This window comes from Podarcis bocagei, assembly GCF_964188305.1.
Source record: "Podarcis bocagei genome assembly, chromosome: 16".
NCBI classification, from domain to species: domain Eukaryota; kingdom Metazoa; phylum Chordata; class Lepidosauria; order Squamata; family Lacertidae; genus Podarcis; species Podarcis bocagei.
Window position 1 is genome coordinate 14,669,329 of NC_138142.1, and position 233,693 is coordinate 14,903,021.

General features: G+C 46.4%; 1 protein-coding gene, 2 long non-coding RNA genes and 1 pseudogene across 13 annotated transcripts; 1 reads left to right on the top strand and 3 right to left on the bottom strand.

Annotated features, from left to right (window-relative positions):
* The first annotated feature begins 9,274 nt into the window (after positions 1–9,274).
* On the top strand, positions 9,275–147,768 carry HIC2 (HIC ZBTB transcriptional repressor 2). 10 transcript variants are annotated; one of them, XM_081174938.1, is made up of 4 exons: positions 9,277–9,466; positions 107,380–107,428; positions 133,085–133,232; positions 144,813–147,768. In XM_081174938.1, exon 4 carries the CDS (start codon positions 144,850–144,852, stop codon positions 146,569–146,571), a length of 1,722 nt encoding a protein of 573 aa, XP_081031064.1. In that variant the 5' UTR covers positions 9,277–9,466; positions 107,380–107,428; positions 133,085–133,232; positions 144,813–144,849; the 3' UTR covers positions 146,572–147,768. The 10 variants fall into 10 exon arrangements, with proteins under 10 accessions (XP_081031065.1, XP_081031068.1, XP_081031064.1 ...); XM_081174943.1 differs by having other exon boundaries at positions 133,111–133,232; XM_081174940.1 differs by lacking the exon at positions 9,277–9,466 and adding an exon at positions 10,135–10,223.
* On the bottom strand, positions 122,252–139,400 carry LOC308576127. Its single transcript, XR_014003113.1, has 2 exons — positions 139,343–139,400; positions 122,252–122,535 (listed from the first exon to the last, which is right to left on the bottom strand). It is a non-coding gene; the product is annotated as an uncharacterized lncRNA (long non-coding RNA).
* On the bottom strand, positions 147,378–152,372 carry LOC308576092. The gene is made up of 2 exons (XR_014003078.1): positions 151,949–152,372; positions 147,378–151,592 (listed from the first exon to the last, which is right to left on the bottom strand). It is a non-coding gene; the product is annotated as an uncharacterized lncRNA (long non-coding RNA).
* Positions 152,373–193,395: 41,023 nt separating this feature from the next.
* On the bottom strand, positions 193,396–193,868 carry LOC308575646 (cytochrome c oxidase subunit 6C pseudogene; annotated as a pseudogene). Its single transcript has one exon. The product of its transcript is annotated as a cytochrome c oxidase subunit 6C pseudogene (transcript).
* Between the last annotated feature and the right edge of the window lie 39,825 nt (positions 193,869–233,693).

Consider the following 233,693-nt stretch of genomic DNA (forward strand, 5'->3'; position numbering starts at 1 on the left):
TAGTGGCACCCGCCCTCTGGAAGGCCCTCCCACCAGATGTCAAAGAGAAAAACAACTACCAGACTTTTAGAAGACATCTGAAGGCAGCCCTGTTTAGGGAAGCTTTTAATGTTTAATAGACTGTTTTAATATTTTCTTGGAAGCTGCCCAGAGTGGCTGGGGAAACCCAGCCAGATGGGCTGGGTAATAATAGTAATAATAATGCAGATTGCATTTTACTCAGGTCAATTTTTGTTTCCTTTGTACAGTAATCTGTGTTGTGTGCACGCCAGCAGTTGACTGGTGGCTTTCCCCCCAATTAACTATGTCTCGTGAGGGTCAGGCTGGGTGCCCTTTTGTGTTTTAACAATGGGGAAGGCAGAAATGGAGGCTAAAAAAATGTAGCCAGTGGCAGATCTCGGAAAGCAAAGGCTCCCCAAATACCATCAAGTAAAATGGTTGAACTCCTTCCAAGCCCCATAATCAGGCCTCTATCTGCAGCTGAAGAATCATCAACCCTTGAACCCTTTTGTCTTTTGCTCTGTTGTCACCCTGCATTACACGGTGTGAAATGGTGTGCTTTTGGCTACGATGACTGTTCAATGCAGAAGATGGCTAAAACCGCAGCCTCGTGGTGCCTGTGAACCGTATTGTTCACTCGCCGGCCTGATTCGTCCTTGAGTTTTCAATCGCTCCAAGTTTCAGGAACGGCTCTCGATGGATGCCACAATACGGGCTGGTCCCCAGAGGCCCAGCCTGTTGGGAAGTTATTTTATTTATTATTTATTAAATTTGGCAATTGCTTTATCTTGGGCGACCCAGAGCGACTTACAAGCAATACATTACAAACATCCCACCCGCTTCTAAAAGGCCACAGATAAAAGGTGAAAGGTCTGGTTGTAGAGGAACATTTTTGCCTGACTTTTGACGATTCTTCATAGGAACTTGGTTTTCCGAACCCTTACTAGCCTAAATGCCTTCCTCTGGATAGGCTCCAGTTTGCCCCTGTCCTTCTTAAGATGCCCAGCCCAGAACTGGACCCAAAGACCCTCTTTTTCCATCTGTAAAATGGGTACATGTGTGGAGTAAGGTAAAGGGACCCCTGACCGTTAGGTCCAGTTGCGGATGACTCTGGGGTTGCGGCGCTCATCTCGCTTTACTGGCCGGGGGAGCCGGTGTACAGCCTCTGGGTCATGTGGCCAGCATGGCTAAGCCGCTTCTGGTGAAACCAGAGCGCATGGAAACGCTATTTACCTTCCCACTGCAGCGGTACCTAGTTATCTACTTGCGCTGGCGTGCTTTCGAACTGCTAGGTGGGGAGGAGCAGGGACCGAACAACGGGAGCCACCCTCATTCCTTTGTCCAAAGAGTACCTATGCATTAAGAGAACTGGTGCAGAGATGGGTGGAAGACTCTCTCCCCAGAAGCCTGGAGAGCAGCTGCCAGCTCGGGTGGGACAAGCTCTGCTTAAGGCATCCCTATGAAAAATGTAGCAGAAACCATGACTGTGTGGCTCAGACTTGGAAGAGAGATGCCACAGCTAGGACAAATACTGGAGAATTTGCTTTAATCGTACTGCAAAGGGCTTGCTGCAAGTTTGTTAGTTGCAGCTGGGTTCCACCAGAGTGGGTCATCTGTTTGTAATTACATTGCTCGGCCACCCTAATCTGGCTAACTTTTTGAGCTGATCAAGCTTGCCCACGCTTCCTGGGTCTATTACTGCATCGCTGGATAACTGCAGCAGCCCTTTGGGACCTTATTAGAGCTGCAATTGAAGGAAGTGCTTGCATATGCACACACACACACACACACACACACACGGCTTGTGCCAGCGCTCTCTCTCTCTCTCTCTCTCTTTTTATAGCTCTTCTGGGATAAATTCCATTCCTTCCTTAGCTTTAGGCTGTCTTGGCTGGGGAGCAACTTCGGAATCCTTGCAAGGCAGGCAATTCTCAAAGTGCCGAGAGAGGCGTTCCTGAAATTAAATTCTACCCGGGCACCAAACTGGCAAACTGTTGGCAGCCTTGACTCCTATAAATCACACTTCTCTTTGTCAAGACGCTATCGCTGGGATCGGTGATTTTTCGAGATCTGTGATGCCTTGGCAGGGCAGGCAGGGAATTGGACTTTCAACTCGCAATCTCGAGCTGCTCGGACTGGCCCAAATAATAAAAATAAAAAATAAAATCTGCAAGAAGCTCATGTGTACTGAGAACCCAAATCTTGCAGCAAAGTCCAGTGAAGTGTCTGGCATGAGGCCAGCTGAGACTTAGCTGCCAACTCTTACGCATGCAAAAGGTCTCCTGCTGCACCAGTGAGCTTGTTAAGATCTTTTTTCTAACTGGCATTTTAAATGTCGCATCCACACCATGCATTAGGGCTGCCATAGGTCCGGAATTTCCCAGACTTAGCTGGGATTCGCCCGTCCAAAATTGAGTCCGGGGAGAATTTTGTAAAATCGGTTTTAAATGTCTGGGAAAACCCGGGCGCATGGCAACCCACGTCAGAAGTGTTCATTTATTGTCAAATTGTCTAGAGATATTGAGGTCATCTTCCAAGGCCCTTCTTCCTGTGCCTCCTCGAGAGGTCTGGAGGGTGGCAACACAAGAGCAGGGCCTTCTTTGCAGTGGCTCCCTGTCTGTGGAATGCTCTCCCCAGGGAAGTTCGCCTGGCGCCATCATTATACACCTTTAGGCGCCAGGCAAAAATGTTCTTTTTTAACCAGGCCTTAGGTTGATTTGAATTGATGCTTTTGAATTATGGTGCTGGATGAGACTCTTGAGAGTCCCATGGACTGCAAGAAGATCAAACCTCTCCATTCTTAGGGAAATCAGCCCTGAGTGCTCATGGAAGGACAGATCCTGAAGCTGAGACTCCAATACTTTGGCTACCTCATGAGAAGAGAAGACTCCCTGGGAAAGACCCGGATGTTGGGAAAGATGGAGGGCACAAGGAGAAGGGGACGACAGAGGACGAGATGGTTGGACAGTGTTCTTGAAGCTACCAGCATGAGTTTGACCAAACTGCGGGAGGCAGTGGAAGACAGGAGTGCCTGGCATGCTCTGGTCCATGGGGTCACGAAGAGTCGGACACGACTAAACGACTAAACAACAACAACAACATGCCCTTTTAAAATGCGGAGTTTTCTTTGGGGGGTGTTATTGGGTTGTTGTTTTTATTTTGGTTATATATTTTGTGGTTATATATTTTGATTTTGTTCTGTGAACCGCCCTCAGACCTCCAGGTTTAGGGCAGTATATAAATTCAATAAATAACAACAACAACAATTGTAACAATAATAATAATGATAACAACAACAACAATCCCTAGCTAGCAGAAACAGTAGTCAGGGATGATGGGAGTTGTAGTCCAAAAACAGCTGGAGACCCAAGTTTGCAAAACCCTGCTGTAAACCTTAAAGCTCTTTTGTTACACAAACACACCACCATTTGATATTCCACGCCTCCTGGCCCTGCACTGTATTCCCTGCCTAAGACCAATTGAGGAATGAGCTCAAGTAACACAATTTGCTTGCAACTCACAAAATGTGTGTTCTTTCCATGGTTTGGATTTGCCACGAGGAGGGGGGAGGAACAAAAGGGCTCTTTTAACAGTGGTGTGGCAGGCAGAAATTCAAAGGGCCAAGCCTTTCCTAGGACAGAAAACGCAACCATGGCCCAAACTTCCCCAAGTGGTTTACAACGATCAATCCCTCTTCCCGAGCTCTTTGAAATAGGTTCCCCTAACGACTCTCAGCAACTGTAATGAATTACAGTTCCTATGATGCTTTGGGGGCAGCCACGGCTGTTTAAAGTAGCACAGCAGTCCTTTTACATGTATCGCGCAGCCAGGGCCGGATTCTCCCATCTATACACAGCAAAGAGCAGGCATAGGCAAACTCGGCCCTCCAGATGTTTTGGAACTACAAATCCCATCATCCCCGACCACTACTGGTCCTGTTAGCTAGGGATGATGGGAGTTGTAGTCCCAGAACATCTGGAGGGCTGAGTTTGCCACACTTGGCACAGAGTATTGAAAGGTAAAAAAACTTCTGGGAAATGATATATAATGAGATGAAAAAAATGTTGAAATATATGTTTATTAAAAAATCAGAAGCATTTTTACTAGGCATTGTTGGAGATGATATAATTAGAAGTGACTATAAATTGTTTCTGTATGCAATGATGGCAGCAAGAATATTATTGGCACAAAATTTGAAGCAAGAAGAATTACCGATGAAAGAAGACTGGAAGATGAAACTGATGGACTATGCAGAACTAGATAAACTAACGGGAAGAATTCGAAACCGGCGGGACCAGAGATTCACAGAAGACTGGCATAAATTTACAGACTATTTGAAAAGTAGTTGTGATGACCAGATTACATTTGTAGGTTTACAAGAAGTTTTGTAAGGTAAATAATTGGAATTATTGCTTTATTGAATGAAAAGGATAACATTAGTTAGGATAATTAAGGCAATATGAATTTAAGAAATGCAGAATAAATTATAAAAATGGAAGATCATCAGAGGTGCTGATGGAAGTCCAAAAAGATTGTATAAGAGAAGAAATTTTGTGGAATGTATGACAATTATTATGTCTGAAAATTATTTTTTTTAAAAAATATTTTTAAAAAAATAATTTTCATTCAGCAATCCCTGGGAATGTGGGCAAATGTCTTGGATCAATCCCTATCTATTATTTCCCTGCCTTTTGTGCTCTCAGGATGTCTCCAGATATGGGGAATATTGCAATCATTTTCTTTATTATATTGTTACTGCTTCTGTCTCGTTTCCTAACATTCCTTTCACACTGCAGAGCCTGTTGCATTATGGAGCTGCGGCTTTTTGACCGATATACCAGCATGATGCGCTAAATTTCATTCACATCAGTGGCCGTGTTGTGACACAACAACAGAAATCATTGGACAATGTTGCTACTTCCTTTTGGCCCCCGCTGCCTTTCCACACATGCAGGTTCCTATTCCCCCATGATAACAGCAGGAAAGAACTGTATGCCCAAATTTTGTCACTTTACTTCCACATTTTTTTGGCTTGAGGGGGGCTGCAAATTGCTCCCTGCCCCCTGGAATCAAATACAGTGGTACCTCGGGTTAAGTACTCACCGTATTTTTCGCTCTATAAGGCGTACTAGATGACAAGACACACCTAGTTTTTGGAGGAGGAAAACAAGAAAAAAAAATATTCTGAATCTCAGAAGCCAGAACAGCAAGAGGGATCGCTGCGCAGTGAAAGCAGCAATCCCTCTTGCTGTTCTGGCTTCTGTGAAAGCTGTGCAACCTGCATTCGCTCCATAAGACACACACACATTTCCCCTTACTTTTTAGGAGGGAAAAAGTGAGTCTTACAGAGCAAAAAATACAGTAATTTGTTCCAGAGGTCCATTCTTAACCTGAAACTGTTCTTAACCTGAAGCACCACTTTAGCTAATGGGGCCTCCTGCTGCTGCTGCTCCGCCGGAGCACGATTTCTGTTCTCATCCTGAAGCAAAGTTCTTAACCTGAAGCACTATTTCTGGGTTAGCGGAGTCTGTAACCTGAAGTGTATGTAACCTGAAGCGTATGTAACCTGAGGTACCACTGTAACTCAGAAGCAAGCACAAAACATGCACTATATTCCCTTGGTTTTCGGGAAGTGGCTTTTGTCCCAAGTGTGAAAGCTCAGATATAACATGGAGATGAACAGTTAGAGAAACATTGAGGAAATGGAATAAATGTTTGTGTGAATACAGGCTGGGCTTGACCATTGCTGCCACATCTGCAGTCTCCGTCTCTTTTTGTGAGCAGGGAGAAGACGAAAGGTCGGGTCTCTTCTGACACTTTGCTGGGTCTCTCTTATCTTTATTTGTCTGGCCAAGCCCTTTGGGTTGGAATGAGAGACCTCTGAGTCTAAAACTTTGAACTCTTAACTCTTAAGTTAACAATCAAAGCAAAGTTACTGGCAGACAAGGTTAACTGAGCTGGCCAGACATTACTATTTTCTAAAAATTTATAACCCTTCTAAGAGGCCATAGTAAGGAGGAGGAGGCAGGCTGCAAATTATAAATACTTTAAATAAGAAAGCACCAGCGAAATAGAACAATTAAAACTACAGCTGAGATAAAGTGGGGTGAGGTGTTGAAAAAATACCACCCTGTAGAGGGCCTTCTGCAATTGCTTCTGAATGCTTTCACCTGTCTGGGAGAAACGGGCTTCATCCTGAATAACTTAACCATTGCTACCTGGGATGTTGGCCCATTGCCAAATCTGATTGGCTGCATCGCATCATGATGTCATCCCAGCTGCTATGTGTTTCCAAGGTATTTGGGACAGTCCACCTTGGGATAGCCACTGCCCTTGCTTGTTTGCCCTCAGTGATGTCACCACGTAGACAAATGTGATTGGCTACAAAACAGTGAGATGTCGTCCTTGCAAACCAGCGATGAACAAACCGGTCCATCTAGCTCAGTTGTCTACGCTGAGCAGCATCTCACCAGGGTTTCAGGCAAGCAAGTGGGAGATGCCATTGAGTTAACCTGGGAACTTTGGCATTCAAAGCAGACACCCTACCTGCTAGGCTATGTTGCTTCCTCTAAGTGCACTTGCAGGAAGGGAGAGAAGTCCCATTAAACTCAACACCTACCGTACTTTTTGCTCTATAGGATGCACTTTTTCCTCTCCAAAAATTAAGGGGAAATGTGTGTGCGTCCTATGGAGCGAATGCAAGCTCCTTGGCTTCAGCGATAGCAACGTAAAGCCTCCAAAGTGCTCCCTCCGCGCTCCGGGGGCTTCGCGTTGCTTTCGCTGAAGCCTGGAGCCTCTGGAGCGCAGCGGGAGGTCCTGCTGCGCTCCAGAGACTTCGGGTTCCTTTTGCTGAAGCTAGGAGAGCAAGACTCTCCTGGCTTCAGCAGAGAGGGAGAGCTGTGCAGCGCCCCTTCAGCGAAGCAGGAGGAGAAATGGAAGGGGCTCCGTTTCTCCTGTCGCTTCGCTGAAGGGGCGCTGAGCTGAGAGGGGGAGTTTTTTTCCCTTGTTCTCCCCCTCTAAAACAAGGTGCGTCCTATGGGCGGGTGCGTCCTATAGAGCGGAAAATACGGTATTTCTGAGCAAATTCAGCTAGTAAAGCCTCTGTCAGGTTGGGAGTCAGGTGTAGGTCAGCAGCATGACAGTAGCATATTGGTCTATGTTTTGGCTTTGTACCACCATGCAGTGCCTGATGCTTCTACCTGAAGGACCATCTTGCCCCGAGGGGAGGGGAGAAGGAAGAAGTTTGAGGAACAGAGAAGAACAACTGGCCAGATCCTTCCACCCCCATATGAAAGAAGGCATGCCCTTTTCAGGAACACTCCATTTCATCCCTTCCCCTGCTTTTCTGCCACTCCCTCCCCGTATTCAGTGGCCATGCAACTCCTCATTCAGCTGTGCTTTGTTACCCCTCTCTTACGATTAAGGTGTGTCTGTTTGCTGTAAGTCTGCAAATCTTGGGGTTCCCCCAGATCTGCTAATAACATCCCTCTCGTGCACAGATGAGGTTTTGGTTACATACCCACTCGGGATGAGTTAGCTCCCTATTAGCAAATTTGATAAAGGCCCTGTGCAGGTATCTGTCCACCGAGGGCAGTACTTCATGTATCTGGTGAAGGGGTCCCCCGAAAGGTTCTGCCACAACTGCGGCACAAATCCTATGCATGTGTTCACTAAAACATGGCACATTCTATGGCAGCAACCTAGTTTTTTCTCTCCAGAAGCTGGAAACTCCACCAGACCCAGCCAGCACAGCCATTCCACAAAAGAGGTTACTTCTCTGCGCTCCCCTATCCTACCAAACAGTATATGGAATTTAGTAAAATGTGAATTTTATTGAATTATGCAGGGCTTTGGTGCTATATTTCTTCCTGATTCAGCACAAAAGAGTTCTGGAGAACTTGCCAGCTTGACATTTTGGATGATCAAGGCTTGTCTGCAAAGCCTTCACCAGGTCTACTCTGAGCCATGCCCCACTGAATTCAACGGGGCTCACTCCCAAGTAAGTAGAGTTAGGCTGGTAGCTTTAGAAATTTCCTGTTTCCTTATGGACCAACACATCTTCGCTTTTCATAGGCGATTGAACGTGCTTAGGCGGCCAGCCTCTCCACTTTTACCCGAGAGCAAGTCTCACTGAAAGCAACCGCCACTGGATTTACTTCCCAGTAGACAGGCACAGAATTCCCCTGCGCTGGTTCACTCTCAGGAAACGGGGAGAAAAGAGCACCTTATGTCGGAACAATTTTAAACGAAGCTCATCCCTCCCCCCCCCCGCCTCCATAATCCACAGGAGCGTCGCTGCCCTTAAGTGCTTTCAGGACCGTGCCCTCCTTGCAGTGGCGTAGCGTGGGTTGTCAGCACCCGGGGCAAGGCAAGTAATTTGCGCCCCCTAACCCGTGGATTTGCGCCCCCTAACCCCCAGATGTTGCGCCCGGTGCGGCCGCCCCGCCCTGCACCCCCCACGCTAAGCCACTGCCTCCTTGTCCTCCAGAACTTGCGCGCTTCAAAAACCAATCGTTGCGCGTGCATTTACACGGGTGTGCAAATATATCCCAGACCCGCAACATCTGCCAAGATGCATAAACACAATCGGGCTTCCCCACCCCTTATACACGGGTGTGGGTGCTTCCAAGACGCCCACCCTCCCCAAAAGAAAACTTGCATCCAAAAAACCGCACGATCCAAAAGGTTCGCTCGCGCAACGATGGCGCGCCTTCCTTTTGCATTCCATCTACCACAGGCAGAATATATGGGAAGTTGGGGGCGAGGGGAGAGTTCGAATTAAAAAGGAATGAATGAATGAATGAATGACTGACCGAGGAGCCCCACTTTCCCTCCGCGCGCGGGGAGGACACGCGCGCCCGCTTGGCCAGCCGCGCACTCCACTCCGCTCTCCAGATGCCGGCGCGCAATTGGCAAGGGGGTGTGGTGGGAAGCGGGCGGCGAGGGCGTGCGCGCGTGTTTCTGGGCGCGTTCAAAAGGTGAGAGGGGACCTCCCCCTGCCCGCGCAGCCCCTTCCAGCTTTTGCAAGACGCATCGCCCCCCAATAGCAAAAATGATAGCAATAAACAAATGCAAACGCTGACCCCCCGAAGTTGCAGAAGGGGAAGAGCCGTGGAAAGGCTCGTTCCTTTCTCCTCCTTCAGCGGCTCTTGCGCCTTCCTTCCCCCCATTCCACGTTTCCCCTCCGCGCACACCCCTTCCCCTTCTCTCTCTCCCTTTCCCCCCCCCTCCTCCCTTGCCCATTTTGGCTTATATTCAAATGTGGGTCAGGGGTGAGCGGCTCCCAACGTCACCAGCTTACAAGATGGCGCTGAGAGGAAGGCTGTGAGATAAGGAACGGGCTGCTATAAGCCGGGAGGACAGGCGAGGAGCGAGGAGGCGGCGGCGGAGAAGGTGGTGGAAGAGGTGGCTGCGACGGGGGACCCTCCCGGGAAAACCCCCTGGCCCCAAGCATGCCGGCGAAAAGGTAAGCGGCCGCCCGAGCTGGGGACTCCGGGGCTCCGCCGCGCTCCCGGCAGGGGGTGTGTATGCATGCCCGTGCGGATGCGCGCACACGTGTGCGGCGCTGGCCGGACCGCCGCCGCCGTTGCCCGGGTTTGCCTGGCGCTGCGCTGCATGCAAAGCCCGCCCCCCAAGTCCGCGCGGGGAGCCCACACAAAGGAAGGGCGAGCGGACTCCGCGCAGCGCGCTGTGCGCGTCGGAGAGGAGCCGCGATGGCATTTTGCAGCGGCTCCTCAATTGCACCCCCGGCGTGCAAGCCCAACAACAGAACCCCCGGCGTGTGCAATACAGTACATACATACACATATATATAGAATATTAACGTGCCTCTTTTTTATGCATTATTCCCCCCCCCTCCGTTTTAATTTTTGCAAAGTGCGCTATTGGAAACGAGAGCCCTCGCAACTCGCCGTGGCCGCTCGCTTTGCAAACTTTGCCTGGCTCCCTCTCCTCTTCCTTCCCTCTTTGTGTGCGTGTGTGGGGTGTTTTGCATTGCTCTGCCCTATGGCTGAGCCCATGCCTCCCGGGGGGAGGGGGAGGAGGAGGAGGAGGAGGGGGCGGGGTAGAAGAGAGAGGGAGGGAGGGAGGGAGGGAAGGGGGCATTAGCCAAGCTGCTGCAGCTGCCGCCGCTGCCTCCGCGTTGGACAAGCCCTGGGCGAAGGGGTGGGGGCCCCTGATGGACGGCTCTCCCCTCCCCCCCTCATTGATTCCCACTCTTGGAGGTGGGTGCAGCTAAGCAATTATTTTGAGAGAGGGGGTGTGTGCGCGAGGGTGGGGGGGCGCACATGGAAAAAGCGAGCGCCAGGGGGGCGTTGCATTTTGCATAGGCTTGCGTTTGTGGCAGGAGCGAGCCTTTCCTCCTGCAACCGGGGTGGGGGGAGGTTGGTTGGTTGGTTTGGAGGGGGGGGACCCGGCAGGCTCGGGGAAAGGCTTGCGGAGGGGGGCGCTGGAGAGACCCGGCGTGGCATGGCCGTGGCTCAGGCTGGACCCTTCCTCCACCCCTCCGGTCTCCTCGCCGAAGCGATCCTCGGAGCCCCCCTCGATGGCGACGGAAAGGTGACCCCATCCCCACGACCTCCCTTTCTTCCCCCTCGGGCCGAGCCCCTCTTTCAAGCTGCGTTTGAACTTTTGCCACATCGCTTGCGCCTCCCCCCCTCCTTCCTTTCCCCTCCATCTCCATTGAGAGCGAAAGAGACACAGGCGCTGTGGGGCGTTGTTAAGATCTGGGGGCTTTTGTTGCTGCTGCTGCGAAATTCAAAGGGACTAGAAACCGGAGGCTTGCCTTCCCCGGGCGGACTCTCGGGGTTCCCGCAGCAGCAGCGCCGCCGCCGCTGCCAGCCTTGCAGCCTCGAATCCCTTTCTGGAATCTATAGATTTTCCTTCTTCCTTTTTCTGAAATGTGCTGCTTTAAGAATACTCTCTCGGAAAGGCGCACACGTTTCAGCAATGCGTTACTTTCATGCTGCCCGGGAGTCAGGCTTGCCCTTTTCCCTCCCCGAACTGAATAGCCTCTCTTCTTCCCCCCCCCCCACCCCGGGAAAAAGAAACAATTGAGGAATAGTCTTAAGTAAGGACTTCAGTATTTATGTATGATGTGTATTTCAAACGGCAAAAGGGAAACCCGAAGTTTGTGAATTTTCAACCAGAAAGCTCCCTGAGTTTGCTGTTGGCATTTCTCTCTCTGTGTGAGCGCAGTTTTAGTCACTTTTGATGCTATTGATGAATGAAATGTGTGTTTCTCTCTGCATGGAAAAAGGCTCTCTCCCTCTCTAACTGGATGGCTGATATTTGCAAATGAAAGTCGCCCATTTGGATCTTGCTGAGAATCTTGGTTTAGGGACCCTTTAAATGTGAACCTACGGAAGGGAAGAAGCTCAAAGACCTCCTGTTTTTAATTTCTCCCAGGTTGACATGGGTGCACCAGGGAGGGCAGAAGAGGGTGCCTGCGCCTTAGTTCCCACCCCCCTCCAACAGTTTTTTTCCTTTATCAGAGATGCCAGCTGGGTCCTTCTCTTTTAGTCCTTTTACTCACGATGACTGTTGTGCCATTGGTTGGGGAGGTGTTTTGAACTTTGCCCTTAAGATTTTTGGAAAAGAAAACCCCAACTATTAAAAAAATCTTATAATACCCCCCCTCCCCGCTTGAAAGGAAATAAAATATGTTTATTTCCTGGGACGGTCGTGTCACTTAGGCCACTCTGTGAATAGTGTTTGGACATTGGAAGGAAGGGTGCATTTTTTGCATAGCGAATTCAGCCTTAAAAATTTGTACACCGAGAGATGCGTGGCAAAAGGTATGTTGGTTTGAAGGCAGCTGGGTGGGTTGGGGAGTGGGGGGGGGAGTTAAGGTGGTGGGGGAAACCCTTTGGAAACACAGAACTCTTGTTTTGATCGCGAAGCATTTCTTGTTTTTCGTTGTTGTTTTTTTTACAGAAGATAAAACGCAATTTCATTAAGAGTGGGGAGATAGTTGCTTGAATAATGAGTGGTGGAAAGGAAAAGAAACGGCTTATTTCGAACAAAAGATTTGGGTTGTTTTTTCCCCCAGAGCCAAACTTCATCATTTCATCAGGCGTCATAATTGGCTCTTTAGGATTGTGCTGTTGCAATTCCACATGCGGTCAGGGACATGAGGGGAAATTGACTTATTCCCATAACTGTTGGTGGCTACTTTGATGCTTTCTAACCAGTCTTGAATTGCGACAGTGCTTAGGTTGAATTCCTTTTTTTTTTTTTAAAGAAACTTATGAGTTTGGAAACAGAATACATAGTGGTTATCCTTTTAAAAAAATAAATTATTTATTTTTAAGATACCTGAACCTAAATCAAGTTGATTTCACTGGGATCTACAGATGGTATTAAGTGGGTGCAGAAGTTAGTGTTTCTTTTTTCTTTTAAAAAAATCCCAGCAGTGCCACCACCTGCTTCCGTCATGTCATCTCACCAACTGGGGATCCAAAATAAATTTGAGAATAAACCCCTTTACATTTGTTCATATGTTCTCTCCAGGGCATAAATCTCTCGTTCCATTGGGATCCAAATTCATTCCGCACACATGCACCGGAAATGCATTCTCTTAAATGGACTGGTGCAATGAAATACATGTCATGCTGTTTTGGAAAAGTGACGTGCGTCAAAAAAGAGGGCGAGTTTTTAATCTTGACAGTCCTTAAGGGGGATGCAAGCTATGCTTCCTATGTGATAGCTCACCTTTTCAGATGTTCATGCACCTACTTCTTAAAAAAAAACCAAAAAACCCAGAAACAGCAACTTCTCTGTGTTAAAAAAGATCTGGATCTTGCATGCCTTTTTCAAACTTCCCAAGACGTAAACATCCAAATAAATTTTTAGTTCTCTCTCTTTTTTAAAAGGAACTCCACGTAGAGAATAGCACCTAGGTCAAAGAAACAGCATCAAGTTCTTAATTTGTGTAGGCTGCTGCTGCTTTGCTGAATGACTCGGGCTGGGAAACTTGTTATCGATACCTGAAAAGTGTGTTATATAGATGCCTGAAGCTTTAAGCTATTACGTGGTAAAGCTCCTGTCCTGTGTGTCAGCCCTGGATAGTTTAGCAGAAGCAACTGTGTGATAAGGAAGCCTCAGACCTGGGAGGTGGATGGGTGCTCTGTAATTGTTTGGCCAGGGTTTTAGATGGGTGGGGGTGGAAAGCTGAAATGGATTTACGCCTAACCCTGGGTGCTGCAGTTCCAAAAATTTTCCTACAATGCTGCTGAAGTTTTTTTGTTTTTTGTTTGGAAAACAAACAAAAAGGCCAGCAAGGTGAGGCAATTTGAGGAAGCTGGTGGTAAACTCTCTAAAAAAACAGAAATGGTCTATTACCGGTTTTCTTAAGGGGGGGGGGCAGCGCACAAACAGCATTGTTCTGATCACTGGCATGGGAAAAAAGAAGACATTTGATCCTATGGATGGCCTTTATTTTCCTTTTCGCTGTTGCAAAATGAAATCCCAATTTTGCATCGGCAGATGGTTCCTTTGAAAGCCCTGGCATGTTAATGGGAGATCTCTTTAGTAGGGGTTTGCCATTTCAGAAGAGAGTTTTATTTTTTATTGTAAGGCAAACCCACGTGCATTTCTTTTTCTACAGTCGGGTCTGACTTCGCCCCTTTAATTTGCAAGTTGTGTTAATCAGGAATCTCCTACTTTCTTAAGGCTAGTGCTTCTGGTTTCCTTGCAGCTTAAGACCCCTCGCCTCCTTAGGGCGAGTTGGTTTCAACAACTCTGCAGCAGATGTTGTCTTGGAAAGTTTTTTTTTTTAAAGGGGGGGGGAGAGGCGGAAACGCATTGCATTTGTGATTTAGCCATTATGCAGGCTGTGACAGTCTTAAGCTCAATGGGGTCTGAAGAAGTGGGGGGAGGGGGGGTCTTGCATTTCAGCATCGCTGGACATGCTGCCTCCGTTGGGCTCTGCGGCGAAAAAATTAACAGGGCTCAGCTGTTGAATTGCTTACGGAGAAATCCAAGCCTGGCTATAAAACCGGGGAATTTTTAAATCGTACGCAATCGTATGGAAAACCCTTTCCAGGGCTTGACTCGGCTAAAGGAGAAAAGTGGCAGTCGGTACCACTAAGGTTGTTCAAAGAGGTTTAAGGATTGCCTGTTGGCGCTTTGATAAAGCCCAGTGTGTTGTAATAGGAAAGCATGGATTGAGTCAACCCAGCCAGATTTTTTGCAGATAGTGGCATTTGGCCCAGTGCCCGCCTTCTTGGGGGCAGCTTAGCATGTGAGCGCTTCTAACGCACAGCACATGCGATTTTGCAATCTGGTGGAGCTTTCTGCACAACATCCCCCCTGTTTTGCAAACGTGCCCACAGGCCCCAAAAGCTTCGGAAGAATACTGGATACTGTGTCTTCACAACTTGGATGTAGGAGACTCTGCAGGCTGATCGGAAGCGGCTGCTGTTTATACCTGTGTAGCAGTTTCTGCGGCCAAATCCTGCCCTAACTGGACCTAGAGCCCTCGGACGGGCTTCTTCCGATACCGGCATTCTAAAATGGTAGCAAATTGCCTGCGCGGTTTATTAGTTAGCTTTCCTGAGCGTCATGAGCAGGGACACCTATGTCTCTCCAGATGTTGCCAGACTACAACTCCCATCAAGCCCCACCATTGGGCCTTGCATGCTGCGGCTGATGGGAGCTTTCTGGGCAAACAAAAGAGACCCAGTCCTTCACTTAGGCCGTAGTTTAAACCGGTGGAATTCGCTGTGGCGAGAGGCAGCGATGGCCACTAATTGAGGCGGCTTTAAAAAGGGATTAGACAGGACCAAGGTTCTGTTCTGCTTTGTGCATCAGAATACCGTTGGCTGGGAATCTCAGGTGAGTGAGAGGGATGCTGCAGCCGGGTCCTGATTGCTGGCTTCCCATTGGTCACTTTGAGAAGAGGATGCTGTGCTAGGTGGGCTTCAGGCCTGGTCCACTTTTGTCCATGTGGGTTTGAAGGCCCACTTTCGTTCTGTGAGCTGATACGTCTGCTATTCCACAATTTGTCCTATAACACAGATATTTCATGCCATTGTACCACAGTTACTGTGGTAAAGAAAGTCTTGAAATGGGCACCATTATTATACGGTGGTACCTCAGGTTACAGACGCTTCAGGTTACAGACTCGGCTAACCTGGAAGTATTACCTCGGGTTAAGAACTTTGCTTCAGGATGAGAACAGAAATTGCGCGGAAGCAGCGGGAGGCCCAATTAGCTAAAGCGGGACCTCAGGTTAAGAACAGTTTCAGGTTAAGAACAGACCTCTGGAACGAATTAAGTTCTTAATCCGAGGTACCACTGTACCTCCATGCTCCCCTCTTCCCCCCCTTTTTCTTCTCCCTTCTCTGTGCTTACAAACTTCCAAGAGGTTTCCAGAACCTATTTGGTCTTCCCTGCGAAAGCCGCCCTTCATCGAACCTTATAACCGACGTGGCATCTCTGGGATGCTTTTTGATGTGGCTTACAATGGGCATCTTGGCACATTAAACTTGTGAGAATTAACCACGTATTAGATCACCCCCCTGGAAGGAGACACGACGGCCTCTTTCCTCGCTGCTGGGCTCTGTTAGAAAGAGGAAGGAAAAGGAACGTGAGCAGAGGCCAGCAAGACTCGGCTCTTTAAAAGTCCTGTCAATTTATTATTACTTTAAAAAGCGAGAGAGAAATCCGCCCCCCCCTCCACCACATGCCTTGGTAGCTGTACCTGCGGTGACAGGTGGAATAAGCGCCCGTGCTTCTTCGCCTGCGTTTGGACAGAGGCCCATAGTTGGCTACAAACTGCAATCCAGGATTAATCCTCACCCAGTGTTTTCTTTCCATATATCAGATTTCTCATTTTGTTAATAAACAGCACCCAGCCGTGCACTTGCAGTCAGCTGTTTGGAGAAGCAGAAGTCGCCCTGGGTGGAGGGGGGGTCGTCCCCCCCCGCTTTGCATTATTGAGATGACTGCTCTCAGGCCTGTCCTAGGCCTCATATTTTCTTGACCTGAGGAGGACTTGGATGATATTTGCATCGGGGAGGTCTTGAACTAGGAACTCAACTTGTTGGGAGGGTTTGATTCATGTGTTCTGGTTTGGTTTATTTTATTTTATTTTTCCCTGGTTTTTTGGGGGGGGGGAGGAAGAAAGAGGTTCTCACTTGCTGCACGAAGGGGAGACATTTAAAAAGATGCACCTCAAAGGTGGTCCTGGGAAGAATTATTGATGTCCTATCATTTGAGTTTTTAAAAAACGTTTGATTCTGATGACCATGATTTTTTTTCTTGGGGTGGTGGAAATGTTCAGCTCTCCTCCCTTGTCCTGCTGACGCTGTACAGTGGTACCTTGGGTTACATACACTTCAGGTTACAGACTCCACTAACCCAGAAAAAGTGCTTCAGGTTAAGAACTTTGCTTCAGGATAAGAACAGAAATCGTGCTCCAGTGGCGTGGCGGAAGCAGGAGGCCCCATTAGCTAAAGTGGTGCTTCAGGTTAAGAACAGTTTCAGGTTAAGAACGGACCTCCGGAACGAATTAAGTACTTAACCTGATAAGTACTTAACCTGAGGTACCACTGTACTTGAGAACAGCCTCACCCTCTTGGTCTTGGGAAGAACGGGAAATTGAGAGAAAAGACCAGAGAGGAAGTACCAAATGTTACGAATTTGCACCCAGTCTCCCTTCTTAACTGAATAGATCTCTGCTTCCCCAAAACACGCATTCAGAAAAAGCATAGCATTTTGTTTTATTTTTAGCACTTGTGAAGTATTCGGAGCACATTTTGTCCATGGTAATCTTTGTGAAGTGAGGCCAGTATAACCGCTGTCCCTGTTTTTAGGCGGAGTGAAGTAGACCACAAACTTAACACACCTGGAGTTACTGTTGTGGCCATTTCCGGACACCACAGTTTCAGACGGGTATTGACATGCTGCAACGTGTGCAGAGGAGGGCAACCAAGATGGCCGATGGTCTGGAAATCAAGCCTTATGAGGAACGGTTGAGGGAATTGGGTGTGTTCAGCCTGGGGGGAGGGAAGAGGAAGACCGGGCAAGGGGATACGATAGCCATCTTCAAATACCTGAAGGACTGTCACATGGAAGACAAGAGCAAGCTTGTTTTCTCCTGCTCTGGATGGTAGGACCCGAACCAATGGATTCAAATTGCAAGAGAGGGAATTCTGACTAAGCGTTAGGAAGAACTTTCTGGCGGTAAGAGCTGTTCGGCAGTGGAGCTCCTTCATTGGAGTTTGTGAAACAGAGGTTGGGTAGCCATCCTGGGCCGTCTTACACATAGGCGCTAGGGGTGTGGGGCACCCGGGCGCCGGGCTCTCAGGGGTGCCAAGCCGAGAGTCCGGGGCCCGAGAGTTGAGTCCGGGGAAGAGCCTGCCCATCGGTCGGAGCGCCGCGGCAGGCTCTTCTGCGGGCAGCTCTGCGCCGCGAGTTCGGGGGCGATGGAGCCAGCGAGACGCTGAGGCAGCCGGCTGGCTCCGCCCTGCTGTGCGCCTGGGACGGGCAGCAGGCGATCTTTGCACCCCCGGCACCGCATATGCTTAAGAGAGCCCTGTAGCCATCGGTCAGGGATTCTTTCGCTGTCATTCCTAGGGGATAAAGAGCTCTCCCGATGTGTTTGGAACAATTCCCAACCTGTTGGCCATTCCGGGTGAATTTGATGGGAGCACTGACGTTGGATAGTGGCCAGGGTGTCACAGGGTCCCCTCACTCTTTGCAGGTAGAGATGCTGGGGGGGTGAAGCTTTGACCTTCCAAGCAGCCTGTGGGTCCCCTCTCGCCTTCCCTGGCCTTAGCAAGTGCCCACTCAAAACTTCTTTTCGGCAAGGGCTGCCCGAGACTTCCATTCCTCCTCCTTGCCCATGTGCCGCCCTCAGCCCGGCTCTCCTACATAAAGACAGAGTTCTGCGTCTCCTACATTCCTCTCTCTGTTTCACCTTGTGGCGGATGGGCGCTCTTCGCACTCCTCCGTTCTGCATTTCTGTTGGTGTTGCAATTCTCCCTTGGGGGAAAAAAACTCCCAGGCCTTGACCATCTGCCTGCATGCGTGTTTTCCTGCAAGAGCCCTACCCCAGCTGCTTGAGCCCTGCGCCCCCTTTTTGAGACCATTGTGGGAAGGGGGTAGGGAGAGAAAGAGAGAGAGCCTGTTATAGGATTAACTTTTATTAGCAAAAGAATGTCTCTCTCTGTGTTTGTGCTCCTGAGTTGTGCCAGATAAGGCTGTAATTACTGCTTGCCCATGGGGGGGGCAAGGGCCAGCGGTGGGTGTGGCCATAGTCAAAAGTGGGTGGAGCAAACAGGTCTGCCCTACCTTGGTGCAGTATACATCTAGCCCAGCAAGATATATAGGGAATCCTGCAAACAGGCCCTGCGTACAACAGCGTTCTCATCCCTTACGGTTTACAGCCGCTGGGATTCAGCCGTGGCTTTTGGATAGGCATCCCCAAACTCGGCCCTCCAGCTGTTTTGGGACTACGATTCCCATCATCCCTGATCACTGGACCTGTTAGCTAGGGATGATGGGAGTTGTAGTCCCAAAACAGCTGAAGGGCCGAATTTGGGGATGCCTGCTTTAGGTCATAGCTGTTGCGGCTAGCAACATTCCGTGAATTCGGCTAATCCTCTTTTGCAGTATTAGAAACTCCCAGATCATAGAATTGTAGAGTTAGAAGGGACCCTAAGGATCATCCAGTCTAACCCCTCAACAGAACGTCTAGGCGCCATTTTTTTTAACAAGGAAATTTATTTTTGTTGTTGTTCAGTTCATTTCTTTACCACTTTACATTTTAAAGAGGAAATCTCAAAGAAGGCTACAGCACATGAAATGATCCAGAATAAAACCCAAGCTTCAAGGAGAATATTTCAGATCCTTCTCTCAGTGACAGTTTGCTTTCCTCATTTACCTACTAAATTAATATAGCTGCCCCATAGCAGAAGAACTCTATCAAGGCAGTTTGGTGTAGTGGTTAGTGTTGGACTCGGACCTGCGGATCAGGGTTCAAATCCCCACTCGGTCATGAAGATCTCACTGTGTGATTCTGGAGTCAGTCACAGCATCTTAGCCCACCTCACAGGGTCGTTGTATTTGCTAACTGAGGGAGGGCTGTGTGAACCATGTACTTCTTGGAGAAAAAGGTGGGATTTAAATGCAGTAAATAAGCTCTTCTTCTTACCTGCTTAAGAAACCTGGAGGGGCCAGTCGGATGGAGACGTCAGTTGCCAACCTGGCTTCCAGAGATCATAATTGGACACACACCAGTTACAAAACACACCTGGGTTATTTCTAACACTGCTTTGAAGCTGTCCAAGTTGGCAGCCGTCGTCACTTCTCATAGAAGTGGCCCATTGATCTCTGCACTGGTGCTACTGTTGGGCAGAATGAGACCCATGCCTCAGGTGGCAGGCTCTGCGTGTGTCGTGCCGTCCTTCCTGCATTCCCCAAGCTTCCCTTTGGTGCAGAGGACGACGTTAACGCCTCCCTTTATTTATTTTAAATCGCTTGTGTATACTGCTTTTTCACCACCGTAATTAACCAGGCTAGTTACAAAAAATAATAATTTATTATTTATACTCTGCCTATTTGTCTGGGTTTCCCCAGCCACTCTGGGCGGCTTCCAACAGAATATTAAAATACAATAATCTATTAATCACTAAAAGCTTCCCTAAACAGGGCTTCAGATGTCTTCTAAGAGTCTGGTGGTAGTTCTTCTCTTTGACATCTGGTGGGAGGGCGTTCCACAGGGTGGGTGCCACTACCGAGAAGGCCCTCTGCCTGGTTCCCTGTAACTTGGCTTCTCGCAGTGAGGGACCCGCCAGAAGGCCCTTGGCGCTGGACCTCAGTGTCCGGGCAGAACGATGGGGGTGGAGGCGCTCCTTCAGGTATACTGGACCGAGGCTGTTTAGGGCTTTAAAGGTCAGCACCAACACTTTGAATTGTGCTCAGGAAAAGGAAAAGAGCAAGCCAATACAGCCATGTACCTATAGCTAAGTAAAACATGCAAAAAGATGCCCAGTGGTCCATTTAAAAGCTGGTAGTAAGAATCCACAACCTGAGAATGCCTTAATAAAGCAATAACAACAATGACATTACAGTTAATTATCTGCCCTTCGCTTCAAAGTCCCAGGGTGGGTTACAACAATTAAAGCACGATATTAAAATCAGTTTAAGAGCAACTTAGTTGCAGAAGTAAGGGAGGGTCCTTAAAAAATGCACAACTCAAGTGTAATGAGTTGCGTCTTCAGCATTCAATGATAGCTGTATGATGAAGGTTTCAGGTGCACCTCTGATGGGGGCGGTTCCATAATTTAGGGGCCACCACAGAGGAGGCCCTCTCCCAAGCCACTCCCCCCCCTGCTTCTGAGGGTGATGGAACAACCGAGATGGCACCCACCACTGATGTCAGTCCCCAAGAGGGTCTGTAAGGAAGGAGGCGGTCTTACTGGTCTTCGGCACCTGAGTCGTTTGGGGGGGGTGTTAAATGTGAGCACCGTGTATTGGGCCTGGGAATGAACAATAGCAACCAGTGCATCTGCTTCCAAACAAGGGAATATGACACCTGAAGGGAACCCAAGTCAGTAATCTGCATTTTGGACCAGCTGAATTGCCTTCAAGGGCAGCCCCACATAGAGGGCATTGCAGTAATCAAGCCTGGAGCAGTGGAGTGTGGTGCTATTTAAAGAGCAGAAAAACAGTGGTACTGAAGGTGCAGCTCTAAAAGGGAGAAATCATTCTGCATTATTTAAAAAAAGGTTGCTGTTGCTGAAAATAAGATTCAATTGCTAGGTTTCAGTGGGGTGGGGTTACAATCTTGCCGCCGGCTTCAGGCAGCAAAACACCTGGGGCTGGTTCTTGTAGGTCTGGATCTGCTAGTTGATCCGTGGCTGGTTTGCAGGAGATCCCGCAAGCATTTCTGACTCCCTTTTGTTTAACAACAGCAGCAAGAAAACGACCCTTCTGAAATCGAAGCCCCCGCCTGCACGATGTTTAAATCGGAATCCTGTCGCTTTGTACAGCCGTGGCTTTCTCCCAACGAATCCTGGGAATTGTAGCTTGTTAAGGGGGCCGAGAGTTGTTAGGAAGCCTGTATTCCCTGCACAGAACTACAATTTCCAGAGTTGGCTCGGTCCCTGCTCCTGCCAACCTAGCAGTTCGAACGCACGTCAAAGTGCAAGTAGATAAAAAGGTACCACTCCGGCGGGAAGATAAACGGCATTTCCGTTTGCTGCTCTGGTTCGCCAGAAGCGGCTTAGTCATGCTGGCCACATGACCTGGAAGCTGTACACCAGTTCCCTCGGCCAGTAAACAAGATGAGCGCCGCAACCCCAGTCGTCCATGACTGGACCTAATGGTCAGGGGTCCCTTTACCTTTATTAACCACTTGTGACCAAGTGAAGATTTGCGGGTGCCAGGATGGCAGCTGACATCTCCACCATCTGGAGGTGCATGCCTGGGGATCATTGGATCTGGGCTATTTTCACACACTTATACCACATCCTGTAGAATTCTATCCATTATATTTTATCTGAACAATCGGAATTGCCATATTTTTCTGTGTATAAGATGTCCCCTATTTTGGGGGGACTCCAAATTAAGAAATTACCCCTCAGCACTACCCATGTATAAGATGACCCCCAATTTTAAACCTTTTTTGTTGTTGTTGTAAAAGACCCCTAATCTTACATGGAGGTGTCTTATGCACAGAAAAATATGGTAATTTCTGGAACCAAAAAGTCCCCCCCCCCGTTTTGCTTGAGCAGGAGCAGTGAACAACATTACAGTTAAATTGTAGCTTGTATTCCTCACTTACCGCGCCTCACTGCCCTGCTCACAGTTGTGAAGAATATTCTTACGTTATGAATGGTCTGCATCATCATTAAGAAAAAGAGTTAGGAATAGACCAAAATATATGTGGAGTTTCCTCAGATAAAGTCACTTTTCCTTTTTAAGCTCGCAAAGTTCTCAACTCAGCTCAGGGTTGTCATATGAACTAGCCAGATGTTTAACTGAGAATCAATCTCAGGCAGTCCCTCAATCGAAAAATAAGACTTTGGAGTTGTCTTGCCCCCAAATGGCAACTAGACACTCGGTTTTGGCAACCGCAGCCTTGGTTTGAGGAGCCATTTGGCGCCTAAGCTTACATATCTGAGTTTCTAACGCTGGAAATAGCTCAGTGGCAAACATCTTTGCGTTCTCTGTTGCTCTTTGTTGTACTATCGAGCCTGTTGTTGTTGCCACTTCTGTGACTAAAGCATTAATAAGTGGTATATTAATGCCTGAGCAGGGACGCGGGTGGCGCTGTGGGTTAAACCACAGAGCCTAGGACTTGCCGATCAGAAGGTCGGCGGTTCGAATCCCCGCAACGGGGTGAGCTCCCGTGGTTGGTCCCAGCTCCTGCCAACCTAGCAGTTCAAAAGCACGTCAGAGTGCAAGTAGATAAATAGGTACCGCTCCGGCGGGAAGGTAAACAGTGTTTCCGTGCGCTGCTCTGGTTCGCCAGCAGCAGCTTAGTCATGCTGGCCACATGACCCGGAAGCTGTATGCTGGCTCCCTCGGCCAATAAAGCGAGATGAGCACCGCAACCCCAGAGTCGGCCACGACTGGACCTAATGGTCAGGGTTCCCTTTACCTTAATGCCTGAGCAGGTTGCATGTATAAAGGATGGGGCAGAGGGTTTTTTGTTTTGTTGTCTTTAACTCTGCCCTCTCCATGTCTCCATCTCCTGAGATTTGGGGCAAAGCCGATGGCTATGCAAAACTTGTGGCTGTGTCGTTTATTGCTTCCATTTCCTCCGGTTCTAGCCTTGGGTTTCTTGTGATATGACGGACTGAAAGACATGTTGGACGTGCACCATACTTATAAGCGCTTCAGAGCATCTCTTTCTCCTCCCACCCCCCCACCCCAGTCAGTGAACATGCATTAAAGACGGGAATAGAATTTGCAGGTGTGTTTTTGTGTTAGGCTTCCAATTCCTGTGGTTTTTGTGCTCTTAGCGCTCTTGTCTGAAGCTAGTCATTTTTTATTTATTTTTATTTCCATGTAGACCTTTACAAATGGAAGAGGCTCTTTTTAAAAAATGCATTGACACATTTGTCTTGTACACACCATACATGTAAAGCATGTGACTTCTCCCAAAGAATTCTGGGAGCTGTTGGCCGTTGCAGTTCTGGGAGGTGTAAACTTAACTTCCCAGAGGCCTTTGAAGGAAGCAATTTTTAAGTGCATAACACGTACTCAACCTCGCTGATCACTGTTAATAGGCATGGCTCGGTCTTGCCCAATTCTTCCTCCACTTCCCTGACTTTAGGGTAACCGCCGCTTCCTTCACCGGCTCTTATCACTGAGCCATCACCTTCCACCACGTCCCATGAAAACAGCATGGAAATAATAATAGTTTTTTATTATTTATACCCCGCCCATCTGGCTGGGTTTTCCCAGCCACTTTGGGCGGCCCCCAACAGAATATTAAAAACACGATAAAGCATCACACATTAAAAACTTCCCTAAACAGGGCTGCTTTCAGATGTCTTCTAAAAGTCAGATAGTTGTTTATTTCCATGACATTTGAAGGTAGGGCATTCCACAGGGCGGGTGCCACTACCAAGAAGGCCCTCTGCTTGGTTCCCTGTAACCTCACTTCTTGCAGTGAGGGACAGGGCTGTCTTACCCATAGGTGTTAGGGGTGTGGGGCACCCGGGTACCGGGCTCTCAGGGGCGCCAGGCTGATAGTCCGGGGCCTGAGAGTTGAGTCCGGGAAAGAGCCTGCCCATCAGTTGGAGCCCCGCGACGGGCTCTTCTGCTGCGGGCGGCTCTGCGCCATGAGTTCGGGGGCGACTGAGCCAGCGAGACGCTGAGGCGGTCTGCCATTTCCACCCTGCTGTGTGCCTGGGACTGGGCAACCTGGGATGGGACACCGGGTGGATCTTTGCACCCCAGGGTCTCATATGCTTAAGACAGCCCTGGTGAGGGAACCGCCAGAAGGCCCTCAGAGCTGGACCTGGGCTGAACGATGGGGGTGGAGACACTCCTCAATTTCGAGGGATGGTCTTTGTCCTTTTCAGCAAAAGTCACCTCAAATTTCATCTAGTATATTTCTTTCCCCCGTCTCTTTCATAGTGCATGCACTCACGCCAGCAAGGGTGCACAAGGTTGTATCGCAATTTAAAATAAAACAAAGCTGGCTAGCCATTGATGGACTTTCCAGTTTTGCTGAGGACCAAAGGGGGGGGGGTAGTGATTATGAAAGGAATATGCCAGGCGGGGCTGGTGGGAAGCAATAATTACAAGATTTGTCTTTGAATCTGCCGGAATAGAATTTTCTGTACGCGAAACTGGCAGGACTCTCTCGTAGCGTCTGCCTTCCATGCAGAAGGCCCCTGGGTTTAGTCTCCAGGAAATGTTCCCGCTCTGAAAATCTCAGAGAACGGCTGCCAGTCAGAGCAGACAGTACTAAGCTGGTTGGACCCGTGGCCTGAATGTATGAGGCAGATGGGGGAGGAAGGGCGAGTTGTTTGATGGGAGCAGGACCTGTGCGATCTCAGCCTAGGCTTGTGCCCCTCGTTTTATGCAATTGTAAGATCAGTGTAGGGGACGCAGGTGGCGCTGTGGGTTAAACCACAGAGCCTAGGACTTGCCAATCAGAAAGTCGGCGGTTTGAATCCCTGCAACGGGGTGAGCTCCCGTTGCTCGATCCCTGCTCCTGCCAACCTAGCAGTTCGAAAGCACGTCAAAGTGCAAGTAGATAAATAGGTACCGCTCCGGCGGGAAGGTAAACGGCGTTTCCATGCGCTGCTCTGGTTGATGAGTGCCGCAACCCCAGAATCGTCCGCGACTGGACCTAATGGTCAGGGGTCCCTTTACCTTTAAGATTAGTGTGTGTCTGTCTGTCTGTCCCTGCATAAAATTGGGACACCAGCACAGAATGGCCTTTACTGAGAGGTGAGGATCACTCCGTAGAAACGTGCTTATCATGTCAGTTGTGTGCAAGTCGGAAAGAGTGGCGTAGATATTTTGGAGCCTTGAAGTGCACTGGCATCAAATCTTCGTGTTCCTGGGAGTCCCCCGGCGTGTAAATGCAAACAGCCACCACTTAGTTCTAGCAAAAAAGCAGATACAAATGTGCTTCTGGGCTGCGCCACTTCGATACCGAGGTGGCTGAAAGCTCTATTTAAAATACAAAATGAAACACGCCCCCCTCTGTGTATATAGGAAACTAGTATGTTAAATGACTGACCTTGTGGCCCAGTGAATCTCTCTGAAAATATTTGACATTTGTTTTTGTATGGATCACATTTTGTCAGGTGGCATCCCCCCCCCCATCTCCCTGGAGCCGGAAGTGGTGCGGTCCAGAAACAGGCTTGTCCCCCTCATATGTGGTTTTGTAAATGAATTTTACTTTGGGAGCATGGGAAGGGCTGTGACTTGATTGTAGAGCATCCGCTTTGCATGTAGAAATATTTATTGTTATTATTTTATTGAATCTATACCTCTCCCTTCCTTCCCAAAGAGCCCAGAGTAGCAGAAGGTCCCAGTTTTAATCCCTAACTTTTCCAGGTGTAGCCAGGAGATGACCCTGTCTGAAATTTTGGCGGAATGCTGCCAGTCAGTGTGGGCAGTCCTGAGTCAAATGGGCCAACTCTGAATGAGGCAGTTTCCTATGTTCTTATGAGTGCAATGAGAGGGTGTTGACTGGACTGTTCTTCAGGGTATCTGTTGCTGGGTTTATGGAACTGGAAAACAGCAACAAGGAGGTTGGCTGCCATTTTGATAAACTGAGCAGTGCATTCTGGGATACCACCTGGGCAGGGCAGGGGGGAGCATCTCCAAAATGGTTCTGGGGAGAGACGAAATATGGGTTACTATAGACTTAAGGCAGATTTGCAAATTATTTATTGTAGAACAGATAATACAGTGGTGCCCCGCAAGACGAAATTAATTCGTTCCGCAAGTTTTGTCGTCTAGCGAATTTTTCGTCTTGCGAATCATGAAATCCCATAGGAATGCATTGAAAATCAATTAATGCGTTCCTATGGTCAAAAAAAGTCCAAACAAAGCCAAATTTGGTACAACAACAGTTTATTAACTGCTGTTTAAAGTCACACATACTGTAAAGAGCAGTTCAAAAATTGAAGGGAAAATAAATTAACTTTGTAAACATGACAGAAAAACATTTAAAAATCAACAAAGTGTACAGTACGTTTTCTAAGACTCTGGGGGACCACTCGAAGAAGGCTCCTCTTCCACTCTTTGCTTCTTGCTGAAGAACCCCCTCCTCAACTGTTCCCCCAGCCACCCACCACACAGAAATTCAAATCCAGAATTTTTTTTAAAAAAGAGCAGAGTGGCCCAATGGTCACAGAAAATCATAAAAATGCAGAAAAAAACACACAAGCTTCCAGATTCTTGCAAACCCCTCCCCAACTGTTCCCCCAGCCACCCAGCGCACAGAAATTCAAATCCAGAAATTTTTTTTGAAAAAACAGCAGAGTGCCCCAATGGTCACAAAAAATCATAAAAATGCAGAAAAAAACACACAAGCTTCCAGATTATTGCAAACCCCTCCCCAACACCAAGTCCTTGAATTCCAAACACCCCAACCCAAAATCCAAAACCCCCCAAAAAAGTTTTAAAAACTTAACTTACCAAATGGCTGCAAAAGAAGTTCTGGAAAAGCTTCAAAAATCACCAAAGCCTTTAAAAACCTCAAAAAAGGCTACTATGTACACTGCGTTCTATGAGTTGCTCCTCGAAGTCAAGTCGCAACTGTATTAACAGTGTTAAGAAAAAGGAAACAAACTTGCAAGACGTTTTCGTCTTGCGAAGCAAGCCCATAGGGAAATTCGTCTTGCGAGGCAACTCGAAAACGGAAAAACCTTTCGTCTAGCGAGTTTTTTGTCTTGCGAGGCATTCGTCTTGCGAGGTACCACTGTACCTCATTTGTGTCATCGGGGGGGGGGGCGGTGTGTAACTGAAGCCGCAAGACAATGGAGTGCTCCTCTGGGGGTGAAGTAAACCTGCTGTGTTCTTCAAATTTGAGTCCTCAAATGTGGGTGGACTACAATCGCCATCATCCACAGCCAACTTAGCCCCTGTGGTCAAGGATGATGGGAGTTGTAGTCTGTCCAAATCCGGGTATCCAAGGTTGAAGAGAACAGCTCTAGACTGGGGGTTCCCCAACTGTGGTTGGTGGGTCGCCAGTGGTCCACAAATTTCATTCAGACGGCCTGCAGCACATCGGTAAAAATGCAATTCAAAATCCCACAGGATCTAGCACAGCAGCTTACAATTGCACCTTACAACAAGCAGAAAAGTGGTTTGCATAGTCCTTCATAAACGTTCAAGTGGTCCATGGTGGTGGTGTTGGGGGGGATGTTTGGGGACCACTGCTCTTGACATCATGCTTGTCCAAATTTTGTGGTGATGTTCTCAGCTTAACCCCTCTCACACATATTTTAGAATAACAAATCTGTTTTGGAAGCCCGTCCTTTGAAAGACACCCAGGCATTTAAAGCCATGGTTTGCTGAAAGGGTCTAAATCCTTTAAATAAAAACCAAATACAGTAGTACCTCGGGTTACATATGCTTCAGGAGCTAAAGTGGTGCTTCAGGTTAAGAACAGTTTCAGGTTAAGAACGGACCTCCGGAACGAATTAAGTACTTAACCCGAGGTACCACTGTAAATTGGAGTTTTTGTTCAGATTTTTAAAAAGGAGGATTGATGCGGCTACGAGATGAAACAGACTTGTGAATGAACATTCCCTGGAAATAAGATTGAACTGCCTTCCTCTGACTTTTTTGCATTGTAATAATGACTTCCCATCGTTAAAACTCCATTGCCCTCCGGCTCGATCTTTTGGGAAGGATACTAATATAGGCTTCCCACTTTTCCTGGAAATAGCTGCCTCTGGCATCTGCCCCTTTTTTGAACCTTTGTGGGGTGTGTCCTATTTGTTCCTTGTTTATGTTCTCCCCCCAAACCTCCTCCCGGTTGGGTTACGTGGTCTGTTGCCAACATCCAATGTGACTCAACAGCTTCAGAAATTCTTGGAAAAGGAACTTCCGTTTGCTCTAGGTCAAAATCGCATTGGCAGCAAATCGCGGCCTGATGTTCCTGCCAACTGGATCCAGGGAACTCTCAGGGGGGAAAAGCCCTCATGCCTGCCGCAAGCCCTTCTGAGCTGTGGAGGTGCTTGGAAGTGCATGGATATGTTTGTCAAAGGGGATGAGGTTGTTCCCCTGAGGACTTAACCCTCCAGCTTCATTCTTGCGTTTAAACCGGTTCTGTATGCGTCATCCTAAAGGAGCAAGATTGCAGCATGCAGTTCTAGAGGCCAAGATGGTTCACTCGCAGTGGATCTTCTCCTGTACAAGCACTGTCTTGTCACTTACGCTCCGTCTGGATTACAGTGGTACCTCAGGTTAAGTACTTAATTCGTTCCGGAGGTCCGTACTTAACCTGAAACTGTTCTTAACCTGAAGCACCACTTTAGCTAATGGGGCCTCCCGCTGCTGCCACGCTGCCGGAGCACGATTTCTGTTCTCCTCCTGGAGAAAAGTTCTTAACCTGAAGCACTACTTCTGGGTTAGCGGAGTCTGTAACCTGAAGCGTATGTAACCTGAGGTACCACTGTACTGCCATGTGTTCCATGAGGGTCTGCCCTTGAAGACTGTTCAGAAGCTTTAGCTAATGCAGAGTACACCTACCCAGAGTTGGTTTTCCCCATTATTCTTCATTTTGCTTAGGTCCCACCAGTGTTAGAAACTCTGATATATAAACTAGGGGCCAAATGGCTCCTAAAACCAAAGTTACAGTCGCCAAAATGGGGTGTCTAGCTGCCATTTTGGGGCAAGAGAGCTCTAAAGTCTTATTTTTCAAATGATGGGCTGAGTGTGATTGTTTCTCAGATATGGCTAGTTTAGATGACAACCTTGAGCTGGGCTAAGAGCTTTGAGAACTTGGAAGAAGAAAAGTCTCTTGATCCAGGGACAGTCCATTGGCCTGTCCCAACGTCTATTTCTTAACGGTGGCATGGACCATTCATAACGTAAGAATATTCTTCACAGCTGTGAGCAGAGCAGTGGGGTGAAGTAAGTGAAGAATACAAGCTACAACAATTAATGTGTGAAAACAGCCCAGATCCAGTGATCCCCCAAGCATGCACCTCCAGATGGTGGAGACGTCAGGTGCTATCCTGGCACCCGGGCATCTTCACTTGGTCGCAGGTGGTTGATAGCCAGGTACAAAATGCTCCTGGCAAATTTCGAATGCTGTACAGTGGTAGGTCCGTTCTTAACCTGAAACTGTTCTTAACCTGAGGCACCACTTTAGCTAATGGGGCCTTGCGCTGCCGCCGTGCAATTTCTGTTCTCATTCTGAAGCAAAGTTCTTAACCTGAGGTACTATTTCTGGGTCAGCAGAGTCTGTAACCTGAAGCGTCTGTAAGGTAAAGGTTAAAGGGACCCCTGACCACTAGGTCCAGTCGTGACCGACTCTGAGGTTGCGGCGCTCATTTCGCTTTATTGGCCGAGGGAGCCGGCGTATAGCTTCCGGGTCATGTGGCCAGCATGACTAAGCTGCTTCTGGCGAACCAGAGCAGCGCACGGAAACGCCGTTTACCTTCCCGCTGGAGCGGTACCTATTTATCTACTTGCACTTTGATGTGCTTTCGAACTGCTAGGTGGGCAGGAGCAGGGGAGCAACGGGAGCTCACCCTGTCGCGGGGATTCAAACTGCCGACCTTCTGATCGGCAAGTCCTAGGCTCTGTGGTTTAACCCACAGCGCCACCCGCGTCCCTGAAGCGTCTGTAACCCGGGGTACAACTATACTGAGCTAGATGGACCAATGCACTGACTCTGTATGAGGCAGCTTCCTGCGTTCCTGTTTCCAAACTCAGGTGTTCTTGGTTCCCCAGCCACAGTGTGGACTAAAAAATCCAATTCTTCCAGGATGGAGACTACATCCACCTTACCTCTCTTGCGTTCCAAGGCACAGATTCTAGCCAGGCAAAAAGACTCAAGGAAGATGCAATGCAGGGCCGATGAGGGTGGGGAAATTTCCATGGGCCAGATAAAGAGGTTGGGTGGCTGCATTTGTGGTACATCACTTCTTCCTCCCCACCCTGTTCCAAATACTTGGGTTTTGTTGCAGACCGCCCTTAGACTCCCTTCTGCACAGGCACTGTTGTGGAGATGACAGCTGTTTGTACAAGCCACCCACTGAGGTTCGTGACTGAGGGAGTTTAAAACTAAGCTTCTTGTACGACGGCTCTCACGGGCCAGTGGTGGACCCTTGAAACTCTCCATGTAATTATCTGATCTTCTAAAAATGGCCAGCAGCCATCGTAATAACATCCTTCTCCGTGAGTTTGCACAGGTTAAATTATGCCTTGTGTAAAGAATTGATTCTTTTAGCAAAACCCACTGCAAGGTCCATGCCTTGCCGTCCCTTTGCTTGATCTCAAGAACTGGCTTCATGTGGAAAATCTCCTTTGGGGGTCTGGTTTTTGTTTGTCTTTTTCCGTATTATGAGTTCTTGGTCTTTAAATTCCAAGATGTTTTTCATGGTTGTGCGTTAAGCTCGAAGTCTCCCTGTCACGTGACGCTTGTTGTTTTAAAGGCAGTGTTTCTTCACTCTCGGCTCCCCAGATGTGGATGGACTACAATTCCCACTATCCACAGCCATCTTAGCCCCAGTGGTTGAGGATGATGGGAGCTGTAGTCATAGAATCATAGAATCATAGAGTTGGAAGAGACCACAAGGGCCATCGAGTCCAACCCCCTGCCAAGCAGGAAACACCATCAGAGCACTCCTGACATATGGTTGTCAAGCCTCTGCTTAAAGACCTCCAAAGTAGGAGACTCCACCACACTCCTTGGCAGCAAATTCCACTGTCGAACAGCTCTTACTGTCAGGAAGTTCTTCCTAATGTTTAGGTGGAATCTTCTTTCTTGTAGTTTGGATCCATTGCTCCGTGTCCGCTTCTCTGGAGCAGCAGAAAACAACCTTTCTCCCTCCTCTATGTGACATCCTTTTATATATTTGAACATGGCTATCATATCACCCCTTAACCTCCTCTTCTCCAGGCTAAACATGCCCAGCTCCCTTAGCCGTTCCTCATAAGGCATCGTTTCCAGGCCTTTGACCATTTTGGTTGCCCTCCTCTGGACACGTTCCAGTTTGTCAGTGTCCTTCTTGAACTGTGGTGCCCAGAACTGGACACAGTACTCCAGGTGAGGTCTGACCAGAGCAGAATACAGTGGCACCATTACTTCCCTTGATCTAGATGCTATACTCCTATTGATGAGGCCCAGAATTGCATTGGCTTTTTTAGCTGCCGCGCCACACTGTTGGCTCATGTCAAGTTTGTGGTCAACCAAGACTTCTAGATCCTTTTCACATGTACTGCTCTCAAGCCAGGTGTCACCCATCTTGTATTTGTGCCTCTCATTTTTTTTGCCCAAGTGCAATACTTTACATTTCTCCCTGTTAAAATTCATCTTGTTTGTTTTTGCCCAGTTCTCTAATCTGTCAAGGTCGTTTTGAAGTGTGATCCATCCACATCTGGGGACTCAAGGTTGAAGAACACTGCTTCAAGGTTGGAGAGCTAAAACAGAGAGAGAATGAGAATGGCATTTTGCTGTGAAAGGGTTTGCAATAGGTCGAGTGAAAGCAGGTGGTTTGGTGTGGAAGATTTGAAACGTGTAGATTGCGGTGCTTGTTCATGACCCGTAAGCAGATTCGACAAGAGCTTGGTAGGTTTTTCGTGCAGTTGGTTACCACATACTATTTGGGCAGGTCCTGAAGACCCAAAGTTAATTGCTGATAGCCCTTCTGTGCAGTCAAGTTATACTGTCAACTCTTCAGACAAAAAGTATATTAAATACCGTATTTTTCGCTCCATAAGGCGCACCTGACCATAAGGCGCACCTAGTTTTTAGAGGGGGAATGCAAGAAAAAAATTGTTTTAAAGGGAGCGCTGAGCAGAATGCGTGGCTCTGTCCTTTCCCCCACCTCCCGCAATAGCAGCGCGCTCTTTAAAGGGAGCGTGGCTATCCCTGCCTTTTGCGGGAGGTGGGGGAAAGGACAGAGCAAAAGCCACAGATAGCCGCACAAAGCCTCCGCAGGGCACGGGCATGAAGTCTCCCCGTGCCTTGCAGAGGCTTCATGCGAAGCTGGAACAGCTAGAGGGAGCACTGCGCAGCGCTTCTGGGATTTTGGCTTCTGGGATAGCCGGGCAGCCGGCGTTCGCTCCATAAGACACACACACATTTCCCTTTACTTTTTAGGAGGGAAAAAGTGAGTCTTATAGAGTGAAAAATACGGTAATACGTAGAGTACTTTTAAGCACTTGGGAGAAGTGTGATAATAAAAGCTGGGTTTATTTTTTTACTAAATAAATTGACTAAGCCAGGGCATGGCCAGGGCTGAGTCTCGAGGGGCAGATACAGCGGTACCTTGGGTTAAGAACTTAATTCGTTCTGGAGGTCCGTTCTTAATCTGACACTGTTCTTAACCTGAAGCACCACTTTAGCTAATGGGGCCTCCTGCTGCTGCTGCGCCGCTGGAGCACGGATTTCTGTTCTCATCCTGAAGCAAAGTTCTTAACCCGAGGTACTATTTCTGGGTTAGCGGAGTCTGTAACCTGAAGCGTCAGTAACCTGAGGTACTACTGTAGATGTTTGGACGGCCACCTTTAACCTGGTCCAGAGGAAGCTCCTCTGTGGAGACGCATATTCAGACACAGGTGCCATGTTTGCAACCTCAGTTATATTGGATAGGTAGGTTCCCTTGAGAACGTAAGCACCACTGGAAGTTTTATGAAGCTGTCGAAATAAAACATCAATGTGCTTTGTAAACACCTGCAGGCAGTTGTCCATCCTGTCATCCCTGTTTTACGTGTGCAGAGATGTAAACATCGGCCCGTGGAAGTTAATGACGTTGCTTCCGGAGGCCGTGTGACCGATCAGTTAATGCAACCGGGGAGAGGAATGGCTCCTTTTGCTCTACCTGCATGCACAATTGTGGCTGAATACTGGACCCCACCAGAGGTTATGCATGAGGAAAGAGGCTGAGAGAAGGCAGGCAAAAACTCCTTCTGAGATCTGCTCCCTTGCAAGGCCTCATTCATTCGGTTTGCATCCAAAGCAACGCTCCCAAAAGTGTTTCATACTTCCTATCTGGGAGCTTGTTGAGCCAGTCTTGGTACTATTTCAGAGTAATCAACATGGTGCCCGCCAGATAGCGTTTGGGCAGCAAATTCCAGAATCTCTGACCCCTGGCCATGCTTGCTAGAGCCATAGCTGTCAACTTACAGATTTGAAAATAAGGGGCCAGCAGTCTCGAAAATAAGGGATCAGCAGCCAAAATAAGGGATTTCCTTTCGCCCGCCGTGTGCCCCCGCTCCAGACAGACCTTTTCCCCTGCAAGGGTGAGTGGGCTGTTAATGACGTATCTATCCGATTCCGAGCACAAAGCCTTTCTGAGCCAAAGGCAGAAAGCCCAGCCAAACGAAGCCTCAAACGGTGGTTCCCACAGCGCAGCAACCCGGCAAAGGGGATGCAGCAAGGAAAACCACCGTCACCTCTCCGCTGGGAAGCGCTGAGCAAAGGCGAGTCCCCAGGCAACGCGGCCGATTTGATCAGCACAAGGCATGCAAGCTCCACCCCGCAGTCATTCTTAGACTCCTTATTGGGTGAGCAACGCAGCCAAGCAACACAGTTGGAGCCTCCCTCCTCCCTGGCCGGCAGGGAGGGAGGGGGAGGAGCTGCTTCCTTTGAAACCCGGGAAATTTAAGGGACATCAACAGTAAGGGACAGCAGCGGGACACAGCGCTGGGATAAGGGAGTTTCCCACCAAATAAGGGACGGTTGACAGCTATGGCTAGAGCCAATGCAAGTTGGTCTTTAGCAACTTTTAGAGGGCACCGTTTTGGCTAATATATTCAGGCTGCCGCTTGCTGATTTGGGGTTGTATCCAACTAAGTATTATTTGAAGTACACCCATTGAAATTGACAGACCTCAGTTGGTCTTGTCCATTGATTTCAGTGGGGTGTGTGGGTGGAGCAGTTCCCTTGGTGGGGGTCCCGTGGTGCTCCTTCTGGGGCAGTTTGCCCACCTTTGGTCCCCACCCTGCACTCAGATCTCACCTGTGACTCCTACGAGCTGTAAACAGGTGACAGTGGCCACACCCTGGGAATGGCTTTGACTGGCAGGCTCAACCAGGTGAGGGTAGCCGATGGTGGATTGAGTGGACGAGACCAATAGTGAGTTCAACGGTCAAGAAGGTGGTTTCTGCATGTGCTGAAGAGGGAAGTGAGGGGCTGATGGGCCTCATAATCTTGAGAAGGCAGCCCATCAAGGAGAAGGAAAACTCTGATCCTAAACCTCAGCAGTGTTAGAAACTCAGATATATCATCTAATCGCCAAATGGCACCTTAAACCTGGGCTGCCACAATGGAAGTTTAGGCTCCATTCCTCGCCCCCCTGGAAGTTCTTCTTCATTCCATTTCTGTACCAATTTGTATTTTAAAAAACAAATCTCAAAGCAGTTGGTTGTTGTTGTTTAGTCGTGTCCGACTCTTCGTGACCCCCTGGACCAGAGCACGCCAGGCACTCCTGTCTTCCACTGCCTCCCACAGTTTGGTCAAACGCATGCTGGTAGCTTTGAGAACACTATCCAACCATCTCGTCCTCTGTCGTCCCCTTCTCCTTGTGCCCTCCATCTTTCCCGACATCAGGGTCTTTTCCAGGGAGTCTTCTCTTCTCATGAGGTGGCCAAAGTATTGGAGCCTCAGCTTCAGGATCTGTCCTTCCAGGGAGCACTCAGGGCTGATTTCCTTCCGAATGGAGAGGTTTGATCTTCTTGCAGCCCATGGGACTCTCAAGAGTCTCCTCCAGCACCATAATTCAAAAGCACCAATTCTTCGGCGATCAGCCGTCTTTATGGTCCAGCTCTCACTTCCGTACGTCACTACTGGGAAAACCAGCAGTGTTTACAACACAAAGCAGTTTACAACACATTTAAACATCAAATACAGTGGTACCTTGGTTCATGAACGGCTTAGTTCTTGAACAAAACGGCTCCTGAATGCCGCAAACCTGGAAGTAAGTGTTCCACTTTGCAAACATTTTCCGGAAGCCGAACGTCTGACGCGGCTTCCGATAGAGTGCAGGAAGCTCCTGCAGCCAATCGGAAGCCGCGCCTTGGTTTTCGAACTGTTTCGGGAGTCGAACGGACTCCCGGTGTGAATTGTTTGGGAACCAAGGTACCACTGTAACCCAATCCAGAATAAAACTACAGTGGTAGCTCAGGTTAAGAACTTAATTCGTTCTGGAGGTCTGTTCTTAACCTGAAGCACCACTTTAGCTAATGGGGCCTCCTGCTGCTGCTGCGCCACCGCCACTGCACGATTTCTGTTCTCATCCTGAAGCAAAGTTCTTAACCCGAGGTAATATTTCTGGGTTAGCAGAGTCTGTAACCTGAAGCGTATGTAACCTGAAGCGTATGTAACCTGAGGTACCACTGTAATCCCTTTTGCATTGCTTTCTATTGGTTTTGGAACCGACTTCCAGAACAGATTAAGTTTGAGAACCAAGGTACCACTGTAATAGGTATTTCAGCATCATAAAACACCCAACTGATTGTCAGCTAAGGAGAGCATCTATAGTTGACCTGTGTCCCACCAGGTGTTCCTGGACTACAGATACCATCATTCCCAGTCATTGGCCATGCTGGTTGGGGATGATGGGATTTGAAGTCCACAACCATCTGGAGGGCAAAAGGTTAGCCTCCCTGATATAGACACAGGAGGAAGACAATGGTTTATGTATTTTTGAAGCACCATCATACAAAAGCAGCTTGCTTTCCTCCTGCGTCCTACAAACTATTAAGAAGTGGCATGGGCTTCTTCTTCTTTGGCAATCACTCATAGTTGAGTAAGATTGTCTTCCATGAACACGGTTTTAGCAGCGAGTCCCTAAGTGACTGTGGAGGCCAATTCTTGATCCACACGTCCTTCTACAGTGGGGACATTGGTTTCCAGGCTGGAGTTGATCACGGTCCGGGTTTGTCAAGTGTGCCTTCCTCTTAGCAAATTCCTCCCTTTCGTTCTGAGTTCAAACGTCTCCAAAGTCCACAACACTTTTGGTAAAGGTTGTTCTCCAACTGGAGCGCTCGCAGGCCAGTGTTTCCCAGATGTCGGTGTTTATACTACATTTTCAAAGATTTGCCTTGAGAGAGTCTTTAGACCTCTTTTGTTGACCACCAGCACTACGCTTTCCATTGTTAAGTTTGGAATAGAGTAGTTGCTTTGGAAGATGATCATCAGGCATCTGCACAACATGACCAGTCCAACGAGGTTGATGTTGAATAATCATTGCTTCAACACTGGTGATCTTTGCTTCTTCCAGTACACTGGCATTAGTTTGCCTGCCTTCCCAAGTGATTTGTAAAAATTTTTGGAGACACCGTTGATGGAATCTTTCGAGGAGTTGGTGATAGCGTTTATTAGTGGTCCAAGTTTATAAGTGGCATGGGCACCACACGAGTTGGTGCTATGCAGCAGTTAAGACTGTGGAAATCAGATTCCTTGTCCAACCACCGTCTCCCGTCTACACTTAATAAGAAGCAAGCTCCACCAGATTCAAAGTAAATGTACTTTTGATTGTATTGTTCCATTTCCTCCTCCCCTAAGCAAATACATTATTCAAATAATTTTGACTTCTTTTAAAAAACAAAAGCAAAGTACCAATATGAGTTTCAGCTATCTCTTATAAACGTTAAAAGAGATCCCAGTCAGTTTAGGGCTGGTGGAATCCAATCCCAAAAGGTCCAGAAAACACACATCACTGGTATTCAGGTCTGACGAAAACAGAAAAGCTCAAAACAAGCAGGTGTATTTGTCTCTTCCTTTGACATGCAAAGCTCTCTAGGTGCCAAGTACTTAAAAAAAAACCGCAGAGTCTGCAAATATTTTATCATCGTTATTGCAGCTACAACTTGGCAGTGGCAAAGAGTCGTGGTAACAGCTTTATAGTCGTGGAACACACCTCCACACTAACCACAGTCCAGGGGCGGAACCCAAGGAGACGCTTCTTCATAGCTAGTCGGACTCCTTGATCACCAGACCTAGTTTTGTTCTCCAGGCTTACTCAACCCCCCAGATGCTATTATCAATTTTCACTGCTTAATTGCAATGGTCTCTAAGTGGTGTACAAAAACCACAGCACAATAAAAACAAAAATCAGTTAAAAATATAAAATCGGAATTCAGTAAAAAAGAACAGTTAAGAACAGTTTCAGGTTGAGAACGGACTTCCGGAACTAATTAAGTACGTAACCAGAGGTACCACTGTAATCCGTTCCAGACTTTTAAAAACAACCCCTAAAAACAGCAATTTAACATGAATTTTACTATCTAACATGAATTTTATTATCTAACGAGGCCACTGATTCATAAAATGAAAGTAATAATCAATGTACTGTACTATAAAATAAATAAGACAGTATTGTAGATGATAAAAAAAAAATTCTTACCTGCACTGATAGTCATTGTGTGGATGGAGGGCTTTTATCCATTTCTGCAGTCAGTCAATCAATTAGTAGCTGAACTGGGTTCCAGACAGTCACAAAAACGAATTAACCAAAAATGCCTCAAAAACAAAAATGCAAAATAAATAGCAAAAACAAAAGGGCCAAATGTAATCCGTTCTAGAAGTCTGTTTGACTTCTGAAATGTTTGAAAACCAAGGCACAGCTTTTGATTGGTGCAGGCGCCCCGGAAACAATAGCCGACAGCCGCATTGGACGTTCAGCTTCTGAAAAACGTTTGAAAATCGGAACATTTACTTCCGGGTTTTTGGCGTTTGGGAACCAAGGCAATTTGAGCAGCAAGGTACCATTGTATAGATTTGGGGGAGAGATTGTAGTCATCGAGTCCTACCCCTTGGTTGATGCTTTAATACTTTATGTCAGGGAAAGCATGCAATTGATGTAGCTCCCCGTTTGGGTTTTAAAAGCATAGGGGACCTTTCGGAGGAGAAAGGGTGGGAGAGCAGGAGTTGGAGAAGAACGAGGGACAAGGGGCATCACAGTCCACATGAAGCTGGGGTTTGAATGGGCCCAGGAATATCCATTTTCCACCTGCCTCTCTGCTGACTCAGCAGTACATGAAACAAGCTCACCTTTTCTCAGTTCCAGCTTCTTTTAAAATTAATTTTCACATAGACAGACACGAGTTACCGTATTTTTCGCCCTATAGGACGCACTTTCCCCCCTCCAAAAACGAAGGGGAAATCTGTGTGCATCCTATGGGGCGAATGCAGGCTTTCGCTGAAGCTTGGAGAGCGAGAGGGGTCGGTGCGCACCAACCCCTCTCGCTCTCCGGGCTTCAGGAAGCTATCAGCAAGCCTGGGGAGCCCGCGGGAGTTCCTGCAGGGCTCCCTAGGCTGCGGACAGCAGCCTGCTTCCCGGAGCGCAGGGCGCGCTGAAGCAGAGCGCCCCGCGCTTCGGGCAGGTATCCTTTTCTCCTCTAAAAACTATGGTAGGTGCGTTTTTAAAAGCTCGGGCTTCCCCCGCGGCTGGGGGGGATATATATTTTTTCTTTATCCCCCCCCCAAAAAAATGAGGTGCGTCCTATGGGCCGGTGCGCCCTATAGGGCGAAAAATACGGTATATAACACATAAAACAGAAAATGATACAAATGAATAGAAACAATGAAATAAGAAAAGATAAAGAAACAAACATAAACAAATACAATATATTACACTAACATGGCAGATTAAAAGATATAACTTCCAATAATTCTCATTATACTACTTGCACAGATTCATATTATTTTGTTTTGTGTGTGTGTGTGTATTCCACTATTATATTTTATGTAATTCTTGGTTACCAGTATCACTCTATTTCTGCAAGTATCTTATTGTTCGTATAGTACGTTTTTAAGTATTCTCTAACTATTTTTCATTCCCTATATACCTTCTGGATTGACACTCCTTTAATTTTTCCAGTCAATTTTGCTAGTTGCAGGTATTCTCTCATAAGAGTTTGCCACTTTGTAATCGTTGGTAAGATTTCATTCTTCCAATTTCTTGCCACTATTATTCTGGCTGCCGTAATTGCGTACATAAACAATGGTCTTACTTTTTTTTAATTTCCATTGGTAATATACCTAATAGAAAAATTTCTGGTCTTTTTAGAAATGTAAGTTTGAATAGTTTTTTAAAATTCACTTATAAATGTTGTTCCAAAATTCACGGATAACTTCGCAGTTCCAGCACATAGGGAAATATGATCCTGTATCTTTTTTACATCTCCAACATATTGGCAATCTGCATTTGTACATTTTTGCAAGTTTTAGAGGAGTGTGATTCTTCAGTTCCAGATTTAGCAATGCTTGTTTGCTTTCTAAGAACAAGGGCAACTGAGAGATTTCTTGGCTTGCTGTGCCAAAAGAAGGGATTTGTGTTGATGAAAGAGTGGGGAAACACAAGCGCAGAGTGGCAGGAACGAACGGCTGGGGTGGAAGTTCTCAGCGCAGCCAAAACTCTTCTGTCCGCTGTTTAGGAAAAGCAAAACCTCGCAGGGAGTATGCCTGATCAAACAAAACTGGTGTAAACTGAGCACCACATAGCTTTTAAATTAATCGTGTGTATGCATGCTAGTGTTGTTTGTTATTTATGTTTAATATTCATAAAAATATTTATATGCTGCTGTTTCATTAAAAAAATCAAAGCTATTTACAACAAAAGTACATAAAGCCATATAATGAAAAACCATATTAGAAGTTAAAACCAGACATCTATTTACAGTTGAGGGAAGATTCCTTGTTAAATAAGTTAATGCGAGTTATAATCTGTTTTTTTAGTCTACTGTTTGAACTGTTTGAACATTTTATTGTTAATTTTTTTATTGACAATGTTATCATAGAAGGGATCCAAGGGTCATCAAGTCCCAACCCCCTTTGTCTTTGTTTACAAAACGCTTGGGGTTTGCTTGTTTTACAGTCAAGCAGTTGAACCAAGTGCAGTGAAATAATTGCCTGCGTAGGCCTGGCGGAATAGCCCGCTGAATCTCTAGTGGCAGGGTGTTCCACAGGACTGGGCTGACGACACTATAAAAGCTCGTTTTCTTGTCAAATGAGCCTCACCAACTTCTTCCACCATCTATGTCAATGACACTCTATAAAGAAGGTTAAGAGCACATTTAATGCACGTGGCACCAAAGGATTCTGGGAGCATACTTTACCCCCCAAAGCGCTACAGTTCCCAGCACCCTTAACAAAAAAATCCCCCCCATATATATATATATATATTTGTACAGGGGGAGGGAGACATGCTTTAATTCCATGGTGTCTACACAACCTGGAACGGTGCTTCTGTCTCAAGGAGGCCATCAAAACTGTGGCAGAAGGGAAACTGAGGAAGGCATAAAGAGAGGAGGAATATGTGATTACTAGCTGTAATCCCTGTGTTGGCTGATTAGGAATTACTGTGACTGAAAGGGATGGAGCACCTTTGAACCTGTTCCATCTCTTTTCCTCATTAAGCTGTGGGTTTTTATTATTTAAAAACAGTTGAAAATTCATATTTAAATCCATCTTTTAAAACAGATTTTCTCCCTCAGAACTATTTCATTTGTCAAAGTGTGTTCTTTGCTTTTCCGAGTGCCGAGGTGCCGTTGCATCAATAATTGCAAATACAATAAAACACAATAAAATTAAAATTCAAGATTAAGAACAAGGCAGGTAAAGCATGATAACGAAACCAGTTGAAACTTAACTTCAACATATTTGCAAGTTGGCTTATGGGCCAAAAGGCCTGTGTCTAAATAAAAAAATAAGAAGTTTATTTGGCCTGTAGGTTCTTGAGCCTGTGGATAACTGAAGTTTAGCTGCACATAAGTGTGGAAGGTACAGATTAGGCCCGTTCCTCTTGGAATTTTGCAAAGAACTGCATCTGTACTGGAATTGATTTTAGATTTTTTTTAAATACCATATTTTTCGCTCTATAAGACGCACCAGACCACAAGACACACCTAGTTTTTGGAGGAGGAAAACAAGAAAAAAAAATATTTCTGAATCTCAGAAGCCAGAACAGCAAGAGGGATCGCTGCGCAGTGAAAGCAGCAATCCCTCTTGCTGTTCTGGCTTCTGGGATAGCTGTGCAGCCTGCATTCGCTCCACAAGACGCACACACATTTCCCCTTACTTTTTAGGAGGGAAAAAGTGAGTCTTATAGAGCAAAAAATACGGTATATGTCTTGCTTGTTTTTATTGCTTGTGGTGTGTGTCATCCTGGGCTCCTTTTGGGAGGGAAGGTGATATATAAATAAGGAAAATAAAGATGAAATTCCTCTCTGTTAGTAATGTTGAGATCACATAAGGGATCAAGTCACTGGGTTTGTCGGAACTGGGGGAGGTTGGGGGGGGGAATTAAACGGGGAAATTGGTTTTCAGAGCTAGAAGGAGTTTCCTGCCCCCCAATCCTTTTTTCTTAAGAGCGGGGAAAGGAGCAATGGTTTTTAGAAACACAGCGATGCGAATTTAAGTCAAATATGGTTCAAAGTCTCCAGGCTGCTTATGGCGGGTTGTGGAATCTCATTCTTTGGATGCCTTCAAGACAAGGTTAGACGTGTGTCTGTCTGGGATGTGTTGCGTAGAAGATGAATCGGCTTCAGGACAAAAAGGTTGGACATAATGGCCGATTGGAAGTCGTCCAACCGCTCATTTGTATAATTCTAGGTAGGAAGCCTCAAGGGTCCTGAGGAAAGGGCATTCCTAAAACAGGGTGTAGGTAGGTAGCCGTGTTGGTCTGATACAGTCGGAATAAATTTTAAAAAATTAAAAAATTGTCCAGTAGCACCTTAGAGACCAACTAAGTTTGTTTTGGGTAAAAGCTTTCGTGTGCATGCACACTTCTTTGTATCTGAAGAAGGTGCTACTGGATATTTATTTTATTTTATTTATTTGTTTCGAAGGTGTAGAGAATGGAATTTGTGCATGTTATAGCCCAGGGGTCATCAAACATTTTCAACAGGGGGCCGGTCTACTGTCCCTCAGACCTCGTGGGGGGCTGGACTATATTGGGGGGGAATGAACGAATGCTTGTACCCCACAAATAACCCAGAGATGCATTTTAAATAAAAGCACACATTCTACTCATGTAAATACATGCTGATTCCTGGACCGTCCGTGGGCCGGATTTAGAAGGCGATTGGGCCGGATCCGGCCCCGGGCCGGATTTAGAAGGCGATTGGGCCGGATCCGGCCCCCGGGCCTTAGTTTGCCCACCGATGGTATAGCCATTCCTGGACTGAACCAATTTCAGATGGGCAAATGAGAGAAGGGAGTGCATTTCTGAATGCCAGCACATCTTGAGTTCTAGGCTATTCTTATTTTGTTTATTTAGCTCAACAAAATTGATGAATATCATACAGTGAGACCATCTTTTTCAAAGTCTGGTAGTCATTTACATCTTCTGCTGCCCCCCTTGCGTCATAGTAATCTCACTGCCCCCTTTGAGAACCAGTGGTGTATATGAAGCTGCACGGATCTTTCAATTTAAAATTTGGTGCAGAAGAGCTGGAGAGAACGTGGAGGGAAGGGAGTGTATTTATTCCATAGCTGCTGATTCAGTATGCCTGTTTACTGTTTGCAAGGAGGAGTCCCTCTTTGAAAAAAATACAAAAATATATTATTGTGGTTTTATAAAATGTATAGACTGCTCGATTGCAAATGCCTCAAAGCGGTTTACAAAAAGAGTAAAACAATGAAATTATCAGTAAAAACTAAAATAGTTTAAAAACTATTTTAAACATTCAAAAATCATTAAAATCAACAATAAGTTGAAATATATATCATCATTCTGCGTTTCTGGGTAGGCTGGCTTAAACAAGCACCCAAAAGAGTACAGTCAGTTCCAAAAGCATGGGTACTAAAAGATTGATGTTTTTGAGGCATACCGTCCAATAAATAAAATTAAAATATGTTGTAAAAATCCTGCAATTGGGCAATATGTCCGTACTCAGTTGTTGTGCTGTACACTTCTTTACTCATTTTTGGGGTGGGGTGGGGGTGGGAATCCCAAGTTCCTTGTCCCCTAGTTACTTGGGAGATATGGAGATATGTCTGTGTGTATGTGTGTACAAACATACACATTGCAATATGGTCTATCAGATTCCTACGGATGAGTGTATGTATAATCAGGGTTGCTTTCGTGTTCATTTAGTACTCTTTCAGTTCAGTCCTCCAAATACGGCCTCAGAAGTGTCCCACTGATCAATCGATTTTTGTTTGTGTGTATAATTGATTTCTTTATTTTTTTTAACCAATCCCTTGCCTCCCCCCATCAAGATCAGCAGTTCTGCTTAAACACCAGCCAAGTCACCCCAAATCCCTCCCATTCCCACCAGCGCAAATGCACAGCTTTTAAGGCTCTAACTTTTGGGGTCTCTTACATCTTAACCGTTTCCATGGTTTGCAGGAAATAAATGACCCCGCCTGGCCCAAACTGCTGCGCTTACTCAGTAAACAGCTCCCCTAACAGATTCTCCAAATCAGACATGGAGACTCCTCCGGCGTGTGTGTCTGCCAAATCTCTCGTCATAACTGCTGGAGCGGGAGATAGGCTTTACTTAATCTATAAAGACTTTTCTTGGTGGTTGGGTTAGTTTGGACTTCCTCTTTCACTGCGTAGCTTCAGATTCATTTAACTTGGGTGTTTCTCAAACTTGCACCTCTGGCTGTTGCTTCACTACAACTCCCATCATCCCTGACTACTGGTCCTGCTAGCCTAGGGGTGATGGGAGTTGTAGTCCAACAACATCTGGAGACTCAAGCTTGAGAAATACTGATAGAACAACCCCTCTTCTGCCCCTTGCCTGTGTGTTTGTATGATGCAGTGGTCCGTATAGTTTCAATCCTGTGGGTTCCTTTTGTGAAACTAAAGACGACAAAGGGGGTGAGTTACTTTGAGTGTGTTTAAAGTTTTCCTAGCTCTCTTTAGGGCAGTGCAGTCATTGAGCCAAGGTTGAAGAACATTTTCCTCCTAGGAGGGAAAACTTTTCCCTCCCCATCCCTGCCTTAGACCAACCTAAATGTTTCAGACTTGCACCTCCTGCCAGTCACAACCATATGCAACTATTTAAAATGAGGTCGCCCCACGGAAAACAGCATCACATAGGTAGGCTTGTTAAAGGTGTGGCACTGACTGTCACAACTTCGTGGTGAGTACCTTTTTTTCCTAGAAGAAAAGCACTGCTGTTAGGAGTTTGGAGTATGAAATGTGATGGGGGGGGGGCTGTGGAAGAGAGCATGGGTGTAGCCAGGGAGGAAGGGGTGGCAGCTGCCCTCCCCAAATCCAGTAAATAAATAGAAGTACTTAAGTAAAATTCAAAATTAGAAGAATATTTGACAGAAAAACCCACTGGAAAAAAGGAGGAATTGGAGAAGGAAGCGTTGAAAAGGTTTTCAGCACAAATCCAAGAACACTTGTTTTGGTTCAGATTTTTTTTAAAAAAAAGAAGGTGAAAAAAGGCACGTCCTTTGTAATTTTTAGTTGGCTTCCTAGTTTTCAAATGGCTGAAGGTTTGACAGATTTTTCTGAGCGCTGAGGGTTCAAAAGAAAGTAATTTCAAACCACTGTTATTGAGACATTTCGTTCCGAATCCTCTAGACAGAGGATGATGGCAGGTCCGAGTCCTGCTCTCCCTAACATAAATCCTGGCTGCGCCCATGGAGGTGAGTATCCTAGTTCCGTCCCCGTCATCCTCCGCAAGTTGGAGAGTGATGGAAGTACCGTATTTTTCGCTCTATAAGACACACCAGACCATAAGACTCACCTAGTTTTTGGAGGAGGAAAACAAGAAAAAAAAATTTTGAATCCCAGAAGCCACAACAGCAAGAGGGATCTGGCTTCTGGGATAGTCTCTTGCTGTCCTGGCTTATGGGATAGCTGCGTGCAGCCTTTCCCGGGCAGCGGGATGAAGGCTCCCCCTGCCCAGAAGCCAGGACAGCAAGCGGGATCCCTGTGCAGCGATCCCTCTTGCTGTCCTGGCTTATGGGATAGCCCTTCTCCCTCCTCACCGAAAAACCCCCAAGGGCCGCATACACATTCCACGCGGCTCTTTAAAGGGAGCGCTGAGCAGAGCCTCCTGCCTGCATTCGCTCCATAAGACGCACACACATTTCCCCTTACTTTTTAGGAGGGGAAAAGTGCGTCTTAGAGAGCGAAAAATACGGTAATTCAGAGTCTGCTTCTGCTGGATCAGGGCTCTTGCAAGATTCACAGGACCTGTCCAGATGCTAAGGCGTAACTTATTGGCATGGGCCGTTCGTTTTCCTCTCCTGTTGTGTCGCTCTCATGCAATGTTGCTATCGAAACCCTTTTTATTACGCCTGTTTGTTTCCGCAGTTTTGTGTATGTACTTGTGTGCTAACGTTTTTGGCAGCGAGGGCTTTACTAATCGTGGAGATCTGGTTTTCGTTGACGCTGTAAGGTTTTATATCCGAAGGAAGAAGAGAGTTGCAAGTGGCCTTTTAACAGTAAACCATTTGCACCAATCCTGAATTGGGCCTAGTCCCCACGCCTCTTAAAATCTAATTGTTTCTCGTAAAACTGAGGACTGATAAGAGACACTGAGGTAGGGGAGGGAAATCAGTTTGCTGTTCACTGTTAAAACAGGGTTGCCACAAGTCCATAATTTCCCGGACATATCTGGAACACTGTTGTTGGCAGCAGTGCCCGGGAAGAAATTGACAGAAATGCCCAGGGATGTATGGCAGCCCATGACGGCAGTGCCGTTATTTTGCCGATTTCCCATTAAACATCAAAACGTCTTTTTTGCGATTTTGCCAAAAAAGCTCAACAACTTTTCTGTCCAGATTTTCACTGCTCGAAATATGGCAACCCTAGAATAGAGGGTCTCTCTAAACACCTCACAGCAGCCTTTCTCAACTTGTGGGTCCCCAGATGTTGTTGAACTACAACTCCCATCACCCCTAGCTAGCAAGGCCAGAGCTCAGGGCTGATGGGAGTTGTAGTCCAACCACATCTGGGGACCCACAGGTTGAGAACCGCTGCCTCACAGCATCCTTAACAGACTACAGCTCCCAGAATTCTTTGTGGGGAAGCCATGACTCTGTTGGATTAGACCAAAGATCTCTCTGATCCTGTGTTCTGTTCTCACAGTAGCTAACCAGATGCTTATGAGAAACCCAGAAGACCAGTGGCTTAGGTATCCCCCACTTTATCCTTGCACAACCAACTCTGTGAGGTAGTTGAGGCTGAGAGAACAAGGCCAGCCAGTGAACTTCCTGGATAAGTGTGGATTTGAACTTGTGCCTCCAGCTCCCAGACTTTTAAGTCCAGCTCTCTAACCACTGTACCACACGGCAGCCTTTTCTGCTTTCGGAGCCTTTTCAGGGTGGTTGTTGCTGGGGTTGTTCAAACCAGAAACTTTTTGACATAAAAGTAGTAGATTTGCATAGGAATGTTTTTCTGAAGGAAGGTAATATAGGGGTGGATGAGTTGAGGGCAGCTGTAACAAGTATTTTGCTAGCTTTTTGGGGTGGCAGGGGGAAGGAATTAGCGCTACAACTACCAAGCTGTAAATATACCCGGAGCCAATCCCTTCAGGACAGGCTCTCTGCCCGGGGACTATGATCTGGCATCTTAAGTGACAAGATAGGGCAGGCTTCTATCTCCCTCTTTTCTTTATGTGTTTTCTGACAGCAAATATTTCTTTCTTGGGTACTTCATAAGTGTGGGTGGGCCTACTATAGGTAAGGCTGTGTCACCTTCAGATGAGAAGAAATGGCCTTAAACAATCCTGGAGGAAGGAAGCATTCTGTCCTCACAGTGGCTAACTGGATGTCCCAATGGGCAGGCAGGATCCCAGTGCAGCTGGTATTTAGAGGCAAATATGAATTTGTCCAATTCTCTTTCAACGCCATCTGGGGGGGGTGGTGGCCATCACTGGCTCCTGCAACAGTGAGTTCCATAGTTTTAGCTGTGCAGAAGTATATCCTTTTATCTGTCCCGAATCTTCCAGCATCCAGCTTAATTTAGTGGGGTAGGAGGTGGGGTGGGAATTGCATCTGGCAACCATCACACTTCTTGTGGTTTCAGATAGCACATGGGTAAAGGTAAAGGGACCCCTGACCATTAGGTCCAGTCGTCGCCGACTCTGGGGTTGCGGCACTCATCTCGCTTTATTGGCTGAGGGAGCCGGCGTTTGTCCGCAGACAGCTTCTGGGTCATGTGACCAGCATGACTAAGCCGCTTCTGGCGAACCAGAGCAGCGCACGGAAACGCCGTTTACCTTCCCACCGGAGCGGTACCTATTTATCTACCTGCTTTTGAACTGCTAGGTTGGCAGGAGCAGGGACCGAGCAACGGGAGCTCACCCCGTCGCGGGGATTCGAACCGCCGACCTTCCGATAGGCAAGTCCTAGGCTCTGTGGTTTAATCCACAGCGCCACCCGCGTCCCTTAGCACATGGATAGACAAGTCTAAAAAACCCCGGACTCAGTTTTCACGGCTGTGGTGGCTCACCTACGAGAAGTGATGTATTTAGCACCAATTCTGAAATTAATTTGTAACTTGGTTGCTTGGTTGAGGAACGCCTTTCGAGTCGATCGTTTTGGCTCCTGAACGCCGCAAACCCGGAAGTGAGTGTTCCGGTTTGTGAACGTTCTTTGGAACCCGAACGTCAGGTTCGTCTTCCGATTGGCTGCAGGACCTTCCTGCAGCCGATCGGAAGCCGCACCTTGGTTTCTGAACGTTTCGGAAGTCAAACCGACTTCCGGAAAGGATTCTGTTCAACTCCCAAGGTACAATTGTACTTGATTCTGACCAAACTAAGCCCCCTGATATATATTGTGCTCTAGGAGGCTTAGTTTGGTCAGAATCAACTATGCACTTCCAGAATCAACATTAAATACATTACTTCTGGTAAATGAGACGCCGTAGTTTCTAGAGGGCTGTGAAAATTTGTGTCCCGTGTACTATCTGAAGCAAAAAGGGTGCATTGGTTTCCATATGCAAAATATATTGCCCTTATTTTCGGCTCTTCTGCCCCACTCATTGGATGTCCATGAGTTCTACTGTTACGAGAGGGAGAAAAACATTATTATTATTATTATTATTATTATTATTATTATTATTATTATTATTATTATTATTATTATTTTATTTATCCTCTGCATTTCCCCCTCCCTCCCAAAAGCTGCAACCTTTCTTCATTTAGGGGACTTGTTCCACCCCTTCATCATTTTGGTTGCCCCTTTCTGACGTGTGAACCTACCACTTTTCTTTTTTTAAAAAAAAAAGCTAAAGAAAAGAAAAATAGTATTGCTGCTTCACCTTCTCCCAGTATACGTCCAGTTTGTGGACCCTACCCAGCCCACCTGTGGAAGACCCAGTATAACCCCTGGTCAGCTGTGGTAGCTGATTCCCATTGGAACAGGTAGGGTGGATGGCAAGCAGCCCATTGGTAGGTGGAGTCAGAGCCAATCACAGGCTGCACCACCCTCTGATTGGCCATAGGTAAGACTGCACACAGGTGGAGGCGGGTTCAGGGAGACAGAGGTTAATGGGGCATTGGCTCTGATGGACCAGTCTTCACTCCATTTCCTCGTAGAAGTTCTGGTTTATCCAATGTTTGCAGCTCTTCATTCTCCCTTAAGTAGCTCAGACCAGGAGTTGGTCAGCAGACTACGGGTTCTATCGGCACTCATGACTTGCATTCATTTGTCTTCGGGAAAAGACACCCCCCTCCCCCCAATTTAAAATGCTCTTTCTTTTTCTGTCAATGAAGAGGGCATCAGTGATTTGGCTGATGCCGATATCTGGCTCTCTCTGAAAGAATCTCTGTTCGGAATTTCATGCAAAATTGTTTGGGACGAGTGAGCAATGTTCTCTGTGTGCGTGTTCTTCTGTCTCCTACACCCATCCAGTTTTGAGAACTTTTTCATTGTGTTATGGCTGGTATGCGCCTTTCATAAGGAAACATGACCTTGGTCACATGTGCTGCAGTTTTGTTTCATGCAGAATATTCAGCTTCTGATTTGGGTTGGCCAGACGCAGAGAGAGACCGACTAAGGGTCTGTGATAAACTGACTCTCCTTTAGAGAGATCCGCTAAAGAGAGTGCCTGCTTATCCCTCTTTGATTTCTCCTGCGAGTGGAGCAATTAGTCTGCAACTTTAAGTTCTGCGTCTTTATTTAAAAAATAATAATCCAAAAAGTCCCCATTGGTTTTCTTGCTGTAAAGGTAAAGGGATCCCTTTACCTGAAGAAGTGAAAGAACATGTAAATGATTTGCTGCATTACTTTCAGATTAATGAAATGTTTAGAAAAGAGGTTGCAGAAAGAGGCTATTTTGAAAAAGAATCTAGGTTTCAACGAGAAGTATTGAATAATGAAGTTAAAAATTTATCTATGATGTATAAATTATTATGAAAATGGCATTTGAAGGATGAAGAGGTTAAATCAGTTATGATTCAATGGGCCAAAGATTTTGGACATAACATTCAATTTGATGATTGGATAAAATTATGGAAGGAAGGGATGAGATTTACAGCATGCACCACAATTAAAGAAAATGTTATGAAAATGATGTATCGATGGTATATAACACCAGTCAGATTAAGTAAGATGTATAAGGTGAGTAATAAATGTTGGAAATGTAAGGAGAAAGAAGGGACATTTTATCATATGTGGTGGGAATATAAAAAAATGAAGTGCTTCTGGGAAATGATATATAATGAGATAAAGAAAATATTGAAATATACTTTTCTTAAAAAACCAGAAGCATTCCTATTAGGAATTTTAGGTGGTGAGATAAAAAGGAAGGATCAGAAAGTATTTTTGTATGCAGTAACAGCAGCTAGAACTCTGGTGGCCCAGAAATGGAAACAAGAAGAAATGCCCACGATTGAAGAAGGGAGAACGAAATTACTGGATTATGCAGAACTGGACAGATTAACAGGGAGGATTCACAACCGACGGGACCAAAGATTCACTGAGGACTGGAATAAATTTACAGAATATATTAAAAATATTTGTGATAATGATATAATGTTTGTAAGTTTCCAAGAAGCTCTGTAAGAAGGTTTGGTAGAAATATTGTTTAAATAATATGGTAAGATAAGATATACATAGTGCAATATAAATGAAGAAATGTGAAGATATGTAATAACTACAGAAAATTATCAGACATGTTGATGGAAGTCTAAAAGAAAAAGGATGTGTGATGAATTCTTAATGTTTAATTGTGTTATAAATTTATTTTTATTGTAAAATTAATAAAAATTATATACACACACAAAAAAGGTAACGGGATCCCTCACCATTAGGTCCAGTCGTGGCCGACTCTGGGGTTGCGGTGCTCATCTCGCTTTATTGGCCGAGGGAGCTGGCGTACAGCTTCCGGGTCATGTGGCCAGCATGACTAAGCCGCTTCTGGCGAACCAGAGCAGCGCAGGGAAACACCGTTTACCTTCCCGCCGGAGCGGTACCTATTTATCTACTTGCACTTTGATGTGCTTTAGAACTGCTAGGTTGGCAGGAGCAGGGACTGAGCAACGGGAGCTCACCCCGTCGCAGGGATTCGAACCGCCGACCTTCTGATTGGCAAGTCCTAGGCTCAGTGGTTTAACCCACAGCGCCACCCATACCTCAGGTTAAATATGCTTCAGGTTGAGCGTTTTCAGGTTGTGTTCCACGGTGACCCGGAAGTAATGGAACGGGTTACTTCCGGGTTTCGCCGCATGCACTGACGGCCAAAATGACGTCACGCGCATGTGCAGAAGCGGCAAATCGCAATACATGCAGACACGGGTTGCTTTCGGCTCAGGATGCGAATGGGGCTCCAGAACGGATCCCGTTCGCATCCAGAAGTACCACTGTAGAAGGAATACTGGCTTGCCACGAGACTTCTCCCAGGGTGATGTGATTTTGGCAATACACACGTTCCCCTTGGAACTGAACTCTTGCCTAAGATGCGGGTCCGCTGCATGCGCTTTAAGCGGGTGTCATGAGAAAATGCATATTTAAATACAAATCAGCACGTGCATTTTGAAAGAGGGTTAAAAAGAATTGCCAATAGAATACAGGAATGGAATGGAATTATGGGTAAAAAATGTGCAGAGGTGTTTAGGACTGGGAAGTAGATGGATTCAGCACGTCTCTCTATATTTCATAGCCTTTAGTGGTCCCCACAACAGAAGAGGGTTTCGTGTAGATCTCCTCGTGAAGAGTGATTGCAAAGCAGTTACAAGGAAAACAGCAGTGTGAGCTTTTTTTCTTTTTGCAACCATCTGTTTGTGCAAGGCAGGAAAATTTCCAGTGGCTCGGCTGCCCAGGATCCTGTATTTCTTGCTGGTACCTTGACACATGAAATAATGTCTCTAAGTTTATAAAAGACGAATAGATGAGCTGCATCAGGCCAGTGATGTGGGTGGGAGAAGCTTTCATTTTTCTCATTCAAAAAGAGGGGGATCCTTGCTGGTTCTTGGAGCGCTGAGGAAAATTGCATCACACACACAGAGGAGCAAGATTTCTAGCCTCAAAGTTATGGGTGGAGAAGGTGCCCTGGTCTTTGTTTGGATGGGAAAAAGAAGGCAAGACCTTTTACACTACAGTTTGGGGTTTTGTTTTGTTTTTGTTCTGAATATGAGTTTGATTCTCTCTCTTGTCTGTTTGTACCAGGTGTGGGGGGAACATTTGTCCCTCCAGATCTTGCTGACCTACAACTCCCTTTATCCCCAGCAAGCATGGCCAGTGGTCAGGGTTGATGGGAGTTGTAGTTCAGCAATTTCTGGAGGGCCAGAGGTTCCCCACACCTCAGTTATGCAATTATTAAACTGATGAAAACTGATGCCGTGGTCTGATAACGTTTTCTTTAGTTGCCCATTTGCCTTTTAAGCAGTTGGCTGACTTTGGTCCTCATGACGGGGTGAGCTCCCGTTGCTCGGTCCCTGCTCCTGCCCACCTAGCAGTTCGAAAGCACATCAAAGTGCAAGTAGATTAATAGTTACTGCTCTGGCGGGAAGGTAAACGGTGTTTCCGTGCGCTGCTCTGGTTTGCCAGAAGTGGCTTGGTCATGCTTGCCACATGACTGTACACCAGCTCCCTTTTTATAGGTAAAGGTAAAGGGACCCCTGACCATTATGTCCAGTCGTGGATGACTCTGGGGTTGCGGCACTCATCTCGCTCTATAGGCCGAGGGAGCTGGCGTACAGCTTCCGGGTCATGTGGCCAGCATGACTAAGCCGCTTCTGGCGAACCAGAGCAGCGAACGGAAATGCTGTTCACCTTTGTGCCGCAGCGGTACCTATTTATCTACTTGCGCTGGTGTGCTAGGTTGGCAGAAGCAGGGACCAAGCAACGGGAGCTCACCCCGTTCCGGGGATTCGAACCGCCGACCTGATCGGCAAGTCCTAGGCTCAGTGGTTTAGACCACAGCGCCACCTGCGTCCTTATAGTGGGTAGTAAATTGGCATCCTCACGGCCCTTAAGATTATCCTGGACCCATGTTGTTAAGGGCCTTGTGGATACAAGAAACTTGATCCTAGCGAAGTGACATAGGCTTAATTAAATGTGTTTATGTGGATATATATTTTGCCACTTAATTAGCAGTACCTTTTTAATGGATTGGAGAGCCCTCAAACGGACAGCCGCCATGCCAAACCAGCAATCGTAGTAATTTTGCAGCCTAGTTCCCCACCTCAGCTGTTCAGCTGAATCCAAGCATGCAAATTCAGCAAATCTGACATATCTGCTGGTCACCAGGAGAGGCAAAGTGAAGGGCTCTGCGGTGCTGCGTTGAAGCCTCGGCTGCCCCCTCCGGCTCTGGGGATTTCGCCATGCATTGCCCAGGTGCTTTCAAGTGCATTATTGTAGCCTTAAGTGATAGCAAATTAAGTGCTGAGGTTGTCAGGACGTCGGATCCTGCACCCAAATAGCCTCCTTGTGCAAAATCATCAACATTTGTCAAAGGTGCTGACAGGAAAGCCTGAGATTCGAGTTCGTGGGTGGCCAATCTTGCAAGAAGCTTAATTTGAGAAGTTAGACAAGGCCTTTAATTAGGATAAAGGATACTTTCAGAAATCCCCCCCCCCGTCCAAATTTCACCCTGGAATTCAGTGCTCAGAATTGCCTGGTTTCATTTCTATTGTGGAACAGCTGCATTAGGAATTCTCAGCCCTCCCATTTCTTAATTTGTACATGCCCAGATTGCCACATATTTTAGTGCAGTGAGGGCCTATTGCCCTTCATACCTTGTTGGACTACATCTCCCACAAGGCAGTGGCTAATTTAGCAGTGCAGGGGCCTTACATGAGAGCCAAAGCCAAGATTATACAATTATACAATAATAACGATTAGCAACGCATTGCAGCGATCAGTGCAGAGCTCCCTATCAGCTAGCTCTACTGTCTTCTTCGCATGCAGACGGGCAGATGATTTGGGGTGCTCCGGTATCCTTTTACAGAGACACTTGCGTTTTCCTTGAAGTTCCAGTGTGTGTAGCAGAACTTGCACACCATTCTCTTGGAACAGAAGCCCCTTGTGTTGTCAAGTGTTCCTAAAATGCTTTGGAGCGTACAGAATATCTCCTCCTCCTCAGTGTTCTTCCTGTGTGGCTTCTCCAGGGTGACCCTAGGAGCCCATCCTCAGTGTTTCACTCGCCTCGCCTCAACCTGTGCCCACAAGGGAATGTATCTCTTCGTCTGGTTACAGGGTTCCTTTTCTGTTGTGCGGGCTAGATGGATTAATTGTCTGACTTTGCTATAAGGCAGTTTCCTGTGAACTAATAATAATAATAAAAATTATTTATATCCCACCCTCCCCAGCTGAAGCCAGGCTCAGAGCGGCTAACAACAGTAAAATAATACAGCATTCTGAAATCAATTCATTATAACATCAGTTCAAATCAAATTGATGGCAACCATTGGGCTAGAGTTCTGTGAAGAATTACCAAAGGAGGGGGTCAGACTGTGCCTTGGCCAAAGGCCTGGTGGAACAGCTCCATCTTGCAGGCCCTGTGGAAAGATGTCAAGTCCCGCAGGGCCCTCGTCTCTTGTGACAGAGCGTTCCACCAGATTGGAGCCACAGCCGAAAAAGCCCTGGCTCTGGTTGAGGCCAGCCTAACCTCTCTGTGGCCCGGGACCTCCAAGATGTTTTTGTTTGAAGACTGTAAGGTCCTCCATGGGGCATACCAGGAAAGGCGGTCCCATAGGTACGAGGGTCCTAGGCCGTATAGTGCTTTAAAGGTTGAAACCAGCACCTTGAACCTGATCCTGTACTCCACCGGGAGCCAGTGCAGCTGGTATAGCACTGGGTGAATGTGATCCCGCAGTGAGGACCCCGTAAGGAGTTTCGCCGCGGCATTCTGCACCCGCTGGAGTTCCTGGGTCAGTCTCAAGGGCAGCCCCACGTAGAGCGAGTTACAACAATCCAGTCTGGAGGTGACCGTTGCATCACAAAACAGTGAAGGAACAGAATGGCTGATTGAGGAGCTGCTGTTTCCTAGATGAGAGGACGGATGGTCTCCACTCCCATTGTTCTGCCCAGACGCTGAGGTCCAGCGCTGAGGGCCTTCTGGCGGTTCCCTCATTGCGAGAAGCAAAGCTACAGGGAACCAGGCAGAGGGCCTTCTCGGTAGTGGCGCCCGCCCTGTGGAACACCCTCCCATCAGATGTCAAAGCGATAAATAACTACCTGACATTCAGAAGACATCTTAAGGCAGCCCTGTTCAGGGAAGTTTTTAATCTGTGATATTTTACTCTATTTTTGGTTTCTATGGAAGCCGCCCAGAGTGGCTGGGGAAACCCAACCAGATGGGCGGGGTACAAATAAATTATTATTATTATTATTATTATTATTATTATTATTATTATTATTATTATTATTAAACAATGCAGTGTTCATTGGATGCTAGACACATGGCAGCCCAGGTGAGGGACAGGGGGAAGAGACCCGGGCTTCATACCTACCGCAGTGCAAAGCCTCAGGTAGTATTCTGAAGCGAAGTAAACCAATACCCCCTTCCTTCGCCTGATCCAAACCTCAGCTTCTGTTTCAGACAGAATCTTTTGGCAGCTTGTCCTGTAAAGTGTCCCTATCTTGAAACAGATCTTGCATTTTCTCCTGGTCTCAGAAACAGGATCCCAGATAAGTGGACAGGGCACAGATTTTTGGAAACCCATCCCTTGTTTATCTTGACTGATAAGCCTGTAATCTTGGCTGCTGCTTCTCCTTCAACAGAATGCTTTAGTCATTTCTGGTTTCAGGGGAGAGTTTCTTTCTTTCTTTCTTTCTTTCTTTCTTTCTTTCTTTCTTTCTTTCTTTCTTTCTTTCCATCTAGCCCATCCAGTTTCTATTTTTTCATCATCTGGAGCTACATGGAACCCCTTCTCTCCCCCCACCCTGCAAGTTAGTAATTCCTACTCCATAAAAAGTCCCTTAGTTTACACATCCAAGAGTCCAAAATCGAGGAAATACTTCTATGGAATTTCCCCTCCCAAGTATCCGTTCCCATTAAGCAAATAAATGGTTCTAATGAGGATTTGAATACAGTGTTACCTCGGGTTAAGTACTTAATTCGTTCCGGAGGTCCGTTCTTAACCTGAAACTGTTCTTAACCTGAAGCACCACTTTAGCTAATGGGGCCTCCTGCTGCTGCCGTGCTGCCGGAGCCCGATTTCTGTTCTCCTCCTGAAGCAAAGTTCTTAACCTGAGGTAATATTTCTGGGTTAGCGTAGTCTAACCTGAGGCATATGTAACCTGAAGCATATGTAACCCGAGGTACCACTGTATATGCACTGTGGGGCAGAGGCAAAGTGCGAGAACAATAACCACTTAAAAGTGGCCAACCAAATACCCCAATGGAGGAGTCCACAAACAGGACCTGGGTGCATCGGTGCTCTTCTCACTTGTGACTCCCAAAAATTGGCATTCAGAGGCACGTTGCCGACAGATAAGGTAGAACATAGCCATTGTGGGTAGTTACTGTTGGAAGTCTTATCTTCTGTGAATTTCCCTAATCTCCTTTTCCAGTTGGCAGCCGCCACCACATCTTATGACGGCCAGTTCAGCCAGGCCAGTCATTTTATTTCTCAGGCTGAGGCTGAGTAACTGGCCCAAGGGCCACCCAGTGAGCTTCAGGACTGAGCTGGGATTGGTACATATCCAATACACTAACCGTTGCACCCCCCCCCGGCTTACTGTGGGCTTATTATGCAGTGCAGGTTGGTGGTTGTAGGGCAAAAAGATTGAGGAGCAAAAAGGAAGAAAAAAGACGAGAATACAGTGGTACCTCGGGTTAAGAACTTAATTTGTTCCGGAGGTCCGTTCGTAACCTGAAACTGTTCTTAACCTGAAGCACCACTTTAGCTAATGGGGCCTCCCGCTGCTGCGCGATTTCTGTTCACATCCTGAAGCAAAGTTCTTAACCCGAGGTACTATTTCTGGGTTAGCGGAGTCTGTAACCTGAAGCGTCTGTAACCTGAAGTGTATGTAACCCGAGGTACCACTGTAACATTACTAATCACCAAGAACTGGATAGGAGACCATGTCTCAGTACAGTGGTACCTCAGGTTAAGTACTTAATTCGTTCCGGAGGTCTGTACTTAACCTGAAACTGTTCTTAACCTAAAGCACCACTTTAGCTAATGGGGCCTCCTGCTGCTGCTGCGTCGGTGGAGCCCGATTTCTGTTCTCATCCTGAAGCAAAGTTCTTAACCTGAAGCACTATTTCTGGGTTAGCGGAGTCTGTAACCTGAAGCGTATGTAACCTGAAGGGTATGTAACCCGAGGTACCACTGTAGTTTTGTATGAAGGGTGTCCATGATTCAATCTCAGACGTCCAGTTAAAAGGAGATTCGCTTAGCAGAGATGGCAGAGACTTTGGCTTACAGTCGTAACATAAGTAGAGCCATACTGGATCACAACCAAGGTCCATTGCACTCCCAACATCCTGGTTCTTGTAGCAGCCAGTCACATGCCCCTAGGAAGCCCAGTCACAGGACAGGAAAGCCTTTCCTGCTGTTGCCCTACAGCCACTTGTATATTTACAGCTGGACTGCTTCTTAAGCTGAAGTTTCCATTTTGCTGTTGTGGCTAATGACGGCCCTCCGACTAATTATTCTAATCCCCTTCAAAAGCAATCGTTGCCGAAACGTGAACCGTGAGCTTCATCCAGGTGGTCTTTGACACGTCTGCATAAAACGTTTGCATTGGTTTTTAATTGTTCTTTTTATTATTGCTGCTTCGATTTCTTCCACTGTGTTTTATTACAAATTGCGTTCTCTGGGATGTGAACTGTATCACAATAAAATGCAGTATATTAGAAATAAAAAAGCAATAAAAATACAATTAAAAACCATACAGCATCTAGTGCAACAGACCTCAGTTGCTACAAGAGGCCAGAAAGTGATTAAGTGATCCTTCATGGCCATCAGTAATTTTCAAGTTGTCTGTTGTTGGGACATTGGAGGGAGGGGAGTTTGGGGACATGACCATAGACCATCAGGGGCAATTGGTTTCATAAATTAAAACTCACGTGCGAAAAATTACCAATTTTTGTCTGTATTGAATCTGCTGCCTTTCAGCCAATACAGTGGTACCTCAGGTTACATACACTTCAGGTTACATACGCTTCAGGTTACAGACTCTGCTAACCCAGTAATATTACCTCAGGTTAAGAACTTTGCTTCAGGATGAGAACAGAAATCGTGCAGCAGCGGTGCAGCGGCAGCGGGAGGCCCCATTAGCTAAAGTGGTGCTTCAGGTTAAGAACAGTTTCAGGTTAAGAACGGACCTCCGGAACGAATTCTTAACCCGAGGTACCACTGTATTGAATCTGCTGCCCGTCAGCTAATATGCCTAATGCTACAAATCCCAAGGAACTACTGCTAGCGAGAGTGCAGTGATAGATGGATCGGTGGTTGGTCTTGGCTTAAGACATCTTCCCACATTCAGTCCAGCAAAGCTTTCCCCTCTTACCTGAAGCGGCTGCGGCCCTTATCCTTTCTACTCTAGTATTTTTCCCAGGTTTGCATGGAGCCTTACCACCTTCCACCACTTCCTATTTTTATGTATGTAGACTTGGGGTTTTAAGCCACTGATGTCTCGTTTCAGAGCAGGGAGCTTGTGGTCCTCCCGTTGTTGGTTGGGATTTGGCTCCCAGTCCAAATCTTTCCCCCGAATGGATTCTTTTCCCCACCTCTTGCAATGATCGTAACTACTGCCATGAGCTCTACATGAGGCTACCTTTGAAGGTGACCCGGAAACTACAACTAATCCGGAATGCGGCAGCTAGACTGGTGACTGGGATTATACCGGTCCTTAAAGACCTACATTGGCTCCCAGTACGTTTCCGAGCACAATTCATGGTGCTGACCTTTAACTCCCTAAACAGCCTCGGCCCAGTATCCCTGAAGGAGCGTCTCCATCCCATTGTTCAGCACTGAGGTCCAGCTCTGAGGGCCTTCTAGTGGTTCCCTCACTGTGAGAAGTGAGGTTACAGGGAACCAGGCAGAGGGCCTTCTTGGTAGTGGCGCCCGCTCTTCAGTTGTCAAGGAAATAAACAACTATCTGACTTTTAGAAGACATCTGAAAGCAGCCCTATTTAGGGTAGCTTTTAATGTTTGATATTTTGTTGCTTTATTATTATTGTTATTCTGTTGGGAGCTGCCCAGATAGGTGGGGTATAAATAATAAATTATTATTATTATTTATTAATGTGCTGTGCTAGATGCTGTATGGGGTGTGTGTGTGTGTGTGTGTGTGTGTGTGTGTGTGTATTAGTGCGGTACAGTTTTTCATCCTGTAGAATCCCAATTCTAATGCAATAAAATGCAAACTCAAAATACGGCATAAAAGTACAATTTAAAATAAGTGGGAATATTTAATGCCTATTCAGCTTCATTCAAAGCTAGTAGAGCACAGGTGCTCCAAGGGATCACAGCTTGGGACCCCTTGATCTCAAAGTCTATTGTGGACCTTCCAGTTTCCCAGTGCAGTTTTCTATGTGGCAAGATAACACGCATATGCACCTGATTACTTCTGCAGGTTATCTCTTGCAGATTTTGACACAGAGGAGCCCTTTCTGTGTTGGACTCCTGCAACGACTCTCAAAAGTGGCCCAAAGTGTGATGCCATTTCTGAAACCCATCCTCCCTCTCTCTCTTTCCTCCTTGCCCCTGGGGGCTGATTGACAGGAATGTGTGCGCACGTCCTCTTAGACCCTAGTGGAATTAAGTTTTAAAATCCTAACATTTTTGAAGCGTGACAGCAGCTGGTGTGTTGTTTCAGCTTATATTCTAGCTTTTTGTTTTTTTTGTACTGGGAGGAAGAGATGCGGTAGGACGTCAAATCACCATTGAGCCCGCAAGGAATGGTCTCCGGTCTCTCTCCTTAAATACCTAAATTGCAGCCAGAGGGATTTTCATTGTACCTACCTTAACACTTGGCAAAGATGAGTTGTCCAGGTTTTAAAACTTTCTGTGACTCTTGGGTGGACGAAACTGCTGTGTCGTTAGGATTCTCTCGACTTTGTACTCTGTTTCTGTCTCCAAACATGCTTAAATTTTTATAAACTGCCCTACTAATCTCCTCCTAAAAGCATTTTGTGCTAACCTGTGCTTTTCTGTTGGCTTTGGGAACTCAAGGAAGCAGCCTTATGTACAGAATCAAACTGTTGTTCTGCCTAGCTCAGGGCTGGGGTGGGGAGCCTTTGGTTTTTTATTTAGTTTTATTAGTTTTCCACAAAATCTTTACAACAAACAAACAAAAATCCTAATCTTGTTAAAACTAAACTTATTAACATTGTTAAGTGACTTCCTCGTATCCCCTTGGTTGAATTTCAGTGTATATCATATAGTGTATATCATAGGTTTTCCGAAACCTACCTATATTCTCATAATATTAACTTAGTCACTTAACATCTTTCTTACTTTCCCCTTCAGCATTTCAGCATATTAATTTAACACATTAGATATTTAAATCCTAAGCCTATCTGATATTTGCAAGCTTTTCCAATTAGTTTAACTTGACATATTTAACTAAACAATCTTTAAGTTTCGTCCATTCTTCATGGTAATCCTCCTCCTTCTGGTCACGGACTCTTCCGCTCAGGTCGGCTAGCTCCGAAAAATCCATCATCCTGGTTCTCCAAATGTTGCGGAACTGGAACTCCCATCATCCTTGGGCCATTGGCCATGTTTGCTGGGAGTTGTAGTTCAGAAGCACCTGGAGGGAGAAGGCTCCCTGTTCCAGTCCTCACGGCCTGGCAGCAGCTCTCCAAGGTTTCAGATGGGGTGACATTCTGTTGTTGTTGTTTTTAAATAATTGTTTATTGTTTTTACGTAAAAGGTATACATACAAAAAAGGGAAAAAAGAAAAAAGTTCTCTCAAACCTTCAGACTTCCCTCCTTCCCTCCATGGATTCCATTTCTAAAATTTATTCCTGCATCTTTTACTGTAATCTATCTATTACAGTGGTACCTCAGGTTAATAACTTAATTCGTTCCGGAGGTCCGTTCTTAACCTGAAACTGTTCTTAACCTGAAGCATCACTTTAGCTAATGGGGCCTCCTGCTGCTGCTGTGCCGCCGGAGCACGATTTCTGTTCTCATCCTGAAGCAAAGTTCTTAACCTGAAGCACTATTTCTGGGTTAGCGGAGTCTTTAACCTGAAGCGTATGTAACCCGAGGTACCATTGTATATCCAAAGTTCATGTTATTTTACAAGTGTCGTTGTATTCCTGCCAGTGATTTCGACTGTTTACAGTGGTCTCTCAGATATGTTAAAAAGTTATTCTAGTCTTTCACAAATACTTTGTCTTCCTGGTTTCTGATCTCTCCCGTCAGTCTTGGCATTTCAGCATATTCTATCAGCTTGGTCTGCCACTCTTCTCTGGTTGGTACTTTTTCTTCTTTCCATCTCTGGGCTAAGAGCAGGGGTCAGCAAACTTTTTCAGCAGGGGGCCGTCTACTGTCCCTCAGACCTTGTGGGGGCTGGACTATATTTTGAAAGGGGGGGGGATGAACGAATGCCTATGCCCCACAAATAACCCAGAAATGCATTTTATAAATAAAAAGCACACATTCTACTCATGTAAAAACACACTGATTCCCGGACCATTCGCGGGCCGGATTGAGAAGGCGATTGGGCTGGATCCGGCCCCCGGGCCTTAGTTTGCTTACCCATGGCTAAGACATTGCATACATAAGCAGTCTTTTTTATCTTTTCTTTTGGTAGTTCTGTAGCTATAATTCCTAACAAAAAAGCCTCTGTGTTGGTAGGGGTGTTGTTTTTGACAAAAGTTACCTTCGACATTTGTTTCGATTCATTGTAGATCATTTCCCATAATGCTTTTACCACAGATGGGGTGGCATGTCCTACCTGGACTTCTGGAGGATAAGGCTGTTGGCTGCCATGGCTAAGCTCTGGCTGAATGGCAGGGGAAAGTAATGTGTTCTGAATGTCTTGGAACCACAGGAAGAGAGAGGGCTTTTGTGCTCAGATCCTGCATGTCGGCTTCCCACAGGCATCTGGTTGGCCATCTTTGAGGGCAGGATGCTGGACTAATAATACAGTCATACCTTGGGTTACAAGGGACGTGGGTGGCGCTGTGGGTTAAACCACTGAGCCTAGGACTTGCCGATCAGAAGGTTGGCGGTTCGAATCCCTGCGATGTGGTGAGCTCCCGTTGCCCGGTCCCTGCTCCTGCCAACCTAGCAGTTCAAAAGCACATCAAAGTGCAAATAGATAAATAGGTACCACTCCGGCGGGAAGGTAAACGGCGTTTCCATGCACTGCTCTGTTTCGCCAGAAGCGGCTTAGTCATGCTGGCCACATGACCTGGAAGCTGTACGCCGGCTCCCTCGGCCAATAAAGCGAGATGAGTACCACAACCCCAGAGTCAGCTACGACTGAAGCTAATGGTCAGGGGTCCCTTTACCCTTTACCTTTTTACCTCAGGTTACAGACACTTCAAGTTGTGTTTTTTCGGGCTTTGGACCGCCGAAACCCAGAAGTACCGGAACAGGTTACTTCCGGGTCTCGGCGGCCACACAGGCGCAGAAGCACTAAATTGCGCTTTGCGCATGCGCGCCGAATTGTAACATGCGCAGACGCGCCGCTGCAGGTTGTGGATGCTGCGGGTTGTGAACGTGCATCCCACACAGATCACGTTCGCAACCCGAGCGTCCACTGTAACAATAAAATTTTATTTATACCGCACCCTCCCTGTCCAGAGCCAGGCTCAGGGCGGCTAACACCAGTAAAATTACAGTAAAAACATGATAGAGGGGAAAAACACAATTTAAAATACAGGTTAAAATGCAATTTAAAATGCAGCCTCATTTTAAAAGTAGCCCATAGATCAAAACCATAAGGGGAGGGAAACATAAGGGTCAGAGTGAGTCCAAACCAAAGGCCAGGCGGAACAGCTCTGTCTCGCAGGCCCCGAGGAAAGATGTCAAGTCCCGCAGGGCCCTAGTCTCTTGTGACAGAGCGTTCCACCAAGTTGGGGCCAGTACTGAAAAGGCCCTGGTCCTAGTTGAGACCAATCTAGCCACCTTGCGACTTGGGACCTCCAAAATGTTGTCATTTGTGGACCTTAAGGTTCTCTGGGGGGGATACCAGGAGAGGTGGTCCCGTAGGTACGTGGGTCCTAGGCCACAGAGGGCTTTAAAGGTCAAAACCAGCACCTTAAATCTGACTCTGTACTCCACCGGAAGCCAGTGCAGTTGGCCTGATCCTGCAGGTGCTGTTCTTATGCCCTGGGACCTAGGAGGTGCTATACAACTGGGCTAGAGCCCTTCCCTCCGAGAGCATTTCTGGGCCGCACCTGGAACCAGGGAGGGGAAGAGGGTTGTTGTCACCGTTTGATCCGAATTGCTCTCTGCATGGGAGGGTTGATGAAGAAACCCCTCCTTGAAGACTTGCATTTCTTGATCATCTTCCCCCCCCCACCCCCACTCCAAGTCAATATTTGAAACCGCTGCCCTTAAAGGCAAGGAAAAGCAGAGAGTCGCATTTCTCGTTGAGCCACTCTCCAGTTCAGCAGTCTTTCCGAAATCCTCAAAAGGTCTGCCGGCGTCCTTGCACTCAAGTGCATTCGCACAATTGCATTCCACCCACTTACCCTGAGAGCTCAAGGCAGGATTTCTCCTACCCCATTTTACCCTCAGGACAGTTCAGGCTAAGAGAGTTACTGGCTCAAGGTCCGCCTATGAGCTTTCTGGCTGAATTTGAACCTGGGTCTCCCCAGTCCTGAATGCAGCCCCCTAAGCCTGTCTGTTGAGCCTGTGGGACTCAGGCACGGGTGCACCTGAAGATATCGCTGGCTTAAGGAGAATTTGACCCTGTTTCGATTTCTGCAAGAACCAGTGAGGTGTTTTCCATTCCGTAATTATTGAAAGGAACTGGTTTAACCCGGGTTTCCTCTGCCTTCAGTTTTGCCTTCTCTACTGGGAAGTAATTCGACATCAAAAGACCAGAGACAGTGGCGTTCCATGACTATTAGTTTCTATTCCGGCCAAAGTGCTCCCATGGAGACCAGCCCATAAAGTTGGACTCCCATCAGCCTCAGCCAATATGGGTGCTTGTGAGGGATGATGGGAGTTGTAGTCCGGCAACACCTGGAGGCCACACTCCATTGGCTAGTCCTCTTATATCCGAGTCTTCCGTGTGTGTAACTAAAATAGATAAAGTGATTATTTCCTTTTTATCCCTTGTATCCATTCCGTTCTTCTGCGGTTAGTTTTTAGATAATAATAATAATAATATAATAATAATAATTTATTATTTATACCCCGCCCATCTGGCTGGGCTTCCCCAGCCACTCTGGGCGGCTTCCAAAAGAATATTAAAATACTATAATACATCAAACATTAAAAGCTTCCCGAAACAGGGCTGCCTTCAGATGTCTTCTAAAAGCCTGGTAGTTGTTGTTCTCTTTGACATCTGGTGGGAGGGTGTTCCACAGGGAAGGCGCCACTACCGAGAAGGCCCGGTTCCTCGGGGCAGTGACTGGTTCTCTTTGGAATTGAGGGGCATTGATTTGGGGCTCTCTGTAAATAATTTTCACCTGGCGTCAGAGATAGCTTGGACCTAAACCATGCACCTGAAAGATTATCCCCTCATACAGACCTTTCTGGATTTTGACATTTTCCTTCTCTTGGTCCCCCCCCCCCGGCTTGTTTGTTGGGCACACGAGAAATGGTCTTCTCGGTGGTTGCTCCCAGACTTTGGGAGTCTGTTCCTAGAGAAGCTAGGCTGGCTCCCTCCTTGGTTGCCCCTTCACCGGCAGAGGAAGACATTCTTGTTCCAACAGGCTTTTGTGAATGGACTTCCTTTATTGAAAGGGCTGTTGCCGTGCTGTTCTTATTGTAATTTTGTGTATGGTTTTAACAGATTTTATATACGTATATGTAGTTTTACTTGTTTAGTTGTTTTTAATTACTGTTTTTCCTATGTTTTAGCGGTTCTCATTTTTATTAAGCCACCTTGTGTCTCGTTAACTGAAAAGGCAGGGTATTAATAGCTGAGTAGTAGTAGTAATAATAATAATAATAATAAATGGAGTGTGCAGGAGTTTATGCTGGGGGAGTGCTAGAAGGCTTTAAATTCAGTTTGCTCTGGATGCAAACTATCAGCTTCTCTTTCCTGTCTGCTATCTTTTTTTTTCTGGGGGACATCTAGTGGTGACTTTTTGGGTGGTGGGATGTTTTTGTTGTTGTTTCTTGTGGTTTTTTTAATTACAAAAATGGGGAAGCCTAGATTGCCAAATGATGGGCATGGCGGCCAACCATGCTGATCTCCTGTGAAGAACAGCTTGCATGTAGCTGGCCTTTGAAGTCACCGGGCATCCCCTATGGTGTGGTTTTTGGCTTTTCTGTGAGGTGGTGGTCAGGCACCACGTAGCTCAGTGGTAGAGCCACTCTCTGCTTTGTGGTTCCCGCAGCCTCATCAATGAGTCTTGATCCTGTGCTGAATGGCCTTCGGAATGACTGGAGTGTTTGGGTGGGAAGTTCAGCACACGTCTGGACGGAATTCATTCATCCCCCCCCCCCCCCACAAATACAGTGGTGCCTCGCAAGACGGAAAGAATCCGTTCTGTGATTCTCTTCGTCTAGCGGTTTTTTTGTCTTGCGAAGCAAGCCCATTGACAGATTAGCGTATTAGCGCTATTAGCGGCTTTTAGCGGCTTATCTGCTGATCGGATCAGCTGATAAGCGGCTTAGCGGCTTAGAAAAAGGGGGGGAGGGAAAAAAACCAGCAGGAACTCGCAAGACATTGTCGTCTTGCGAAGCAAGCCCATAGGAAATTTGTTTTGCGAAGCACCTCCAAAACAGAAAACTCTTTCGTCTAGCGAGTTTTCCGTCTTGCGAGGCATTCGTCTTGCGTGGCACCACTGTATGGTCCAACCCCCCACAAGGTGTGAGGGACAGTGGACCACCCCCCTGCTGAAAAAGTTAGCTGACCCCTGGTCTACTGCCTTTTGCAGTGGAGGGTAGGATACTGCCAACATGGCTAGTAGCCGTTGCTCTCCTCCATGGATTTATCTAATCCCCTTGTGGTGGCGAATTCCATAATTCACTTTTCCCTCAGGCAGTGGGAAGGTCCTTTCCCTGACTGAGATCCTGGAGCTCCCCTGCCCCGCGAAGCAGACAATTCTGGACTCCACAGACAGATAACTTGACCTGATACTTAAGACAGCTGTCCTGTGTACTGCAGACAGGCTGGACCTGAGGTCCACAGGCCCTGCCCCTCACCTGCCTTGTTTTAAACCCTCCTTGAGTGTTTTCCCCTGGCAGTTATCTTCTCAAGGTTGCCATTTCCCCCCTTATACTTCACACTTCAACGATCAGTTTCAGCAGCTGCAGCATTGCCCAGAAACATATACAGTCATACCTCGGGTTACAGACGTTTTAGGTTGCGTTTTTTTGGGTTACGGACCCACCGAAACCCGGAAGTACCGGAACGGGTTACTTCTGGGTTTTGGGGGTCACGAATGTGCAGAAGCGCTAAATCGCGCTTTGTGCATGTCCAGAAGCACCGGATCGCAACATGTGCAGACGTGCCGCTGTGGGTTGCGAACGTGCATCCCGCACGGATCATGTTCGCAGCCCGAGCATCCACTGTATATGATTACAACAAACAAACCATAAATGCATGAGTTTCACTAAACCAGCTGTGAGGAAGCCTTTGGCCCTCCAGATGCTTCTGAACCATAGCTCCCATCAGCCCCTGGAAGCATGGCTGCTGGCCCGGGGCAATGGGAATTATAGTTTAGCGACACCTGGAGGGCCAGGGGTTCCCCACAGCTGCACTAAAGCCTTGAGGAAGAGCAAGCAAACTTTCATGGGAGGAATTATAGAATCATAGAGTTGGAAGAGACCACAAGGGCCATCGAGTCCAACCCCCTGCCAAGCAGGAAACACCATCAGAGGACTCCTGACATATGGTTGTCAAGCCTCTGCTTAAAGACCTCCAAAGTAGGAGACTCCACCACACTCCTTGGCAGCAAATTCCACTGTCGAACAGCTCTTACTGTCAGGAAGTTCTTCCTAATGTTTAGGTGGAATCTTCTTTCTTGTAGTTTGGATCCATTGCTCCGTGTCCGCTTCTCTGGAGCAGCAGAAAACAACCTTTCTCCCTCCTCTATGTGACATCCTTTTCTATATTGGAACATGGCTATCATATCACCCCTTAACCTCCTCTTCTCCAGGCTAAACATGCCCAGCTCCCTTAGCCGTTCCTCATAAGCCATCGTTTCCAGGCCTTTGACCATTTTGGTTGCCCTCCTCTGGACATGTTCCAGTTTGTCAGTGTCCTTCTTGAATTGTGGTGCCCAGAACTGGACCCAGTACTCCAGGTGAGGTCTGACCAGAGCAGAATACAGTGGCACTATTACTTCCCTTGATCTAGTTTGAGTTCCTTTCCCTTTTTTGGGCTTCCAAACATGAAGCACAAATGACAGGTCCAATTTCTCCCGACTTTTCGTTTTGCTTTCATATTTGAAATGAAAACCATGAGCTATGCATTGCTTCCGGAAGTGCAAGCCTTGCGATTCAAACCGGGGCAAAATGTGTAAGCCTTGTGTCTCTTTTTTCATAAAGTGCAGACTTGACTTTTCTTTTTCGAAGCGAGGAAGAGCCATCAGATCTTCTCCTTTCCTGTTAATGTTTTCAGGCAGCCTTACGTTATTCCTAACTAAGCTGAGGTGCATCTAGCGAAAAAGGAGCAGACTTTCCCACATTCTTCCTTTTGTTGCTCTGCCCCCACCCCCCCATTTCAATGGTTAAATTGCAATATCCTTGGGGCAGGGACCCATCACGGTTGTACGGTGGTACCTTAGGTTACATACGCTTCAGGTTACACACTCTGCTAACCCAGAAATGGTGCTTCAGGTTAAGAACTTTGCTTCAGGATGAGAACAGAAATTGTGCTCCGGCGGCGCAGTGTCAGCAGGAGGCCCCATTAGCTAAAGTGGTGCTTCAGGTTAAGAACAATTTCAGGTTAAGAACGGACCTCCAGAACGAATTAAGTACTTAACCCGAGGTACCACTGTACTCTGAAAACGGCCTTTCAAGTTGGTGCTGCCATGACTACTGCTAATAAATAAGAGCCGTTAACAAAGCAATTTATCTTGTGTTCAGTGTATTTCCCCTTTACTTTTACATACTGGTAACCAGCTTCACGCAGGTGGGATTAAGTGGTAGGCTCCCAGCCCAGAAGGTTGTTCTGTCCCAGCTCCTGTTGCTCTGTCCCAGCTCCTGCCAACCTAGCAGCTCGAAAGCACGCCAGTGCAAGTAGATAAATAGGTACCGCTCCAGCGGGAAGGTAAAAGGTGTTTCCGTGCGCTCTGGTTTCTGTCATAGTGTCCTGTTGCGGTTTAACCATGCTGGCCACATGACCTGGAAAGCTGTCTGTGGACAAACGCTGGCTCCCTCGGCCTGAAAGTGAGATGAGCGCCGCAATCCCATAGTCTCCTTTGACTGGACTTAACCATCCAGGGGTCCTATACCTTTAAATTTACTGATAGCCTTAATTTTCCACAACTTTGTACAGCCCTCTTTTAAAGCCATGCAAAGAAGATGCCCATTCTCTCTCTCCCTCTCTTTAAAAAAATTATTTATAATTTTCATTTATATATATATATATTACAACAATTATTCAATCATAATTTTAACGTTTCAAACTCTTGACTCCCTTCCTCCTCTTGCTGTGGTTCTTTACATTTCTTTTCATACTCCAAATTATCTCAGCGTGCTCTTTTTATATATATCTTTTCCCGTATTTATCCTATATACATTTTGAAACTGCAGGTTTATTCATTAATCCTGCCAATGTCTTAATCTGTTTGCCGTTTGTTTGTAAATACTCAATAAAACATTTCCATTCCTTTTTATATAAAAAAATGTTATCTTGATTTCTTATTATTCCGGTAAGTTTCAGCATATCTTCGTTGTCCATTAACCTCTGTATCCATTCTTATCTCGCCGGTACCTCTTATTCCTTCTAATTTGGGGCAAATAACATTCTTGCAGCTGTAGTTGCGTACATAAATAAATTTCTATACTGTTCAGTTAGTTCTGATCCCATAATTCCCAAAATAAAAGCTTCTGGGTTTGTTTGTTTTTAAATAAATGTTACCTTAAACATCTTTTCCAGTTCATTATATATCATTTCCCAGTAAGCTTTAACCTTATATTACAAGACCACCACATATGAAAAGGGTGCCTTTTCCTACCACATATGAAAAATGGTTTCCAGCACATAATCGATTCGGATTTATACATTTTTGCTGATCTACTAGGTGTTCGGTACCATCTATATAACATTTTCATACAATTTTCTCTTAAACGATAACATGCTGTAAACTTTATATCCGCGTTCCATAAACATTCCCAGGCATCCATTTCTATATTTTGCCCAATGTAGAAAGATGCCCATTCTCGACTAGGAAGCTTGATTCTGTGCTTTTGTGACCCAAGGGCTGACGTGTGTGTGTGTGTGTGTGTGTGTGTGTGTGTGTGTGTGTGTGTGTATTTATTTCCCTGTTGTTGCTGGGGTGTTGTTTTTGTAAAAAAAAGCTGCTGCGGAAAGCGAGAGAGGAAAAAACCCCCAAAACCTCTTGGCAAAGTTTTTCTTTCCAACAGAGAGGCTGTTATGCAAATCTTCCCTGAAATGCCACCTCTAATCTCTGAAGCAAAAGCAGATGACCACTGCAATAAGCCAGACTTTGCCTATTATCTCTCTGCTCTTCCCCCTCCAAAAAAAAAAAAAAATCGCATTTCGCAAGGCAGAGGAAGGTGGGTGAGAGATAAAGGAAAAGACATGGCTCTCTGGCACAGTTGTGGACTTGTTTGCTTTTCAAACACCCAGATTTCACAACGGGCTGAAAACTTTGATCCTTGTCTTCGTAGGCTCTCTTCCCCCCACCAACCTTTCTGCTGTTGTTGTGGAAACTCAGTCGGAGGCCATGAGACCTGCCCTGAGTCACAAAACACTGAGGTGGACATTACACCGAACTATCTGATCGAGCAATGTGCCCCCTTCCCCACAACTGCCCTCCAGGCAACTTACATCTGCTGTTCGGTCCTGGAATCTTAACTTTCTCCCCCCCCCCTCCCAAACTTCCTATCTACTTGCTGTAAAATTTGTAAAAAAACAAAACCCCTATCCCAATGCTCTCTGGCGTTAAGTTTTAAATATCCTATTTAACAGAGGAACATGCCTGTTTTGTGCACACACACACACACCCGCCACAGTAGAAAACAGGGCAGGGTTAGGGGTGTGAGTATGCGCAATAGTTGGCAGAGAGATTGAGATGGATAAGTGGTCAGCTGCCTGATCATGGCCAGAGGGGTTGTAGGAAGCCATGCCTAGTCATTTGGGAGGTTTTTTTTGTTTTCTCCTGGTATTTATGGCCTCGCCCTCTGTCAGCGACCTTGAGGAGTTGCCCTGTGGGCACTGGGTTGCCTTTCAGCGGCAAAGAGACACCAGATGAATTCTCAGAATGGGGCGTTGGTCCGCGATAAAAGGACACCCTGTGGAATTTGCTCCGGAAGCAAATTCCCCCCCCCCCCGTCCTCCTGACCAGCCACCTTGGTGTGAGGGGAGATGGCGATAGGTTTGGCCATTTGCTCCATTTTTGACTTCCTCACGCTGGTCTCCTCCAAAGCTCTAGAAGTCTTAATGCTCCACACATCTGGGATTAAGTTGATGGGCTTCCTGGTCCCAGGAGGATGAGTGTCCCAGGTAAGTTTCAGAAGGAACCTTGGCATTCTGCAATAGGCGTTAGTGGACCTTTTTGTAGGGTAAATAGCTCAAGGTTCAAGGGGTTCTGTTGGGTGTGCTGAAAATGCAAGGCATGTTGATCTCTTTGTACGCAAGTCTGGCGTAGGTGCCTTCCATGAGAAACAAGGGGCCTGTCTGTATGCTCACTGAGAAAGGTCGACTTAGAATAATGGAATTGAAGGGCTGCTTGATTGTAATAAGCCAGTTTACAAGATTTTTTGGAGGGTTTAGGGCTAGCAGCACCAGTGGTCAGGGATGGTGAGAATTGTAGTCCCCAAACAGCTGGAGACCCAAGTTTGGAAAACCCTGGTTTGGGTTGAAGTGGATCACCAGTAATGGATGAATTTGAAAACAAACCCTGTTTTTTACTCTTGCCCCTGGAATGGGCATAACATTGGAGGTAAGAGCTGTATTGTCCAGTTAATTGGCTAGTTAGCTTTGTTCAGCCTTCGTTCAACCTGGTTGCCCTCCAAATGTTGCTGGACTACAACTCCCATAATCCCTGGTGAAGCTGATGTGAATTATAGTCGTCAAATGTCTGGAGTGGGTGGCACTTAGAGGGTAAAGGGACCCCTGACCATTAGGTCCAGTTGTGGGCAACTCTGGGGTTGTGGCGCTCATCTTGCTTTATTGGCCAAGGGAGCCGGCGTACAGCTTCTGGGTCATGTGGCCAGCACGACTAAGCCGCTTCTGGCGAACCAGAGCAGTGCACGGAAATTCTGTTTACCTTCCCGCCGGAGCGGTAGCTATTTATCTACTTGCACTTTTGACGTGCTTTCGAATTGCTAGGTTGGCAGGAGCAGGGACCGAGCAACGGGCGCTCACCCCGTCGCGGGGATTCGAACTGCCAGCCTTCTGATCGGCAAGTCCTAGGCTCTGTGGTTTAACCCACAGCGCCACCTGCGTCCCTACTTAGAGGGTGGCTGGCCTGGGAAAAACAATGATAAGCCAAAATGGTGCCCGAGATGAATCAGCAAATTTACTTTTTTTAAAAAAATCATTTTTAAAATGCAAGTCCTTTTTTTAAAAAAAGAAATCCCTGTCGATAGTAGCCTGGTAAAGAGGAGACTGAGAGGAGATGATAGCCATCTTCAGCTGTCTAAAGGGCTGTCACATGGAGGATGGGGCAAGCTTGTTTTCTCCAGCTCTGGGGGGTTGGACGCAAACTAATGGCTTCAAGTTACAAGACAGGAGATTCCAACTAAACTTCAGGAAGAACATTTCTGACAGTAAGAGCTTTTCAACAGTGGACCGGACTCCCACAAGAGGTGGTGGACTCTCCTTCCTTGAAGGTATTACAGCAGAGGTTGGATGGTCATCTGTCATGTATGAACCAGTTGAGAGTCTGGCATTGCAGGGGGGGGGGGTTCGGCTAGACGACCCAGGAGGCCCCCTCCAACTTTACAATTCTGTGATTCTATGACTATCTTAAGAGGCATTCTTTCCCGTGTGTGAGAGAAGGGGAAATTCCTCTATTAAGGTGGTATCCCCGCAGATAAATGATGGTGTAACCTAAAAGCCGGGAGTAGATGCCTTTTCTTCTCTGGAACTTTTGCTTCCCGCCCCGCAATATGCAGATTTAATTGATTACAACTGCAATCCTAACTCCACTTACCTGGGACTAAGCCCCATGGAATTCAATAGGACTTAAATCTGAGTAGGCACGGTTAGGACTGCGTTGCAGTTGACTTAAGTTCCTTCTTGAATTGGATGGCAGCACTCATTTGAGCTATCTAGGACAGGGGTGACCAACTCCCAAGAGACTGTTGGTCTACTCACAGAGTTAAAAACTGGCAGTGATCCACCCCCTTTTTTAGGAAGGAAAGCCCTGTTTTTGGTTGAGCTTTTTTAATGGGAGGCAAAGATGTCCAGATCACGATCTACCTGTTGGACGTGCCTGATCTAGGACATCGACAGCCAAGGTGGAGCCCTCTCAATGTTGCTGGACCCCAGCCAGCCTGCCCAATGGTCAGGGATGGCGGAAGTTGTGGTCTGGCAACATCTGGAGGCCACACCCCATCGGCTACTAGTACGTGAGCTGTTCGTTGCAAAACTTATCTGGCGATCAGATCCTCCTTAGATCTACTGTAGCGCAACAAGACCTAGGTTGGGTCACGCCAGCTGCTTGCCACGTTGATGCAAGATCAGCGGAAAAACAGATGTTGATTCTCTACCAGCTTTTTTCCTTTTGATCATAGGGCTTATTGTTGAGAACAGTCCTCCTCAACCTGTATTTTGCCACCATATGGCCGCAGTGCGGTTGCTGTTGTCCCTTCTGGGGTCACGATGGGAAAAGGCCTTTGACTTGCCTACGTTAATGTATTTCAGCTTGTGCAGTTTTTGATCATTACCCCGGGAGCTCCAGTATACTAACTGGAAGTGGCTCTCTGGAGTTTCAGGGTCTTCTGTGTTGTGGCACCCTGGATTTCAAATTACCTCTCCCTGGAATTATCACCATTGCTTTTCACCTAGTGATGGGGTAAGATGTATTTGTTCCTTTGGACAAAGGGCGTTCCTTTGGACGAGAGCGGCTGATTTTGTGCAGCTGCTGGATCGTTGTCCCTTGCTGTATACTGATTTATGCTTGTATTTTATGTCCGAAGGGCTTGTTTTAGTAAAACCTTGTGGTTTCTCTCTGGCCCTCAGGATTCTCCCATCTCCACACCCACTCAGCAGCCACATTCCTCACCAGCTCAGCTTTGCAGGGATACGGGTGGTGATGTGGTCTAAACCACGGAGCCTCTTGGGCTTGCCGATCAGAAAGTCGGCGGTTCGAATCCCCGCGACGGAGTGAGCTATCGTTGCTCTGTCCAAGCTCCTGCCAACCTGGCATTTCGAAAGCACGCCAGTGCAAGTAGATAAATAGGTACTGCTGCAGCGGGAAGGTAAATAGTGTTTCCGTGCGCTCTGGTTTCTGTCACGGTGTTCCATTGCACCAGAAGTGGTTTGGTCCTGATGGCCACATGACCCAGAAAGCTGTCTGTGGACAAACGCCGGCTCCCTGAGCCTAAAGTGAGATGAACGCCACAACTCCATAGTTGCCTTTAACTGGACTTAACCGTCCAGGGGTCCTTCATCTTTTCTTTTCTTTTCTTTTTTTTTAAAAAAAATATTTATTAATTTTAAAGGGTTACAAAAAGAAAAAATTAAAAGACAGCATATTAAAAAGATACAAAACATCACATCGCAGTAATAGAAAAAGAAAGAAAAAACAAAAAACCCCAAAAAATACAAAGAATCTTCCCATAACTTATCTTTCGTTTGCTTATTTCCTTGACCTCCTCACACCTCCCTTTTTTGTATTCTAGTTCAGGTAGCTATTTCAGCAAATCCTTTCCATCTTTTCCAATTTTTGTCCTCTATTTTATCCCTCCTTCACCATTTAGCAATCTATTTTTTCTTAATCCTTTATAGCATTTTTGCTAAAACCACATTATTTCATTCCAACATCCTTCTAACATTCCTTAATTTTACAATGTTTCTGTAAATAAACTTTAAATTTCTTCCAATCTTCTTCCACCAACTCTTCTCCCTGGTCTCGGATTCTGCCATTCATCTTTTCTTTTCAACCTGCACGTTCATTGAGTATTTTTGCGTGGCTGAAACGTATCATTGAACACCAATAATGCCTTTTCTCTTTTGTTTGCTTGGATGGAGGAATAGGGAGAGTTGTGTAGAAACTATCCCACTTTTCAAATGCAAAATGTACCCTCTACCTCCTTTTGCCTCTGGCCCTGCCCAGCACTGGGGTATGGCCCCCCAGAAGGGAATGCTGAAGAGGTTTCCCGAACCCTGGTGGGTACAAGATTGCAACCTCAGGCCCCATTCGCACCATACATTCAAAGCCCTATGATACCAGCTTAGATGGTCATGCCTTCCCCTAAAGAGTTCTGGGAGCTGTAGTTCATTAGGGGGACCTAGAGATGTTAGAGGACCTCCTGTTCTCCTCCTAGAGCCCCATTTCCCAGAGTGGTTTAATAATCAGTCCCCTTGGATCTCTGGGCGAACCCTTAACCAACGACAACTCCCAGAATTCTTTGGGGGAAACCATGACTCCTTAAAGTGTTTTGGGTATCACATGGCAGGACAGAGTTTCAAAGAAAGGTGCGCTCTCCCAGGTCCATGTTCCCATCATGTTTTCACTCCTGTTTCAGCAACGTCTACGTTGGCTTGGTCATGCCCACAGAACAGAAGATGGCAGGTTCCCCAAGGAAGTGCATTATGGGGAGCTGGCTTCAGCCACCAGGCCCATTGGCAGACCAACTCTGTGTTACAAAGATGTCTGCAAACAGGATAATAATAATAATTTATACCCCGCCCATCTGGCTTGGTTTCCCCAGCCACTCTGGGCGGCTTCCAACAAAATATTAAAATACATTAGTCTATTAAACATTAAAAGCTTCCCTACACAGGGCTGCCTTCAGATGTCTTCTAAAACTTTGGTAGTTCTTTTTCTCTTTGACATCTGGTGGGAGGGCGGGCGCCACTACCGAGAAGGCCCTCTGCCTGGTTCCCTGTAACTTGGCTTCTCGCAGCGAGGGAACCGCCAGAAGGTCCTTTGCGCTGGACCTCAGTGTCCGGGTAGAACGATGGGGGTGGAGACGCTCCTTCAGGTATACTGGACCGAGGCTATTTAGGCAACATCAACCCCTCTCTGTGGGAATCCCTTGCAGATGACCGCAGAGCCTGGAGACAGTCAGTCAGGTTGTGTATCCACGGCAGTGACTAGAGGAGGAGGAATGACTGCTGAGAAACACACAGAGAGAAGAAACACCATGGTGCATCTGCAGCAGCAATACTGGGTGCCTTAATCTGCCCCAGCTGCAGTGAAACATGTCTCTACGGCCACAGTAGGCACTGCAACCTTCCAACAGTTTTTCACCCCCAAAGGCGCCTTCCTCCATTGTTTTCTGAGACAGACGGATGCAACCACATGTCTTTCAATATATGGAGTGAATATAGCCTAAATAGTTAAGTGCAGTGTTCCTCCTCACTAAGTTGTTGGCCGTTTCCCTTAAGGCATGGGTAGGCAAATAAAGGCCCGGGGGCCGGATCCGGCCCAATCATCTTCTAAATCCGGCCTGCGGATGGTCCAGGAATCAGCGTGTTTTTATATGAGTAGAATGTGTCCTTTTTTTAAAATGCATCTCTGGGTTATTTGTGGGGCATAGGAATTTGTTCGCATATTTTTTTCAAACTATAGTCCAGGCCCCCACCACAAGGTCTGAGGGACAGTGGACCGGTCCCCTGCTGAAAAAGTTTGCTGACCCCTGCAGCTTAAGGCTTACTGCCTGCACAAGAGTGCATAAATTGCAATGGTATTCACATTTTTAAATTGCCAGTTGTATCTTAGCAGTTCAGTGGCCTATGCGTGCGCGCTTTGCTTCTCCCTCCCCTAAAGTTGTTAATATTTTGCATGATCCCAATAAGGCCTACAGTTCAACAGAACAATGTGGATCAAGAAAAAGACTGGGTGTTTTGAAGCCCTGATGTGGAGCTTTGAGCGACAGAGTGGGTGAGGCGGGTGTCTGGCTTCTCTGTCCAGTTTTGCTAGTTTCTTCCTGCGTGACATTGGGCACGGCGCCACGTTAAGTGTCACCCTTCCCTCTGTAAAATGAACTGGCTCGAAAGCCCATCATAACCTCAATATTTGTGGCTGACAAAGGAGGGTTGCAAAAAGCCTTGCTCAAGAAGCTGTTAATACGGATAGCTGAATCAGTGTTAGAAACTCAGGTATCTAAGTTATTGCCAAGTGACACACCAAGTGATAATGTTAATGATAATTTCATTTCTATACTGCTTTATGTTTTAAAGAAAAAAAATCTCAAAAGTGGTCTACAACACATTCAAAACGCGCCTGGGGAATTTTGAATACGGATAAGAATGGCAACCAAATAGTGGATGGCTTTTCTCAGTGACCTTGTTTGTTGAGCATTGGTCCTGACTGGTTAGGCAATGTTGGCTATTTAATGCAAAATCATACCGATTTGGTTGACGGGGAGGTTAAAGGTAAAAGGACCCCTGACCATTAGGTCCAGTCGTGGCCGACTCTGGGGTTGCGGCGCTCATCTCGCTTTATTGGCCGAGGGAGCCGGTGTATAGCTTCCGGGTCATGTGGCCAGCATGACTAAGCCGCTTCTGGCGAACCAGAGCAGCACACGGAAACGCCGTTTACCTTCCTGCCAGAGTGGTACCTATTTATCTACTTGCACTTTGACGTGCTTTCGAACTGCTAGGTTGGCAGGAGCAGGGACCGAGCAACGGGAGCTCACCCCGTCACGGGGATTCGAACCACCGACCTTCTGATCGGCAAGTCCTAGGCTCTGTGGTTTAACCCACAGCGCCACCCGCATCCCGGCGAGGAGATTAGACGATGTCAAAGCAAGTGTCAAACGCACTCTTTTCAGGGCATTTCCCTCCCACACATTTTGGGAAAAGTTGGATCTTTGGAGTCAGTGGGTTTGTTGTGCAAGACCTTACAATTGGCTATTTTTCAATATGGCTTTACACTGAACTCCAAATTGCATTGCTGTGTCTGCTAGTTTTGCATTATTATTTTTTTGCTTTTCTGATTATTTGTTTCCTTGATGTTGTTGCGTGAATAACAGCTGGATTTTCTAACCTGACTCCTATTTGGTTTGCAACATTAATTCACTTAAAGTTGCTACTCTTTAATTCACTTAAAGTTGCTACTCCTCTTCAACAAAAAAATGCTCCCCAGTTATACACATTTTTTTTAGAAAAAGAAAAAGCACTATTAATGCAAGTACTTTGGATAAGTGCAGGGGTTAAGGATGCTTTTAAAAGCATCCTCCCTTTCCTCTCTTGTAACTGGGGCTGTTGTTTCTTAAGGCCTTGTTCACACAGCAGTTTATTCTGTTTCCCCGACATTTCCCTGCTAATTTCCGTGTTGTACTTGAGCCTTCTCATGGCACGAAAGCCACTCCTGGAAATGTAGCAGAGTATAGTTTAGCACTCATTTCCCCCACTAATTGGTTCCAGAAATAATCTGTTTGCAGCCCCCCCTGAACCCTGGAAATTGTGGAAGTACTGTGATGGAGTCTTGGGCAATTTTAAGGCATTCAGTTCTTCCCTTCCATTTTTAGGGGAGGAATCATGAGTTGGTGGGAAGAGGGGGTGGGAGTAGTAACCTTGTCCGATGAGTTGTTGTGCCACACCACGCTCACAGATGAGAATGAAATTTAGTATGACATATGCCAGTGTACTATAGGGACGCGGGTGGCGCTGTGGGTTAAACAACAGAGCCTAGGACTTGCCGATCAGAAGGTTGGCGGTTCAAATCCCCGTGACGGGGTGAGCTCCCGTTGCTCGGTCCCTGCTCCTGCCAACCTAGCAGTTCGAAAGCACCTCAAAGTGCAAGTAGATAAATAGGTACCATTCCGGCAGGAAGGTAAACGGCGTTTCCGTGTGCTGCTCTGGTTCGCCAGAAGTGGCTTAGTCATGCTGGCCACATGACCCGGAAGCTGTACGCCGGCTCCCTCGGCCAATAAAGAGAGATGATCGCCGCAACCCCAGAGTCGGCCACGACTGGACCTAATGGTCAGGGGTCCCTTTACCTTTACCTATGCCAGTGTACTGCTCAAAGAACCACAGTTCCAAAACACAACAGGTACTGCAGTGTGAATGGGACATTAGAAAATGGGATGCTATAATCAGGAAAACTAATGCCATATTCCCCACCTCTGAATGTACCCTCATATGCTGCCATTATGACACATGCATTCTCGCTGTATAGACAGCACATCCCTTTTGCTTACAAACACCTTGAGGTTTTCGCGTCATGCAGACTTTATTGATCTAGCTATTGACTAAAACGGATAGGACTGGTCAGCTGGAATGTCTCTTAATTGGACGACATCCCTATCTGTTTTCTTTCTTAGCAAAAGTTTGTCGAAAGGAGAGTTGTTAGCCCTAGGTGTTGTGAGGGTGCCTTTCTCCTGACTTTTTTCCCTTCCTTCACTTCTTAAAAGTGACATGACTTCTTTTTTTATTCTAAAAGAAGACTCAAATGTTGCTAAAGATGTCTTTGCAGGGAGATTTCTTGGTCTTTAACAAATGCAACACTACGGATTTATAAAATCCTATTGCAGCGGTTAAAGACCCAGGCTTGGCCACACTTCGTTATTTTTGAGGAGCAAATAACTGTATTTTGCTTAAGCCATTAATAATCTGTTTCCTGGTAGCAGCCCAGGTGGCAGTCGCATTCCTATGGAGAAGTGATTGTTTGTTGACTATGCAAAACTGGTATGAGAGCGTTTGGAAGGTTGTGCTTGTGTAGACTTAAACTAACAAAATTTACAGGGTAGTCAAGAGGGGGCTTAACCAGAGAAGATATTTAGGATAATTTCTCCTCCTTCATTGCTTTAATGAATTTAACACCAGAAGAACCTAGACCATATTAGAATCATAGAGTTGGAAGAGACCACAAGGGCCATCGAGTCCAACCCCCTGCCAAGCAGGAAACACCATCAGAGCACTCCTGACATATGGTTGTCAAGCCTCTGCTTAAAGACCTCCAAAGAAGGAGACTCCACCACACTCCCTGGCAGCAAATTCCAGGGTCGAACAGCTCTTACTATCAGGAAGTTCTTCCTAATGTTTAGGTGGAATCTTCTTTCTATTATGTTCACTGTTCTACTTGGAGATTTATGTTTTCCTGAGCTTCATCCCGATATTGTGGATTTTCCTTATTTAGTTACTGTGTCACTGACTTCCAAGTTTTAAAGAAGATTGTTGTTAACGTTGCAAGTCTGCTGTTGTAATTGTACATTTGGCCGTTTATAGATACCTTCTTTCCAAAGTAATGAGGACACAGGAATCCTTTATATATCTCCCCCCACCCTGCTCCTTGTGATCTTTGATTGTTTGATAATTGGTTTGTTTCAATGTTTTGTCTGTAATGCAAAAAAACAAACGTGAAACTACCCGGAGCAAGTGGGGTAATGAACTTTTTTATTAGATCTGCTAGTGTTCAGAATGCTGGAAGCACACTTTTTGCACGGGAACGAAACCTCCGGAGTCGAAATAAGTTACTGTTTTAATGCCCTGGCTGATGTTAAACCTAGAAGATTTACTTTCGGTGGGGTGGGTGTGCGCATTACCCCTCCAGCAACAGAAGCTGGTTTGTTATCTAATTAACCCTCCTCCTACTACTGGGGATTCACTGGTAAAAAGGTTTTGACTCCAGTTTAGGCTTGCAATCTTTGTCTCTTTTCCTTTATTTGTATTTGTATTTTTATTTGAGGATGACTAAGAGTTCTGTGTGATGCTCGCAAGGACCGAAAGGACCATGCTGGATCAGACCCTCCTCATTTGTCCAACCCCCCTTTAATGCTGTTTGGGTCCCAAAGATGCACTTCTACATTTAAAGCAGTCTCATTCCCACTTTAAACAGACAGGGCTTCTCCTAAAGCAGGGATCAGCAAACTTCTTCAGCAGGGGGGCCGGTCCACTGTCCCTCAGACCTTGTGGGGGGCCGGACTATATTTTTTTGGGGGGAAATGAACAAATTCCTGTTTCCCACAAATAACCCAGAGATGCATTTTAAATAAAAACACACATTCTACTCCTGTAAAAACACGCTGATTCCTGGACCATCCATGGGCCGGATTTAGAAGGCGATTGGGCCGGATCCGGCCCCGGGCCTTAGTTTGCCTAGTAAAGGTAATGGGACCCCTGACCATTAGGTCTAGTCGTGACCGACTCTGGGGTTGCGGCGCTCATCTCGCTTTATTGGCCGAGGGAGCCGGCGTACAGCTCCCGGGTCATGTGGCCAGCATGACTAAGCCGTTTCTGGCAAACCAGAGCAGCGCACGGCAACGCCGTTTGCCTTCCTGCCGAAGCGGTACCTATTTATCTACTTGCGCTTTGACGTGCTTTCGAACTGCTAGGTTGGCAGGAGCAGGGACTGAGCAACGGGTGCTCACTCCATCGCGGGGATTCGAACCGCCAACCTTCTGATCGGCAAGTCCTAGGCTCTGTGGCTTAACCCACAGCGCCACCTGCGTCCCTAGTTTGCCTACCCATGGCCTAAAGACGCCTAGGGGCTGTAGTTTGTTAAGGATGTGGAGAGCCTGTTGCCTGAATTGCAATTCTCTAGAGTGGTTTAACAGTCACATCCCAATTTCCAGGGAACTTTACGAAGGGATTAGGTTCCCCTAACAGCATTCAGCGCCCTTAGCAAACTATAGCCCCTAGAGGTCTTTGGGGGAAAGCATGACTGCTTTAAACATATAGTGCAGATGATCCCCAAGTTAGTGGTCATCGCTGCGTCTTGCTGAAATAATGCATCCTTTTCTCTGTCCTGAATCACCAGCCACTCAGCCTTGTTGTATGACCCTGAGATTTAGCATCATACAAGAGGTAGGAAAACGTTTCACTTCCTCCGCACTGTGAATAATCTTATATACCTCTTGTCATGTGCCCAATGACTCGTCTCTTTCTAAGTCTGAATATTGTAACCTTTCTTCCTGGAGGAGTTCCTCCAACCTTGCCATTTCTGCACTTTCCCAATTGCAGTGAGGAGGCTGCTATAATAGTTTGGAACGCTGCGTGGGCTAGGCAGCTTTCCCCCGCTTGTTCTGTGCAGCGAGATAATAATGTAACGCCGGCATTGCCGTTTACTTCGGGAAACGGCTCAGAGCTACAGATGAAGCTAAGCAGCATCTCTTTTCCAAATAGAGCGGTTTTCAGTTTTGATCTTCAAAGAAAGGAAAGTTTCATTCAGTCCCAACACGAGACTTACAGTTAAGGGGGCTTTGCCATGGTTTGGCCTGATATCTGAATCGACAAACCATGGTTTACAGTCAGCTACTCAGAATCGGAAACGATGGTTTGCCAGATCTTTGTATGTAATAGCATGAGGCCTTTTTTTGCATTATGTGTTAAGTCTTATAAGTAACAGTTATGGCTCAACTGTTGGAGACTGCTGCCTCAACACGATGGATGTAAGCCTGATGAACCTGACATGGCAGGGAACCTAGAAACCATGGTTTGCCTTTGGGGGTGGGGAGCTCAGACGACGGTGTGTCTGAAGTGACCTGAAGCTTAAAATGCCTGAGATGTCAAGGAAGTGAAGACTCTCAGAGGACACGAGAACTGCACCATGGGCTTGTGTTTCTTTGGGATGACTTTAGTGTGCTCTTTTTGTTTTTTGTGTTAAACTCTTTTATTGAAAATTCAAAAAATAAATAATCATATGTACACTAAACATGGTGAGATGTAAATAAAAGAGAGAAAAAGAGAAACAGCACCCGTGTACTAGAGAAAATAAAGGGAGGGAGGAAAACCCAAAACTGTGTATTTTACAAAGTTGTTATTGTACTTCACCAGATCTTGACCTATTAACAGTATTTGTAAGAACGGATTCCAAATATCATTGAATTTGTCCAAGGCAAATCTGCGTTTATATGCAAGTTGTTCATATGTTGCGAGTTTGTATAACTCTTCAATCGCAGAAGGGAGCCGCATTTTTATTTTTCTGATTCATCAAGATCAGGCTTTTTGCTGTGGTCAGGGCACAGAGAGTCCACTCGTATTGTCCTTTTGTAAGGTTCCATGTGCTGGGGATATAATTCAAGAGGATATTTTGCTCTGTAAATGTAAGGTTGTTCTGTACACTTCTGTTGATAGTTTTCCAGAGGTCAACCGTTTTTATTTATTTATTGCATTTCTCCAGCCCAGCAGGCATTTAGACTGAATTCCGACGCTTAAGGTTTGAACTGGTTCCTTAAAATGCTTGCATTGTATTGAGTTCCTTCTGCGCTCCTTGGAGCCGATAAGTGATCGAGCGGTACAGCACTATTGCATCTTAACGAACATTTTACTTGCGTGATTTCGGCCTTGCGCAACTGAAGGGAGGTTGGTTGGAATTGTGCAAAGGTGGAGAGCTAATAAGCTGTACTGTCTCCAGGTCTGCTTGGGTTTTCCTTGCCCGGAAATAATTTTTAAGCTCTTTGGCCTGGTGGGGGCTGGGGGCAAGGCCCGCTCAGCACGTCGGTTCTGGGGTACTCTTGTGAGATCTTGCACAAACATCCCGAGGCTTCCAGAGCTGTTATACTTAAAAGGCTTTGCCCGGCAAGCAAGGCAGAGAGAGTAATAGAATCGCAGAATTGTCAAGCTGGAAGGGGGCTGCCTAGTCCAACCTACTGCAGTGCAGGAATTGCAGCTAAATAATCCCTGACAGACGACCATCCAACCTCTGTTTAAATACCTGCAATGAGGGAAAGCTCATCACCTTCCAATGTAGTCCATTTTGCTGTTGGAACATCTTATCCCCTCTGTAAATTATTTCTGCTGTTTCGTCAGAATCTGAATATGTTTGTAATTTGAATGCATTGGTTTGGGTGCTCCTCACTTCCAGGTCAGCAGGAAACAAAAATGTGCTCCCATCTTCCATGTGGCAGCCCGTCAGATATTTGAAGAGGGACGCAGGTGGCGCTGTGGGTTAAACCACTGAGCCTAGGACTTGCCGATCAGAAGGTTGGCAGTTTGAATCCCTGCGACGGGGTGAGCTCCCGTTGCTCGGTCCCTGCTCCTGCCAACCTAGCAGTTCAAAAGCACGCCAGTGCAAGTAGATAAATAGGTACCGCTCTGGTGGGAAGGTAAACGGTGTTTCTGTGCGCTGCTCTGGTTCGCCAGAAGCGGCTTAGTCATGCTGGCCACATGACCTGGAAGCTGTACACCGGCTCCCTCGGACAATAAAGGGAGATGAGTGCCGCAACCCCAGAGTCGGCCACGACTGGACCTAACGGTCAGGGGTTGCTTTACCTTTAAAGTTATCATCTCTTAGCCTTCTCTTCTTTTCATTGTACTGAAAATAACTTCCAGATTACCCTTTTCAGAAGTTATTCACGGCCGAAACTTAAAAGCTCTTTTCACCCTTGGGTCTGTTTGGGTTACCCAACATGAAGAGAGCTTTTAAGCTGCCTGTCACGCTTTTTCTGGGCAAGACCTGCTCAGTTCATCAGCTCTGGGAATGCTATGGCTTGATCGACCTCTCCCCTTCCCCTTCTAGTCAAGGGGCATTTCCAAGCATTTGGATATACAGTGGTACCTTGGTTGTCGAACTTAATCTGTTCTGGGAATCCGTTCGTCTCCCGGAACCATTTGAAAACCAAGGCGTGGCTTCTGATCGGCTGCAGGAGCTTCCTGCAGTCGATCAGTAGCCGCATCGGACGTTCGGCTTCCAAAATACGTTCGCTTTACTTCCAGGTTTGCGGCGTTCGGGAGCCAAGCCGTTCGGCAACCAAGGTACCACTGTACACAATTTTCGCGTGTATGCGGAACTCTGGGAACTGAGCAAGATTCAGTTGTGCTGTGTCTGAATAAGTTATGGGGTTTTGGACGAGAGTGGGGGTGGTCAGGGGGGCGTGTTGAGCCACTCCAAGCGAAAGGGTTGTTGAAACTGGCAAAGGGGGTGATGTTGCAAAACGAGCCGACCAACCCCTTGTTAAAAGCAGCATGCGTTGAAACATGCGAGCCGCCACACCAGTGTCTGGAGATTAAAATCTAGGACTCTGTTTCTCTCTCCTCTCCTCTCCTGCCCCGGCAAAGAAAAAAAGTCCAGGTGTCTCAAATGCAATGACAATGCCAAAATGACCTCGCAATGGAATTTCTGTTTCCTCCTGAAACCTTCCTTTGATCGCCCCTCCCTCCCGTTCTGCAGACTCAGTCTGTTGCTTTTGTGTTGTGCCCCTGCTTAGAGGTGTGGGGTTCCCCCCCCCCCATGGGGAAAGAGACTCCCACTCCTTGCCATGCCCTTCTTGCTGACTCTAGAGAATCTGCCTGGTACCCACCCTTAAGAAGGGGGGGTGTTGTGGAGGAAAGAGAGCAATGAGGTGTTGCAACAGTTGAGAAATTGCTTCTCTGCCTTTTATCTCTTGCAGCTGCACAGAGACTGTCTTTCCTCCCCCCTCCCCCCTTCTCCCCCACCCCAAAACGTGGCTAGAGTATGTCTGAGCCATATCCTTCAGAACCAGTTTTCTAAGTAGATTAGATGGGCAGCGGCAGAGACAGCTATGCAATCAGGCAAAAATGTGGACTCCTGCCTGCCTTCTGCGAGGTGGTCTGAGCACAGACAGCGTCTACCACCTGGATTTGGGAGGGGGGGGTTGGGGGGGGTGTCTTCCGCACCTCCCCCCCAGTCACTAGGGATGGGCAAATCTGTTGCTTTCTCACTTTCCCCCAATCTCAAGTTCGGTTCTCTACATTTCTGCACTGGTGTGCAAAAAATAAAAGAAAACCCAGTCCTCCCGCCTCAAGATTGATCCATATTTGAGTATGGGCTTCTTCTAAAAATACATTTTAAAAAAGGCAATTCCCCTAATACAGTGGTACCTCGGGTTACAGATGCTTCAGGATACAGACTCTGCTAACCCAGAAATAGTACCTCGAGTTAAGAATTTTGCTTCAGGATGAGAACAGAAATCGTGCAGTGGCGGCGCAGTGGCAGCAGGAGGCCCCATTAGCTAAAGTGGTCTTCAGGTTAAGAACAGTTTCAGGTTAAGAACAGACCTCCAGAACGAATTAAGTTCTTAACCCAAGGTACCAATGTATACACATTTTTTGCAAAGCAATTTTCTCCTATTAAACACTACAGTGGTATAATATACAGTTGCTGGAAACCCCACGAGGGGAATGTGGTCTTGTGCTCTGATCCCGCTTGCAGGTTTTCCCCACGGGCAACTGCTTGGCCGTTGGCATGATGCGGCAGGCTGTTCTTCTGCTCTTAACCATTTACAACAATCGTCGTGATAAAAACGCATAAACGGAATCTGTTCGACTTCCAAAACGTTCAGAAACCAAAGCGCGGCTTCCGATTGGCTGCAGGAAGCTGGCTGCAGCCAATCGGAAACTGCGTTGGATGTTTGGGTTCCAAAGAACGTTCACAAGCCGGAACAATCACTTCTGGGTTTGCGATGTTCAGGAGCCAAAAATTTCGACTCGCAAGGCGTTGGGGATCCAAGGTATGACTGTAGTTCAAATAACTTTTTTATATATACAAAAGGTGGCTTTACTGGAACGCCCCTGAGTTCTAGGATTATGGTGGGGGGGACTTCTCTCTTTCACCACATGCGTTGGCGCAATCAGCCTCTTATCTGTTTCCTCCTGGGCTGCCTTCCCACCCAGCCCCTTGTCTCGCTGAGCTCAGATGTACTGACCACAAGACAGTTTGTCAGTAACCTGCATGTCGCTGATCAGGAGGGGCGTTTGCGCAGGGATAGGGCTGGTTTACGTAACGCCCGGCAAGTGGTTTTGCGCCTTGTCTGAGCTGACCTTCAATGCGATGGTGATATTGGCAGCCATCATCGATACACGTCTACTGTCTTAACCTCCGGGGGGGATTCCAAGCGCTTCAGTAAACATAGGAACACTGAGAAAATTGGATCGCCCGCCCCTCCCATGGCTATGACAACAAGGAATCTTGTGGCATCTGGTGTCCATTTGGGTGTCCGGGAGCCAGCCAGCAATAAATCACATGGAATAAGTGAATAAGAAACAAGGCCTACTAAGGGCTGCCATGCCTAATGAGCACAGCAACACTTCTTGGTAGGTCTTGCCTCCCATGAGGCAGTTGTGGAAACTGAAGGTCCCCACCTTCCCACAGCTGACTTAAGTCTCCTCCTCTTCCAGGTCCTTCCCAAGCAATCTGAGGCTATGCCGACATGCCTGCCTCTGCTCCTTTCTCTTCACACCTCTTCTAGTCCTGGAAAACCAGTGGATTTGGGAGCTTGATACAGCAGGAGTGGGAGACACTCTGGCTTCTTCACCAGCCAGACGCCTCTCTGCCTCTTCACCTCCCTCCTCTCCTGCTTCAGCTTCTACCTCTGATTCTGGACTGCTCTCTGCCATAGGCTCTCCCTGCTCACTAAACACTGTTACCTCTTCATCTTCTGCCACCTCCTTCTCCCTCTGACCGCTCATCGCCGTTCCACCACCAAACCCTTGACTCAGAGCCATCTCCCCTTAGGGGTTCCCCAGCTGGTGCCTCCCACCATCCCTCTGGGTCCAGCGAGTCCATTACCTAGGGCAAGCCACAGGGGCGCTAGCTGGTTCTTTTGCCCCAGAGGGTGCCATTGAGGCTTCCGGCCTGTATTTCTGTGTACGCAGATGGGTGGGTCCCAGACCGGGTCTTTGACCCCAGTGAAATAGAGCCTATTTTTGCCCCTGTCCCAAGTACAGTGGTACCTCAGGTTACATACACTTCAGGTTACAGACTCCGCTAACCCAGAAATAGTGCTTCAGGTTAAGAACTTTGCTTCAGGATGAGAACAGAAATCGTGCTCCTTTGGCGTGGCGGCAGCAGGAGGTCCCATTAGCTAAAGTGGTGCTTCAGGTTAAGAACAGTTTCAGGTTAAGAACGGACCTCCGGAACAAATTAAGTACTTAACCCGAGGTACCACTGTACAGACTGCTCTCAGAACTGTTCTCACCTGCCTATCTGCTTACATACAGCCAGTCTAAGGGATGACACTGGACTCAGCTATACAGCTGCAAATAAAACGTTTTAAGTATGTTTTTAAGTGCATTCTTTGCGATCCCTCAAAGCCGAGTAAGATTGTCTTCCATGAACACGGTCTTAACAGTGAGTCTGTAAGTGACTGTGGAAGCCAATTCTGGATCCACACATCCTATCACAGTGGGGACATAGGTTTCTGGGCGGGAGTTAATCATAGTGAGGGTTTGTCAAGTGTGCCTTCCTCTTAGCACATTTCTCCCTTTCATCCTGAGTTCGAGCGTCTTCAGAGCCCATGACACCTTTGGCAAAGGGTGTTCTCCAATTGGAGCGCTCGCAGGGCAGTGTTTCCCAGTTGTCGGCGTTTATGTTACATTTTTTAGAATTGCTTTGAGAGAGTCTTTAGACCTCTTTTGTTGGCCACCAGCATTACGCTTTCCATTTTTAAGTTCTGAATAGAGTAGTTGCTTTGGGAGACAATAATCAGGCATCTGCACAAGATGACGCTTCCAACGAAGTTGATGTTGAGGAATCATTGCTTCAACACTGGTGATATTTGTTTCTCCCAGTACGCTGTCATGAGTTCGTCTGTCTTCCCAAGTGATGTGTAAAAATTTTCGGAGACACCATTGATGGAATCTTTTGAGGAGTTGGAGATGGTGTTTATAAGTGGTGCATGTTTCACAAGCATACAGTAAAGTCGGTAGTACAATAGCTTTGTAAACAAGCATTTTGGTTTCCCTGCGAATATCCCAGTCCTCAAACACTCTGCACTGCAGTCGGGAGAAAGCTGCACTCGCCGAGCTCAGGTGATGCTGAATTTCAGCATCAATGTTATACAAACATGACACTAGATAGTGATGGTGAGCTTACGGCAAATTCAATATATTTTTTAAAACTTTTTTTTAAAAAAGCATTTTAATAGCGTTTTTAATATGTGTCTAGATTCCACCACTGACTGTCAAATTCCTCCTCCTCCTCCTTTTTGTCTCAATGTTTGCTTCTTAGGAATTCAGCAGGGAGGAGGATAGGAACAAAACTAGAATTAGCTGGCTCCGCCTATAGCTAGTTTTGGCTCCTCCTACTTGTTAGCCTTCCTGTCTTCCACTCTACCATTCGCAAGGAGCAGCAGCCTCGACTAGTGGCATCAGCCACCCCGCTTTTATTTGCTGTACGGCCACCCCTCTGTGTTATCATGCCTTGCCTCCGGGATTTCTGTGAAATGCAGTTATCACTTGTAGGCTGCCGTTTTCAAGCAGAGCGGAAGGGTGCCTCCAGACCATGGGGAGGCAAACTAATGCCCAGGTACCGGATCCGGCTCAATCGCCTTCTCAATCCTGCCCACGGATGGTCCAGGAATCGGCGTTTTTTTTACATGAGTAGAATGTGTCCTTTTATTTAAAATGCATCTCTGGGTTATTTGTGGGGCCTGCCTGGTGTTTTTACATGAGTAGAATGTGTGCTTTTCTTTAAAATGCATCTCTGGGTTATTTATGGGGCATAGGAATTTGTTCATCCCCACCAAAAAATATAGTCCAGCCCCCCAAAAGGTCTGAGGGACAGTGGACCGGCCCCCTGCTGGAAAAGTTTGCTGACCCCTGCTCCAGACTCTCAGATTTTTGCAGGAGAGGGTCAAACAGAGCTTTAGGCCCCCACATTAAAAGTAGATTAAAGCACTTTGTCACCCAAGCACAACAGATCCCTCCACATTTTTGGTTTTTAACGACTTGTTTATAGTTTAGAAAGGGATGGAGAAATGTGTTGAAAAGTGTGGAGCAACCAAAAAAATAATGGGAAGGGGTATAAACAGCTTGCAAGAAATACCAGGATGAATGTGTATTGTTGTGTAACCTCTCTGCAAGCAAACTGGAACAAATGCTTCGTGCAAGCTGCACATAATCTAACCTCTGCATTGGCTGTGTGCAAGCAAATCAGGATGAATTGCTGAATTCAGCATCAATAGCCCAGAATGCTCAGGTGAAGTGACCGTGTGGAAGCAAATATTTAGAAAATAGTTCCTTGATACAAAATTTGGCATACACAGGATTGTACTTTCTTGCCTCCTAATTTTTCTTATTCATGAATATAATTAAAAAGTAGTAATGAAACAACAAAACCCATTGCCATCTGACATGAACAGTAAAGAATATTTTGTCAATCCTAATTTAAAACGTAAACAGTAATAGTGACAATCTAAATGAAATCGACTATAATCCTTTCATTTCAAACACTGGCAAAGCAGTGAGATCTTCAGTCACAAGATGTTTGTTCTTCTAGCCTGGCAGCAAAAGTCTCTTAGCCACCATAAGGGCCTGCAGAACCCACTTTTGTTGTCCATCTGTTCGTCTGTACACTGCAGGAATATAATTTAAGAGGGGACAAGTGCTTTTTCTAGCCCTCCTCTACGATGGCCTACATCTGACTTATTCACACCTACTTTTTTGCATGTTGTAATTGAGCAGCGCAAAGGTGCTTCCTTGGTGAGAAAATAACTTACTTTTCTTTTTTGAAAAAATAAAATTTCTCCTGGGCTACTCTGACTTTTTGAACACGCCTTAGTTGCACGCCTTAGAGCGAGATAATCCCCTTTCTGCAGAGCCTTTATTCCTTAGCTTTTGATTGCTAGATTTCAGGGATTTTTATGTTGCAAGGGCAGGCTGGTGGTGGAGGGTAAGCCTTTTCCTAGTTACTATTCTCTTTAAACCTATAAAGCAGTCAAAAGGTGGCGAGGTTTAAGAAGGGAGGTTTATGACGGTTTCCAGTCTCTGAAACCTTATGGACCAAGAGTGTAATAGGGAACTACATTTAGCACGGTGGTAAGAGCTGTTTTGACAGTGAGATAGACCATGGGTAGGCAAACTAAGGCCTGGGGGCTGGATCCGGCCCAATCGCCTTCTAAATCCGCCCCCCGGACGGTCCAGGAATCAGCGTGTTTTTACATGAGTAGAATGTGTCCTTTTATATGAAATGCATCTCTGGGTTATTTGTGGGGCCTGCCTGGTGTTTCTACATGAGTAGAATGTGTGCTTTTATTTACCGTATTTTTCGCCCTATAGGATGCACCGGCCCATAGGACGCACCTAGATTGGGGGGGGGGGGAATAAAGGGGGGAAAATTATTTTTCCCCCCAGGCGCGGGGCTGGGGCGGGGGAAGCTCGAGCTTCCCCCTCCCCCAGAACGGGTCCTAGAGCGATGCAGAAGCTGCGCGCAGCTTCGGCATCGCTCTGGCAGCTTGCGGGGCTGGGGGAGGGGGAAGCCTTCCGCCAGCCTCCAAACCAGGTCGGGAGACAGCGGGATGGCACGCTGCGCCTCCCTGCTGTCCCCCGAGCTTGTGGGGCTGGCGGTGGGGCTCTCCTGAAGCCTGGAGAGCGAGAGGGGTCAGTGCGCACCGACCCCTCTCGCTCTCCAGGCTTCAGCGAAAGCCTGCATTCGCCCCATAGGATGCACACACATTTCCCCTTCATTTTTGGAGGGGAAAAAGTGCGTCCTATAGGGCGAAAAATACAGTAAAATGCATCTCTGGGTTATTTGTGGGGCCTGCCTGGTGTTTTTACATGAGTAGAATGTGTCCCTTTATTTAAAACGCATCTCTGGGTTCTTTGTGGGGCATAGGAATTCGTTCATTATTTCACCCCCAAAATATAGTCCGGCCCCAAGGGACGCGGGTGGCGCTGTGGGTTAAACCACAGAGCCTAGGACTTGCCAATCAGAAGGCCGGTGGTTCAAATCCCCGCAACGGGGTGAGCTCCCGTTACTCGGTCCCAACTCCTGCCAACCTAGCAGTTCGAAAGCACACCAGCGCAAGTAGATAAATAGGTACCGCTGCAGTGGGAAGGTAATGGCGTAATAATAAGGTAAATGGCGTTTCCGTGCACTGCTCTGGTTTTGCCAGAAGCGGCTTAGTCAGCTGGCCACATGACATGGAAAACTGTCTGTGGACAAACGCCGGGTCCCTTGGCCAGTAAAGCGAGATGAGCGCCACAACCTCAGAGTCGTTCGCGACTGGACTTAACTGTCAGGGGTCCTTTACCTTTAGGGTTAGCAACTCACATATATAAGCTAGGCGCCAAATGACACCTTAGACCCGGATATGGGTCACCACAATGGGATGTCTATATTCACCAGGGGGTTGGGCTAGATGACCCTCGAGGATCCCTTCCGGTGTTACGATTCCATGATCTCATTGCTTGACTGTAGCTTGTGCTCAAAACAATTCCCAGAACACAAGAAGCAGAAACACACACACACACACACACACACACACACACACACACACACACACAGTGGAAATGGGAATGGCATTAACTACGGACTAAGGCACAGGTTTTTAAACTGGCTCGATGGAGATGTCAGCTGCCAACCCGGTGCCCAGAAATAGCCACAAAGTTTGCAATTGAACCCGTGCCAGTAGTGAAAGGAATTTCAAACACTGCCAGCAGGGCTCTTCATACGGCAGAAGGAAATTCAGCCACAACTGATGGGTTGCAGTTTCCTCATCTCACCACTTTCGGATCCTTAGGGGGCTTGTAAGCAAGGTGAATCCTACTCCTGAGTTCACCCAGTGAAGTTAAGGCACAACTAGCTTAGGTGCATTAATTGCAGTGGGTCTACTCTGAGTAGGACATAGTTGGCATTCCCTGTTGGATTTTCACCTCGAAATGTTATATGCCTGCACTTTGCGCCATTAAATTTATTGTTATATATTTAATTTATATACCTTCCTGTACCTCATCTTCCATGGCACTCTATATCGTTTGTGTCGGTGGCGATGCTAGTATTCATTTATTTTCACATGATACAGTCGTACCTTGGTTTTCGAACAGCTTAGTTCTCGGACGTTTTGGCTCCTGAACACCGCAAACCCGGAAGCGAGTGTTCCGGTTTGCGAACTATTTTTGGAACCCAAACGTCCGGTGGCGCTTCCGCAGCTCTCGATTGGCTGCAGGAGCTTCCTGCGGCCAATCGGAAGCCACGCTTTGGTTTCCGAACGTTTTGGAAGTCGGACGGACTTCCGGAACGGATTCTGTCTGACCTCCAAGGTACGACTGTTCTCTGCATGCCTGTCTATCATCTTTGTTGTTGACAATTACACACTGCATCTCTTGTTTTAATGTTTCCTGAGATTTTCTATTTATATACCAAACCTGGCGCTTTACCCCAAGCCGTCAGGCCCTCCTCAGGGGTGTGGGGCAGGGCCAGGGGGCCAGGTCGCTGATTAAAGAGATCGGTATGTGGAGAAGATGGGCTGGAGTTACACCCCCCCACACAAGAGCAGGTTCATCCAGTGTTTCTGCCTCTACACGAAACACCAACAAATTTCCTTGTCAATAATTACTGGGTGGGTGGCAGCGGCTCAGGTGAACCGGCCTGTGATTCGAACCTGGCGGAAACTTCCCTTCTAATAAACGTTTTGAGCAGACACGGTGTCCAGAATGCGTGGGGATCCCTGAGGAGATGAGGTGTGAGACGGTTCTGCTTTTTCAGGAATTTTGGGTGAGGTCTTTTAAGTGGCATCCAGTCCGCTTCAGAAGGCTTAGCATCCAACACTAGGTTCATTGTGCCTCCTTCGTCTGTCGGCTTGGGATGGGCTGTGGTGTATCAAAGTGGGTTTGGAGGCCCCGGTGTCTAAAAGCATACTTTTGAACCTGCCCCTTCCATCTTCAGATTTATATACAGTGGTACCTTGGGTTAAGTACTTAATTCGTTCCGGAGGTCCGTACTTAACCTGAAACTGATCTTAACCTGAAGCACCACTTTAGCTATTGGGGCCTCCTGCTGCCGCCGCGCCGCCGGTGCACAATTTCTGTTCTCATCCTGAAGCAAAGTTCTTAACTGGAGGTACTATTTCTGGGTTAGCGGAGTCTGTAACCTGAAGCGTATATTACCTGAGGTACCACTGTATAGATGGGATGCGGGTGGCGCTGTGGGTTAAACCACAGAGCCTAGGTCGGCGGTTCGAATCCCCACGGCGGGGTGAGCTCCCGTTGCTTGGTCCCTGCTCCTGCCAACCTAGCAGTTCGAAAGCACATCAAAGTGCAAGTAGATAAATAGGTACCACTCCAGCGGGAAGGTAAACGGCATTTCCGTGCGCTGCTCTGGTTTGCCAGAAGCGGCTTAGTCATACTGGCCACATGACCCAGAAGCTGTACGCCGGCTCCCTCTGCCAATAAAGTGAGATGAGCGCCATAACCCCAGAGTCGGTCACGACTGGACCTAATGGTCAGGGGTCCCTTTACCTTTACCACTGTATAGGGTTTTGTGAACTGGAGATCCTTGCATCTCCTAGTATTGAAGAGAGCCAGCATGGGGCAGTGGTTAGATTGCTGGACTCTAGTATTTAGTGGACCGGGGTGTGTGTTCTGTGTTTGAATCCCCACACAGCCATGCAGCCTGCTGGGCAGTGGTAGAAACTCAGATGTAGAAGCTTATATAAAAGTTAAATGACCCCTGGACGGTTAAGTCCAGTCACAGGCGACTATGGGGTTGTGGCGCTCATCTCACTTTCAGGTCAAGGGAGCCGGCGTTTGTCCACAGAAAGCTTTTCCGGGTCATGTGGCCAGCAGGACTAAACCGCTTCTGGCACAACGGAACACCGTGGCGGAAACTAGAGTGCATGGAAACGCCGTTCAACTTCCTGCCACAGTGGTACCTATTTGTCTACTTGCACTGGCGTGCTTTCAGATGCTAGGTTGGCAGGAGCTGGGACAGAGCAATGGGAGCTCTCCCCGTCGCAGGGATTCGAACTGCCAACCTTCTGATCGGCAAGCCCAAGAGGCTCAGTGGTTTAGACCACAGCACCGCCTGTGTCCCTTTATAAGCTTACATATGGCACCTTAAACCTAGGTTGCGGTTGCCACAACAGAATGCCTAGGCGCCATTTGTTAAAAAAGATGGGCTTCACTCTTATTCGTTTCATTTTTACATCACTTTGATTTTTTTTTAAAAAAAATGTCTCAAAGCGCTTTTACAACACATTAAAACATCAAATAAAACAATCCAGAATGAAACAAAAGCAAGACTCCAGGGAAATACGCCAGATTCTTCTCCAAGGGGCATTTTGCTTCTGCCTTATTTATTGACATAACGTAATTTATAGAGCTGCCCCATAGCAGAAGGATTCCAGGAAGGCAGGGTAGTGTAGTAGTTAGAGCAGAGCTTTTCAAACTTTGTCATGTGTCATGTGAACACTCCCTGGGCTGCAAAGGGGTTTGTTTAACCTCTGGTCTGCTAATAAAGCTGAATTAGTGTATCGTGAAATGATGCGTGTCTAAAGAGAAGTGCGTCACTGACATGAAAAGTTTGCTATAGAGCGGTATATAAATTCAATAAATTATAAATAAAAGTTTGGAAAGCTGGGGATTTAGAGTGCCAGACTAGGACCTGGGAGATCAGGGTTCAAATCTCCATAATAATAATAATAATAATAATATATTTATTCACCACCCATCTGTCTGGGTTTCCCCAGCCACTCTTAGCGGCTCCCAACTGAATATTAAATACACAATAAAACATCAAACATTAAAAACTTCCCTAAACAAGGTTGCCTTCAGATGTCTTCTAAAAGTCAGATAGTTCTTTATTTCCTTGCAATCTGATGGGAGGGCGTTCCACAAGGTGGGCGCCACTACCAAGAAGGCCCTCTGCCTGGTTCCCTGTAACCTCACTTATTGCAGTGAGGAAACCACCAGAAGGCCCTCGGAGCTGGACCTCAGTATCCGAAGCTCAGTGAGCTTGGAGTCAGTCACAGCCTCTTAACCTACCTCACAGGGTCGTTGTAGGGAGTGAACCATGTACTCGCTGGAGGAAAAAGGTTGGTGCAGTGAATAAGCACTTCTGCTTAAGAAAGCTGGAGGGGCCAGTCAGATGGAGAGGTCAATTGCCAACCTAGCATCCAGAGAAGTTGCTCACAGTTGGCATCCACATGGTCACAGTTGGACCCGCGTCAGTTGCAAATTGCACCTGGCGCCTGGCTAATTTCTAACACTGCTGCTGGCTTGCGTTGGGTCAGTCACTAAATCTCAGAGTAGTATACTTCACACAGGTGATGAGAGGAGAGATGTGAGCTCCTTGGAGCAGAAGTGGGAAAGAAATGTAGGAAATGATACTAAAAGTTCTTCGGGGGTTGTTGGTGGCCTGGAATGAACCTTGGTAATGTAGTATGTATGGGATGCTTATTTTCCTTTCATTTGAAAACAAGTTCCTAAGGAGTATCTTAAAAGTTATTTTCAGTACAATCCAAAGAAGAGAAGACTGAGAGGTGCTAATACTGATATTCACATATCCGGAGAACATTTTTGCTTTCTGCTGCTCCAAACCCAATGCATTCAAATTGCAAACAAGATTCTGACAAAATATTAGGAATAGCTTCCTGAGGACACAAGGTTTTTTGACTGCAGAAGTTTTTTGACTGCCTTGGAAAGTGGTGGTCGCCCTCATTGGAGGTCTTCATAAAAACTGTGGAAACAATTGCACATACGAAAACAATGTAAATGCAAAATCTGGGGGGAAGCTGCAGTATACAGCAGTTAAGACAACAATGCTTAGATATAAAACACAGTCGTACCTTGGTTTTTGAACAGCTTGGTTCCCGAACGTTTCGGCTCCCGAACACTGCAAACCCAGAAGTGACTGTTCTGCTTTGCGAGCTACTTTTGGTAGCCAAATGTCTGACAGGGCTTCTGATTGGCTGTGGGAGACTCCTGCAGCCAATCCGAAGCCGCACTTTGGTTTTCAAATGTTTTGCAAGTCGAACGGATTCTGTTCGTCAACTCAAGGTACGACTGTATAGCTTTATCCTCCAATTGCTCTTGCTCCCTTACAACAGAAAAATCTGAGACTGGCTCAGAGTGAAATAAAGGTACAACCGTAATCAATTTCAAATCCTGTAGCGAAGTCAATGTGGATAATGTTCTCTACTCAGAAGGCGTGTTGGAAAAGGAGGGTTTGTCTTATAAATTACCCACCCAAATTTTAATAACACCCGAAAACACCCTTGTCTGCTTTTGAACTCATAGCGGGCTGGTAGAGGGTGGCTGGGTTACTCACTCCTTTTTCTGCTGAAATCTTTACAGGCTGGATTCACAGGGGTCAGCAAACTTTTTCAGCAGTGGGGGCGGTCCACTGTCCCTCAGACCTTGTGGGGGGGGCCAGACTATACAGTCATACCTTGGGTTGAAGTAGCTTCGGGATAAGTATTTTCAGGTTGTGTGCTGCGGTGACCCGGAAGTAACAGAGCGCATTACTTCTGGGTTTCGCTGCTCGCGCATGAGCAGATGGTCAAAATGAGGTCATGTGCATGTGTGGAAGCAGCGACCTGCACACTCGCTGGTTGCGTTCGCTTCTGGATGCGAACGGGGCTCCTGAACTGATACCGTTCGCATCCAGAGGTACCACTATATTGGGAAAAAAATATATGAATGAATTCCTATGCCCCACAAATAACCCAGAGATGCATTTTAAATAAAAGCACATATTCTACTCATGTAAAAACACTCTTGATTCCTGGACCGATTGAGAAGGTGATTGGGCCTCTGGGCCTTAGTTTGCCTACTGATGGGCTGGAAACTTAGCAGCCAGGCAGAGGTTGAATGGAGCACCTCCTGCCTCATCCACCAGCTCCACTTCGCTTCTCGCAGCGTGAGCAGGAAGTGGCCTGCCTGTTGCATGTTTGGTACCGAAGCGCAGCTGATGGGTGGTAGAAGCACTTTGCCCTTCTGCTCCCTCACTGCCAGCCTTCAGTTTTCCTCTGTTGGAGATGCCAGTTGAAGTTTCTTTCTTTGCCATATCATTTTAAATTAATTTTACAATAATGCTTTCCATTACAATCTCTCCTCTTATATAATTTGGCTTTTTTAGGGCCATGGCTTCCTTCAAACCTTCCTTATGATTTTCTGTCTTTCATTTCAAATTTCTGCATTTTCACTACTTAACCATTGCTTTCAAATCAAGAACATCAAAGCATCATATTTTCTTATTATTCTTTATACAAAGCTTCTTGCAATCCTACCAACGTGTTTGTTTGACTACAGTTGTCCTTCAAATAATTTACACATTTAGTACTAAATTTGGGCTAAATAAGGCTGAGTGCCCCCTTTCCGTGCAGAATGTCCCACGTTCAATCCCCAGCATCACCCCATAGGGAGACCCCTGGAGAGACACTGCCAGTCAGTGCAGAGGGTACCGAACTAAATGGACCCAATGGCCTAACTCTGTATAAGGCAGCTTCTTGCATTAACCTGTGCGTAAAGTCAATTTTCAGAGTTGCACCTTCCTGTGTAGTCTTCTCAGGATCAAGAGTCCTGTTTTCACCAGCTGTTTCCCCCCTTGTCTGAAAAGGCTTGGCCATAGAGCCCAGTAATGTCAGCTCTGGTTGGCAGCCGTCCTCTGGTGGCTCATGGAGAGAGGGAGTCCTTTCCATCGCCTACTAACTACCTGATCAAACTGGAGGTGTCAGGGATTTGCAGGGACCTTTTGCAAGCAAAGCACAAAGTCCCAGTTGGACAGGTCTCTGCACCCCATGGATCCTGTAAATTTGCTTTTGCTCATATTGCTCAGCCATGTATGTGCATGTTATCGGTAGTTATTCATAGAATTGGAGAGTTGGAAGGGACCCTGAGGATCGTCTGGTCCTGCCCCCCGCAGTGTAGGAACACGCAGCTGTTCCTTACAGGGATCGAACTTGCAACCTTGACATGATCAGCACTGTGCTCTAACCAAGTGAGCTGTCATTCATTCATTCATTCATCCGTCCACCCATTCATTGATGTATTATTCTTCGGCTGGCTTCCAGAGCAGATACCTTCCCGAGGAAACAAGCACTACAATACGCAGAGCTCAAAACAAACTCCAAAAATAGATCAAATCAAAACAACCGTTTAAAAAAATGCAAGCAAATTTGACAGCAGGATAAACCTTTATAATTATAGCTCTGCTAAGAGATTTAAAATACGGAATGAATGGGTTTAAAATGCCTATTTTACACGCACAGGCTCTGAATTAGGTTCGGGAAAGTTTCACAGACCTCTGGCTTTTTCCCCCTCCCCAAGTTTGCCTTGAGTTTTGATTCCGGCTATAATGTTTGCGATCCTCAAGTGGCCTGCGCACATTGCAGATATTGACGCATGGCTTTCGTATTTGCTTGTTGCAAATAATTGGATATTTGCATGGTTTGCATATCGATGCAAACACCCTGGGTTTCCCCCCCATTTTTATGAAGGGATCCTCCCTTCTCCGGCTAAGCAAGGTGATGTCTCTGTATGGGTGCGGTTCGAATTCCTGGTTTAAATTCACAGGCCTTCTCTCTCTCTCTCTCTCCCCCCACCCCATAATAGCAGCATAATCAGCCGGGCTCCTCTTTGTGAGCTGCCCGATTCTGTGTGGTCTCCTTTTGTTAGGTTGGTTTATGGCGTCGCTCACCTCCTGATTAGGGAGGCAAAGGATGGTGTTGCCAGCTGCCTCTGCCTGCCTCTTCCAGAAAACAGTTTGCATGTTACAATGGGCTTAAGAAGACCCAAAGCAGAGCAGAGAGAGGGTAAGGGGCTGTAAAAGATTAGATATCCACCTCTGATATTTTATTTCCATCTCTATTTATTTCATCTATTAATTGCTCCCCATGGGGCATCTTGAAGCGCTTGCAAATACTGTAAATATCAATTGCCTATAGATTTTACGCACGCAAACAAACACTGTAATGTTACATAGATATAGATCTACCTGTTCTTCATTTATTAATCCCTTCTCATTAGGCACCTCAAAGAAACACGCTGCTCAGTAAAAGCAGTAATGTGCACATGTAAAAAAAAAAGCAGTTGAAACAATTGCATATATAAATTTCGGTTTTGAAGCAATCGCACCTAAAACCATTTTGAAATGACAGCAATTGCGTGTATCAAATCACTTTCAGTTCCACCTGAGGTATCTTGACTTCAGGGAGCACTCAAAACACCATCAGTGTTGGGGTGTAATTCAGTTTGTTTCTGTTTCTGCTTTTAACTCTTTGTCTTGGTTTTTGTAATGCCAGTTTCTTTGTGTGTTTGTGCCCTTAAAAAAAGAGATTTAAGCAATACTCCTGGAATGGTGTGTGGAGCCCTCAGAAACAGAGCAGCAGCCCGGGTGTTTGGAAATAATGTTAACAATAGACCATATGGGAGGCCTAAACTACCAAGCTTTTATTATTCAGGAGGCGGAAAATGTGGTTTGATATTCAGTTGATATACAGCGTAAACGAGAGCCGCAAGCCGGCCTCACTTGAGCTGGGGGGGGGGGAGATTCAGATGGTCTTTTGAATATAATAACTTAACATTTTGGCCTGAGTCCATAGAATGCTTTCCAGCTGCTGGAGACGAGCCAAGAAATTGTACACTGCGATGTTCTTCCTGCCCTGCTCTCACCCCATCCTGAGTCCTCAATCTTGGAATTTTTTTCCCCTTTCTTTTTCCCCTCTTTACACCTCCTTCACGCACACTTAATCCCCCCTCCTCTTTCTCTACCTCTCTGGTTCTTGATCTGAATTGGCATTTGGCAACAGGTGATGAGGGTTCAACATAACAGGATGTCCCCTTTTCCTGTTCTGCAAAATGTCTTGTGGTCTTGAGTGGGGGGAAGGGCTGTGTTGCTCAGTGGTGGGAGCACCGCTTTGCATACTCCGCGTTCAGTCCCTATGGGCACCCCCAGGCAGGACTGGGAAAGGTTCTTCCCTGAAACCATGGAGAGCCACGCTGCCAGTCAAGGCAGGCAGGCAGGCAGTATTGGGCTGTTGTTGTTGCTGTTAATTAAATTTATTGTTGTTGTTTAGTCGTTTAGTCATGTCCAACTCTTCGTGACCCCCTGGACCAGAGCACGCCAGGCACTCCTGTCTTCCACTGCCTCCCACAGTTTGGTCAAACTCATGCTGGTAGCTTCGAGAACAGTGTCCAACCACCTTGTCCTCTGTCATCCCCTTCTCTATACAGTGGTGCCCCGCAAGACGAATGCCTCGCAAGACTGAAAACTCGCCAGACGAAAGAGTTTTCCGTTTTGGAGGTGCTTCGCAAAACGAATCTCCTATGGGCTTGCTTCGCAAGACGAAAATGTCTTGCGAGTTCCTGCGGGTTTTTTTTCCTCCCCCCCTTTTTCTAAGCCGCTAAGCCGCTTATCAGCTGATCCGATCAGCAGATAAGCCGCTAAAAGCCGCAAATAGCGCTAATCCGCTAATCCGTCAATGGGCTTGCTTCGCAAGACGAAAAAACCGCTAGACGAAGAGAATCACAGAATGGATTCTTTTCGTCTTGCGAGGCACCACTGTAAATTAAATTTATAGACTGCCCTAAACCTGCAGATGTCCTTTTGGTCTGACTCAGTACAGTGGACGTTCGGGTTGTGAACGTGATGCGTGCAAGATGCACATTCGCAACCTGCAGCGTTCGCAACCCGCGTTTGCGCATGCGCAGGTTGCGATTCGACGCTTCTGTGCATGCGCAAAGCGCAATTTAGTGCTTCTGCGCATGCGCGATCGCCGAAACCCAGAAGTAATCCGTTCCAGTACTTCCGGGTTTTGATGGTACGGAACCCGAAAAAACTCAACCTGAAGCGGCTGTAACCTGAGGTATGACTGTATAAGACAGCTTTTGTCCCTAACTAAAATGCACACAAAATCAAACTGGGGCTTGTATTGTACAGTCCGACTTCCAAAACGTTCGACTTCCAAAACGTTCAGAAACCAAGGCGCAGCTTCCGATTGGCTGCAGGAAGCTCCTGCAGCCAATCGGAAGCCACGGGACCCACGTCGGACATTCAAGTTCCAAAGAACGTTCGCAAACTGAAACAGACACTTCCGGGTTTGCGGCGTTAGGGAGCCAAAATGTTCGACTCGCAAGGCTTTTGGGAAGCAAAGTATGATTGTACTAAGTCCGTTTTGGCTCATAGTTGCTCATGTGCTTTAATATTACTACGACTGTTGTATATATCCGCTGCATTTTTCTTTCTTTACTGTCCTGCATTCTTGGCTTTATTTTGTTCTTGTGGGATTATCTTTCTCTTGGTCTCTGTGCAGTCCCAGATAATGGGGTGTGTTTGTGTGTGTGGAGGCATTTTCCTCCCAGCCCACTGAATGTGAGTTTGTGCGCATCGGGTGATCGGGGGGGGGGGGGGGGAGCAATGCAAAACATGTTTTTTCTTTCATGGAATCATAGCAAAATTGTAGAGTTGGAAAAGGCCACAAGGGTCATCTAGTCCAGCTCCCTGTAATTCAGGAATCTTTGGCCCAGTGTGTGACTCGAACCCACAACACTAAGATTAAGAGTCGTGCTTTACCGACTGAGCTATCCCAGATACCCATTCATTTGTGATTCGTTTCCTGCGAAACCTTTCAGGGCGATTTAACAACCAAAACCTTTCTTGTATTATTTTATTTTTGTAATGGTGTTAAGAAAAACCCAATCTTATATAGAAACAATTTCATATTTGGTCAGAACTTTTTTTTCAGCCGGAACTCAGTTGCGGCCCCTCTCAGGTGGGAACCATTTATGGCGAATTTGCCACCTCTTTTTCTAGGAAAATAGCCCTTCATCTGGTACAGATAATGACTGAGATACAAAGACAGATATAGAAAACTGCCTTATGCCCAATCAGATCAATGCAGTTCAGTGTTGTCCACACACTGACTGGCAGCAGCCCTTTAGGATTTCAGACAGCAGTTTCTCTTCCTGCCCTGCCATTGGAGATTTAATAAGAGGCCTCTCTCCCCAATGTAGAGATACAGCATGGAGTTACAGTCGTACCTTGTGACTCAGACGTTTTGGCTCCTGAATGCCGCAAACCCGGAAGTGAGTGTTCTGGTTTGCGAACGTTCTTTGGAATCGGAAGTTTCCGAACCTTGATTTCCGAAGTCGAATGGACTTCCAGAACGGATTCTGTTTGACTTCTGAGGTACCACTGTTCTTCTCTGCCAGCACCCCCTCCCTGAAGGCTTGCCAATTTGCCGGGGGGGGGGGGGCTTATTTACAAGGTTGCACTCATTTTTATATTAGTGTTTTTAATACAGTGGTATCTCGGGTTAAGTACTTAATTCGTTCCGGAGGTCCGTACTTAACCTGAAACTGTTCTTAACCTGAAGCACCACTTTAGCTAATGGGGCCTCCTGCTGCTGCACGATTTCTGTTCTCACCCTGAAGCAAAGTTCTTAACCCAAGGTACTATTTCTGGGTTAGCGGAGTCTGTAACCTGAAGCATCTGTAACCTGAAAGTGTATGTAACCAGAGGTACCACTGTAATTTGTTGGGAGCCACCCAGAGTGGCTGGGGCAACCCAGTCAGATGAGTGGATGATGATGATGATAATAATAATAATAATAATAATAATAATAATAATAATAATAATAATAATAATAGCAGCATTACTTTGGGGTACCCATTGAAACCAATAGGCAAGGAGACTGGGGGTTGGGGCCAGTTATTAAGGATTCTGTTCTCTCTCACATGCGCACACACACATATGTATGCACACAAATGTGCTTGCTCACTCACACTCATTTATTTTTCTTTGAGCCAGTCCCAGATTGTTCTGTCGTAAGAGAGTAGGAGCCATTGGAGGATAAAGTTATATTCCGCCTCTGTGGCCGCAGAATGCAAGGCTTCCCATAGTTAACTGGTTGGCCACTATGAGAAGAGGACGCTGCATTAGATTTTGTGTTTTTTGTATTGTAATTTTATGGTTTGGGCTGCCCTGAGATTTGCGGATGAAGGGTGGTATACAAACTTAATTCATCCTCCTCATAGTTGGGCCTCTAGCCACATCCAGCAAGGCTCCTCTTATATGTACGTATATTTCCTATTGTTGAGTGAACACTTAAAGCTCCGTGCAACTTTATTTTTATTAATGGAACTTACCATCTCTGGCGCTACAGAGCTCCATTTATTATGCCCCAGTTATTACTGGTGCCTTTTATATATGTTTTGCTGCTGTGAATGAAGGAATCATTGGCGCAACAGGCGTTTGAACCATGAAACCATGGGCTTTTCAGTATATCACCGTGACTGGAGATTAATTCTAGCTGAAAGGGGTGTGAGGGGGAAATGTTGTCCCATTAAAAATATGCATTGGTTTGGCAAAATATATTTAGATGTTCATATTCTGCTGATCTGTCTACCTAAATGTGTTTCATATTATTTCATATTCATATTATTTCACTGTATTCAAGTTGTACAAGTGACAATAAAGTATTTCAATTTCAATTGGTGGACTGTCTGTGGAAGGAGTAGGAAAGAAGGGGACTTGGTTTCCTTTTTCATGACAGCAGAGTCATGAATTGCTGATGAATCACAGTTTGGTTGAATCTCTCTAGTCTTTTGGATGAATTTTGAGTGGTTTTGTTATTCATTCTGAAGTATCTCCCAGTTGGATTTCAGTAATGACATTTGGAAAAGTTCGAAATCCGAATTCTACCGTTGCCGGATTTAGATGTTGCTTATCTAGTTCTGTGGATCACGTCCTTCTGTTCTGAAATTTTGGCATTGGGAGTTTGGCAGCATACGGCGCACGCTTTGCTGACCAAACTACCAAAACAGTCAGTTCAATTTTATGTTGAACATCTAATGGAAGATAAAAACTCATCACTGCACATGTTAAATTTCTATCGGTAGCAGTGTGAGCAAGAGAACAACTCACCACCTGAAACTGAAAGGACTTCCTTCAGGGACCAGTCGTAGGATTGTTCATATGTTGTACCCTGCAATCTGTTTTCTTCTTAGATTATTGGGTGCTGTGTGCTTTTTAATTTTGCTCTATTGGCTATGATGATTTGATTGATTGAAATGAACCGGTTAAGGTCCTAAGCCGTTGACACGCTTGTTTTTTGTTGATAACTGGCCACAATTCTCTTCAGGTATCACAGTGCAATGCAAACAGCTTGGACTGTTAAACTCACAGCAGCCTCTCAGCTTAACCTTCCTTCTACGTCATTGCTAGTATATTTATTATTGTTGTTATTGATATTACATATTTTTTATTTGCACATTACAGTCGTACCTTGGAAGACAAATGGAATCCATTCCGGAAATCCGTTCGACTTCCAAAACATTCGAAAACCAAATCACAGCTTCTGATTGGCTGCAGGAAGCTCCTGCAGCCAATCAGAAGCCGCGGAAGCCCCATGGGACGTTCGGGTTCCAAAAATAGTTCGCAAATCGGAACAATCACTTCCGGGTTTGCGGCGTTTGGGAGCCAAAACGTCCACGTTCCAGGGCGTTCGGGATCCAAGGAACGACTGTATATGCTTTTCAATATATTTTTTTCTTGATATTTTTATTTCCCACCCTTACTTCCATGATGTTTTTATTCCCACTTTATACCTACTGCTTTATACAGCATGCTTAAATCTAATACAATTATTCTCTGTTTCACCTATCACCGTTTTCATTCCGCTGCTCCTAATTTGTACCCTGCCCACGTTTTCATTTAACAGTTCGTCAAATAGTCCGGAAAGGGTCTCCACTCTTCCATAAACAGTTCGTCTCTTTTATCTCTTACTTTTGCTGTCAATTTCGCCATTTCCGCATAGTCCATTAACTTCTGAAGCCATTCCTCCCTAGTTGGTACTTCTCCTTCTTTCCGTTTCTACATATACAGGATTCTGGCTGCTGTAGGTTGCGTAGGTAAATAGTTAAAACATCTTTTGGGGGATTTTTATTATTATTATTATTAATATCCCACCTTTCCCCCAGTTGGGGACTCAAGGCAGCTTACAAAAATTAGTACACGGAAAAACAAAAGATAATAGTAAAAAAAGTAATTAAACTATAATAGAAATAAAACAGTAAGAGAAACATATACAGCGTACCTTGGTTCTCAAACTTAATCCGTTCCAGAAGTCTCTTCCAAAACCAAAGCATTCCAAAACCAAGGCACACTTTCCCATAGAAAATAATGCAAAATGGATTAATCCATTCCAGACTTTTAAAAACAACCCCTAAAACAGCAATTCAACATGAATTTTACTATCTAAAGAGACCATTGATCCATAAAATGAAAGCAATAAACAATGTACTGGAGTCACACAATCAATCAATCAGTAGCTGAACTGGGTTCCACACAGTCACAAAAACAAGAGGGCCTTAAAAGCAAAAACGCAAAATAAATAGCAAAAACAGACAGACCTCAGCGTAACACTCAAAACGGAAGTGTGGCACTCAAAACGAAGCATGTTCGGCTTCCAAAAAATGTTCACAAAGCGGAACACTTCTTTGCGGAGTTTGGGTTTGAAGTTGTTTGAATACCAAGGCGTTTGAGAACCAAGGTACCACTGTATGCTAATATATAGATAGTAAAAAACAGCAGCACTATTAAAAGCCGTTTCCTTGAAAACAATCAGTTCCCGAAAGCCTGTTGGGGAATAGAATCATAGAATCATAGAGTTGGAAGAGACCACAAGGGCCATCGAGTCCAACCCCCTGCCAAGCAGGAAACACCATCAGAGCACTCCTGACATATGGTTGTCAAGCCTCTGCTTAAAGACCTCCAAAGAAGGAAACTCCACCACACTCCTTGGCAGCAAATTCCACTGTCGAACAGCTCTTACTGTCAGGAAGTTCTTCCTAATGTTTAGGTGGAATCTTCTTTCTTGTAGTTTGGATCCATTGCTCCGTGTCTGCTTCTCTGGAGCAGCAGAAAACAACCTTTCTCCCTCCTCTATGTGACATCCTTTTATATATTTGAACATGGCTATCATATCACCCCTTAACCTCCTCTTCTCCAGGCTAAACATGCCCAGCTCCCTTAGCCGTTCCTCATAAGGCATCGTTTCCAGGCCTTTGACCATTTTGGTTGCCCTCCTCTGGACACGTTCCAGTTTGTCAGTGTCCTTCTTGAACTGTGGTGCCCAGAACTGGACACAGTACTGGAAAAAATGGTCTTCAGCTTGGCAGCGGAAGCACAGCAAGGATATGACCCCTATTTGTGCCACTCCAAACTCCCCTGAGGACGGTCAGGAAATAAATGTGGTTCGGTTTTGTGCCAAACCTTTGTGTAAATCACGGCTGCCATCTGCAGAACGCACACTGGCAAGGCCCTGAGCCTTAACCTGGTTATCACGCCTGCATATCTGTAGTCAAAAGCGGTGGCTTTAATGAATGTTGTTCGCGGGATGCCTGAACCATTCACACTTAGAGTATCTGTTCCAGCTTGCAAAATAGAATGCATGGTGTGCTCCTGAAACTCAGCGGTTGTTGGGGTTTGTGTGTTGGGGACAAGTTGCATTTGATGTCTGAAATGGTGTGCAGAAGGGCAGGGGTTGCGTTGGTTAGTGACACGTTAAAGGTAAAGGGACCCCTGACCATTAGGTCCAGTCGCAGACGACTCTGGGGTTGTGGTGCTCATCTCGTTTTATTGGCCGAGGGAGCTGGCGTACAGCTTCTGGGTCATGTGGCCAGCATGACTAAGCCGCTTTTGGCGAACCAGAACAGCGCACGGAAACGCCGTTTACCTTCCCGCCGGAGCGGTACCTATTTATCTACTTGCACTTTGACGTGCTTTTGAACTGCTAGGTTGGCAGGAGTAGGGACCCATCAATGGGAGCTCACCCCGTCATAGGGATTCGAACCGCCGACCTTCTGATCGGCAAGTCCTAGGCACTGTGCCACCCACGTCCCAGTGACACGTTAGCGAAATCGAATTTCAACATGCTTGCTTAGCAGACAACCTTGCTCTTTGTCAAAGGTTTTTAGGTGCTTAAAAAATAAAATCAAAATCTCTGGGCCTTAATTTGCGTTGGGTTGGGTCTAAAAGCATTCAGGAGCAGAAAACTTTCCAGCCTACCCAACTCATTTTTAAAAAACACCTGGCAAGGCGTATTGCAAACCTGTTATTCTAGAACTGTGGCTGGATGGGGATGACCACCATTACCTGACAAAGCTAGCAAACGAAACAGCCATAACAAGCTCCAAGTCAGATCTCTCTATCAGAGGTTGGGGAAGCAGGGAGATGTGTTGAGCAAATTGATGGGCGAGGGATGGACTGTGATTTAGTGATCATCCTGTGTGTACGCCTCTATCCATATCCCTCTGCATACTGCCCTCCCGTTGCCTGGGTCGCCCCTCTGGAAGGCAAAAGGGGGCTGGTTTTCTCAATAGGCATTTCTTTTAGGATAGAGGGAGGGAATCTTTTTTTAAGACCGGAACAGATTAATCTGTTTTGCATTGCTTTCTATGGGAAAGCGTGCCTTGGTTTTGGAACGCTTTGGTTTTGGAACCGACTTCCGGAATGGATTAAGTTTGAGAACCACTGTACTGTAGAGAGCCAGAATCAAGAATGGGGAGATGGGACCCCACCCTTTCTCTCTTTCAACCCCCCTCTCAATGTTTCTCTCTCTCCCCCCCCATTTCTTTTTCAGCACCCCCAAAAAAACTTCCTTTCAGGATTCGACCCCCCCCCCCCCGGCTTCACCTGCATGAAATTAAACTGAGGGCCATTTGTGGCCCCGGGTTTCCAATTCTCTCCCCACCCCTATTTTAGCAGAGCAGAGTAGAGGGGTAAATGATGGAGAGGAAGCGATAAGGGTTTGCTTATTCATACTGCTTATCCCTGAACAAAACCAGTTGACCATTGACCTCTTTCTCTCTCTTTCCTACAGGTAATGTTGCCTGTTGCCCCAGGGCGAACTCCCCCTGTTGGTAGCTGAGGTAAGAAAAACACACACACACACAAATATGTATTTAAAATGCTCTTAGCTTCTTATGCTGTCCAGAAATGGAAATGCTGTGTTGTATCCAAGAATTACACCAACTAGTTAAATCTCATTGTGCATTCCCACCAGGGATGGGGGAGAAATGTGGTTTGTTTCTCATTTCAAACCGAATCTACTTGATTTGCTCTTCCTGAAACGACACACGGAGCTTAAATGCACCTCCTTCGACTCATTTGAGAGCCGAAGCTCTCCACGTTTTGCAGGGCGGTCCTCTTAAAACCATAAAATATTAAATAAAATATTAAAATAAAATATTAGGGGGAAATGTGCCTGAGAACGCATGAATGTGTAAGAGTGACGTAAAAAAAAAATGCAGGGAAGTGATTCTAGGAAGTGTACGTTTGGTGTCAAAGTCCACGCAAAAATGTGAGCGCTAAATCTTACAGCTGATGCAGAAATGATGGCGGTAAGAGCGGTGAATTGAGAAACTGGGAGAACCCAAAACTGACAGATTTGTCCATCCATAGCTTCTTGTACTACTCAGATCAGGGTAGTTAGGAAAGAAGAGGGGTTGCATCATCGCTTTTCAGTGCAGGCCTGCGCACCCCATGAGTGGGGGGGGGGAACGGGTCTGCTGGTTATTCCAGAGAGATTTCTCTGAAAGAAAGATGTTGCGGTTCTGCATTAGGTTCCCATTAGAATCTGCAGAAATGTATAGATGAGGGCCTTTGCTCTAAGAGTCCCTAGTGATGGGAAATGCTAGGTTGTTAATAAAAAAAGTGCGTGCACCAGGTATAGAAGGGACCTGTGGGACACATGTTGTTTAGTCGTTAGTCGTGTCCAACTCTTCATGACCCCCTGGACCGGAGCACGCCAGGCACTCCTGTCTTCCACTGCCTCCGCAGTTTGGTCAAACTCATGCTGGTAGCTTCAAGAACACTATCCTCTGTCATCCCCTTCTCCTTGTGCCCTCCATCTTTCCCAACATCAGGGTCTTTTCCAGGGAGTCTTCTCTTCTCATGAGGTGGCCAAAGTCTTGGAGCCTCAGCTTCAGGATCTGTCCTTCCAGTGAGCACTCAGGGCTGATTTCCTTAAGAATGGAGAGGTTTGATCTTCTTGCAGTCCATGGGACTCTCCAGAGTCTCCTCCAGCACCATAATTCAAAAGCATCAATTCTTCAGCGATCAGCCTTCTTTATGGCCCAGCTCTCACTTCCATACATCACTACTGGGAAAACCATAGCTTTAACTATACGGACCTTTGTTGGCAAGGTGATGTCTCTGCTTTTTAAGATGCTGTCTAGGTTTGTCATTGCTTTTCTCCCAAGAAGCAGGCGTCTTTTAATTTTGTGACTACTGTCACCATCTGCAGTGATCATGGAGCCCAAGAAAGTAAAATCTCTCACTGCCTGCATTTCTTCCCCTTCTATTTGCCAGGAGATGATGGGCCCAGTGGCCACGATCTTCGTTTTTTTGATGTTGAGCTTCAGACCATATTTTGCGCTCTCCGTGGGACACATACACCCCCCAATATTGCTGAACTACAACTCACATCATGCCCTGATAACTGGACAAGGGGGAGTTGTAGAGCCTACAACATTGGGCCAGGGAGTTTCAGATTCTGCATCCCTGATCTATATAAGGAGAGTGTCCTCTGCCCCTTTCGAACTATTATTTTTATTATTATTTAATTTATAATGCAATAATAATTTATTATTTGTACCCCGCCCATCTGGCTGGGTTTCCCCAGCCACTCTGGGCGGCTTCCAACAAAGATGAAAAATACACTAAAATGTCACATATTAAAAACTTCCCTGAACAGGGCTGCCTTAAGATGTCTTCTGAATGTCAGGTAGTTGTTTATCGCTTTGACATCTGGTGGGAGGGCGTTCCACAGGGCGGGTGCCACTACCGAGAAGGCCATCTGCCTGGTTCCCTGTAACTTGGCTTCTCACAGTGAGGGAGCTGCCAGAAGGCCCTCGGAGCTGGAACTCAGTGTCCGGGCAGAACGATGGGGATGGAGACGCTCCTTCAGATATACTGGACCTGAATGTCTCAGGCCGGTTCACATAAAATATCAAATACATAAAACCAAAACAAAGCCAACAACCCAATACCCCCCCCCAAAGAGCCAGCATTTTTAGAAAGGGTATAGGCTAAACAATTGGTTTATCCACATGCCGGTTTCCCCAGCTTAAAGGACCTACATGATTAATCAGCTGAAGATTTAATTTAAGTGGCACATCCTACCAAATGCACACACACTTATTTATTTCATGAGAGTTATGCACCAATTGATTGTGTAAATATATATATATGCAACCCTTCCCCCAAGTGTGGTTTACAAAAAGATAAAACAATCAAATTATTGATAAAACAATCATCAGCCATAATTTAAAGCAGTGGTTCCTAAAGTGGGTGGTATCCTGCTTCCAAATTGGATGGGATTGGCAGGGTGTGGGGGCAGCACTGGAGTTATAAATCCTGGCTATCAGATTTTGGAAAAACTGGTATCACTGTACTGGGACGCGGGTGGCGCTGTGGGTTAAACCACAGAGCCTAGGACTTGCCGATCAGAAGGCCGGCGGTTTGAATCCCTGCGACAGGGTGAGCTCCCGTTGCTCGGTCCCTGCTCCTGCCAACCTAGCAGTTCAAAAGCACATCAAAGTACAAGTAGATAAATAGGTACCGCTCTGGCGGGAAGGTAAACGGCATTTCCGTGCACTGCTCTGGTTCGCCAGAAGCGGCTTAGTCATGCTGGCCACATGACCTGGAAGCTGTACGCCAGCTCCCTCGGCCAATAAAGCAAGATGAGTGCCGCAACCCCAGAGTCAGCCACGACTGGACCTAATGGTCAGGGGTCCCTTTACCTTTATCTTTAGTATCACTGTATCAAGTTGATTAGCTTTGTTGAATTCATTAAACTCAATAATTTCAATTCACTTTTGAACCGATGCGCCATTGTTACTGTTCCGAATTGGGCAAGGGACCCTGAGTTTCTGGAACCAAGTGGGGTGGTGGCCTGAAAATTTAGGGAAGCACTGATTGAAAACATTTTAAAAAGTTGAAATCAACAACAAGCTATACAGTAAATGGATTAAAACGCAAAACAACATCCTAAATATCTGGGTAGGCTTGTCTGAACAGAAATGTTTTTAGCAGACGCCCCAAAGAGAGGAAGGAATGGAAGGTGATCAGCCTTTCTGTGTTACTGTTTTAGACAGAAAGCATTTGCAGCCAGTGAGAACACTGGAGAAGAAAAATATTTAAGAAGGTGGGGCAGTGATGGGGAGAAGAGAACCTTGGAGTTGATTCCGGGGCCAGCAGTTCAGGTGATGAACACACATGCGAAATCCATAACCGAGATGTTATTTAGCGTTTGTTTCTATGGGAATATTTTGGCGAGCGCGCACCCGTCCTCTTGGGTTCTTTCCTGTACATTTCCTGCAAGGGAGCATGTGTTAGATCTTTCTATCCAAGAGACACATGTTTCATATTTTCCCATAACCTCTTCCTGACCCTTTTGGCTGAGGGAAGGAAATGCAAGATGGGACTGCGTCTTCTCTCTTGATTGTGATTACTTACACAAAACGGAAAAAATTCCGTGTGGCTCTGCTCTCTCCCCTTCCCCCATGCTCTCTGGGGTGCGTGTGTGTGTGTGTGTTTGCACACGCATATGTGCAGTATTCCTTGGAACCATAAACGATTGTTGAAGGGGAAAGCCAGGTTCCAAGGAAGCTTCCTGGCCGGCTCGCGAGATGGCTGCGTCGACCGTTTGGGCGGTTTCCCTTCTCTCGAGCTCTTAATACGACAGACTTCATTAGCGGATGACTCTGGGTAAAGGGGTGGGAAATTACGATGGCCCCCTCGCAAAAGTTAGGAGCGCCTACCCCCAAAGGACTTCTGCATTTCAGTTTTGACAGCTGCTGTCGGCGGCTTGAGGGGAATGCAAAGCAAAGACCCTCTCACAACATCTTCCATCTGATCTGCTCCAGAGTAGCCAGAAAATGGGTAGGGTGACTTCCAGATTTGGGCGTCCGGGAGAGATTGGAGACAAACATTTCCTGTGATTCTCAGCGGGTGATTCTCTTATCACCCAGCAACAGTCTGGCGAACCAGAGCAGTGCAAGGAAATTTACCTTCCCGCTGGAGCAGTACCTATTTATCTACTTGCACTTTGACGTGCTTTCGAACTGCTAGGTTGGCAGGAGCAGGGACCGAGAAACGGGAGCTCACCCCGTCGCGGGGATTCGAACCGCCGGCCTTCTGATCGGCAAGTCCTAGGCTCTCTGGTTTAACCCACAGCGCCACCTGCGTCCCTGCGAAGGTGAGAGAGAGAGTCAAATTTGTTTCTCCGCCCTCTATTGCCTCTAGCCACGCCTGTCACTATAAAGTGAAAACGCCACCAATTTTGCCCATGAGAAAATGTGGTCTGCAAAAAAGGCTTCCCAGCCTTGGCATTCTTAAATTGTATTCTTGGCAGGACCCTGTAAGTTACCTCCATAAATAAGAGTCTTCCCACCCAGGGACGACTGTGCGCAGGATTCCTGCATTGCAGAGTTTGGCTTAGATGACCTTCTCAGTCCCTTCCAGCTCTACATTTCTATGATTCTACGTTAGCTGGGACTGAAGGGAACTGGTGTCCATTATCTTCTGGAGCCCTTCCCCCCCCCCCCATCTCTGCAATAAAGCCATTATAATGAGCCGTCAGCAGACTTTGGCAAACCTTCAGCCACAGAAAATGTGAACTTTTACAGTGGTACCTCGGGTTAAGTACTTAATTCGTTCCAGAGGTCCGTTCTTAACCTGAATCTGTTCTTAACCTGAAGTACCACTTTAGCTAATGGGGCCTCCCGCTGCTGCCGTGCCGGCGGAGCAAGATTTCTGTTCTCATCCTGAAGCAAAGTTCTTAACCTGAGGTAATATTTCTGGGTTAGTGTAGTCTGTAACCTGAAGCGTATGTAGCCCGAGGTACCACTGTACCTGCTTCATTTTTATTCCTTTGTTTCCCATTGAGCACCTGTTCAAGAAACAGATATCCAGGCAGCATAAACACCTCTTGGCGTCCAGCATTTCCAAACCTTTTTTCTGTTTATCCATAACATTCCTCCGTTTGGTGCCGTGCTAGTGTTGCTCCTCTTCCTTTCGAAAATATTCATTTTGGCATCGGCGCTCTAGATGCTGAGGTTTCCTTCTCACAGCATGCCCCGCAATCTCTTCCAAAGAGGCTCTGTGTGGAGCCAGACCCTTGGCTTCATCGAGTTTGTGTCCTGCTTTCCAGACCCCCAGACCCCACCCCCGCTTCCCCCTTGGATGCTTCTTGCAATACACCGCATGGGTCATCCAACGCAATCAGCATTTCCGTCTGGAAATGGGCACCACGGATCACGCGCCGTTTCTCAGCTGCTCATTCTTGTTCGGCACGGAGGGATGATAATAATAATAATAATAATAATAATAATAATAATAATAATAATAATATTTATACCCCGGCCATCTGGCTGAGTTTCCCCAGCCACTCTGGGCGGCTCCCAATCAAGTGTTAAAAACAATACAGCATTAAATATTAAAAACCTCCCTAAACAGGGCTGCCTTCAGATGTCTTTTAAAGAGAAGATAGCTGCTTAGTTCCTTCACATCTGAAGGGTGGGCTTTCCACAGGGTGGGCGCCACTACCGAGAAGGCCCTCTGTCTGGTTCCCTGTAACCTCACTTCTCGCAATGAGGGAAGCTCCAGAAGGCCCTTGGCGCTGGATCTCCGTGTCTGGGCTGAACGATGGGGATGGAGACGCTCCTTCAGGTATACTGGACCGAGGCTGTTTAGGGCTTTAAAGGTCAGCACCAATACTTTGAATTGTGCTTGGAAACATACTGGGAAAACTGCTACTCAACTCCCAAGGTTTCCATTTCTCTCTTGGGTGCCTTCAGAAGCGGGGAATATTGCACTAGTCCCCCCCCCCGTGATTTTAGTGCTTCTGTCTCTTTTTCTAATGATCCCTACGCTCTGCGGTTCCTGTTGTTGTGATGGAAAAGGCTTTTTGACCGCTATAGCAGCACGTCATTCTAAATTTCTTGCACACCAGTGGATGTGGCATAACACAACAAAGAAAGTCACTGGGCGATGTTGCTTCTCGCCCCCTCTTTCCACACATGATTCTCTCTCTTTCTCCACCCACCCACCCCCATTGAAAACCACAGGAAAGAACTGTACTACCCCAATGTTTGTCAGTTACTTTCACAATTTTCTGGCTTGAGGGGGATCAGATTTTTTTCCTGGAATCAAATAACATTGAGCATCAAGCATGGGCTATGTTTCATTAGTTTTCCAGAAGTGGCTTCTACGTCGTGTGAGAGCTCAAATGTAATGTGGAAATTAACCATTAAGGAAATGTTGGGGGAAATGGAATAAATGGTTGTGTGAATGCAGCCCCCCCCCCTCCTTTTTGTCCTAGTGAACTCTTGTAGAGAACTCTTGTTTTATCTTTGGCAGGGCTTAGAAAGTTCGTTTTTAAAAAGAATCTCATTCCAGTTCAGTATGTCCCAAAAAGATCTGATTCCAGTTCAACAGACATGCTTGGTTTACGTTCAGTTCACGTTTATCCAAATGACGCTCAGCAATCCTTTTTCCAGCACTTTTACAAACGTTACATGCATGCTGTGCTGAAGTATAAAATACACCTAAAGAAGACATCAAAACACGCAAACACAGGGGTTTGTGAATGGTTTTGATCCCCCTGCAATTAAGATGGCTAAGCTTCAAGACCCAAAGAGTTTATAATTTTTTAAAAAAATGTAAGAAGTTGGAAGATGAACTGGAAATTACCCCGGAATGAACTTAATTCACATCTAGTTCACCCAGCAATTACGGGAACTGCTTCCAAGGGGGTTAGTTCAGATATTTAAAAAAAAAACTAATTCAGGGAACTTTATTAAACCAAGCTGGTCCATTGCAAACAATGGCCTTAGATACCTTTCTGCATTAAATCCTTTCTTTTCTTATCACACCCCACAGTTGGCTCCCACAGAGACAGCATGTCAGGTCCCAACATTTGCTTCTTCATGACGGTGTTTGTGTGTGAGAGAGAAAGAAAGAGAGAGGCTGCTGGAGCGCAAATGTTCTCTGCCTGAAACATTTCTAAAGCCTCAGGCCAGTGTAGGCTTTTGAAAATAACTTCCCTTTTGAGGGCAGTTATCAGATACGCCTGTGGGGTGAGCTCCAGCTGGTGTGCCAGGGTCCTAACCTAATCCTTCCTACAGAGTCCACAGGATGCAATTGTTATATTTCAAGGGGCAGGCACCTGTTGGGTTGTGGCTGCTGGATGCCTTGGGAACCAAGGAATTTGATTGGGGGAAGCCTCAAGGAGTTGCTCCCTTTCGCCCCTTGTGTGTTTCTCATGCCCGTCCTTTCTGTTTCTCGTTGTTTAGTCATTTAATCGTGTCCGACTCTTTTTTTTTTAAATGATATTTATTAAAATTTCAGAAACAAAAAAATTACATAGTTAAAAGTAAAAAAGACAAGGAAAAATATAGAAAAAAGAGAAAAAACATACAAAATACAAAGTATATATAAAAAATAATAATAGAAAAAACACTTAAAAACAAATTGATCCTTCCGTATCTTACATTTCATTTCCTTGCTTTCCTGACCTCCTCTCACCTCCCTTTTTTGTATTCCAGTTCACTTGGTTAATTCAGCAATCCCTTTCCCTCTTTGTTTTTGTCTTAGTCCTTTAACTTAATATATTATAGCTTTAGATTCTCACCTATTAACCATCCATTTTTGCATACACCTTTATGACATTGCTGCTAAAACCACTTAACTTCATTCTGACATCATTCTAACATTCATTAATTTTACAATATTTCTGTAAGTAGTCTTTAAATTTCTTCCAATCTTCTTCCACCGACTCTTCTCCCCGATCTCAGATTCTGCCAGTCATTTCCGCCAATTCCATGTAGTCCATCACCTTCATCTGCCATTCTTCCAGAGTCGGTAGATCTTGTGTCTTCCAGTACTTTGCAATAAGTATTCTTGCTGCTGTTGTAGCATACATAAAGAAAGTTCTGTCCTTCTTTGGCACCACTTGGCCGACCATGCCCAGGAGAAAGGCCTCTGGTTTCTTCAGAAAGGTATATTTAAATACCCTTTTCATTTCATTATAAATCATCTCCCAGAAAGCCTTAATCCTTGGGCACGTCCACCAAAGGTGAAAGAATGTACCTTCAGTTTCTTTACATTTCCAACATTTATTGTCGGGCAAATGATAGATTTTTGCAAGCTTGACAGGTGTCATGTACCACCTGTATATCATTTTCATATAGTCGTGTCCGACTCTTCGTGACCCCATGGACCAGAGCACACCAGGCACTCCTGTCTTCCACTGCCTCCCGCAGTTTGGTCAGACTCATGTTTGTAGCTTCGAGAACACTGTCCAACCATCTCGTCCTCAGTCGTCCCCTTCTGCTTGTGCCCTCCATCTTTCCCAACATCAGGGTCTTTTCCAGGGAGTCTTCTCTTCTCATGAGGTGGCCAAAGTCTTGGAGCCTCAGCTTCAGGATCTGTCCTTCCAGTGAGCACTCAGGGCTGATTTCCTTAAGAATGGAGAGGTTTGATCTTCTTGCAGTCCATGGGACTCTCAAGAGTCTCCTCCAGCACCATAATTCAAAAGCATAAATTCTTCGGCGATCAGCCTTCTTTATGGTTTAGCTCTCACTTCCATACATCACTACTGGGAAAACCATAGCTTTAACTATACAGACCTTTGTTGGCAAGGTGATGTCTCTACTTTTTAAGATGCTGTCTAGGTTTGTCATCGCTTTTTCCCCAAGAAGCAGGCGTCTCTTAATTTCGTGGCTGCTGTCACCATCTGCAGTGATCATGGAGCCCAAGAAAGTAAAATCTCTCACTGCCTCCATTTCTTCCCCTTCTTTTGCCAGGAGGAGATGGGCCCTGTGGCCATGATCTTCGTTTTTTTGATGTTGCGCTTCAGACCATATTTTGCGCTCTCCTCTTTCACCCTCATTAAAAGGTTCTTTAATTTCTCCTCACTTTCTGCCATCAAGGTTGTGTCATCTGCATATCTGAGGTTGTTGATATTTCTGCTTCTCATAGGGCTGACCAAAAAGCAGCCGCAGCCCCCCCCCCTGGTTTTCCCATTTTCCAGGTGAAGAAGCTGAGCTTGGGAGTTTTGGAGGTGAGGGTTGGCTGGTAGCAACCAAACCACTTTATTGAGAATAATAGCAGCAGTAGTAGTAGTTTGGGGAGCGCCTCAAGAAGGGACGAAAGGTTCCCAGATAGTTTCTTGGCCATTTGCCCCCCTCAGTGATTATAGCCCAACTCTGGTTCCTCAGTGGAAAAGTTGGGCATCTCTGATTTATCTGTGCTGTGAATTTCTACACCAGGAATTCTCAAATCGGTGTCCCTTGGCCAGGGATTATTTGACCTGGTGCAGAACTGCTTCCTTCCTTCAAGTCAACTCCAAACTGCAGTTCCCAGCAGGGCGTGGGGCGGTCTGGGAATAATTTGGTGTCTCCTGTAGGACTTGCCGATCAGAAGGTCGGCGGTTTGAATCCCTGCGACGGGGTGAGCTCCCGTTGCTTGGTCCCTGCTCCTGCCAACCTAGCAGTTTGAAAGCACGTCAAAGTGTGAGTAGATAAATAGGTACCGCTCCGGCGGGAAGATAACGGCGTTTCCGTGCGCTGCTCTGGTTTGCCAGAAGCGGCTTAGTCATGCTGGCCACATGACCTGGAAGCTGTACGCTGGCTCCCTCGGCCAATAAAGCGAGATGAGCGCCGCAACCCGAGAGTCAGTTGCGACTGGACCTAATGGTCAGGGGTCCCTTTACCTTTACCTGTAGCCATAGAACATCTCTGGCGTTAAAACAGGTTGGGATTATAATGTTCTGCTTTCCCTGCTGGAGGCAGTATGCCTCTGAAGGCCAGTTGATGGGAACTGGAAGTGGGGACAGCGCAGTTGCGTTCGCGTTCTGCTTTCGGAGGCCCCCTAAGCATCTTGTTGGCCCCTGCAGGAACAAGACTGGGTGCTTCTGAATCCCATTTACTGGAAACCGCAGGACTAGAGAAGTATTGAGGTCCTTCTTTCAGGCTTCCCAAGCACATCTGGTCGCCACTGTGAGAACAGGATGCTGGACTAAATAGACCATTGGCCTAATCCAATACCAGTACTTCGGGTTACATACGCTTCAGGTTACAGACTCTGCTAACCCAGAAATAGTACCTCGGGTTAAGAACTTTGCTTCAGGATGAGAGCATAAGTCGTGCTCTGGCGGTGCGGCAGCAGCAGCAGGAGGCCCCATTAGCTAAAGTGGTGCTTCAGGTTAAGAACAGTTTCAGGTTAAGAACGGACCTCCGGAACAAATTAAGTACAGTGGTGCCCCGCAAGACGAATGCCTCGCAAGACGGAAAACTCGCTAGACGAAAGAGTTTTCCGTTTTGGAGGTGCTTCGCAAAACAAATTTCCTATGGGCTTGCTTCGCAAGACGACAATTTCTTGCGAGTTCCTGCTGGTTTTTCCCCCCTCCCCCCCTTTTTCTAAGCCGCTAAACCGCTTATCAGCTGATCCGATCAGCAGATAAGGCGCTATAATCCGCTAATCCTTCAATGGGCTTGCTTCGCAAGACAAAAAAACCGCTAGACGAAGAGAATCACAGAACGGATTCTTTTCGTCTTGCGAGGCACCACTGTACTTAACCTGAGGTACCACTGTACATTATTCAGATTTATTCTCCACTTTTTAGTGGAAAACAAAGACAGCGTGCAGCTATGACTTCAGCTCCAGGAAGAGCTTTGCTGCATGTCTGCTGTGGTGATAACCTTTTTTTATGGTCGCTGCTGTTTTGCTTATTTTATAACTGTATGCTAAATTGTTGTGATCTGCTCTGGATCATTATGGGAAAGGTTGGGGAGAAATCTGATAAATAAATGCATGTGCTTCTGTGTATATATATACAGTGGTACCTCAGGTTACAGACGCTTCAGGTTACAGACTCTGCTAACCCAGAAATAGTACCTCAGGTTAAGAACTTTGCTTCAGGATGAGAACAGAAATCGTGCTCCGGCAGCAACGGGAGGCCCCATTAGCTAAAGTGGTACTTCAGGATAAGAACAATTTCAGGTTAAGAACGGACCTCCGGAACGAATTAAGTTCTTAACCCGAGGTACCACTGTACACGCACATATGCATATGCACACACACACACATTTATTTCCATCATTGGAGGTTTTGGGTTGATTGGCACCTGTCAGGGATTCTTTAGCTGTGATTCCTGCCTTGCAGGTGGCTGGACCTTGTGGTCCCTTCCAACTCTTATGATTCTGCATATACTCTGTGATTCTATATATATGGAGACACGGGTGGCACTGTGGTCTAAACCACTGAACCTCTTGGGCTTGCTGATCAGAAGGTCGGTGGTTCGAATCCCCGTGATGGAGTGAGCTCCTGTTGCTCTGTCCCAGCTCCTGCCAACCTGGCATTTTGAAAGCACGCCAGTGCAAGTAGATAAATAGGTACCACTGCGGCGGGAAGGTAAGCAGCGTTTCCGTGCGCTCTGGTTTCCATCACGGTGTTCCATTGTGCCAGAAGCTGTTTAGTCCTGCTGGCCACATGACCCGGATAGGTGTCTCTGGACAAACGCCGGCTCCCTCGGCCTGAAAGCGGGATGAGCGTCGCAATCCCATAGTCACCTTTGACTGGACTTAACCGTCCAGAGATCCTCTGTATATACACACATTTCCACACCAATCCTACACAGAACTTGATAGTAATATCCTATAATATGCAACAAAGTACTGTCACACCAAGTATATCGCATACTCTTTTATTTCCTGTAAGCACTAACATTTCATTTTTAGCATACCACTCCTCGTGCAATTACAACCTTCTTTATATTCTTACAACCCTTTCATTTTCATTGTGTTTTGCCTAGACTCCTGCCCTACCCTGCCCAGACATAATGGAGATCAGTCGCAGTTTCTATTTGCTTTAATAGTGTTGTCATCTTTTGGCACATTCTTGAGAGTCTAGAGCTGTTGGGGTTTTTTTATTTTATTTTTGTAAGCCTACAATGGGCTAATGAATCAGTTTTGATGTAATCAGCTTAACCGGTGTGTTTACTGTGATCACGGGACTGAAAAGCCCCCAAAAGTCAACTCCTAAATACCTTCATAGAAACTTAAATGCCATCTGTAAGCTCGTTCCTACTTTGTCACAGCGGCCAAACCAGTTTGGCCTGCCAGCAGCAACCCTGAATGTGGCACGACCGGGGGGGGGGGCGGTCGTAGTCCCCTTTTGACAAAATTCTGTAGCTGCTCCAGCCTCAAATATTGCCCTCGATGCCATTTCAAGTCACCGTGTTACAGCAACGTTCGTCCATCTTGAGTCCCCAGATGGCGTTGGACTACAACTCCCATCATCCATGGCCATCTATTCCCAGTGGTCAGGGATGATGGGAGTTGTAGTCCAACAGTATCTGTTAAGGTTGCAGAACGCTGCCGTGCATGACTGAATATTTATTTTATCTAGAAATGCTTTAAAACTGCTTAATATTTCAAGATAGCTGAGCAACGTGCAAAAATGCAACACAAAGACAATAAATGTTGGGGAAATGCGAGATAAAAATCAGTAAAACTGTCCTGTGCCCTTTTAAAAATGTGGCTCTCTTTTTTGGGGGGGGTTACTGAGTTGTTGTTGTTTTATTTTGATTATATATATTGTTTCTGTGAACCCCCCTGAGACCTCCGGGTATAGGGCGGTATATAAATTCAATAAATAGTATTACAGTGGTACCTTGGTTTCAGAACAGCTTAGTTTATGAACAACTTGGATTAAGAACGCTGCAAACCCGGAAGTAGGTGTTTTGGTTTGTGAACTTTGCCTTGGAAGCTGAACATGTTGAAGTGGCTTAGTCATGCTGGCCACATGACCTGGAAGCTGTACGCCGGCTCCCTCGGCGAGTAAAGCGAGATGAGCGCCGCAACCCCAGAGTTGGCCACGACTGGACCTAATGGACAGGGGTCCCTTTACCTTTTAATGTTATGTAATTATGATGTGAGACGAGTCTCCGTACGGGAGAGCATTCCACAAGTGGGGAGCCACCACGCGAAAGGACCCATCTTGTGTTGCCACCCTCCAGACCCCTGGAGGAAGGGACACACAAAGAAAGGCCTCAGGTGTTACATGCAAGGTTTGGGGGCAGCTTATATGGGCAGAGGCAGACTGTGAGGTACTGGGGTCCCAAGCCTCGTAAGGCCTTACAGCGTTGCGTCTGCACCAAGTCATCCCATCTTCTGGGTCCAGAGAATCTTCCCAAGGGCCACATGAATTGCATCTGGAGGGCCACAGGTTTCTCTATCCTGGTTTAGCGAAATGAGAAAACCATGGTTCAGGAAATTTTATATATATATATATATATATATATATATATATATATATATATATATATATATATATATATAAATTTATTAACTGGCCAATCACATAAAATTAAATCATATCACATAAATTCCGAATTACAAAGCCGAATTTTAAATTTTTGGGGGGGACCCATATTTCAAGATCCGAAGGGGAATTCTGATCATCTTCTTGCTGCTGCGTTAATGTCCCAATCAGTCCAAACAGAGTTCATAATTCTATCCCATCTTATCTTGCTGTTTCCACATCACATCTTGTTCATATATTTTCTCTTTTATTATCATTTATTATTATTTATTTATTATTATATATTTATTATTTATACCCCGCCCATCTGGCTGGGCTTCCCCAGCCACTCTGGGCGGCTTCCCAAAAAATATTAAAATACTGCAATACATCAAACACTAAAAGCTTCCCTAAACAGGGCTGCCTTCAGATGTCTTCTAAAAATCTGGAAGTTGTTGTTCTCTTTGACATCTGGTGGGAGGGCGTTTTACACGGAGGGTGCCACTACCGAGAAGGCCCTCTGCCTGGTTCCCTGTAACTTGGCTTCTCGCAGTGAGGGAACCGCCAGAAGGCCCTCGGTGCTGGACCTCAGTAGAACAATGGGGGTGGAGACGCTCCTTCAGATATACTCGACCGAGGCTGTTTCCATAAACCAGAGGTAGTCAACCTGGTGCTCCCTAGATGCTGTTGGAACTACAACTCACATCATCCCTGTCCATTGACTTCAGATTTCTTGGGAGTCGTAGTTCACAATGCTCAGAAGGCACCACTTTGGCTATCCCTGCCCTAAACCGTGGTTAAGATTGACTATGGTTAACAAGGCTCATTTACGTAGCCTTTTATCTTAGGTGTGGGTAACTAACTTGCATATCCTCTTTACCTTGCGGCAGATGCCAGGGTCTAATTGATGAAAATGTTCACTTGGAGTCGGATAATGCATGACCTATAAGATCCATGAAGGGTGTATGTGTGTAAGCTTAAAAAACAGCTGTGGGATGGGGATTAGGGTGGTGGGTGTTTTTAATCCTTTCCTCCTGTGTTATTGTCTCTATCAAAATGATCCCTCTTCCAGGTCACTAATTGCATTGGGGCTTGGCGCGGGGAGAGCAAGCGCAAAACACATACCTTAAAACAGCATTCCCATAAGGCACCTGCCCTGAGCTGATTCTTCATATTCCTGCAATTGCTTAGCTTTTAAAAAAAAGACTGTATTGTGTGTTACACATGATTTGGCACTTTCTATAAGAACCTTATGTTGCCCTCTGTTAAGGGGTGTGCTAACCTCTGGAACATCTTAATTTCTGAATTTACAAACTCTTGACAAGTTGAGAAACAGGATTCAGTTATGCTTAAAAAAAAGCTCTATTTCTCCACTTCTTAAAGTATTTTGTGTGTGTGTGTGTGTGTGTGTGTGTGTTTTAAAAAAAGTCTGATGCCACCATGAGGACTACAAGCTTGCACATGTTGACTTTATGGAAGCTGGGGTTCTAGGAGCCTTCAATAGGGTTTTGAACAATGGCGGCAGATGGCGGTGGCCTGCTTCCACTGCAAGCCCTCCGTTTTCACGGACATGGCACTTGCTGCAGAACAAACTCACTTGCTCCAAAATGCTTTTCAAAGAGGCGTCTTGTGTATTCAGATCCATACATTGCCTCCTGTTGCGTAAGTCCTGTAAGAAACATTTAGTGATTTTGTAGTAAAGGTGCTTTGATATCTCTGCGCAAGATTGAAAACTTTGTGAATACTTAATCCTCCACTGCCACATGCTGAGTTGTATTCAGTGAGAGGTTTTTGTGAATATTCTAATTATTTCAGTGTAATTATAACTACTTCTTTTTTGAGGGGGGCACAATGTTTGCTAAGCCTTTTTAAGCTGGGTTTCCTGAGATTGCACTTTGTTTAAACAAAGCGGCAGGATGGAATCAGTGAATAATACATATCAGAGCAGGGAAAACTTTGTGGTATAATGAAAGGTCTCCCTTGAGTTCTTTTATTTCCCTCTCCTTATTTGCTTTCCTCTGCTTCCTGTAGCAAAATACGCTCCTATTTTTAAGAGAGGTTAATTAAATAGCTGGATCTGATACCATCCCAACTGAGGCTGGGGCTTTTTATCACAATCTTATCTAAAAAGCCGCCTATATTTCGGTAATACCTCTTCCCTCCTTGCGATGGAAAACGAGAGTTTATTCTAACAGTTGTTTTCTTTCTTTCTTTTGTGGTCTGATCTTTGAATACCAAGTATGCTTTTACATCTTTTGGCCTGTGAAAGAACCGAATTCTCTCATTATCCCTAGTCATGACCTCCTGAATCTAGCAGACCCAAACTGGAGGCTACAGGGGCAGCCGGTTGAGGGTTCAGGGCTCGGAGCAGGCTGCGAAAGATAAGTGAGACCTTTGTGTCAGAGCTTATAGAATCATAGAGTTGGAAGAGACCACAAGGGCCATCAAGTCCAACCCCCTGCCAAGCAGGAAACACCATCAGAGCACTCCTGACATATGGATGTCAAGCCTCTGCTTAAAGACCTCCAAAGGAGGAGACTCCACCACACTCCTTGGCAGCAAATTCCACTGTCGAACAGCTCTTACTGTCAGGAAGTTCTTCCTAATGTTTAGGTGGAATCTTCTTTCTTGTAGTTTGGATCCATTGCTCCGTGTCCGCTTCTCTGGAGCAGCAGAAAACAACCTTTCTCCCTCCTCTATGTGACATCCTTTTATATATTTGAACATGGCTATCATATCACCCCTTAACCTCCTCTTCTCCAGGCTAAACATGCCCAGCTCCCTTAGCCGTTCCTCATAAGGCATCGTTTCCAGCTTGTTGGACCAGGACCGCTCAGAGAAGCCTCTCCAACCATCAGGGCCTGCAGTCCAGACCCTCAACAGCCACCTCCACTTAGGAACTCAAGGCAGTTCAGGGAAGGAGGTCCAGGCCGGTTAGTTTGGCTCTCCAAGGCTCTGAAGTTCTCCACAATGGGCTGGAGCCATGGCAGGATTTAGGTTTGATGAGGCCCTAGGGTCAGCAAACTTTTTCAGCAGGGGGCTAGTCCACTGTCCCTCACACCTTGTGGGGGGCAGGACTATATTTTTTGGGGGGGGATGAACGAATTCCTATGCTCCACAAATAACCCAGAGACGCATTTTCAATAAAAGCACACATTCTACTCATGTAAAAGCACCAGGCAGGCCCCACAAATAACCCAGAGAAGCATTTTAAATAAAACGACCCATTCTACTCCTGTAAAAACACGCTTATTCCCGGACCATCCGCGGGCCAGATTTAGAAGGCGATTGGGCTGGATCCAGCCCCCAGGCCTTAGTTTGCCTACCCATGCCCTAAGCCACTGAAGGTAATGGGGCCCTTTATATGTCCAGCTGTTCTTTGTCAACAGCAAATTGTCCCTGTTTTTTGTATTGAATATATGCTATATGGTAATTTATGGACTCAATAGGTATCTAAAGCCATTTGCACATAACAAAATATCTATTTTATCAAAGTAATTGTTGAACTGAAATGCAATTAAGAAGTAGTATATTAATAGTGAAATTAAATGGCTGTTTTAGGGGTTGTTTTCAAAAGTCTCGGATGGATTAATCCGTTTTGCATTACTTTCTATGGGAAAGCGCGCCTTGGTTTTGGAACGCTTTGGTTTTGGAACAGACTTCCGGAACGGATTAAGTTTGAGAACCAAGATACCACTGTATATAGAAATGAGCAAACTAGTGATATTTTAGGGAGCAGGCTAGCAGGCGGGGCCCATGACTTACATCATAGGAGCCTACACAACACAAAACACTGTTGCTGTATGTAGGTTTTATTTTATTTGTTTTTTGTCTTATATTTTGGAAATGTACATCCAGGGTTTTTTTTCCCTTAAAAATTTTTGGGGCAGCCCCAAGAGAGTGGGGCCCTAAGCTGAGCTTACCAGATATTTTTCAATGAATCCGTGAACACTTTTCAGCTTCAATGGATTTTGTATGAGGACTGATTTGTAAATCCGGGGACTGTTCCCGGGAAACGGGGATGTCTGGTAATCTTACCCTAAGCTATAGTTTGTTTAGATTATATACGTAAATAGGGCAGATTTGAGGGGAAACCATACACAGCACGGGTCTGCCCTTGTGGCTCGTTGGAAGTTGAAACTGCTTCACATGTACTATTACGCTGTCGTCTTTATGAGGATATACGTTTGACTTTTATTACACCTGTTTTGCAAAAGTCCAGGAAAGATTCGGAACTCCATAGTTTAAAACTACTGCTAGAGAACAAGAATCCCAAGACTACATTAAATGTAGCCAAATTCTGTGCGTCTGCAATTAATCTCAGGAAGCAAGTGGTATCCCATAATGACCAAACCCCTAAGTGTTAATTACAGGGGGCACGCTAATAATTAATTTTAATTTTTTATATTTAAATCCTTGTTATATTCTTATTGTCCTCTGTATTTCTGATATTTTTCTTTTTTTATGATCTGTGATATTGTGTGTGTCGATGCTGGTCTGTGACCGTATTAATAAATTCATTCATACGTAAATCCGGCGCTGGCTGGAACCCATCTGAAGACAGAGACTGCCATCCTTCGTTAGAGGAAGTCGCTCACTCCGAACTCTCTGTGATCCAACCGCCACCAGCCCAGCCCTGTTGCTTTCCTCACTGATTCCAGCATCAGACCCAAACATGGCAGCCCTCCTGGTACAGGGCGAGTCTCCTGGCCCCAATCCCACTCCTACGTGGCTCATCCCTTCCTAGGGCTAGCAGCCTCAGGGGAGGAGAGGGCTGTGCTTCTGGCTGCTGCTCCCCAACCTCTGCCCATTTGGCAAAGATCTGAAGCCAAATATTTTTAGCCATTACAGTTGTACCTTGGTTAGTCAAACGCCTTGGGAGTCGAACATTTAGGCTCCCCAACGATCGGAAACCGGAAGTGGTTATCCCAGTTTGCGAACGTTCTTTGGAACCCGGATGTCCAACACGACTTCTGCGGCTTCCGATTGGCTGCCGGAGCTTCCTGCAGCCAATCAGAAGCTGCTCCTTGGTTTCCGAACGTTCTGGAAGTCGGACGGACCTCCGGAATGAATTCTGTTCGACTTCCGAGTTGCCACCGTATGCCTTTGTGGCTTGCTTATGTGAAGTAACAGTAGCTGCATAGAGCCATTCTGAAGCAGCTGGTTTTCTTAGTTTTTAGTTTGTGTTTGGGTCTTAGCGGGAGAATTAAATAGGGAAGCGTCCCGACATGTTTTAAGACAAGAGTTCTCAAAATGCCATGACATAACTTTTTTTTTTAAAAAAAAGATTGTCTCCTCCAAGGTAGTTTTTTTGTGTGTGTTTTTTTTACTAACCAGAAACTGCTACCACCTCTTTCTGAAATGCAGTGCTCAGACCTTTTTATTTTTAAGTTGAGCAATGGTGTGAATGTTGAAATAAGACCCACTGGGTGTTTTGAATATTGTTGTTTTTCAAAGGTCTGAAGACAGAACCTGAAGTTCCTCTTTGGATATTCCATTTCTCTCCTTGGTTTTTGAAAACGTGTGTAAAAATAGATCCACAAAATGACTTAAAGAGAACGTGGCTTTTGATGAAGCTTGCGTCTTTGACGTTCCAAGTCACCAGAGCTCGAATTGGGAGGGTGAGGAAGTTTTGGGGTGGCGCTTAACAAAATCTACATCCACTGAACTCCTCCCAATTTTATCCAAATTTAATTGGTGTTTTAATGGTTGAAAACAGTCCTTGAATCCATAATGATGGATATATATGATGGATGGATATATATTTTGGAAAGTGGTTTTTCTGTCAATCTGTACATTCGAACACCTTACGAAATATTGTTCCCAAACCTGGCGTGAGAGTGGACGAGGTGGGAGCAGCGCTCTTCATTGAATCAAGATGAAAGACTGAAACGTGACAATTTGACTTCACCCAATTTTGGGCATGATGTGTGCAAACTCACAAATTATGCTACCCGTTTAAGAAACACAATTTTACTTGGTTTCTAAAAACAAGAACTACTACCATGCAGCTCAGGGCAGTGTGTGTGTGTGTGTGTGTGTGTGTGTGTGTGTGTGTGTGTGTGTGAAATAATCTCACAGGCATAGTACACAGGGAAGATTTGGAATTTGCAATAGGCAGGTCTGCAACCAGACCAGTCATAGCAAGAGAAAAGAAATCAGATACACCAGTTGCCATCTTGCAGTGAAAATCCATGGGGTTATAGCACTGTTGACAAAGCCTTCATATTATAACAGATAGATTGAAGGCTGTGCACCAAACAGATTGATTGCAAAATGAGGTTAATTGTTGGAACGTAAGATTCCAAAACGATCTTCAACCTTACATTTTATCTTCACTCATACAATTTGACATTCTGCTTAAATTGTAATAGTAACCATGGACACCTACTGTGTACATAATGTTCTTTAAGCCATAGTTGACTTTTGTATATGGATACATGACATTATAAAGTTACATTTATATTTCATGTTTTCATATATGTGTTTGTGTGTTTGAGAATGTTTCCACAAGTACGTAAATCTTAATTGTCCTGGCACAACAAATACCACATCAACCCCCTTTTCTCTTTGTTTGCTTTTTGGTGGTTTGTTGGCTTGTCAACAAAGAGAAAAAGGAAGACCAGTCGTGTCAAAGGTATCTTTTTTGGAGATGCGGATAAAGAAAGTGTTTCTTGGTGCACAGTTAAGATATGGAGTCTGCAACCAAAAGAGACATCAGCTTGGATGGCTTTACCAAGAGGGTTGTTGTTGTTTTGTTATTTAGTCGTGCCCGACTCTTCGTGACCCCCTGGACCAGAGCACGCCAGGCACTCCTGTATTCCACTGCCTCCCACAGTTTGGTCAAACTCATGCTGGTAGCTTCGAGAACACTGTCCCACCATCTCGTCCTCTGTCGTCCCCTTCTCCTTGTGCCCTCAATCTTTCCCAGCATCAGGGTCTTTTCCAGGGAGTCTTGTCTTCTCATGAGGTGGCCAAAGTACTGGAGCCTCAGCTTCACCATCTGTCCTTCCAGTGAGCACTCAGGGCTTATTTCCTTCAGAATGGATAGGTTTGATCTTCTTGTATTCCATGGGACTATAAAGAGTCTCCTCCAACACCATAATTCAAAAGCATCCATTCTTCAGTGATCAGCCTTCTTTATGGTCCAGCTCTCATTTCCATACATCACTACTGGGAAAACCTTAGCTTTAACTATACGGACCTTTGTCGGCAAGGTGATATCTCTGCTTTTTAAGATGCTGTCTAGGTTTGTCATTGCTTTTCTCCCAAGAAGCAGGCGTCTTTTAATTTCGTGATCTGCAGTGATCATGGAGCCCAAGAAAGTAAAACCTCTCACTGCCTTCATTTCTTCCCCTTCTATTTGCCAGAAGGTGATGGGACCAGTGGTCATGATCTTAGGTTTTTTTTTATGTTGAGCTTCAGACCATATTTTGCGCTCTCCTCTTTCACCCTCATTAAGAGGTTCTTTAATTCCTCCACACTTTGTGCCATCAAAGTTGTTTCATCTGCATATCTGAGGTTGTTGATATTTCTTCCGGCAATCTTAATTCCGGCTTGGGATTTATCCAGTCCAGCCTTTCGCATGATGGAATTCTGCATGTAAGTTAAATAAGCAGGGAGACAATATACAGTGGTACCTTGGGTTAAGAACTTAATTCGTTCCGGAAGTCCATTCTTAACCTGAAACTGTTCTCAACCTGAAGCACCACTTTAGCTAATGGGGCCTCCCACTGCCGCCGCACCGCTGCTGCACAATTTATGTTCTAATCCTGAAGCAAAGTTCTTAACCCGAGGTACTATTTCTGGGTTAACAGAGTCTGTAACCTGAAGCGTCTGTAACCCGAGGTACCGCTATACAGCCTTGTTGTACTCCTTAACCAATTAACCAACATGTTTAGACAACCTCATTGGAGATAAACGCATCAACAGTTGCTCACCAGTGGGTTTGTCCTACCTCCTCTATCCGGGCAGGAGTGCTTCTGAATGCCAGTTGCTGGAAAACAGCAGGGGCAAGAGTGTTGCTGCGCTCATATCCTGCTTTGTGGGCTTCCCATAAGCATCTGGTTGGTCACTGTGAGAACAGAAGGCTGGATTTATATGGGCCATTTGTCTCATCCAGCAGCACTCATTTTATGTTCTTATGCTGAAGGTCCCAGATAGAAAGGAGGACGAGGAGGAGATTATGTTGTCAGAGATGCTCAAGTCCTTCCTTGTAGAATGAAGCTGCAAGGAAATGTAGTTTTGCTTTCATAGAATCGTAGAGTTGGAAGGGACCCTGAGGGTCATCTAAGCCAAGCCCCTGCAATGCAGGAGTCTCTAGTAGATCATCTCCAGGCTGCTTCATAAGTAGTTCAGCTTTTGCAGGAAGGAGACAGATGAAGAAAGGGGTAGTCACAACAAGGTTGGCATGCACTTTCGGGACTGCAGATATATTAAAAAGCAACTCAGAAAAGCCTGGAAAACCATGAATGGATTTCAAGGAGGGAGGCACCATGGTGGAAATCTCATTTACTGATTAGATTCTCCTTGGGTTGCAAAACAGAAGCGTTTAATTGCCATTAAACAGTTGCGCTTTTCTAATCCATTCCCTCTTACCAGGAAGACACACTCTGTCCTTAGGAGTATTCACGCTAATCATACTTGTGCTTCCTCCAGAATTTTAAGAAGCGCAATTAGGAATCCTGGCACTAACCTCGTCATTTTTAATATGCAGCTGTTTATGAAAACCCAAATCCTTCCAGTGGCAGAGAGATAATATAGGATGCTGGCTTATACGGAATCAGACCGTTCCACAGTTTCAAACAAGGGTCTCTCCCAGCCGTATCTGGAGATGCTGGGGATGGAACCTGGGAACAGAATTCTACTTGTAAAGTAGCTGCCTTTACCATTGAGCTACAGCCCTTTCCCCATAATATCTGAATGCTTTCAGCAAATGCTGTCCATTCATGCATATATGTTGTTGTTCAGTCATTTAGTCGTGTCCGACTCTTTGTGACCCCATGGACCAGAGCACACCAGGCACTCCTGTCTTCCACTGCCTCCCGCAGTTTGGTCAAACTCATGCTGGTAGCTTCGCGAACACTGTCCAACCATCTCGTCCTCTGTCGTCCCCTTCTCCTTGTGCCCTCCATCTTTCCCAACATCAGGGTCTTTTCCAGGGAGTCTTCTCTTCTCGTAAGGTGGCCAAAGTATTGGAGCCTCAGCTTCAGGATCTGTCCTTCCAGGGAGCACTCAGGGCTGATTTCCTTCAGAATGGAGAGGTTTGATCTTCTTGCAGTCCATGGGACTCTCAAGAGTCTCCTCCAGCACCATAATTCAAAAGCATCAATTCTTCGGCGATCAGCCTTCTTTATGGTCCAGCTCTCATTTCCATACATCACTACTGGGAAAACCATAGCTTTAACTATACAGACCTTTGTTGGTAAGGTGATGTCATGCATATATACCCAGATGTTAAACATGATGCTGTTGTGGCCTGCAGACTGAAACCAAAGGATGGCTTAACTTAGTGGGGAACTATGCAATGCACACATCTTCCCCAACCCTCGAGCCAGTATATGTCTCCTGCCCTAAATCTGGTACCTTTTTTTAACTGATGGTCTTTTTTTCAGCTTTCGGGGTTCTCTCTTGCCAGACTCTCTTTGGGAAGGGAAGGAAGGTCTCCAAGCAGGATTTCTCTTAATCTCCGACCTACTGAGAGCACGTTGCCGGTGTTTGGTTTTGGCGAGTGGGTGATGGTTGCACAAACAGTCCAATAAAAACACCGTCTGTTGACTCTGTACAGGTTTTATGAGTCTAGCAAGTTACCCAAGTCTGGAGAGCCTTGTGGCACGTTTACATTAGTACTGCTTTTCACCCACTTAATCCAGTGCCTTACTAGCTACAAAGGTGTTCATTATAACCTCTCTCTAGTGCTGTCTTCAGTGGCTAATGAGATTTTTGGAAACTGGGACAGAGAGCCATAAAGGGGGGGGGGGAGTATTGTTCCTTGGGATTTAATAATTCACACTAGCTATTACTAGCAGCTTCGTCCCCAGGGTTGCTTGGGAATTCTAAGAAGACAAAACAATACAAAACAAAAACAAAAAACCCAGCTTTGAAACCAGTGGTTAAAATCAGTGCAGTTCTGAAAGATTCACCATCTTTATTCAAAATGGCATCCGGTTGCATCTAAACATAGACTTGTTCTCAGGAAACATTGTGCCAAATTTATAAAATCTTAAGAGGTGTCCAAATGCATAGCAAAGAAATAAATAACTTTCTGAAAGATAGTAGTAAATGGATAAACGGGATGTGTATAATTTATTAGACATTTGTTTGTTTTGCCCCGGCGCTCTCCCTGCGAAAACTGCTCTTTACTGCTGAATCAGAGCAAATAGCAATCCCCAGAAAACCTGAATTGCCATTTGTTCCAATGTATCGTCCTAAAACCAGTTTGAAGTTCATATTGTGATACCGGTTTCATAATTTTTGACCTGGTGATTTATCACTAATCATTGTGTGTGTGTGTGTGTGTGTGTGTGTGTGCGCGCGTGTGTGTGTGTGTGTGTGCTGTGCAAAAAATCGCAATGTGGGAAAAACCATGAAGCCAGCCAGTGCCTCTATGTAGCTCCTTATTTCAGACATTGTGATATATCAGCATATTGTGATGTTTAGCTGTTGGTATATAACGATGTTGAAAACTAGATATTGCCAAGCCCTAGTTCCAATTCAGCGTTAAAGAGCAGGTTTTCCTGAGGAAAGTGGGGTAGGGGGAACCCCTCAGACAGAGTTTTAAAGCATGGACCCATGCCTAGAAAAAGTGGGGCAAAAGGTAAGTGTGGCTGGGCCTATAAACTCTCAAGGGCCAGTCAGGTCAGCTTTGATACAAGTGATGGGAAATCCTGTGTCTCGGGTAGCAAAATGCCTTAGGGACACCATGCATTTAAAGCAGTATCACTTTAAACAGTCATGGCGTCTCCCAAAGAATGCTGGGAGATGTAGTCTGTTAAGGGTTGCTGAGAGTTGCTAGAAGACCATTCCTCCCATCACAGAGATATACTTTCCAGAGTTCTTTTAGCAATCAATCCCTCTTCACCGGGAATTTTGGAAATTGCAGCTCTGTGTGGGGAATAGGGGTCTGCTGACAACTTTCAGCACCCTTAAGAGACTCTTGCTCCCAGAATTATTATTCAGTACAAAATAACTAGGCAGAAAGAGATCATCTCAGCTATCTGCCAATCTCCCATTCCCACCACCCTTCTGAGTAATACCCCTCCCCACCTTCTCACTATATAGAAGGGTCTGGCAACTTCTGTTTCAGTGTATCTGAAGAAGTGTACATGCACACGAAAGCTCATACCAAGAACTAACTTAGTTGGTCTTTAAGGTGCTACTGGAAGGAATTTTTTTATTTAGGCAGAAAGAGTTCAAAATGTTTGTGTGAGAGTGAGAAGCAGGGGAGAATCACAGGCTTTGATTCATTTAAAAATAACATATAGAGCAGCTTTTGCAAAATCGATGTCCTTTGGATGTTTTAAATATAATGGCCAGCTGTGGTCCCAAACATCTGGAAGGGGCACCAGGCTGGTAAAGATGGCCGTGCCAGTTTTCTGGGCCCAAGTTCAGTCCTTGTTAACTCAAGAAATGGCAAATGTTTGCAAGATACTCTTGAAATGGTGGGTGTTGCTCTTATAACTGAAAAATCCTGAAGAGTCTGCAGAATTAGGGCTAAGGGGAGATAAATTGGTGTTGGGGTAGGGGAGAGGGGAGAGGCAGAGGAGTTGAAGCAGAAGATTTTGGGGCATGATGGCCGATCAAAGGCCTTGTTTAGTGTATAAGAGAACCATAACGTCAGCGGCACGAAATCCTGATTTGTGCATACAAACCCAAATTCCACAGCCCCTTCAGTGTTACGTCAAGGTAGCACATGCCTACAACTTCTCCCTCAGCAGCACATTCCTATAATCCCCTCAAAATATAGCCCTTGGAGAATATGCTGCATCGAGGACCACATTGAAATAGGTTTGGTAAGGTAGATCATTTCCCCTCGCTCCACTTCCTAGGTCTTTTTCCTTCCCTGAGACTCACGATGGGTTATTTTGCTGATTTTAAAGCAATATTGGACTGCTTTCTTAGATAGTCTTCTTTTATTTCTCTCTGTCTCTCTCTTCTCTTCTTATTTTTTTTAATGGACGTTTCGATTTTGATTGCAATTTTTTAATTGCATTTGACAGTGATCCCCCGCTGGTTCTTCCTTCAGCATCTCTACCAGCTACGTTCTATTGATGGCCTGTTGTGATTTCAATGGAACATCCTGGGAGGGACCTGGCACGACGGGCACCATTGGAAGGAGGTGCCTTTTAGCCCAATGTACCTGGCATGGTAAGCGGCAACAAAGCAGGGTTTGCCTGCTATTCTTAAATGCTCGGGGGCTCGACTCACGCAGCAAGGGGGCCGCCTTCCTTCTTCCTCCCTCTCTCTCTCCCCCTCCACCCCACACCCCGCTTCTTTGACGCAGCTTTTGCACCAATTAGCCCTGCTTCTTCCTCTCTTTCCCCTTGGCATGCCCTTGCTTCACCTGAGCAAAGGTCTCAAGGCTTTGTTGAGCTTCTGTCTGCCCTCCCTGAGCTCCCCATGTGTCGCAGGGCCTCCTTCCATTGAGATGCTCCTTTGTTCCATTTGCATAGCGCTTCCATGTCTCGTTGGCTTGCTTTTCGTCTGTTCAGAGTGGGATGGGGAAACCTTTTCTTTCCAGCCTGAGGGGGGCACGTTCCCTTCTGAGCAGCCTTCCAAGGCCCACATTGCCGGTGGTGAACGGGGCCAGGGGCAAAAGTGAGCATCTGCTTTACCTCTGTGCAGTAGGATAGTTTCTACACCAGTGTTTCTCAAACTTGGGTCCCCGGCTATTGTTGGACTACAACACCCATCATCCCTAGTTAGCGGGACCAGAGGTCAGGGATGATGGGAGTTGTAGTCCAACAGCAGCCAGGGATCCCAAGTCTGAGAAACAAACCCAACAAAAGCTCAAGGGGGGTGTGAAGCAGAGCCAGGGAGGGGTGTGGCCTGGAGAAGGTTCCAAGGGCCACATTGAGAGACCTGGAGAGCAGAGGGGTGATTGGATGTCAAGCTTCCAGGATCTACTTTGTTTTTACTCATGATACAAAACAGGTTCAGGTGTGTGTTTACATGTTAAGGTCCACAGTGCCTACTTAGCTCAGGAACTTGTTTTGGGGTATAGCTGTCAAACTTCCCTTTTTTGCGGGAAATCCCCTTATTCCAGTGCCGTTTCCTGCTGCTTCCCTCTGCTATCCCGGATTGTTAGATATCCCGTAGACTGTCCCCGGGACAGGTGAGGCTGCTGATCCCTTATTTTCGAGGCTGCTGATCCCTTATTTTCGAGGCTGCTGATCCCTTATTTTCAAATCTGAAAGTTGACAGCTATGTTTTGGGGGGTATGAACTGAGCTCACAGTCCTTCCAAATGCTCATCTACTCCTGGCACTTCTTCCGCCGTCCCCAAAAAGCAACCACAAATGGTATTCAACCAAGTTTTACTCAGAAGAGACCCATTTGGAAATAGTGGGCCTAACTTAGGCCACCTTCACACCATACATTGAAAGCGCTGTGGTGCCACTTTAAATAGTCTTGGCTCCCCCCCCCCAAAGAATTCTGGGAGCTGTAGTTTGTTAAACATGCTGAGTTGCTAGGAGACCCCTATTTCCCTCACAGAGCTACAATTCACAGAGTTCCCATTGAAGGGGATTATTAATCCACTTGTGAGAATTGTAGCTTTTGTGAGGGGAATAGGGATCTCCTAGCAACTCTCGGCACCCTTAACAAACTACAGCTCCCAGAATTTTTGCAGGAAGCCGTGACTGTTCAAAGTGGTATGAAAAAGGCCCTTAGCAGCACTGGATTACCCAATGATTAAGCAAATGCTCAGGGCCACCAGCAAAGCACGGGCATGAAAGAAAGGTTTTTTAATATATATTTTTAAGGATTTGACATTTGCTATTTCAAAAAGAAGCATCAAAATAGTCTTCATGGGGAAAATCAGAACTATTTTTAGACACTACACAATTTTATTTTATGGGTTAGTATTGTTTTTATTTCAAATTACTTAAGGGGGCATTATAATCCTATCAGTGCATAGGGGCTCTAAAGGTCTTAAATCTGGAAGTGGGCCTTAGCCATGTTCATTATTTCCAATGGGTCAACTCTGAATAAAGCAGCCCAGATCAGCATGTTCAGGGTAAACCATTAACTATGCTTTGCAATGTGCAAACTGGGCCAGCATGTCTCTTAATCCCATTGCATTTTTAGCACACATACAAAAAGGGTCCTCACTGGATGAGAATCTGTTGCAATTTTTTCAACGAGAAGAAAGGAGCTGTTGACCTCCTCTCCTGGCTGTTTAACAATGATAACTGACCTAATCATTTAAGAGGGCCAAACTGCATGTCAATTTTAAGTATGCATTTTTAAAAGCACACGGGCCGCTATCTTTCCCAAAATTGTTTTGGCAGAAAAGAAGATTGGTATAGAGGCCCTAGTCTGGGTTGGATTAATAATGCACAGAGAAAGTTATCTCTTCCCACTGAGACTCGCACTCTGAAGGTCCTCTTGGCAGCAACTGGGGAGTGGTGGTGGCAGGAATAGCAGCTTGGAGAAGGATGGAGGATTGTTGACGAGCAAATGGTGCAGGAAGAAAAGAGCTAAGAAGCAAAATGCCCTCCCTGCAAGCCCTCATCCAAGGCCTTACACAAAAGCTGCTTTTTCTGAAAAAAAGAGAAAAGCATAATTGACTATTGTTGTTTTTAAAATATGCCTGACGTATACTTCAGCTCTTAAGATTTACACATTATGCCTCTGAATGCCATTTTCTGGGAATCACAAGTGGGGAGAGCACTGTTGTGCTCATGTCCTCCTTTCAGGCTTCCAAGGGGGGCATCTGGTGGGCCAGGGTGAGAACAGGATGCCCGGCTAGGTGGACCCACTGGCTTGAGGAGGAGAGGGCTATTGATGGACACTAGCCATGATGGTAGGGACACAGGTGAGCCTAGGACTTGCTGATCAGAAGGTCAGCGGTTCGAATCCCCGCAACAGGGTGAGCTCCCGTTGCTCGCTCCCTGCTCCTGCCAACCTAGCAGTTCGAAAGCATGTCAAAGTGCAAGTAGATAAATAGGTACCGCTTCGGCGGGAAGGTAAATGGCATTTCCGTGCGCTGCTCTGGTTCACCAGAACGACCCGGAAGCTGTACGCCGGCTCCCTCGGCCAATAAAGTGAGATGAGCACTGCAACCCCAGAGTCGGCCACGACTGAACCTAATGGTCGGGGTCCCTTTACCTTTACCTTTAGCCATGATGGTTGTTATACTCTGCCTCCATGGTCGGAGGCAGTTGTGCTTCTGAATCCCAGTGGCTGGAGACCACAGAAAGGGAGAGTGCTTGGATCCTGCTTGGAGGTTTCCCACAGGCACCTGGTGGTCACTGTGAGAGCAGGATGCTGGACTAGAACGGCCATTGGCCTGATCCAGCAGGCTCTTCTTATCTTCATCTAGAGTCTGCCTTATACCAAGTCAGATCACTGGTCCATCCATCTCAGAATAGTCTACATTGACCAGCAGAGGCTCTCCAAGGTTTCTGACAGAGGTCTTCCATCAGCTGGACATGCCATTGAGGATTGAGCGTGGCACCTTCTGCATGCACAGCAGATGTTCTGCCGCTGATCCCCACCCATTTCCCCCTACAGACAGGTTTTGGAGGGTTTGCTTCAGTTGCTGGGCACAGGCATGCCGCTTAACATTGCAGGCATCAAAGCACCAGAATCCCTTTCTATTTCCCCCTTCTCCTCCTCCTTCTGGGCACATATTCCTTGCCTTGATCTTTGTAATGTTCTGGGCACCACTGTAAGCGCAACGTGACTCTCCTTTTCCAGGAGAGAGAAGAGGATGCAGGGAACGGGAAGCAGAGCCAAAACAATTTGGCAGAGAAATAGTGGGCACAGTGTTTTTTTCTTTAGTCATCAAATTGCATGGCAGGCGGCCACTTCAGCCTTCCCCTGCTTCTGAAAATGAGGGTTGCTGTCAGGCTTTGATCACCCTGGGCATGCTGCATGATGTTGCTTTGGCTTCGCTGTTTGGTGTTTTGCTGTGCAAAGATTGAGGGACGACTTTTGTGTCTGGAATGCAGAATCATGGAATTGTAGCTTTGGAAAGGGACCCTTACGGGTCAACAACCCCAACCTCCTGCGATGCAGGAATCACAGCTGAAAAATCCCTGACAGGTAGCCATCCAACTTATGTCTAAAAACCTCCAATGAAGGAAAGTCCATCGCCTTCACAGGTAGTCCGTTCCAGTGTCAAAGAGCTCTTACCGTCAGAAAGTTGTTCCTGATGTTTAGGCAGAATCACCTTTCTTGTCATTTGAATCCATTGGTTCGGGTCCTTCCCTCTGGAGCTGCAGAAAACAAGCTTGCTCCATTGTCCATGTGGCACCCCTTCAGATATTTGAAGATGGCTGTTATATCACCTCACCTCCCCCAAGTTATAACAAACCCAACTTCCTCAACCGTTCCTCATAAGATTTGGTTTCACTCTGGGTCAACTTGGTCACTCTTCTCTGCCTTATTCCAAGTTAGATCTGAGTCCATCTAGCTCAGTGTTGTCTACAGTGATTGACAGCCACTCTCCAGGGTTTCAGGCAGGGCACTCTCCCAGCCCTACTTGCAGATGCTGAGGATGGAACCTAGACCTTCTGCATGCAAAGCAGACACTAACACAGAGCTATTGCACCTTCCCCAGTTCTGGCCAAAGTTTTCCCATCCCCAGTGTAAACGAACACTGAAATTTTAGCTCTGTGAAATGCTTGCAGGGGATAGTCAGATGTGTTCTGCAACAAAATTTTGCAGTGTGTCCTCACCTCCCAGCAGGAATGGTTCAGTTGGGAGTTGCAGCCAACCAGCCTTGGACCTCTCCCAAGGGAATCCATTGCATCTCTCCTAGTTTCGACTTTCTGTTCTGACACTCAGCGTTCCAACCTGTCAAGTTCTCGTTGGATTGAATTTTGGGGATTGTTTTATTTTCTTGCACTTCTTCAAACCTTGGAAGTCGCCTCATCCCTTCTCAGTGGCCCTATTTTGGCACTCACCATTAGAGAGAGGGATTGTTTTTGAGTACATGCAAGTGCGTGGGTGGTGATTTTATGAGTGTTGCATGATTTGTTGTGCAGCAGTAGGGTTGTGTGCTGTGATAGAGAAGCATGAGATAACTTTCTGAAAAGAAGAAAGCGCATTTTGGAGTGCAGCCCCAGCACTGAAAACACCTGGCTGATGTGCGCCCCCTCCCAACCCACAGTCTCTAACTTTACGCGAACTCTGGCTTCTATCTGCTCTGCTGTAATCTTAATAGACGAGCATTCTCCGACTCTGCCTTGAGGTCCAGCATTTTGCCTGCGCTTGCAGAAGAAACTCTGCTTTGCTATAGCAACGTCAGCAGCAAGGCTATGGATGCTTCTGCTGGCTTCTCTGTTCTGTTAATTACTTCGCCTTTGCTGTCAGATCAGGGCCCTGGGAGAGGAGGCACCAGGAACCTTTTGAAGAGTGCCAAGATCACACAGTGTCGCCTTGCTGGATCAGAGGAAAAGGCCCATCTTCCCCACGGTGGGCAAGCAGAACCCTCTGGAAAGCCCCCAAGCAGGGCCTAAGGAGAATAGCCCACCGTGTCTGCCACTGCCCCCCAGCATTGTAAATTAGAGTCTCTGAGCTGCAACCAGCTCTTCTCAGAATTAGGCCCATGGACGTTAATGGACATGACTAAGGCATTATCCTCCCTTTTGTGCCACAGGTCTGGGCTTCCCAGGCCCGTATCCAAGTGTGTTTTGTTTGTTTGTCCTGTGTTATGGTCTCAGTGCTTTTCCCCTGGGGAAACCCGCATTTTAGCAATAAATAGGAGCAGAAAGCATTTTCCGCAGATTGCTTTTTGCTCCGATTCAGCAGTAAAATGGGGGCTTTCCAAGGAAACGCACTGGGTGGGATGTGGGGGACCATTAGGACATGAGCCTGGAAAGCCCAAACCTGTGCCTAGAGAGCTTAAAGCAAAGGTGAGTGTGGAACTTAGGTTCATTCAGTTGGTTTTATTTTAGTAGAACTTAATTGGAGACAACACTGCATTTATTAGTGGCTCTTAAGTAGGCACTGGTATGAAAATGTATAAAAAGGGCAAAATTATTATCAATTACCTGCCCTTCAGCTTAAGATCCCAGGGCAGGTTACAACTTTAAAACACACTATTAAAAAGTTTTAAACAGCTTGCAATTACAAAAATAAGGTGGGTCCTAATAATACACACCTGAAGTGTCAAAAGCCAGGGTAAGGAGGTGTGTCTTCCCCTCTTGATTTTTTTAAAAAGAAAAACCTTTTAAACTGATGTGGAAAACTGAATTTTGGACTGGAAAAATGAGACACTGAAGTTTAACAGATTTGCCCATCCCTTACCTCTGGCTGACCCATCTAAACCGGAGGCTGAACGTGGGATTGTGAAGGTTTCTGTAAGCAACGTGCCACTCTTTCCCCTCGCTTCCTGTTTGCGTGGAGCTTAATCGCCTCTCCTCTGGGTTGTTGATGTAGCGTTCTCTCTTTGCATGTTAAGATATTTATCTTGAGCGGAGCCAGCTTGGGATGGAGTTTCTCAGCATCTGTATCCATTTCTCCCACCCACAGTCAGGCTTTCCTAAGTGAAACTGGCAGCTCTGCTCCACTGCCCTATGTCAGCTTGCTTCACTCAAGCGCCTCTTGACGCAGCGCCTAGACTTAAACTCCCACCCTGCCCAAGAAAATGTCCAAAGCGTATATCTCTGGCACCTAATGGGACATGCAGAGCCCATCTTTCCCCCCAAACCCCAAAAACATGCATATGTTGGGGAAATACCCAGTGCTTTGAATGTAAGTAGCAGGTGTGGAAACATGCTGATCTTTGGGGCATTGATTTCTATGGTTTATTAGACATGAGGAATTAAAAAAACCTTTTAAGGAGTTTGGGACTGGAAACAGGAAAGGACATGAGTTGGAGGAACTCTTGAGGCAAATGCAACGTGGGTTTAAGTTGAAGGAATATGGCCAGGATTATGCATGATATTCTGCATCTCCACTTCTTCTTTTCTTACTAGTTTTTTAAATTGCAAATATAACAGGAAGAAAAATGAAAAAATAAATAAATGTCAGCACACATGACCCTTATTCTCCTCCAAGAGGTACAATTCCCAGAGTGCTTTAACAATCAGATCCTCTTCCCAGGTTACTCTGGTAACTGTACCTGTAAACAGAATGCTCATCTTTCATAGAATTGTAGACTTGGAAGGAATCTGGTCCAACCCCCTGCAATGCTGGAACTCTGCCTACAGCCATCACTGGGTGGGCTCCCTAACTACCAGCCTTACGGTTAACAACCAGACGCATTTTAAATAAAAGCACACAGTCTACTCATGTAAAAACACCAGGCAGGCCCCACAAATAACCCAGAGATGCATTTTAAATAAAAGGATACATTCTACTCATGTAAAAATACACTAATTCCTGGACCGTCCGCAGGCCGGATTTAGAAGGCGATTGGGTCGGATCCAGCCCCCGGGCCTTAGTTTGCCTCCCCATGGGAATGATGGTCTCTTAACAACAACTCTCAGCACCCTTCATGAACTACAGTTCCTGGGAGTCTTTGGGGGAAACCATGACTACTTAAATAGATGGTGCGGATGTAGCCTTAAGAGTCATGGTTACGCTTCCTCTGCGTTGTTAGTTTGGTTGGTGAAATGTGCAACTCCTTTCATTTTGAGAGCCAGTATGGTGTAGTGGTTAAGAGCGGTAGTCACGTAATCTGGGTAACCGGGTTCGCGTCTCCGCTCCTCCACATGCAGCTGCTGGGTGACCTTGGGCCAGTCACACTTCCTGAAGTCTCTCAGCCCCACTCACCTCACAGAGTGTTTGTTGTGGGGGAGGAAGGGAAAGGAGATTGTTAGCCGCTTTGAGACTCCTTAAAGGGAGTGAAAGGCGGGATATCAAATCCAAACTCTTCTTCTTCTTCTTCTTCTTCTTCTTCTTAAGAAGTGCTTGCATGGGGTTCCCAGGTGGTTCTCCCATCTAGGTCCATCCTCCTCCAGCAGCGTTTCTGTGTTACGTGCCTTCCATCTTTGCTTTGGAGGCCCTGAATTTGCAGGTTTGCCTTCAAGTTTCACATCCATGGAAGCTCTCCTGCCGGCTAATGGAAGTATAATTCTGGTTTTAAAATAAAAATAAAGATCTGGCTTTGCCGTCCTTTTTTTCCATTTGGCAATGGCATTTCCTTTTGGGGCTGGGCAGCTTATGCTAAGACCTCTATCTGCTTCTTTTCATCCTTTAATTGTGCGTTGAAATTTTGGCCAGCGGCCAATGCTTTGGCATGTGTCTAATGCGAATGCAGCAATTCCTGTAGGACCAGTAATGCAGTGGGCAGCCCAGCTGTATATATTAGCTCCCTGTTTCCAACCTATCTGATTGAATAGCGCTGTTTATAACCTGTATACTCCTACCGCAGGTTGATTCTCTTGCATTGCCTTTACATATTTTTTGCACCTCTCTCTCTCTTTTAAACATCTTAGCCCTACAATGAAGGGTTGTTGCAAACTAACACTGTATGGAGCAAGGACCAGCCCCCTTATTAAGGTCTTCCACAGAGGCCCCACCCCATATGCCATCCTCGGGTTAAGGCCTTTGTGGCAGTGGGGACCAAACTGTGGGACTCCCTTCCTCAGTAGAGCTGCATTGCTCATTCACTGCCGTCCTTCTGGCACTCAGGTCCTTTTTTGAGCCTCCTTTGGACAACATGGTAGGCCAAACTGACTGCAGGCTTGGGGAACCTTTAGCCTTCCAGTTGTGGCTGAACTACAGGTCCCATCAGCCCCAGCAAACGTGGCCAATAGCTAAGGATGATGGGAGTTGCAGTTCATTAGCAGCTGGAGGGCTGAAGGTTCTCTACGCCTGCCTTACTGGGACAGCACAAAGGCATGGGCTCCTGGAAAGGAGCTTGCTGTTGGTTTCTTCTTACCTGTGCCTTTTTTCTTTTTTACTGCTGCACAGCATGGACTGAGTGGTGTCTTAGAATCATAGAGTTGGGAAGGGACCATGAGGGTCATCTAGTCCAACCCCCTGTAGTGCAGGAATAGTTTGCCCAACATGGGGCTCGAACTCACAACGCTAAGAGTAAGAGTCTTGTGCTCTACCAGCTGAGCTATCCAGCTCATTATAACTTGCCATTGTGTTCTCTCCTTCCCTCTCTCCCCGTGGATACAGCTTGTGGCTAGTTAGGAGAGAATGTTAACCAGGAATCCCAATCTGGATGACAGAACAAGTCAAACTTTGGCTTGGCTTAGGCCGGCAGTGGAAAAACAGGACCGTGAAGGAAGAAAATATCTGCAAACTCCTCTTTAGGAGTTCACATGTTTGTGCTGTTCCAGTAGTTTGGTGTACCGTGTTGTGTGAACCAGGCCCCAGAGCCTTTGGAGTTTTGTGGCAAATCTATTTTTGTTTTGTTTTTACTCTGTACTATTCTGTTCTTTAATTTCTAAAATTTTACAGCAATGTATTTCACATGTTAATTAATCTCATATATTTACAGGCCACTCTTCACCCGAGTAGTCTTGAGGCAAGCTGCAACCAAATGTTTTGTAATCATAATAATTGTACAAGAGCAAAGCAAAACAATCCTAAATTATCATCAGCAACAGCCAGAGAAAAGCACAGCAAGGTTAAAACAAAAATGCAGTCAACAGGAACAAATCACAGTGCATCCTGCCCTTTCCCCAAGGCCTGGACAAATGGGTGTTAAAAGGCAGATCCAGAAATGTGGAGCCACCACAAAGTAGGCCCTCCCTTCACAAAATGTCAGTAAAAGTACAGTTGCAGAATAAATCAACAGAACTAAGCAATCATGGCAGCATCAAATGTTTTTAGGAACAACCGGCAAAAGGCTTGTTTTAAAGTATTTCTGCCCTTCTCTTCAGCTTATAGAGCAATAAAAAGCTGCATAGGCCTCACCCCCAGCCACAGCACAACAGGAAAAAGGGAGGTGGGTGAGAGAGAAACAAGCAAATTATTAATGTTACAATTAATGAGCGTACATTATTTTTAAATGCTGGTGCCTAAAACGTACTGGCATGTGTGCCAGATGGGCCTCTTCAGGGGGAGAATTCCACAGTTGAGGCATTGTGGGGTGGGGGATTTCTGGGTGCCCTCCATCCCAGTTCACCACACAGACTGAAACAAATGGGGCTGATTCATTTCATTTTTCTTTCTTTCAGCAAAAAATCACACCTCTGTTCTGCCTTCCCTGCCACAAATGTTGCATTCACCCCCATGAGAAATTCTTTGAGCATCCTTTGTGGGAGGGCGATCCCCGTTAATATTCTCCCTTTCATGTGTTTCTCTCTGCACCTCACTTGGGAGTGGGGTGGGCGGTCTGTCCCACCTTTTCTTCCAGCGAGTAAAGGAAGAACAAAGGGAGGGTCTGTAGTTCTACAGTACTCTTGGTAATGATACCCAGGTATTTTTCTAAGACAGAAATGATAGGAAGTCCAGTTCCTACAGCCTTTCCATGCTGCTCATGTAATGACGATTCACTTTGGTTCACTGCAGAGCGCTGTTCTGATATGCAACCCCCAGGTTTTGACTAGGTATCAATGCAGATCTTTTCAATTTTTAATATCAGGACTCTGCCATACTGCAGTCCTGGCGGTGTTCCTTGGGGAGGGGGCTGGCAGACTTGAAGATATAGAAGTACTGTGTATGTTTCACAAGAGGTTTCATCCTGCTTTGCTTCAGTGGGCTGGGAAGCACCTTTTATAACCCATCGTAAAGGTCTTTTCAAAATGCAGTTCCCCCTCTCTGCTGCACCTTAATTTTGGCTCTCCAAGGCTTGGTTTGGTTTCATTCTTGGATGGTTTGGTTTTGATTACATTTTATGATGCTGCCTTTCCAGCCCCGCCAGGGCCCCAAAGATGGTTCAGAATTAAACCAGTTCATTAGGGTCGGATTTGTTTGTTAGTGTTCATTAGCCTCAGCATTTATAAGCAGGCCAATTTCCCGCTATGTTCTGGTAACTGTCTCTAGTAAATCACTGTCAGTGTTTGGTCTTGCGCAGGGGATATTGTTATGTCTGTTAAGAATAAATCTCTGAGCTGTGGACCAACTGCATCTTGATGGTAACATGCACTCACTTAGATTCATTCATATGGATGCAAAATGGCTGCCCACTGCTTTCCTTCCACCTGGCATCACTGTCTCTTCAGGTAGTAAACGCTGATAAATGTGTTTTCAGTTGCAGCAGCTATGCCTTCTGATAGCAAACTCAGCTGGTTGACTTCCTGTCACGCAGGAAGCAAAATGGAACCTTTCTGAAATAGTTGCAGTTTATACATTCTGAGTCCTCTAGATATGCAGAAGACCGTAGGTCGGTGCATTAGAAGAGGGACTTGGGCGCAGGCAAGCCCCACCCGCAATATAACGCCAGGTGAAGGCACCACCATGCTCTGGCTCTGGGCAATGTTTCGCCCAGGCCTACCATGTATGCCCTTTTGAGCTCCTTGGAGGAGAGGAGGGGTAGAAATGAAATAAATACACTAGCAAGAGAACTACCTACAGGGATGGGAGACCTTCAAGACATGCAGTGCTCTATACTGGGACCCTAAAAGCACCTAATTATGTATTTTAAAAGATAAATAAAATCTGGGCAGTGTTTGAAATGCATGTAGCAGAGGGATGGGAAACCTGTGGCCCTCCAAATGTTTCCATCATCCCTACCAGCCAGTGTGGCCAGGGATGATAGCAGTTTTAATCCAGCAACATCTGGAGGGCCACAGGTTCCTTGAGGTAAGAGATGCTGGTGCAAGTGGCCAATGGGCTCACTGTTTCGTTCTGTTTGCTTCTCTCTTTTTTGCAGGTAATAAAGTAAACGGGGAAAGGAAGAGAAGGTGGAGATGGAACTGCCAAATCATGCCAAACAACTGCTGCTGCAACTAAACCAGCAACGAGCCAAAGGTTTCCTCTGTGATGTGATCATTGTCGTGGAAAATGCCCTCTTCCGTGCCCACAAGAATATCCTCGCAGCCAGCAGCATGTACTTCAAATCCCTCGTCCTGCACGACAACCTGATCAACCTAGATACCGACATGGTCAACCCCACAGTGTTCCGGCAAATCTTGGACTTTATTTATACTGGGAAGCTCTTAATGACCGACCAGCCTGGTGAACAGAACTTCAATGCTCTCCTCACGGCCGCAAGCTACCTCCAGCTACCCGACCTAGCTGCCCTCTGCAGGAAGAAGCTGAAACGCAACGGGAGGTCCTTCGCTGGCAGGGCCGGCGGCGCCCCCAGCGTCGGGAGACCCCCTCGGAGCCAGAGACTTTCCACTGCTTCAGTCATCACTCGTTATTCAGGGTCAGCCGAGGGGCTGAAGGGCTCTCACTTGAAGGAGATGCCAAAGGGGAAGATCTCGGACGACGAGGTCTTCATCAGCAGCTCCAACCAAGAGAACTCGCATGCCTTGAGTAGGGGGATCGGCAAGAACGGCGGAGATGGGAGTAGCAGCAGTGCGAACGGGAGCAGCGGGGACCAGGAGCTGGGCCTCGACCTGTCCAAGAAAAGCCCCTCGCTTCCCCCGGCACCATCCCAGGACGACACGCCGCACGGCGAAAGCCAGCGTGGCTCCCCCCGACCTGCCTCAGCCCCTGCAGCCAACAGTGCCTCATCGTTTGACGAGTCCGCCGCCGGAGCCGCGCCCAACCTCCCCGACAACTGCGAACCCATGGAAATGGACTTGAGCGAAGACCGCCAGTCCCTCCCGGAAGGCAGCCAGAGAAAAAGCCTGCGCCATTCGTCGCGCAAGAAGGAGTGGCTCAAGAAAGAGAGCGCCTTCGACAGGAAGGAGGGTGGCAAAGGCGGCGAGGAGAACGAAGGACTGCCCAACGGGATCCTGATGGGCCCCTTGTGCAAGTCGGCGGAGCGGAGCCTCGGCCTGGGCGCCTACGGGTCGGAGCTGCCGTTCACCTGCAAAGAGGATGTCGAGAACGGGAAGGAGAACAGTGACGACAGCGGGCAGAGCGAGAGCGAGAGTGGCGGGCACACTAGCGCCAACTACGTCTACCGGCAGGAAGGCTACGAGCCGGTGGCCTTTGGGGACAACCTTTACGTCTGCATCCCGTGCGGGAAGGGCTTCCCCAGTTCCGAGCAGCTAAACGCCCACGTGGAGAAACACACCGAGGAAGACCTGTACATCAAGGAGGAAGGGACGTACGACGACAAAGAGGAGGAAGCGGAGGATCTGTCCAACCCCAACCAGCCCTACACCACGGAGTCGCGGCCCTTCAAATGCTCTGTGTGCGAGAAGAGCTACAAAGACCCGGCCACTCTCCGGCAGCACGAGAAGACTCACTGGCTGACGCGGCCTTTCCCATGCAATATCTGCGGCAAGATGTTCACGCAGCGGGGCACCATGACGCGTCACATGCGCAGCCACTTGGGCCTCAAGCCCTTTGCATGCGAGGAGTGCGGGATGCGCTTTACCCGGCAGTACCGACTGACAGAGCATATGCGCGTCCACTCAGGGGAAAAGCCCTACGAATGTCAGCTGTGTGGCGGGAAGTTCACCCAGCAGCGCAATCTCATCAGCCACCTGCGAATGCATACCTCTCCTACATAAAGCCAAAGACTCTGCAATGAGCTCTGAGCCCACCCGCCATAAACATATACCTTTCCCTAGACTTGCTGCTTTAAAAAAAAGAAAGAAAGAAAAAGAAAGAAACAAATAAGGGCCGTTCCCGTCCCTGTTCAGTCATGGGGGGGCCTCAAACAAGCAGAGCTTTATTTCTTTCTCTTCCCCGTCCCCCAAACTCCAAATATACAAAGAAAAGCCAGCCCACAATGAAGCTGCTGTCTCCCCATTTGTGTTTTTCTCCCCCATGCCACCCACCCACCCCTCTTTTTTTCTTTGCCGTTGAGGTCAAGAAATGCCACTACTCTGCTTAAGGTTGTGGGGACATCTAGCTTAACTATAAGCCTATAAGGTGTGGAGAGAAAAGGTGGAGGGTGAGGTGGAAGAAATTCCTTCCCAGTTGATGCTAATTGGAAATGGCGGCCCAAAGGGGCCGATCCTTGCGATTGGGGTGGGGAGGAAAGACCGGCCGTAAGCTGCTTCACATCCCTCACTTTCCTTTCTTAGCACTTTGGATTTCCGTTTCTAAAACTTGACCCAAGTATTATTCCTCCCCACCCCCCAATGCAGATGGATGTTGCGCACAGACTTTTCCGGTTCCTGTGGCTATTTTTCCTAGCCATGGGCCTTAATTTCCGCTCACCCCCTGCTCTCCTAACCATAGACATTGGTTGTTGCCCCTAAAAGCTACCAGTGGGAGCATTTCTTGCCACAGAATCCAATTCGTTTTGCTGTTATTATCGTCATTTTTTCTTTTCTCAGAAAACGCCTCAGAATTTCTTTTATTGGCTGCAGTTGAGGAAAATTTTGTTGGTGGCCCAGTCAGTTGACCGTCTCTCACATGGGGGAGAGTCTTAATGAATCCTCAATAGTTTTTGCATGTTTTCAGTCTATGAAAGGTGGCATATTTTTCTTTTCCCCACCCCACCATTATTTTTCAGCGATGGAGTTCGGCCTACTTAGCCGTTGCACACCAAACATGTACCTCTTCACCTCCATGTTTTTGTCCTATACTTTACTTAAATTTACTTCAACCTTATCCATGACTGAATGGGAGTCGGGTGCCCCTGGGGAATTTACTTCAGCTGAGCAGGGGTCGTCTTTTATGTTTCTCCCCCCACCCCCCAAAAAAACCAATAGTTCGTATGGATATTCTTTGCTTAGAGGTACTTGTTTTATTAAGAGGGGGGAAAAGAAAATTGTTAAAACGTTTATGTAATTGTTGGAACTGGAAGGTTTTGAGGTAACTCTTAACATAAGAGCGGGCGCAGGGAGTGGGTTTGATAATAGGCTGGAATTGCTACAAGTTCCTTTAGGTACATCTTTATTTTGTGTGTGTGTGTGTGTGTGTGTGTGTTTAGCTTTTTTCTCCCTCACTAAAGAACGGGTTCGGCCCGTTCCCTTTGCTACCTCTTGAATTCACGAGAACAATAAGATGGTTAGTGAAATATTAGGTGTGGCGTTTTGTCCCCCTTGCCCCTCTTCCTCCCACCCCACCCCACCCCTTGTAAGTAAGTGTACAAAGTAGAAACTAAATTAAAACGTTTAAGGGATTTTTTTGCCACCTCATCCTACCCTCAAGAAGTCCATTTAAAATGAGCATTTTGAAGCAAACCTTGGCCAAAGACAATAGGTAGATTGCAAGCCAGAAGCCCGAGTGAATAGTGCTGTAGGGGGGCACTGGCTTTTCACCAAAATTACTGATTTTTCTGTCCATGAGGAAACTTTTTTTCTTTTCTTTAAGAGCTTCTGGTCTCTTTCCAGCTTTGTTCTATTGCACCTGGATGCTGTTTTTTGTGGGGAATGTCTACTGTCCGTTGCTTTCCTTAACACATCTGGATTAGCAAAAAAAGTGACCATCTGACAGGATAAGGGAACGCCGTTGTAGCAGGCGCCGTTTTCCTAGGATCCAGAGTGCAATAAGAGTGTGTGGGAAGCCCAACCAAAGTGTTTCATATCCTCCCTTTTCGTTGAGGGGGTGGTGGTGAGGGAGATGGCGGGGTGTGTGGTATTTTTTCTCCTGCTCTTTTCATGATGGCGGCGATGGTAGTCGTCAAGGAAATCTTAAAACGCACGCCACACACGAGTTGGAAAGTTCGGAAGAGCAAACGTTTCCAACAGCCTCTGTAGAAGACTTCACAGCCAACAGCTGCTATAGGTTTTAGAGGAGCGGACAGAGTCTATCGCCCGCCATTTTGTGGCCCCTAGACTTTGTTGGCGTGACTTTTTGGGAAAAGCGATGGCTTCCCCACCATTGCCCCCCAGTGTGTTGGGGGGAAGTGCGGTGGTAAAACATTTTTTGCAGTCCCTTTAGAATCATCCTGTTTAAAATTGAGTAAGGTTTACATTTCCCCCCCGCTTTAACTTTCTTGCTCAAAACCATTGTTCTCTTTATTATTATTATTATAATTATTATTATTAATATTATTATTATTATTATTGGTAGGGTTCACCAAAGCCCTATGTCTTTTTTTTTTCTTCAGAAAAGGAAAAAAAATCTTGTGTCTTTTTAAGTTTAGACCAAAAAAAAGAAAAAGGAAAAAAGTTGAGCATATTCAAATAAAAAACAAAGATAAGCTTTCATTATTATTTTTCTCCCTCTTCTCCCCCCCCCCCAAAAAAAACTTTTTTCCCTCTTAAGAAATAGACCGTATAAAGTGTTTTTGGGTCACTCAGACCTCCATGCAGGAAAGGCTTCCCGTTATCCCTAAACTCTCAACTCCCAGCCAGCAAGGTCAATAATATTGGGTGATGGGAGGTGTAGTCTGGAAATATTTGGAGGGCCACAGATTAAACGCAACCATATTTTGTCTTGTCGCGTTACAAGAAAAGGTTCCTTCCCCATTCCATATAACTTTTCCTCACGCAATGTCGGGCTGCTTTCTAATTCTCTTGTTCTAGTGTCGCCATTTTGATTTTCATGTAGGTTTTGTGAGATGCTAACAGAGCACTGATGTGGAACGATTCGTTCTAAGACCACCACCCCAAAAAAATCATAAGATACATTTCTTTTCCTTTTTTTTCTATTAAAAAACAAAACACTACCGTTGGGTTGGATACAGACTTAAGTCATATGGGCCTACTGACCTCAGTAGGACTAAGTCTGGATTCAATCTGCTGTCTGCTTTGTGGGAGGCGATGAAAAAAATAAAATAACGTAGCCTGTAAATCTTCACCTTCAACCCTGTAGGCAACTTGGGAGTTCAGAGCGGGGAGAGGCTTTCCCACTCTTTTTTTAACATCCTTTTGTGTGCTCCAAGCTGCTCACACACATACATGAAATTAAAAGGAAGGTCCTTGCTGACTGTGGAGCTCCATAATAAAGACCCGCTAGAGGTTAATGGATTGCAGTGCCCCTGTGTAATAGACCAGGCCCAGTTGTGTTGCAGGTGTTAGATTATATGAGATCTGTACTGCACAGCCACCACAGACGTTCACGTAGAGATATCCGTGGTGGATTTGGTGCACATGCCTTGCCAAAGCCAGATAAAAACTAAACCAGCACCTGTGAATTCATACTTTCAGGGACGTAAGGCCTCGATCGGCAGGGTTGTTCCCCCCACCCAGGAGCCAAAGGGCACAGGTGTTGATTTTTATTTTATTTTATTTTTGAACAGCGCAAACCGACAGGGCTCGGCTCTTCCCCGTCAGCTTCCTTCTCACGTTATCCAGACCCCTTTCCCCACCCTTTCTACTCTTGAGATGCCTTTGGAACCAAGTCCTGAGCCAGTAATCTGGTATCTGAAGCCAAGAGTTGAGATTCACTCTGCTTTTTATTCCTACCTCACCCTCCAAAAAAAAAAAGAAAAGAAAGCAGAATGCCTAACTCGATTCTCGCCACACACACCCTGCTTTTCCTGTTGCAGTTACAAAGCAACAGCGGTTCTCTCCATTCCATGCCGCAGTTTGTGCGAAGGTTTTCCTCTTCCCCGCCCAGCGCACTTTCCTTTCAACTGGCAATGACCACAATTCAAAATAGCATTAATGCCAAGGCATGGCATCGCCCTGGTGGTCAAGACCCGTCCGAGGCGCGACAGACTTTTTTGCTGAGCCAAAGGAGCAAGTGAATTACGAGCGGCTCCTTAAACTTTGTAGCACCCATTCCCACTTTGTGACATTTTTTACCACTCCTCTCCCCCCCCCCTTTTCCGGTGGCCAAGATGTGCGCTTAAAAGTATTCTTTCTGGGAGGCAGGTGCTGCAGGGAATTGCATCTTTTGTCTGGTTGTATACATAGCAAGTTGCTGTTTGGTTATTAAATGTCCTCCTGTAGTTCTCCAAAGAGGAGCTCAAGAGTTGATCCTATGATCCCTCAAAAAAATTTCTTTCATCCAGTAGTTGTTGGGGGTGGGCAAGGGTAGAAATGTTAGGCTTGATTTGGGTTTCCTTTTGCTAATGGTTTGAAATTTTGGAATCTTGGAAGTTTCAGGACCCATTTGTTGTTCGGGGTGTGTCCCCCCCCCCTTATTCATTAATTATTGTTAAAGGAGCCTCCTTTTTATTTTATTTTTTATTTCTTCCCCTCAGCACTTAACATGACAAAAAGTCTGTGTACAGCGTGAGTATTGTACAAAAATGGGGAGGGAGAGTTTCTCCTTTTTCTTCCCCCCCCCCTGCATCCCCCCTTTTTCTCCGAAAGTAGTTGTATAGAGTTGTGTTCCATATAATACCGAATGATGACTTCTTTCCAAATTGTGACAATAATAATGAAAAGAAAAACCGAATAATACTCAAAACTTCAGGGACTGTTCAGGGCTCATTTAGAGTGTCTGAACACTCAACTGCATTTGTACGACATAGTATTGTATCAAGCATTTTCTGTATTTTAATGAAAAAGCAAAACACTAGTTTCATATTTAAGATTTTAAGAGTTTGTTGGGTGGGGTGGGGAAGGAATTACATTTTTTTGGTTCTGTTTTTTGTTTTGTTTTTTTGGAGATACAGAATGAGCCTCCTGAGGATTTTCTTTCTTTCTTTTGAAGTGCAGGGGCCTGGCAGCTTGATGATATGCTTTAGTCAGTTTAGATCCAGAATGTTTTCGGAATAACAGGAGAGGAAAATAAAGAATAAAGTAGAAGAAGTTGTATTAAAAAGAAAAGAAAAGATAGCTCATACCCAAATCCACAAAACTATTTTTTAAACCAAAGCACATTTTGAAATGAGTATGGAACCTCGCTTGGCTCAGAAAAAAAAATTAATATATTTATCTCATTGTTTACATAAACTTCTACAGTTACAGACCTCAACAGATCTAGGGGCCAGTCAAAATTAATCTTTGCTTTTTCCATTGGTTTAGCTGTCAAATGGCTTAACACAATTTTGTTTAATGGAGGGGCATTAAATTAAATTATATACGTATTTCTCACCAACTCTGTTTAGGAAGTAATCTGCATTCCACCACATTTTTCGGATGCATCAGGTGTCGGAGGGGGAAAGAGTCACATAGGCCTCACTAGTTGATACCCTGAAAACAGGAAAGAGATTTCCATTCAGAGCAGTTCAGGGACAGACAGGATCGCGTCGAGGAAGCAGGGAATTTCATAGAGGCGGGCTTCCATCTGTTAAAGCTGCATTGCATAGGAAGAATGGCATCCATTGGTGGTTAATACATATGGTGCTGGATTTGAAGGGTTTTGTAAGAAAGGGAAAGAGGGAGATAAAGGATGTGGATGGATATGTCCTCCAGCAATCACATATCTGAGTGGGGATGGTGGGAGCAGCAGATGATGGAGAAAACCAGGGGGACACTGCCTTTTGGAGGAGGGCAAACAGACGCCTAACGTTAGCCGAGAAGCCCCTGCTAATGGGAAATTGCCAAATATAATATTTATATATATATGTATATATTCCAGCCGTGGGCTACTCTGAAGAGCCACAATGTTTTCAGAAGACACCAAAGAGCTTCTGACAAGTAGCTTTATTTTAGAGGATTAGCCTCAGAAAGGAGGAAGGGCCTTAGCTGGTCCTGTACCGAAATGTCCACAGGTATTAAAAGGGCTCGGTAATCAAAAGACCAGCCTTGGGCTACCTTTGAGAGGTAGTCTTATCTGGTATGTGCCCTCCCTGGGTTCAGATGCATGGGCGCATATGCCAAAATTGCTTAGATTCCTACCACTTTCTGGTTTTTTTCTTTCTTCTTTTGACGATTTGGATTAATTCACTCCAATGAGGCTTGGCCAGGGATGGGGAGTTGACATGCAAGTCTCCAAATCAGCAAGTCTGCCTGACCCAGTTCGCAGTCTGGTGGGCACTATAGAGGAAGCACACCACTTTCTATCTCAGCGGGGTGTGTTAAATGCCATGGACCTCTGAGCTACCCAATGTACAACATAGATGAGAAGCCATTTCTTGTCCTGTTTACGGGCCTGGTGTTTCCGTTCCCTCTCTGGTGGTCTGGCCAGACTGTGACCTGGGTAGGCAAGATCCCAAGTTGTAGTGCTCACGAGTGGAAGTGCTCTTTGTATATTCTTGTTTTTTCTAAAGGAAGAAAGAAAAAGGCAATGCAAGACATACAAAGTATTTCCATGTTTTAAAAAAGGCATGCTTAGTTTTGCATCTTAGAGAAAAATGAGAATGACCACCGAAGAAAATTTATAATTATGAAGCTCCCACCTCCCAAAATTATACACACTTCTCCACTTGGCATTTTTTGTTTAATTTAGTGCTGTTTTTCCACTTAACGCCAAAGCCACCTCATTATTATTTTTTTCGGAGAGAGGGGAAAAAACCTACTTTGGGGTGAGAAGAGGCAGGAGAAGCCTGATGGAAAACAAACAAATTAATTTTGCCTGGTCTTGAATATCTAACAAAGATGGTGCAAACACTATTTGACAGTGTTGTTTTTTGTATCAATATGTATGTGCAGTAATGAATGTATTTATTTCTCAAAATTCTGTATGCACAGTTTTGCAAGGAAAAAAAAGAAACTCAGAGCATTTGCAAAAGATGAAAAGATGTGTCCGCAGGGTCTTTGCTACAGGATTTCAAAGAGTAAAAATAAAATAAAAAATGTATTAAAAAGTTTTAAAACTTAAAAAAACAAAAAAGAATCTCAGAGACTCTCAGCATAGCCATAAACCATAGCCTGTGAAGACAATACAAAGACTGGACTTTTGTAGCTTTTTTGCATAGAAGACGGATTTGTTTTGCTGTATTTAAATGTTTCCAGTTACAATGTCATTCTTATACGATTTCCTGTCCTCTTTTTTTCTCTCTCATATGTTTGTGTGTGTGTGTGCGCGTGTGTGCGTGTGCAGATGTATACACGTGCGTGTGTGAGCAAGGATGTCAAGCACTGATTTTGAACAGTGCAGGTCAAAGTCTGGGTTAGCAGTATTTTTATTTTTTACCATGTCACTTCTGTTCTAAAACGCAGGAATGTCAGGCCTGAAAAGGAAACACCTGGGGCATTTGGTGATAGCTGACAAAACCTATGATCTGAAGTGGAGCAGTGGTGTGGGACATGGTCAGGGTTTGATTATCATGGCAAGAAAGAAAAAGAGATAGGTGCAGGCAGTGTGAGCCATGTTCCATGCTGGTGCTTGGATAGGAAAATGTCCCAGCCCATTCCAATGTCTTTCCCTTTTCCTCAGTGTTTACAGTGCAAGCAATAATGGTCAAATATTTTGGCATAGAGATGAGGTTAGCAAAGGGGTGGGGGGAATAGGTTACAAAGGGGGGAAATGGATTATGCACCATGCTTGTGGATGTTTTTGACGTGATGCGGCCGCAGTGTTCCCATACTACCACATGCTCAAACATTTCTCATTATCTGGGACCGTTCACATCATTTCATAGCACCTGCCCAACCTATTGCCAAAAGGGACCACAGCTATTGTGTTAAAGCTCAGGCAATGGGGAGTCTCCTGCCACGTCCCAACAAATTCCAGTTGCAACCAATCTTTTCCTGCTTGCATCATGCTGTCAAGATGAGAGTTGTCATTCCTTCCGCAGGGCAAAAGCATTAGGCAGCGCAAGGATGCTGAGCCTGAGAAATGACCACAAATCGCCTCTGAGAGCCCTGCCATTCTAAGTAGGACAAGCAGGGTCTCTGAAATTGGGGGAATTAGCAGTTTAAGGGCCAAGATGGACCTTTTCAGTCAAGTGCTGCTAGGTCTAAAGACCTATGAAGACATCAAGAGACGTAGTGCGCAGATAACATGGCATGTGTAGCGCCAGAACAAGGGCATTGGATACTGCCCATTACCGGGATGCCCCTTATTTAAAAGGGCAGGGAAGGCACATCTGGAGGGCCAACTTGGATCATACAAGTGCGCTGTGTCTCATCCCGATGGGTGCCCAGCATTAGAAATGTACAAGGACTGTCTAGTCTTTGCCTGCCTGCTTTTTTCCTACTCCAAATTCCCCTCCATCCTGTGCAGGGTTCCAGATGTGTACCTGCTGAGGAGGAAACAGCTGGTGGGGTGAAGCATTAAGCACCCCTCTCTCTTCTGGGGTCCTGTCCACCCATGTGGTTGTTGAGAAAATGTTACGTGCCAGCTGCCACCGCCGTGTAAAACTCAATTCTTTTGAACCTGGAGTCTTAAAAAGCAAACCTTTTTGTGGGGTCTTAAGGCAGTAAGATTGCAAACCCCCTAGAAATCGAGCCCTCGGCGTTTCACTGCTGTGGGTGCTGTTTTCCACCCCTACAGGCGTACGTTGCACAGGCATCTAGGAAATAAAAGCCTTTCAACTAGATATATTCAATACGCAGTGACATTAAAATGAAGACCACAAAAACCTTGCAGCCACTGACTCATTAAACAAGTTGCTTTTCCAACCTGGTGCCTTCCGGGTTTTCGGACTACCAACTCCCATCTGCAGGCCCAAGCACTTGGGAGGGCACCTAGATGGGGAAGGCTGCCTCCTACTACTAGCTAAACCTCTCACTCGATGCAACGCTGAGTTTTTGTCCCAGTCCTTCAGTCCCTCCTGCTGGCCTTCACTCCCATGTTCTCGTAAGCGTTCAGTTGGGGTGAGTGGGTGGGGGCTGGCTTCTCACGCACAATTCCTGAAATGCTTTCCAAACGAATTATTTTCCTTTCAATGGGAGACGCTCCTAGGATCCGGAGTGAGATTTCCGTGCTGTGCCGGACTTCCTTTCCGAGCTTCATGTGTTAATGGGGAATAATTTCCCCGTTTTTCTACCTCACTCATACCTCCAGTGGATGTTGCAATACTTTTCTTTTCTCTTAACTGTCTTTTAGAACTCTTGGAAAGGATTTGGAGGATGGGAACTTCTTTTTTTAAGGCGTCCCACTCATTCTCTCTGCCCCGCCCCATCCTCTCTCTGCTACCTGTGTTGAACATGTGGTTTGGGTGCACCGACTGCCATGTCTTATATCACAAACAGGATAATGCAAGGTGCTTAGGTTAGTGCAAGGCATGGTGGGAAAAGTCGCAACAAGACAGTTCATAGGTTTTGCTCTTACCAGCAAACGGGAATATATGTCTTGCATTCTGGATGTACACACAACTTTTATCAGTTGCAAGATAATGGTCGTAAATTAATAAACCGAGCTTTGGATTATTCAGATTTTTCCCTTCCCTTGGGGAGGGGGAGAGGAAGAGCCACGCTTTAGTGGGTTGTTTTTTTAATTATTATTATTTAAAGTTCAGCTGGGAAAAGCAGTGGTGCGTCCCCCTCCCCTGCCTTGTTTAAGCCTTAACTCTCTGCCAGACCAAAAATCCCAGATGTTTCCCTCTGCACGGCTGATGTTCCTCTTGCAATGTTCTGTTGATTTCCTTCAAGAGCTTGAATTCAGGTCAGAGTTGCAGGGTGCTGTGGCTCCAACTCAAGTGTCATATTGGGGAAAATAAAAATAAAAAAACAGAAATTATAATATGATCTCAGCATTCAGAAATTTGCAGTCTTAATGTACAGTGATGAGAAACTGTTATTTTATGAACTTTTCATTAAAAGGTTGATTGAAAATTAATAATCTCGTTCCTCTTTTGGTCTCGGCATGCTTGTATTTATATTGTTGTTGTTTATTTTGTTATTAGTTCTGTTAATTCCAGCATGAAGTCACCGGGTGGGTCTCAACAATGTAAAATGCAACATTAAAAAACAGTTTAAAGCCAAATACAGTCACAAGAATTGGGGGTTTTCTAAATTTTGTGTGTTTGTGTGTGTCACAGACTTGGGTGAAGTGTTTCCTCAGCATACGGCAAAAACAATAATGGTGCAAGATGTACTTTTGTGAGAAGGGAATTCCACAACTTAGGGGCTGCCACAAAGAATGCCATCAACCTGGACCACCCCAAAGTTATCAGGGTGGAGAAACTACCAAGAGGCCCCTATCTGCTAATCTTACACCTGAGAAGGGTCTGTAGGGAAGGAGATGATCTTGTGTGAAAGAACACACACTTTGTACAGATCAAGTATCATGTACGCAGACTCTGCACTCGTTGAATGTTACGTGAAAGTAGCCCCAAGTGTATGACACATCTATGTACACAGGTACGCAGATTGTAGGCTCACTGAATGCTAACATGTGAACACTTAGAAAAGTGTTTAGACTTTTCCTTCCGATGGAAAAGCTGGCGGGAAGCCACATTCTGGAATGTATTTCAAATCCAGATACCCCCCCCCCAAATGCAGAGAAGAGATACCACAATTCAATGGAAGGCTAAAGTGATACAAAGCTTTTTTGGAGGAGAGGGGAAGGCAGCTAAGAGGGAACATAGTAGGATTATTTAATATGTTGATCACCCTGTCTGGACAAAGCCCAGATCCCGAACTTAATTGAAACGATCCAGGGACTCGGCTACATTAGTCAAAAAACAACAACAAATTGTGTTATAAACATGCAAGACTAGATGGCGTTTTTTGTACGTGATTTTCCATCCCCCCCCCTCCATCTTTTGTTACAACAATCCAATTTTTGACTTATAGCGTTTTTTCCCCCAATGTGTGTAGTTCCACCCCAGGTTGTATACTGAGCATGTCAAGGCAGCTCTGGATTCCTTTTCACTGAAGTGACCTGGAGACATTAAGAGAGGAAGGGGAGGATATTAAATGTGACGTCTGTTACGGGGGAAGATGGAAGCAAAGAGTCTTTCCTGCATTGTCTGTTGGACCTTAGGTCTGTGCAACATCCCTGATTTAGGGCCCAAATCAGGTCAAACCCAATCTGGATCATCAAAGAGCTGGGGAGGGGGGGACACTTTATATACACCTTTTTCCCATTTCCCCTAGTATTGTATTTAAAAGACAATGCCAGCTGCCTCAAGAACTTCAGTTTGTAGGTGCAGTAGAAACACTCCAAATCAATAAACTGTTCCCGAAGCTTTGCTTACCACTGCTCATGCCCTCCAACATTTCTACAATTAAAATAGGGATGCCCTAACCATACCCTAAAAGGGGTGCGGGTGGCGCTGTGGGTTAAACCACAGAGCCTAGGACTTGCTGATCAGAAGGTCAGCAGTTCGAATCCCCACGACGGGGTGAGCTCCCATTGCTTGGTCCCTGCTCCTGCCAACCTAGCAATTCGAAAGCACGTCAAAGTGCAAGTAGATAAATAGGTACCATTCCAGCGGGAAGGTAAACGGTGTTTCCGTGCGCTGCTCTGGTTCGCCAGAAGCGGCTTAGTCATGCTGGCCACATGACCCGGAAGCTGTACACCAGCTCCCTCGGCCAATAAAGCGAGATGAGCGCCGCAACCCCAGAGTCCGCCACGACTGGACCTAATGGTCAGGGGTCCCTTTACCTTTAACCATACCCTCCCACATTTGCTCATGAAAACAGGGGCGTCCTAAGGAAAAGTGTAACATTCCAGGATCAAATCAGAAACCGGGACAGCATCTTTAAATCTGAGACTATCTCTGGAAAATAGGGACACTTGGATGATCCCACATAATGGTCTTACAGTGTCGGGGAGGACTCTTCCTTTAAAATGTGGCAGGTCAGCCTTGGAGCTTGTCAGAGCCCTCCTGCCCATTCTGCTGAGTGGGTCCCTGGGCCCATTGAGCATCTAACTACACCTTGCTTCACTGTTTCCAGGGGTAATGCCCCCCCCCCCAACCAACCAACTATCTCCACTGGGTTTGCTGCTTTCCAAACCAGAGCAGCTCCCGTCATATATTCCCCACTTACATTCCCTAAAAGGGCATAAGATCCAAGCCTAATATTTAGAGATGGTTTCCTGTGTTCCTGTGTTGTAATGCTGGTTAGATGCACTCCCCCCCCCCACTTCACTTCCAGCCCAGCTGTGTGTAACAATCCTTGACATGCTGCCATGCATCCCCCTGCCTCTTTAAATTCATCCGCTTTCCTTCCTCCCCCCCTCCCCCCAAAGCATCCGCAAGGCTGACTATATTTTAAAGTGACCGACTGCAGGAGCTTTGAATTTAGTCTGTTTCGCTGCCGCCGCCACCCACCCCCCTTCCTGGCAGGTTGCAAAGTCAGCAGCCCTGGTTTAGAAAATCAACTTTATATGTCCTTGGAGATGTGCTTCACCCAACAAGGTTAAAGAGAAGGACAGTGAGGAATGGGGCAGAGAGGGGAGAGGGATGAAAAGCTGCTGGGGAAGGGAGAAGGAAGGTGTTTGGCTGAGGCCAGGCACCCTGGTTACCCCTCTGTAGGTGTCTCTGCATGTATTTGTTTGATTTGATTTGATTTATAATAATAGTCATATACAGTGGTACCTCGGGTTACATACGCTTCAGGTTACATATGCTTCAGGTTACAGACTCCGCTAACCCAGAAATAGTACCTTGGGTTAAGAACTTTGCCCCAGGATGAGAACAGAAATCGCACGGCGGCAGCGGGAGGCCCCATTAGCTAAAGTGGTGCTTCAGGTTAAGAACACTGTCAGGTTAAGAACGGACCTCTGGAACGAATTAAGTACGTAACCAGAGGTACCACTGTATTCATAAAAGATATCAGAGTGGTTTATGGCCAGAAACAGCAATGTTTCCAAGTACCAGTTGCTGGAATCCACAGGGGAAAGAAGATTGCTCTTTTGCTCAGCTCCCTGAAGCTAAGCATATTCCCACAGGCATCTGGTTGGGCACTGTGAGAACAGGACGCTGGACAAAATGAGCCACTGGCCTTATGTTCTTATACAACTATTGTACACAAAGCCACACAAAACAAAGGTTAAAAACAGAAATCCACTAACGCACACACCCCCGGTCTAAAATTACCTGACTGTTTCACTGGGATACCTAGGGTGCTGTATTGATTGAATCCTGCTATGAGTAGACCCATGGAAATCTATGCTCTTCATCTACTCAGGATCGTTTCTTTCAGTGGGACTGCTCTGATTATGAATGGCATTGGAGGTCACCCATGGCTTGCCCCTCCCCCCCCCCGCCTTTCTAGACCTCAGAGCTTCCCTGCAGGCAAGGCACTCTTCTCACACAAACGATAACCATCACAAAAATAATAAGGCTGCAAACCTTCCATTGTGTGCTGCTAGCCTTGATGGCTGTGCTCCGCATCCATGGTCAGAGGCTGCAATGCTCCTGAATGCCAGTTGCTGGAAACCCCAGCAGGGGACAGTGGCATAGCATGGGTTGACAGCGACCGGGGCAAGGCAGGTATTGCATCCCCTGACCTGTGAACCGTGTTCTGCGCTTGCCCCACGGAAGGTGCTAATAGGAGCGGCCAGGGGCCGCCTCTCCACCCCCCGAGAAACTGCCTCACAGGCAGGGCTGCTCTGCCTAATAGGCCTCACAGCCGCTGCCCTCACAAACTGCGGTGCGCTCGCACGACCACCCTTTGTCCTTCCTGTGCATTCACCTGCATATTTTGCCTTCACTTTGGCATTGCTTCAATGGGGGCTGCATGCAGTGGGGATGAGAGGGAGGGAAACGGATGGCGTACGCATGCGCATTCAACTGCCTAATGGCGTCCGTGTCACCCAAGCGATCGCAGCTGCAGAGATAGGAAAAGAAGAGTCGTTCCATTTGTCACTTCCTGGTTCGCATGGAAAAGCCGTTTTCGACAGAGTCTGGCACAGCTGCACTGAGACAGCACGCAGTGTAGAAATTTTGTGCCCCTAAGAATTTTGTGTCCAGGGCAATTGCCCCTGTCCCCCCCCCATGCTATGCCACTGCAAGGTGAGAGTGCTCTGGTGTTCAGATGCTTCCCACAGACATCTGGTTGGCCGCTGTGAGAACAGGATGCTAGACTACATGGGCAGCAGGCTCTTCTTATGTCCTTGAAAATTGAATTCTTATGAAAATCAGAAATAAATATGCTGAAGATCAATAGGAGTGGGTAGGTTCCCTAAGATGCACTGGGTCCTTTATTACTTGGGGAGGTTTTACTCTGACCTAGTCAAGGAAACAAATCCTTACTACAGGCGCCTCCAGACCTACTATTTATTGGTTAGATTGCACCTGGTCCCTATTGAGCAGTCATTCAAAATTGTTTGTGGGGAGGTGATATGAGAATGAACATTCCGCTTGGTTTACTTGCGGGGTGTTTATATGCCTTCGCAATAATCACTCACACATTCTGCAATTTTCAGTGCATTTCCCCCCATCCCTTTCCTATCTGGTATGCTGCAGACCTAGACTTCTCAGCATGTGTGTGGATCACTCTTGCAAAATACGAACAGTCTGGAGGCTTCTTCAAAAGCTCTCTGCACCCTGGTATGTGGTTCCAGCCTCAAAGGCCACGAAACACGACAATTCCCACCCCCATTTTCTAGACGTTAGAATGGTGCTGTCGTTTGCAGAACCATCTTCTCCCTACCCCTCTGTTCCTGATTTTTCTTTTTTTTCATTGTCTTTTACTGCGTAAGCATTTCACAAAGGGCTAAAGCGCGCCAGTCACTTGGCATTGGAATGTCAGCTGTTTTAAAGAGAGCCTATTTACTACCCTTGCCATTTCATCCCAGACCTTTTTTCTCTCTTCCCCAGCCCCGTTTTTTCCGTGATCTATAGCACACCGGGGCTTGCTTTCTTCTTTAGACCTGTTTAGTTTCAATGTGTCTAGCCTGTGTGCGTATGAAGTGTGGCATTCTTGCCCTCCATCCTTTGATGGACCCCCTCCCCTCCACCAGCCCATATCAGATAAATCTCTCTTCCCCCAAGGCTCCTGGGCTTGGCCTTGCTGGTATTTTTCCTTTCCTGTTGAGCAACGTCCAGTGACTTCTCCACCTCCTCCTCCTCCTCACAGTCACATCTTTTTACAATCCACATTTTACAATCCTCTTTGGTATACGCTTCTCCATCCCACTTGCCTGCCCGCCAGTTCCCGGCATCGGCATGAGGTCACGGTTGGCTCGCGGGTGTCACACGATGTCTTCAAAGATGCTTTTTGGAACGGGTTCCTCTTTGGGGATTAAGGCCACAGATGGAGCCTTATCGACATTCCACTGTTCGAATCGGCACGAGGGGGAAGAGCAACAGGCCCCTGTGATGGGTCTTGGGCGTGGCGGGGAACATCCAAAGGGAGATAATATGGAATTTGGCTGAGCTGGTGGTTTAAATGAGTGTCAGAAGGGAGCTAAGAGTTGTGCCAGTGGGGCAGAGGCAAGGAATGCGTCAGAGCCCGGAAGGGTGCTGTCAGGGGTTCAGGAGCAGAGGCAAGAGCAAGGGAGGAAACAGAGAGCGAAGGGGAGGAGGCAGAAGAAAAGATGAGTGATGACGACGACCCGAGATCTCCGAGCCTTTCCAGTGAATCAGAAGATTCACAGAAAGGAGCACCAGTGGCCAGGGCAAGGGGGGAGTCTAGGGGGGCACCCCAGGAAGATAGAGCCAGAGGGGACTCAGAGGAGAGCAGTTGGAAATCGGGACCAGCGTCACCGCCAGAGAGCAGGGAAGAGGAAGGGAGCCAGGGAGCAAGCGCTGGCAGCTCACAACAGGGGGAAGGGCATGAGTCAGGAGTGGCCACACCTCCATCGGGGAGCGAAGAAACGGTCAGACGGAAAGTGGAAGGTTGGGCGCGCGCGCCAAGTTCAAATGCACAGGAAAGTGACGCAGTAGGCAGCCCTGAAAGAGAGCCAGGTCCTAAAGCCCGGCGCAAGGAGACAGGGGGGTCCGGGGGGTCGGCGTCAGAAGAATCCAGGAAGGAAGAGACCCCGGGGAGCAGAGGGACCCAGAGGAGAACAGTCAGGCGGAAAAGGTGGAGCAGGGCTAGGATATTAAGTTGGTGCACAAGGGGCGGAGACTCAGACGGAACTTTGCCGATCTAGCCACTAGACGTAGAGTTGCACGCAGCAGCTTGAGAATGGAAACTGTAATTCAATAAAGACTTTTACTTAATGATTGCTGGCTAGCGTGATCCTCTGTGAGCTAGGATCTGGAAGCAGCTCTGACAGGTGCTGATTTCTGGTGAGGTCCCATCCCAAACAGAAAGCCTTTTCTCGCGCTTCCTGTCTAGGAGTGTTTCAGGGATCAGCCAAAGAGAACTCTGCCAACCCAGAGCCCAAGAATACCCCACTGCTCTAAGCTACAATTCTGCAACTCCTCATGTGGGTGCAAGCTTCCTTATAGAGTCAGGCGATGGGGCCATCTGCCTCAGAATTGTCTACACAGATCAGCAGCAGCTTCTCAGGTTTTCAAGCCTGGGCGATACAGTCGTACCTTGGAAGTCGATCAGAATCCGTTCCAGAAATCCGTTCAACTTCCAGAACGTTTGACTTCCAAAATGCGGCTTCTGATTGTTGCAGGAAGTCCACATCATGGTAATGGTTTCCTAATATTCAACATTATTATTATCATTATCATTATTATTATTATTCAAAATAAAAAAATTCCTTCCAGTAGCACCTTAAAGACCAACTAAGTTAGTTCTTGGTATGAGCTTTCGTGTGCATGCACACTTCTTCAGATACCATATCTGAAGACTATTGCAGACCAACACGGCTACATTATTATTATTATTATTATTATTATTATTATTATTATTATTAATATACCACCTTATACCTGGAGGTCTCGGGGTGGTTCACAGAACAAGATCAACATAAAACACTACAATATATATAATCAAAATAAAAGCAACAACCCAATAACACCCCCCCCCCACACACACACAAAAAAGAGGCACATTTTAAAGGGCATAGGATGTAAATCAGGTCAACCAAAGGCCTGGTTAAAAAGGAACATTTTTGCTTGGCACCTAAAGGTGTATAATGAAGGTGCCAGGCAAACTTCCCTGGGGAGAGCATTCCACAGACAGGGAGCCACTGCAGAGAAGGCCCTGTTCTCGTGTTGCGACCCCCCCCCCGACCTTTCAAGGAGGAGGCACATGAAGAAGGGCCTCAGAAGATGATCTCAGGGTCCGGGTAGGTTCATATGGTCCTGAGCGGTTTAAGGCTTTATAGGGGAAAACCAGCACTTTGAACATGGCAGTATATCACAAATCATGATGTATGCGGGTGTAAAAAAATTGTGATATGGGGGAAACCATGAAGCCAGTTACCTCTCCTCTCATTATTCCTTCTGCCCCTGTTGCTCTGTACTATAAGATAACATTTGTAACAATATGTTATAGATAAGTAAAATTCTATCAGTTTTAGACCCCTAAGTAGCAGGTTCCGGGGCATTACCCCATTCACTTCTACATAGTTACATCCTTATTTCAGACATCGTGATATATTGATACATCGTGATGTTTAGTTGTGGGTATATCCCAGTGCTGAAGGCCATACATCGCTCCGCTCTAACAGACATCATGATAGATAATTTAAAAAACAGCAAGGAGGTTGCATTCCCTCACCGCATCTCGAGTTGGCCATGGGAGAGGGTTAGGTCGGTGAGCAAAAGAAGAGGCTTTCAGGTCAGAGAGCGCTTTTCCAGGTATGCACACATTTCATGCCCCCATCACCATCGCCTCTTGTTTTGGAAATTAGGAACCGTTTCCCGAGACGTTTGTGGTCACCGGAGGCTCTGTGCCGAATCCAATTGTTTTGTTTGACTGGCAGTGGCTGGTGGCCAGAGGCAGCTGCTCCCCTTCTCCACCCCCGCAGCCAGAGGCCAACACGGAGGAATTGCACAACACAAACTTGATCTGTATTTTCCACTGTTTTTTGCCTGGCAAAACAGTCTTCCTCCTCCCCCCTCCCCTTTCCCCCTTTTCTCCTCCGTACAGCTGTTTTCCATCTATGTTCAGGAAACATACATCTTTTTTCTTTCCTTTTTTAAAAAAATAAACCCCCTCTCTCCCTCTGTTTTGTGCCTCTTGGGTCCCGCTTTATGAGAAAAATCTCATCCAGGATGTTGGGGGGTGGGGAGTTTGGCGGGGTGCGGCGGGGGCAGTCTATGCCACAAGGAAGTAGCTGCGAAATAATTTTAGGTTCCTGGAGGCGATGATGCCAAGGGGCTGCCTCTATTCGCAAAGGCCCCGGTGAGCCAGAGGTCACAAAAGCTCCGGTGCAGAGCAACGGTCTGTTAGGATGCTGGAAGGCCGATGGCATGCAGGCGTCCACCTTCTCCCTGCTGTTTCCCCTCTAAGCTATCTTTCGACAGCATCCCATCTCGTGTGGAGCAAATGGTGTGCGTGTTCTCTCTCCTTCCCCTCTTCCCCCAAACTTTCCCAAGCTGTAAAACTCTGTGGGAAGGACAAGAGCTCAAGGCAAGACGTAAGCACTTGTGCTATCTGCAAAGGCCTTGCCCATCTGGACTGCTTCCTCCTGATAGGTGGTCAAGCGGGGTCTAGGCTGTGTAGGGGTGTGTGAGTCTGTCAATGGAAGGTCGGAAGATTCAGGAGAGATTAAAAAAAGGACTTATTCACACAGAGCTGTAATAAACAAAATCTGCCATTATTCCCTTATGGGGGACACGAGTCCGTTGTAGGTTCTCCATCGGTAGGAGAAAATAACAGAGGCCAACCAGAGAATATTGAGAAGCAAAGCAGCTAGTAAGCCTGATCTTTATTGAACTGTTGCAACAGGGTGCTCCCTTCACACGCAGAAGGAAGAGGAGGACCCAGAACCAAGGTGTACCTGCCCTTACATAGACATTTTAAATTGCCTTCCCTGAAGCTCAAGACCACCCACCCCCCGCAAACGTCATACCTACATCACAGAAAAGGTGGTCTACAACAGAAATTTGAATGTTGTTGTTTTTCCTATCTGTCAAGGATAATGCCTTATCTGATTGCCTTTCTTGGTAGTCTGGCCATTCCTTTGAGATGGTGATTTCCCAATTCCTGAGACAATGGGAAGGTTCCCTCACCCCCTCCCTCCTTGCAGAGAAAACATTTGGTCAGTTTGGGAGTCAAAATGGTTTCAGGACGGTCTTCCTGTGCTGCTCCAGACATGTGGTCCACATATCTATGTACGTGCTTGGTTGGTACATTTATGGGTGTGTGTGTGTGTGTATATCCTTAAGTTTTTTATTTCAGAGCATAGTTAAACCACAGAAGTCACTCCCACAGGAGGCAGAGTGAGGAGAGGAGAGGGCTGTCAAAGGCTACTAACCGTGATGCACAGTTGGACGCAGCAATGCTTCTGGATCCCAGTTGCTGGAAACCACACAAATCTGGGGTTAAATCCTGCTTGCTGGCTTCCCACAGTCATCTGCTTGGCCCCTGTGACAATAACATGCTGAACGAGACGGGCCATTGGCCTGCTCTACAAGACTTTTCTGAACTCAGTTTCTCAATTTTCTAATATTAAGTTGAGTTCTCCAATCAATTGCATTCTTAAAATACTCAAGAACGTTTGTCAGTATTTTAGTGTGGCTTTTTCCCAAATAAACACATTTTTTTGCATGTGGTTTTGACTGATCTGCACACTTTTGCAAGTGAATTTCAATACCTATTATCTCCCTTCCCATATCCGCTATCCCATATCCCCTATTCCCTATCTTGGTACTGTGCCCACATACAGACTCCATAGCTTCATTATCAGACGTTGCACCCCTACACGCCCCCCAGCCCGCCGCAGTCCTGCTTGCTTTGTTTCCTATGTTCTGGATAGATTTAAAGCTCACACACTACGTTGTGACATTTTGGTTGGCTTAAGGTGGATTTTGCCTATTCTTATTGGACAACACAACTGCTGTTTACTTTTTGAATAGCTTTATTGTCTGTCTCCAATAAGATCAAAACAGATGCTGGGCATGTCACCCAGCTACAACAAAGTACAGCGCCACCTAGTGACTATACCATAGGATGACACTATCCACACACCCATTTTGTAAAACAGGGCGATTTCCAAAGCTGGATCAACCTTTCGTGGGAGTCCTAGTATTGCTTCTGTGCATACTTTAGTGTGGCTAGCCATTCCTTCAAACCTTTGTGATCTAGGGAAGTGGTGAAGAAATGTTCTTGGGCAATAAGGTGCATGGTAAAAGGAGATGTCTGCTTACTAGACACACCACAAGTCGGTGGTGCCATCGAGATAAGACAGTAGGGATAGCTTACTTCAAAACGTGGTAAATTAAGTAATACTGATTGTAATCGGAACACACACCCATGGCCCCCAAAGTCTGTTAAGGGATGGGCAAATATATCCATGTTAGTTTCTTTCAGTTTCTCACTTTCCTCGTCTGGTTCAGCTCTCCACATTTCCACGTCAGTTTGCAGCCTTAAAAAGAAAAGGCTACTTCTGAAAACTCAGCAGTATTTTTGTGCAATGTCCATTCTCTGTACACATTTCATATGCAGTTTTGCCCAATATACACATTTATGCAAAAACAGCTTTCAGAAATGCAGTGGGTCGTTGTATGTTATCTTCAATAATAAATGGATGTATCTGCATATATTACCTTATTAGATGCATTTTTGTACCCATTACTTGGCTGGGGAACTGCACTGAAAAATTCGGAGGACAATTTTCAAAGGATGGATATGTTCTGGTTTGTGTATCCCCACCCCAGATGGTGCCAATGTGGTAAATTCGTCATCAAACATGAACAGAATTTAATTTCTTCCCCCACCCTTCGTCCAGAGTTTAAAATTTATTGTTGTTTAGTCGTGTCCGACTCTTTATGACCTCATGGACCAGAGCATGCCAGGCCCTCCTGTCTTCCACTGCCTCCCGCAGTTTGGTCAGACTCAGTTTGGTCAGCTTCGAGAACACTGTCCAACCATCTCGTTCACTGTCGTCCCCTTCTCCCTGTGCCCTCCATCTTTCCCTACATCAGAGTCTTTTCCAGGGAGTCTTCTCTTCTCATGAGGTGGCCAAAGTATTGGAGCCTCAGCTTCATGATCTGTCCTTCCAGTGAGCACTCAGGGCTGATTTCCTTAAGAATGGAGAGGTTTGATCTTCTTGTATTCCATGGGACTCTAAAGAGTCTCCTCCAACACCATAATTCAAAAGCATCCATTCTTCGGTGATCAGCCTTCTTTATGGTCCAGCTCTCATTTCCATACATCACTACTGGGAAAACCTTAGCTTTTACTATACGGACCTTTGTTGGCAAGGTGATGTCTCTGCTTCTTAAGATGCTGTCTAGGTTTGTCATTGCTTTTCTCCCAAGAAGCAGGCATCTTTTAATTTTGTGACTTCTATCACCATCTGCAATGATCATGGAGCCCAAGAAAATAAAATCTCTCACTGCTTCCATCCATGAAGGGGGAGTTTAAAATTACCTAACCACAATTGTTCACCACAACTTACTTGCCTCCATGTTTATGCCTTTGGGCCTTCTAAACTAGGAACTGAGAACTTGTGACTTCAGCTGATGCTGGACTACAACTCCCAGCATTCCTGGCTGTTGGCTGTACAGGCTGAGCCTGATGGGAGTTGTATTCCAAAGCAGCTGGTGGGCACCATGCTGGGTAAGGCTGCCTTACTGTCTCCAGGAAACTGATAAAATCATCAATCTGTCCCTCTAACCTGGCACCAGGTCTGATTTCTCTGCAGTTTCTTTGCCTTGAAAAATGATGAAGGAATATGCTATGTCCACACGATGCACTCAAGAGACTTTCAATGTGCATTTAAAGCACATGTCTTCTCCCTCCCCTCGCAAAGGATCCTGGGAGCTGTCGTTTGTGAAGGGCTCTGGGAACTGCAGCTCCAGTTCTCACGATTCTTTGGGGAGTGCAAGGAAATGTTCTTCAAATATATGGTGTGGATGCAACCTCAGTCGATACCCTCGCCTCTTCCCTTCCCTCGAAGGAAGTCGGGCATTGTTGCTAAACCTCTCCATTGACGGAGAAGAGCTTTTGAACGTTTGAGCAAGACCCAAGTCTCGTTTCTTCACAGGAGTGGATGTGGCTTTTGGGAGGCCGTGAAGGGGTAGCAAATACAGGATGCTTCCTCCTGGAGCATTATGCTGGATGAAACGCGGGCTCCCTCGCCTCCGGAAAACCAGCCAGGGTGGAAACATGACAGATTACTTAATTCTTGTTTCATGCTTTGATGGAAGGAGAGACGTTTCCTAATGCACCCTCCGGGGGGATCTCACCTAACCCGGAGGGAAATAAATGCAAGCATTGCTCATTTGCACACCTGTGTTTTGTTTGGGTTTTTCATTTCAGTGCGTTTAGAAATACCCATTGGACTGGGCTGGAAGCCACTTTAGCAAACAGTGCTCAAACCAGCTGGACCTGCAAGCAAATGTTGTAGTGCAGACTGCTTCTGTTCTTGGATTCTAACCAACTCTGCCCTTTCCCAGGAAACTCCATTCCAGCCCCTGCCCTCCCGCAATTATCAGAGTACTGTTTTGGGGGGACAGGAGGCGGGCAGGTGTGGAGGATTCCCTGGTCCTGAATGGGGTAACTGTGCCCCTGAAGGACCAGGTGCGCAGCCTGGGGGTCATTTTGGACTCACAGCTGTCCATGGAGGCACAGGTCAAATCCGTGTCCAGGGCAGCTGTTTACCAGCTCCATCTGGTACGTAGGCTGAGACCCTACCTGCCCGCGGACTTCCTCGCCAGAGTGGTGCATGCTCTGGTTATCTCTCGCTTAGACTACTGCAATGCGCTCTACATGGGGCTACCTTTGAAGGTGACCCAGAAACTACAACTAATCCAGAATGCGGCAGCTAGACTGGTGACTGGGGGCGGCCGCCGAGACCATATAACACCGGTCTTGAAAGACCTACATTGGCTCCCAGTACATTTCCGAGCACAATTCAAAGTGTTGGTGCTGACCTTTAAAGACCTAAACGGCCTTGGTCCAGTATATCTGAAGGAGCGTCTCCACCCCCCCATTGTTCTACCCGGACACTGAGGTCCAGCACCGAGGGCCTTCTGGCGGTTCCCTCACTGCGAGAAGCCAAGTTACAGGGAACCAGAAAGAGGGCCTTCTCGGTAGTGGTGCCCGCCCTGTGGAACGCCCTCCCACCAGATGTCAAAGAGAACAATAACTACCAGACTTTTAGAAGACATCTGAAGGCAGCCCTGTTTAGGGAAGCTTTTAATGTTTGCTGTATTGCAATATTTTAATATTTTTTGGGAAGCCACTCAGAGTGGCTGGGGAAGTCCAGCCAGATGGGCGGGGTATAAATAATAAATTATTATTATTATTGTTGTTGTTGTTGTTGTTGTTGTTGTTGTTGTTGTTGTTGTTGTTGTTGTTGTTGTTGTTGTTGTTATTGCTTCCAAACAGGTATCTGGTTGATCAACAGTGGGCCTGATCCAGATGCATGCTGAGATGCAGAATTTTGCCACAAAGCAAAACCTTTCGGCACAACCCCTCCTGCAAGCAAAGCCTTTAAAAGGCAGCTGTGTGGACAAAATTGTTGCACAAGCAGGTGTGCAATTCATTGGGCAAGGGGGGAGAAAACATCCCTGCCTCGCTCTTGGGGGGAGGGAGAAGTGTCTGTGGAGCGTGGCCACAAGGAGACATTTGTGGGTCACCAGATCTTTGCAGCTGTGCAATCCCATCATGTCTCTCAGGTGGAACTGACTTTATTCTTTTCAATCTGCACCTGAGCACATCGTTTCTTTGCCAAGCCTCCAGCCGCCCGAGGTGAATTCTCTCCTCTTCCTTTTTTCTCTTTTGCTGTCAAACTGAAAGGCTTGCTTACCCCGCCTTTCCACTCGTTTTTCTGGCTTTACTGCTCTCCCAGACGGACCTATTTCTAGGGAGGGAAGAAGGAAAGATGACGTGATGGTTGACTGTGGCAACCACAGATGTCTCTCCATTATTCATGCATATATTTATGGCATTTCTATACAGCTTAATAATTTCTAAAGCAAGAAAACCCAAAGAAAGTGGGACAATAAAAATGTACCTGAAAACTGAGCAACTGGACCAGAAAGTCTTTTTATTTTTTATTTATGCTTTTCAGGTTTATACATTTCACTAATTTTACAATCATTTTAACATTTCAAAACCTGACTTCCTTCCCCCTCTTTCTGCAGTTCCTTAAATTTATTTTTAATATTTTCTGCATATCCAAATTAACTTAATTTGCACATTTATACGTCTTCTTTAAATATATACTCTTATAACACCGCAGGTTATTGCAGTACAGTGCAATGCCATCTTCATCTTCCGCCATTTGGGACTCAAAGCTAACTTTGGCTAAGCTTAAAACCGCAGCAAGGTTGTCCTTTTTCTCATTTCGGATCCAAGATGGTTTGGAGAAAACACACATCCAAATGTGGCATTTCATAAGAAACGACAGGATAGATAAAGGACCAATTCAGATGGGAGCTAATGCCATGCGCACATCACTTCCCAAACTAGTGGTGGAGAGCCCTGGATTCAGAGTACGTGGACATGTGTACACAGCCTTTATTTTAACCAGAGACTATAAACTTTGTTTGTCGACCCTCTCATCCACCAAGGTTAGTTGTTTTGCCCAGGAGTGTGGTTCTGTTATAGATTTGGAGGCAATAAGCACACTTAGGGGTGAGGACCAAAGGTTTGATTAATGCACAGCAAGCATACAGCTGAATGTTTTTTTACACACAAGTCTAATCAAAGCTTTAGGCAGACACAACTGTCTATATCAGCACATCTCATGTGCCTTCTGCTACGGGATAACTCTAAGGCTTTTGTCCTACTACTCCTTTCTTATAAAATAATAATAATAATAATAATAATAATAATAATAATAATAATAATAATAATAATAATAATAATAATAATTTATTCATACTCCAGCCATCTGGCTGGGTTTCCCCAGCCACTCTGGGCTGCTTCCAACAAAATATTAAAATACAGTAATCCATCAAATATTAAAAGCTTTCCTAAACAGGACTGCCTTCAGATGTCTTCTAAAAGTCTGGTAGTCGTTTATTTCCTTGACGTCTGATGGTAGGGCATTCCACAGGGCGGGCGCCACTACCGAGAAGGCCCTCTGCCTGGTTCCCTGTAACTTGGCTTCTCGCAGTGAGGGAACCGCCAGAAGGCCCTCGGTGCTGGACCTCAGTGTCCGGGCTGAACGATGGGGGTGGAGACGCTCCTTCAGATATACTGAGCCGAGGCCATTTAGGGCTTGAAAGGTCAGCACCAACACATTGAATTGTGCTCGGAAACGTACTCATTCTTTTCTGTTATTCATTACAACGTGCTGTCATTATAATATTGTAAAGTAAATAACATATCAGTCAATTTCTTTTTTTAAAAAAAAAATTGTGTTAAAGATTATTTTGAAGAATACTGTAAATGTTCAAAAAAGCATTCCACTGGATGCCTGTCTAATAGCACAGTGATGCTGATGTTTTTCCACAAAATTGTAATGTTAAATCTTCTCAGAGCAATGTAAACATACAACACTTTGAATTGTGATCGGAAACGTACTGGGAACCAATGTAGGTCTTTTAGAACCGGTGTTCTATGGCCTTGGCGGCCACTCCCAGTCACCAGTCTAGCTGCTACATTCTGGATTAGTTGCAGTTTCCGGGTCACCTTCAAAGGTAGCCCCACGTAGACCATCGCCAATGGTCATTGACTCGGGCTCCATCTACCGTTGGCCTCCTGCCTTCGGCGCTTCCAGTCCCAATGGGCAGCAGCCACTGCTGACTGGTCCCATCGCTCCCAGCGAGCAAGGCCAATAGGGAAGGATGATGGGAATCATAGCGCAACAGAATCTGGAGGGCCACCAGTTCCCCATCCCTGGTACAGATTGTCTCATGGAGTTATCTTTACCTAGCCGGCCAATTGGAATGGCTGTGCCTGTATCTGCACTGACTGGTTCTAGACACCCCCTTGTTTTGACACCTGCCTGCAATGGACAAATTGGGGGAGTCAAACAAAATAAGTATGGCTGACAGAGGGGCTTCATGTCTTTGGCAGAGATGGTGGGTGGGAATTTGATTCCGTTTGCATTTAAAGGCAAACTTGTCTAATCCACACTTTCGGAAGCCGTACAGAGTCCTTCACCCTTTTTTCATAATACAGTTCTCCAGCCAGGCAATGTGTATGAAAACGTATACGAAAACCCTTGCGAAAATTTGTCGGCATTTTAGTGCATTATATATATTTTGCATTTGATTTTGCCCGAGAGACCCGTTTTTGCAAAGTGACATCCCATCCCATAATAGCATTTTCACGTGCTTATTTTCATGAACATGGTCATTTTGATTCATTCCTTCCTCAAATATGCACATTCTGATACACTTACCATATTTTTCGCTCCATAAGACGCACCAGACCACAAGACGCACCTAGTTTTTGGAGGAGGAAGACAAGAAAAAAAATATATTCTGAATCTCAGAAGCCAGAACAGCAAGATGGATCGCTGCGCAGTGAAAGCAGCAATCCTTCTTGCTGTTCTGGCTTCTGGGATAGCTGCGCAGCCTGCATTTGCTCTATAAGATGCACACACATTTCCCCTTACTTTTTAGGAGGGAAAAAGTGAGTCTGATAGAGCAAAAAATACGGTAATTGTTTGGAGAACTTCGTCGCAAAATTCGACAAAGGGTAAATTTGGAAGCAAACCTACGTTTCTGATGGCATATCATTTCAAAAATTGTGAATTATGTAGCTCACATTAAAATCCAAACTGAATTTCTCTGTGCACACACACCCCAACTCCCCAGCTGGTGCTCTTCATTTTTGAAAATCAGCATTTTTCAGGCATCTTTAGCTGTCAATTTTGGCCCTGTTGCTGATTGAAGACAAGGCCTTGCTTGCAAAATACTGCAGGGGACACTTCATGCCAGCTATCAAATCTCATGGCAAATGCTTTATTATTACTATTATTTTAAAATGCACCGGGCATTTCTGCAACTCCGGCAGATTGCAGAGTGGACGAGAGAGAAGCCAGAGCAGACCCTCTTTGACAACAGTTTCCTGGAAGTCTCTCGGTTTCCGGGAGAGCTGCCCAGTTTCTGCGGTGTCTCTGCCTCGAAGCTGGATCGCTGCAGCGCTGGCGGGCTGTGTATTTCAGGAATGCAAAAATCTGGCAGGGCAAACGCTCCAGCTCAGCCAAGATGATGTGCTGGGGCACGACTGACGTTAATTAAAAAGAAAAGAAGGAGAAATGTAGAAGAGTCAAAAGAAACCAGAACAGAAGAAAAGCGGGTTGTAAACCTTTAAGGAGGCAATTAGTTAGTCCTTGTTGGGTGGGGGAAGCCTGCCAGGATCCGAGGGCCAATACGGCAACCCAGAGATGGGGAACAGAGTGGCCCTGCAGAAGCTCTCGGACTACAACTCCCATCATCCCTATTATCCACGCTTGCTGGTGCTGATGGGAGTTGGAGCATGAGGAAAGGATGTCGCTCAGTGGTAGGGCATCTTATCTGCATTCAGGAAGTCCCAGGTTCAAGTCCTGGCATTAGAGCTAGGCAAAGACTCAATTCTTGAAACCTTGGGGAGTTGCTGCCAGTCCGTGTAGACGTGGGTGGCGCTGTGGTCTAAACCACCGAGCCTCTTGGGCTTGCTGATCAGAAGGTTGGCAGTTCGAATCCCCACAACGGAGTGAGCTCCCGTTGCTCAGACCCAGCTCCTGCCAACCTAGCAGTTCGAAAGCACGTCAAAAGTGCAAGTAGATAAATAGGTACCATTCTGGCGGGAAGGTAAATGGGGTTTCTGTGCACTGCTCTGCTTTTGGTGTTCTGTTGCACCAGAAGTGGCTTAGTCATGCTGGGCACATGACCCGGAAAAACTGTCTGCAGACAAACACCGGCTCCCTCGGCCTGTAAAGCGAGATGAATGTCACAACCCCAGAGTCGTCTGCAACTGGACTTAACCGTCAGGGGTCCTTTACCTCCCCCCCCCCACATGTAGACAATACTGAGCTAGGTGGAGCAATTATCCGCCTCTTTAGAAGACAGTTTCCTATGCTCCTAGCATCTGGAAGGTCCCTTGGTCTGGTCCAGCAAGTCTCTTCTCCTTATACCAGTCCCTGGAATTGATCATCCATGAAATGGCTTAAAGGGGAGACTCTCCCAAAATCGACTGCTTGAGTCGATTAACTGGAGTTGTCAAAGGCAGCATAGGGCATCAACGGCTTAATTAATGGGAAGACATATAAATGGCACACAATAGAATCAGGGTTCATGAAGGGTGTAACCAAACAAATCGGACCGAAATAAAGACTAGAGAGGTGCGTGTCTTCTGGGTGCGGTTTGTGTAAGCAGATCAGGATGAATGATGCTCAAGAAATAGGTGTTCTGGAAGAATCGTGGGCAGCCAAAATAACCGCATCCATGCATACATATTGGTAGGCATCGAAGGGACCCCAAGCTTTGCAGAAGTACAAAGTTTGAGAGAGAAGCCCAAAACCAGTCCAGTGAGGACTGAGCATGCTCAGTGACCACAGAATGCTCACTGGCTGTTGCAGGCAGGGTAGAAAACCAGGTGGGGGACTGAACTGGGCAAGTCTGTTAATTTCAATTTCTCTTTGGTTTCTCGCTTTTCCAACTCTAAGCTCAGTTCTCTGCAAATTACATTTTTTGGGGTGGGGGAAAAGTCCTCATGAAAATTCATTGGATGTATCCTAATACAGTGGCACCTCGGGTTACATACGCTTCAGGTTACATAGCTTCAGGTTACAGACTCCGCTTACCCAGAAATAGTACCTCGGGTTAAGAACTTTGCTTCAGGATGAGAACAGAAATCATGCTGCGGCAGCACGGCAGCAGCAGGAGGCCCCATTAGCTAAAGTGGTGCTTCAGGTTAAGAACAGTTTCAGGTTAAGAATGGACCTCCGGAACGAATTACGTACTTAACCCGAGGTACCACTGTATATATACTTATTTGTCTTGTGTTTCGCCTAAAACACACATCTTTGCAGAGTAATATTGCCTTTTGTGTTAGTTTTACTAATATATGCATATTTTTGCACTCTCTTCCCTGGAATATGCACTTTTGGACACATTACTTGACAGGCATGATGCGTTGCCTAAATTAAAATAATGTTTGGATTTTTCCAGTTGGCTGTGTTTGCTTCCTCGTAATGTTTCAGAAGGTGTGAATGAGGCAGGTTCGCCTTTCGTTGCATTCCTACCCCATCTTGCAAACAATACAGTGGTACCTCATGTTACATACGCTTCAGGTTACAGACTCCGTTAACCCATAAATAGTACCTCAGGTTAAGAACTTTGCTTCAGGATGAGACCAGAAATCGCACGGCGGCAGCGGAAGGCCCCATTAGCTAAAGTGGTGCTTCAGGTTAAGAACAGTTTCAGGTTAAGAATGGACCTCCAGAATGAATTAAGTTCTTAACCCAAGGTACCACTGTAAATGGGACGTGGGTGGCGCTGTGGCTTAAGCCACAGAGCCTAGGGCTTGCCGATCAGAAGGTCGGTGGTTCGAATCCCTGCGATGGGATGAGCTCCCGTTGCTCGCTCCCTGCTCCTGCCAACCTAGCAGTTCGAAAGCACATCAAAGTGCAAGTAGATAAATAGGTACTGCTCCGGCGGGAAGGTAAACTTAATTTGAGGTACCACTGTACTTGGGTGGAATAGACTTTTCCTGCTGGATCCTGAGCATTGCTACTTTGGCACTAACAAAATCCATTTAGGAGGACAGGCTCTTAACTGCTAGTAAGCAAGAAAAGCCTTTTGGTTTTTGGTTTTTTTAAACTGCTTGCAGAATAGCGAGAACCCGTCTCTCTCAGCTCATCTCTCAGCAATTGGCAAGGAGGGTTTTTTTTCCTTTCTTTTCCTTTTTCTTTTTTTAATATATCAGGGCTTGGGAAGCGTTAATACCAGAGGGCTTTTCCCCACTCGTTCCCTTGTCAAGTCGAGAGGGAGGGATGGCAGTTGCAGATCACAGAGCTGTGCTTGCGTGAGAGAGAAAGTGAGCGCTTGGCACTGCCGCTCCACCCAACCCCCTGCCCAGCTCCCGGGGGCCTCTCCCTGCTGCAGGCTTCACACCTGTTCACACAACCTTTCCCAGGTATACACACCTTGGTTAGGTACCCCCACCATAGCTCTCAGCAGGGTGGGGTGGGAAATCCGTGCTGAGCCAAGGAGACCAAATAGCATTTTGGGGAGGGGTGGGTGTAGGGGTTTCTCCGAAACCTTTCCCCACCCGTCTCAAGCTTCTTAACCCTTAGAAGTCCACGCAGAGCTGGGCATTTCAGCCGGCAGGCAGCAGGAAAGATAGGGCTGCTATTTACAGTGGTAAAAGGTAAAGGGACCCCTGACCATCAGGTCCAGTCGTGACCGACTCTGGGGTTGCGGCGCTCATCTCGCTTTATTGGCCGAGGGAGCCAGCGTACAGCTTCCAGGTCATGTTGCCAGCATGACTAAGCCGCTTCTGGCGAACCAGAGCAGGGTACAGAAACGCCATTTACCTTCCTGCCGGAGCGGTACCTATTTATCTACTTGCACTTTGACGTGCTTTCGAACTGCTAGGTTGGCAGGAGCAGGGACCGAGCAACGGGAGCTCACCCCGCCGCGGGGATTCAAACCGCCGACCTTCTGATCAGCAAGTCCCTAGGCTCTGTGGTTTAACCCACAGCGCCACCCGCGTCCTATTTACAGTGGTACCTCGTGTTAAGTACTTAATTTGTTCCGGAGGTCCGTTCTTAACCTGAAACTGTTCTTAACCTGAAGCACCACTTTAGCTAATGGGGCCTCCTGCTGCCACGCCACCACCAGAGCACAATTTCTGTTCTTATCCTAAAGCAAAGTTCTTAACCTGAAACCTGAAGCACTATTTCTGGGTTAGCAGAGTCTGTAACCTGAAGCGTATGTAACCTGAAGCGTATGTAACCCGAGGTACCACTGTATTGTCCCTGCCAGGGCCAGTTTAAGTTTGATGAGGCCCTAAGCTACTGAAGGTAATGGGGCCCTTTATATGTCCAGCTGTCCTTTGTCAACAACAAATAGTCACTGTTTTTTGTGTTGAATATATAAAGGTAAAGGTACCCCTGCCCGTACGGGCCAGTCTTGACAGACTCTAGGGTTGTGCGCTCATCTCACTCTAGAGGCCGGGAGCCAGCACTGTCCGCAGACACTTCCGGGTCACGTGGCCAGTGTGACAAGCTGCATCTGGCGAGCCAGCGCAGCACACGGAACGCCGTTTACCTTCCCGCTAGTAAGCGTTCCCTATTTATCTACTTGCACCGGGGGTGCTTTCGAACTGCTAGGTTGGCAGGCGCTGGGACTGAGTGACGGGAGCGCACCCCGCCGCGGGGATTCGAACCGCCGACCTTTCGATTGGCAAGTCCTAGGCGCTGAGGCTTTTACCCACAGCGCCACCCGCGTCCCCTGTTGAATATATACTATATGGTAATATATGGACGTCATAGGTATCTAAAGCCATTTGCACATGCAGAATGGAGTCACCCTATATATAGAAATGAGCAAACCAGTGGTATTTTAGGGAGCAGGCTAGCAGGCGGGGCCCAATACTTACATCATAGGAGCCTACACAACACAAAACACTGTTGTTGTATGTAGGTTTTATTTTATTTGTTTTTTATCTTATATTTTGGAAATGTACATCCTGTGGTATTTTCCTTTAATTTTTTTTTGGGGGGGGGCCCAAGAGAGTGGGGCCCTAAGCTATAGCTTGTTTAGCTTATACATAAATCTGACACTGGTCCCTGCCCACTTTTTTTAACTGAGCATCCTGGGCTTGTGTGCGTCTGAGCATGGGCAGAGTTAATTTCACTCCAGAAAGAGAAGTGTCGTGCCATTTCCCCCCACCTACCTCAAGGTCCAAACTTGTGCCAAGAGCAAGAAATATCTCATACCCTCCAAGTGTCCTGATTTTCCAGGGACGGTCCCAGAATTATGAAAGGCAACCCAGCTTCTGGTTTGAATCCGGAATGTCCCTATTTTCCCCAATGGTGCTACCACCTGGTACGCAGGCTGAGACCCTACCTGCGCGCAGACTGTCTCACCAGAGTGGTGCATGCTCTAGTTATCTCCCGCTTGGACTACTGCCATGTGCTCTACATGGGGCTACCTTTGAAGGTGACCTGGAAACTACAACTAATCCAGAATGCAGCAGCTAGACTGGTGACTGGTGGCGGCCGCTGGGACCACATAACACCGGTCCTGAGAGATCTGCATTGCCTCCCAGTACGTTTCCTAGCACAATTCAAAGTGTTGGTGCTGACCTTTAAAGCCCTAAACGGCCTCAGCCCAGTATACCTGAAGGAGCGTCTCCACCCCCATCGTTCAGCCCAGACACTGAGGTCCAGCTCCGAGGGCCTTCTGGGGGTTCCCTCATTGCGAGAAGCAAAACTACGGGGAGCCAGGCTGAGGGCCTTCTTGGTAGTGGCACCCACCCTGTGGAACGCCCTCCCACCAGATGTCAAAGAGATAAACAACTACCTGAAATTTAGAAGACATCTGAAGGCAGCCCTGTTCAGGGAAGTTTTTAATGCGTGACATTTTAATGTATTTTTAATTTCTGTTGGAAGCTGCCCACAGTGGCTGATGAAACCCAGCCAGATGTACAAATAAATTATTATTATTATTATTATTATTATTATTATTATTATTATTATTATTATATTATTATTATTATTATTATTATTATTATTTATATTACCAGTGCCAAGCTTGGGGAGGAGGATGAGCCGGGACTTGTCCCGAGTGATGACAATGGTGGCCACAGCTTCGGCTGTGAGGGAGCATTTTGTTGCCTATCCGTGGCTGCCGCTGCCTTGGGGAGCTCATAGCAGCTGCTGGAAAGTGGGCCAGAAGGAATAGAGCAGGCTTCCTCAACCTCGGTCCTCCAGATGCTTTGGGACTACAATTCCCATCATCCCTGGCCACTGGTCCTGCTAGCTAGGGATCATGGGAGTTGTGGGCCAAAAACATCTGGAGGGCCAAGGTTGAGGAAGCCTGAAATAGAGGCTGCCAGCGCTGAGGCCCAGCCTCTTGTCACGTCCTGGTTCTGAGGGCATGTGCTTTTCTTTTTGTAAAAATCCCCCCCCCCAAATTAAAATAAAATAAAATCAGTGTTAAGGGAAGGGGTTATCTCAGGACAGGGGGAGGCCATGTGTGATGTGTCCCATTGGTGCAGCGGTGGTAATACCTGCTTTTATTCTGATAGGAAATGCTCCGAGGTGACAGGGCCCCACAAAAAATTAGGGGTTGAGGTGAGTCAGTTAGGGGGAAGAGTACAAAATGTCCCTGTTTTCATCTGAGGAATGCTGAAGGGTATGCTTTCACTGGTAGAGCACATGCTTTACGTACAGAAAGTCCCAGGTATCTCCATCTGAAAAAAGGTCAGGTGAGAGGCCTCTCTACCTGAGACCCTGGAGAGCATTTACCAGTCATGGTGCCTCTCTATTTCACAGAAGCGATTCAGGTGCATACCAGGAGATTTAGGTGATAAAAGTGAATTAAAGGGCTCTGCTGCCCTAAATTCCACTTTAAAAAGAAGAAGAAAAGAAACAGGATATTAGGGGGTTAGGAAAGTGTTTGAAAGGTGTGGAACAAACAAACGATGAACAGGAAGACATCGAACACACGCACACTAGTGAATCAGGAGGGAGGCAGGACAAATATTCAGAGGTACATAAACTCCTCCGGAAATTAATCCAAACCGGTGCCCAAGAAAGACTGGCTATAATCTAACCTTCATGTAAGCTTTGTGCAAGCAAACCAGGATGAATCTACTATATATTTCAGAAAGTGGTTTGTCTGTCCATTTGTTCTCACCTCTTGAGATGTCGTTGCCAAACTCAGCATCAGATTGGGGTGGGGGCTGTCGTCATTGACATTTTAACACCCAGCAACATTTTGAATCAAGATGGCAGGTTGAAACATCACCTTGACATGACTTCACCGGTTATTTGGCCAAATGGGTCCAAACTCACAAATTACACTATCTGTTTAAAAATCACAATATAGCTTTGGTTCCTATAAATTCCCGGGCAGCTCCAGGAACTTTCCGCTAGCACTCAATAAAAAGGTCATCTGGAGGAGCCTTTGGAAGGGGTGGGGAATACTGGGCTAGATGGATAAATAGCCTGACCTGGTATAAGGCAGCTTATATGTTCTGAACTTGTGGAAATTGCCCTTCTCTTGTGGAGGGGATTGACCACAAAGGTAGGTAGGCAGGTATATCAGTCAACCAGGGGAGGAGGATGTGGAGGACTCAGGCTCCCCTCTAGGCTGCGTGGCTTGTCTGTCCAGCAGTGACTGCGAGGCTGAACACAACACAGCAATTGTACCAATGACATCCTGTTATATGGTCCCCTCTACACTCTCCTCCATCTAGACAAGCAAGAGGCATGGTCAAAGTTGAAGGACACATTCCAGCCAGAGAAGAACACTCAAGGAGGGCGAGAAGCAGGAAATAAATAAATAAAACTTTATTCGCATTAGCCAATGGCCATAGCAACAGTAAGGGACGCGGGTGGCGCTGTGGGTTAAACTACAGAGCCTAGGACTTGCTGATCAGAAGGTTGCCAGTTCGAATCCCTGCGACGGGATGAGCTCCCGTTGCTCTGTCCCAGCTCCTGCCAACCTAGCAATTCGAAAGCACGTCAGAATGCAAGTAGATAAATAGGTACCGCTCCAGAAGGTAAACGGCGTGCCCGTGCGCTGCTTTTGTTTGCCAGAAGCAGCTTGGCCACATGACCCGGAAATCTGTCTGCGGACAAACGCTGGCTTCCTTGGCCAATAAAGCGAGATGAGCGCCGCAACCCCAGAGTCGGTCACGACTGGACCTAATGGTCAGGGGTCCCTTTACAGCAACAGTAAAACTTTACAGTATACGCAGAAAGGGAAATTTGATATAAAAGCACAATTTAAAGTCCTGAATCAGCAGTCAGTTAGTGGCCCTTATTCTGATTGCCCCTGCTATGAACCTAGCAACTGTTGCTGTTATCTGCTCATTTTGATCTGATAGAAGAAAGGACATTGTGGCAGTGGTTGAGCACCCTGGGATGGTTAGTAAGAGTGGGGTGATGCTCTCGTTCCTCAGGTCTTTGTAGAGAGTACAGGACAGGAGGACGTGTGCCGCTGTTTCGGTGCTGCCATCTCCACAGGGGGGCAAAGACGTTTCTCAGGCGAGATCTTTTGGAATCGACCCTCAAGTACCGCAGATGGCAAAACAACCAGTCTTGCAAGTGTAAAAGCACGTCCGTATTTTGGGATAATAAGTTTGTGCAGATATGGGGCCAGAGAATCAAAATGGAGAGGTGGAAACTGAACATACCAAGGGCAGAATTTCCTTATAGGTTGTTCTGGTGCTCAATATCTTTTAGACGTTGACCAATTAGACTCTTTGCTTTAGTGGGGCCCATAGTGAGTTGGTGTTGTGGGGAGAGAAGCAGGAATGGTGAAGAGTGTAGCTTGGATAGAGTACCAAGGGCCAGATGGAGGGGTCTTGAGGGCCAGATTTGGACCCCCAGCCTGAGGCTCTCCATTCCCAAGCTGTGGAAAGGTGGAACAGTGGGTTGATCTTACAACATGGAAATACAACTGCTATCTTGGCTGCTTCCAGTTTCTCATTCCATCCATTTTATTTTATATTATTCCTAATTGGTCCCAGGTGTGGCATTTATCACAACATCTGGCTTCTCTCTTCCTCCTCCCCCTCCTCCCCCCCCGCACTCCCAATACACAAATGGCGAGGAAGCCAACAATTTGAATCTCAAATATTTCACACTCCGCCTGGTGCCAGAAATACAAGACAAATGTGTCTTGCATCTGTCTCTCTGTTGAGCAACAACACATTATCTGCCGTCTTCCAGGCCCTGCTAAGCAGAAGGCAACAATTTAGTTACAGATCTTCTTCGTTCTGACCCCAGCCAACTAAAGGGCGTGGACCCGTTGCTGGAAGAGAATTTTAGAGATCTTCATGCTTAAGTAAAAATGGGATACAATGAATGGATGGAAACCAGGGCTGGAACCCTAGTTAATATCAGTGCAGTAATATGCAGGTATATTTGGGAGTGTGTCCCATTGAGTGCAATGGGCCTTACTTCCAGGTGGGTGAATCTGCCAATTTCACTTTCTCTGAGTTTCTACTTGTAAGCTCTGTTCTCTATGCTTCCACAGCAGATTGCAATTTAAAAAAACTCCTGAAAATTCATCAACATTTTAGGGTGGATTTCACCTAACATACAGGTGCTTATGCACAATTTTGCTTAATGCACACCTTTATAATATAATTATAATTTATTATTTATACCCCGCCGATCTGGCTGGGTTTCCCCAGCCACTCTGGATGGCTTCCAACAAAATATTAAAATACAACAGTCTGCTAAACACTAAAAGCTTCCCGAAACAGGGCTGCCTTCAGATGTCTTCTAAAAGTCTGGTAATTGTTGTTCTTTTTTACATCTGGTGGGAGGGCATTCCACAGGGCGGGTGCCTCTACTGAGAAGGCCCTCTGCCTGGTTCCCTTAACTTGGCTTCTTGCAGCAAGGGAACCGCCAGAAGGCCCTTGGCGCTGGACCTCAGTGTCCGGGCAGAACAATGGGGGTGAGACGCTCTGTCAGGTATACTGGACTGAGACCATTTATGTAAGCAATTTCCTCTTATATAATGCATTGCTGTATATTATTTTCACAGACAGATGCATTTCCTTGCACACCCAGGCATATGCATTTTTGTACACATTACTTGGGCTGGAGAACGTCATTTTTAAAAAGCGGGAAAGTGCATGTTTTAAAGGATAGCTGTGTTTCAGTTCGTGTATTGTTTCAGAATTTGCAGAATAAGTTCATTCACCTTTAAATGTGAACTGAATTGAATCCCACATAACATAACATAACAACATAACATAACATAACATAACATAACATAACATAACATAACATAACATAACATAACATAACATAACATAACATAACAACATAACATAACATAACATAACATAATGCGTTCATGCAGCATCTATAAGGAAAGAAGAAAGACTCCGAAAAATTTTACACATCCCTTGGGAAGACAGGCGAACTAATGCCAGTGTACTGGAAGAAGCAAAGATCACCAGTGTTGAAGCAATGATTCTTCAACATCAACTTTGTTGGACTGGTCATGTTGTGCGGATGCCTGATTATCATCTTCCAAAGAAACTACTCTATTCCAAGCTTAAAAATGGAAAGCTGGTGGTCAACAAAAGAGGTTTAAAGACTCTCTTAAGGCAGATCTAAAAAAAAAAAGTAGTACAGTGGTACCTCGGGTTACAGACGCTTCAGGTTACAGACTCCGCTAACCCAGAAATAGTACCTCGGGTTAAGAACTTTGCTTCAGGGTGAGAACAGAAATCGTGCGGTGGTGCATGGTGGCAGTGGGAGGCCCCATTAGCTAAAATGGTACCTCAGGTTAAGAACAGTTTCAGGTTAAGAACGGACCTCCAGAACGAATTAAGTACTTAACCCGAGGTACCACTGTATAAACACAGACACCTGCGAAACACTGCCTTGTGAGCGCTCCAATTGGAAAACAGCCTTTACCAAAGGTTTTATGGACTTTGAAGATGCTCAAACTCAGGATGAAAGGAGGAACTTGCTAAGAAGAAGGCACATTTGGCAAACCCTCACTGTGATCAACTCCCACCCGGAAACCTACGTCCCCACTGTGGAAGGACGTGTGGATCCAGAATTGGCCCCCACAGTCACTCGCTGTTAAGACCGTGTTTATGGAAGACAATCTTACTTGGCTATGAGTGATCGCCAGAGGAGAAGAAGACAATGAAAGTAACTACCTTTCCCCCCCTCTTCATCCTGCAACAAAATAAGGACATAAGAGCCCAGCTGGGTCAGGCCAATAGCCAATCCAGTCCAGCATCCTTTTCTCACAGTGGGCAACCAAATGCCTGTGGGAAACCTTCAAGAGGGATTTGTGCCCCAGAGCTCTCTCCCTTTCGCTGGGGTTTCCAGCAACTGGTAATCGGAAGCATTACTGTGGAGGCAGAGCAAAGCCTTCATGGCTAGTAAAAGGTAAAGGGACCCCTGACCATTAGGGCCAGTCGTGACCGACTCTGGGGTTGGGGCGCTCATCTCGCTTTATTGGCCGAGGGAGCCGGCGTACAGCTTCCGGGTCATGTGGCCAGCATGACTAAGCTGCTTCTGGAGAACCAGAGCAGCGCACGGAAACGCCGTTTACCTTCCCGCCGGAATGGTACCTATTTATCTACTTGCACTTTGTGCTTTCGAACTGCTAGGTTGGCAGGAGCAGGGACTGAGCAACGGGAGCTCACCCTGTCGTGGGGATTCGAACCACCGACCTTCTGATCAGCAAGCCCAAGAGGCTCCATGGTTTAACCCACAGCGCCACCCGCATCCCTCACGGCTAGTAGCCTCCATGAAATTGTCCAGTCCTCTTTTAATGCCATCTAAGTTTTCAGCCTTCGCTGATTCCTGTGGGAGCAAGTTCCATAGTTTAACTATGTGCTGTGTAATTTGTTTTGTCTTTCCTGAATGAGATATAATTGAGAGAAAAATCTCTCCAGAGATTGCTTTTGTGAGAGAGAAAGAAAAAGAGAGAGGTCATCAGGACCTCAACCACTTATGACAAGTATCTCCTTATGCCGGGCTGCAACTCTCCCCATTTCTCATTTTCCTCATTTTTACACTCTGATCTCCACACTTCCTCATCAATTCATGCTTATTAAATTTTTAATTCCTCGTGAAAATTCACTAGCATTTTAGTCCAAGTTTCCCCTAAGGCACACATTTCCCAAGCCGTTTCCCCTAATATAACGCATGCTTTTTGCATGTTGTTCCTCCTAACAGATGCATCCTCACGTGCAATTTCTCCCCGATGGGCACAAATTTTATATGCATTATTTGGTTGGAGAATTGCATCGCAAAACTCAGGGAAGTGTGAATTTCAAAGGATAGCTGCAATATTTCAGTGTGTGTATTGTTTTTGGAAGTGCAGATCAGAACCCTGAGGGTGGTCACCAATCTTTCAAGTTTCCTTCCTTCCTTCCTTCCTTCCTTCCTTCCTTCCTTCCTTCCTTCCTCCCTCCCTCCCTCCCTCCCTCCCTCCCTCCCTCCCTCCCTCCCTTCCTTTCTTCTGTCGGATTCCCCCGCACCAACACATAGGCCAGTTTAGGTTCAATTGCCTCCGTTTATTCCAAATGAACCCTGAGCCTACTATTTTCTGGGAGGTGGTAGAAGCTCACCCCCATGCAGAAACATCACCAATCTATTCTGGAGCTCCAAGAGTGCTGGAGAGAGGAAAGGCCAAATTAACTGAGAGACAGGGCACCGGTACAGGCACCGGCCTTTAAGCCGGGGGAACCATCGCTACTCAGTCCATATCATTCATCTCCCAAGAGTTTGCAAATACCGCATTATTCACCCAGCCTGGCTGTTGGCTGGGCTTAGCACTGTTTTTATTACAAGACATGAAAGCAGCTCCAGAAAGACGTTTCTTGCAAAGATCCCGGCTCGCCATGCCAAAACGATCGCTGCTTTGGCAGAGTCTGCGCATTCATTTTTTATTGGTCACAAATGGAATCCAGATGTTGGCTGCAGGAGGCAGCCCTGGTGACTTGGAGCCCTGCCACCGTCACTTTGTTAAACTCTTGACCTGCAGCGGGTTAAAAGCTGCGAAAGAATGGGACTGAGTCATCAGGAGGGCATCGGCAGCCCCGCCAGGGGGGAAGAGAGAGGCCCAGCACAGCAACTTTGGCCTGGCACAGGAAATGGTTAAGGTGGGCTACACCCTATGTGTAGGGGAAGAGCTGTGGCTCAGTGGCAGAGCTGCTGCTTGGCACGCAGAAGGTTCCCGGTTCAATCCCCAGCATCCCCAAGACCAGAAAAGACCCCTGGCTTGGAAAGCTGGAGAGCAGCTGCCAACCAGTGCTAACAACACTGAGCTAATTGGCCCAATGTTCTGATTAGTCTAAGGCATCCTCCTGTGTTTCTATTTAATTCAGCCCTTTGTTTTTTTTAAAAAAAACACCATGAGGACTAAAATCTTACTTCTTCTTTTAGAGGAGAAGCCATCGCTCAGTGGGAGAGCATCTGTTTTGCATGTGAAAGGTCTCAGGTTCAATCCCTAGCATCTATAGGTTAAGCTTGGAATTGTCCCCTGCCTGAAACCTTGGAAAGCCTTTTGTAACTTCTCTGTTCCTTCCGCCTCAAATCATACGCTCTTTTTGTTCCATTTCCTCAGTAAAGTTCTGCTGGGATGCCCCTCTCTCTGGACTCCATCTGCGTTACTGAAGCGACATTACTGAGCACGAGACTCTTAAACTCAGGGTCGTGGGTTGGCGTCCCATATTGGGCAAAAGGTTCCTGCATTGCAGGACGTTGGGCTTAGAATATCTTGTGGTCCCTTCCAACTTTATGATTCTATAGGTTCTGTAAGAGGAAGAAACAGAAATCTCTGGAACCCATGTACACACACATACCACTCTCTGGTAGGTGGCATGGATTTGGCCCAGAAGAAGAGGCAAGCCAATGGATAGTGGCAACAGCAGGGAAGAGATGCAACAACATTTGTGGGTCAGAAGATAGCCTGGAAGAAAAGGCAAACATTGCAGGGAGTTGGAGCCCCCACTCTTGGTGAAGTGAATGGGGCCTTGCTCCTCCCTTGAAGAGCTTCTCTGCCTGTTTTCTTCTGGAATACCTGCCTAAGTTGGGTTGCAAGCAGGTCTACAGGTAGTGTGTACCTGTAGAAAAAGGTTGTTTTCTGCTGCTCCAGAGAAGCGGACACGGAGCAATGGATCCAAACTACAAGAAAGAAGATTCCACCTAAACATTAAGAAGAACTTCCTGACAGTAAGAGCTGTTCGACAGCGGAATTTGCTGCCAAGGAGTGTGGTGGAGTCTCCTTCTTTGGAGGTCTTTAAGCAGAGGCTTGACAACCATGCTCTGATGGTGTTTCCTGCTTGGCAGGGGGTTGGACTCGATGGCCCTTGTGGTCTCTTCCAACTCTATGATTCTATGATTCTATGTTTCTCTATGCCCTTGGAATGCTAGCCAGTAGAGTCTGGTGCCAATTGGGTCTGGTGGCCAGATTCTGTGTACAGATCTGTAGCTACAGACCATCCCCTAACCCAAACTAGTTTGTTAAGAAAATCCCCAAACTTGGTTCCATGGGTGACCTTGGGTCATCTCCCTGCGGTAGCTTATCTTAAAGTTTTAAGTGTCTATACGCTTATCACATTTATAAATTTTAAATTTATTGTTGTATATTGTTTTAAATGTTTGTTTCCCTTCTGGGATTGGACCCCCAAGTGTGTTTTATAAGCTGGTCTCCGACCGTAATAAATGATCTATCTTGGGTCTGGTGGGGCAGAAAGCAGGGAGCCCAACAGTAGGTGGCGCTAGAGACAGGCAGAACTGTCCCTTCCCTGCTGAGATTTGCAAGGGCGAAACAGAGACTCGGGAGGACGAAGTCTGACAGCCAGGGCTACCCTCTCGACTGGTGGGCAACTAAGAAAGGCAGCAGGTCAGGGCTGGCTGAGGACAGACTGAGGTTGTATCCTGGCTCTTTCTGGACCCTGCCGTCGGTTGCTTGTTTGTAGCTTTTGTCTCAAGAGTTCAAGCGCTTTCCCCCGCTGCCTCACGTACCAGACTCCATCTGGGCAGACAACCAGGGCTGTGGGCAGTTCAAAGAGCGGAGCCAGGAAAACCTTCACATCCATCCATGTTTCGTGCCAAACCCGAAGTCGAAACGCAAGTCCACTGAGAACGATGGAGGGGCTGCGAAGGGAGAGAGGGAGGGAAATGGATTTAAGGAAGGTGTGCAAATGTTCGGCATCTCCATGTGCTCAGCTTTGCATCTGACCAAAGCAACAAACAACTGTTATGTACTGTGTTGAATAGGATCCAAACGGCAGGATTCAGAATGCAGCAGTCTGATTGGTCCTAGAACAATAGGATTCAGAATGCAGCAGTCTGATTGGCCCTAGAACAATAGGATTCAGAATGCAGCAGTCTGATTGGTCCTAGAACAATAGGACCCAGAATGCAGCAGTCTGATTGGTCCTAGAACAATAGGACCCAGAATGCAGCAGTCTGATTGGTCCAGAGGAGCCATCCAATCCAGCTGCAGGTGGAAGTGAATCCGCAACCTGATTGGCCTTCCGAAGAATCCCTGAATTAGCCAATCACGTGGGGCCCATTGTGTAAATAATGTATATAAAGCAGACATTCTGGGGGAACTTCCATTCCTCCTCACCGCTATGAGCTGAATAAAGAGCATGAAATCCACTCTCGACTCCGAGTATATTACAGGTACAGAAAGAAAATATCCACTCAGTGGCCCTTTAGGAAGTACCATCGCACTCCTATTCATGTCTACTCAGAAGTAAGTCCTGTTTACATATGCTTCAGGTTACAGACTCCGGTAACCCAGAAATAGTACCTTGGGTTAAGAACTTTGCTTCAGGATGAGAACAGAAATCGTGCTCCGGCGGTGCAACGGCAGCAGGAGTCCCCATTAGCTAAAGTGGTGCTTCAGGTTAAGAACAGTTTCAGGTTAAGAACGGACCTCCGGAACGGATTAAGTACTTAACCCGAGGTACCACTGTATTACCTTTAGAAGATATCTGAAGGCAGCCCTGTATAAGTAAGCCTTTTGATGTGTAATGTTTTATTATGTTTTTATACATGTTGGAAGCTGCCCTGAGTGGCTGGGGCAACCCAGTCAGATAGGTGGTGTGCAATTATTATTATTATTATTATTATTATTATTATTATTATTATTATTATTATTATTATTATTATTATTGCCACTTTGTGCACATTGAAGGAAAAGGTGAGAAATAAATGCGATAAAGAAGAATTTCCATCCAGTGTTGTTCGCTTGCAGCCAGCCCATCTCGTTCTCCAAAAAGCAACGAAGCTCCTAGATTATTTGCAGATTGAAGAGGCATGTCAGTGACAAAAGAGGGGTCTGAGAGGCTGCTCCAGATGTCTTCTCTCAGGGGAGCTGGAACTGGCCCAGATGTGTATTTTTCTTATACCAAAAAAAAAATTATAAAAAATGAGACCGCATTGTTTGGGGAAGTTGCCATGAGAAAGCATGGGCTGAATCACACCTAAAAGCGAGGCCAAGATCTGCGGCCTGAGTTCCAGAGCGACCCACCAGCAAGCTGTGTTTTCACTTCTGACACCAATGGCGCTTCCAGCTCAGCCCTCAGGAGGTTCATTTAGAAAACAACAGTGAAGCAATCTCTCAGGCAAACCTGAAACTCCTCAGCTTCAGCCAAGTGGAAACGCCGGTCTGTCATCCCCATCTCAAACAACACCAAAAAAAATAGTTTTCTTTAGAGAAAACAAAGCTGGGGAGTGGAGGGTGGGGTCAGGGGGGAGACAAACCTTTTGTCATCGTGGGATTTGGCAGACAGGATTTGGTGGAGGGCATTACGTAACGTCTCGGGGGGGGGGGCTGCGGCTGAATTAGCAGGTGTGGCATGGAGAAAGCTGGATCCACAGGTGGGGGGCACTGGTAAAAGATAGAAATTTCCACGAAAAAGCTGGTGGATTTCCAGGAGGGCTTCCTTTTGAGAAGAAGAAAAAAACATTTGCAGACTGATGTGGAAACTGACAGATTTGAAAGGTTGAAATGATTGTAAAATTATTGATGATGATGATGATGATGATGATGATGATGATGATGATGATAAATTGTATGCCTGGTCTCCATTTGGTTTCTGGGAGGGGGAGGTGTAATGCAGGAGGTCAACACTAGGTGGAACCAGAGCCCATCAGCTCCATCCTCCTCCCTTCTGAGTTCTACAAAGGCTAAGGGGAGAAGATGACTGTCCGTGCCACCACCACCACGTTGGACTGGTTGCAAGGAAGGATGTAGGTGGGTGAAGGGTGAACGAGGGCAGATTGAGGTTGGTGGGGCAATGCCCCATTTGTCCTAATGGAGCCACCTTAACTGGTTCTAACCAGAGAAGAAATTGAAAGGTTTAAAGGAGGAAGAAGCTGTAAAAAATAAACTGGAATAAATTGGGGCATTAAAGTCTCCCTAAATTGTAGCGCAAGGAAATTTTCTCAAGGAAAAAGAGAATATTACTACAAATTTTATCCAGCGACTTCCATTCCGCAGAGAATTCTAGCACTATCAGAGTAATAGCGCACCAAGAATCATAAAAGCTATACTACAATAACTTAAATCCATAATAATTCCCCACTTACATCGTAATCAAATTGCTAGGGCTGTAATCTTGTTGCGGTTAGAACCGGTTAGGTAAGCAGAGGAGATCTTTGCATGACTCGCGACGCCTGTGAAAACCAACCAAAACTACCTCTTGTCAAATTTTGGTTTATTAGTGGCAGGGGAGTGGGTAGCAAAGTGGCTTTTTTTTTTTGTACTTCGCAGATTTGGTGCAAAGAGGGCCATTTGCACTATATTTGATGAACAAAGGAATTAAGGTATCATCGTAAGCAGATATGCCCCAGCTGCCCCTATTTGCCAAGAGGGAGTACATACTCTCACATACCCTCCAACCTTTCTCAGATGAAAATAGGGATGTCCTATTCCATAATAATACATTTTTTATTATTTATACCCCACCTATCTTACTGGGTTGCCCCAGCCACTCTGGGATGCTTCCAACATAGATAAAAACATAAGAAAACATTTTAAAAAACCCTTCCCTATACAGGGCTTCCTTCAGATCTCTTCTAACAGTTGTCTCATCTCCTTGGCTTGGGGGTCGCCTAGCTCCATACTGTCCAACATTTCTCCAATGAAAACAGGTACGTCCTAAGGAAAAGCGGGACATTCCGGGATCAAATCATAAACCAGAATGGCTTCTGTAAATCTGGGACTGTCCCTGGAAAAATAGGGACACTTGGAGGGTCTGTCCACTTGGATCAGGGCCTTTAGTGTGGTGGCCCCTCCTGCCCCTTTGGAATGCACACGCAATGAGCTTCAAGTAGGAAATATTCAGGTACAGTATTGGTATCTACGGATTTTGCCATAGGGGGCAAAAGTCTGCACTTGCCCTACCCCTCCTCTAAGCCAAGGTGTTGTATGCAGGAAGGAAATCTCGTTCAATAGGGATGGGGAGCCAAGAGAGGGAAGGAATAGGTGGAATAGGTGGGTGAATTGGGGTGAAATCAGCTCTCCTGCAAATGGGTGGTGTGGGGCTCTGGGGGAGGAAGGAGGGGTCCCCTGCCCTAGAGTGAAGAGGCACCAGCCAAACCAAAGGAGCTTTCCCTTCCCAGAGTAACATTTCCTTATATTTGCAGAACTTGGGTCCTCTCCTGAACTGAAAATGGGCTCAGGATTAAGGCAGTGGTTGCAGTCCTGACTCCAGACTGCACTTACTTTGGAGTAAGGTAAAGGTAAGGTCAAGGACCTCTGGACTGTTAAGTCAAAGGCAACTATGGGGTTGCAATGCTCATCTCGCTTTCAGGCCGAGGGAGCCGGCGTTTGTCCACAGACAGCTTTCCAGGTCATGCAGCCAGAAGGACCAAACCGTGATGGAAACCAGGGCGCAGGGAAACGCTGTTCACCTTCCCGCTGCAATGGTACCTATTTATCTACTTGCACTGGCATGCTTTTGAACTGCTAGGTTGGCAGGAGCTGGGACAGAGCAATGGGAGCTCACCCCATCGCGGGGATTCGAACCGCCGACCTTCCGATCAGCAAGCCCCACTGAATTCAGTAGGACTTACGGATGAGAAGACATGGTTAGAACTGCAGCAAATGTTTTCTGTTTTAACCTCTCTGCAGGGAGAGAAGATTGGGGCAAATAAAAGAAAGCAGAGCATAGCGTAACTATGAAACTCCGCCCGCCCCCCTGGAGGCAGTTGTCACAACCAACTAGCATGCCTTGAAGAAGAAGAAGAAGAGGAGGAGGAGGAGTAGTTTGGATTTGATATCCCGCTTTAACACTACCCGAAGGAGTCTCAAAGCGGCTAACATTCTCCTTTCCCTTCCTCCCCCACAACAAACACTCTGTGAGGTGAGTGGGGCTGAGAGACTTCAGAGAAGTGTGACTAGCCCAAGGTCACCCAGCAGCTGCATGTGGAGGAGCGGAGACACAAACCCAGTTTCCCAGATTACGAGTCCACTGCTCTTACCCACTACACCACACTGGCTCTCCTAACCACTGCACTTTAAAAGAGGATTGGACACAGTCATGGGGGAGAGAGCTGGCTACCATCATCACTGCCTCTCCACAGTTGGAGACAGCAATGCCTCTGATCACCATTTGTTGGAGACCACAGTGCTCTGGTGTTCATCTTCTGTTCCCTTGCAGGCACCTGGTTGGCCATGGTGAGAACAAGATGGTGGACTAGATGGGCCATTGGCCTGATCCAGCAGGATCTTCTTAAGGTTGTGCTGGAGATCAGGAAGGAAGGACTATGAACCAGGGGGCGAAGAGATCAAAAATGAGAGCTGCAAGATTCTGCACAATTCCTTGGGAGCAAGCCCCACCCAGAGTTACTTTTTTTTTTTTTTAAGTACAATGGTACCTCGGGTTAAGTACTTCATTCGTTCCAGAGGTCCGTTCTTAACCTGAAACTGTTCTTAACCTGAAGCACCACTTTAGCTAATGGGGCCTCCCGCTGCCGTTGTGCCGCCAGAGCACGATTTCTGTTCTCATCCTGAAGCAAAGTTCTTAACCTGAAGCACTATTTCTGGGTTAGCGGAGCCTGTAACCTGAAGTGAATGTAACCTGAAGCGTATGTAACCCGAGGTACCACTATACTTAATTTAATGATCAAAGTTACAGCATGATCAACACCAAAGTGGATCACAAGGATTAGTTCACCGAAACATTGATGTTCAGTTGTCAGGTATCCAGAGAAGAGGGTTCATGATCATTTGAGTGGTGGACTTTCAAACACCCCAGCTTTTCTCCTCGCCTCAAACTCCTTCATGGCATCATCAGTTTTTATAGAACTCAGCATATGCTCTTTTCCTTGGTTCAGCCACACCAAACTTGTATCCTGCTGCACATCCCATCGAAAAAAGGAAAGCCACTACAATGTGTTTTCTCAGACGACTGGCCAGGAGGCCTCTCATCTGGGGCTTGGGCAACAAAGCAGCAGACATGGTGATGTTTTCTCGTCTCACAGAAAGCGCTGGAACTGCAAGGTCCTCCTTGTACACGGAAGTATCCTGCCCTGTCCTTCCTCATTCACCTTCTGAACGGCAGCTCCCGCCTGCACACCACCCAGAGTTACTTCTGAGTGAAGGAAGGCCGAGAGCTGAAGAGAAGATCCACCACAATTGTGATAATTTGTGTTGGAAAAGTAAAGAAAAGGAAGGTACTTTTCATCATATGTGGTGGACTTGCTCCAAGGTAAAAGACTTCTGGGGAAAAATTTATAATGAACTAAAAAAATTGATGAAATACACTTTTATGAAGAAACCAGAGGCCTTTCTCCTTGGAATAACAGGTTCTGAACTGCCCAAAAAAGATGTAAAAGTATTTTTGTATGCCACAACTGCTGCATGGATTTTATTAGCTAAAAAATGGAAAACACAAGAATTACCAACGGTAGAAGAATGGCAGATGAAGATGATGGAGTTTATGGAGCTGGCTGACCTCACCGGGAGAATCCGCAACCAGAAAGAAGAGGAACACCAAGAAGACTGGAAGAAATTCAAAGACTATTTGAATAAATATTGTAATATTAAAGATATGTAATCACTTGAAAGAATCAGTTAGGCCTAGGATTAAATTGGGATTAAATATATAAATAAGAAAATGTACAAAAAGAAAAGTAAGGAAATATGATTATGACTGTGATATGGTTTATGAAATAATGATATTGGAAACTGCTATATATAATTACTAAGAAATTCAGATGGAGGAGATTTGAGGAAGCCAAATAATATGTTTATGAAGATGGATTTTAATTAATGAAGTGATAGTCAAGTGATGATCTGTTGTATGTTTCATATTCTTTTTTTTTCTTTTTCATTCTTTTTCCTTTATTATTGTCAACTTTTTATTTTTTCGTTATGTTTATGTATGAAAAATAAATATTATTGTAAAATAAAAAAGAGAGAGATCTCTCTCCCCAAGTCGTAATGGAATCAAGTGATGTCGTACGGATCCACTGTGTAGGAACTAAAGCTCCGGGCACACATTGAAATGCTGGCAAATTCTGTTTCTTACACTAACATCCTGAAGGATTTTAACTGGGAGAGATCGCCATGGGAGCGTTCACAAAGCTTTGAAGAGATCCTGCTCATCTTTGAAGAGATCCTGTTCCAAAAGGAGCTCCCCCTCCTTATTTCTCCTTTCTCCCTCTCTCTTTTCCTGATCTCCCAGATAAGATATCAAATGCCGATTCATTGAAGGGCAGCTCCTGAGAGCAATCCGCCACGGAATCGAATTAGACCCGTTGGCTCTGTGCGTGGCTTGGCCGGCTCCGGTTGCTAAATGACAGAGTTTGCCAGTAATTAAGTAAAACCTCGGGCGAGATGTGCCCCTGGGGCTCTGTAGCTCGAAGCCGTCTAATCCACGGTGTCATCATTAGAGAGGAAACAGAAAACGACTTGCCGCGTAGGGCCAAAGAAATGGCATTTTTATGGTAGGAAAGAGAGCTTCTCTTTAGAGAAGGTGGGATCCAGCTTCCTTGAACTCCAACGGCGGGGAGCCTCAGGCCCTGGAAGCCAGATGTGGCCCTCCAGGCCACTCTGTCAGGCCCCTGGAACTCTCCCCAAGCCACCCCCTCTCCCCAGTGCTAGTTTTTGCTTGGCAATACAGTAATGGGCTATATAGATGTGTAGAATCTACGGTGGTACCTTGGTTCTCAAACGCCTTGGTTCTCAAACACTTGGAACCCAAGCACTGCAAGTAAGTGTTCCGGTTTGCGAACTTTTTTTGGAAGCCAAATGTGCTCCATTTTGAGTGTTATGCTTCCGATTTGAGTCCCACACTTCCGTTTTGAGTGTTACGCTGAGGTCTGTCTGTTTTTGCTATTTAGTTTGCGTTTTTGTGGCTCTTTTTTGTTTTGTTTTTGTGACTGTGTGGAACCCAGTTCAGCTACTGATTGATTGATTGTGTGACTGCAGTACATTGTTTATTGCTTTCATTTTATGGATCAGTGGTCTCGTCAGATAGTAAAATTCATGTTAAATTGCTGTTTGAGGGGTTGTTTTTAAAAGTCTGGAATGGATTAATCCGTTTTGCCTTACTTTCTATGGGAAAGCGCGCCTTGGTTTTGGAACAGACTTCCGGAACAGATTAAGTTTGAGAACCAAGGTACCACTGTATACAAAAGTAAAATTTACATGCGTTGCTCTATCCACCAGTGGAAATTGATAAAATGAGCACTTTGTCAGGCGGACAAGTTGTGGTTTCAGATACGCTTGTTGTTCTCCTTTGGTCCACTCAGAATCCAAGCTGGAATCCAACATGGCGGCAAAGCTTTGCTCCAACACATCTGGTTGAAGACGTATGATCTCGAAGTAGAGTTGGAATGGAGGGCTATCTATAGGGGAGAAGGATTCCAGTCATTATCCTCGCCCCAAAACCTAACCATTTTTAGTCATCGTAGGTCTATAGGCATACAGTACCAATCACATCTTACGCGGGGGTCCGGTTCCAAGTGTTCTGTGTATACACGAAAATCACATATAAACCAAACCTGTAGAACTATTCCCATAAATATTTGGTGTTATGTTGGAGGGAATGCCAGGAAACAAAGAATTATGTTCACATGTGGTGGGGATGTAAATATGTACAGTTTTTTGGGCAAAGGGTGTTTAAGGAGATAACAGAAATCACTGGGTGAAAACTTGCCAAAAGCCCAGAGGTAGCATTATTATCAATTTACGATGGGGTGGAAGGTTCATAGTCTATGAAGGACTTGCTCACAAATTTATTGACAGCTGCATGAATTATTATAGCCAGGAAGTGGAAGGGGCAAGTAGAATATAAAATGGAAGGATGGTATAAAGAGGTGTGGGGTATAGCTATTACAATTGCCATTAAGGCAAGGCGGGGAATATGCAGGAGAAATTATTTTGAGGAGATATGGAGGGTATTTGTAGAATTTGTACTGTTAAAGCCGAAAGGGGTCAAACCATCGCCACAAGCGTTGAAATTTTGGGAAGCCGGATAGTTACAATGGAATGGTCTCAGTGGTGGGGTGCACATTTTTATTCTTATCTGTTTATAATTACAGTGGTACCTCGGGTTAAGTACTTAATTCATTCCGGAGGTCCGTTCTTAACCTGAAACTGTTCTTAACCTGAGGTACCACTTTAGCTGATGGGGCCTCCTGCTGGTGCCGCGTCGCCGGAGCACCATTTCTGTTCTCATCCTGAAGCAAAGTTCTTAACCTGAAGCACTATTTCTGGGTTCGCGGAGTCTGTAACCTGAAGCTTATGTAACCTGAAGCGTATGTAACTCAAGGTACCACTGTATTGCTTTGTCAAAATAATTTAAAAAAAATTAAAAGAAAAAAAGAAAGAAGGGAACAAAAGAACTACTCTCATGGCTAGAGGGTGAGGGAGGGAGAGAAAAAATGTCCACACACTCCCAGAACCCACACAAATGGGGACAAATACTGGTGTGAAGGAAGCCCAGATTGGGCTTGGACTTCTGGTCATCTGTGGGAAGCAGGATACTGAACTGAGTGGGCCTTTGAGTTGATCCAGCTGGACGCTTCATAAAGTTAAAGGATAAAAAGAAAAGTGAGGTGGGAACCAGAGAAAAACAGGAATCTTTTCTACACAGACTTTACGCTTCAGGACGATAGGATCTGGGTGGGCCCTTGCCCCATCATCATCCTTATCAGTCATTAATTTTATTATTATAAAAAGGGGTCGTAAAATCACGGCCTAGCCCGCCCGCCAACAGAAGCCTGCTCTTTCCACAGCCTCACACAGACCCTGCCCCAAATGGAGGGTTTTTGTGGAGGAAGAAAGCGCAGACATGCAATTAAACCAAATGAGGGCATGGAAGTTTCGTGCTCAAGGGCGTTTTGGCCTTTTCCTCGCAATTTGTTTTGTTCTCATCGTTTAGTTAAAGGAGCGCTCCGCCCTCCCGCTTCCCCAGGAGAAGGCCAGAGCTGCGAAAAAATGAAAGCAAACTCTTTATTCTTCAGTTTAAAAAAAAAAGAGGGGGGGGGGAGAGATTTCAGTGTTTTCATGCTTGCTTCGTTCCAGCTGTCTGTTGCTCCGCCTCAGAATGTCAAAAGTCTGCCTTATTTTATGTTATAACCCTGAGCTAGCAGTCTGTCACTTCCCAGGTGACGCGAAATGCAAATGGGTCTGGAGTGCCGGGAAGGCGCTTGCCAGGCCGGGCAAACTGGACAGGCCTGGGTAGGTCATTGGTCGGACTCAGTGGAAAAGGCAATTGACAAGGAAATTGGGCTGCTCCAGGTGCCCTTGGGGCTGAACGTTGGAGGACTCAGGACAGACAAAAGATCAGACTTCTGCCTCCGTGGTCAGAGTTGCTGGGAATCCCAAGTGGGGAGAGTACTGCCTAGACCCCTTCTTATATCCAGTGGCGGATGGTGCCCATCGGGGCAGACAAAGAGGAAAACAGGGAGGCCAAACAGGAGGCAGATCCAGCAACAGGCCTTGCCAACTACTTCTAGTTTTGCCCCTACCCCAACTGCTTCCAGGTGGGTCTTCTACCGTGTTGAGGTCTCATGTGTGTTTACCTGGTGCAGCGGTAGACCTACATATATGGAAAACGTAATGTTGGTGGTAAACAAAAGAGGTTTAAAGACTCTCTCAAGGCAAATCTAAAAAATGTAGTATAAACACTGACAACTGGGAAACACTTGCCTGTGAGTGTTCCAGTTGGAGAACAGCCTTTACCAAAGGTGTCATGGGCTTCAAAGACACTCAAACTCGAAAGGGAGAAATGTGCTAAGAGGAAGTCACACTTGGCAAATCCACACCATGATGAACTCTTGCCCGGAAACCTATGTCCCCCACTGTGGAAGGACGTGTGGATCCAGAATTGGCCTCCACAGCCACTTACGGACTTATTGTTAGAACTGTGTTTATGGAAGACAATCTTACTCGACTACAAGTGATCGTCAAAGAAGAAGAATCTATCTGTCTATCATCTATCTATCTATCTATCTATCTATCTATCTATCTATCTATCTATCATCTATCATCTATCTATCTATCTATCTATCATCATCTATCTATCATCTATCTTCTGTCTAAAATAATTTTTATTAGTTTTCAATTACAATAATCCAATAATAGCCTCATCTTAACAATGCCAAATTATAATACAATTACTAATACCAATCATTCAGATGCCAAATTATGTAATTTAAGTGCCCCCCCCCCCGCGTGCTAGAATTGATGGTTTGATTATTTACTTTCTTACTGCATTCCAAAATCTTATTAATTTCAGTTACACTCCAGTCAAAATAACAATCCCTTACGCAACAACGGCAGTATTAACGACTTCCATTCGTATTGACACATTAAACGATTTATAAAGCTACAGGTGAAGCATTCCAACTATATCCTTGTTCTTCCTGTGTGTGGCAATTATTCTGTCCATGATGTTTCTTCCTGTCCTTGTAAAATATTATGTCTATCATTACCCGGTTGTTGCTGTTCTCCATCATGCCTTGGGCGGAGCTGATATCCCACTGTTGTTTCAGAAGTTCTCCATTGCTCTGTCCTGTGCTTCATTGTTTGGCAACTTCAACAGCAGCTGCAAAAATCACACTGTCCCCAAAAATAACCTGTTTTCACCATTTCCCCCTCTCAGCCTGGGAAGGAGAGTGACCTGCAAATAATTCAGTAGACCTACACTTTGGGAGCCCTGAAGCTTGAAGCTCAAGCCTTCACAACCAGCAAGGAGGTCTAGGTAACCACCGTTATCTTCTTCAATGGGGTTGTTCCACGACACATCACCACAAATATTCTGTAAATTCACAGTTTGGGCATCTACTTAAGTACTTTTGTGAACTCCTTGCTATTCCTCCATACCCTCCTACATTTATCCAATGGAAATAGGGACATCCTATTCAATTAATAATAATAATAATAATAATAATAATAATAATAATAATAATAATAATAATAATAGCAGCAGCAGCAACAGCAACAATACCCCTACCATCCAGCTGGGTTTCTCCAGTCACTCTGGCAGCTTCCAACATATATAAAAGCATAATGAAACATTAAACATTTAAAAACGTATACAGATGTCTTCTAAAGGTTGTATAGTAACTTATCTCCTTGGCTCGAGGGTTGCATAGCTCCATACCCTCCAACATTTCTCCAATGAATAAAGGGACGTCCTAAGGAAAAGTGGGACATTCCGGGATCAAATCAGAAACCAGGCAGCTTCTGTAAATCCAGGACTGTTCCTGGAAAACAAGGACACTTGGAGGGTCTGTTTCTCTAGGGTCTTGACTTCTGTTAAGAAGGGGGGTGGGAAATGACGTTAGCCACACCAGAACATCCAACTTACCACAACACTCCACCTTTGCAACATCTACTGTACTGACTCTCAGACTTGGAATTGTTGAAGCATGTACAACGCAAAAGTAGTGCAACTCAAATTGGGTCTACAAATTGGCCATTTTAATTTCCCATAATGCTCTGAGGAGACACTACATCATGAGCATTGTGGGAAACTTCAATGGCCACCTAGTGGGGGCCCAAGACAGGTAGTAATACCTCTGGGTGGTGATGAGAGGAAAACCTGTGAAAGTTACCACAGTACCAGCGAAGAGTTTTAAGATGAATACAGCACCCACAAAAAATGGGGTGGGGTGGGTTTCAGTGTAGCAGTTGAAACCGAAATCTCAGATTAGACCTTTAGGTGTGGGACCAAAAAGTTAATTACTGTCTCCATAAATCAACCCCAAATCACTGCATAGCCCTTTTCTTTCTATTTTCCTGGGTGGCAAAGGAATCTCACGCCGAGATTCTTCAATGAATGGAAATTACCAAGAAATTTCACACCCAAGCCAATCCTGGCAAAATGCCATTAATCTGGCTGGTTTTGCTTGGAGCATGAATATGTTTGATTATTTGCAATTCATATGTATTTCTTTTTTTCCTTTTTTTTCTTTAAGGGAAAGTGACGGGCGGGGTGGGGTTGGTGGGTGGGGGGCATTAATGCCAAACAGCATGTTGCAATGAACCTTGAAGTGATAAATATAAACTGTGCCATTTCTTTCCCCAAAAGGGGTTTTCCCACACTTGTGAAGCTGTAAGAAGTTCAAACGTATTTATGCAGGTATATGCCACTAAAAAAATATGAGAAAACGTATTGCTAGATTGAAGTGTGTGTGAATAGTCAAGATTGTGCCCTAATCATGCAAATCAATCTCATTTTAAGTAGATTCTGCTTAAACACTGGGAAGAATTTTTCGGAAGGTGGTGGACTTTCCTTCACTGGAGGTTGGATAGCCATGACGTACCCTCCAACATTTCTCCAATGAAAATAGGGACGTCCCATTCCATAATGATAATTTCCCTGTTTATACCCCACACATCTTACTGGGTTGCCCCAGCCTCTCTGGGCAGCTTCCAACATACAGTGGTACCTCTGGTTACTTATTTAATTCATTTTGGAGGTCAGTTCTTAACCTGAAACCGTTCTTAACCTGAGGTACCAATTCAGCGAATGGGGCCTCCCGCTGCTGCCGCACAGTTTCTGTTCTCATCCTGAGGTAAAGTTCTTAACCTGAGGTACTACTTCTGGGTTAGCGGAGTCTGTAACCCGAAGTGTTTGTAACCTGAGGTGTCTGTAACCCAGGGTACCACTGTATATCTTCTTCTTCTTCTTCTTTGGAAATCATTCGTAGCCGAGTAAGATTCTCTTCCATAAACAGTTTTAACAATGAGTCCATAAGTGACTGTGGAAACCAATTCTGGACTGTGGAAACCAATTCTGGACTGTGGAAACCAATTCTGGACCCACACGTCCTTCCACAGTGGGGACATTGGTTCTCGGGCGGGAGTTGATCACATAACCAAACATTAAACATTTTCTTTTAAAAAAAAATGAAATAAAAAAAGCATACAATTTGTTCGATTGGCATATCTTGATATCTGCAGTTTATGATTGCATGTCTTTAATTAAGCCTTTGGAGTATTAATTCTTTAGCTCTCAAAACCCTGCGTCACAAGGAAGGAGGCAGAGAGTCCCAACCTCAGACCAGCAGATTGCATTTTACGTTTCCATGAGTTCGGGGTCAAGTCTTCCAAAACTGTCATGATGGATTCTGATGCATGCTTAAAAACTGTTTTTAACCCAATAAAGCAGAGTTAGTCTAAGGGCTTGTTGTGAGGATTAAACAAGGAACAGGAAGAATTATGTCATACCCTCCAACATTTCTCCAATTAACATAGGGACACCCCATTCCATACTGATAATTTTACTATTTATACCCCACACATAGTAAAATTATCCCCACACATTTATACCCCACAGATGGTCCATGGGTGGCGCTGTGGGTTAAACCACAGAGCCTAGGGCTTGCCGATCAGAAGATTAGCGGTTCGAATCCCCGCGACGGGGTGAGCTCCCATTGCTCGGTCCCTGCTCCTGCCAACCTAGCAGTTCGAAAGCACGAAGTGCAAGTAGATAAATAGGTACCGCTCCAGCGGGAAGGTAAACGGTGTTTCCGTGCACTGCTCTGGTTCGCCAGAAGCGGCTTAGTCATGCTGGCCACATGGCCCGGAAGCTGTACGCCGGCTCCCTCAGCCAATAAAGCGAGATGAGCGCCGCAGCCCCAGAGTCATCTGCGACTGGACCTAATGGTCAGGGGTCCCTTTACCCTTTACCTTTTACCCCACACATCTGACTGGGTTGCCCCAGCCACTCTGGGCAGCTTCCAATATATATAAAAACACAATAAAACATTAAACATTTTTTTAAAAAAACCCTTCCCTATACAGGATTGCCCTCAGACGGCTCGTGGGTTGTATAACTCCATACCCACCAACATTTTTCCAGTGAAAATAGGGGCATCCTAAGGAAAAGTGGGACATTCCGGGATCAAATCAGAAACTGGGTGGCTTCTGTAAGTCAGGGATGTCCCTGGAAAATAGGGACACTTGGGAGAGTCTGCCATGTTTCGGAGAATCTTTAACCTAAGGTTACCAGACGTCCGTATAGATAAAGCTATGGTTTTCCCAGTAGTGATGTATGGAAGTGAGAGCTGGACCATAAAGAAGGCTGATCACCGAAGAATTGATGCTTTTGAATTATGGTGCTGGAGGAGACTCTTGAGAGTCCCATGGACTGCAAGAAGATCAAACCTCTCCATTCTGAGGGAAATCAGCCCTGAGTGCTCACTGGAAGGACAGATCCTGAAGCTGAGGCTCCAATACTTTGGCCACCTCACGAGAAGAGAAGACTCCCTGGAAAAGACCCTGATGTTGGGAAAGATGGAGGGCACAAGGAGAAGGGGACAACAGAGGGCGAGATGGTTGGACAGTGTTCTTGAAGCTACCAGCATGAGTTTGACCAAAGACAGGAGTGCCTGGCGTGCTCTGGTCCATGGGGTCACGAAGAGTTGGACACGACTAAACAACAGCAACCACCAGACCTCCCCATTTCCCAGGGACAGTCCCAGGATTTACAAATCAGTCCTGTGACAAAATCCATCTATTTAGTAGGAAGTTGAAAAGTGTCCCCGGATTCATTGGGGGGAAAATCTGGTAACCTCACTTTAACCGTGATTCCAAGGGGTTGGACTTGATAAACTTTGGGTTACCTCTGAACGCTACAAGTCTGTGATTCCTGCAAGTCTGGGTTTTGCCAAGTGATGCCACCACGAAAGACGCAGCTCAGCTCAGAAGGCGGGAGGGAGGGAGGGAGGGGAAGCATGCCAAATGAATTCAAGCTCAGAGATAATTTGAAGACCGGCAGCAGGCAGGGAAGCGTAGAAGGGGGAGGTGGATGGGAGGAAGGCGAGATATTTATTCATTTTCGTGACAATAGCCACGGGAGAATGGAAACTGCCTTCCCCAGAGAGTTGCAGCGGGCTGCCAATCAGAGGAGGAATGGAACATGTCAATTCAGCAGAGAAGGCGCTGGCCAAGGCAGCGTTGTCAGAATCTGGGAGCCCCCTGGTTTCCAAAGCCATGGAACCGCTGCCAGGGGTCCTGAGTTTTGGCTGTAATTGCTTCCAATGGCAGAATAAACACATAAACGCACATATACACCACTGGAGATAATGATGGGCAGTTTAAAAACAGAAAACAATTTAACCTTCAGGTTTGCCCCTGCCTGGACAAGCAAGGGCACTTGAGGTGTGTGTGTGTGTGTGTGTGTGTGTGTGTGTGTGTGTGTGTGTGTGTGTGTGTTACCGTGGTTAAGAAAACACAGGTGACTTTTTAAAAATATATATCAAAAATTATTATAATGTTGATTGGTTCTGCATAAGCGAACAAGGCATGAACACAGAATCCCATAGCTCCCCTCCCCCAATAACACTCATTGGAAAATGAGCAAATGAGTCAACTAGGAAAATTATTCTCTGTAGGAAAATGATCCACCGAGCTTATAAAAAGACAGCTCTATCTCGTCAGATGTGTAAAAAGTAAAACCTGAGCTTTTAGTGTTGCTAGTTAATTAATTGAATTTATACGCCATCCTTCCTCCCAAATAAGTCCAAAAGGTGGCAAGTATACAAAATGAATTATTATTATTATTATTATTATTATTATTATTATTATTAGTGCTTTTTTCTGGGGGGACGCAAGGGTATGCATGCCCTTAAACATTTTGTGAACCTTTGTACGATTGCCCATTTACTGTATTTATTTTTCCCAGTTTGAACTATATAATGGTAGTTTTCTTGAGTAAAAAATGAGAGTACCTCTAAACATTTTTTAAAGGAAAAAAACCCCACAGATGATGATGATGATGATGATTTGTACACCGCCCATCTGGGCAGCTTCCAATAAATATAAAAACATAATAAAACACCAAATGTTGAAAACTTCTCTATACAGGGCTGCCTTCAGATGTCTTCTAAATCAGTTAACACATCTAGAAACAATTCCAACACAGATAGAGATATGGGAGAAGATCTGTCTAACAGAAAAGGGTTGTTGGGAGAGGAAATGTCTTCAGCAGGGACCAAAAGCCCCCCCCCCCCCCAGGATGCTGAAGAGGAAGAAGAAGAGGACCGTGAAGACCTGATGGAGAAGATCGCAGTTGCCCTTTTGATGTAGTTTTAAATTAAGGCTTTATTCCCTCCCTCGTGGGCTCAAAGGGGCCTGGAGATGGCTGCAGTCATTGACACGTGAAGAATCAATGAGGTGAGGTTGTAAATAGACGGGATTATTGAGGCTTTGTGGATAAGGGGAATTAAGGGGAGGTGAAGCTGCGCGAGAAGCAGATTTATACACCCACCCCCACAGAAATACAGGCCCAAAGAAATACAGAGATTTGCATTATATTTGCGCATGCTAATTTATACATATATAACTGCAATTTTAGAAATAGCTACCATCGTTTGAATGTCAAAAAATACGAATGCCTCGCATCATCATGGGTAATTATTTCTGGGGGGGGGGGGACTTTGATTCTGATGCAGTTCCCACTCAGGAGCAAAGGAAAAGGGCCGGCCCTACCGTTAAGCAGAGTGAGGTAGCAGCTTCAGGCAGCATTTGCTGTGGGGCAGGGCATGGCAGCATCTTGGCTGGAGGACTGAGCTGCGCGTGGCATGCAGCTTGCCCAGTGCCTCCTAAATTAGTCTCAGGTGCTGTGTGGGTCCCTGTCTCATCAGCTGTGTTGAACTAAGATCCAGTGTAGGCAGAGGCGTAGCAAGGTCAGGTGGTAAAGGTAAAGGGACCCCTGACCATTAGGTCCAGTCGTGGCCGACTCTGGGGTCGGGGTTGTGGCGCTCATCTCATTTTATTGGCCGAGGGAGCTGGTGTACAGCTTCCTGGTCATGTGGCCAGCATGACTAAGCCGCTTCTGGCGAACCAGAGCAGCGCACGGAAACGCCGTTTACCTTCCCGCCGGAGCGGTACCTATTTATCTACTTGCACTTTGATGTGCTTTTGAACTGCTAGGTTGGCAGGAGCAGGGACCGAGCAACAGGAGCTCACTCCGTCGTGGGGATTCGAACCGCCGACCTTCTGATCGGCAAGTCCTAGGCTCTGTGGTTTAACCCACAGCACCACCCACGGCCCCCTAAGGTCAGGTGGTACCCGGTGCGATTTTTTTTGTCACCCCCCCCCCACACACACACATTGCAATTTTTGGGTTGTTGAGCTTCAAAAGTTCCCGCAGATCATGCAAATCCGACCAACCACATAAAACCGCCTGCCGGGGGGTGCAAATATTGCCCGCCAGGGTGCCAGGCTGATGGCTGGGCATACTTGTGCAATCAGCACAGATCCACCCGGAGGCATTTTGTCACCCCCTCCTAGGCATGACACCCAGAGCAGACCCCACACCCCACACTGCCCTTGCAACACCCCTCAGTGTAAGAATGAGACCCTGTCTGCAGATGACGCCCGATATGGCTGCCAATTTAGCAGGCCCAATTTGAGGCATCGCAATTAGTATATAAAGCCCTTAATGACTTGGAGGAGCAGTCTGGCAGCTAGTAGTCTCTGGAATTCCCCACAGTTACTATTTTTCAACATGCTACACATTATTTTTTTTACAGTCTATTTATTTATTAACTTTGTATGCCACCGTTCGTCCGAAGATCACAGGACGCTTCGCAGCACAAAAACAAAATCAGAATACAACTTACATAATAAAACATGAAAAAGACAAAAGCAAACCACCAACCTCTCTCTCTCTCTGCAAACACTAATTGGGCAAAAGGTGGGAAAATGGATATCCCTTTACTTTAAAAAAAAAGAAAAAAAGAATGGATGTTTATTTTTAAAAATCTTGATTAAGATATTTCTGTTTCTTTGAAAGCTATGACAGCCAGCAGGGGTGGCAATTTTACTAGGCTCACAGTCTGCATATTTTTAAAAAGGGGTGCCTTATTTATTCATCCCAGATGCTAATGCCCATTGGTCCACAGGCAATGATGAGATCTGAACAGGGGATTTCTGGATATCAGTCTCTTAGCTGCTACGCTGCACTGTATAACATGGGTATCTTATTCCATTGAGCGATGTGTTCCTGCCGTTCGTTCATGGAGATTGCAGAGCAAGAGGTTCAGGAAAACGAGGGATAATCTTTGAGGCAGGAAGAGAATTATGAATTGTGGTACATGATCTTTTACACGACGAATTATTGGTTGAGAAGACTCCCTGGAAAAGACTCTGATGTTGGGAAAGATGGAGGGCACAAGGAGAAGGGGACGACAGAGGACAAGATGGTTGGACAGTGTTCTCAAAGCTACTAGCATGAGTTTGACCAAACTGTGGGAGGCAGTGGAAGACAGTGGTGGGCTCTGGTCCATGGGGTCACAAAGAGTCGGACACGACTAAACGACTAAACAACAACAACAAAACCTCATGAGAGTGTCACGAGAAGTGTGCCTTTGATCACACACAGCCCCTCCCTCTTTCATAACTTCTTGGGGGCTAACTTTCTATCTGGCTACCTACCCCAGATTGATGGTGGAGAGGAGAAAGAATATTTCGCAGCTGCCATCTTTGCCCATATGACTAAAAGCAAACGGACCAGAGAAGAAGAATTGGGGAATTTGCTGGTTGGGGAGAGAACGAAGAAAGATCAAGACTAGAGGAGATTAAAAGTGATATACGGGTAACAGGAAGCGTGGATTCAAAATACGATCGCCTCCCCCACTTTGCACACATTCAGGAAGCAGGGGAAAGTGAGAAACTAAGAAATTAATTTCATTCAGAGCATGTGTGGGAAACATTCTGGGATGGGTTTATCTCCCATTGGACAGACCTGTATGAATGAGGGGCTCTCGGAGATGTGTTTTCCTAATACGAAAGATATTCTCAGGGTTATTCATGGGTACACTTAGTCACAAGAGCCCCCGCGCAGCTCAAAAGCGGACACATTTTTTTGACACTGGGACGTCAACGCTGCTTAAATGTCCTGTTCATTTTGAAATCTCATATCACAAAAGACATATCTGGAAAAGGACATATGACATGCTAATACAGTGGTACCTCGGGTTACATACGCTTCAGGTTACAGACTCCGCTAACCCAGAAATAGTGCTTCACGTTAAGAACTTTGCTTCAGGATGAGAACAGAAATTGTGCTCCGGCGGCGCGGCAGCAGCAGGAGGCCCCATTAGCTAAAGTGGTGCTTCAGCTTAAGAACAGTTTCAGGTTAAGTACGGACCTCCGGAAAGAATTAAGTACTTAACCCAAGGTACCACTGTATAATAAATAATAAATTTTTATTTATACCCCGCCCTTCCCGGTTCAGAAAACCGGGCTCAGGGTGGCTAACAAACAAATTTGAAACACTTAATTGATGCAACAAAAAACCAGCATAAAATACAGTATAATAATAATAATAATAATAATAATAATAATTTATTATTTATACCCCGCCCATCTGGCTGGGCCTCCCCAGCCACTCTGGGCGGCTTCCATGAAAACCAAAAATACAATAAAATATCACACGTTAAAAACTTCCCTGAACAGGGCTGCCTTAAGATGTCTCCTGAATGTCAGATAGTTGTTTATCACTTTGACATCTGCTGGAAGGGCGTTCCACAGGGCGGGCGCCACTACCGAGAAGGCCCTCTGCCTGGTTCCCTGTAGCTTTGCTTCTCGCAATGAGGGAACCGCCAGAAGGCCCTCGGCGCTGGACCTCAGCGTCCGGGCAGAATGATGGGGGTGGAGACGCTCCTTCAGGTATACTGGACCGAGGCCGTTTAGGGCTTTAAAGGTCAGCACCAACACTTTGAATTGTGCTCGGAAACGTACTGGGAGCCAATGCAGGTCTTTCAAGACCGGTGTTATATGGTCTCGGCGGCCGCTCCCAGTCACCAGTCTAGCTGCCGCATTCTGGATTAGTTGTAGTTTCCGAGTCACCTTCAAAGGTAGCCCCACGTAGAGTGCATTGCAGTAGTCCAAGCGGGAGATAACCAGAGCATGCACCACTCTGGCGAGACAGTCCGCAGGCAGATAGGGTCTCAGCCTACGTACCAGATGGAGCTGGTAAACAGCTGCCCTGGACACAGATTTGACCTGCGCCTCCATGGACAGCTGTGAGTCCAAAATGACTCCCAGGCTGCGCACCTGGTCCTTCAGGGGCACAGTTACCCCATTCAGGACCAGGGAATCCTCCACACCTGCCCGCCTCCTGTCCCCCAAAAACAGTACTTCTGTCTTGTCAGGATTCAACCTCAATCTGTTAGCCGCCATCCATCCTCCAACCGCCTCCAGACACTCACACAGGACCTTCACCGCCTTCACTGGTTCTGATTTAAAAGAGAGGTAGAGCTGGGTATCATCCGCATACTGATGAACACCCAGCCCAAACCTCCTGATGATCTCTCCCAGCGGCCGCATGTAGATGTTGAAAAGCATGGGGGAGAGGACAGAACCCTGAGGCACCCCACAAGTGAGAGCCCAGGGGTCTGAACACTCATCCCCCACCACCACTTTCTGAACACGGCCCAGGAGGAAGGAGCGGAACCACTGTATGACAGTGCCCCCAGCTCCCAGCCCCTCAAGACGGTCCAGGAGGATGCTATGGTCGATGGTATCGAACGCCGCTGAGAGATCCAGCAGAACTAGGAAACAGCTCTCACCTTTGTCCCTAGCCCGCCGGAGATCATCAACCAGTGCGACCAAGGCAGTTTCAGTCCCATGATGAGGCCTGAATCCTGACTGGAAGGGATCCAAATGGTCCGCTTCTTCCAGGCGTGCCTGGAGTTGTTCGGCAACCGCTCGCTCAATCACCTTGCCCAGGAATGGAAGATTTGAGACTGGGCGATAGTTGGCCATCGTGGCCGCATCTAAAGATGGTTTTTTAAGAAGCGGTTTAATAACCGCCTCTTTCAGCGGGTCTGGGAAGGCTCCCTCACGGAGGGAAGCATTCACCACCCCACGAAGCCCATCGCCCAGTCCTTCCCGGCTAGCTTTTATAAGCCAGGATGGGCAAGGATCCAGGAGACAGGTGGTTGGTTTCACTCGTCCAAGCAGCCTGTCCACATCCTCGGAGGTAACAGATTGGAATTGATCCCACTCAACTTGACTAGACAGAACTCTAGCACTCTCCCGCCCCGGCCCTGCTCCCACGGTGTAGTCTACTTCTTCCCGAATCTGAGCGATTTTATCTGCAAAAAACTTTGCGAAATCATTGCAGGAGAACATGTGGCCCGTACTGGGCCCCGATGTTGCAGGTGGTTCCGCTAAATTGTGAACCACCTGAAAAAGTCTCCTGCTGCTGTTTTCTGCAGATGCAATAGAGGCGGTGAAGAAATTCTTCTTCGCCGTCGCTATTGCCACTTGGTAGGCTCGACGTTGAGCTCTAACCTGTGTCCGGTCAGATTCGGAATGAGTTATCCGCCACCGGCGCTCTAGCCGTCTCAACGATTGTTTCATTGCCCTCAGATCCGTGGAAAACCACGGGGCTGTCCGGGCTCCATGCAATCGGAGAGGGCGCTTCGGAGCCAAACAGTCAATAGCCCTGGTTAACTCCACATTCCAGCGGGCCACCAGGGAATCGGCTGAAAGGCCATCAACATGGGATAAAGTATCCCCTACCACTCTCTGGAAACCATTTGGATCCATTAAGTGGCGGGGGCGGACCATCCGAATTGGTCCCACCTCCCTGCAGAGGGGAAGGGTCGCGGAGAAGTCCAGTTGCACCAGGAAGTGATCTGACCATGGCACTTCTTTCGTTTCGCTTTTACTTAGTGTCAGATCACCAACATCCATAGAGGTAGACACCAGGTCCAAGGCATGTCCACGGCTGTGGGTTGGGCCAGACTTATTCAGGGACAGCCCCATGGAGGCCATGCTTTCCACGAAGTCCCGAGCGGCCCCTTGTAAGGTCGTGTCGGCATGGATGTTAAAATCCCCTAGGACAACCAAGCTAGGTGTCTCCAGGAGAACATCCGCCACGACCTGAAGCAGCTCGGGCAGGGAATCCTTGGTGCAGCGGGGAGGTCGGTACACCAAAAGGAATCCTGTACTGCCCCTATTGCCCAACTTCCAGAACATGCACTCAGAAAACTGGGTCTTCCCAATAGGACACCTGGTGCAAACTAATGACTTCCTAAAAATCACTGCAACCCCCCCTCCCCGCCCATGTGACCTGGGTTGCTGTGCGTAAGAGAAACCTGGTGGACAAGCAGCGGCAAGGACAGGCCCATCTGCTTCATCCAACCAAGTCTCTGTTACACATGCCAGGTCAAGTCCTCCATCCACGATCAAGTCATGGATGGCAGTGGTCTTATGAATCATTGACCTGGCATTGCACAGCAGCACCTTCAGGTCACGTGGGTATCCCTTGCTGATTCTAGTATCCATCCGGTCAGGACCAGACCCGGAGGCAGGGATAGTCCTTAGACAACGACTAAACCTGCCTCCTCTGTAATGACATGGTCTGGTCTTAGCGTAACTCCTCCTCCTACCCGTGATCACTGAGATCGGTTGTCCCAGTGCATCCCCCCCTGTGGAACATGCCCCAGCCATTTTGTGGGCTGGGGCCCACTCCCCGGCAGCCCTGACCCCTCCCCCTAAAAACAAAATAACACCTTAAACAAACAAACAAAACCAATAAACCAATACAAACAAAAAAAAATGTAAAAATTACAAAAACATCAAATTAATAATAATAATAAAAATTCCCCAAGCCCAACCAAACATCAATCCCACCCCCACCCCCCACATACAAAAAATCCAGAGAAAATTTTTAAAAACATTTTAAAAACACTCTGTGCCTCTCCGGCAGTAACAACTGTCCTAGTGAGGCCTGTCAGGCCCCGCCCTGGGCCAGGTGGTAAGTGGCAGGGAGGAGCAGGGCCCTCAAGCACTCACTCAGGGGACTCCTCCTGGGCAGCAGGCAGCAAGCAGCACACAGTCCTTGTGAGGCCCCAGGCCCCGCCCCAAGCCAGATGGTAAGTGGCAAGAGCAGGGCCCACAAGCACTCACTCAGGGAGTCCTCCTGGGCAGCAGGCCGCAAGCAGCACGCAGTCCTTGTGAGGCCCCAGGCCCCGCCCCAAGCCAGATGGTAAGTGGCAAGAGCAGGGCCCACAAGCACTCACTCAGGGAGTCTTCCTGGGCAGCAGGCCGCAAGCAGCACGCAGTCCTTGTGAGGCCCCAGGCCCCGCCCCAAGCCAGATGGTAAGTGGCAAGAGCAGGGCCCACAAGCACTCACTCAGGGAGTCTTCCTGGGCAGCAGGCCGCAAGCAGCACGCAGTCCTTGTGAGGCCCCAGGCCCCGCCCCAAGCCAGATGGTAAGTGGCAAGAGCAGGGCCCACAAGCACTCACTCAGGGAGTCCTCCTGGGCAGCAGGCCGCAAGCAGCACGCAGTCCTTGTGAGGCCCCAGGCCCCGCCCCAAGCCAGATGGTAAGTGGCAAGAGCAGGGCCCACAAGCACTCACTCAGGGAGTCTTCCTGGGCAGCAGGCCGCAAGCAGCACGCAGTCCTTGTGAGGCCCCAGGCCCCGCCCCAAGCCAGATGGTAAGTGGCAAGAGCAGGGCCCACAAGCACTCACTCAGGGAGTCCTCCTGGGCAGCAGGCAGCAAACAGCACGCAGTCCTTGTGAGGCCCCAGGCCCCGCCCCAAGCCAGATGGTAAGTGGCAAGAGCAGGGCCCACAAGCACTCACTCAGGGAGTCCTCCTGGGCAGTATAAAACATGAATAACAATAAATTCAGTATTAAAAAATAAATTTAGGGGGAAATCCATCCAATAAACATTAGATGATCACCAGAGCTAGCTGGCTAAATTAGTCCTATTTTTTTTTCTCTTTTCTTTTTTTTTTTTTTATAAAAATTTTTTATTGGTTTTACAAAATTTTAGAAAACAAACAAACACTTAAAAGGACAAACATACATGTATAATTTCATCACCTATTTTCATAAACCTCTTTTCTCGGACTTCCCCATACCCCCCCTTTCTGCATCCCAATGTCCATAATTTTATAGCAACTCCCAATTGTTACTTTCCAACCTCTGTCATCTTAGTCCTCTCTATATTCTGACCTTGTATCACTGTATCCCTTTGTTTCTGAGAACCACAACACTTTAACATTCATTAAGTTTATAATAGTCCTTAAGATAACTTTTAAATTTTCTCCATTCTTCTTCCACCGTCTCTATTCGTTGGTCGCGGATTCTGCCTGTCATCTCGGCCAATGTCATATAGTCCATCACTTTCATCTGCCATTCTTCCAGAGTGGGTAGATCTTGTGTCTTCCAATACTTCGCGATAAGTATTCTTGCTGCTGTTGTAGCGTACATAAAAAAAGTTCTATCCCTCTTTGACACCAATTGGCCGACAATGCCCAGGAGAAAGGCCTCTGGTTTTTTAGGAAAAGTACATTTAAGTACCTTTTTCATTTCATTATAGATCATTTCCCAGAAAGCCTTAATCTTCGGGCATGTCCACCAAAGGTGGTAGAAGGTGCCTTCAGTCTCTTTACATTTCCAGCATTTGTTATCGGGCAAATGATAAATTTTTGCCAGCTTGACTGGGGTCATGTACCACCTGTAAACCATTTTCATAATATTTTCCTTTAAGGCATTACATGCCGTGAATTTGATACCGGTGTTCCATAACCATTCCTAGTCCTATTTGGGCCAGCGAGGAGACCAGGGGAGAATTAGCTGTGGGATCCCAGAGCTACACAGATGGCAAAGCATATGAAGGGGCAAGATGACCTTTGCAGCCTTGAGGCATGGTGGAAAGGTGATGATAATCAGAAACAATCATCGCTTCTTCACGCAGTGCATAGTTAAACCCTGGGAACTTGCTCCTGCAGGAGGCAGTGATGGCGACCAACCTACATGGCTTTAAAAGAGGACTACACACACCCATGAAGGCCACTGTTGGGGCAGCAATGCTTCTGAAGCCCAGTTTCTGGAAACCACAGGAGGGCTGAGATCCTGCCTGTGGGTTTCTCATCAGGACATCTGGTTGGCCACTATAAGACCAGGTTGCCGGACTAGATGGCAGTGGTGTAGCGTGGGTTGTCAGCACCCGGGGCAAGGCAAGTAATTTGCGCCCCCTAACCCGTGGATTTGCGCCCCCTAACCCTAACCCCCAGATGTTGCGCCCGGTGCAGCCGGCCCCCCCTGCACCCCCACGCTACGCCACTGCTAGATGGGCCATTGGCCTGATCCAGGAGGCTCTTCTTATGATCTTAATGAGGACGGTGACACAAGGGCCGACATTTATGCCAAAATCCAGCATCGCCTGGGCTTGGGAAGTGCAGCTTTCTCCCGATTGAAGTGCAGAGTGTATGAGGACCAGGACATTTGCAGGGAAACCAAAATGCTTGTTTACAAAGCTATTGCACTACCAACCTTACTGTATATTTGTGAAACGTGGACCACTTATAAACACCATCTCCAACTTCTTGAAAGTTTCCATCCACAGTGTCTTTGGAAATTTTTATGCATCCCATGGTAAGACAGGTGGACTAATGCCAGTGTACTGGAAGAAGCAAAGATCACCATTGTCGAAGCAATGATTCTTCAACATCAACTTTGCTGGACTGGTCATGTTGTGCGGATGCCTGATGATCGTCCTCCAAAGCAACTATTCTATTCCGAACTTAACAATGGAAAGCGTAATGCTGGTGGTCAACAAAAGAGGTCTAAAGACTCTCTCAAGGCAAATCTTAAAAAAATGTAGTATAAACACTGACAACTGGGAAACACTGGCCTGCGAGCACTCGAATTGGAGAACAGCCTTTACCAAAGGTGTCATGGGCTTTGAAGACACTTAAACTCGATAGGGAGAAATGTGCTAAGAGGAAGGCACACTTGGCAAACCCTCACCATGATCAACTCCCACCTGGAAACCTCTGTCCCTACTGTAGCAGGATGTGTGGATCCAGAATTGGTCTCCACAGTCACTTACGGACTCACTGTTAAAACCATGTTCATGGAAGACAATATTACTCGGCGACGAGGGATCGCCAAAGAAGAAGAAGATATATGCATCTGAAGAAGAAGAAGACTCTTACTTTAGCAATGGTGATTCGATGACCTCCTCCACTATACCTTAGCTTAGTGAGCAGGCTAGCTTAGGGTTGTGTTCTGATCTCATGCTGCATCACATGGGCAAGACAGATCAGGCGTTGCAGAACCATGGAGAGCTCCAAGTGAAGGACGTGCCCCAACAGAGGTTGAGAGCCGGCAAAGGCCTTTTAAGCCTTTGCTTCCGGATGACCTGTTCTAGACTCCGCCTCTTGTAAAGGGCCAGCCTTAAAGGGCCAGCCCTTGGGCACGAAGAGCCCTCCCCTTTCCCACAGTCTGCAGCCTGGTATGTGCCCCGCACTGCTTGACCAGGGAGGTCTGTGGGTTCCTCAGGGGAAGGTCCGTGTGAGGAACCTGGCTGTGACCCTATAAGCCTAGGTGGTCTTCTGGGGGCTCCACCAGCCAGCTCAGACACCTGAAACTGCTCGGTCTCATAGGAAGAATGTATAAAACCAGCTCAAATATATGTTGGAAATGTAAGGAAAAAGAAGGGACTTTTTACCATATGTGGTGGGATTGTAGTAAAATTAAAAAATATTGGGAAACGATATACAATGAGTTGAAGAAAATGTTCCAGTTAACATTTGCAAAAAAGCCTGAAGCATTTTTGTTAGGGATTGTAGGGAAAGACCTGCCAAGGAAATAGAAAAACGTCTTTATGTACGCGACAACGGCGGCAAGAGTCTTACTAGCACAAGGATGGAAGAATGAAGAAATCCTGACCAAAGAACTGTGGCAAGAGAAACTGATGGACTATGCGGAATTGGCGAAGTTGACACATAAACTACGTGATAAGGACAACTGTGACTTTAAAGAAGAATGGGAACCTTTTACAAAGTACTTAAAGAAACAACAAAATGAATTGAACTCCTTGGCAGGTTTTGAATAAACACTCACAAACTTTTTATAAATTGAGGATCTTTACAATTTTATAATATACAGAGAATAACATGTGCTGAAAAACCAGAGAGAGGAGCTGAGGGAAGTCCAGGGGTGTGTGGGAGGGTGGGTTTTTCTTTCTTGGGGAGGGAAAATGGGGAGGAAAAATGAGGGTGATGTGTTTTTGATGAATTGTTATGTTGAAATTCCTAATAAAAATATTCAAAAAAAGAAAGAAAAGAAACTGCTCGGTTTCCTTATCCAGTGCCTCTGCAGCCTCCGACTCTCCATCTTGATTTGTGCCAGGGTTCACGATACCCAGGAGTAAGGGAGGAGCCTGCTTCTTCCAGCATCTACCAGCATCATCTGCACCTTATTTTTCCAAAGGTGAACAGGAAGGTCTTGGCCTGCTGGCAGAAGGACAATAAAGAGGAAGGCAGTCTAAACTCTCTCAGGAGGAAACCCCACAATGTAGGAACTGGCACAGAAAAGGCCCTTTCTCGTGTCACCACCAGCCATGTTGCTGATGCTGATGAGACCTAGAGAAGGCTCTCACCTGAGGATCTTAACACCTGGGTAGGTTTGTAAAGGGAGCTAAGATCCTTCAGGTATCCTAGGTCCAAGCCATATAGGGCTATTTTATAGGTCCTCACCAGCACTTGGGAGTGTGCCTGTAAATCATGGGTAGGCAAACTAAGGCCCGGGGGCCGGATCCGGCCCAATCGCCTTCTAAATCCAGCCTGCAGACGGTCCAGGAATCAGTGTGTTTTTACATGAGTAGAATGTGTGCTTTTATTGAAAATGCTTTTTTGGGTTATTTGTGGGCTCTGTCTGGTGTTTTTACAGGAGCAGAATGTGTGCTTTTATTTTAAAAGCATCTCTGGGTTATTTGTGGGGCATAGGAATTCGTTCGTTTTTTCCCCCTCCAAAAGATTGTCTGGCCCCCCACAAGGTCTGAGGGGCAGTGGACCGGCCCCCTGCTGGAAAAGTTTGCTGACCCCTGCTGTAAATGGACCAGTAGCTGTTTCAACAGGGGAATAGAACAGCCTCCCTGTAACAGGCCCCAGTCAGCAGTCTGGACCAGATGAAGCTCCCTTCCTCGCAGGAGACCCACCGATTTCTTCCCTCCTTCCATTTCCATTTCCACTTCCCGCCTCCTGCAGTTTGCAGGGCTGAGAGCTCGCTGAATTATTTACCACCCCCGCCGACTCGGAGAGGAGCTTCAGAAGAGGGGCGAGGAAGCGGAAGCCACCAGAGACCCTGCCAGAGAGAAAAATGCAGAGAGGTAGGAAAGAACGGAGGCTTAATTAATTGCTACCTCCCCACCCCCACTCCTGCCTCTCTGCCAAATAAAATGCTTCCAAGCAGGGCCTTCTGGGAGGGCTGTGCTCACTGTCCCCATGGCAAAGACCAGCCAAACAACACATGGCGAATGGCATAGCTTGAGAAGCGCAGCTCCCACCCCACCCCCAATCTGAGGCTGTTCAGAGATCCGCCTGGTCCTCACTGTTGGGAGATGCTATTATCTCTTTCACACTGGGATTCAGCTAGATCCGCTCCATATGACCCATGGAATTAGCATCCATCTCTATTTGCTTCCACAGAGCTTAAGCAGAGGGTAGACAACGGTCTCCTGCATGCTGTACCTTTAAGGGACATCCAACATGCATTTTCCTGCATTCTGTGCTTCTTCCATCTCTGTTTATTCTCCTTTATTCGATGCACCTGGGTCATTTCCTGTGTGTGCCTCTTATTGTGTGTTCTTCATACTGGCCATTGACCGTAACAATAAAGGTCGGCCCAGTATACCTGAGGGACGTGGGTGGCGCTGTGGGTTAAACCACAGAGCCTAGGACTTGCCGATCAGAAGGTCGGCGGTTCGAATCCCCGCGACGGGGTGAGTTCCCGTTGCTCTATCCCAGCTCCTGCCCACCTAACAGTTCGAAAGCATCAAGTGCAAGTAGATAAATAGGTACCATTCCGGCGGGAAGGTAAATGGCGGTTCCGTGCGCTGCTCTGGTTTGCCAGAAGCGGCTTAGTCATGCTGGCCACATGACCAGCTATACGCCGGCCAATAAAGCGATGTGAGCGCCGCAACCCCAGAGTTAGTCACGACTGGACCTAATGGTCAGGGGTCCCTTTACCTTTACAGTATACCTGAAGGAACGTCTCCACCCCCATCGTTCTGCCCGGACACTGAAGTTCAGCTCCGAGGGCCTTCTGGCGGTTCCCTCACTGCGAGAAGCAAAGCTACAGGGAACCAGGCAGAGGGCCTTCTCGGTAGTGGCGCCCGCCTTTTGGAACGCCCTCCGATCAGATATCAAAGAGATAAACAACTACCTGACATTTAGAAGACAGCTAAAGGCAGCCTTGTTCAGGGAAGTTTTTAATGTGTGACATTTTAATGTACAGTGGTACCTCGGGTTAAGTACTTAATTCGTTCCGGAGGTCCATACTTAACCTGAAACTGTTCTTAACCTGAAGCACCACTTTAGCTAATGGGGCCTCCAGCTGCCGCTGCGAAGCCAGGGCACGATTTCTGTTCTCATCCTGAAGCAAAGTTCTTAACCTGAGGTATTCTTTCTGGGTTAGTGGAGTCTGTAACCTGAAGCGTATGTAACCCGAGGAGGTACCACTGTATTTTTAATATTTGTTGGAAGCCGCCCAGAGTGGCTGGGGAGACCCAGCCAGATGGGCGGGGTACAAATAAATTGTTGTTGTTGTTGTTGTTGTTGTTGTTGTTGTTGTTGTTGTTGTTGTTGTTTGAAGGAAGTTCAGTGCACATCTAAAGCATGTAGCTCCCAAGTCACCAAATCCTGAGAACTGTAGTTTCTCCCTCGCAGAGCTGCAATTCCCAGGATTCTCTGGGGAAGTCATGTGCTTTTGATGTGTGTTGAACATACTTTAAATGTACGGTGTGCGTGTGGCCATAGTCTGCTCCTTATTGAGCCTTTGTTCCATGTGCTGTGTGGATGCTTTAGCTGATATTCCTGCACTGCAGGGGGTTGGACTAAATGACCCACAGGGTCCCTTCCGGCTCTAAGATTCCATGACTAATTGTCGTATTACTGACTTGCTTGCAGAGGGTTTAAACATCTTCCCCTCCATCGCTCGCTTCTCAGCGCCTTTCCCCATCCCTTCCCAAACCACAAAAGTCCATTTAAAAGTAAACAAATGTGGATTTGTCTCACCAGGACAAGAAAGTCCTTTAATCTTCATTAGTAGGTAAAGGTAAAGGTAAAGGAACCCCTGACCGTTAGGTCCAGTCGCGGACGACTCTGGGGTTGGGCGCTCATCTCGCTCTATAGGCCGAGGGAGCCGACATTTGTCCACAGACAGCTTCTGGGTCATGTGGCCAGCCTGACTAAGCCGCTTCTGGTGAACCAGAGCAGTGCACGGAAATGCTGTTTACTTTCCTGCCGGAGTGGTACCTATTTATCTACTTGCACTTTGACGTGCTTTTGAACTGCTAGGTTGGCAGGAGCAGGGACCGAGAAACGGGAGCTCACCCCGTCGCGGGGATTTAAACTGCGCCAACCTTCCGATCGGCAAGTCCCAGTGGTGTAGCGTGGGGGGTGCAGGGGGGGCTGGCCGCACTGGGCGCAACATTGGGGGGGCGCTCGCACTCGCAGCTCTCTGCCCCTACCTGGCTTGAGTGCTAAAATCCACAGGTTCGGGGGCGCAAATTACTTGCCTTGCCCCGGGTGCTGACAACCCACGCTACGCCACTGGCAAGTCCTAGGCTCAGTGGTTTAGACCACAGCACCACCTAATCTTCATTAGTATGTTTGTTATTTATGTTATTATTACATTTCTATCCAGTCTTTTCTCCAGAGAGCTCAAGCTGGCGTACACACTTCTCTGCCTCTTCATTTTATCCTCACAACAACCCTACAAAGTAGGTTAGGCTGAGCGAAGGCATGATTGGCCCAAAGTCATCCAATGGGCTTTGTGGCTGAGAGGGGATTTGAACCCTGGTCTCTTGGTGTCCTAGTACTCCACAATTGGCTAAATAGTTCTGGTAGGCCCTCACCTCTCTCCTGCAAAATATGGGGAGCGTGGAGACACCCCTAGGATGTCAAAATGCATCTCTCTCTCTCATTCTGCCTGCCTTTGACTTTTCATGCGCTCTTTTGGAAGGTTTCCAGGGTTTTCCTCATCTATTTACTTGGTTCTTGTTTTGCCACCAGTGGTGCTAATGGAGTTAATGAGCGTGAGATGCATTGTCTGAGCGCTGAATTGGCCTCGTGTATTCCTTATGGCATCTCCCAAGGCGCCCCAATTAGACGACACATTTTTTAAACAGGCAAGTTTAAAACCCACCTGCTAGCCCTGAAGTCAGCGCTTGAGACTAAGAAGGACATTTCCATGTCTCGCTTTTTAGGGCAACCAAAGTGAGGGGGGTGGGGAAAGAGAGAGAAGAAACTCCTGTATCAGGCAAGGCTACAACACCTGAGGCTATTTATGGAGGAAGCGGGTTTAAGGATGAGGGGTGGATGTGATAGAATTATAAAATTCTGCATGGCACAGGAAAAGTGGATAAAGAGAGGTTTCTTTCTCCTCCTTTGATAAGGGACAGCCAGCGAAGTTTAATTTTTGGAAGATTCCGGACAGGAGAAAGCAGTCGGCAGTTAAACTGTGGAACTCACTCCCACTTGAAGGAGTGACGGCTGCCAACTCAGATGGCTTTAAAAGAGGACTAAGACAAATTCATGGCAGAGAGGGCTGTCAATGGCTACTCGCCACAACTGCTTTCTTTGTCTTTATGCTTCCCATAAAATATCTTGAAGCATTTTCACATTAAGGACGCCGACAATTAAAAACGAAGTCCATATATACAAACAATTCCAGATATCTCAAAAACAATTTTCCTATGTAAAAAGAATTTCAAATCCAATAGAAATAGGCAGACTGTGATAAAGACGTTCTTTCTCCACTGAATATGCCTCTGAATACCACTGTTGTTGGGAATTTACTGCTTTAATCTCCCGCCTTTTCTCTCCAGGGAGCGAAAGGGGGCAGGATTGGTCCTCTTCTTCCTCGTCCCCCCCCCCGCAACAACCTTGTGAGGTAGATTAGGCTGAGAGGTTGTGGCTGGCCCAAGGTCACCCAGTGAGCTTCAGGGGTAAGTGGGAATGTTAAGCCATTCTAGACTAGATCAGAGCGTTTTTCATCTACTCCAGTCCTCAAGACTGACAGTGGTCCTCTGTTCAATATGAAGCAGCCCGCCTTTGCCAGCACTTGAACGAAACAAAGAACTACATCAAACCAACCAGAACCATGTGGGAAACCAGCAAGCGGGATGCAAGCGCGAGGCCTTCGCTCCTCTAGTGGTTTTCGGCGACTGGCTTGTTGCCTCTGTCTACAGAAACAGAGCAGAGCCGTCAATAGGAATCTCCTCCATGAATTTATAAAGGATCTTCACTGGCTCCCAGTACATTTTGCAGCACAATTCGAAGTGGTGGTGCTGAACTTTAAAGCCCTAAACAGCCTCGGTTCTGTATACCTGAAGGAGTGTCTCCACCCTCACCGTTCAGCCCAGACACTGAGGTCCAGCTCTGAGGGCCTTCTGGCGGTTCCCTCACTGTGAGAAGCGATGTTACAGGGAACCAGACAGAGGGCCTTCTCGGTAGTGGCACCCTCCCTGTGGAATGCCCTCCCATCAGATGTCAAGGAAATAAACAACTACAGTGGTACCTCGGGTTACAGATGCTTCAGGTTACAGACGCTTCAGGTTACAGACTCCGCTAACCCAGAAATAGTACCTTGGGTTAAGAACTTTGCTTCAGGATGAGAACAGAAATCGTGCGGCAGCGGTGGCGCGATTAACAAATTAAGTTCTTAATCAGAGGTACCACTGTATCTGACTTGTAGAAGACACCTGAAGGTAGCCTTGTATAGGGAAGCTGTTAATGTTTGATGTTTTATTATGCTTTTATATTTGTAGGAAGCCACCCAGAGTGGCTGGGGCAACCCAGTCAGATGGATGGGATAAAAATAAAATAAAATGACAATTCTTCTTTTCAAGCTATCCTAGTTGGTGGCTTGGGGCCCCTATTCTGATTTATTGTGCATATATTCATCGCCTTCTGCACTCACCTCTCAAGGTGATGTACGAAATACAATTGAAATACCCGTAGTTTTTAAAAACCCCGTTCAAAACAACACAGAAAATGAGAGTGGACATGAACACACACACACACACAACCATGTGGACAACCATGGCAGATTCTCTTCTCTTCTATTTCCAACAGAACAGAAGCTTTGCTGCTTTCAAAGGAGGGCTGTGCTATTTTCGCTTTGCCTTACAACCTTCTGGTGGCGTGCAGGGCTGGGCCCTCTCACACGCAGGGTCTCGCACTCACGCCTTTTGGGAACCGAGCGCTGGGGAGAGGGGTGGGGGAGACCCTCAAAGCCTGCGAGTCTGTTTCCAGCTCTCTCAGATTCCCCAAGCGGAACCCGAGCCAAGATTTGTCTAGTTTCCAACTTAAACCTCTCCGCAGCTCCAGCCCTAACCCATAAATCTCCCCCTGTCACCTCAGGCTTGGCCCATGCGTGCATGCTCAAACATATGTCTGCAATAATGGAAAAGCGGGCGCAGGTTCACCCAGAGGTTCCCATATCTAGCTTCCCTTCTGTAATTAAAGGGGGGGGGGGGAGAGAGAAAGACAAAAACCTCGAATGGGCAAAGGAACTTTGCAGAGTCTTCTCACAGAGCATCTGGTGGGTCATGGGGGACAGGCTGATGCTGCCCCCTAGTGGTGGCCTAGGAAGCTGCCTTCTGCTATGTCAGACTGAATTTAAGGAAAAACCCCAATTTTTCAAGGAAACCCCCAGAATTGATTGGTGTGGGTGTGGGTGTGTGGGTGTGATTAAAAACCCATCCCTCCCTCCATAGAATCCTGGGAACTGTGGTTCAACATGGGAGGAAACTACGGTTCCCATGGTTCTTTAGGGTGCTTTCAATTGTGCTTTAAATGTATGGTGTTGTTGTTGCTGTTGTTTAGTTGTTTAGTCATGTCAGACTCTTCGTGACCCCCTGGACCAGAGCACGCCAGGCACTCCTGTCTTCCACTGCCTCCCGCAGTTTGGTCAAACTCATGCTGGTAGCTTCAAGAACACTATCCTCTGTCATCCCCTTCTCCTTGTGCCCTCCATCTTTCCCAACATCAGGGTCTTTTCCAGGGAGTCTTCTCTTCTCATGAGGTGGCCAAAATCTTGGAGCCTCAGCTTCACGATCTGTCCTTCCAGGGAGCACTCAGGGCTGATTTCCTTCAGAATGGATAGGTTTGATCTTCTTGCAGTCCATGGGACTCTCAAGAGTCTCCTCCAGCACCATAATCCAAAAGCATCAATTCTTCGGCGATCAGCCTTCTTTATGGTCCAGCTCTCACTTCCATACATCACTACTGGGAAAACCATAGCTTTTACTATACGGACCTTTGTTGGCAAGGTGATGTCTCTGCTTTTTAAGATGCTGTCTAGGTTTGCCATCGCTTTTCTCCCAAGAAACAGGTGTCTTTTAATTTCGTGGCTGCTGTCACCATCTGCAGTGATCATGGAGCCCAAGAAAGTAAAATATCTCACTGCCTCCATTTCTTCCCCTTCTATTTGCCAAGAGGTGATGGGCCCAGTGTAGGCACAGCCTATTCATCTAGGTAGCCCAGTAGTGTCGGCTCTGACTGGCAGAGCAGCTCTGCAGCTGTGCATACAGGTGTTTGGCTTGCCTGTTACCTGCTGTCTGGTCCTTTGAGCTGTCAGCGGCTGGATCTGGGGCCTGCAAGGTGCAGCCAGCACACAGCTCCCTTTATCTTTTAATTTAAACATACTTTGATTTGGGCTGTGCACGATCCTGCAGCCCAACTTCATCTATTTCTCCAACCTGGGGCAGAAAAGCCACGCAGATGCTCCCCCCTCCAATTCCCACCCCCCACTTTTCTGAGCTCTCTGATTGCATTGCCAGATTATCCCTGGCAAGCCTCCCACCCTTGTCTCTCATTCTTTCATCAACTGAACGTCATGGTTTTCTCGAAGGCTGGGTTGGCGGCGAGAACGCAGCTGGGCCAGAGGCACAAAGATCCAAAATGAGACTCAAACACCCTCCTGGCTTCGGGGGAAGCATCAGAGGAGCTGGTTTCTCCGTTCAGCACATGTTTAAACTATGGATGTGATTCCTAGAAGAAGCAGTGATGGCCACCAACTAGGATGTCTTTAAAAGGTTAGAGAAATCCATAGAGGCTGTGAGTGGTTATCAGTGGCTACAGACCAAAACAGAGATGACAAAGACCTTCGCGGTTTAACAATATGCTGTGTAAAGAACTTTCACACCCTCCAACATTTCTCCAATGAAAATAGAGACGTTCTATCCAACAACATAGTGATGTATGGAAGTGAGAGCTGGACCATAAAGGAGGCTGATCGCCGAAGAATTGATGCTTTTGAATTATGGTGCTGGAGGAGACTCTTGAGAGTCCCATGGACTGCAAGAAGATCAAACCTATCCATTCTTAATGAAATCAGCCCCGAGTGCTCACTGGAAGGACAGATCCTGAAGCTGAGGCTCCAAGACTTTGGCCACCTCATGAGAAAAGAAGACTCCCTGGAAAAGACCCTGATGTTGGGAAAGATGGAGGGCAGAAGGAGAAGGGGACGACAGAGGACAAGATGGTTGAACAGTGATCTCGAAGCTACCAACATGAGTTTGACCAAGCTGCGGGAGGCAGTGGAAGACAGGAGTATCTGGTGTGCTCTGGTCCATGGGGTCACGAAGAGTTGGACACGACTAAACGACTAAACAACAATCCAACAACAATTTTACTATTTATGCTCCACTCATCCCAGTACATTTCCAAGCACAATTCGAAGTGTTGGTGCTGACCTTTAAAGCCCTAAATGGCCTCGGCCCCGTATACCTGAAGCAGGCAGAGGGCCTTCTTGGTAGTGGCGCCCGCCCTATGGAACGCCTTCCCATCAGATGTCAAGGAAATAAACAACCACTTGACTTTTAGAAGAGATCTGAAGGCAGCCCTGTTTAGGGAAGTTTTGAATGTTTGATGTTTTATCATGTTATTAATATTCTGTTGGGAGCTGCCCAGGGGGGAATGAATGCATCTTTATTTGCGTCAGCCATCAGCCATAGCAATAAAACAACAATGTGATATACAAGAATAAAAATTAAAAAGTCAATTATATGAAATACATTTTAGGGTTTTGAATCAATAGTCAGAGTGGATCTTATTCTAATTGCCCCAGCTAAAAACCTTGCAACCTTTGCTGTCACCTGCTCATCTTGCTCTGCTAAGAGAAAGGGCACTGTGGCAGTGGCTGGGCGACCCAGAATGGACAATAAAAGAGGGGTGATAACCTCATTCCGCAAGGCTTTATAAAGCGTGCAAGCCAGAAGGGCATGCACCACCAATTCGGTTTCTGTTGGGAGCCACCCAGAGTGGCTGGGGAATAAATAAGAAACTATTTATGATGATGGTGATGATGATGATGATGATGAATTGCCCCAGCCACTCTGGCCAGGGGTCATCTAGACCAGCCCCTTGCAAAGCAGGAATCTTTCGCCCACCATGGGACTCAAACCCACAACCCTGAGATTAAGAGTCTTGTGTTCTACCAAATGAGCCACCCCCTTTTACTTGGCTGGAGAACTGCACTGTGGAATCTGGAGAACTCGTTTCCATTCTAATATTGTTTTGGCTGGGCAAATCTCACAGGCAAAACAGAAGGCAGCTTCCAAAGGTGTAGCCTAAAACACCCAATGTAAGACGCTTCGCTCCCCAGCACGGCAAAAAATCAGTGTTTGATTCAACTGGATTCGCCCTCGGATTTGTTGCAGAGCGCCTCCTGGTAGCAGCTCTGCGCAACTCTCGTGAAAATCTAAGTGATTGTGACACTTTCCCCTTGCATGCCAAGACAGGCACCAGAAGATTGAGCGGACAGGACCATTTTTGGGTCCACAAGGTGGTTTCTGCACCTGCTGCTGTAGAGGGAAGTGAGAGGCAGATGGGGTTGGTCAAGCTGGGAAGGTAGCCCATCTAGGAGAAGGAAAAATCTGATCCTAAGCCTCCGCAGCCTTGCAGGAGAAGAAAATGCTAATGATTAAATATTGCAGACTGGAGTTCCTAAGACGGTTGGATGGCGGCTTCTATGCCTCCTTCCAGCAACTCCTGCAGCCAAGCCAGTGCCAAACATATTTCCTTTGGTCCACATCAGCGAGGCCAAGAAGGGAGTGTTGTCGTCTGGGCAGCTCAGGATCTCCATACATGCTACTCAGGTTTGCGTCTCGGAATGGTCACTTTGTTCCTGCCAATGCAACAGTGTGACTTCACCCTCAGAGGTGCACTCCATTGTCTCTCGACACAGACGGATGGCAGCCGTGATGGCAATATAAATCAAGCATCTCTCTAAAGCCAGGTAGTTCCGTTGCAAGGAGTCGAGTCAGCTTGATCAGCACAGAAGCCAGTGGCACAAGCTACTGAGAGGAACGTGTTTTTAAGAGAATGCCGCAGTGAGACCATAGCTCAGTGGTAAGGCACGCGTTGAGGATCCCCGGGTCAGTGGTGGCTCGTGACCATTTGTTCTCTTTATTCCTTACATTATATACTACCTAGGAGCTCAAGGGGATTGACATGTTCCTCCCCTTCTGCTTTTTATCCACACAACAACCCTGTGAGGTAGGGTCAGTCTGAAAGGCAGCGACTAGCCCGGGGTCACCCAGTGAACTGGGCGAGTGAGGATTTGAACCCTGGACTACTAGGTCCTAGTCCAGCACTCTTAACTGCTAAACTCATACCAGTGAGGTGGAAGGCAAAGGGGTCGAAACAGCAGGTGGAACCAGAACCAATCAGAGGCACAGCCAACTAATTCGAATCTTGCCCCATCTTCCCCTCTGTTCTACGCGGGGCTGCCCTTGAAGCTGTCCCAGAAACTCCAGTGGGTGCAGAATCCTGCAGTGAGGCTCCTTATGGGGTCTCTGCCATTTTCCAGCTGCACTGGCTCCTGGTGGAGTACAGGGTCAGATTTAAGGTGCTAGTTTTGACCTTTAAAGCCCTTCACAGCCTAGGACCCTCGTACCTACGGGATGCCTCTCCCAGTATGCCCCACGGAGGACCTTAAAGTCCATAAATAGCAACACCCTAGAGGTCCCGGGCCCTAAGGAAGTTAGATTAGCCTCAACCAGAGCCAGGGCCTTTTCAACACTGGCTCCGGCCTGGTGGAACGCTGTCTCATGAGACCAGGGCCCCGCAGGATCCGATTTCTTTCCGCAGGGCCTGTAAGACAGAGTTGTTCCGCCTGGCCTTCGGCTTGGAATCAATTTGATTCCCTCCCCTTCTTCCTTTTCCTTTCTCCTCCTGTGATGGAACTCCTATTTAGGGACTTCCCTGGCTTTTTTCTGGCCCATGTAGGACCAGTCCGGAAAGTTCGCCTTGGTGAAAACTTGACATTTTCATCCCCAAAAAAGTTTTTGATTTGAGTTTCCATTGAAATGAGGCTGTATTTTAATGCTTTGATGTTTTAATGTTGTATTTTAAACTTGTTTTTAAGTTGTATTTCAATCAATTTGTTTTTGTTTCTGTTAGCCGCCCTGAGCCCGGTCTTGGCTGGGGAGGGGGGTATAAATAAAATTTATTATTATTATTATTATTATGAGGTCAACACTGAGACTAAGAAACTGTGTTTAAGTTACAGATGGGTAGCCGTGTTGGTCTGCCATAGTCAAAATAAAAAAATTCCTTCCTGTAGCACCTTAAAGACCAACTAAGTTAGTTCTTGGTATAAGCTTTCGTGTGCATGCACACTTCTTCAGATACACTGAAACAGAAGTTGCCAGATCCTTCTATATATAGAGAAGGTGGGGAGGGGTATTACTCAGAAGGGTGGTGGGAATGGGAGATTGGCAGATAGCTGAGATGAGCCTGATGAGCCTGTTGACGACTCTTAACGACTGTAATAGGTCTTACAGGAAAAGGCAAGGGGTGGGAAGGTGAGAAATGGTTTAGTCATGTATAATGAGATAAGAATCCAATGTCTCTGTTCAGACCAGGTCTCTCCATTGTTTTAAGTTTGGTAATGAGTTGCAATTCAGCAGCTTCTCTTTCCAGTCTATTTCTGAAATTCCTTTGTAGTAAAACAGCTACTTTGAGATCTTGTATAGAATGTCCTGGGAGATTGAAGTGTTCTCCTACTGGTTTCTCTGTTTTGTGATTCTTGATGTCAGATTTATGTCCGTTTATTCTTTGGCGTAAGGTTTGGCCTGTTTGTCCAATATAGAGAGCTGAAGGACACTGTTGGCATTTGATGGCATACACAATGTTAGACGATGAGCAATTAAATAGTCCCGAGATGGTATGTGTGATGTTGTTGGGGCCAGTAATGGTGTTGTCCGGGTGTATGTGGCAGCAAAGTTGGCATCTGGGTTTATTGCAGGCTCTGGTGCCAGTGTCCGTGTTAAGTCTGGTTGTAGTATTATTGTGGGTTAGGAGTTGTTTAAGATTGGGTGGCTGTCTGTAGGCAATGAAAGGTCTTCCTCCCAGAGCTTGAGAAAGAGAACTGTCATTGTCCAGGAGAGGTTGTAGATCTCTGATGATGCGTTGAACTGTTTTAACTTGGGAGCTGTATGTGATGACTAGTGGTGTTATGTTATTTTCTTTTTTGGGTCTGTCTTGCAGCAAGTTCTCTCTGGGTATCAGTCTGGCTCTGTTGATCTGTTGTCTAACTTCATCTGCTGGGTATTTTAGTTCTGAAAAGGTTTGCTGTAGATCTCTTAGGTGAGAGTCTCTGTCTGTAGAATTGGAACAGATGCGGCTGTAACGTAGTGCCTGGCTATATACAATGGACTGTTTGGTATGTTTGGGATGGTAGCTAGAGGCATGTAGATATGTTTGTCGGTCAGTTGGTTTACGGTATAAGGTGGTGTCTATGCGTCCATCCTGTATTTTTATAGTAGTGTCCAAAAAATGTATTTCTTGCATAGAATTATTCATTGTAAGGTTGATTGTGGGGTGAAAATCATTGAATTTCTGGTGAAAGGTGTCCAGGGTCTGTTGACCATGTGTCCAGATGATAAAAATATCGTCAATGTATCGCAGGTACAAGAGAGGTTTGAGTGGGTAGGAGTTTAGGAAACGTTGTTCTAAATCTGCCATGAAGATGTTGGCATACTGTGGGGCCATGCGGGTGCCCATTGCTGTGCCGCTGATCTGAAGGAACAGGTCATCACCGAATTTGAAGTTGTTGTGGGTAAGGACAAATTGGCAGAGTTTGGTGGCAAGGTCCGCTGTGGTTTTATCTGAAATGGTGTTCCTTATAGCTTGTAAACCATCGTTGTGTGGGATGTTGGTATACAGGGATTCCACGTCCATAGTAGCTAGTATAGTATTGTTGGGAAGGTTATTTAAAGATTGTATTTTCCTCAGAAAATCTGTGGTGTCACGTACATAGCTGGGAGCACTGATGGCATATGGTTTCAGAACAGAGTCCATATAACCGGAGACACCCACTGTAATAGTGCCAATACCTGAAATGATGGGGCGTCCTGGATTCCCTGGTTTGTGTATTTTAGGTAGAAGATAGAAAGTTCCTGGTCGAGGTTCTGTTGGTGTGTTGGTGAGGATCTGTTCTTGGATGTGTGGGGGTAGCTCCTTAACAATCTTGTTCAGTTCTTTCTTGTATTCTTGTGTGGGGTCTGAGTCCAATTTTGTGTAAAAGGCGGTATTGGAAAGTTGTCTGTGAGCCTCCTGAATGTAGTCAGTTTTGTTCATGATGACGACAGCTCCCCCTTTGTCTGCTTCTTTAATTATAATGTTTGGGTTGTTTCTGAGATTATCAATGGCTCTCCTTTCAGCATGGTTTAGATTTTGTTGTAAGCGATGGTGTTTTCTGGTTACATCTGTTTGGATTCTGTGGCGGAAGCAGTCAATGTACAAGTCCAGTGTGGTATTGCGTCCATCAGGAGGGGTCCATGTGGAGTCCCTTTTTGTGTAACACTTTTTCAGTGGTAGTTGGTGGTCAGTGTTCTGTTGGGAGGGTGGTTGTTGTTCTCCAGTGGGTTGAGAGGTGTTGTGTTGTGAAGTTGTTGTTTGTTCTGATTTGTCTTGTTGTTGTGTGTGTTGAAAATACTCCTTCAGGCGTAAATGGCGGAAAAATGCTTCCAAGTCCCCGTAGAACTGGATCATGTGTGGGGATTTGGCAGGACAGAATGACAGTCCACGTGAAAGGACTGATTCCTCGGCTGGGCTGAGTGCTTGCTGTGAGAGATTGACAATATTGTTGATCTTGTTTTGATTAGTAGCCTGTAGGTTGGAAAGGTTAGAGAGTTTCTTGTTTTTCTGTTTTTTCAGTAGCTCCAGTTGAGAGTGGTAAATGTTTTGTTTTTCCTTTTGGAACTCTTGCCAAGCTTGGTGGTTCCTGATAGAGTTGTCTAATACAAGGAGTTCCTCCTTTATTAGCTTCTGTTTAGAGTAGAGAACGCTGATCAGATGTTTGAGCAGCTTCTTAGAGAAAGTGTTGCATAGTTTTCTTGCATATTCAGTGGGATACGTGGATTGTAGAGGGTTCTTAATTCTAAGACCCTTGGGTATAATGTCCAGGTTCTTGCATTTAGTAAGAAAGAAGATATCAGTCTGTACCTGTGCAAGTTTCTTGGTGAGGTTGATGGACTTCCATTTCATGCGGCTCAATGTGGTGCCTTCCATGGTTCCAGTTACAGATGGGTAGCCGTGTTGGTCTGCCATAGTCAAAATAAAAAAATTCCTTCCTGTAGCACCTTAAAGACCAACTAAGTTAGTTCTTGGTATAAGCTTTCGTGTGCATGCACACTTCTTCAGATACACTGAAACAGAAGTTGCCAGATCCTTCTATATATAGAGAAGGTGGGGAGGGGTATTACTCAGAAGGGTGGTGGGAATGGGAGATTGGCAGATAGCTGAGATGAGCCTGATGAGCCTGTTGACGACTCTTAACGACTGTAATAGGTCTTACAGGAAAAGGCAAGGGGTGGGAAGGTGAGAAATGGTTTAGTCATGTATAATGAGATAAGAATCCAATGTCTCTGTTCAGACCAGGTCTCTCCATTGTTTTAAGTTTGGTAATGAGTTGCAATTCAGCAGCTTCTCTTTCCAGTCTATTTCTGAAATTCCTTTGTAGTAAAACAGCTACTTTGAGATCTTGTATAGAATGTCCTGGGAGATTGAAGTGTTCTCCTACTGGTTTCTCTGTTTTGTGATTCTTGATGTCAGATTTATGTCCGTTTATTCTTTGGCGTAAGGTTTGGCCTGTTTGTCCAATATAGAGAGCTGAAGGACACTGTTGGCATTTGATGGCATACACAATGTTAGACGATGAGCAATTAAATAGTCCCGAGATGGTATGTGTGATGTTGTTGGGGCCAGTAATGGACTCAGACCCCACACAAGAATACAAGAAAGAACTGAACAAGATTGTTAAGGAGCTACCCCCACACATCCAAGAACAGATCCTCACCAACACACCAACAGAACCTCGACCAGGAACTTTCTATCTTCTACCTAAAATACACAAACCAGGGAATCCAGGACGCCCCATCATTTCAGGTATTGGCACTATTACAGTGGGTGTCTCCGGTTATATGGACTCTGTTCTGAAACCATATGCCATCAGTGCTCCCAGCTATGTACGTGACACCACAGATTTTCTGAGGAAAATACAATCTTTAAATAACCTTCCCAACAATACTATACTAGCTACTATGGACGTGGAATCCCTGTATACCAACATCCCACACAACGATGGTTTACAAGCTATAAGGAACACCATTTCAGATAAAACCACAGCGGACCTTGCCACCAAACTCTGCCAATTTGTCCTTACCCACAACAACTTCAAATTCGGTGATGACCTGTTCCTTCAGATCAGCGGCACAGCAATGGGCACCCGCATGGCCCCACAGTATGCCAACATCTTCATGGCAGATTTAGAACAACGTTTCCTAAACTCCTACCCACTCAAACCTCTCTTGTACCTGCGATACATTGACGATATTTTTATCATCTGGACACATGGTCAACAGACCCTGGACACCTTTCACCAGAAATTCAATGATTTTCACCCCACAATCAACCTTACAATGAATAATTCTATGCAAGAAATACATTTTTTGGACACTACTATAAAAATACAGGATGGACGCATAGACACCACCTTATACCGTAAACCAACTGACCGACAAACATATCTACATGCCTCTAGCTACCATCCCAAACATACCAAACAGTCCATTGTATATAGCCAGGCACTACGTTACAGCCGCATCTGTTCCAATTCTACAGACAGAGACTCTCACCTAAGAGATCTACAGCAAACCTTTTCAGAACTAAAATACCCAGCAGATGAAGTTAGACAACAGATCAACAGAGCCAGACTGATACCCAGAGAGAACTTGCTGCAAGACAGACCCAAAAAAGAAAATAACATAACACCACTAGTCATCACATACAGCTCCCAAGTTAAAACAGTTCAACGCATCATCAGAGATCTACAACCTCTCCTGGACAATGACAGTTCTCTTTCTCAAGCTCTGGGAGGAAGACCTTTCATTGCCTACAGACAGCCACCCAATCTTAAACAACTCCTAACCCACAATAATACTACAACCAGACTTAACACGGACACTGGCACCAGAGCCTGCAATAAACCCAGATGCCAACTTTGCTGCCACATACACCCGGACAACACCATTACTGGCCCCAACAACATCACACATACCATCTCGGGACTATTTAATTGCTCATCGTCTAACATTGTGTATGCCATCAAATGCCAACAGTGTCCTTCAGCTCTCTATATTGGACAAACAGGCCAAACCTTACGCCAAAGAATAAACGGACATAAATCTGACATCAAGAATCACAAAACAGAGAAACCAGTAGGAGAACACTTCAATCTCCCAGGACATTCTATACAAGATCTCAAAGTAGCTGTTTTACTACAAAGGAATTTCAGAAATAGACTGGAAAGAGAAGCTGCTGAATTGCAACTCATTACCAAACTTAAAACAATGGAGAGACCTGGTCTGAACAGAGACATTGGATTCTTATCTCATTATACATGACTAAACCATTTCTCACCTTCCCACCCCTTGCCTTTTCCTGTAAGACCTATTACAGTCGTTAAGAGTCGTCAACAGGCTCATCAGGCTCATCTCAGCTATCTGCCAATCTCCCATTCCCACCACCCTTCTGAGTAATACCCCTCCCCACCTTCTCTATATATAGAAGGATCTGGCAACTTCTGTTTCAGTGTATCTGAAGAAGTGTGCATGCACACGAAAGCTTATACCAAGAACTAACTTAGTTGGTCTTTAAGGTGCTACAGGAAGGAATTTTTTTATTTAAACTGTGTTTAAGTTAGGCAGGTGGGCAGGGGAGAGCTGCTCGTTCTGTTTTGCTGTTATTTCTCTTTTGTGTTTGCATTTACATCCCAGCTTTTTCTCCAAAGGGCTCAAGGCGGCGTACACGGTTCTGTTTACAAATTTCACCGCCTCCTAAAAATCCAATTTCCCTGCGTAACAACTTCCAGTGCCCAAAAGAAAGTAGGGGAAGAGGAAAACTCAACTGCACATCTCTGGGGCTTGTGAGGAGGTGTGTGGGAGGGAGCGATCGATGTTGTGTCCAAACGACTGCATCACGCTGGTGAGTTACTACGCCAGCTTCTTCTCTGAGCTTTCTGATCTGCACCGCGCAGAATAAAATTAGCACTTGAATAGTGCTGATCGAGTAACCCAGCAAATGCAAAGCTATAAATTTTGCTTCTGCTGCTCTCTGGGGAGGTGGAGGGGGGGTCTTCTTTTGTGCAGAGACAAACCGAGCAGCTGGCAACGCCGGTGTGGAAAAGTACTGTCTGAAAGAATGCGGGATTCCCAGTGACAGCAGGGAAGGGATGGGATATTTTGCAAAGTGGTAAGAGATTCCGTGCTGCACCTTGCCCAGAAATACAGAACCCTTTGGCTCTGCTAAGGGCCTTCTAGCGGTTCCTTCACTGCGAGAAGCCAAGTTACAGGGAACCAGGCAGAGGGCCTTCTTGGTAGTGGCACCTGCCCT

Coding starts and splice junctions, on each gene's coding strand:
- HIC2 (XM_081174939.1), top strand. CDS start 144,850: ATGGAACTGCCAAATCATGCCAAACAACTGCTGCTGCAACTAAACCAG.